The 288358-nt window shown below is 37.5% G+C and overlaps 4 protein-coding genes and 2 long non-coding RNA genes across 20 annotated transcripts in view; 3 read left to right on the forward strand and 3 right to left on the reverse strand.

Annotated features, from left to right (window-relative positions):
* Positions 1-15192: 15192 nt before the first annotated feature.
* Positions 15193-28887, reverse strand: LOC107312024. The gene is made up of 3 exons (XR_001554353.2): positions 28523-28887; positions 17812-17890; positions 15193-16089 (listed from the first exon to the last, which is right to left on the reverse strand). It is a non-coding gene; the product is annotated as an uncharacterized LOC107312024 (long non-coding RNA).
* Positions 28888-36986: 8099 nt separating this feature from the next.
* Positions 36987-89052, forward strand: IMPG1 (interphotoreceptor matrix proteoglycan 1). Its single transcript, XM_015859062.2, has 17 exons — positions 36987-37687; positions 48075-48308; positions 53864-54030; positions 54234-54262; positions 55660-55727; positions 56493-56584; positions 58999-59145; positions 60711-60769; positions 62583-62603; positions 63467-63720; positions 65231-65307; positions 65797-66334; positions 77757-78325; positions 79212-79431; positions 83092-83302; positions 85052-85136; positions 87545-89052. Exons 1-16 carry the CDS (start codon positions 37621-37623, stop codon positions 85089-85091), a joined length of 2793 nt encoding a protein of 930 aa, XP_015714548.2. The 5' UTR covers positions 36987-37620; the 3' UTR covers positions 85092-85136; positions 87545-89052.
* On the forward strand, positions 70308-72299 carry LOC116653226. The gene is made up of 3 exons (XR_004306748.1): positions 70308-71299; positions 71395-71489; positions 72208-72299. It is a non-coding gene; the product is annotated as an uncharacterized LOC116653226 (long non-coding RNA).
* A 1099-nt stretch (positions 89053-90151) lies between the features above and the next one.
* Positions 90152-182017, reverse strand: MYO6 (myosin VI). 11 transcript variants are annotated; one of them, XM_015859057.2, is made up of 35 exons: positions 181946-182016; positions 158494-158632; positions 152662-152731; positions 149090-149163; positions 146945-147074; positions 146453-146558; positions 144837-144892; positions 142999-143096; positions 142025-142189; positions 136285-136365; positions 133599-133779; positions 132426-132570; positions 127391-127548; positions 126292-126383; positions 125354-125426; positions 123882-124009; positions 122722-122817; positions 121672-121845; positions 117986-118024; positions 116895-116988; positions 115527-115657; positions 115344-115421; positions 114306-114435; positions 113407-113497; positions 112447-112597; positions 111376-111584; positions 110908-110986; positions 106805-106965; positions 104185-104214; positions 103705-103743; positions 100937-101040; positions 99469-99600; positions 97625-97651; positions 95301-95519; positions 90152-93608 (listed from the first exon to the last, which is right to left on the reverse strand). In XM_015859057.2, the coding sequence occupies exons 2-35, from the start codon at positions 158608-158610 to the stop codon at positions 93409-93411; spliced, it is 3858 nt and encodes a 1285-aa protein (XP_015714543.1). In that variant the 5' UTR covers positions 158611-158632; positions 181946-182016; the 3' UTR covers positions 90152-93408. The 11 variants fall into 11 exon arrangements, 9 of the variants coding, with proteins under 9 accessions (XP_015714543.1, XP_032299425.1, XP_032299427.1 ...); XM_032443534.1 differs by having other exon boundaries at positions 181828-181948; XM_032443536.1 differs by lacking the exon at positions 104185-104214.
* Positions 182018-192331: 10314 nt separating this feature from the next.
* Positions 192332-266665, reverse strand: SENP6 (SUMO specific peptidase 6). Of its 5 annotated transcripts, none has more exons than XM_015859044.2 (24): positions 266589-266665; positions 235764-235857; positions 230259-230322; positions 228436-228578; positions 223533-223634; positions 220230-220250; positions 216661-216731; positions 215461-215603; positions 214198-214600; positions 213141-213373; positions 210496-210669; positions 209466-209508; positions 208069-208248; positions 205132-205358; positions 204666-204772; positions 204459-204575; positions 203474-203596; positions 203144-203236; positions 201299-201732; positions 198412-198515; positions 196615-196703; positions 194738-194806; positions 194510-194660; positions 192332-193301 (listed from the first exon to the last, which is right to left on the reverse strand). In XM_015859044.2, the coding sequence occupies exons 1-24, from the start codon at positions 266641-266643 to the stop codon at positions 193092-193094; spliced, it is 3450 nt and encodes a 1149-aa protein (XP_015714530.1). In that variant the 5' UTR covers positions 266644-266665; the 3' UTR covers positions 192332-193091. The 5 variants fall into 5 exon arrangements, with proteins under 5 accessions (XP_015714530.1, XP_015714531.1, XP_015714528.1 ...); XM_015859045.2 differs by lacking the exon at positions 266589-266665 and adding an exon at positions 253477-253652; XM_015859042.2 differs by lacking the exon at positions 266589-266665 and adding an exon at positions 253405-253652.
* FILIP1 (filamin A interacting protein 1) overlaps positions 266347-288358 on the forward strand; it is a 122897-nt gene continuing 100885 nt past the window's right edge. The window contains exon 1 of the mRNA XM_015859040.2: positions 266347-267422. The gene's annotated coding sequence lies outside the window, so the exon portion shown is untranslated. The remainder of the gene's footprint in view (positions 267423-288358) is intronic.

The raw sequence follows: 288358 nt of genomic DNA on the forward strand, positions 1-288358 counted from the left end.
TTTTTGAAATAGTGCCAATATTTTGACTGTAGATGAATTTTATGGCACATCTATTTCCCTGACTTTCAGTAGCAACAGGCTTGGGTTATCTGAAAGTATTATTGCTGGTAGTTCAGATTTGTACTTGAAAAAATTTTGAAAGGTTTGCAGATGTCTGTACATGTTTAGCTATTTTCCCCCCACTCTTCTGGTTTATTTTTGCTGAAAGAATAAATGTTCTTAAAGCTAGGTCAATAAACCCCATTAGCAAGTGATCGCAGTCCAACACCAAATCAATTGCATGAGCCAGAGAGGCTACAAGAAGATAATCTCTTCTATTTTTTCTATTGAAGTGCTGAAGGAGCCAACTTACTGACCATTATGAATCAGCAGACAATATTTTAACTATGAAACTGAACCTTATCACAAGGCAAACTTCAGATGATAAAATACTGCAGTCTGTCAAAGGAGTCATGTTATTGCAAACTACTGCAACCCTTCAAGTAATCCTCACCTCCTATTAGCCAATAAAGGCCCAGATAGACAAAGTGAAATGATTTTAGGTCCCAAAGGAGTATTCCAGTGACACTTGAATAAACAAATAAACTATGCTAAGCTTAAGTACTCCAATCCTGTGAGATGACTATAGGGACTCCAAATCCAATCTGGTGGGAAGGAGCCAGGTTGGTGAGTACTCAGGGCAGCCTCAACTGGGCTACGCTGAATGACATGGGCATACTTATGGATGGCTCTCAGAGACTTACAGGTACAGTAGTCAAACTTCCCCTTTTTTTTTTTTGACGGGTGTAAGAACTTTTACATTGATGTTAAGGTAGAGGGAACATATAAGAGATATAAACATTCTTTTAATAAAGAATGATTCCTAAAGAGCAGAAGCAACTTTTAGGAAAAACAGTAAGCTGTACCTGTTAACATTCTTTTGAGGTTTACAAGTAGTGCCCAAAACACAGAACAACTTCTAAAGATTCAAGCACCACAGACAGCTGGCGAGCCCACAGCATTTCCAAAGGAGCAGCCAGAATAGACTGATCAGATGTTGTGGTAGAAGAGATGTCCTTTTCCAGATATTTATACCTAACAACCAAAATAGTCTGTAGAATGGAAAATTTATGTGAGGGAGAAATTTATATTTATCTATTCTATTATTTATTATTATTATTTATTATTATTTATCTATTCTATGTGTTAGTCTATTTATTTTATCTATTTCTAATTATCTATTTGACATGTAAATGGCATCTTAAGAGTACACAGGGATATGAACCATAGCTTATAAATTTACAACAATACTTCAGTGTCTATAGTACATGAATAAATTTCAACATTGAAAAAGTTAAAAAATAATAATAAAATAAGCAACATTCTTCTACAGAAAGGTACTGCATATTATATGTACAGAGCTTAATTTTTAAAACTTCATACAGTCTTCTGGAATGTTTCAAAGCCTTGTTTTTTTTCTTTATGTATATATATATATTTAATTTTATTTTATTTATTTTTGTATCTTCAGTCCTTCAAAATTTCCATGTCTACAGAATCTAAAAAAAAAATCTGAATTCATAAAGATTTGATTTCAGGGTCAAGTGTAACCCACACTCTTCGGTGTGCTGTTCATTTCTTGTTTTGTTTTCTTTATTTTTATTCTTTCTTTCTTATTTAACTGTATTTAACTCAGCTCTTAAGTACTCCAGATTTTGCCTTTCTGATTTCTTCCCCTATCCAAGTGGGGGATGGGGTGAGGGAAGCAAATAAACAAGCACCTATGTGTCTCTTAGATGCTTGCAGGGAGGGAATAGAACTCAGCTTCTCATTAAAAGAGGAAGATACGACACCAGATCAGTCACAAGACGATTCCTATCTTCTTGAAGCAAATTAAACAGACACATTGTCTCAGTCTACAACTAGACTGCAAAATTACAAGTTAATGGTGCACAAAAGAATCTATGTTAAAAAAAATTGTTAAAGTTTCCATTCAAATGTTAGAATTCAGACACAGAAAATGACAAAACTACCTGTACAGAAAAAAATTACCTCCTTTTCTCCTTCAGGAAAGTATCGTATATACCAATATTTTGTTGCATAAACATACTAAGAGTAAACCTTCCTCATCTTATAGATATGGTTCATATCTCATTCTCTCCCACTCAAAGCTCTTGAGGTCTGACCAGGTAAATTAGAGATGGTGTTCATCAATATTTTAAAGAATTGCCAGATAACGTTACCTGGAATGGATAAAATAGTTAAGTAAAATAATACCATCTTAGTTGAACTCTCCAGATATGCCACAGAAAGAGGGGATTTATTTACTTCCTGTTGAGGTCATGGAGGGCTAGATGTAGAGAATTTGAGAGGACTATGACAAGAGGAATTTACCAACTTTCACAGGATTGCCCGAAGCTTCCAATTTCTAGATTCCCAGATGTCCCTATTATAACTGAATTCTAACAATCTAAGAGAAGTTGTGATGTAAATAAATGCATTTCTCTAGTTATAATGCCTGCAGCCTAAATAACTCTTACCTAAATGAGGCAGATAAAGTAAAACTTCTGATGAGAAGGCTTTCTGATTTCCTGTTTATTTATCCAGTGTGGGTGAGGGGACCCGCATTTATGTGGAAAGATGTGGAGGGTTGTTTGTTTGATTTAATTAGTATAATTTGTGAACTGAATTTTCAAGTATACATGAAATTTCAAGCAAACTGCTATGTGTACGCAGAGCTTCATGGAAGTATACTTTTGCAGACCTTAATAAAAGAAAAAATGCTGTAGTTTTGAGATATTTCTTCCTCTACGCTAAATAAATAAATAAATAAATAAATGACTTAATAAAAAATAAAACATGGTAGTACAGCCATTGTAACTTTGTAACAAATATATATATGAAAAACAAACAAACAAACACATGGAAAATTCAAGTTCTTAGTCAATGCTCAGCCATCTATTTTCTTAATTCTGCCAGCTGAATATTCACCAGTTTTTACTAATTTCTGTGTGAACTCCAAAGCCATACTTCAAACCAGAACATTAAAATACAGATCTCACAAAAGCTGACTATAGGTAAAATGTTTCTGTGTGAAAGTCAATCTTTAAAGTTGCCAAGATAAAGAAGAAAACTTATCACCACTGAAGTGAATTTAATTATGAACATCAGCCAAAGCGCATGTGTAGTAAAATGATATAAACTGAATGGTTTAAAAGCACTCTGACAAACAGGGGTGAGAGATGCTTTGGTTAGACCTGCATGACTAATCTGGGTCAACATGACTCTAGACTGAGAGGTTTTAATGTCAAATGAAGTTTACCATTGAAAAAACCTTACAGATGTTGACTGATAATATGTTGAGGTTTCTTATTCTCCTCAAAACTGGTTATCAGGCACTCACGCCCCAAGACTGGATACATTTCTGTGAGTTTTGGTTTTTTGATGGCTGCCATACCCATCAAATCCTGAAATCCCTCACCATACTTCATGCTTTGATAGGTCTGGCCATCTAGCAGCATCATGAGTAGATCAGATCAGGTTGTGAGGAACATAATCAAGGCTCACAACTAAGTTATGAATAGTGCACAGAGGTGGGGTCTTGCTCTTAATATCTCCTGCCAGTGTTTTTTTCTAACTACTTTGAACCCTTTTTCTCCTTTGATATACTTCTGTCTTCTTTCAGTAATATATTAGCTTAACTTACCAGCAATATCTCTCTATTATATTTCTAGATTAATGATCAAAAATTAAAAAAAAAAAAATAATTAAAAATAATTCTAAACGAAACATATGACTGGAAAATATCTGTTCAGCTTTGGAACATGCTACTACTGCAGTCTTCCAGCAATGAAATTAAGAGTTATCATGATCCTCACAACTACCTGAATCAAGTCAGCCAGGTGGGTTTTTTCTAGTGAGAAAGACTCCATAGCTAAGGAATAAACAATTTTACCCAAACAAGAGCAGTGTTTCACATGCGTTGTTGAAGTTTGATGTATACTTCAAAAGCTTTATCATCCATCCTAGCCATATGAATAAGTTACCATGGCCATTTGCTATAAAATGTTGTTAAGAAAAATACCCCACATTCTGACATTTAGACATTCCGCTCTAAAGGAGAGAAGGGAAGTTTGTGCCATAACACAATAGAGGGAGGAGTGCAGAGTTGTGCATATTCAGTGGAAGAAGAACACTGAGAAGAATCAGTGGAATGATGGAAATGTCCAGTACAGGTCCACTGGATCTCATACTGGACCTGAACTTTCCAGAAATTCAATATAAGGCTGTGTCTATAATTAGAATTGTGACTAAAAGCTACACATTTCCATATAAACTAACATAAATAAAAATAACAAGCAAGAACAAGTAGAAAAGAATATACTGAGGTTTCTTTTATATTCATCCACAAAAGTTTTAGGTTTTTTTTTTCTTCTTAACAAGAAATACCTGACAGGTGGCTAGAAGCCAAAACTGTAACAAACAGCAGAAATATTCTTACTTTTCTCAAACTCCTCATTTTTGCCAGAATTATTTTCTTTTGTCTTTGGAAAAATCAGCCAGAAAGCTACACAAAGTCAATCAGATTTTTTCATGGTAGGGCATCATTCCATGTTTCACACTGAAATCTTAATATCTCTAGAGCAACACACATTTCCCAGGGGAATAAAACTTGTTAACAGCTTAAATGTAATGCATGGACACTGTGCTGTATGAACTAGACAAGGAAATTTTTACTCATCAAACTTCACTTAAGCAAAATTCTATTATGTTATTCCAATGTTAGATATAGAGAAAGTCAGGAAGACCACACATAACATAAAAAGCCAACCAAACAAAAAAACATAAAAATTTTTAAAAAGATGAATGAATAACAGTATCATCCAGCTGGATGTTTCTAGCTGAGAATGTATACAATAAACACAATTACTTTTGTTAAATTAGTCTGCAGGATCTCAGCCCTATCCCAAGGGGAGATTCAGTGACTCTATCTTTCATGCCCTTTTCTGTCATCATTTTAACACGGTCATCATTCTAAAGCCCATGTTCTCCCAGGCTTGTGTGCTGACCAACTCCTCCCCACAAGCTCACTTGTTTGTGCTCAGTAACTTACAGTCACCACACTATCATTAGTTCAGATGAATTAATGTCACATGTCGTCTTCTACAGGAGAGGTCACCCACATGCTGCAAATCCTCAGCAAGAAACTGAGCCACTGTATCAGCTACTTCCAGGTGGCCAAGTGCTGCTGAGATGTTTAAAGCCACACCAGTGTGTGCTAACAACCTGCATTCTGTGATATTAAGGCAAAGAAAAGTCCTAATTTGAAGATTTCTTTAGCCATTGCAGTATAGCTGCACCAACAAACCAATAGGGAATGAGAATTGTCTTAGGACTTGCAAGTATCTGACACCCCGCAGCCTAGTCTTTTTACATATTCAAAAGGCAAATCCTGTCAAAAAGAGCAGATCACACAGTTGTTCTGGGAGGAAGAACATGGAAGCATCATTTCAAGCACTCCTCCTTCTTTTATCTTTATCTTAGGTACATTGACAGGAAATTAATATCATCTCAAAATTTAAAGAACTTAATTCCACATTCTTTTGTGACTGTTAAAAGGAAGAGGAGGCAAACTTAACTACAGTGTGAGGTTCAATTATTTCAATTACCACCTCCTGACTATATGAAGTCTGTTCCTTCAAAGACATCTGCACTCATTTGTTCTTAAAATAGCATTAATTATATAGTTTCCTTGAAAATAGAATGCATGTTCAAATTAAATAATTACTTACATATGCTAAAAAGTTACACACATTTAAACTACAAGTTAGTTATTTACTTTTCATAATTAAGGGCTTATCCAAACAAATGTGAAAGTAACGTGAGATTTTGTTTTCATTTCAACCATCTTAAGAGTTTTAATAATATGGTGGCTCATTCTGGAAGCCATTTCAAAAAAAACCAAACAAACAAACAAAAAAAAAACCAGAACAAACAAAAAAAAATCAACCAGAAAAATATACCCAAAAGATTTTAAGTAATTGATACTTAAAAAAAAAAGCCCAGTAAATTGACATAAATGTACACTTTTGTGCCTTTTCTGGGTTGGGAATGATGAAAGTTGGTGGGATTGTTTCTTCATGTGGGATTTTGCTTGAGCAAAGATCAATGAAAGGACAGAACAAAGGAGGAAAAAGAAGCTTTAGGAGAGGAGAAAAAAAAAAAAAAGTTGAAGCAGAAGAGGAGAGAAGAGAATAAAAGAATGAGTCAGGAAATAATAGTGGTGACTGTGATGCTTGCTATGGGGCTGCATGCACGGACCCAAGACATCCACTGCAAAAAGCCTGCTAGTGAAAACATGAGTAAAGGCCATAATAGGAAAGCAGAAAGTTCTTTGTTATATCAGCTTTAGGAAAAAAAATATTTCTTAATCTCTGTGAAAGGACTTAACTTCAGTTGTACAAAATAGAGGTGAATAAAGGCCTTACAGGGGAGAAAATACTTTTGTGTAGGAAGTATACAGGAGCAAAATGAGTAATTAAAGGCAGTGATGTGGTAAAGTTATTTTAACCATATTTCCTTGGAACAGAAAAGTATCTGACACAAAGGAGTGTATTTCTGAAAGACCCACTTTAAATCATAATCACACTTCTGGTATTATCCTAGGAAAACATTTGTGCTCAGAAAGAAAGGGAAGGTGCTCTAATTATGTTGTGAATAGGCAATAAAGGCATTGAATTTCTGCTTAGACAGCCAGATGCTGTTCTATCTTAACTATGGCAATCACCCTCTCCTTAACCAGAGATAAATGGAATAAAGGACATATAATCCTAGTATGAACAATCTGCATATAAAAATTCAATTTCCAGACTTCAGCCAGATAAGCTGCAGTAAGCATTACTATTGGTGCAAGGAGCCTTTCTTTCTCTGCTCTGTTTACTCTGCTCCAAAGCATAGACTGATGCTTTACTGGGATCAATGCCAAAGACACCCCTACTTATCTTCTGAGTACTTCTGTGCACCAAACTGACTGGATTCCCAAGATGTACATTCCTCATTCTTACTAGTTTGTAGGACTGTCAGGAAAACAGAAAATTATGGTGTTTTTGTTTGTTTCGTTATGTTTTGTTTTTTTTTTTTTCAAACTCACAGTATTTGCCCTATTTCTAGGGATGTAGTTTATCGTGACTCCACTGGGGGTGAACCTCTTGCGTTAGTACACAATCACATAATTCAGCAAGTAAGTAATAATGAATCAATGCCCTGAGTAGACAGAGGCTGGACACTTAGTCAAGTTTCTTGTGGACGCTGGTTCACAATAGAGAAAGCAGCAGCAGAGCTGGAGCTGTGAGTTGAGATCTGAGAGAACATTATGGAAATTTCAAACAAGTCTGTGGAATCTTTTTAATTCTGTGCTTCTGGTCAAAAACAGATTATCTGTTAAAACAGATAGTATTGACTTACTATGTATTTCAAGGAGTTAACTGATAATGAGGGTTGAAAATCTTAGCCTTGAGAAGTCACTAAAAACTCATTTTCAGGGTCTCTCTGAAGGAGGAGATATAGTACGCCTAGGTCAAGAGATTACTCTTTCTCATAGAGCAGTGATTAATGTCTGATGTAAAAAGTGGGTGGAAGTACTGTGGAAACTTGTACTCCTCAGAGATGTTGTATCTGAATAGTGAGATTGCTAGATAACAAGAACTGCTGGCTCCTTGTTCCTTTCAGGTAATTCCAAAAGAAAATCTTATATATAACTCCCACTCTCTGGCCTCTGATCTCTTAAACATTCTCTCTGTACCTTACTCTCTCTTATTTCACGGTGCTTCTTCTCACCTAACAGCTGAGAAAATTCTGCAAGTATATCATTGTAAAAACACCTAAACAAATAGCTGGAATACATGTTTAAACATCTGTATTGGTGGTAACTATACGGATGTTAACAAGGATGGTAGCAAATGTACAGAAGGTATAAGTAAAAGAGGAACGCACCAGTGATGATGCCTTTGCTGAGGGAACTGGGGCAATCTTCACTGACAAGCAACCTCCAAGAGATGCTGCCTCAGTGAGGGTCAGCCCTTAAATGAGGTCTCAGAGGAGGTGGAGTCAAGCTCCACCCCTTCCGGGAGCACAGCTACATTACTCTCACCTGTGCACCCGCAGCTGACCCAACACTTGCCTCAGCTAATTAATCAGTGGTTCACACTGTGATTACCAATCTCCCATACAAACGTCAAACACTGCTATATTAAAAATATAATTCTTTTGTTCATTGGAAATTCTTTCCCTCTGCCTATATCATGCACTAACAAAAATAGACAGTGATTTTCAGAAATGTAAAAGAAACACTGAGCAAAAACCTTTCAAACTTTTTACATGATTTTTTTTAACAGATAAGGTAAAATCGTGAGGGATGGGGGAAACATCCATGTTCATCTCAAATCATCTTCGTTAACTCTCCACAGTGATTCAACCAGTTCTCTGTGTGCCCTCAAAATCATATTTTATAGTTTAAACAGTTTTAATATTTAAGAGGAACTTTCACATAAGGGACAAGTTTAGAGAAACTGGATGTAATTTTACTACCTGATTTTCTTTTAATTTAAAATTATAAAATCTATGGCACATTACTAATTGGAAGCCTTTAAAATTTCATCTTAAAGCTCAGATATGATACCCTAAGGAAATATCATGCAGGAGGTTCTTTTACATACATTTTCTTCATGAATAAACATTACTTCTTTACTGTGCGGGTGACAGAGCACTGGCGCAGATTGCCCAGAGGCTGAGGGACCTCCTTTGCAGACATCTTCAAAAGTCACACGAGACAGGGAATACAAGGAGTACTCAGGCAAATGACATTGAGATCTGAAGTGGTTCTCCTGGTAAATGGTTGTTTCTTTAGGAGCACAGAGCAAAGAGACTGTAAGGCCAGAGAAAGCCAAGAGCTAGATAAAGCTCTTGGAGAATATCACTAGCAAAAGTAATGACAGAAGAACTGTCCAGTGTCCCTGAGAAAATTTTGTGTGGTCTGGGGTTTATGCTAGAGGCCAAGGAGGCTGAATTAGTACTGTGTACAAAGTCTGTCAAACAGACAGAACCTGGAAACAGGGTAATGGTCAAAGAGGGAAGAAAGAGCTCCTTGTGTTTTTTTATCAACAAGTCCTTCTCATCAGGGCTACTCATAATTCATTCCCAGTTCAGCCTCTATTTATACTTGAGATTGCTGCAACTCAGCCGCAGGACCTTGCTCTCGGCCTTGTCCCACATACTCATGCAGACTCTAGTCCTTCCAGACAATGGAGTTTGAACTTTTGTTTCCAGTTCCCTGGAGAAGTCTAGCAATGAGGCAATTCTACAAAGCATTGCAAACTGACTGCTAGAAAGCCCCAACTTCAACATCAAGCATACTGATAAATTTCATTCAAGAAGTACAGCACAGACATTGTCTGTCAACCAGTGATTCCACTCCCTCTGTATGTTTTGAAGAAGATAAGTCAAGATTTTCAACTCAAAAGCTAACTGTGAAGTATTTTCTGTCGAGCTAAATCAATGTGTAGCTTTCTGAGTTTACACTAAAATGGTTCTGATTTCTTTATTGCTTAAAAAGGGCACCTGTTGTTGATGCCATTGAAATAGAGAATCTAACCTTCACAAATTGCAATATTTCAGCAGGCAGAGGGGATTCTCTGCATGACTCTTCTTTTCTTGTTACTTGATCATCAAAATATCACTTTAATTTCAGAGATGAACATTAGCTGAAGAACACCATGGTAATAGGAAAATGAAGCAAACATACTTTAAAGAAGAGTGTACATTTGTTTTGGCAGATTCATATACATACACATCTTTTAATTCACCTGTTTACATCTTCATTGTTTTCTAATACTATTTCATACTGATGGAATTTTATAGAGGTATTCAAGTCATTGCAATTATCTACAATGAGGCTGTTCCTTTCAGCATCCCTTATTACAGGAACATGAAGCAAGTAGATTTGTGCCCCAAATCTATTTCAACACTAGAAAAAGGGAAGATTTAGTACTCCTAATATCTAAGTAGGAAACCTAGTAGAACATCTGGAATTCTTTTTTCCACTGTAACTGATCTCTCTTCAGCCTGAGGAAGAAGATACTTCAGGAAGGGCTCATCAAGGCTCGGATGCTCCAAGATGAAGTATTATTTATATCAAGAAGGTTTTCAACTGCTTTACTGTTAGATTGGAGAGTGGAAATGTAAATAATACACATAGAAGAAGAAGTGGAGGCAGCTAATATAGTTTATCTACATGTATTATTCTCATAGACATAATGCTGTACATAAATAATACAAATTTATTTTGATACTGTAAGATGTCTCAAACAGGAAAACATGGCCTACAGAATAATAAGAGTAGTTATAAACTCAGAAACTTCTTTCAGAGGCATCAGAGAAAATAAACTCTCCATGTGTCTATTGCTGTGTAAAATATTTTAAAGTGCGAAAGCTACACAACCATCTGACAACTGTAATTTCTGTTATAATTATCCTCCTCTGGGTTTCTCTGAGCAGGAAAATTCCTGAAATGTTTTTCACTAACCTCCTTTAAATAATCGTCTAGTTTTGTCTGTTTATTCTAATTACTTTCTGCCTTTGCAATTGGAAGTATTCAGCCTTTCCTCCAAGGCCTTGGGAAACTGCACTATGCAGGACAGTGCTGAAGAGCTGCTGGGGGACAGACAAGAGAAAGATGAAGAAACCAGGAATCCGTCAAAACTGTTCTGCAGATTCTTTCTGGTTCCACATAAAATTTCTCAGCTAAATGCTGTTGTAGATACAATCCCGCAGAGTTTAAGAAAATGACATTTTTATTTCATACTATTACTATTTTTAAATATTGTATTTTTTTCTACCAGTGTTTCATTTCAGCCTATGTAGCTGGAGTGTGAAGTCTCTGAAAGAAGCAGCTATGTGAAGAGATCTTGCTATCAGCCACCAAAGCCACAGGGGTTGCTCATCAAGTAAAAGATCTGTGTTTTTGAGAACAGAAGTGAATCAAAGGCTGCTTAGCAAAATATACTTTCCCTGCTCACTGGCCAGTGCTTAGGGAAAGAATACAAGAAACAAGGGGACTACTTGTTAAGTTTTTCCCTAGTGGATTTTTACAGCTTCTTGAAAAGAACAGATAAGGGACTTTTTTTAGCCAGAAGCTGCATACAGCGCCTATCATGTTTAGTAGCTGCTTCATAAATCCATCCATTCCTTTCATTTATTTCAAACATAATGTGTGGTGGTTTCACTGGATATCCCTTTCTGCTCATGTCAAATGAAGCAGAGTGTTCCCAGGTATACCTCTTATAAGTTTTGAGAGTGTAATGTTTAGTGTACTGTCATGATCCTGTACCATCTTTCCTAACCATCATTGTTTCTTTTCTTCCAAGTCTAACATAAGCAGAGCTCCACTGAGCATGTGCAGTTGGAGCATGTGCTTTATGAGAGATCCAAGACATAAAAATATAGTTAGCCACCCCACAAAGCAACAGTCTTCATAATTCTAGACTTCACAAAATTGAGCTCAATTATGAATTTCACATATTAAGTGCTTAAATAATCAGGCTTTAAAGTAGAGAAACAAACTGCATAACAAAATACTAGATACTGAAATTCAATTACATTCTTACCTCTAAGCTATAGAACTATAGTTATGGTTTTTATGGTTCTTATTTTAATTATTAATTTTAAAATAAGGTTGTTGCATTTCAGCAAGCATTTTTTTCTAATTAATTCTGCAATTCTTCTGGCAAATCCAAGTTTATCTGAGAAATTACAACCTAATACAATGACAGACAGTAAAGTAACAAACACAAGAATATGCTTTTCAAACATAAGGAAAAGAAGGGCTTGTGTTAAGCTATGTCTAAATTGAAAGATTTCCCATTCAAATATACATTTCTTATGCACAAGTGGAACACAACAAGAACACAACACTGTTTTTTCTGTCAGTACTTATTTCTTGCAGTGATAATCCTTCTAATGCATTAAATTCACAGAAAATGCTTTTTAATCCTAAATAGCATGCTAAGAACTTCGCCTTCAATACAAATGCATAAATTTGCTGTCCATGTCTATACCATACATACTAAACAACAGCTTCAGTGATAATGAACTTTAACAAAGCTGCAATAACAAGCCACTCATTCAAACAAAGTAGAAGCTGTCTGACCTGTTACAAGAAGAGTGCTATGTAGCTCTGTGTGTTTTCTGAGCAAAACACTCTCTCAAAAAGCGCTGTTTAAATATCATGTTAATCTCATTCTTTTCAGGGAGATGTATTTCACATCAGAATGCGCTCACAACTCTCTAAACCAGGAGATAATAACACAACTGCTTGTACTGTGAACCATACTACAGTGTAGTTTACACACAAAAGGCAGAAGACGTTCCAGATTGATCCCTTTTCTTCACAATTGGTAATGTGGAATATAAGGACTTGAAAAATATCAAAATATAACTTGAAGTCAGCTTAAGAAGTTGTAGAGAATATCATCTCCTCTCTTAACACTTTTAAATATCTTTTGATACAATAGCCGTTCTGGGGAAATAAACTTAAGTGTTTTACCATACTGAGGATAACAGTGGTATTCTGTCAATTCCCAGCATGTAATTAAGACACCAAGATCAATACACTTATTTCTCTTTTCCAACAAGTTTTCATGATATGCAAATGCCTGGAATATGGCCTCAGACAGAGACCATTCTACTTGGACTTCCCATTTCAAAATCATTCTTTGACACCTAGAACAGAATAGTTATTTGCAAGTAATAAATCATGAATCCTCATGAGGAAAAAAAACTCACTTATACTGTCTTGGAATTTGCAAATTTACAGGATACACCCTACTCATTTCCTTCAGTAGCAGCTATAGTCCAGAAGCAATTACTCACTCCATAGCTTCTCCAATGATTTTGAGAAGACAGACACAGAAAGAATCAATCAGAAGATTAACAAGGACAAAAATCAACATCACTGAGAGAAATGGGGATTAGTCCTAACATCAGAAAACTGATGGTCAATAGTGCTAAGCAAGTATATGACAAAAACCAGAAAGCTTGTTGAGGAAAAGGAAGATATAAATTGAATGCATCCATATAAAAGAAACTATGTGCACTGAACAATTACTATGAGTCTAGAAAATAAAGTGTTCTTGCAGATGTCAAGCTTTTCACTAGAGAGTGACTTGTTTTTTTTTTTTTCTTGTGCAAGAAAAGGGCAAGGGAAAAATAATTATTACAGCTACAGATATTTTCCAAACCATGTAGGAATTGAGGTAGTTATTGACACAAACTGAATGCTGATTGAGTATTCCAGCTTCATTGCATTCAGCACTTGTGTGACCAGAGTGTTGTGTCTGGCTCTGGGTTCACAGGGTACACAAACAAAAAAACCCCCAAATGAATAGCTCTCAATGATTGAGTCCAGTGAGTGTAATCAGGATGGTCAAGTGCAGAGTACAAAATATATAAAGGCTAAGATAAATAGATTTGTACTGCTTTAGGAAGATATGATGCAGAGGAGATTTTATATAGTCTTCAGCTATGTATACAGGACTGCGTACAGATGACAACAAGACCCAACCCATATTATGGTCTATTACATTTTGTCTGCACCTTCATGTTCTTGCTACATCTCTAGACAAGGCTTACATTCACAGCTACATTGTCAAAATATTATGGGCCTTCATACAGACCTGCGGTGATGACCTTTGGCATGTAATGACTTCTTGGTACAAAACAGTTGTCAGGTATTTTAAGTGAGGAGGGAAATAAAACAGCTCAGAGGCATTGTGCAGAATTTTCCTGTATAGCATTACAAAAAACCAGGGAGATCATATGTTCAAGCTCATTATTCTACTTTCCAGGTAAAGCATATCCTGTCTTTGAGGTGCAAAACTCTTCAATCCTTAGGTTGCTGCTTCAATAAGCCTGACAAACCTTTATTTGTTTAGCAGGAGTGCTTAAAATATTGTTCCAGGGCTAAGAATAATATATGCATACTGAAGGGGATTTCTGAATGCTGTTTATATGTCTGGCCTACAGTACAAAGGCTTTCTCATATCAGTTGAGGAAATCTGTTTATAAAATATCCAAATTTGTCTTCTCTCTTAAGAACAAAAGTAGAGTTTATAGAATAAATTACATCACTGAAAAGTACCAGTTGACAGAGCTACAGAAACTCGTGTAGATTGCTAATGTCATTTTGGTTTAGCTAAGTGGAGAGAGCAAGATTTTCAAACAGCTATTAACAATTCAAGAAACTCCAGTCCCTTCCTGGCACTTCAATTAGGGGCAGAAGCCAATGCAGGCGAAATCCCACCAACCTTGAGGGACTGTTTTGTTGGACTCACACAGCTCTGCAGCCCAAGATTTGATGTAGTCAGCTTTTCTCAGTACTAGTCTGACACTCTGGTTTACGTCTGCTATCTAATAAGAGTAAAGGAAGTTTTGTAACATTGAAGGGTTATACATTGTCTTCAGAAGAACTAATCAGTAACAAATAATATTAAATTCACTAATTCCCCAGAAGATTCCTCAATGTTAACAGAGCTTTGCTTGGCTCAGTGAAACAAGGAATTGTAACTTTTCTGATATCCCCACATATACCCTAAATCTCCCATTAACCACAACACAACAGATCTGGTTGAACAGATTTTAAGAACATATTGGTTGTTTTTTCTTTTTTCATAACAGTTCAGAAGCACATGAAAAAACATGCTTCAAAATTGTTCCTAGAGGTAATTTATTTAACTCAAAAATTATTTGGCCCCGTCATTCTGTACTAGCTTATTTTCATGCGCGTGAATGCAGTAGATTAGGCAAGTTTCTCTGAAGTTGAGTTCTCTAATTTTTGAATGAATTATCACGTTGCATTTAAAAATTAATACTTTTATATTTGATTTCATTTATTTGCACCTAAAGAAACAGAAATGGGCTGCCTGCATTCTTAAATTTGACATTTTGAAAGGAAGTATAGAATTAATATCATATTAGATATAAGTTCTTTCCCTTCTCAAAATACTACAACTCTGTGCTTTACATTCTTCAAATTAGTTTGCACCTCATATGTGGGGGAACACGACTGAATTTGTATTACACATTCAAAAAGACAAAAAGCTTTTAAATTCATCAAAACATAACTTCAGTATTTATCTAAATGCTATTCATGCTCCCTATAAAGCATAACAAAGCACTATTCCCTTTCTGTTATTTGAGAACATGATATAATTCAGTTCAACTGCTGAAGCTTTTAATACATATTAATGATGCTACAAATTTATACATCTCTTCTTGCAGCTTTTAAGGCAAAGTATGATCTTGATTCTGCTCTCACATACATCAGAGCACAAGCTGCTTCCAAATCAATTAAAGTTAAAGAATCTATTTAAACAACATAGTTAATACAAGGTCTGATGCAAGGAGTCACATATTTTGTATACACAAACTGTAGTGATACAGAATAAATTGCCTAACACAAATCCTCAGAAAAGCAGAAAAAGTCAGTCTCGAGCTAAAATAAAGAACATTTTTGTGAAATAATATTTGATGGAAAAAAAAAAAAACAACAAAAAAAAACCAGTCAATTATTTTTTCTCTTAAGGGGAAAGGTTTCCTCATTTGATCCTTTGGCAGTATGTATGTCTTTGTTCTGCTTGTGAGTGACAACTGCATTCCCATGAAAAAATAAGTACATTGTCAGGACTCTAAAATTTACTCTCAATGAAAGAAAAAAATGTATTAAAACAGTAACTCAAATAGTCAATAACCTAAAGCCAATGAAAAGAAAGTGGGAAAGATAGCTAATATTTTAAATGCTGAATTTAAACAAAGAAAATAAAGTTACCTTAATCTTAAGAACTTGCTAGGAATAAGAATGCAGCAGAACTAACTTGCTGTTGACATTAATAAAGTTCCTGCAACCTAATTACCCAGTGGTTTACATTCAGCTGACCTCTGATTATTCCCTCATGCCATTTTCTTCTGAGAAAATGTTATTTCTCACATTTTTTAAAACTCCACTGAAGAGTAGCAAGCAATTTAAAGTGAGACAGCCTTCAGAAAATGGATCCCTTGGCTCTGAAAAGATACCAAACAATAGATTTCAGTTCTACAGCCTTTTATTTATTTTCCCAGCTTACCTATTATGTGCTCTATGCATGTCTCTATGCATTTGAAAATAATTCACACTTTATCCAAAACTACAAACCTGCAATCAAGTCAGAACACGGCACAAAACAAGTAGCAATAAAGTTGAATGATCTATTCTTCTGAAGCAATTGCATTGCTAAAATTTGTCATGCTTAGAGACTTAAACATTTGTCTCTGGGTTTATTTCATCTGTTTCATGAACTCAAATTCAGGAAAAGAAAAACAATTTCCAAATAATTTCCTAAAATAATTTGGATTCCCATAATAACAATCCTTGCCACATGCCAAAGAAGTGTCTTGTCTCCTCAGTGTTTACAAAAGAAATGATAAGCGTGTATATTTGAGTGCTTGGTTATCTAGCTGAGGATTTAAAAGTATTCTCCTTGGAACTAAAATACAAAAAAAATAAGCAAGAGCACCAACGTGAACCAAATTTGACAAGTTTCTTCCATGAACTGGAGATCTCACATGAAACAAAGTATTATCTTTTAAATTAAATATATTATTCCAGTCACATATTTTTTTTTAGTCATCATAGAGAATTAGAATTTATCCTTTTGGTTAGACAAAGCAATTTCATTAACCAGAACTCCACTTTTCATAAACAGTTGTGTAAGAAACATTTACTGAAAAATGATCAAAAGTATGTTTTTAAAATGCAATTCTGAGTCCACAAAATGTGGATAAGTATTTCACCAAACTCTCAAATGACCCAGATGTGGAGATGTCTCTACTTCCTTTAACTAGAAAATGTATAATACAAGTAAATAAACACTACAAGGGGCTGGGAAAAAAATAATATATATATTAAGAAGAAATTATTAAAAAGGTATTCACTTGAACTAGAAAATAAATATTCATATAAAGACTTTCCATCAATTGCATAAAAATAGTGCCTAATATATATAGACAGACTGTGCCTATCATTAAGTAAACCTAATTACAAGAAAAACATGCAGACTATTTACAGTTCTAGAAGGTTATTTGTTAGTACAACATACTAAGACAAATTACTTCCAAGTAAAATGGTTGCTTAAATATTCAAGTAGTTCAGTCTAAATCCCTCCTTACTAGGTAACAGGCATCCCAGCTGAGAGCCCCAGCACTTCTTCAAAGCCGTAGTGTTATCTATAATTAGTGCCCTGCTATGGTGAACCATAAAGCTCTTAATTTCTGAGAGGAATATACAGGACTCAGAAGAAATATAGCTCCAGCATGTTACATCTCTATGAGGAATTCAAGTGAAGTTAGAGTGCACTAGAGGCTTAGATCCCCTTAGAATGCAATCTATGAAATCTTAGAAATGAAAACAGATTTAATTAAATCAACATTAGCCTCCAACCCCCTGCCCACCCCCCCCCCCCCAAAAAAAAAAAACAAAACAAAACAAAACAAAACAATCAAACTACCAGACAGAGGACAGAGCTCTGGCATTTCTTTCCCAAATACTGTCAAGAGATGTTAACACCATATTAGTCTACATGATTAATAGTAAAAGGGAGATGGTATTGTTTTACCAGCCTCCAAAAGGCCAAGTCAGATCTTGGCTAAGACAATGAAGGCTTACAGACAGAGAGGATGGAGCTAGATTCTTCTTAAAAGACTACTGTTAAGTATAGGAAATAACAGAAAAAAACGAAGTCCAGATACCTCTTATAACACCATATCATTCTGTGAATCTGTTCAAGTATTTATCTGAGCTGTAGTACAAAAGAGTTTCAAATACCACCTAAGAGAACAGAAAGTATATTAAAGGAGGTACAGTTTCACACAGTAGCAATAACTGCATGCACTGCCTGCAAAAAATTGTAATATCTTAGAAACTTAAGTCTTGTGTAGATCCCTGTATTAAGAAAGCTGAAATTGTATGTTTTATCCTCCATTAGTGTCCTTTGCTGAAACATGAAGTTTTGGGCTATTTGTTTAGGGGGAAAAAAGTGTAAAAGATCACATGCATCTTTTCACATAGGTTCAAAAAGTTACTATTTCTAGTACTACTAGTAGTAGAAACTAAACCAGCAGTGTGCCCAAGTAGCCAAAAGGGCCAACATTACCCTGGGGTACACCAGGCCCAGCTTCACAAATGTTGATATTCTATTTTTCTATATTACTACTACTATTTTTACAACTGCTACTAATTATTCTACTTTTATACTTGTCCCCTGAATATTTGCCATTTGCTAGGATTTTGTGAATGATTTATATCATTTGGATGGTACAGTAGGTGCAGGATGAGCAGAAAACAGGTTTCACAGGAATATTAGATCACTGACTGACATTTTAAATCAATCAATATTCATGGTGTCTCTTTAAGAGTTAAAAAACTTTGCCCTTATAAATGCTAGTAGGATTTAATGCTAATACTTTACACCTATTAACTCACCTTTTAACTAGGGGTTTCAAGACAATTATCAAGAATCCATGAACGAAAATCAATGTTACATCAGATTATTCTGGTGAAAAAGAAACAGGAAAAGAATAGTTCCACCTCTTACTGGATTTTGCACAATAAATGTTGTAGAGGAAAAGAAAACAGAACTAGACACAATATTCCATTAAGTAAAACCCACTATGTTACATGGAAACTCCACTGTGAGTTCAGGGCCGCTTCTATTTGGGGTATTTATTAACCTCAGCTCCATTTTCATCAAGGTCAGTGGTGATGATTACATTATTGTATCTGGGTGGCTCTGTATTAAGACTCCAATAAAGGAGTAGTTCTACTGCTTAGCTGAATATGAACCAGCAGTGTGCCCAGGTAGTCAAGAAGGCCCAATGGCATCCTGGCTTGTATCAGAAATAGTAGTGCTAGCATTATTATATCTAGAAGGGGATATCACTCGACTATCCTCTGCAATCAGCTCTGGTGAGGCCACATCTTGAGAATTATGTTCAGTTTGGGGCTCATCACAACAAGAAAGTCATTAGCACCCTGCAGCACATGCAGAGAAGGGCAACAAAGCTGGTGAGGGAACTGGAGTCTTATGAGGAACGCCTGAAGGAACTGGGATTGTTCAGTCTGAAGAAAAGGTTCAGGGAAGACCTCATTGCTTTCTGCAACTACCTGAAAGGAGGTTGTGGTGAGGTGAGGGCAAGCCTCTTCTCCCATGTAACTAGCAATAGCACAAAAGGGAGAGCCTCAAGTTGCAACAGGGGAGGTGCAGGTTGAATATCAGGAAAAATTTATTATCCAAAGGAGTGGTCAAGCACAGGAAGAGGCTGCCAGGGAGGAGGTTGAGTTGCCATCCCTGGAGGTGTTCAAGAAATATGTGGTACTATGGGACATGGTTTAATGGGCAATATTGGTGGTAGGTAGGCAGTTGAACTCAATGATTTTGGAGGTCTCTTCCAGCCTTAATTATTTTATGATTCAATTATTCTTTCAAACATACATTATGTTGCATATGTCGACAATAAACTAACTGCTAAGTTTCCTGATTGCCTCTAGAGCTCCCTTAAAATTCAGGTGTAGAATGATATACAAATATAGATTTGAGTAAACCTAGCGTTTTTGTACACTGGGACAGATTCTATTCTAATGTATGAGTAAAATAGTATCACTCCTTTGATGTCAAAGAAGATGAACAGATTTCTGACTGTAGACAAAAACCTTTAAGAATTTTAATCAAGAAAGGGATACATCATTTTTTGCCATATATTCAATCTCTCTAAGCACAAAATATTGTTAAATAATACACAGTTCATTTTTAATTTTTGCTTTACATGTATTCTTCTCTTAATAATCAAAGACAAACTGAGCTAAAGCACAAATGCATTTTCATAGGATTTTTGTTGTTTGAATCTACAACTCTATACCTTCAAAATTTCTGATAATTTTAGAAGGAGTCTAGAAAAAGTTCACAAAAAGGAGCGGAGCAAAAAAGTTCAAGAGATCTCTCTGAATCGAAAAGTAAAGTTTCTGTTCTACACTTATGTAAAGAAACTTAAAGCAGCCTTTACCTTCTCTACAAATAAGCTATCACTCATGATACAGGAACTGCTGCAAAGATGATAAAGATGATACCTGAAAATCCATCTTATAGGAGACATAAACAGAGAAAATGTTCAAAGCCAGGATTTGAGTTTAATTCCTCAGGAGAGATATTTTCAAATAGATTTTTATAAGGAAAGTGAAATTGTATGGAGAAACATTACATCAGCAATTTAAAGGCAAAAAAGAAGACATATAAAGAATTAGATGTCCCCAGAGGCCACTGACATTTCCAATACAGAAGAAATCTGTCAGGAATTTATTTTTTTATTTTTTATCTTTAGTGCAGTAGGAAGCCAATGGGAGTTATCCTAGGAAGATATTAGAGGTAACTTGGCAATGACAGGCAGTTTGTCTTTTTGTCTTCAACAGAGTTCAAATATGTTTTTTATAATAATTCCCCTGATGAGTCCTCTCTTAATGAAAAGAGAATTGACAAGCTAGAATTTTCTTTGTTAGTGATTTTTTTTTTTAGCTATAAATTTTAACTTGAAATTATATTTTCTGGTAATTCAAGGAAAACATTCTCTTATGTAAGAGAGGCAATATATAACATTTTGATTATAACAGTAACTTATTAAAAGGATACCAGCTTCATTATAAACCAAAACAAACAAAAGCTTTAGCAGTATTTGCTGTTAACCAATGTATTTCAAATACAGTATTTAACACAGGAACAATGTAGATGCATAGGACAATTACTAAACTAATATGAACTCAGGAATGAGAGTAAAATACCAGTCAGTCATCCAAACTACACAAATGTTACTCTGATACCACAAACAAGATATCTGTACACACATATTACTACCAGTGAATCATAAACTTGAGCAAACACCCTGCAAGCACCTTTTGGTAAGGTCAACACCTAAACACAAGTCAACCTTCCAGTTTTCAAATGCTTGTGGCACTTCCCTCACTATCCTAAAAGCCCTTATTAGCATGTTCCTCCTCCTAGATTTTGGCAAGTTTTATGGAAATCGGTTCAACTGTTCAACAAAGCCCCAGCTCATCAAAGCCTGACAAATCCCTGACTCCTCCAGACTGCAGCCATGGGGATCTGGCTCAAGGGCTTCTCTGAAGGTCACACAAGATGCCTGTAGCTGAAGAGAAAATTCAATCCAGCTTTCTAAATCCCCTGAACATTATTCTAATTACAGTTCCTTGAATTCCTATGCTTCAGGGAGATTGCTGAGATAGTTTTCCTATTAGAGCAGTAGTCTGATGTTTTACATATAGATATCTTCTGTCATATTAAAGCTTAGTACCATTCACTGGCAAAATATGTGAGGGAGAAAATTGCCAGTGTTACGTCATTTCGGTGAGCTTTCACGTTGCATGGATCAGGATTATCTAAGTTACTTGTTCACTTGACAGTGTCATTCACTGCTCTCATTCAAATAATACTCATTAAGGCATATAAGGCAACATTCGCACATATGTGAGATTATATTCTAAACACCAGCTTTGGCTGCACCAACCCAGCCTCTTCTGTGTATGCTTCTTATCTACAGTGTGTGGCCATAGCCTGAGGAACGTGTTTAGCTGCAGTCTCTGATTCAGACATTAGATGTCCCTGTGCACTGTGAGGGACTATGTTACATGTAGCGCCCTGTAAACAACACAGAAATGAACTAAACTAGTTCTGGGAAGTCTGCTCATTGTATTTACACTTGTTACTATCCTATTAAATCAAATGAGTGCCTCCTCTAAGAAAGTCTGTTATTTACCAGTTCACAGAATCCAAGTAATTGCATATCCAGAAAGAAACTTCAACCTGCTAAACCAAATTAAGCAGGACAGCTCCTTTTATTCATTAGTAAAAGATGATGACTAAAGGCCAATGCCTTTAAAGTCGACCCTTTTGTGTTGCCTCAGTTTAGAGTAGCACACCCACCACTGACAACTACAGATCAGACTGAGTTCTCATCTTAGCATCTTCCTTTTCCCTCTCCACTTACTTCTATGCTTCTCTCCAGCTGCATAGCATTTCTCTCTGCCCATCCTCCTCATACAATAAGCAGTCTCCTGAATAATGGAGTATATTCTGTGGATTTGAAGACTTGCTGATTTTCTCAGAAGTTTTCTGTTTTTCATTAATTTGGAATTTTTCCATCAGAAATGTCACAGCCATGGCCCACCATGTTTGCCACAAATGAGCAAAGAATACAAAAGTAACAATTAATTATATTCATGTTTGTATTTTATAAAATACTGCATGATATTATTTCCCTTGAGACCATAGTCAATTCCAACAGGAGCAATGACTGCACAATTAAAGCAAAACAGACTAGTTTGTGTGATATCAAAAGGATGATTATTTCTGCCTTATCAAGGTGAAGAATGCATTTTCACAGTTCACATAGCAAGCAGTGGAGGTTTCAGCACCAAGCATCAGTATCAAAGTATCCATTGAACATCTGTAGTCTTGAAATATGCCTTGTAAAAACAGAGAAGTGATTCTCTGCCCTCTCATTTTGCAAACTGAACTTGTGCCTAATACTATGTTCAGATTTCCTTTCACTTAAGTAGCTGTCTTGTGAGTTTCACAAAGAAAATATACTCAGAAGCAGATATTAAGTGTTATTAAATGTATTCCCTCTGTAATCAAGTCTCCATATATGTAACAAAAAACTAATTATGATTCTAATTACTTTTCTATAGTACAAACAGAAACGATGGCAGTTTAACCTCTGCAGTTTAACAGATGTGTATCTCTGTTACTTGCCTTGTATAGCTTAATGTAGAACTGTGTGGGTTTCCCCACACTCAAGAGATGTTTCAGCAAAAAGATATTTCCTGAACATTTTACTGGTAGAAAATGCCATAAATAACCTCTATGTCTTTAAAGAGCTTCTAACAAAATGTGTAAATACTGTGATACATCTCCATTCTGAAACTACCAATCTTTCTAGAGTCAAGATGCATTTAAATTCTTGTGTAAAAATAATAATAATAATAATAATAATAATAATAATAATAATAATAATAATAATAATAAAAGTCCCCTATGAAACTGCACCCAACTTTTAGAATCCAGTCACAATCTAAAATAATTGAAATCCAAAAGAAATAAGTAGTTTGGTTTGGTGCATTATTCATTATTTGCCACTTATTTAACATTCTAAGACAGCTGACAATCTGAGGAGACAAATACATTATGTCGAATTAGGAAACTATTATACAAGCTTTTCTTAAGTCATGTTAAAGGGCTTCTGTCATGCAAACACACATAACGTGCTACACTTTGATTGCAAGTGGAATCGGTAGTTTCGATAAGACTAATTATGTACTTACATCATGTACCACTGTGTAGAACTCAAGCCAAAAAGGTGGTAGAATCAAGCCTTTTACTGAAAGTATGCTTGGGGCACTTTGTTACAGGACCCTTCAGATTACAGCTCTCCATCTGTTAAGTGTTAAGGGAATTAGAATAAAGCTAATTTTAGACTTGAAAGGCAACGCACTTTCACTAAAAAAGCACAAATCCAGTCTACTAAGAGGGTTACAAGAAGAAGAATCAGTAATGCATATATAAGATACTTAACTGATGTTGCTGGCTCTGAGTAACTTTCTGGAAGGAGGAGCCATCTTCCCATTCTGCAGATGTCCTACCTTCCGTCTCTGCAATTTTGCAGTAGGTTTATCTGCTGCAGTTCATACCTGACTTCTGTAGTAAAAAATGATTAAATCCCAAGTGGGACTTTTCAGTTATTCATACAGCACTTCAACTGTGAACTGTTCTACAGCCTGTGATTCTTTAAGGAATGTAATACAAATTAAATGCAATCTGTAGCTTAGTATAGAACAACCTAAATTTGTGACATTAACTGCTTTTCTGCAAGAAAGTGCCATATAAAATGAAAACATTTCTCATATGTGAATACACATATTTTGAAGTGATGGTGTCCTCTAGAAACATTTCTGTATTTTTTTGTTTGTTCTGTAATGTTGAATGAAGAGCTGCATATCTTTGTTTTATGCTTCTCAGGCAAGAAGTGTTTGCTCTGCCAGGTGAATCATTTGTATCCCTAGGTCTAGGTGTGTGAAATCAGCAGTCTCCCTCACAGTGAATGCCATTTTTAGCCAGCTTGTTCCCATGAGACATGCAACACATATGGGTTCAAAGCAGCTTCTCCAAACTCAGGAGTGAGACAGTTCCATTCACCAGTTTTGCTTATTTGTTCACCATGCTGTGATATTCACTGTGAAAGTAATGTTTCTGAGGTGCAACAGGAAATCAATGTCAGAAGTCTTTCTGGAGGAATTATAACATCTTGGAAATAATTTACTTAATCCCTGTTGTTACTTAATCTGTGTTGCCTTTCTTAACAGGAATGTTTTTCTTGTCACACCTGATAAGACTACTTTTTACTGCATTAGGAAGAAATGAAAACTGATAAAAGGCCATTACAAATTATGAAAATTTGATCAGCCTGTAGTATTGTGGCAGAACAGAACCCTGCTTCTGTACTCAAAAATTACATTAAGAATGAACAGGGAGCATTCTAGCTCACTTTCATAGCTGACATAGGAATATTAACAGTGTAGGACCACTCACAGATATGTGAATCATTTATAAGATTGGGTCTCAGTCCATCTCTCGCAGTGTCTTGCCTAAAGTTTCTTTACCACGGTTTCCTAAACACTTAACGAATATTACCACCATATTCAGCTTATTTCCATCAAGATTCTTCCTCTTGTTATTAATAAGTGTTTTCTGCTTCTGGACCTTCTGTTTATCCCATTTCTTCCCTATGATCCATTTATTTCATTTCAACATCTTCATTTCATTCTCTTTTACTGTGTGTGTTTGATATGATTTTTACAATCATTTTCACATTACATGCTGAGGAATTTTTGCTAATCAGTTCCAAAACACCAAGAATTCACTCTTTTAATCTACTATGAAATTAACATCCGTTTACTGACCATTAAGTGCCATACTGTCTAAAGCTTGTTTAAAGCTTCTACTGGCTTAGAAAAGTTATGTTTTTTCACCAGAAAGGTTAACAACATGCAATATTTCTCACAATAGGACATTCTCTGCATACCCTACCATTGTGTTAGATCTTCTGTGAAAAGAATATCTCACAGCATGTTCCACTTAAGCATCACAGGAGTAGTTTTTGCAGATATCTGACCCTAAATCTAGTGAGCACCGAAGCCTGAAGCCTACTGTCCAGGAGATATCACTCTGGGAATCTGGGAAACTGTTCCATTTGAAAGCTAGAAAGCCTGACAGAAAACAATTTGTACTACACCCTGTCCTATGTAACTGACCCATAAAACTGATTTGAACCTCAGATTGACAGCAGATATTCTGCAAGTTTGTGTACTAAGAGCTTTGATGAATAACTAGACAAACAGCTTATTACTAGGCACTGCTCTCTTTAAAAACAGAATTAAATAATAATAATCAGCTGTTTAATTTGCACTTCTACTAATAATGCGCAGCAATGCCACTTCAGGATTTTCACTTTAGGAAGACATTCCCTTGCACTTTTCTCACAAAGGTGTTGCATTTCCCAGAGTAGTCACTGTGTAAATTGACTATTCTTAGCTGGAAAGCATTAAGTTACAGCAACATTCCTTACTAGGATGAGAATGAGATCCAGGGAAAAATAAATGAAAAATTGGGATAAATATTCATTAGACATTATCTTCTGTACTAAAATAAGGCAATGCTCCTTTCATTTTGTCCTTGTAATGCAGCATTGACAATCATATGCTTACTTGTTTCCTTGGGTAAAGCAAATTCCTACAGACAGAATTTCTGTGAAGCAGGGCTGATGAAATATATTTAAGCCTATATAGAAAGCCCACCAATTACTTTCAAAGAAAGCATAGGTCCCAAGAAAGCAGGACCTTACTTGCATACAAGTTTCTCATACAGAAACTGTAGGGCAAGAAAAAAATAGCTGTTCAAATCCAATGTGGGATTCCCACAAGTGCTACCACAAAACCTAACCTGGGATTCCTCATGTTCTGTGGTTCAAGTTAGGATGACCATGCCTGCTTTAAACTAGATAATTCGGTCACTGCTAAGAAAGTAACAAGGAGCTTTTCACTGTCTTAGTAATTACACCCTTTTTTTTCTTGCCTCACTTTCTCAGTCAGTGCTGAGCATGTGCTACTGGGTCCCCACCACAAGCTGCATCTGAACACAGATATACCACGTATATTGCCATGCGAGTTAAGAAGGTCTCAAAAGTAGTCATTCAAAGTGCAAATGTAGGCATTCAGAGTACATACAAGGTGCTGGCATCCTTCTGAAGACACTCTTTCCTTTCATTCTAAGTTATCCAAATTGCTTGAAGAAATACATTGGAGCTGCCTCCGAAGCCACATGCCCCCAGAATCTTCATGTGAAGACAGGTTGATGAGACTTGTGTGTTTTACGTGCCGTTCTATGAAAATGCTCCTAGAATATTTTTATGTAAATTAGCACCCAAGAATATGTATAATTCCGCAAAACAGCCTTCAGCCTTGTCTGATAGTGTCAGTGAAGGCATTCAGTTCCACACGCAAGACCTGCTTACAGCAGCAGACCTCCAGCAAACAGCAGTAAAACAGTTGTCATTAACACCCTACAGACATGGCAACAACAGCCTCTAATGACTTTCAAATACAGTGTGATATTAACACTGACCGCATTTGTTACCACAGTACATAAGAAAGTGGAGCTTGCACAATATCTACGTAGCATCCCTTCTCCACAACAGCTTCTTATCTAAATAGACAAGCAGATAGAAGCCAGAGAAAAGGATTAAATATACAAATAGAGAAAGAGGAGAATCAGCCTGCAGATTTCATGTCAGTTCAGCTACTCTTGTTTATTTGTCCTTTGGATAGATTTTAATTAGTAAGGGGTTAGATGTCAGACAGACAGAAGATAAGGGATGGTAAAGAGAGAATGTGGCAAGGCAAGTGAGAGAAGCAGAGGGTTTCTGGCATGAGGCTGAGATGTCTCTGTGAGAAAGAAGGTCAGGGGGTTGCAGAAGGTGGCTGTATAGTGCATGGGAGAGGAAGTCATAACCCAAATTGTTAAAAGAATAATAATAAGTTTAAAAAAAAAATAAATCTGATGTAGTGTTGATACTCTATTCTGTCTTGCCATTTGGCTTATAGCAAGGAGGCAGCTCTGAATGGGTAGTAAGGATACTCAGACTGCCCAAAGCATGCCTCATGATCTTTACAGAGATATAGCTGTTGTGCAGAATGCTATTTGTTTTACCATCCTCACAGCCAAAATCAGCCATAAGCTGGCTCCTCCAGAAGCTGTTGTCTGTCTGAGTGCCAACGTGGTGTAAAGAGCTGGTGCATCCCACAGGGTGTCTGTGCTTTGCTGTGCCGGATCAAAGAGCTGAGGAGCCCCAGGGACTCCCGGCTGTTTAATCCCCACATTCTCAGGGCTGTTGTTGGAGGAATAAATAAAACTACATACATATATATATAAATAAAATAATCCTTTTCTATCTGCTTGAGCAGAGAACCAGCAGAAAATAAGGCTTGGTTTCTGGAACTTTCTTCGTACTGCAGCATGAGAAGGCTGGAGACCACTGAGGTGATAAATTCTAAGGTGGCAATTAAGAAAGAAAAGTCATCCTGAAAAAGATTCCAGTAAAAGAAATGAAATAAACTCTTACACTGACATAGTCCAATGCAGAGAATGTGGAGAAAAGTACAAAGATGTTGTTGTTGTTTTCTTTTCCTGATAAAATATAAGATATGCAGCCTTTCTAAGTGATAACACTCTTGCAAATTCTGAAGGCAGGAGCTACCTACAGACTGCTGTAGGCTGCAGTGAAATGCAGAAGGGAGGAAGGAACTGCCAGTGGAGGGTGGTATTGTACAACATAAAATAAGTAGTCTCTTCCTTCTTTGGGGTTGCTGACAAAGGGTAGAGGTTAAACCTCACAACAGCCCTCCATTCTTAATTTCCAAAATAACACATGACTTCAGATCAAGGACATGGAAGAGATGAGTAAACTGCAGAAAGAAGCTGAATTATATTGAGAGAAGATGAAATAAGGTCAGAGAAGGAAAGTAGATGCAGAGAGGATGCAAACCTAAGGAAGGAAGGCCAGATGGGGCTGATAGTCAGTAGGACTGGGGATCAAAAAGAAGAAGAAAAAAAATAAAAAAGCAACATGAGCAAATACTGCCTTGGTGAATCATGACTGAAGAGTGATGAACAGGACCTATGTAAAACAGATTTCCTGACCAAGTTTCTCCCTTGTCATATACTTAATGCGATGAAAGACACAGCAATGGTGGCAGAGCAGCAAGGTCCTAGGCTTCAGCAAGTGAGGATTTGCTCAAATGCAACAGCTGTGAGCACATAAATATAGATAAAAAGCTTCTTACCTTCAGAAGGCCTCAAGTATGCAGGGACCACCAGTGAGATATCTTTGCCTCCACTCCCAGTGCTTAAATGGGGTGTGGGAAGGGGTGGATCCTGGGACCTTTGGCCAGAAAGCAGTATTCTTTTTCAAAAATTAATAAAATCTAGATATTTTTTTCTTGTTACTCAATCTAAAGTTTTCTTTTCTTTTTAGTCTTAATAGACTCCTAACTTTACACTGAGTTATTCTTCTTGTTCAAGATAAAGTATACTTTAAAATATTTGTGTGTATTTCTATTGGCCACAATATCACACAAAATACTGTTTGGAGCTAAATCTGGCTTGTGGAGGACCTACAGCAGGCAGAAGTGGTGCTCAAATGAATTTGAAAAAGTTAATTGCCTCTTTTCAGCTGTTTTTGTTCACTCACTGTGAGAGGTTTATAAAACCACGGAACAGCTGAGGTAGTAAGGGCACTTGATTACCATCTTGATCCTTGATTACCAACTATGCAGTAAGGCCAGAGTCAGCTAGAACAGATTGCTGAAAAGCATCCAGTTGGTTTTTGAATATTTTCAAGAATGAAGACTTAAAAAAGTATCTGGATGACACTATTCCAGTGTTCAATCAGCCTTATATAATGTCTGTTTAAATGGAATTTCTTGTATTTCAATATGTGCCCATTGCCACCTATTCTTTCAGTGATCTACACTGAGAAGAGCACAGTTCTGCTTTCTTTACTCCTTCCTATCAGGTATTTGAAAGTGCTGTTAAGATTCCTCTCGAGCCTCCTCTTCTCAAAGCTAAACATCCCAGCACTACTCAGCATGCACAGAAGAGCATGTATAATACATTCAGCTCTGCAGACTAGTACACTGATACTGGAAACACTTTCAGAAATACACATCTGTAAGAAAGAGAAGCAGCTTCATAGAGAAGCAAGGTCATAACATTTTTAAATAATATATGACAACTCCTCAAGCTGCTTAATGAAAGTGAAAAGGCAATTTTTAAACAGGAGAATGACTTCGCAGTAGTCAAAAACATTTTTTTTCCTGGTTGGAATATATAGTGAATAAAAGCACATCCAATTTATATTTCCCTTAAAGTTTATAAAAAAAATAAAAAAATAAAAAAAAATCAAAATGAGTAAGGGCAACTGAGCAACTCAAACAAGTTTGAAAGGTTTGAAAGAACAAGCGCAAACATCTCAGTATCATTAGGTTGCAATAGTCACATTTCCAAAATGAAAGAAATATTGAAAGCTACTGGAACAGGCTCCCCAGGGCAGCAGTCATGGCACCAAACCTGCTGGAGTTCAAGAAGCATTTGGACAATGCTCTCAGACTTAGGGTTTCATCTTGGGATGGTTGTGTGCAGACTGGAGTAGGACTTGACAATCATTATGGGTTACTTCCAGCTCGGGATATTCTATGATTCTGTCATTGTAATGTAGCTGTGAGATGCAGAATCAGGATGCCACAGAGCCATTTGGAAAGAATGTAAAATAATAATACAATTTATTTAATAGTCTAAGATAAGGTGACTAATGATACAAGGAACATAACTTGATCTGAGTAACGGCAATGTCATACTGGTTGTTCTCAAAAAATCATAAAGCATGTGAGATTCTATGGAAGGATCCAGAAATAAAAGCACTAAAAAAAAAACCAGTTTTTGCACAGGCACAGAATCTATTGTCTAAACAATGACACGTACAATACTGTTGTGCATGTTTGGTGGCCCTGCTAGGCAGGGGGGTTGGAACTACATGATCCTTGAGGTCCCTTCCAACCCGGGTAATTCTGTGATTCTGTGATCTGTGATTCTGTGTGTCAGCTGCAGAAAAGAGACAGGAATGTATCAAAAGCATAAGACAAGACTGTTTAGATGGCTGGCCAGTACTTGAAAAGTCAGCATGCAACTTAACTCTCAAAAATAACAGATTTTTCACAGAATTACTGAGTCCAAACACACTTGCTTTATTACTGAAAGTAAATTAAGCAAAAAAAGACCAATAATGCAGGTAACAATAGTTTAAATTACTCAAATACATCTCAAAGACTTGCCAGGTGGATTTCAATCTTGCCTCCAAACTACTTCCAGTTTTCCCATGCTGTGTTAAGAAAATCTTGGAGTTGAGTTTAGTTTGGATGTTTACTCTTGCTAGTTAACATAGCTAATGACAGTTATCAACATATGTAGATAGGGAAGTTCAGTGGCTCGAAAAGGACAGGAGTTCTATTGACTGTTGGTGCTGGCACAAGGTTCACCAAGAAAAATGTAACACTCACCTCTCCTGAAAAAGGAGAGAAGCTTTTCCATTCTCCCCACAAAACTGAACTCAGCCAGTATAGATTCTGGAATAGTGCTATATGATGTGCTTTACTGGTGGTCATAGACAGCAATAACACTGGTATAATGCACTGGAAGTCTTACCTACCATATCATGGTGTCATTAATGCAATAGTAATGCATTAAATTCTGTGAAAATGAACTTAGTTGTTAGTTTGAGTAAATGTTGATAGTGGAGAAATAATTCTTTTTTGATTAAAGTCATTTTAATTTTAATTCATTTATTTATTATTTTTATCTTGTGAAAAATAACCAAGGAAGGTATGAATAATCCAGGAGATCAAAAGAAAACCAGAGATGAGGACTCTGGATTGCTGACTGTGCAACTGACTATCTAAAGCAGCCTATACACCAAAGGAAAGTGTTTCTGTGCAAACCTGGAGAACAGCAGTTCAGAAAGTCTAACTCCACAGCAAGGCAAATTGATTGAAATCATAATAAAATAAATAAGCATGATATTAAGAATGAGCTGGTTGATACCATGTCCTTGGTTATCCAGCAAGTTTTGGTGCTGTCTGTCCTCAGGGAAAAAAAAAAAAAAAAAAAACAAAAAACAAAAAACAAAAACAACAACAACAAAAAAAAAACATAGCTGTCACAGTAGAAAAAAAAAAAAAAATACTCTGTATTAATAGCTTGTCATAAGATGACAACTAAGGGAAAGAAATAAGCATTTCAGAAGGTAGGTGTTACAATAAGGGTTTAAATTGGAATAGAGGGCAACTAATATGATGACAAAATTTGCTGGCAGTACAGAATTTTTCAGGATTGTTATGTTATACGATGCTGGGAAAAAGACGCAAACCTGAGTTCCACTGCTGACTATATGTAACAAAGCTAAACATAAAAATAGATACATGGGGAACAAAAGTCCATTAATGAACAGATAACTATCTAATCTAAAAATTATCATTTGGCAAGGAGAGTCTGAAAGACCAGTTTTCTGATAATGGTAACTCTTGTTTAAACATGATAAAAATGAGAAGCAGGGTATAATATTCTGGGGTTTTTTTTTGTTGTTGTTGTTGTTAAATTTTGATTTTCAGTTTAATTTTCAGACAGCTATTTTCTGTATTATTCCTGAGCCTTTTGTATTGTTGGTCTCTGCAGCTTACTAGGACAATAACATTTCCAATTTGTTTTAAGGAAATTTACTTCCTTTATATATATAAGAATAAGATGTAAATTGAATGGTTCTCGTGGAATGTAGTATAGATGCTTTTCCTATTACACTCTCTTGCACAATTAATCACTGATTATCAGACACTGAGGGCATGATAGGAACTAGATCACTTCATGTTTGCTTATTTCTTATCTTCTTTCCCTGTCCATCTGCCATAAACAAAGCTGAGATGGGACCGAGCCTTTGATCTGATCCAACATGGCTATTGCTAGGCACTGAGCTACAAGCTTAGGGGACAAGATGTGGGCCCTAACTTGGTCTGCCCTGCTGTTAACATCAAACTTACTCAATAGCTGTGACAGCTCCTGCTCATACTGAATGGTCTGGCAACCTTGTCATTTTCTGTGATATCTCTCCTCCAGCACAAGGAGTCTGATGTTTTGTTCTGCAGTCTCATGCAAACATTATGGGAACGTGCCCTGAATATTAAGTGGAAGCAATCACTAATGTGATTCTGTTTCTCCTTTCACAAACACCTCTTCTGGAATCTGTACTTTTCTCTGTGATCTTTGATGGCTTGTTTGCCACTATCAACACAGTTAGATAGTGCTAGCACCTCTTACTGTTTAGAATGGGAATAAAACTTTTGCACATATGTTTTCATGAGGAGTTACAACTGCTGGACATTATCACCAGTGCTTTCTTCTGAAGCTTTTCTGTTAAAAGAAGCAATTAATGTAGATGTTTTTAGTGTGATCATGGAGATAAGGGCATGGAAAAAGCATGGTATTGAGTAATTCATAGTAATTCTGAGAAAAATACCCCAGCCTGATAAATTATGCACTTGTTGATAGTTATATAATATTTCTTTGATGTCATTAAGCTTCTAAATAGGACTTTTTTTTTTCCTAGTGGGCAGAGATATACAGCAAGTTGACCGTTAGCTTCCTGTCAGTGGAGATAAAGACTACGGTACATCTGCTCAAGCAGATTATCATGTACTTGCTTTCATACCCATACAAAACTACCTGGTATTCCTGGAACTTCTTAAGCTTAGAACATGGAGAATTATATTCAGCTGAACAAAGGTTCTTCCAAGTTATTTTTCTCTTGGTGCTCATAAAGAATCTTTCTTTTAGCTAAGAACTAAGTGTGGAGTTAGTTGATAGACTCTATTCACAAAATAGCCCTAGGTAGTGTAGCAAATTAAGTTGAACATTGTAATGACCAGTTATAAATAAATAAATAAAACTACCAAATGTGTTTCTGCACGTGAAGCAGGGCATGGAGAGATGTAGTCTTTTAAAATACATTATCTAAACAGAAGCAGCTAACATGGAAGAAATTCACTTTCTTTCCATGATAACTGGGAGGTGTTTAGTTGTGAGTGAGAATCCAGGAAGAGAAAAGTGTTCTGTGTGCTTGTACCCTTTTCACTCTCACCTGGTAAATTTAAGAAGTCAAATACTAATGAATGAATGCAGTCATTCTACATGGTGAGGATTAGCTTATAGACTGTAGAAGAAAAAACTGAAAAGAATTCGACTCAGCAATAATGTGTAATAAGGTGTATTATTTCAAGCCGTATCAGTTCTGTCAGAGAGAAAATGTTTTATCATTATTATTTGGGTTTATGTGATGAGTGTTCTTTGCTCCTTGCTACTAAGGAGAGAAATGAGAAGGACAAATTGTCTATGAAATATAAGGAAAAATAGTAAAAAAACAATCAAACACAAAAAACAACAACAAAAAACACTTGGGAATTTTTTACTGTCCTGAGAGGTATGGGCCTATGCTTCCTTTTTTTTTTTTTTTTTTTTCCCCTCTTTAATTTAATTTTATTTATTCACTAAATAGAAGTCTTACTTTAGGTCAGTAAGAAAAAGAGAACCTGATGGCTGGAAAGTGGCCATGGACAAAATGCAAACACTGCTCAACTGGAAAAGCTTAATAAGAAGACAATTGATTTTCTTCATGACAAGGTCATTAATACAGGCTTAGTGCTGATGACTGGTTTTAATATGCAAATCAGAACATCTACAAATAAAAAAATAATTCAACTCAATTTTGGGAGTTTAAAATAACACTTTTGTTCGGGAAATATTTTATCAATGTTTTAGTTGCATGAGAAAGGGGAATAAAAAGACATTCTTTCTTTCTTATCTTACTATCTTGTTTGTTCCTTCAGAATTTTTTCTAACTCTTCCATTTGCAGATACAGAGGCTGAGGGGGCTTTTTTTATTCACCGTTTCCTGCAGAGTCAGAGAAAGACAGGGTTATTTAATAGATACTTTTTAATTAACAAGTGTCATCCTTGCTTGGAGTGGGGCAGGTCTCTCAGGCAAATGTAGCCTGGAATTCATAAGGAAAAAGTTGGCTAGACCAGTAGGAGAAATTACTAAGGACATCTGAGTCTTAACCTAAAAGAGGAAAGAGAGTTTAGATGTCAGAGGGCAATTTTTCAATGATAGGGTAGTGAGATGCCAGCACAGGCTACCAGGAGTATCTGTGGATACCCGGTTCCTACAGATATTCATGACCAAGCTGGATGGCGCTGCACAGACTGATCTAGTGCCGGATTTAGTGGTTGGAAACCCTGCCTGTGGGCTGAAACTAGATGCCATTTGATGACCTTCCAACCCAAGCCATTCTATGATTCTATGGTATAAAACCAGAACTCAGACTGAGATGATACCAACTTCTGTTTGGAGGAGACAGTCTATTTCATTTGCTTTGGGAACATGAGTTAGCTGACACATTGTTTTTCAAACCTAAGTAGGGTACCTAACATGCAGTACTATGCATAACTAATTTCAGGTCATCCTTATATGGCACCAGTTTTGCCCACCATTTGCATAAAAAGTCTTCAAAACAAGGTCCTTGATGGCCCTAATTGTCATTTTTCTGCAAACAAAGGAAGTGGCTTTTGTTGTATTTAAACAGCATGTCAGCATATTATTTTGGATATGTGCAGTGATTCACTGAATTGACCATTAACAGGTCTAATTTAAACCATTTACGAGCACTTACCATGGATGAATGGATGTTTTAGTATATGCTTTTGCCCTTCCCACATCTTGGTAGCATATTTGTAATGCACTGTTGAATTTCAGTAGAATTTTTTAAATTGCTTCTTTAAGAATATATAATCATTGTCGTCAGCAAACCAACTAAAAGAAGCACTTCTAGATTAATTAACAGTGACCTATAATTAAATGCTACAGTACTTAGAGATGGAGTGGTCCCTAGATAATACTACTTTAGCTGTAATGAATGTTTGTCATTTTTGTTTGCTTTCACTGTGGCAGACATCAAGCCTAGTTACAAAATTTCTTAATTAAATGGAAATACCGGAAATACCTAGAATATACTGCCTTAACAGAAAAAAAAAAAAAAAAAAAAAAAAAAAAGTCTGAAATATTCATGAGTTGAACACCAAACCAATTTATGCAGATTCCAGCCCTACAGTTTTTTAGTCAGTCTACCCATGGAGTTCAATATTTTCCTGAAATCATACCCTGATGCTAAATAGCACTGTGGAGTCTTCTAGGATTATTCCTGCATATGTTCATTTTTAATGGTCTGAAAGATAAAAGCATGTTTTCCTGTTTGCATAGTTTCTCCAACATGTGAACGTCTCACTTAATATTTTAACTTCTAGCTTTGGTAAAAGTTTTCTGACTCTTGGTTCAGGCTTCACTAACAGCCTTGCACAGTAATTAAGAAAATCTTTTTATCCCACATTTTCAAAATGCATTCTGATGCTTAATTTAGATTCAAAACGGAATTAAAGGATTATATTCCTACTACATTCCACAGGAAGTTTGGTACCTGAGTTGCTGTGAAGAAACAGGCTGCGATGTTCAGAAATATCAACCATGAACACAAAATGGTAACATCAGAAAAAAAGATTTTATTGCTATGAGAAAATATCTGTTTCCAAAAGGTGCAGATCTACAGCTAAAGAAGCCAAAAATAAGATAACGTAAGGGGGGAACATCTCCATTCAACTTCAACGTGTCTATAAATGTGTGCTAAAACTTGCCTGGACTATGGAGGTATTCCTTATACCTCTATAACTTATACTATATGATTAAGAAATATGAAATAAGTAAAGTCAATTATTGGTCCTACTAAAGAATGATCCTCCTCTAATATTCAAATTTTTTTATGGTAGAAATCTTGACCATGTCCATTATTGCCTTGCATTGGGCTGCTGAAATGGTCTTCCAGTTTTCCTGTTGTAAAGCAATGTACATGAAACGAAATACATAAAGCAATAGAATGAGCACTAAAAATCAGATAAATATTTGAAAAATAAGAAGTAGACTTGGTTTTGTCCCGCAGTCTCTTTACTATCTTTTCTAAATAGCTACAATTAGACAACCTATGGATGAAAGGGAAGCTGCCATTTTTAAAATCCCAAGTAAAAATAGAATTCAAGTAAAAATAGGGTTCAGATGAAGGTTATTCTTAAAGAAACCTGTACTTCCAGTGCAAGGAAACAGAGATTCCTGCTGCCAAACTAAATATTCCCTATGATAAAGTACAGGTGCACAGAAATCTCTGAAGTTGAATGGGTCTTTACAAATACCCATCTGGTATTTTTTAGATGTAATGAAACACTGTAAAACATTCTTTAAAACAGTAAGTATGATACTCTTTCACATTCCAAATATGTAACAACAGTTATTTGGGAAAGTGGAACAGAGCTGTTTAAAAATATTCACTCACTGACAGTTCACGGCTTGGTTAGATGCTTGAAACAGCATTTCCCACAGTCTGTTTCTTATTTTCCTTCCATGCAGTATCTTCCCTCCCCCACAACTAATTTGGAATTGGCTTGTGCCCTGAACACTGCTGCAATTAACTGCTGAGTCACGTAATTTCCCTGCTGTCACAGAACAGCATCACTACCACCGTGATAGGAATATCTCAACAGCAACCTTTTGGCATGAGGACAGAGATACACTCCCAAGTCAAATTCAGTGGGTAAGTTGAATATAGTATATGCTTTCTGAAAAAGCTGTCTACCTCTTTAAAGGAAGTTCTCTGTTTTTTGTGATCTCAGGTTTGGAAGAAGTACAATCAGCTCTCCGCATTATTTTATTTCTGCTGATGGGCCATACCTCTGCAATGCCCAAATGATCAATGTTTGAAGGCAACAGGCAGCAGAAGACACTTCCGTTGCTTATCATCGTGCTACTGAAGTCTACTGGAGTTGACAGATGCTGCTCCAGAAGGTTAATAAGATGAAGAAAGCTCTTCCAGCTGGACCGTAAGAGGGATTATGTCTGAGCAGCAGATAAAAAGATTATTCCAGAAACAGACACTGCTTTTTTTTAAAACATCGTCACTCTTGTCTTACCACTCCAGTCCCCCAGGCTAGAAGTGTTTGCTTTGGAGGGGTTTGTCCAGCTCTTGCATCCCGAAACCTGTTGCACTCTTCAATTTGTTGTGATTCAAAGCAGTCCGCAGCTGAAGACACCTGAAAAATAACTAACAAAAAAAAAAAAATCAAACATCAAAAGAAGAAGGAAGTTACTTGGGAATTTTAGCTCTTAAAAAAATCTTCTACTTGACCTCAATATTGTAATTTCTTGCATGGTTCTTTTGAAAACCGTGAATGATCAACAGACAGCATGCATTTGAAAACTGGATTAATATTCCTGGCCATTTGCCTTGCTCTCCAAGTTCAGGGAAGCAGAGGTAAGTTCATATATAAACGGATTATACTAATTTGCACTGCACTGGTTGAAAGGAAATGGAAAGATCAGGCCATTTTATCGCAGAATTTATTACATTATTACTTCTTTAGAATTTGGTGTCATGACAATTCTGAAAGAGGCACCACAATTTGTGAGACTGTTATAAAGTTGAAAAGAGAAAGGTTGACAACATTTCTCATGTGTGTTCACTTTGTTTTACCTGCATATGTTCTGTTATGAAAAAAATATATTTAATTTCAAAAACAATTATGTGGAAGGGCTAAAATAACCAAAAGAACACCTAAGAAAGTGCTGACATTGCTAGAGGTTATCCATTATCCTTGAAATGAAGAGAAAGTAGAAAATTATAGTTTTGTATTTATTAGTCAGTTTTAGAAATTTCAAAAACTTTTAGATAAATACATTCTTTAGGAAGAAAACAAATAAACAAGAAATTGCTCTGTACAGAACAGAATAAGCAGGAAAATATAGATATTACAATAGGAAAATAAAATGGATGCATCTGTACACCTTCAGGAAAGATAAAACAGAAAGAAAACACCCTATAATCACAGTAACAGGACAGAATATGCTCCTTTTGTGATACACAGTATGATTTTTTTTAAAATGCATTTTGATAAACAGAGCTCAACGAGATAAAATGAAGTATTGATTTGTAAAATTATTTCCAAGTCAACAGAAATATAGACAACTTCAGTGTGCTTGGTACAACAGGTAATTACTACACCTTTTCAAAACATCAAAAAGTTCAAAGCAATTTCAAAGTTTCCTCAAAACAGAAAGTAAAAGTTGATGATGAGATTTTTCCCTGTTCAATTACATATTCAATAGATTTAGAAGTTTGGGGGAAGTTTTTAAATCCAAGGAGTTTTCTTACTAACTTTCCCATCTACACTTTGACATTTACATAATTGAATTAAAACCCAACATCACAACTGCTTTGCACTCCATTCAAGTGGAGGAAATTATGTCCATGAAAAGTCTTTTTTACATAATATATTATTGTCTTTTCAAATATGCCAACTAATTGCAATAGCAGCTATATAACAAAATTTATACATTCACATGTGTATATAGATAGGTGGTCTTTTAATTTTTTAGTTACTGATGGCATTAAAGAGAAAAAATATTTTTTTTCTAACATGTAATGGAAAAATGCTTTTCCAATAATATTTTTAATTCAATTTGATACGAACAAACATATAATAATTTATTTTTATTATCATTCAATTATGCCATATTTAATATCTCTAAACTGTGTTATCTCAAATACATGCATACAAATTTCAACGAACTTAATTCTTGTTTTATGAACCTTCTTTACCAGAGCAGAGTTGCATCCAGAACTGTTATTTTGTGACTTAGAACTTGGGTCAGGTATTTTGGGAATACACTTTCGAAAGCATGCAGATTCTCCCAGTAGTGTGAATACTTATTTTGATCACTTGTTAATAATCCTAACATAGATGATTAGGGTTATTCCAGTTTAAAGTATATTTCAACTTCAAGAAACTAGAAAATAAAAGATTAAGATAAAATATACCTCCATCTTAACAAAAAAAATAAGTTTAAAATCTCCAAATATTTGTAGGGTTGGTTGCCATTTTCATCGTGAAAGAAATTATCCGAAATTCAAGTTCACTTTTCACTTTATTTTCACATTGATATTTTAGGGTAAGTAAAAATGGGACTTAGAAATGTCTTTAGATCCTTTCCTTCCTACCCCTATTTCAGGACTCATCCACCTTGCTAATTGGAGCAACCTGCAGTTCCACGGCTAACAAACAGGAAACTGTGGGGGGCAACATATAGCCTTCAGAGATGGAGTGTTTATCTTTGGTCATGGCTAGTGCCAAAATCCAGGAAATGACCTCAGGACTTGAACTTAGATCTTTGCCACTGTCCTGATACAAACTGTCACTAATAATAGGAAGAGAAAGTGAGGGAAACAAAAATTGTGATATGGCAAAAAATATACAAGAAAAATAGGACAATAATTATTAACTGTTGAACTTTTAAACACTGAGCAGTCAGACTAACCAACAAAATTTAGAGAAGATTTAAACTCCCAAAACAATGCCTTGATTCTGAGTAAATCCTAGCACTTGATACTGAGAATGTGAAGGAGACAGAACACAAACGGCTGCTTAGTGTTAGCTTTTAATCAGCAAGCAAATATTCTCTGTCTACTCAGTCATTATCCAAGACACAAAAGCTTTCTGTGTTCTCTATGAAATCATCTTAATTCATTCTGACTTACTCCTTCCCTCTCAACTGTTCTAATTCAACAACAGCCATTGCAGATCTTCATTACTATAATTGCCCTTGAAAAAAGGGTTAAGCAATTCTCTGCCAAACACAGTGCAAGTCAAAGAGCATATAAGGCCTCAAAGAAAGAAAGGGAGGACATCAGCTTCCTGCACTAAGATTATTCTTTACATTCACACGTAATAAACGGATTAACAAGTTAAAGCTTGCTGTCCTGGCTGTGCTTATAAACAGACAAGAAGCAAAACATTAAAAATATATGTATGGGGATTATTCTTATTTACTCCTATCTATTTGAAAAAGAGCCAAAAAAACTTGAATAAAAATACAAAATATTGATATGGAATCTTAACGATTAATTCTAGATGTCATAGCACTCATTTAATACCAATTAGTGAATTATAAATGACTGAACCATTAGCTGTGTGAGTATTTTTTCTCTGAATACAACCATGGATAAGACAAATATTCTTAATAATAAAATGCTTAGCCTCTTTACAAATAATATTTTGTAGATAACAACAAAATAGTTTTATGAATTGGTTTCAATTTTAGAAGTTGGATTTGATGATTCTTATGGATCTCTCAACTCAGGATGTTCTAGGATTCTACTTGGAGTCTTAACCTGCTAGAAATCCAAATTACAGTTTATGTGAATCTCTACTCTTCAGTTATCAGCAGAGTTAACTGTTAACTGAAATCTAGTGGCTTCAGTGCTTTACCCTTTACTTTGGTACTTCTGTTCTATTTTCTGTCCCTTTGGGATCAAAGCAAACAGTATTTACTCCCTCTCTTTTTTTTTTCTTTCTTTTTTTTCTTCTTCTGATTTTACCAGGTGAATTATCCTGAATGTTTTATGCAGTTTGCAGATTGCCAGTTTTCAAACACACCTGCCACACTATAGGTGTGCTTATATTCTCTTAAGTAATTTCAGCATGACTTACCACAATATGCAAGCATACAACCCAACAGAGCAACATCACTATCCTCATGTCACAAGAGCATGACTACCAGAGGTATCTCAGAGAAACTCCCCTGTAAGAGGCTCTAGAGTCATTAAGCATGTCAACAGCAGTTTAGCAAACTGAGTCTTAAAGCAACTGTCTAATCACAAAGACATCTGCAAGTCGGTAGGACCCTTATTCTATTTAATAATTAGGAAAACTGGGAGCCTACATAACTGACTGAACTCAGGCCACCGCACTTGTCTTTTCAGCAGTGAAGTTATACTGGCTCTAAAATTTCTACTTCAGTGCAGAGCCAAGAATATCTGCTTGTTTACCTCTCTGAATCTTTCACTAGCTTTCTCAGGCATTATCCAATCATGTATTAACAGTCTTAGGATCCCTGAACCAAAGTTACCTGTAATGCCAGTCTTAGTAGGCATGCTCCCTTCCCACGCATTAATCAACACAGAAGTCCCAGATATTTCAGGAAGGAGGTAGTAATGTACTCATATTTGACTTAATTACATTGTTAAAACTCTAATGGTGACACTTCTAATCAAGTTCTCTTCCCATTTTTCTTCTCCCATAAAAGTGGATAAATTTGATCTAGATCAAATGGACAAGTTGATCTCCAGCTGTCCTTCCAACCTAACTTTGCTCTGTGCAGCTTGACACTTAATGCTTTTCAGCGATTCATCTTGGTTCAGTATAGTTGAGACCAAATCACTCTCTGTCAAAATAAGAAGGAATCAACCATCTTATTGTTGTCATATATGAACAGAGCTACTTCAGTAAGCTTATTCTGCACAGCAGCTCTTTGACCTGTGCTATCACAATTGTTGAAATGTTGATTTATATGGCAAAATATTACTGTAATTTTCACTTATGCCGTTTCCCTGAATTCTCAGAGGCTGGCTGTACATTTTGAGTATGGCTGGCTAGAAAAACAAATAACAGAGGTGCTCAAGTGAGTGTTTCACCACTGAAGATTGGATGCATTCCCCCAGGAGCTACTAAAATATTTAAAGCATTTTCTTAAATGCTTTGATGGAAACAAATCAGATAACTTCAGATCAAATGTTTTCTAGATGGACAAATTAATACAGATATGTATAGATTGCATACATCAACATTAAATGCATTCATTCTTCAATATTGTTTCTAGCCTGAATGATGCATCTTAGCCAGACTGTTACAGAACTCAAATGGCAGCAATGAAACCTTGGATAGCATTTGATATTTTCTCTATGAATCCCAGCAGCACCAGTCAGTAAAGATAAGAAACAACGATGAAGATGTTTCATCAGAACTCGCACTTGTCTGTCTGAAAGTGAAGAGATGTATTTCTGCTCTAGGTGAGACATAAGATGCCAAGGAAAACATGAATTTCAGTTAGGAAAGAAACATCAGAATCATGTTTTGACTCTAAAGGTTTTAATATGTTCAGTATTTGTGGATGCTGCATTACAGCAAATGTGAATTCGTTGCTGGTTAGTATATGACAACACTATTCACAAAAGCAGTAGAATCTTCCCAGTGGCATATTATATTTTCTGTTCTCATCTGTAATAGCCAGACAATTCACCAGAGTTCTTACATTATGAGTTGTTTAGTTAGAATAATTCAAGGATGCTACCAGATTGTCTATTTAGAAAGGAAGAAATTATTTTGTTGGTCTGTAAAAAGATCTAAAATCACATTTCATAAATACTGTGTTTCAAATGACCATCTTCTTTGCCTTCTTTCTGATGCTGATTGATTTAAGAACTGCATTTCTCCTCCTGGCATACAGAATCACACAGATTTCTGCAAGTAATTGGGATCAACTGGGGGACTGTGATGTCTAATTTAGTTTCTCAGCATTGACAACTTGCAGATATGAAATTCTTCTCATTTACTGACAGACATCTAGAGCACATTGGTTGATGAGACTTTTAGTACCATAATATAAATCTAGGTTACTTCAAAGGATTGTGCAAAACAAAGAAAAAAAAAAAGATAATTATTGATAAATAATTAATGATAAGTATGCATACTTACAAAACAAGTGATACACAAAACAATTGCTCACCACCTACTGACTGATGCCCAGCCAATCTCAAAGCAGTGGCTACCCACCTAGCCAACTCATCTTCAGTTTTCATTTTTTTCTCATGATATTATATCATATGGAATACCATTTGGCCATCATAGGTCAGCTGTCCTGGTTATGTCTCTTTTTCAGCTCCTTGTGCCCCTCCTTGCTAGTGGGGCAGTATGAGAAGCTAAAACATCCTTGGCTCTGTCTAGCTCTGCTTACAACAACTAGAAACATCAGTGTCTTATCAACATTGTTTTTCTCCCAAAACCAAAACATGTAATCATACCAGACACCAAAAAGAAAATCAACTTTGTCCCAGCTGAAACCAGGACATCTGTTAACATGTGTAGGTAGCATTTTGTCATGTGGAATGCAACTGAGTGATATAGGGACTAGATTTGTTGCATCTTCTATACAGATTCCTTACTGCACGGTCAGGGCCTAGCAATTCTTTGGCTTGTAAGGTGATGCTAAATGTAGTACAACACAAACTACCCAATAGGTATATTGGAGCTTTTGTACTGCTGGGGATGAGACATCTGGTTCACAATAGTTAATAGGAAGTTTTCTAGTGGACATCAGTCAACACAGGGTCTTTCTGTCTGTAGGGATGTCCCTCACAGCTCTTTGCCACATCCAGATACCAAGGCTTCATTCTACAAGTAATGTTGTTGTACAGTGACACGTAAGAATGACATTCACACAAGACAACATATCAAATAGCTAACTCATTTTTGCCAATATTAATTTTAAGGAAATATTTCACTGTCTGCATTAACAATAGTTGAAGTATATAATGTATCAAATATAAATACAAGTAAACCATATAGTCTTGCAAACATATGCAGGACCTAGGCTGCATTTAATCATAAGGTTGTGCCATATTTTAATTTCTCTTTTCATCTAAGCCCCTTCAGTCTGGTCAGACCATTCCCAATTGACTGTGATTGAGACAATGTGGCATTAAAGGGATATTAAAATGAAGACAAGGAGAGAACACATCACAGACACCTTGTCTGTCACTGGCATGTGCCATTTGAATTTGGGGTCCTTGCTACTCCCATGACAGGAGAAGACCGATTCAGAGAGAAACAAATATCCTCTGTTTATGCTTTCTATGCTCCATCTGTATCTACTGTAATCAGCCTTTTCACAGATCTTAGTATCAACTATGACTAGTCATCCTTGCTTTTTCCATGACTAGTCATCCTTGTTTTTGTTAACTACGTGCATTATCAACATGGGAGTTCCTGACCATGTTAATTCTGCTGTATATTTTATGAGGTCACATAAGCACAATTACGGCATACTTCTTTAATTCACCTTCTTTGATAAGCCCTTCTCATGTTTTATTTCAATAGTTCCTCTTAAATAAAACTTGCCTTTTAATTAATCATTATTTCCCGGTGAAGGCTATATGTTTCATTTATCAGTCAAGCATTCCTCTCTTTTCTAAGAATATCAATTTATTTTTCAGATTAACCATGTTCGTCACACATGTCAAATCTTGTGATGATTTTAATGATGAATTATTCAGACTTCAAAAGCTTTGTCCTCATATCACCCTGAATTTTGCTACTAAAACCTTGTTAGCATATTTAATAATCTTTGCAGTATAGAATGGTATCTTCATTGTCTAAGATCAAGTGAAACCAAAAGGTTACTTCTGAGTGTACGTTGTTGATGAATGTTCCTACACAGATTGTTGCTGCTGTTAAAACAATAAAGCAAACAAAAAACCAGTGACAAAATCAGAGGCCTCCCAAAACTATTACTATGAACAGTTAGGTGTGAAGAAATCTGTACAGAAGGTAAATGAGGATTTCAAGTTTTTTATTTGAGGAATTCTTACTGTTTATCTTTCTGAAAACAAAATCTGAAGAACCAGCAGCACTACGGGCTTGACAGACCTCCATGAACATTAAAGCACTTTTGATTAGATTCCAATATGATTAAGATTGTTTTATCGTGTTTTGAAAAGTGCTTTATCACATTTTTAAAAGTCTTTGCCATATTTGTCTAAATTCAGGACAAACATCGACTGACATTGATCCTTAGTAAAACTACATCATTTTTTTTCCTCAAATCAACAATTCAGTAAATGGGGAAAATTATGCAGATTATTTCATGTGAGCATAAGGAAGGAGAGTTACAGCTCCACATGAGGCACCTCTAGAGATTAAGCTTAGAGTCAAATATTAACAGACTTTGACAATTATCTATTCTTCTGACCTAAAACCATTAAAAAAACCTAAAAATCATAGATTTATCTTTTGAAAGTAAAGCTGAGATAGTCACCAAAGTTAAATTGGGCAGGTTAAGCATTAAATATAAGAACTCCATATATTTAAGAAAAGACAGTTATGATAAAAAAATATTTGAAAGGGAACTTAGTTTTTAAGAATAGTAAAACACCTTTGTATTATTTGAATTTCTTTTCCACAATCAAACTATGTACCCCATAAAATTTACACCTTGCCAGTTCACCTAATTACTGTGTTAAGCAGCAAAAAGAAAAGGCTTCAATCTTGTAATAAAACAAGCCTTTTATAATTTTGCTCAACCTAGGACACTGAGAGAAAATCATTTTTTAAGCTGTAGATGGAGTCATATTATAGTCAAGCACATGGATGAAACATCTTTGTTGAAATTATCTTATTAGGAAAAAGTTTATCCCTTCAGGATTTCCAAAGACATGGAAGAAAGCACAGCTCGAAGACTTATGAACAAATAATGTTTGCACCAGATAATCAGTCTTCTTCCATTCATACCTAGTGAATATTAGGAAATAGGTATTGACAAATAATTTGGAGAGAGGATGGTTGATGTTTCTCCAATTCAAACTGAGTTTAAGTTTAGCAAAAAAGTCATTTCTAGAGCTGATGATAATAAAGATTAATGAAGGAACTAACTGAAAGATATAAATGGAATTAAACCTATTAGAGTAGGTATGCTTAAGCAACATAACCCCCCCATTTAAAAATAAATAAATAAATAATAGAAAGGAAATTAAATATAAAAACAGAAGAAAAAAAAAGAACCAAAAAAACATGACACCTACCCTGAGTAGGCCAGCAGAATAGTGATATCTGGATGCAGATAAAGTACGGCCACTTTTCAGACAGAAAATCCCAAATAGCAACCCTAATTTAAGAATTCAAGGTTGTTACATCAATCATTTGTGAAGAATGTCCTTTGTCAGTCTTATGAATAGTATAATTCTTAATTCAAGTTAATGACTTAGGGGCAAATCCTAGGAAAGAAGCAAATCCTCGAAGGAAGGCCTCTGCTCCATGCAAAAGCTATCAAAGAGCTTAATGGAAAAATCCTCTGCCCCAGTTGGTCAGACTGCCTGGGCAGCTGGGCTATAGCAGTTAATAGAGCTTGTAACAGGTAATAGACTTACAGCTGGCTCCTTTCCATGTAGATTTTTGGTATTTTCTTCAAGAGGATTAGAGAGGGCAGCTTTAAGATTTTACTGGCATTGTCTTTTCCTTGATGGTAAATCTATCACTCTCTCCTCATATTTCATTAAAATAATTCAGTGTCTCAAATGATCCATTGTTTGGCCCCTTTTGTTTACTGGTGAATCCCTGGCCATGTTTTCACAGAGCAAGTTCCTTTTATTCCTTATTACTGTAAGGTTCCTTTAATGTTACTGATCCGACATTATTGAGAAAAATAATTACTTTCATTGCATTTTATAATACTATATTACTGCATCATCATTTTTCCTTATTTTACAACAATTAGAGACTTCTAGGCCTGCAGGCTGATACTTCTGGCATGTTTTGCAAGGCCATAACAGTCAACTGTGTGTAACTGTATCTAGTACTACATTTGTAAAATACCCTCGTAATCAAGCAGTCAATATATTTCCATCTCAGACTACCATCTACTTCATGACATATATTGTTATTATGCATTGAACATTAAAAATATTAAATATTAACTGCGATATATGTACACATACATATACAAACTCACAAAGATGGTAGAATTTCTCCCATTCTGTGCTGAAGTACTTTTCTTTTTGCAATAGTATGATTTTATTTTTCTCTTATCATTTATCTGCCAACTTGTCTTTAAACATTTAAATAACAAAGTTGCCAATTGTTAAGATAATGTGATTTTAACATCCTTAGTTTTTCTTGATTTATGTAAGAACATGATAATTAATGTTTGTTAAAAACTGCATAATATTTAGTCTTTCTCTACCAAACCGACAATTCTTTACTCTTCATTTTTGGAGACTATTTTTCTCACTGTTTCTAACACTCACTGGTCTCACTCTTTTTCTAATGTAGTTGTTCCACTTTGCTGGGAATAATTAAAGATCTATTGAGAGCACTCAGGTCACTATTATCAAGTGGCAAAGATGCATAATTGCAGTCTGTTCTGATTAATATTTCAGTTTTGGTGAGGGATGGAAAGAGCAGTGCACTGTGAAGTGACAGAGAAAGACTGGAAAAAAGATATTTCTGTCCCCAAAGACAATAAAACTCCTGTTCAGCTTTTGAAAAAACGTTTTCCAGTGTTCAGTTCTGAAAGTGGGTTCAAGCCTGAACCCACTGAAGGGAGATGTGCCCAGAAGCCCAAAGTGTAGATAAGAACATCAAAAGAGTACAGCTATTTCTCATATCCGTTAGCATAGACTTATTTTTATAGAGTAAGCTAATACAGATGTGCTTCACCTTCTCCAGGCTCCAAATATGTATTTATTAAAGTGCTTTACATTTAATTATAGACTTCTATACAATGAGATGCTTTAGCACGAAGTTTAAGTGCCTTAGCATCTTCTGTGGTTCTAACACAAAATCACTTTTGAAAACAAGATTTAGGGCTTCTGAAACTTTTGTTTTGTTTTACCTGTAAGTTATATGAGGAGCTATAACTAAATTACTTAAAAGGTTTTTCAGTCCCAGTGGTCCAATATGACACTGGACAATTAATTCAGCATACTGACAATAACATAACGAACCCTTACATTAGAATGAATTTTTCGAACATGACCTTGCATACTACCTAAGCAATGTATGTTTATGTGCATGTTTACCTTTTATCTTTTTCAGAAATCCCCAGTAAAACAAATCGTGGTGAAGCCAAACAACTTGCAGATGCCTCAGGGTCAGACAAAACAGAAAGAACAACAAAGAGGTCCAGAGTGTCAACTATAAGAAGGATATTTGACATGGCAAAACACCGAACAAAGAGATCACCTTTTTTTTCTACTGGTGTGAAAATTTGCCCACAAGAATCAGTGAAGCAGATTTTAGCCAGTCACCAAGCTTACTATAGATTAAGAGGTAAGATAATAATTGTAGATTGTACTTTTTCCCTGCAAATATTGACAAAGATGTTGCAGAATCTTGATCTTTAGCTCTAGACAATGTATCTGATATTTATTTTATGATTAAATAATACATGCACATCGTACAGCTCAAGACAGGTAACTACCAGAACAGAGTAAAGCAATTCACTCAAAAGACTAATGATCTCAGTGAATTTTATAGTTATTTTACCATGGCAGATCACGACGACTAAAACACGCTTGCACTACTGTATGAAGATGTACCATTTTTCTAAAAGTATAGCAGGTACTATCTTTGATACTCAGAATTAATCCCATTCCTTCAAGACAAGGGATGAAATGAATAGTATTTCATTTCACAAATACATTGGTGAATCTGCAGCTTTATTAACAGTGTGGTAGTGCTGTCACAATACCAAGATAATTGCCAGCAACACGACAAGACTTTAGTCTCATTCGTAAAAACACAGAAGGTGTTTATTTCTATTCTTTTCCAACTCCCTCCCTCTCTTTTTCCTTCTATTTCTTTTCCTCTCATATCTTCAGAGAACTTACAGAATTATCTCTTTGGTTTTAGGTGCCCAGAAACCATAGGGAAAACAGCCCTATTTTTTTTTTCATCTTCCTCCCTCTCACTCCCATTCAATGACCGTTCCAATTTGTATTAAAAACAACAACAAAAACAAGCAGAATTTGAGGCTGCAACTGGACTTTCCAAAGCTAACTTTGAAACCAAGTCAGCCCTTCAGGGATGCAAGTACCTAGGGTGACATCTTAAATCAGCCCTCGCATGATCTTTGAAATCAGCTTCACACATGCACCTGTTCCTCATTATTGATCTTCAGCCATTCCCAGAGCTGCTTCTCAGCTCTGTTTCAGGGAAACACCTAGTTCTCTCTTATGTGAAACCTGTACATGGAGCTGTGAAAATCTTATTCCAGCCGCCACTTCCCACATGCAGCACGAACAAGCTACAGCAGCATCTGGAGATTTTGGAAAGGGTCCAGAGGAGGGCCACAAAGATGATCAGGGAGCTGGAGCACCTCCCCTATGAGGACAGGCTGAGGGAGTTGGGTTTGTTCAGCCTGGAGAAGAGAAGGTTGCGGGGTGACCTCATTGCAGCCTTTCAATACCTGAAGGGAACTTACTCCCAGGAAGGGAGTAAACTCTTCGAAAGGGCTGATAATAGCAGGACTAGGGGAAATGGTTTTAAGTTGAAGGAGGGAAGATTTAGGTTGGATGTTAGGGGAAAGTTCTTTACTAGAAGAGTGGTCAGGTCCTGGAACAGCCTGCCCAGGGAGGTTGTGGATGCCCCGTCCTTGGAGGTGTTCAAGGCCAGGTTGGACGGGGCCCTGGGCAACCTGATCTAGTAAAGGTGTATGTTTGGTGGCCCTGCTAGGCAGGGGGGTTGGAACTACATGATCCTTGAGGTCCCTTCCAACCCGGGTAATTCTGTGATTCTGTGATTCTGTGATTCTGTGATTCTGTAGTCATTCCTATGGATACAAAGATATCCAGAAAATTTTGTGGGATTGAATTCCAAGCCAGTGGGCATTAGAGAGAATTCTGAAACCTATGTCAGAGGCTGATCCTCAAAGCCTTTCTTAAACATGAATTAATCCTGAAAATCTCGATCTGAAAACACAGTCTCACAGAACACGCTTGCATCATTAGCATAAAATCAAGTACTGTGACTCTGACATTCTCCTTTAAAAACTGATGATGTTGCCAGTAACATCTTTCTGGAAAGCAGCACATCAGTTTAGAGTGAAAGATTGAATTCTGTAAACCTTGTAGCTTAAGCAGGTTTAAAATTACAGATCTTCTTTCTCAGCAGATCATCCTACACTCAGAAACTCCTCTGAGTAGATACCTCTCAGTTCTTCAGCTGGAACATTTACCAAAAAGCACACAAGAGAACAGAAGTCTGCACGTTTGTATACACATTCAGTAAAAAGCTACTACTTGGAGAGCTGCATGTTCTCTATTACAATGTCCTTTTTTAAAACTTCAACAAATCTTTCCTTCAAGGAAAAGATCAGAAACCAAGATATTTGTCCTCCCAGCTGAGCATGCTAACATATCTGATGAGTGTGATAAATGAAGAGAAATAGAAGTAGAAGTGAATATTTGGTGATGCAAACATTATTCCTGAGGTAGCAGCCAGTAACAGCAGTACAAGCCTACAGAAGAAGATGTATCTGTGTAGCCATGCTGGAGACTACACTGTGGGAGAACCTTGTATTCATTTTGTTTTTCAGAGGTCTGTTCTTTGCCTTATATAAAGTCTGGAAGACTATCTCTATCCCTCCAAGTCCCATAACACATTTAGAAATGTTATAACCTTGTAGATTACATCTGTTCTCTAGAGAATTTTACTGCTTCCTTAAGAAAATTACTTCTTTTTTTTCTTAATATTCTAATTCATGCTAAAACTCTTTCAGGACTGAGCACACAATACAAAGCTGCTCAAATATATGTGCTCAAACAGTAACTATTGGATAATCTTCATCATCTTGAAGACAGACTCTCAACTGCATGCAAAAATGCACATGTTCATCCATGCCTGAGGCCCCAAGCACAAGAAAGACATAGAAGTGTTTGTCCAGACAAGGACTACAAAGACGATCAAAGGGCTGGAGCACCTCTCCTATGAAGAATGTTTGAGGGAGTTTGGCTTGTTCAGTCTGAAAAAAAGAAGGCTCTGGGGAAACCTCACTGTGACCTTCCAGTACATGAGAGCTTATAAACAGGAAGAAAACTGACTTCTTAGTCTGAGAGGGATAACACAATGGGGAATGACTTTAAACTAAAAGAAGGGAGATCTAGATTAGATGTTAGATGGAAACTCTACTCAGAGTGTGGTGAGGCACCAGCACAGGCTTCCCAGTAGAGCTGTAGATGCCCCATCCCTGGAGGGGTTCAAGGCCAAGATGGGTGTATCTCTGGGCAATCTGATCTACAGCCAAAGAGACTGGAACTTGATAATCTTTCAGGTTCCTTCCAACCTAAGCCATGCTACGACTCTATGAAACATGCATGGAATCAGCTAAAAAATCTCTTCATCTGGTCATGTGTCATTTATATCTAAACCCTGAAAACTGGATTGCTTATCAACATATATTTAATTTTATTCAGCAGTTAACACACACGAAAAAATGAGATTTGTGAGAAAAAGATAACAGAACGTAACCTTAACCTCTAAGTCATTATGAATAAATGTTTTCAAAAGACAGTTGTTGCTTTTTAATAATCTGGCCACCTATGCTTCCCATACAGCTGTCTTGTTTGGAGGGCAAGTTGTTCCTGAGTTATTATTATGATGTCCTAACAAAGAAATGTGAGTACATCCCTACAGCAAGTTTGGATAATAACCATTTCTAGTACTAATTGCAGACACTGGTATATTAGATAATGAAGATAATTATCTCACAATAAGTCAAAGCAGGTATCAAGTACTAAAGATAAATGTCCCATCTCACAGTAATGAACTGTGCAAAATAAAGTGCTAAAGGCAACAACTCTTAAATTGCTAGCAAAGCTTTATAAAAATGATTTTTCTAACATGCTGGAAGTTGCCATTCTCTAAAAGCATTTAATTTCAAGCAACATTCTGAAGAAGTCTATTTCTTCATCTCAGTGAGTGAACACTATCCTTCCACAAAGTGAATATAGAGCTGGCTTTGTTGACTCTTGGAGTACCAGATTTCAGCAAGAAGAAACAGACTCAGTCACCCATTAATTGGAAGGCAGAGTGACATCTGAAAAACACTGAAATAAGTCTACTCAAAACACATTGGATCTAGCTGCCACCAGGCTATGACGGCTATTTTCAACAACTGTGTCCAAAATGCCTGCAGGGGACAACTTGTAGAAATGAACATTTCTGCAGATGATCGGGGACATTCACACAGAACAGCACATTCTGGCCAGGTCTATGCTAGCCTGAGGATCCCTTTGCACCAGTCAGTGTTTTTAAACATTACCTCAGTACAGACAGGATTGGTTCAAGGCCTAGCCCCATCCTGTGCAAAGTTTAATGAAATCCAAAAAACATTACTGTTAGCTAAACAGGCAGTAGCTGTCTGGAGGAGAAATCAGTTTATCTTTCAGAATATTTTGAAATTATAAATGGTTTCAAGTTACAGCAAGGAGGGGGCTTCAGCAAGTTGCTGGCAAATGCACTCAGAAGTGTAGCCCCACCTGGTCCTCTCTGACTCACAAAAACTCACTCTGTAGAGATACTTAGGGTCTCTATGCTAGGAAAAGAAAGAAAGACCCTATGAAGTATTTCTGAGCAGATATTTTATATTTTAGATGCTGGTGCTTTCATCCCTTCCTTTCCTACTCATGCATGTCATGATCTCCACTCAAAATGTTAAGAGAGCAAGGTCTCTGCAGCAAGAGCATATCTTTTACAAGTTTTCCTTGAAATAACTGACAGAGTTCTGACTTCCAGAAAACAGTTTAAAAAAAAGGCAACAACCAAGACCAAGACTAAATATATCTAGTACATTTGTAACACATGAGCAGTGATCCAACAGAATAATTATAGAATCAGCTTCCTCTATTATGTTCTATACACTCTCATATAATTAGATCAGCTAGCATCCAATAAATGAAACTTCTTTAAAGCCATGAATACCCTCTTTTCCAAACCTCCTCTGCTGTTACATTTCCTTTGTGTTCACTTTCATTTCTCCAGATGATGCAGAATGCTACTGTTCTCCCCACAGCCACAATCCCTGTTAATATCCTTTGAGGTAGCGTGGCATTTAACTGGGTTATTCACCACCACAGAGGAGATTTTTTGATATTGAACATGAGCGAATACTGTCATGAAGAAAAAAAGAAAATGGAGTTCTTTCCAAATGAATTTTACCTATACTAAGTAATTTTATTTTCCCAGAGGTGCTTAAAGAAACATAAAAGCATGTTTATGCTACAGAAAATCCCTATCACTTATGTCAAAAAGGCTGACTGCATTGGAAATTTAGAACATTAGAAAATCATTTCAGCATGCTGCATTAAAAAATAATAATAATAACAAATAAATAAAGACACAATTTAATGTTTTCTTACATATCTGAGCAATATTGAAATCTTATGTATTTTTGGTTTAACCTATTCTAAGCCTATTTGTGTATGAAACCTTTGTATGCGGTTTAAATTTGTATTATTCCAGTATGAAGACTGCTAGGTATTATTAATCTACTTCCCTTTTTGCTGGAAATTCCAGTGCATGTATCTTTGAGATGAACAAAGTGTGCTTTGTGTTTGCCCTGTATTCATGGTGATGATATTGAGCCAAATTAATCTGTTATTTAAAATGAGAAAAATAACAGTCCTTAACTGAGAGAAAATGAATCCCTCAGCAACAGGGCAAATGACTGACAATTTAGAAATACTTAAAAGACTTAGAAATACCAAGAAGATGGACTTATTTACTAAGCACAGTAAAATGTGTAAATCCCAAATAACTTTAAAAAGACTTTCAACTTTATTTTTTGGTACAAAACATCTATCCCTATTCCCTTTCTTCTTACTCAGTCTGCCAGGAAGCTGTGTGGGAAGCCTTTCGTATTTTTCTGGATCGGATTCCCGATACTTCTGAATATCAGAACTGGGTTACTGCCTGCCAGAGGGAAACCTTCTGCATATTCGACATTGGCAAAAACTTCAGCAATTCCCAAGAGCACTTGGAAATAATCCAACGGGTAAGGATTATTGACATTTATTTAAAAACCGAGGGAGACTTCCCCATCTGCTTATAGAAGGGCAAAGTATTGCTCAGGAAAAGGAGTGGGCATGTACTACAAGAAAGTAGTACAAGTAGAGTAAACAAAGGAGCTAGCAGGCTTCTTAGTGATGTTTGGTTACACCCACCAGTAAAATGCTGTTTTTCTTACTCTTTCCACAGCGAGTAAAACACAGAACCTTCCAGGAAAAGTAAGTAGCACAAGTAAAACCTCACCACTTAATGTTACTGCCTTTTTTGAAAAAGATGCATCACTGTGTGTGGATATGAGCATATATATATGGATAGCACTGTGTTGTATTTAGTGTGTGCTATGAAATATGTGTTTGTTCTATGTTATAGAACACAGTAATTAGATCACAAATAATTAAGGCAGGAGAATACCCACATTGCCTGTTCAATTTAGAAACACCAAAGAATGTCTTCTTAGGCTAGTATAAGCACGAATCCGTGTTAAAACCACAGCCATACGTTATAATAGCATTGATGGGCAACATGACAAAAGATTATTCAATTAAACAATTCCTACAATTTTTAAAAGGAAAGTCAGGGAGGTGAAAGAAGTTTATCTAGGAGGCTACATGATAAATAGTTTAAAAATTCTGTGCTTTCACTTTAACTTTTGTCTGTATTTTTATATGGCATGCTATTATAAACAAATATAGTGCTTTACTCCAATAACTCAATTGGAAGGGGATAATGCTCCTGGCAACAATCACAAGTCAAAGATGGCAGGATTGAAGTTATGATATTGAATTCTCTCCTACATAAATATTCTATCGTACAGATGAAAAAATATCATTGTTCACCGTTTCTGATGAATATATTGTTTTACCTTCAAATATTCTTAGATTTTCAGAGGTAGCAAATAGTATTTTCCATTCATACATTGTACCGTCTCAAGAATACAGAGCTCTTATGTATCTTTACTGATTATGACATGGGAGCTTTGAGTATTCTTCTTTCTATTAAATGTATTTTTAATAATGTAGGACTTAATTAAACTTTGCCAGAAGTCCAAAGGGAGATCTTCTCACTCAGTCTAATGCAAACAGCAGCAGGAAGGCAGTAAGTGAAGTGACTGATTTCAGAGTTCTTATGCTCTGTGTAAACAGTGTGGTTTTCTCTAGGCACAATTCAGAAGATGAGGTAAAATCTATGAAATTACTCATATTTTAGCTGGAAAAGCAGGTAGCTGTGTTTACATATTGTTGAACTTCATCTTTACTAATGTGTAGTTTTTGGAAAAGTTCCGTATCTGTAAGATATCACATAGAGGGATAAGTCTCAAATCATTTGACATTATGAAAACAACAGAAACAAATTTTGTTTCTGACCACATAGGATTACCAGAGAATGTGCTAAGTTAGGAGCTGTCCATGTTGTCTGTTTATGTTATTCAACACCTAGGCTGGTCCTGTGTAAAAATGCAGCACCACCATCATGCCCTGTTTAATCATTTCATCAAATATTTCACTAAAAATAATTTAATTACATTTAATGTAAAAGTCATTTCTACTGTTTGTTACATCTTCACATTTACTTGTAAGCATGCTGATAATTAAATCCATTTCTACCTGATTAATAGGAAAGATGAAATATCCACAGACAAAACAGGTGGCAAAAAGCTGGAAGACATTCCTTCTGTTTCTACAGGTAAAGTCATATCTGCTTGCTCTGTACCTGCCCATCAAATATAATTACTAAAACCAGTGATCTTAGAAGTCTGTAACTGAAGAAATGCTGTAGAAACATGGCAAGTTCAGTAAAGTACAACAAAAGCAGCTTAGCAAAATAGACTATAATAAGCAGTTCTTGTTTTTTCTACAAAATGTCTGCTGTTGAAGTGCAGCATTCCACATCTCTTTCAATGTCTTTAAATGCACCTTATAAATTACATTTTGCTAGTTTCATATGTAGTGAGTGGAGCATATTTTTCTTCAGTTATAAAGTAGCATTAAGAGCATCCACTGCTTCATTTTTTTAGCCAAAATAATCAAACAGAAGAAAAGTAATATTGTTTCTGATAGAAAGTCACAGTGAAGCCTAGACACTAATTTGAATAATTGCTCTATTTAGAGATACCAACACTGCTGCATACCACAGTTCTTTAAAATGCTAGAAATTTCTGTAATTATAAAAATCTGTAAATACGAGCATTTGATTCAAGGAGGAAACATCCTGCACACATTTACTCTAGGAGGGTTGAATAGAATAGAATCACTGATTGTAAATTCTAGCATGGTAGCTTTGCCTCCAAAAGGAAAACTATCAAAACCTCTTGTTACTTTAAATTAATCAGAAAGGAAAATCACCATAACACAGACAAAGATCTCTAAGCAAGATGATCAACAGAGGGGAAGATTTTTCCATCTTAATGCACAAACTATTCTCACATGATTTTATTTGCAACCCTGCCAGGTCCCCCCAGCGCATCCCTTTCTACGTTCACACTGGTACCTAATGGAACACTACTCAATGAAATTGTCAATGAGACCAAGACTCCTGTGAAGGTGAGATGAAGGCTCACAGACTCTTCCTATTCAGTCTTTTCATTCACTTCTTCCCCACTGATACTGCTGGTTGGTTTTATCAGCATCTGTTCTACATCATGAATGATGTTTCCTGCATATACATATTTTGCAAACTTGCTTTACTTTTTAAACTTTCTGGAAGCTCTCTGGAGTCAGAATGAGGCCTCTCCAAGGCCCAAGGGCACTGTTTGGGCTGTCCTGGGTAGGAAACAAAACTTTCCTTTTCACTTTTGCTCTCAGGATTCCTTTTCTTTCTAAAGACTTTACCCTGCTACAGCAGCAACTTAGTAAGCTCCTCTGTATTTTTGTTGGCATGTTCTGAATGTGAACAGAGATCCATGCCACCCCATTCCTACTTCAGTGAAATCACAGTCTTGACATCAGGATGGAAATTCTGTCAAGAACCTTATCCATCACACCACAGGTCAAGCTCCTCTGCCCTGGCACAGTAGTTATACCAGTGTAATCACAGATAAGCACTTTTTTTTTTTTTTTTTTTTTTTTTTTTGTACTATCCAGAATAATTATATCCTCAGGTCCTAAGGAAATAAAATCATCTTAAAAGTTTCACCAACCAACTTGCAACAGCTGTTGAATGGAAAGAGCAGATACAAAAATGAAGAAATGCTTTTAAAATTGTCTTCTTTTGTAACAAGTTTGAGATGTACGGGGATACAGGAATAAACTAGTTATAGGTCCTCTCATTCTTTCTCTGCCTATTCCTTGATAGCCAGTTCCCTAAGAGCTGGTGAAAAAAGTTAGAAGGCAGCAATATATTTATAGGAAGTAAGTTTGCCTTTTTCTTGTGTTTATACCTTGGAACGATCTTTAACATGTGAGCCATACCTTTATATACAGTGAAAAACATATTTTCCTTCAAAACTGAGGCATCCCAGGTGGTGGCTTAGAAGAATTAAGTATGGAGAATTAACTGGGGCAGAAAACATTCTTTCCAATGAAGAAAACATTCTAATTATATGTTTCCTGTACTGCTTATTTTTGAAAACTATCAAAACCCAGATACACGTTATGGTCCAGATGTCTCCAGTAGCCTTATGCCAGACCATCCTACAGCAGAAATGGAAATCTCATCTCTGTTTGGGCTATGTTTTCTGTTCTTTTGGACCAGCTTCACCTTAGTAATCATCTTGCTCTTATTGTGATTTTAACCCAAAGTATAAAAAGCTTGTCTGGGAGTAGAATTATCCCATAGCAAATTCAAATATTAAAAAAAAGACTACAAAATATAAGTTACTAATAAGTATAAATAAGCCATGTATATGCAGTCAGTGCAGTAAAGTTTCCTGAATGACATCTCTGTATCATTTCCTTATGCACTTGTGGTCCATGACTTTGAATAATAGAATCACGAAGACTGCAAAAGATCTCCAAGATCATTTAGTCCAGTCATTCACCTACCACCAATATTTTCCCACTAAACCATGTCCCATAGTACAACATCTACACGTCTTGAACATTTCCAGGGACAGTGACTCAACCACCTCCTTGGGAAGCTAGTTCCAGCATCTGACCACTCTTTTGGAGAATTTTTTTTCCCTAATACCCAGTCCCAATTTGAATTTGAAGTTCTAGTTTGTGAATAAGGAACAAGACATATCCCTTGATCTTGAAATTAGCAAAATTATACTGTTTTTAAGATAAGTTAGGAAATCTTTCTCAATGCACTCACAGTGGCCAACAAGCCAGCCTGAAAATTAATTAGCTTTTGGAAAGTAATGTTATGGAAGGGAAAAATTACTAAGCAGAGATCAAAATGCTGTTAACAGCATTGGGAATTAATAAACATAATAAGGGTGCTTTTAATAGCAGTAAAGTCGTATGTACAGGAAAGGTGTAACATGGGTAGGGCCAATTCTACTATATCATTGAGAAAACAAATATAAGTGTCTGAACATGAAACTATAGGAGACATATTGGCAGTTTTTCTCTTATTAACCAACTTACTCTGAGGGTAAGATACCAACCAGCTTTTAACATTCAGTTGTTCCTCTCCTTGAGGTCAAGAACTGTCCTCCAAAGTGGCAAGTAAAGCTATACCATTTTAATGACGCTGGAAACAAGAGTTGGTAACTGCAAAAAAAGTGGTTTGATTTGCTTCATCATCTTCTTTTATGAATATAAGAGAATATAAAAGGTAGCTCTCAAGTCACAGTAAAAACAAAAAACAAACAAAACAAAAATATCATTTGCAAAAGCAGAAAAATGAAATCAAATGGCTGTGAACTGTCACCATTTGTAGGATCTGGGTCAGAAAGGTTTTTGGTGTATGGTTTTAAAAAGGAACTCATCTATCTATTAGACATTGAAATGTATGGGGAAAACAATTACTTACCTTTATATCTCTTTTTTTTTTTTTCCCTCTCCTTTTTCAGGAGCTAGGAACAAATACAGTCCCAGAACTTCCTTCAGAGCAAATGGTAGAATTCAGCGTCACTCTCACTGATCAGGAGTACACAGCTGAACTTAGTGATCCCAGTTCCCCACAGTATCAACAGCTAGCTGCCAAATTTCAACTACAGGTAAGGAGGCTTAATGAATACTGAAATGTTGATCTTATACATTGTATAGATTCATAACATGGAGCTAACTTCACCATGAAGAAGAACTAGAATAAACCATTCTTGTTTAAAGGAGACAATTCCTACTGTCTCAAGACCTTCAGTTTTCCTTCAGGTATAGCCAACTTTTCCCAGTGTATAGGCCATTTGTCCAGCTGCCAAGCTAACAAGCAGTCACCTTGGTTATCAGTGAAACCTCATAACTATAGAGGAGAATGTTGTTCCATCTGTAAATTTAAGGATATCATTTGGGATTAATCGGGAATTCATGGACAATTTTACTTTGTCATAATTTAATTTCTGCAATAAATGTAATGAAAAATGTAATATAAATGTTAGAAGTAATTAGCTACTGTGGTCTGAACTATTTTTCAAAGGACTTTCAGTCATTTTTGTTGTGCATTACCATAATTTCTCTAAGAAATGGAACATCTGCAGTGTCTTCATATAATTAATAATGATAATGTAATGTTCAACTATCATTTTTAGAGATAGCAGTTAATGATGATGTTCCCAAAATCTTTTCTTAGTAAAATTAAATGAGCCTTCTCATCAGTTTCAGGAGTGCTCCTCAGTATAAACTGTTTCACTATCCTGGTTCAGTTTCAGATATGCATAGAAAAAATAAAGAAACTGTTGGCAGAACCAATAAAAACTGGATTCTCCAGTATTATCCTCAAACAGAACTGCCTGCATACTTTGCTTGTTACACATGTAATGGTGCAAGTCAGCAATAAGACTTTCATTTAATTAATTTTAAAATATTTCTATAGCATAGAATAAGTAGCATTTGAGGAAGTACATACAGGAAGGAAAAATACAAAGTCTTGATTTATAAGCTATTTTCAATTGTTGTGAAATGTTATCTGATCACTTTGTAGTGACTATAGCTGTTCTTGACATGAAATGTTGACAAGATAATGATTTGTAGACCAGTAGCATGAAACATAGCTGATGCACTTTTCTCTAAAGAATTTCATAAATGAGACATTCTTACTTACATAGTTATATAATTGTTACTTCTACACTATTTTTACTGTTAGATCAAATAGTTACCTTCATTTCTTTGCTTAGCAGCCTAATGCCTAGGTAATGTGCTGCCAGTTTCATAGCATGACCAGAAATTGAATCAGAAAGGAACAGAAAGAATCCTCCTCTTCTTCCAAAAAAAAGATGTACATAAAATACTTAATTTGGCTCAACTACAACAGGAAAAGACCAATTTGTATTTATCAGTTACCTGTAGTTCAAAATACTGTCAATTACTGAGAAAAATTTATTCTAATCTGAAAAAATGTATGCAGAGGTCACATTTATTTTCAGTTTCACTTGCCTATTAACAGCTAAAGCTGATGGCAAAGATTTTGTTTCATTTGAGCAATGACAATAGCACAAAAAGGGTGCTTAAGATTGTTTCCTAAAGCCCTCTCTGAAACATGAAAAATATAGTCTAGGTATTCAACCTGTGGTTTTGCTTTTTAGCAGTAAGAGTTACACTGAATTAATGAGTTTGTGTTTTTCTGTAGATGCAAAAAATATTTGAGAAACTTCCAGGATTTAAAGAAATCCACGTATTAGGATTTAAGTAAGTAAGAAAATGGGGTTATTTTTTCTATTGGCTACTAGTATTCTACTCTCCTTTCTTTCCTTCACATAAAGAGACTTATTCATAGTGGAATATGTGTTGCTATAAATAGAAAATAGTTTTCTGGGAGCAATACAGCAACAATATGGAGAGAAATGCAAATACATCCCAAGTGAGAATCTGAGCTTTCAAATTATTAAGAAGTAGCTTTAATTCTCTGAGAAATCCTACTCTAGGTGAAGTAAAATAAATGCTTTGAAATTATCACATTAAGGAATTTCTTAAATGACAAGGAGTGTTAAAGGCAGAATCATTTAGATGGCTACACTTTTGTGAGTGGATCTTGTGCTCTTCACGATCAAAGTGAAAGCTTTTGGAAAGAGAAAGTTGCAGGAAGACATGTTCACACACAGAATTTTCATGTAGGTTTCAACTAGGTATCTCAAACAATTCTTTGGATTAAATTCCTGTTCTGTCTTGCCAGTTCAGTTAGTGTTAGCTTCTTTACGTGTTTACCACTGATACAAATTGCAGTGTTTTTTTTTTTCTAATAGAGAATATATAGTTCCTTTCAAAAACTTCAATTGTTGTGCTTCAGTAGACATATGTACATTATATAAAGAGTCAAGGGAAAACCAAATTACTAACAGCAATAAATAACATAAAATTGAAAGCAAAGAAAGAGAAGAGACAGAAATATGTGGGCTTATGGCACAGCATTAGGAAAATTCAACTCTTCTTGTAATATTTAATAGATGTTGAAAAACAATTGTATCAAAATAAAATGTTAGAATAGCATTCTTTTTTCAGGCTGGATGTGGCTCTGGGCAGCCTGGCCTAGTAGTTGCAGACCCTAAGCATGTCAGTGGAAATGAAACTAGATTATCTTTAATGTCCTTTTCAACTCAAGCCATTCTATGATCATATGATTCCAGCTTTTTGTTCGTAAAATTGCTTACATAACGTTATGATAATTAAAGTAAGAAAAGAAAAAGCTGGCTACAGCATAACAAGCAAATACCTGCAGTAGCACCTCAAAGATACAACTTACACGAAGTAACCGCTTTCAGTTGTGACTCTAAGAGACCCATAATCTATTTCTGCTTAGTATCACATTATTAGCTCTCTGTAGCTGATAAGAAAGTACATTCATCAATGTGAATGACCACAGCTGCCCATCATCTAGTGATTTAGCTAGCTAGGTCCACAAAAACAGGCCTTAGATATGTTGCTGTCCATTCTCCTTTGACAGTATCACCACAGTTATTTACAGCATTTTCCACAAGGAAATATGAAAAGACAGCATTAGAGATGTGTCATAGAATTCATTAAGGGAGATAATGACAAGAAGGTCAACATAGGCATGTCCTTCAAAGTGAGTAATAGATCATTACCCCTGTGACTAGAGAGCAGGTACAATGAGCAGTCACAGTAAAAGTTGCTTCTACCGACAAAGGTGTTCATTACCACTGTAAAGAAATGATCAGCAGTGCTCAAATTGCACCATTGGAAGTGACAAATAGGAAAGCTTTTTCAAATATTTCAGACTATCAAGGTAAAGTAAAATTCCTGTTTTTCCACTCAAAACATCATGATTTCCACTACTCTGATGGGAAAAAGAGCTATGATGGAGAGCAGGCTGTCATTTTCACACAGAAATAAAAATCATAGGTAATGCATAGAAGATAAATTGTCAGCAGATCTTTTTGATGTACAACTGATTGATTTACCAGTATATATAACTCTTTGTTTCTTTTTCTTTTGCAATCCACTATGGTACTCTTTTTTTATCTTTTTCTGCAATGAAATGAAGACAGAAGAAGGAGAAAGATGGGTAATTTGTCTCTAAGTCATAATGAAGTTAGATCATTTTATAGACTAAGAAATTAAGACAAATCAAGAAATAGGATTTATTTTGATGTGACTAAGTGAATTGATTTGTGTTCTGTTCAAGCACAGAATTTGTGGCATAAAGCAGCAGGGACAGCTTTCATTTTTATCTGCAAGGTTCATACAATGAAGCCTGTCAGGATGTCTTTCAAGGAAAGGAAATTGCCTGACATAAGAAAATTTACATTCAGATGGTAAAACATCTCTATCAGTCATAAACTTAAAGTTAAAAAGAAAAAAATGCACATTAAACTTTCAGTTTTAATCATCACTTTCCTAGCTGTGTTTCCACACAAATGTTATCTTCAGTAAGTATGCAGGATTTGCTTGGTTACCTCTGTTATCATGGTGAATAGAGTGGCAAAGAGAGTAGTTACTAGCTTAATAAAATGCAGGGAGCTATTGACTTGTAATACAACCCTTTTGGTATGTTCCTTTATAATTAGTAGGTGATTATTGCTTCTTGTAACTGCCAGCATGCATTTTGATTGTTTAAATCAATAATTAACTGTCAACCAATATTACCAGCTCTACAGGTCTCTGAATAGTCATCTTAAACAGGATTATGCTAGAATATTTTTATAATTTTATTCAATATATGAAGTTTAATTTAAAAGTATGAACAGAAGGAGAAAAGGCTTAGGCAGAGTAAAAGTAATTTAAAGATTACAGTGGCATTAGAAAGCAGTGCATCTGTGTTATTTTTACAGTAGAGGATAAGTTGTGTTGCATGAATCTTTGTAAGATCAGCCTTCAGGTAGCAACTGATTTTGCTGCACTGGTCACTCTTGCATCTTCCCTTTGCAGGTCAAGTAGCACTATAGCACGATACATGGTAAACTTTGAGAGAGACGGCTCAGATATCAAAAGCACTGCCGCTGACATCTCAACTATTGGATCAAACAAGGTTGAAAATGAAAAAGAACCACTATCTGCAAAGGAAGAGAGGGAAATATCAGCAACCAGACTCACAGTAACGGACCTTCAGCAGCTGGTTGCCACAGCACTCCATGAAGACAGGTCCCTACCAGTGGACCTCGGGACACTTCGGTTTACTGATGGTCAGTAGGCAGGCCAATACTGGGCAAAAGTCTGAACATTATCCTTGCAAATTTATGCAGTGTCCATAGCTTTGTTCAAGGTCATTCTCATTTGATGTATCTACATCTTGTAAGTGTTGCAAAACAGTTAAAAGTTAGTTTGTAACAAAATACACCTCTGTGTTTAAATAGTTGGACTTCCAATCATAGTAGAGGATCAATTTTAATTTGTTTAGAAAATCTGGATATTTTACACACCAGGGCAAACCAGAGAAGAAAATTAAAAAGTCTGAATATTCACTAATTCATTTTGAATTCTCAGTATGGACAATCACCTTTCTTTAATAAGAAGTAAGGGGTTTCTTTAACCTGAATGTCGCTTTCTAACAGCTAAAACTCTATTGTAAGTAAGCCCTGTAGCCTCCTGATGGAGAAATAGAAAGGGACAGGCACCTTAAAGGGCAGAGATTAATGCAAGTTTAAGATTTAAAAGGAGCAGAATATAAATTTAGGATATTAATATAAAATATTATGAGAATAGCCCTAACTGAAGGGCTGCATCTAACACAGTACTACAGCTAATAAATACCCTAAAGTGTGGGGGGCAAAGTGTCGAGGCCAGACTCTTTTCAACAGTAGAGACAGGACAAGGGGAAACGGCCAGAAACTGGAGCATAGGAAGTTCTGCACAAATGTGCGTAAGAATTTCTTAATGGTGAGGGTGACGGAGCACTGAACAGGCTGCCCAGGGGGGTTGTGGAGTCTCCTTGTAGTGAACCTGCTTTGGCAGGGGGGTTGGACTTGATGATCTCTGCAGGTCCTTCCCAAGCCCTATGATTCTGTGATTCTATGATTCTGTAGTCTTCGTCATATGTATGCTTGTCAAAAAGACATTAAAACACAGACCATATCATAGCTATACTGTTTCATCTATGGGCAGGAGTATTTTCTCCCCTTTAAAGATATATATAGATGAATTAATACTTTCTGTAGTATTAAAATATCATCTTTTAATATAGATTAAAGGTGCCAAGCCAAATTTTCATGAATATAGAACACTTAAATAGTGTCTACTTTTAATCAATTTTTTTCCCTCTAGTTATGTCTAAGAAACAGTTTTAGAAAAGCAAAATGGCAAAATGCTAGAAGTAGTGTGGACTCCTGGAAAAATTGAATATAATTTAGGCTTAATCAACAGCGGGGTGTGATAAATCATCATAACCCATGTGAGTTTAACTGAGTGGTTCAGCTGATTTTAATCATTCATCCAGCTATGCCCAGTTCAGCTCCCTGCAGCCCTATCCCATTCATACTAAATAAAGAATACAAAGAATATTGCATATAAATCTCCTGCTTTCTTCATAATTACCATTGTAATTTAAAATGTATGCCCCTCTGTTCTTAACATGGACTTTTAAAAATCATCTTTTTAATGGGGAATAGTTTTAGTGCATTTTTTTCTTTGTGTGTGAAAAGTTTTCAGTGTGCTATTACTGAAATACTGTTGTTTGTTTGTTTGTTTGTTTCCCAGAACCTATTAAACCATCAAGTGATTTTGATAATGACATCCAAGGCATAGTCACTATTCCTCTGGCAAGCCCTGATTTGGTGAGTTAATTCCACCTCTTTTATTTATCTATTTCTTCTTGAGAAATGACCTTAAGCACCAAGAAGGTGCTTGAAAATATACAGCAAAAAACTCTTTTGCAAAAATGTATATCTGCATTTTATATATGCTATAATAATGAGTGCTGTTGTGATATAGTGAAAGGAGAGATTTAAAACATTCACAGGTGAATATTACCCCTTGATTGCATTTTCCAGTTTTAATTAAAAATAAACAACTGCTCATCAATTCAAATGTACATCTCAGTGAGAGAAGAACAATTGACAGAGTTGGTAAAGGTTATCTTTCTTTGACTGTATTTGAAATACCAGGCAATGCACATGCATACGTCAGACCTTTGGTGTATACTATGGCTTCATGCAGAATTCAATTTCCATCACTAAAGATTATTGGCTGTTTTAGCAGTGAAAGTTAAACATAATAATGAAAACTACCTTTAAAATCTGCTTCCCTCTGAAATCCTCTCTTAGGATGACACTGTAAGTGAGGAACTCCCACTGGTTTATCCCAGCCCAGCAACGGTGGACCAAACCAGAGACATCTTCGTTGATGAATTTACAACTGGAATCCCTGATCTAAGCAGAGAGATTGGTGGACCTGAAGACTTTGATAGTAATTTTATTACATCTGAACCTGCATTCCCTACCAAACCTTCCAGAGAACCACCTCATGACATATCTCCAGACACAGAAGATATCACTACTGACTACCAAAGATTCACAGTGCCTTTCAGTGCTCTGGTTAGCACAGACAGTTCTACAAAACCAGAGGATTCCTACCTGCCTCCTCCAGCAGATGAGTCAGAAAGCAATGACTTAATCACCGATGATGATGAGTCTCCAACTGAGCAGGTTGTCACACTGGCAGTTTACACCACAGGCAGCTTTACCCTGCCTACTTTCCTGCAAGCCACAGATGAAGATACTGAAGCCGAGATGAAGAAAGAACTGGTTGGAGTAACAGAACCGCCTTTCAAGGAAGCTGATAGAGACAGCCTGTCTGGACAAGGTAAGATGAAATAGACCTTTCTGCAAGAAGGAGTAGGAAAAATGTTGTTATTAAACATACAGTCACATGGTACAGGAAATATTCTTTAACTTTTCACTTTTAGTTGTGACACAAATATTTCTACACCATCAAAATTGTACATTGTGTTTCTGAAACAAAGAAACAAAAACAAACCACTAATGCTAAAGTATAAGGAAATAAGGCAGGATTTGTGTTGTGTATTGTGGTAGAATTTCAAACTGACAAAAGACATACGGGAAAAACAAATAAATACGTAAAGGCAATCCCAGGTAACACAAACAAGAACTATTACAGCATCTAAAACACAGAAGGTAAATTACTGTGGATTCTATAGGCATATCAGATCTGGATGATAGCCACAAGAGTATCATAAAACAATACATTTCGAGCAAGGGATCCTGTGTATAAGAAAAGACTACATTTCTGTAGATCTGAAGAACACAAATACTTCTTAAAAATTAATATTTTCTATGTTTGTGTATTCAGTCTTTTCCATTCAGTAGGGTTTTAAATTGCACTCAGAATCATGAGGAAAAACCAGATAATGAATCAGAAAATGTATGTATACTTATATCTGGGTGGAGAAAAGTCTGTATAATATGGCCCTTCAAATGAAAAATGTATGTTAGGCATATATTTTTATTATATATGACATATATATGTTTCCCACAGCTATGAGGAAAGTGCTGACCCTGAAGATGAAAGAAGTTAGGACAAAGACACCAGGATCAGATCAGGCACACGAGTATATTAGAATTTTCCCTAGAACCACAAAATATCAGTAATCCCAAAGTCTCCATCACCACCATGGCATGGGAAGACAAGAGAGACACTGCAGGGTACTGTGGTGTAGCAGTAGCCTCTATTGGCAAAGCAATCTGAGCTACAGCTTATGCTGCTGCCCTCCAGCTTCACCAATATGCTCCCTCTCCTGTTCCCCAGCCTGGTCTCACCAATTCTGCATGCCCAGAAATTGCAGAGGGGCTCCTTCATCCCTCCTGTCCAGCATCAGCCAAAGAAGCAGTGATTGCACCACTGACCAGAAACACCCAGCTGCATAGTGGTAGCATGATTCACTGGGACACGCACAGCAGAAATATAAGAGGCATGGAATGGCCATTTAGTGTAATATCAGTGGGACTGATACAGTAAGTACCTAGATGAGCACCTAAGGAATAAAGAATATAAAAGCTGCCACTTGAGGAAAGCAAGAGCCCAGCATTGTGCATGGTCATGTTACTGTACCGGATAGCTTCTCTGGTAGCAGGAGTTAGCTGCTGTTACCTTTTTAATCATTATAGTTCTGTTGCACAAGATGCACAGGGTTACTGTCTACTGGAAAAGCATTATTCTCACACACAGAACAATGGATGCATCCTTTTGCATTTTTTCCCTAGCAGACATATCACATGCCATGAGCAAACACAACTCTTCCTCACTGCATGTGCAGGTTTATTACAGCACTGAGTAAAAGATTTGCCTGTATACAAGGAATTTTGAAGTGAAAGAAAAGCAAATACTTCATGATTAGCAGAGCAACTTAAATACTAGAAAAACATTTCTTTTAAGAATTAACTGTGAAATGTTCCTGAAATGAAAGTTTGTGATGAAAAATGTTGAAAGTAACAATTTCCCATGTGCACTGACAAGTCTCACAATGCTGCTGCTAACAGTACAGCAGGGAGAAGACCTATGAACTTTCATTCTATTCACTCATGGGATCAGGGACATGTAATAAAGCATGTCTGTTCTGCATTTTGCTAAATAGCTGAAAAGCATTGTAGCCTAACATCTCCAAGTGACTGGAGAAAAGCAGTTAAAACTATTTCACCTACTAGAAATACAGAGCAGCACATGCTGAGGATCCTAGATCTTTTATTTTCTTTCAAAAATTGTGAAGAGCTTGCTTACTGCAATGTTTTCTAGTTACTGCCTGAGTGCTTTTCACTGGATGGGAAGAAGAGACAAACTTCCCTCTGGCCCCAAGGTTAGGGCTTGTTTGGCTGTTCCCCAGTGGCAGTGCAGGAGCACCCTTCACTTGGCTCTCATAAAGGTTTAAGGTCAAAGGTAGATGCTGTGCTTCTAAACCATCCTCAGACACACTGCATTGCATAATTTAGTGACTATCAATCCCATGAGGCAAACATCAGGGAATTTTAGGAAGTAGAGTGTAAATAGAAAATTCACTATTAGAAGAGATCCAGATTTTGTTTACAAGTTTTTCTCATATAGCTTTAAATTCATCGGAAAGAAAAAAAGAAAGAAAAAAAGCAAAAAAGAGAGAAAGGAAAAGGCTTGTGCTGCCTCCTAAAGCCATTATTGTCTGTGCTCACACAGCACTCAATTTTTCACTTAAAATTTAGAGTTGCATGAGTCCTGTGAATGCAGGTTTGATCTTTTGGAATGAATCTTTTAATCACTACTTTCAGAAATTATTGGTTGTGCATTTGGTTTACAATCTATTGATCTGCAAAGCAGAATAAACTGCATAGAGCAGTATTAAAAAAAAAGAAAGCTTCTCCCAGAGAAGGCCACCATCTTTCTCCTCCTCTTTAAGCCCAAGTTCTGCCTAAAATGAGCACTGGCATATCCAAGCTTTATAATCATTTCTGCAACGAATAGCAGGAGAAAAAGAAGTCTTCTTGATCCAAAAAAGTGGGATGCCACATTAGCAATGACACGTAGCTGTATTATATTTGCTTTAAATCTTCTGGTACACAAAACAACATCAACAGAACAAAGACACTGAACATTTACCGAGTTCTTAAAAGACTAAGTAGTGCATACGCTTTACAACATTTTCTATAGCTTTTTGGCACTTCTGCAACAACCTCTCTATTCTTTTATTTTCCCATATTTTTGCATATTTTATAGGAAAAATAGATAAAGAAACTCAGAACTTAACAAAATTTATCACATAATTTTACTGATAATACTGATAATATTAACTGCAGTACGGCAAGTAAAATTCTGACTCGCAGGTATAGACTTTTTGCCATTTTGTGCCTGGCTTCCTCATTTGAGAGTTACATTTATTATCAACCTTTAAACTTATAACTACTGCTGGTGTGAAAGAGCAAAAACTACTTAGATCACTCTGTACGGGGCTGGACAGCCCGCAATTCTACTGCATTTATTCCCAGCAATTTCCCTGGGCTACAATACAAATGACAGACATTTAGAACTCAATAAAACTTTAAATTCACTCACATTCATAATGAAGGAAGAGGTGGCTTGCAAAAACAGCTTAGTCCATTCTTCTTTTTTTGTGTCCCTATCAGCTTTATGTTTCACAGGTGGACTTACTTGCTTTAGTTATCAACTGAGCATAACTAAATTCTATGCATCACTACAGACTCTTCAGTACTGAGTAGCTGAAATCTACTCCAGCCACTTTAACTGTGTCCACCTGAAGTCACTGTGCACAGGAATGTAAACAAAATATTTCATAGCCTGCAGGAAAATCTGCAAGCCCACATATACAAAGTTCTCCATACAGGATCCAGGGAAAGAAGAATAAAAGCAGGAAGGAGTTAAATCAATGAGAGGTGCTTTAAGACATGAAGGATGGGATTAGTGAGGTGTGGATAGGCAGTGGGAAGAATGACCTAGGAGCAGATGTGAGGCTTCTTTTGTGTCATACTGTACTCATTCAAGGTGGTGATGATGTCCATAGACAGTAAAAGACAGGCCATTGAGAATTAGAGAGACTTTTTGACCAGACAGGATAGTAATTACTGCAACCCCTGAAGCAGCCTAGAACTACTAGGAAGATGCAAAGCTACTTTTCAAGTAAGCCTAAAGTGTGAATTTCAAATTACGTTTTGAGATTTCCTAGTAACACTAAGAGAAAAACCTTCCAGTCCTCTTATTGCCTGGTTATGGGGTTTAAACTTTAAGTAATTATAAAAAGGATTTTCTTTGCTGTAGAACCTTCAAAATCTGGGCTGTCATTCTCTATTTATGGGTAGTGCAAACAAAACTGCTCTTTTCTACTAAGATACCTGTTCAATGTCCTCTAGCATTCTTCCTCTGGAATCAACTCATCTCTCTTTCTCCATGGTTAAATTTCTTCTCCCTTTCTTTCCCGTCTTCCCATGAGCCTACCTAAAACAATGCAATTATTCAGAAAGGAGTGGTAGACATGTTGTTATTTCAAAATCCAAGAAAACTCCAGGAGTAAAACAATGCAACTAAATATAAAAACAGATAAAGGTGTTCATGAAGTCTGCAATAACAGTAGTGAAATACTTTTATTCCTAAACATGGAGAATTTTAAATTGCAATTGTTTTGACGATAGCCACTTACAGTTTGTATAATCAAGACAAATGGTTATCCACAAGCTCTGACTATCATGCAGGAAACGTTATTTCTAGAGATCTTGTTACAGAAATACTGGAGGAAATGAAAGTAGTGCTAAAATACTTCAGCTATTTTGTCATTCTCATACATCTTGATCTCATGAACACGAACCACCCTCAAGAAACACTTTCAGTGAAGACCATTCTGCAGAGTGCATCACAGTGTTTTTCCTGCAAGCAAAAAAGCCCATACTGATGTGTAAATTGTTGCAATGAGATAAAAGACATGTTCCTTTTAGTAACTGCTATCATATTTTATGCAGCCTTGTTGTGAGGCATCCTTTGACTTCCTAGTCCTGCCCAGCAGTTAATTCAGTCACACGCTCCTTCTCTCTCACTACTATTTCATAGCAATCTCTAGAAAAACTCAGTTTTCTGGATGTCTGGGGATTCTTCCTGCCTCTGGTTCACACCCAGCTGCCTGTGGACCATCTATGGTTAGCACAGCTCTCTATTTGGCATAGTCAACATTGTCATGGAAATGAAAACACCATTACATCTTGCAAGAATATCTCCAGGTGTTTGGGGTACTGGAATTCACATCTACTTTGTGCCAGGAATTCACATGGCATCGTATACAAGGTAAGAACTCTTTTCCTTGCATGTTTTTCTGTTCTTCCCTGTGTGTTTTCTTAAATGTAAACTGACAGACTTTTTTCCACATTCTGCCTCATCAGATTATTTTGGTGCCATTTTGCTTGTAACTTTGGATGTGCCAAGAATACTTTTTGTGAAGATGCTGCTTTAGACTGATGCTTGGAAGAGTGAACAGGTAGGTCTAGCTGTGTAATCCTCTCAAGCAATATATACAATAGCAAAAAAAGTTATCTTTAAATTGAAGATGAGGTTGAATGCAAAAGTTTCAGCAGGCCAATGTTAAGATATGACAGACTTAAAAAAAAAATTAAAAAAAATCCATCATATATTCACAATTAAATCACATAAGTTACATACTCAGAGTACTACAGATATCCTGAAGAGTCTGAGGGAGTATAGGTTAGTATAACATGGCAACTGGTAACAGCTAGTTATTGTTTCTAGACACTGAAACTCCCAAAGAACAGTGCTCTGGTTATTTTGGGCTGCACCGACCACAGTGACCTTTTAATGGGCACAATCATCCCTAAAGCATCTGGTCCAAAATCATTATCCATATCACTAAAATTGAAACACATACTTAAAATAAAACCAGCAGGGTCTTCTCAGTTAGATTCCTTCCATCTCTCTCTTACTTGTTTCATAGCAAAACTATGATAAAATCAAATTGTGTAAATCCAAGGTGCACCAGAAGAATAAAATAGTCCTCACTGCAACCTTCATTCCATTCATTCTACACTTTTCAAACCATGACATGAAAAAATAAATGTATTCAGTGTTTAAATTTTTCTTTGAGAGTCTGAAAGTGCTCAACTGATGACAAAATTTTAAGATAGTTAAGATAGTTAAAGATTAAACTTTCTAATTTTGTTTTTCTTCTTCTCTGTTTTTAGGTCTTTGGGTCAACACACTACTCGAACACAGATCATGCGCCTTCTGTGCTATTTTACCATTTTGCAAACTAATAAACTTGTCTGATGGTCCCGTGACCTACAAAAATTTGTTCTCCTGCTTTTTTTTTTATCGCACGGTAGTGGAAAATGCAGGAATTGAGGAGGAATTTGGAGGATCCTTTCAGTTCTGAAGGACTGGTGGCATAACTTTTCGGAACATGTTTCTAATAATTATAAAGTAAAATAAATTTAAAAAATAGTATTTCCAGCTTTGGGGTCCCAATTTAAGGAGTTCCAAAATCAAGTCAGTGGCAAGGAAGAGTATGGGTGGCATTTAGATGGCTGCTTCTATACCATTCCTGGTTTCTAAAGCTTTAGGTTGTTTTCACACAGTCTCTTATTTAAAATTCACTGTGTATTTTTGCCAGTTTAACTGCAGAGCCATCAACAACTGGAATAAGAACTGTTAATCCACCTGAATCTATGGTTTTAAGCAAGATGTTTTTTATCCAGATTTGACTCTGTTTCTTTGTAAAAGCATGTTCATATTTGCAAATTCACTTCTTCTTAGTTGTTTCTCTGTTTAATTCATTAATGCAAATACCATACGAGTTCAGACATCTCAGTCTAGCATGGTATCTTACATGAGATATATTTTTTGTGATGTTAAAGGCTAGCATTTTAGTACAGTTTAGCTTACAAGAAATGGTAGCCACAGCAGCCTTGGGCAATTTTTTCATGTCTTCACTGTAAAAAAAAAAAAAAAAAAAATAAAAAATAAAAAAAATTGGGATTCACTTAAGACAGAGGAAAGGGAATTCTGTTTTCATTTAACAGCAGACCTAGCTCCTAGCTTCTGGAGGCTTCATACAGACAGAATGACAGCTCTAAAAATTAAAAAGACAAAATTAGTCATTAATTATGTACCTCAAGATATTTGCTGTGACCTATTAGGTTAATGATCCTCTTCCCCTGTTGTTCTCTTAATCCTCATCTTATTTGAGCCTCAGTTAAAAATGGAAGACCTTGAACTCAAATTCAACACTTTACCTGTTTGTTTGTATAAAACATTCCTGAATCCAGGGAATTTGTGGCATTTCAATATGCAGAAAATATGTAAATTTGAATTCAGCTCCTTGCTGTACTGTTTCACTTAATATGTGTATCAGCAGAGCTGTCCATATGGAGATTTCTTACTCTGATTGTGGAATGTTTTAACTGCATACTTTTTTCTTTGTTAGTTATTTTCTTCAGTTAGCTTGGTTACAAATATCTCCATAAAAAGTGTTGTACTCTAACTTTTATATACAAAACTACATGTCAGTGGACTTGTAAAAAGTGTCCGTTTCCAATATGAAATGTCAGTGCTTATTAAGCTCATGAATGAAATGAAATGCCAGGTTCTCCTGATGTACAACCTTCTGGGCATACTTATTAATGCAAAGCCACTAGAAAACCTTTCAATTACAATCTGAACTTTTGCAAACAGCAGTTCTTTATTCATGGTCAATTTGGAGGCTCTTCCTCATTTAAAATATATAAGAGAACAAACTAATTAGACAAAGTTGTTGAAATGGCAATTGATTTTTTTTTTCTGATAAGTAAGTTGAGCCTATGCATTTTAATCCTCCAGCGGGGGAAAAATACCTCTGCATATAGCTCCTCTTACAAAGATTTAGTACAACAGTGCACTCTTCATTTACTGTTTATGTGTCTTTGCCAACAGCAGTCTAATTTCATATGTAAAACTATCCTCAGTACACAATGGCCCTGCCTTGTCCATATAATACATAAAACACCTACAGATTCCATTGAATAGCTTTACAAGACTGTAAGTAGTAGCTGAGACCTAGAGTTGAGTTTTTTATTACTGATGGTAGTATTTAATTCCATGGCATTGTTTAACCCTCAGTGTGGTTACTCTAGGAGATATGTTTGAGTTCAGCACCTTATTTCATGTTCTCTGTGGGTTTCATACACCAGAATGATATGGTTGTAGAGCAAACTGTGCACTGAAATGAAGTCTGCTGAGATGAAGAATACCTGAACCTTCAGTGTTCATGCTTTTAAACTTCTCATAAAATAATTGCCTGTATATTTTCTGTCTTTTTGTTGTAATAATCTCACTTTAAAAAGGCAAACTGGATAACGGGTTACCACTAATTGCTCTGTGAAGAAGTAGTTTAAGTGTGCTTTGAGTTCTATTTCAAAATAACAGATACATATATCACAGAATCACGGAATTGTAGGGGTTGGAAGGGACCTCTAGAGATCATCGAGTCCAACCCCCCTGCCAAAGCAGGCTCCCCACACCATGTCACACAGGTAGGCGTCCAGGCGGTATATATGTGTATATATATAAAAAACAATATTTTATATGCAAAAGAGTCTTCTGGATTCCAAATATTTGGGTCATCTTTATGTTTCAAGAATATTTTTAACTAATACTGATCTCATCTCAGTCTCATGCAGACAGAGGAAGAGCTTGGCAAAACCTGTTGCAAATCATTTTACTGCTGTTTTCAATACGTCTCTTGTGTGAGCAGTAGTACAGTACACAGTGCAAAAAAACGAAAGGTCAGAGACCCTGCGACTCGTGCTGTGTTGCAGTGAGTGCTCAGCAGGATTTTACATGAACCCATTTCCTGTCATGTTGCAACAGATTTCCGTCATCTCCGTGCTTTATCACTCTCTCATCTGGAGAGAGAGTGACTAGGAGGCAGGAACTGGCAGCATATGAGAACTGGTGATTCATGCCCCAGGGGTCAACTTGTTGTGCCCTCAAGACCTCTTAAGTTACCTTGTTTGTAATCTGAAGATATTTATAGTCTATGTATAGCTTATATATATGTGTGTGTGTGTATGTGTGTGTATACATATATAATATATATACATACGTGCGTGTCTACTACTCATATAGAGCTGTATTCCAAATCTGTAGTATATGTGTGGTTATACTTTTTCACACTTGCTGCAGCTTTGCAGCTGTTTCAGTACCTATTTCTCCTGAAGTTACATCTTCCTCAAATATAACCCAATAACTCCATCACAGCCGTATGCTCAGGTATATGTTGGCATGTTTTCCTTGCTCTGTGGAGCCACTGGTTCATCCCATCAGTAGATAATCCTGCATTAATGCCACAAGCACTAATGCTAAGAGATCTTTTCTGGGTTCCCTTAACTAATAAGGGACTCTCACTTCTTATCAGCATCACAAGTAATGACAAGAGCTTTGTAAATGGAGAACATCACCTGGTTTGTTTTGGATTTGTTTACCTAATCTGTCTGTATCTTTGATTACACAAGAAACATAAGGACATAAGAGAAAAGCATCTCAAGATCCCGATTAAGCACTGGGGCCTTGAGCTGTAGTGTAGCGTTTAGTGTTTCATGATCCATGCAGAACCCTGGACCTGCACAGCACTTTGCTCTTCTCTTCTGGATAGTCTCTAGGATTGCAAGGATGAAGGCTGTGGCCCTCTTATTATGTTTGCATCCATTATTACTCATTACTTGTTAAAAACAGCCTTAAAATACATTGTGCTATCAGCCAGATATTTTTATAATGGAATAAAATTTGCACTACTTACAGATACCGTGACTGCACAAATGGAAACAGCTGCTGTCATGGTCTTTCCAGAATCTTTTATCTGAAAACTTCTGGTTCAGCCTATTTGGGTTATTTCTGAAACGATCTCTAAGAGTTAATTTTCCTTCAGAAAACAAAAACAAATAAACAAAAAAAGTAGAAAGCTAGATCTTTCCTATTCAGAGCATATTAAAAATGTACAACAGATGTAAAAACGAAGAATTAAGAGGAGCACTTCATATTTGATCACAATTCTGCTGTTCTACAGTAAAATGCTTGGGACATTCACCAGTGTCAGAACTATGCTTGTCTACTGGTAGAGTCTAACTGTAACACCATGAGAACTGTTTTCCTTTCCAAAAATACTCTTAGTTCTTATCACTCTCAACATTCAAAGATGCCAGTGAACCTCAGTAATGCTAAGAGGAGCTGAAGGAATTGATTTAGACAACAAAAACTGTGTAAAGAGAAAAATTGAGCATCTGATGATCAAAAGATCCAACATACATTTGCACGGTCCTTTATTTGAGATAAGTGCTTCTCTGGGGTCTAAAATGGAGAAAAGATGACTGACTGGCTTAGAGGATGCACTTAACTGTTAGATGTTCCTTAGAAGTGCAATCAGTAACACAAAAGATGTATTCTCAAGATTCCCAAAGAGTGTAAGGCAGAACCAAAAATTAAGTCTGGCTCTTTCACAAGCACTAGTTAGTTGCATGGCCAACTTAGCAGAATGAGGCTATAGATTCCTAATAAAGCATGCTAGCCTCACCCGGAGTACAAAAATGTATGTTATATCAATAGAGGAAAGAATGATGAAAAGGAAGCAGTGTTTCAATAGTGGCTCTATAGAAGAAAAAACCAAACATATTAGGCAGATTAATGTTTGACCAAGTCATTCTGTCTGCAGGGAGGAAGCAAAGAGCACGTCAAAATACTATTGTAAACAATATAGGCAGCAATCTTACCTTAAGTTTTTCTTTACTGAAAATAAACTTTTTTTCCCCTAAAAACAGCGATACAGCAGCAGTTCAGTCCTCATTCATTCAGAAGCAAAGAAACAGAAAGGGATGCAAAGACCTTCCATGGGCAACTATTTGTGGAATATTTGTCATCTCTCTTCATGAGGGTTATTCCCAGTGCAAGCAATTGTTCAGTTCCTTCATTGGCCCCTGAGAGGAAGAAGATAACAGAATAATTCATTAATTGGAGGAAAAATGTCCTATCAGGAAAAGGACACAGCTATAGTAGATGTCTGTGGGATAGAAGCCATCATTTTCTGTAAGATTATGGCAGGCAGGTAGCTGAAAGCCAGTTTAAGAGTTTCATCACACTTCAGATTTGGATTTCAGGTACATCCATCACAAAGCCTAACTCCATGCCAAGCCTTACTGGGAACCTCATGAAAGTTTAGCATCAGGGTCAGACGGTGGGTGGCAAATGATTTCTTAGGGTTTGAATTTGTTTTCACTGCTGCTGTTGTCTTCCAGGTAAATCAAAGGAGATTGCTTCACCATTTTGCTTGGAAACATTTTATGATTACTAGCAACTAGTAATAACCTCTAGCAGAGAGGGGAGCAACAGAATGACTCTGGCATAGAACTGATCCAAGCAGACAACTCAAAGCTGCAATCTACTCTTTCTGTCAATATAAACTGACAGCACAATTATATGCCTTCAAAACAAGACTGCATTAGGAATTGCTCTGGAAATACTTACGGGGTGTAATTATTACTTAAACACATCACCTACAGAAATCTCATCACACAAACATGTGGATAAGGTGTTTCATTCCTGTAGTTCTTTGCTGATGGAAATAGCATTTTCATGTTTAAGTAGCATTAAATCTTCCTTTTAAAAATGCTTCAATGGAAATACCGCATAATGTTGGCTCCATGCTCAGGGTTTGCTATGCTCATTTTGGAAACAAACTCTTTGTCTTTCCCCTGTTTTTCTGCAGCAGTGAAGACCATGGATGAACTAGAATCATCAGGTGATGACATTCTGGTTACAACCAGCACTTACAAAACGTTGCCTTTCCTTATTGGTTCAAGCGATCTCTTTGCCACGCAGCCAGAGGTCACTTTTGCAGCAGTGCTGCCACCAGACCAAACTCTGCCACCCACAGTGACCAGCCCATTCTACAGCCACTCTGTTGTCATTGACCAGTCCCCCGAAGTACCAGACACCACAATGCCAGCAGCTGCCAGCGCTCCTCCTGACCATGCAAGTACAGGAGTGCAGGACATTGCTGCTGAGTTGGATGGCGTTGGTGCAAAGAGCACAGCAGTGCTGGATGAGGCAGAGCATGGCAGTGGCTACATCTCAGTGCAGACAGATGAGCCTGCAGAAGCCACCCAAACTCCCACGCTGAAGTATGTGACCACCAGCTCCATGACAACAGCAGCCAAAGGCAAAGAGCTTGTGGTTTTCTTCAGCCTGAGGGTAACAAACATGCACTTCTCCGACGATCTCTTCAACCGGAGCTCACAGGAATACAAAGCTCTAGAACAACAGTTCATGCAATTGGTGGGTGAAGAGCAACCTGAACAACACATGGCAATAGTCAGATACAGTCTGAAAACAAATGCACATCCATCATCACTAAATTACATTAATTATTGCTCTATAACTCAGGAAGAACAGCAACTAGCTTTATGCCAGAGTTGTACCAAGGGGTTCTGGCAAGGAAATTCTGCCAGTTGGCTCAGTCAGCCCTGGAATGCACAGTATTTTGGACCCTGCTGCAGTTCAGTCTGATAAGCAGCACTATTAAGGGACTCATAACCCTGAGATGTTCCCTGAGTGTGAAAAAGCACTCTATGAACTCAGTTATTTAAGTGTTTACTTGTTCAAAGGACTCCAGATATATGCCTTGCATGTTATTATTTGGCTTTAGCTTAGATTACTTCAACAGTTCTGAATACATCTAAGACTTGTGTCTCTATGCCGAATTTAAAAATAGCCTTATAAAAGATATCATAGCTTAGCAGAAGCTAAGCTGGTGATTAAATATGGATTTTCTTTATGGGTACAATAGGGCAACAGGTCAGCTCAGTAGCACACCTGTTTTGCTATGTCCTAACCTGCCCAGATTGAACATTTGAAAATAATTACAGTTGGCTTTTGAGCACAGTGATATTTTTTCCTTCAGATGAATAAGTTCCCCAGCTGCCATGCATTTCAGTACAGGGAAAATTACAGCTGCCCAACTCAATACATTATTAAGAAAGATGCAAGAGTCCCAAAATATCAAAACATAAAAAGGTGAATTTAGTGGTGAAGTTCAGCAACTATATTAAAATTGGAGAAATAAGCATGCAGTGCGTGTACTTGGTAACTAAATGCAATTAGAAATGATAGCATCTAGACATTGACAGTAAGGTAAAATAAAAACCTCCTTTTTGTTTTGCAGCTACTTCCATACCTTCAGTCCAACCTTACAGGTTTTAAGCAACTGGAAATACTTAATTTCAGGAATGGAAGTGTGATTGTCAACAGTAAAATGAAATTTGCCAGAACAGTGCCATACAATATCACAGAAGCAGTACATTGTGTTTTGGAAGACTTCTGCGACGCTGCCGCCCAACGCCTCAATTTGGAGATTGACAGCTACTCCCTGGATATTGAGCCAGGTAAGACTATGATACTAAGATTTATGCTAAATCAAAACTAAGTGGGTTTGGTTTTTCCCCAAAAAATTCTACAGCTTTAGAAAGATTCAATTTTTGGAAATAATTTCTTTATGAATAACCTACTAGTGAGATATCAGGAGTAATACAATATATAAATATATATATAATCTTGCAGATTCAGCTATCTATAGATGTACTTCCATACTATAGTGAAATGCTGAGCAGAGATGTTGGTCTTTGTACATACACCAGCTGCTTTTCAGATCAAGAGCCAAGTACAGGGAAACAAAAATTAGGGCTATGCCTGGGTGAAGACAGGAATGGATGAAAAAGAAGTTCAAGTGCAGTTCACAGGAATGATTCATCCAAATCTATTATCTGAGTAGGTAAAACATCATTTCTGATGATTTTTTCAATGTAAGAAAACCATTGCTTAGGACATCATTAAATCTATCTTTAGAGGGCCATAGATTTCAGGGCAGAATGAAAATTTCTAGGAATACTAGGATTCTACAGATACTGTCCTAAATATTACTAATAGATAGCTATCTGTGGGTTTGTGATTCCAGGATCTCTCCTGACTTAAAACCTTCCATTGTCGTAAAACAGTCTAAGTTGGAAAAGACCTTCAAGATCATAAAATCCAGCCATCTACCTGACCAACCAAGTTCCTATCTCTAAATCATGTCCATTAGTGCCATGTGCACAAGTGCCTTAAATACCTCCAGGGATGAGGACTCCACCACTTCCCTGGGCAGACTGTTCCATTGATTGACCACCCACGCCATGAAAGAATTCTCCTTGATACCCAATCTAAATCTCCCCGAGTGAAACTTGAGACTATTTCCTTGTCACCTGAGAAAAGAGACTGACCCCTCCTCGCTGCAGTCTCCTTTCAGATAGTTGGAGCAATGAGTTCTCCCATCAGCCACTTCTTGTCTAGAACAAACAGCCCAATTTCCTCAGCTGCTTCTCATAACTTTCTTTCTAGTACCTTCACCAGCTTCCTTGCTGCTTTCTGCAGATATTCAAGCTACGCAGTATCCTTCTTGTAGTGGGGGCCAACACTGAACACAACACTCAAGGTGCCAAGTACAGGAGAACAATCACCTCTCTGCTCCTGCTGGCAACACTATTTCTTGTAGAAGCCAGAATGTCATTGGCTTTCTTGGTCAACAAGGCATGCTTCTGGCTTGTGTTCAGCTGGCTGTAAGCTAACACCCTCAGGTTCTTTTTCTCCATGCAGCTTTCAAGCCACTCTGCTCCAAGCCCATAGAGCTGCATAGGGTTGTTATGACCCAGGTGCAAGACCTGCACTTGGCCTGGCTGAATATCCTGTGACTGGACTAAGCCCATCAAACCAGACTATCCAAGTCCCCCTGCAGAACCTTCCTTTCCCTCAAGCAGATCGATGCTCCCACCAATTTGATGTCATCTACACCCATCTTGTTACCTCTATACAAATACACACATAAGTCTGAACTCTGGGCTACTGTAGGTTTTCTGCTTTGGTAGTAAATATGGATTAAATCACTTCTAGAAATTCAGCATATTTCCATATGGGTGATTGATAGCCCCACTGTATTTTTACTTTGTGAAAGGGCAGGGAAGTATAGTAAATGAAGGTAATGCCAGCAGGTTCCTATTTATTGTGAAAATAAGAGCCATCTAGCGGTAAGAGTGTTACATCACAATGAAATGCTGATAGGAACTGACAGCCCAAAACACACAACCTCACTCGACAGCTTTTACAGCTGTAAAAAGACTAATTACATCAGTCATAAATAAGTAATAACAAACTGTGATGTAGCAGGCTTTTAAAAATATCTGCACTCATTTTGGTTTTTGTCAGATAAAGAAAGTGAAAACACAGAGAAAGTTACAGAGCATGGCAGGTACAAAGCCTAAAACTTTATAAAAGGGAAATGAAACACCAGCACCAAAAATGACCCTCTAACACAGCAGTCTGTTTGTGCCTAAATCATCCAGTTGTAAAGAAACACTGATACCTTCCAGCTTCTTAGCACTGCAGGACTGTAGCACATAGAATTATAGAATGGCCTAGGTTGAAAAGGACAATAATGATCACCTAGTTTCAAACCCCTGCTACATGTAGGGTCACAAACCACCAGACCAGGCTGCCCAGAGCCACATCCAGCTTGGGCTTGAATACCTCCAGGGATGGGGCGTCCACAGCCTCCTTGGACAACCTGTTCCAGTGTGCCACAACCCTCTACATGAAAAACTTTCTCCTAATCTCTAACCTAAACCTCCCCTGTCTTAGTTTTAAACCATTCCCTGTTGTCTTATCATATCCACCCTTGTAAACAGCCATTCCAAGTACTGAAAGACCGCAATGAGGTCTCTCCGGAGCCTTCTCTTCTCTAAGCTAAACAAGCCCAGTTCCCTCAACCTTTCCTCATAGGAAAGGAGCTTCAGCCCTCTGATGACCACATGCTGACCACAGAATCACAGAATGGCTTGGATTGGAAGGGACCTCAAGGCCCAACCCCTTGAAATGGGCAGAGCTGCCCCCTATCAGCTCAGCTGCCCAGGGTCCCATCCAACCCGGCCCTGAACACCTACAGGGATAGAGCAGATTTTTGAGTGATTCTGATTTCTACAGACCAGTCGTTAAACCAGATTCTTCACCACAGCTAAAACAAGGTGCATAAACCTCCTTTGGAGAGTCCAGGTAACTCAGGACCTGCTGTGCTTGTAGCCCTGCTCCTGCCTGTCCACCTGATCTCATTTCCTTCTCTATTCTCGCTCTTCTTCACACGATCATTATTTTTTTGCCTTACTGGATTCACACATCTTATTGAAACAGTGTGCTGATAAAAATAGAGTCTGTATCCCCTGTGCCACTTCTCATCTTCTGACTTCTATTTATGGGCCTCACCTTATGACACGCACGAAACCACCTCCAGGAGACGAGGTCCTTCTTACAACTCCATCAGCACACAGCTGGGCTGAGCTCAGCCTTTAATGGGTCCTTTATGCGTTTCCAGGAAGAAGCAGAGAATGGGGAAGGAGAACAAGACTTCTGTGACAGCTGAAGTCAGGGCTCTGCACTGCCTCTGATCTGGGCCTGCCCAAGGCCCAGTGTTTAATCTCAAAGAGGCTTCTCTTACTAATACTATATATATATATAATATATATAAACACGCAGCAAGGTTTCCCTATGCTAATGCACGTATTTTCTGTGGACAGTGCTGTTATTTCTAGCTTGCAGTCTACATAGTGTTGTGCAATACTCACTAAGCTGATTCCTTCCCCTCATTATGTAAACAAAGTATCTGTTTCAGATGATTACAGCAGAAACTAGTTCTGACACATATATAAGATGGTAGCATAGCATCTTTGAGAACAAAACAAGCGCTTTAAAGTAAAAAACAAGAATTGATCAAAATATTCAAGTATGAATATTTTGTCAGCAAGACAAAAATCACAGGATGGGGTAAACAACTGTTCAAGCAAACATAAGCTTGCATGCTTGTTGTGCTACCCAGAGAAGAAAAATGTGTCCCCTTATGCCATACTATACCCCACTAATATGCACAGGCATGCACTGTTTTCTCTGGCTGCCACCCAGCTTGCCAAATAACTTGGAGGGTGACATCTCAATGCTCCCATTAATGATTTACCCATCCTTTACAGCTGATCAGGCAGACCCATGCAAATTCATGGCATGTGACGAATTTTCCAAATGCATAATGAATGAGTGGACAAAAGAGGCTGACTGCCTTTGTAAACCTGGTTATGCAAGCCAGGATGGATTGCCCTGCCGGAGCTTGTGCGAAATGGAACCACATCTTTGTGACAATGGTGGGAAGTGTGAGTTAGTTCCAGGAAGAGGAGCTGTCTGCAGGTAAATAAATGATGCTTGACTGGAACTCTGTTAATGGACCCCTGGTTCTATTCCATGAACAAATGGAGTTGAGTATGTACTTTCAACAGCATAAACTGTAGTGATAAGCCAAGAGCTCAATATTCAGACACTTCAGCTAACACTGCTGGCATTCATTTTCTGCAGTAGGAGTCACAGAAAAGAGAGTTCAGCACAGTGTCTTGCAAGACAGGCCTTAGCGCAGCAGCACTACTACAGCTGGGAGCCCTTCATCTAATGGGATCCTCCTGAAAGCTCTACTGCAGTAGCAAAGAAAGCTTCAGCACGATCCCACTGCAGAAAATAATGGCTTCCCACTTCAGAAAGGTCCAGGTGCAGAAATTACCAAAGCAGTGGTTGGAGTAGTAGAAGTATTAAAAGTAATACACAAAAATTTTGCAAAGTACACAGACCGGCAGCTTCTGCCTATTTATGCAGTCTGTATAGTAAGTTCTGACCTATGTGGAAGCATCTGCTTGTGAATTCATCCAAACCACACTATTTTTTCCAGCAACTGGAAACCCTCTGTTCTCATGAAATAGAATAATCTTCTGCCCTGCCTTGAAGGAAGCTCTTTATGGTGGAACTTTTACTTCAGACCCTGCTAGTCAGATTAAAGCCACCAGTAAACACAATATAGGCTTTAGAGGGATGTTCAAGAATAATTCTGAAACACACCTGAACTACTAAGGTGCCAGAACATGAATGTTATTTGACCTTCATTAAGTCGGCAAAGAACCAATCTGTGGCTTTTTGCTTAATGCTCATGAACCTAAGAGTATTTTCCTTCCTCTGTTATGAATCACATTATTTCATACAGATACATAGCAGCTAACTGTATTGTGAATATTATACTTGTATTTAATTGCATGTTCTCCTTTGTTTTCATTTGAGGTATTCTGCATTTTCTGCCCTCAAGTTCTGTATATTTGTCTCTTCCTCTCCCCATTTTAGATGTCCTGTACGCAGACACAAGTTTTACCAAGAACAGCGCTGTGCAAAATTTGCTCCAGAACCCACACAACCCTTCACTTTTAAACTTGTCGTTCTTGGCTCACTGAGCCTTGCTTTTCTTTTCATCATGTTAATAATTAAGTTAAGAAGAAAAAGCAAAAGAAACTCTAATTTGGAGTAAGCGGCTCATGATCTTTTCCCTCACGTTTCAAAAAAAATATTCCTCTTTTTTTTAATTATGCAATTTGAAACTTACCTAAACAAAAATGTTCTGCGTTGTAGAAGGCCCACTCGCAGCAGCCGCAATTCAGAACATGCTGCAAGGATTAACTCTGCTTTCGAACACGATGAAGCCATAACTAGCTTTTGCCACACGGTTTGTAGTGTAAGTGCTTGTGCCAGTAGCTCCTCAGAGACCACTGACCGAGAAGCATTACACAGACTTGAAAACACAATTCAGTACGGAGGTAAAATGCATGGAACTTCTCTCCTTGCTCCTCAGCACATAGCACCACTCAGATAACGAGTCCACCTGTATGTCTTAGCTCTACAACTAAATTAAATCTGATTTTAAGCTCTTGCTCAGCAATTTCAGAACTAAAAATACTAATTTGTGTATTTACTTTTCACATTTTCTGCCATCTTTCCTAATAGAGCACAGAACTGCTTTTCTCTTCTTTTGCATGGCTTTGGTGCTCCAGTCTGTCCAAGTGCCTTCTGTAAATTATTGAGTAAAATAACCTTTTCTTTCTTCCCCTCTCCAATGTCATGTTTTAGGTCACCAGACCAGTTTACAAAGCCAGGACTGACAAGTTAGTCTGTGAAATTCTGCATTTCCAGCATCCCACAGACAAAAACCAAGGTTTGTGATTATTTTCAAGAGCTTTAAACTTCTACTGTTTCCTCTTGGCAAGTGTTACCAGGAAGCCTCTCTTAACTAGTTCAAAAAATCACAGAATTATTAAGGTTGAAAAAGATCTCTAAGATCCACTAGTGCAATCACCAGCCCGTCCCTACTGTGCCCACTGACCACATCACTCAGTACCACATCCATAGGTTCTCAAGCATCTCCGGGGATGGTGACTCCACCAGCATTCCAGGCAGCCTGTGCCAATGCATCACAACTCTTCCTGAGAAAATTTCCTAATATCCAACCTGATTTCTATACAGAGAAAAGCTCATTTTTCTTTGGAAGCTTAACAGGACAACAGCAGCAGTCATTTAAATACGAAGAAGGAAGGAACACCTGAAATGAATTTGAAAGTTCAACAGAAACGCAAACCAAAGGGGAAGTTTTAATAGGAATGACAGTTTGTTTAAAAACACTGCTTAGTGCAGTGCAAACTGTTAGAATTGTACTGACACAGCTCTCCCCAAGATCTGGTCACGGAAATGAATTCAGTTGAGAAATGAGGCAACTACATGGAATAAACAAAAAATTAGAAGTATTTGGCCATTTTTTTCACCATAAGTTCAATATGAGTATCCACTTCCAAAGCTTTTGGCAAGATATGCTTTTAATGATTGGGGAAAAGCTGACAGACAAGGGGGAGGAAAAACAGATGTAGAACACAGCTTTTGTGAGCTGAAACTAAGAGCAACACTTCAAGATCACTTCCGAGCTCCTTTTGGGGGTACGATTTTAGAACAGAATATGGCACTCCAATCAAATTTTCAGGAAGAGGTGGATATCTACAATTTTTAAGCCAAACTGAAAATGGCAATTTTATAATTATGTTTTGCTTTGCACTGCAATGTGTAAGAAACATGTTTTGTGTCTCTATGAAGACCTGGCTCTTCCTTTTCTGAGCTCAGAAGAGAGGAAATGCTTGCAAGAGGGTGACAATGGCAGACAGCACTGTGCATGGTTAGCGCACTGGGAACACTGCCTGTCTTGCTCAGCAAACAGCGATATGAAAAAATAAAACAACTGCGAGTCAAAGCAGAGTGTGACAACAAGCTAGAATGCGTGCATTCAAGAATATGGGTCCCTTCAGACTGAAACAGCAAACGTCCTGAGAAAGCAATCCTGTCGACCTGATTTCTCTGCTGCCTACTTCAGTGTGGCATGTGCTCTTTGTTCCTTAGAGATGGAAGGTGAAAACACGAGCTCATTCAAAATGCAACATTTCTCTTGTAATACCTCCTGTCCCTATCAGGGACACTGCTGCATCTCCTTTGTTCAGCCAAAAGGGTGCAGAAAAGTAAGACACTGCTTTCAGCTGAAAGAGTATTACCCTCCAGCTGTCTGTAACATCTATTGTTTTGCAGTTGATCTGTCAAATGCTATTCTACCAACGTAACATTTATTTGTGCTCATACACGGCACTTGGGGATGAATAAGCTTCAATTTCAATGTGTTATCTGGCAAAACTCAGTAATGGATCTAACCCCAAAGACAAAAAAGAAAAAGAGATGGTACTAAATCCAATTCACATGGATACAGACGACTTATTTTGATGCAGTGCAGATCAAGCTTGATAGTCATTATAGATTCCCCCTCAGAAATATACAAAATGTCATTCTTTGCTCATCAAAACCGCTGACTGTCATGAAGCATCATCCTCTGCAAGAGCGACTCTCAGCCACCAAGATGACTGAAATCATATTTGAGTAGAAAACAAAGACTGCCATTTATTTTATTCTCATGTCAGTCACTTTGATGATCAAGCAGACAGTATTCTGGATTAAAATGATAAGACAGCACTGCAAGTTTGAGCACCCCATCAGTTTCACAGGTCATTATCGCAATCGTGAGACCTGAAGCACCAGAGATGGATGAGCTGGACTCAGTTCACGAGTACCAGACATTAGGTTTCAGAAACACGTGAGTTTGCTCAGCACTGCAGCTGCTCTTACACCAAACCAATGCTGACGAACTAAACATCCCAAACTGTAATTTATTCCAAGTGTGCTGTGATTGTGAATCCCGTGGACCCTTTAGCTAAGGCTTCTTTTGCAGAATACTATGCTGAAAAAATGCTCACAAGTACGCCCTTATATATAGTCAGCATAGTCAGTATAGTCCATATTTGTTATTCACACACAAACACAGCATTGTCACACCAAGGACAACAAAATCATAATTCTTCTCTATGATTTAGTATGTAAAATAACTTCAGGTGTAGGACCAACTTAATTCTCCTTAGAAGGAAGTGGAGATGATCTCACATAAGATTTAAGTGAGTTCCTCACTATGAGCAGTAGTTAAATTACGTATTTTGAAATTCAAAATGCTTCTTAAATATCTTATGAGAATTTCTTTTGCAGGTATTCAGAATAAGGAGGTCTGCATTAATCAAGACTGGAATTCAGGTGGATAACATGTAACAAAAAAAATCTGAGGATTCCTAATGATGCATCACTTTCATATCAGTACACATTAAACACGTCGTGTCATTACAGAAAAACAGCTTGACCTCGTTGATCAACTATTCGACCATGTCTAAAATTTGCCTGGTAAGAAGTAACCTGTGTTAAGGTGCATGCACTCAGCATACAGTATGTATATATCTTAATCCTACCTGTAAGAGCCTAGTGCTAGAAACAGCTTTTGCTCAGAAGTGACATTTTTTTGCAATACTGCATTATTACAACCAGCCTGGTAAAAATGCAGACAAAACTGTAAAGCAGACCTGCGCCATTTTATTAACCTTGCTTACACACACTACAGCAAAGCAAGTGGCAAACATGGAAGAAAGAGGTGTCAAAAGTAACATTTTCAACTCTTACCAAAGGCTACATTAAAAGCATTTGGGAATGTTTTCATCCTCTCCTTGCAATACTCAGACCAGAAATTACACAGAAATTGTAGTTGTGCTTAATGGCTTCCCTGAATTTAAGGTTCTTGTGTCTCTGTTAATATATGTATACATATGTATGTACATACTTCACCAGTTAATTCCTGGTGACAGAATCCCATCACGGCTGAGGTTGGCAGGGACCTTTGGTTCACCCGGCCCAACCCCCACACAAGCAGGGACCTAGAGCAGGGTGCCCAGCGCCACATCCAGGCGGCTTCCGAAGAGCTCAGGCCAACTGTCTAATCCAAGCACTTCAGACTTTCTGAATAGGTGAAATGCTTGTAGTTTTCTTCATCCTTTAAGATCACGGGATTTACATTCCCAACTACCTAGGAAATAAATTACAGTCACGCACAAACATACTTTAAACTCAGTACATACCAATCATATCAGGTTACTGTTAGTTTCTCTAGAAGAACCCTTGGCAGACAACGAGTGCCCATTAATTATTTAATAGGCTTAACAACTCATGCTCTATGAATCCATAATCCTGATTCAAATAGGAGCATTACTTTACCTGGAATATCTTTGTCTTGAGTATATTCATAGATGTGTGCCATGCCAGTGCTGTTTAACGTTTAGGCGCTGTTTGCTGCTTGGCACAAATCAGAAGTTGTACTTACAGCTCAAAGTGAGCTTCTGCAAAGTTCATGGCTATACTGCATGACAGCTCCTCATTCAGATGTGAAACTTTCATGTATTCAGGACATAGCTGATTTCAGTTGCAATTCTTTCTAGCTCTCAGTACCACACAGTTACAACAAAGAATGAACCTTACCTTCTTATATGTCCTTGACAGTGTTTATAAATTCCAAATGACAGCAAAAACAGGTCTCCTTACAAAACCAACAGAACTGGTGATTATGTACAAATGAAAGCAACGCACCAAGAAAACAATTTTAGGATGTTTAGGTGTGCCCCGGTGGCGCAAGTGGTAGGAATGCCGCGATGCAACACCGGAGGCCCTGGGTTCGAATCCCCCTTGTGGTGCAAGTGGTAGAAGTGCCGCTCTGCTACACAGAGGCTTGAATCCTGGGGGGTTGGACTCGATGATCTCTAAGGTCCCTTCCAACCCACACGAGACTATGATACTATGATGAAGATGATTCCACAGCTGAAATTGTATTTTTCCTTCCTCTATTTAACTAGGAAACACTTCAAAACAAACCACTAAAGACACCATTTTACACAGTAACTTCAATATGAAGCTCACTTCAAAAATACTTGTTACATGGCAGGGGTGATGTCCCACGCCAGCAGTGTTAGCTTTTTACAATTGCTCATGTAAGTTAAGATGCATTAAGAATGCTAAAGGCATTCTTTCCTTCTTCTTTTTTTTTTTTTTTTTTCATTACAAATGTATTTTTGTATGTGTTTAGCATCTCTCTTTCCATGCCCATTATTATTAGTTTAAAAAATAAGTAATTTTAACTTGTGTACTTTAATAATGATTGTTCATAACTGCATTTATCACTCTTAACTATTAATTACCAAATATATTTGCTGGATGTAAGCCTTTTGTATTTCAATAAATTATAATAAAACCATCTCCTTGAAAATTTTTCTGGGATTGAACTGGTATTTAATCTCACACTAAGGTGCATCACATTATCTGAAACATGATATTAAACTGTACTTTAATTGTAGTTCCAACCACAGCATAAAGATACTGACACAAAATTACACCTAAAAACTATCAAAGCCTGAATTTCTTCAACTGTATTGAACTGAAATATAATACTCTGATTCAGCCCATGAAAGAGGCAAGATTAATAGCCTTTTCTTCTTTTTTCTTTAACTCCAAAACTCTCGCACATATATACACAGCATATCCTAACTAATTTCACTAGTCGCTGTTAAGAAAATGAAGTAGATGCAAATGGTAAATAGCTTAGAAAACAATGTTTGCACTGATTACAATAAAACTCTCACAGTACAGCAGCAAAGTTTTAAAAAAAACAATTGCAATACAAGGATACAGGTTTTAGCACAGAAGTTTTTCTACCCTTCTTATACCTTAATTTACCCTTACTTCCTCCACTTAACTTTTTTAAAGCAGCAAGAGAGATACAAGTGAGGTTTCAACATGGAATGTATTTTATTTTCTTTGTTTAGATTTTCAGTACAGTATTAGGAGGTCATTTAAATACCTTAAAAATATTTCAGGGGAAAAAAAATCAAAAAACAAACAAAAAAAAAACCCAACTAAACAAGGGCTTCAATGACAAAAAGAAAAACCAATCTCAACAGTGGGTAATAGGCAAGTATGTAATGACCTTATGATCCTTAAGTAGCACTCTCTAGACTGGTTACTAGTCAGGAACGTAGCCCAGTGATTCTCTTCCTCTCCTTATTTTCTGGAGTGTTTCATGAAGCTCTCGACTATAATGGGCAGCTGCACTGACAGGCAGGAGAAAATGGTTATACAAATGAGGCATACAGAATCTCATTTTCCTTCAAAAACAACTCTTTTCTATTCCACAGAGCAATAGATCAGAAGGGCATTAGATAACAGCACAATCCCTAAGACCAGAGACTGGTTCCAAATCATCTGACAGCATCACTCTCTGACACAGTAGATGAGACAACAGAGAAAAGCTGGAGAAATAGATGAATATTTTTCATTTGGGAAAAAAAAAAAAAAAAAAATTGTTGCACAAAAAGACTGACAAAAACTAAAGTTGTATTGTTTTGATACAGAATGAACAAAGGCATGCTACTGTGCGAACTAGAATACCCTGATTTATGGAATGTATTTCTCAAGCACACTGCTCAACCAATGCAGAGATGGGGAATGTGTAAACTGAAAACATCCAGCCACCAGTTCCTCTTCCACAATATTACAGTCCATTTTATTTCCCTCACACTTAATATTCATTTATCATATAACTAACACAAACACTCAATTCAGGCAAATAGTTTCCTTCCAATACCAGTCTGTAGACAACTTACTGTCAAGAAACAGCTTCAGCCAAGGAAATACTGGCATAGTGAAAGGAACAGACTGGAAAAATTACGTTAACAATTTCATTTAGAGTTCCCCACAGTTACATTTACAGACGTTTATGTATACACACACGTACATACTTAAGCATTTAAGCATGTATATGTATATATACATACACACAAACATACGCACACACACTTAAGTACTGAGGTTCTTTACTTAGTGTTCAGTCTCATTACGATCTGTTTTATAAATATAAGCTGAGCCTGAACATGATAAGTCAAGAATTCAAATCCAGAGAGAAATAAATATAAGACAAGGCTTCTCAGCCCTATCAATTCAGCGATTTTCTTCTCCTTGTGTCAAATATAAGGTCAAAGTTTTTGCAGTTTTAAGTTTCTGGAGACTGAAGTTCTTAAACCTTCATTCCAAATTCAATAATGCTTCATAAGAAGTACATTTAAAGTCATGTAATATTGTATAGATCTGCACACAAGTTGCAGTCAACAGTATGATTCAATTCTCCTTTTATCATCCAGCCAAAACTTACTGCTTCAGTGAAGGGGGAATTTTCAGCAAAATGAAAACACGTTTACCAGTTTGCAATCACAAGATCAAAAAGCAGAATGGGTATGCAATGGAAGTTGAAGTTCCCTGTCATGGCAAATTCATACAGAGTTAATGTATTACTCAAATACCTTCACATGTATTGCAGTAAGGAGTGCATTTGTAATAATATTTAGACATATGCATGCAAGCATAATTTACGGTCAGCGAGGACATACACATCATGAGCTTCATCTGTGCTACAAAACTGTACCTCCTGGAAGTCATTAATGATACATTTATGTAGTTATAAAGTTTATAAAGGTTCAAAAGGTTTCAAACATTGTAAACTGAAAGGAAATTATTTCGTACTGTGAGCAAGCTCTCAATTTGTAGAGCAAGATTTCATTTTTGAATCAGGTTGAATAAGTAATAGAATATCAAGTTACTTATTATTTCCAGTTCTTAACAGAAAAATAATATATAATGAAGCCTACTTTGTTGAAATAATGGCCAGTGTGGTGAAACAATCACATAAGTAAACGGGATCCATCTTAAAACTGAATTAAATTAGTAATTTTTATCCACAAAATCTCTCACTGCTTAGTTAAGGAACTGTTACAAGCTAGGACACTGACAAAGACATTAAGATAAAGATCAGTGTCTGAATGACTATAATATTCTAGTATAGTAAAATTTGTAGCTAATTCTTTAACATGTAGATGATGCTTTATGTTGATGGCCAAATTTTTAAAATATCTAACCAAAGGTACAGACTTTGTGCATCTCATTACAATTAAAATAAACAGGTCTCAGTGTTATGTTACATTTCCATCCAGAAGGTGACCAGATTTCCCTTATGCTATCCTTATCTGCCTCCAGATACAAGTCTTGGACAATTTTGCATGCTATATTTAAATTACACTACATGGATAAGTGAGCTGCCCAAGAATGGACATATTTTCTTAACAGAAATTTGGTCCCAAGAAAAAAAAATAAAAATAAAAATAAAAAAATAAAAAAGCTTTGTATTTAAAGAAAAAATAAGGAAAAGAAACAGAAATAAGTGGTATAAGCTGTAATGAGCAATATATTATTTGTGTACAATATTACTCAGTATCAACATACATGAACTCTCTTCTCTGAATGCACAGAAAAAAAAAAAAAATGTTTCTCTTAAACCAAAACAGAGAATGCAGTAGGAACAGTAACAGAACAGTAACAGAAACAGTCGGAAGTTATGAGTCTGAAGTATAGAAGGATTTCCCATCACTTACAGAGAAAGTTAGCAAATATAGACACTAACCAATTTTCAAATCAGGACATAAAATATCTCAGATTATATAAAAGTACACTCCAACTTCTCCAGAACAGAAGTCAAAGCTAAGGCCCCACAATTCCAGTTATGAGATACAGCATAAACTCTTGACTAGGCCACCACTTAAAGCCCATTATTTAGTATTTTGAAGAGGCAATTTTATAAAAAGATGGTTGTGATGCCATTCTTTGTACTATGTACCCAACTACTGATAGATCATTTAAAGTTGCAGTAACAGAAACTGCTAAGAAAAATGCAGTGTATAAACATAGTGCTACAACCTACACTGACTGAAAATTCTTCAGAGTTCTCATAGCTAGTAAAGCTGACTACACAAATTAAATATAATAGGGTACAAATTAACAAACCACTTGATTAATAAAATCTGTTCACTTTATATTAAACATCTCTAATATGATTATAGAACATTTACGCCCTCTGTTGCACAGAAGAGCTCTTCCCTTTGTATTGTGGGCAAGGGTTCTCATCTTGAATGCTACTGTGCAAAATGACCATTTATTTATTTCAATAGGTTCTGCAGCATAGCCGTAGCATATGTAGGACGAGCTTGTCTGCTTTCAATTGCACTTTGAAGGTACTGGATACCTCCACAGCGCTCCCAAATTTCTTCAAACTGTCTCGGCAAAATTTCAGCACCTCGCTTTCGAGTTAAACCAGTCTCTTCAAGATTAAGCTCACACATATCCATATCATCCTTACCTGTAGATGTAAAGGGAAAAAGAAGAATCTTTGTAAAACATTTACATCATTCAAAGGTCACATTGGCAAAATTCATATTTTCATTAAATTTATTTCCTCAGTCTGCTCTGGTTTGTTAATAGACTTCATAGCTTATAAAGGAACCAATCTTCAGACAGATTTCTACTCACCGGATGGAAAAGCAATGTCAGAATAAACTACTTTGAGATGCTTAAATTGTCAAAATCATGGTTAAAAATAATAAAATCAAGCAAAAAAAGGAATAAAATCAAGACGCCAAGAGAAATCAGTATCTCGATATACTCTCCTGAAATCCATTACAGGATGAATTTGTTTTGTACATACATACAGTTTTGCCAGTCAACTGTTGCTATAGTTTTTGTTGTTTTGTTTTTTTAAACAAAGCAAAGTGACTTGGGACTTAAGACTTGATCAAATTGCCTGTACCCTTAATCTGTCAGTCTCCCATGCTAAACAAACTGGAAGTACTAGATGGTACTGTCCATGTGGAAACCAATAAAATGATGAATGCAGTTCACTGGCTGTATTTTGATCTTACGTTTCATAGGTGATCCACCAAATGTAGTATTCATGACAGCACTGCTACTTTTAGATAATGGCTTTGAAACTGAGCAGACAAAGCTGGTATAATTAATTATATTAAAAATTAGTAGAAAAAAATTATAGAAAACTAAGGAAGTTTGGTTGCTAGTAAAGCATCACTTCGTAAAACTAAACAAATGTATTACAGCCTTCTCATCAGTTCTGAAGTCAAAGACAAGAACTCAAAACACTGAACTGTAAACCAGTAGCTTTTTGCCCTTTTCATTATCCACCAGAAAAAGACAACATAAGAAAGCCAACAGTATCACTGGCTGCATCAAAAAAAAGCATAACTGGAAGCTTCAGGAAGGTGATTCTCCCTTGCTTCTCTGCTCATATAAAGACTCCTTCAGTACTGCATCCGGCACTGGGGCTCCAGTATAAGAAAGACATGGACCTTCTAAAGCAGGTCCAGAGGAAGGCTGTGAGGATGACCAGAGGGTTGAAGCACTCCTACAAAGACAGGATGAGACTTTGGGTTGGTTCAGCCAGAAGAAGGCTGTGGGGAGACCTTATATCAGCCTTCCAGTACTTAAAGGGACCTACAGGAAAGGTGGAGATGGACTCTTTGTCAGGGAGTATAGCAATAGGAAAAGGGTTAATGGCTTTGAACTAGAAGAGTAGAGATTTAGATTAGATATAGGGAAGAAATTCTACACTATGAGGGCGCTGGAATGGTTGCTTAAGAAAAGCTGTGGATGCCCCATCCCTCAAGGAGTTCAAGGCCAGGTTGAATGCAGCAGTGAAAACTGGATGGTCTTTAAGGTCCCTTCCAACAGTTCTATAATTAACCATCCATTGCCACATCTAGTTTTTATTTCAAATATTTAAGATTAAAATGCCACTTTTCCATAGCAGGCAATACAAACATTGTAAAAGCATTAGTTTGCTACTAGCACTACCCAAATAATATTCTGTGACATTTGGCCACCATTGACAGAAGTCACAGATCTTCAAATTCTGCCCAGACAGGAACTGCTGCTGACAAAATGAAGATGCAACTAAGAAAACTTTAATTACGTGACTTTTTCTCTAAAATAAGTTGTCAACTCTGAACCTTTTCAACTAAACTCTGCTTTTGATACCAACCAGCTACAAGGAGAATGGGTGCCTTGTCAGGATGAAGTTCCATCTGTCGAGCAATCCATGGCCCATCAAAATGTGCATACCACCAACCCTTCTTCTTGTTCTGGGGATCTTTATATTGGTCCATGGGACGGATGAAAGGAATGCGGAAGTAACGCTGTTGTCTATTTATTTCAATCTCCTGCTGCCTCATTGGTAGCTGAGCTGTTGGGTTCTGTTGAGCTATTGCACAAAACAAAAGCCAAAAATAAGCAAGAAAACCAAACAAATACTACGATTTGCTAAATTAATTAGCAAAAACAACAACAAATCTGAGAATCTCTCTGAATACAAGTCTAATCAAACCTTATCCCTTGCCATCTTATATAATGTGTGTTCTTCCAGCTACTCTGACTACAGCATTGGTGAAGAAAGGTCCATTTTACCTACTATGCCTACATGTAAAACAATTGGTCAATGGCCTCAGGTAAGTTTAGAAGAAAGCAAATAGAATACCACATTGTGCTCTAAATTAGTATTTGAAGTATAAATTTCTATGTAAAATTTCTTACTAACCAGAAATGTTAATCAGTAGCTATTCCAGATCAGTCTACTTCTTTGTAAAATAAGGTCACTGTGCAAAGTAGCACTTTCAGTTACAAAAATAGAATGCACCACTCAAAGACTTTTCTTTTGACAAATAAGGGCGATTAACACTGTTAGAAATCACTAGTTTGTTAATAGAAATTTGATAAATAACCACTTACTACACCAAACAGTTTTCAAAAACAACTGCCTAGACTGCTGCATACTAAACTCTGGCATTAGAACTACTCTCCAATTGCTTTCTTTTTCAAAGGAACTGTTTATATCTGACCATTAAAGACAATTGATTGAATTTCTCTGTGAAATAAGTTTCAGAAAAATGTTTATCACATGTGTTTTTGGAATCCCACACATTCCCTTGTATCAGGACTCAGGAGAAAAACTCAGGAAAAAAACTTTCTTTTGAACAAAAGCAAATACCCTCTGTTAACGCATCAATGGTTCAACCTTCTTAAAGTTATGTATACAATACAAATCAGTTTTAAATAGTAGATGCACTTATAAACAAGATTCTTTCCTTTAGTAACTGCCTCCTGCAAAATTTTATTCATTTGGCTTTAATGGCTTACAATAAGTACTCTGATTAAGAAATTCTGAATGTGAATCTATGCCATCTGAACAAAAAAGACATCAATATTACAGAATACAAAATACAAATAAACATCAATATTAACAGCTTAGTGCTTTAGCATAAACAGAATAATTAAAAGTGAATTCCTTTTTCTGTATGTGTATATTTCCTCTGTATATGAAGAAGCAAATCTGATTTTTGAGTTAGAATTTAATACATGAAATCGATGATGATTTCTAATAATGTATTTTTACACTTATGAACAGGACTGACAAGTGTATCTTGAAATTAGTTATATTACTTTTGCTTTAATCTGAGTATTTCTAAAGGTGAAGAGAGGAATTTTGAACAGAAATATATCACACAAATTATACCCCCTTTTTTTTTTTGCCCGTGTCTACATAAACAAAACAAGTGTTTTTACTAAATGTATTTAGTAGAAGAACACTACTTTTATACATTACATTTGAAAAAGCATGTTTTATATGGGGATACAGGCTGCAGTACACAGCAAATTGTCTGAACATCTAACAATATCATTTGAACATCATACTAAAGATCAGTGCTTTAGTATTGTCAAATACTTTTTGTAGTGTAACAGTAGTAGCTAAGACTTACTTTTAACCCTTTGCATACTTAAATTCACAAGGAAATCTAGAGGCTGGAATGCAGCCAGTAAAGACTAACTTTCAGCACTATGGAAAGTAGATCTTTACTCAAACGAAACCACCACCTGATAGTTAGTGTGCTAGGAAAATAGCTGTTATATTAAATTGATTCCAGAGTTTTGCTACAAAATAATAATAATAATAATAAAAATGTGCAGACAGTAAAAAATGCTATTAAAAACCAAGACTTATTTTGTAATAAAACAAAAAATTATTAGATCCTGAAGTAATGAACATCAAAAGATTTCACTCTCCCTTCTTACAACAGTTGAAATAGGAAAGGATCACATGAAATAAAAAGTAAAGTACACTAGTAAGATATAACAATATCACATAATAACCAGCAGTTGAATAGAATTGCAAAATAGTAAAATAGCATTTTACATGAACAATTGAATTCCATGTAGATGTGTAGCAAAACACTGGAGTAAATAATGTTAGTACAGAGCTCTTGAGTGTTCCTAATCTTCAAAGTTAGCTAAAGTAACCATCTCCCCACTTACTTGTGTTGTTCAAAAAGGGTGCAAAATCTGTAAACAAATATTACATGTTGAACAAAATGCAGTAGTGCTGACCTTTAAGTTACAGTTTTGTTACCTTATTTTTCACCAATTACGATATTAGACAAACAAATTCTAACTTAAAAAGTACACGTGGAGGTATTTCTATTTATTTTCTGCTCACTGGCATAAATAAAATGTCTCCTTCGGTCAGGTTTCATAGATACCTAATTGCTGCTAGTTTCATCAGGATTTAATATAGAAATTGATTACTTCTCAATACTGTATGAATACATCAGTACAGCCTGCAACAAATGTCCTCAAAATTAACCAAGGGCTTCTAATTTTTTGTATTTCTGTTATGAAAAAAAAAAAAAAAAAAAAAAAAAAAGATTAATTCCCAAACCTCTGTTATTGATATGATCTTTGATTAGGTCTTTTCCTGGAGTCCAGTCCAGATCTCCCCTCCTCTCTCTTCAGGGAACAAAAGTTCTCTGAAAAGCCCATTCTCAGGTAATGCTCAAGTAATGCCTAACTCAGGAAATGAATCAAAAGAAAGGAAATGTTTTTGTATAATGACTGACACTGCAATAAGCAATACACCTGGGATCTACCTTGCCCATGTTCCAAGACCAAGCCTTGTACCCAGGCTAATGGGACTCAAAAAACATCGCTTCCTCATCTGCTCTTTTCTCTTCTACTCCCAGTGCAGCCAAGATCAAAAAATGAGAGGAAAGGTCTGGCTGAATTATTCTATCACTTTGTTGCATTTGTGTTATTTCTTAGGTTCCTATTATAACAGATGATTGTTGGAAAAACAAAACCAAATCACCACTACCAAATTTAAACCACTCCATAAACTTGACACCTAATTTTCAGGTTTGGCAGTTTCACACATGGTAACTCCCACACATGCTCATCGAATTTAAAAACCAGTCATTAGCACTTTGCTCTGGCAAATAAGAACCTATCTGTGTAAAAAGCAGAATGACAGCCTAATAAAAAAGCAGAAACCATGCAATATTTGTCATACTCTAATCAAAAAATGCAGTATTTGTAGAATTCATGAAAGGAAAATGTAATATTAAGTGTGGAAGGTTTAAAACAACTTAGATGAGGAAATAATTAGCTCCTCTTAAAAACTCCCACGTATTTATCCATAACTTAAGAAATGATAAAAGCACAAGAAACCACCAAGGTATCTTGTTTTGTCTGGACCCTAAGTGTAATAGTACAACTACACAGAACATGATTCCTTTCTACCTTGTGGTTTTTTTTGTTGTTGTTGTTTGTTTGTTTTTTTCTAGCCCCTATAAGCCATACAGACTATTAGACTACTTATGACAAACTGTACTATTGTGTTTAGAATCTCTAATTTACTGTTAGAGATAGTTCAGAATTATACCTATCAGAACTCTCCTTGAAAGCAGTATTTTATCTACAAAGGTCAGAATTAGTATGAACAATCTTCAAAACAAAGTCTCAGAAGTCTCAAAATGCAAACTGGAGCTTCATAAATGGAAAATCTACTTTAGTCTTGTACAGCACAGCAATGAATGTTTCATAAAAATGCCAGCAAATGCATTACCAAATCAAGAATTGTTTTTAATTTTTAACAAATGTGCATTGTTATTGAGTACGTATGTATTTTCATCTTCAGAAAACATTCTATCTTCTGCAAAGTATTTACCAGTTTCAATCTTCTCAAAATATTCACCCTAATTCAATAAAAAAATACTCTTGGAAAAAAATCACCTTCAACATAACAAAAGAAAATTTTCCTAGAAACATTTTCTCTGGAATATTCTCTGATAAGTTATTGTAAACACACAATAATCTCTTCTCACCATAGTCTGTGACTGATTTGGGAGCACGCTGTTCTGTTTCTGCATTGCGTTTCTTGTTCTTGGATTTCCAAGCATGATACACCTTTAGCCTCCTGTGAAACTCTTCTCTGCAAGCCGCCAGTAGTTCAATATCTGTCTCAAAAGCAAGAAAGGAAGAGAGGAGTAAGTAAAAAAAATTAGAAGAATGATTTTGTGAGCTCTAACTCTATAAACATAGCTAAAAGCACAGTGTTTCCACAACTAAGGACAATTTCTTCAAATACTTTCTAGCCCAGCTTTTGATTACTGATATGGTATTAAACATACGTACCTTGTTCTTTACAGAAACAGGGATCTAACCTTATGGCTTAGAAAATCACTTGCAGTGCTATATATACTTTTGTCATTAGAGATATGGCAGTGCTCAAAGTAGCTGTTTTACTGCGAGATTAGTAGCAGTGAAATGCTACGTTGACATTATTGCAAACAAAGTAGTAGAGGCAAGTAAAATTTCACCCATGAACTTTATTTCTGAAATTAAAACCAATAATTTTTTAGATTGGATGTAGATGCCTCTTTCACTTTGACACCTGAATTCTTTGTCTGCTTTATTAAAGATATTTTAATTGTATTGAATTTCATGATGCTAAAGACTGAGCAATCACAAGAGTTCTTCATTAGTTATCTAGGATGATCTGGACTGCATCCATTAAAGATAAATACACATTAGCACCATGTATTACTGAACCTACTATTCGGTTGAAACACAGCATTGCAATACTGCATATGTAAATACAGGGACACAAAAATTGGAGCTAACTTTGCAGGTTTAAATACAGAGGATGGATTTCTTTCTACATACAGGGATTAATTCTCAGTAATCATAAATCTCAGAAATTAGCCAACTCTTCCAATCAGAAGTAAGAAAAACTTTAAAATTTAATCAAGAAATAGCTCATAACTGTTTCTATAGTAATAAAATCAGAGAGGAAAAAAAAAAAGGTAATTAATGTTACAAATATGGGCTTCAGAAATTGTTGCATCTTTTCAAAAATAAACAATAATTTGAACATTCAAGACAAGTAGCATTTTAAACTGTGCTTTACACACACTTTTTGCTAACAGCAAGAAAATATAAAAGAAGAGCTGTTAGAGCCCATAAATTCTAGATAGAGCCTAGTAAGTATTCCTTTTTTGAACTGCATAAAAGAGAAATTATAAGAATTATGACATATTTTATGGCTCAAACAGCTTAATACACTTAGCATATAATCAGTAAAAAAGATAACAAAGCTATTTCTGTTTCCGCAGTATATAGAGCAGCAAGCTAAATTTCTTTAGAGAAATAAGATATTTTTAAATTTACTTGATGTTAAGTCAAACCTACGTAACTTCATGACCATGTTTTTATCTTTATTATAGGCTGTAACACTTTTCATACAAGTACAATCTGACTACTTTTCCTCTCAAATGAAAAGAAAAAACCTACCACAAGATGTGTTGATGGTATCACGAAGCTCTGCATATTTCCATTTACTCAGATCGTGCTTCTTTGCACCAGCAGCAGCTTTTGTAGCTTGAACTGCAGGACCTCTACAATTATTAAAAAAATAGAAATAAAAAACCAAACAAGCAAATTTAAATATAAATGTAATTTTTAAGGGACAGGTAAGTATAGAACAGGAGCTGCTATGACAGTTGGAACAGATTCTATGAGCAACACTGCAGCATTCTTACAATCACAGGACTGATTCAGATGGAAGTTATACTTTCATGACACTCCAAGTATGAAGAAAAAAAAAAGAGGTATTTTTTATGTATAAAATCTTTCTGTAAGAATAATCTGGTCAGCTGCCCAGAAATCAAGGGAAACTGCAATAAGTATCTAGTGGTTATGTGTAAGAAGACACATTCTATGCATCACTATGTCTGCATGTCCCCCCTCATTTTCCTTGGTACTAGTCAAGATGCAGAACACAGATACACATTACCCATACACATTTTCATTTCCATTACAAAAACAGACAAGGAAGGAAAAATGCTTCTGAAGTAGACAAGAAGGCATAAAAGACATTTGTGCTGCTGTTTAAGAGTTGAAGTAAATCTTTGTTCAAAAACCGTAAAAATACACCATGCTTCTGACAGAAGTTTAATTTGAGAAATCTATTTAATTCTCTACTTATTTTATTAGGCTGCAGAGGAAAGAAAAAAAAAAACAAAAAAAAAACAAAACCAAAAAAAACCCAAACATCATTATTTGTGGAGACAATGAGGAATAAAAACCCCTCTTGGAAGAACTTCTGGCCAGTATTAAAATGTCCAACCAGAAACAGTGTCTTTCAAAGGCAAATGGTATCTGTCATGTAAGTACTGCACAAGGAAGTTAACAGCATGTGAGAGATCATTACTAACATTTCCAACTTCTTAGCAGTACAAATAAATCAACCGTTTAATAAGCAAATGTTTCATACATATAAAAATAAGCCTCAAAAAAAAAATAAATTTCATTTTACCTTAGAAATTATATAGATAAGGAGTGGAAGGACACTCCTGTAGAAACAGCCCAATGGACTGGAACAATACAAACCAAGATGAAAACACTACAGCATTCGGTGAAGATCAGAACACTTGTGTCTGTTGTTGAATTCTTTGGTGTTTAATGTGATTTTACCAACTTCTACCAATGCCAGTGAATAATAACATGACACAACATAATTGTCTTTCTGCCTCTGAGAGGACTCACTCATAAGATGTTATTAATTCTTTAATGGAGCAGGAAAACCCCCATTTCACATTACAAATTCACAAGAAACAGTGGAAGCCACAACTCTTTAGTAAAATTCTGTTTGTGATGCAGAATCTTTGCAGGGCTATTTTAATATTATATCATTTACAAACCAATGCATATCATTTCAAGTTTACTTTTCTGCAAAATCTAAAGGTGTCTCATGAGAAACTACAGTGCACATGTGCTACGTATTTATACCATATTTTTCCTTTTTAGTGAAGAGGATATAAATATATTTTCTGTGAAAGTTTTCTCTGTATAGATATAGCAGTTCTGAATGTGGATATTAAAAACACTTAAGTCTTATAGAATAAAACATCTGCTTAGCCAAATGTATTTCTTAATAGCAACTGAACCATCTCTTGAAATGTAATTAAAACTACAGAACCTTAGTGTTTGTTGCAGCATCAGTTTAATTATGCCTACTCAGACAATTAATCTGAGGAGACACGCAGCTCCCAGTTTACACAAGAAGTTTGACTGAAAAACTACCTCATCCTTTTATCAGTACAGAGCTAAGGGGCAATAACAATTCCTCATCCTTAGCACTATTCATGATTAACGTCAAAGAAAATGCTAAACAGACAAGTCCTTTCAAAAAATCTCTGTGTTAATATTTTGTTATCGTTCGTATGCCAAAACATTAAAGGATTGCTACTAAATGCAATTTCCATTACCTGTCGTCTAACCTTGTTGAACAAAGGATTTGACAAATCCTGAGGATTTTCCTTATTTAGCAACACTACCCACCACTCTTAAGTGTTTGCAACATAATTTAGAGCAGCAGAACTAGGCCGTAAGATCTCTGGTTAAAGCAGCAATCTTTAAGAATGCTAATCCAATTGAAGGGCTTAGCTTCCCCTTTACAGTACTGCTCTGCACTCTGCAGATCAGCCAGTGGTTTTCTACATGACTTTACATGTAACAGTCTAGCAGTAAGAGGAGAATCATGCTTGACAGTCATTCTTCACCACTCAATCTGACATTACGTATCATAAACAGTATTTGTAGATTTCATCATAGTCAAAAGTTTAGAGTATGTGAATATAAAAAATAAAATAAAATTAGTCAAACAAGCATGCAGAAAACATACAATTTTAGTTCAACCATAACACAAAGCCTCTGATTTTGTGATTGTTTTACATATTAAGGTTTGGTCATCATCATTGGAATTACGGCCATATATACACAATACAATCTGACCCTCTAAATTTGTAGTCTAACAAAATACCAGGGTACTGTAACTTCTTTTTAATTGTTGTTTATATAATTTAGCATCTAAAAATTACTGAAAAATCAGGTAATGATTGTTAATTAAAAAGACGTTGATTAAGGAAACTTATCTGAAACAAACTGTTCACTTATCTGCTTAAGACTTAAAAAACATATTCATTATTTTTTAAACACATTTCATGCGTGATTTCTTTCCATCAAGTGTTTTATTCATTCAATATTTTCTTTTCACCTACCTAGACAACATTTCTGACATTTCTTTGGCCATTTGTTCCCTATAAAGAAATTTACATATAAGCATAAACCACATATATCAAAATTTAAAAAAAGCCCTTATTAACAGTGATAGTCTCTTGCCAACCATGCCAAAGCTAATTCAAATGCAGAAGATAAAGAACAATTTATTTTACAACATCCATTCTAATGCATAATACACACACAATTCTTTGTTAAGAGCACATTAATCATACAAGGCTGTGAAATAAATGGCTGTATGGGGAAAAAAATCACAATAATTATGATCTTTAAATAGATGTTAGGTTATTAACATGTTTATTAGACAATTAGGGGATATGTTGATTTAAAGTTTACAGATGCGTTCCAATGAAGATTATTACAAGGTATTAGTAAATAGTAAGACTAGATCAATTTCCTTTGAATTAATTATTGTTACTTTTTTTCTATTAAAGTATTCAAATGGAAAAAAAGTGCCATACGCAGTCATTTGCAGCTTTGTTCCATTGTCTCTGCAAACAGAAGATACTTTTGTTAGCCTATTTGCTTAGTTATCTTTCTAAGAATCTGAAGCAGGAAAAGGTGAGCCATGGTAGCCACTCCCATAATTCATCTTTTCTTCTTTTTTTTCTTTAGAATTTTTTCTATGAGGTTAGATTAAGATAATTTAACAACAAAAAAAAAAAAAAAAAGAGACAAAATACTTGTACATTTTATGTCTGGATAAACACACCACAAGAAATAACCACAATCCTTATTAGCTGTCCTGAAAAGAAGACAGACGGTTTCTTCATGCAAGTTGTGAAAAGCACTGCACCTAACTACCACAGTGAAGATGTCCTCCCCATACTTACAGAAAAGTGATAGCATTAGATATGCTACAAATCAACAACTACTTGGATTGTTGGGACCATCCACACAGAATAGATATATTTATATGATCTTCCATGACAGAAACTTTTTTTGGTGCTTTGTATAATACACGTTTCACTAAGCCATATAAATTAAAGCATTCTGCACACATGAAATCAGGTCCCTAATTGATTTTTATCCAAATGCTAATCACTTCAAGTAAGTCCCATTTATGTGCAGTAAACCTCTTGTAGACATATTTGCAAATTGTGGATGAATAACAAAAATGGGTGAAGCTAGGAGAAGCTCTGCACACTCAATACAGAATAAAAAGCTGAGTCTGCTGTCTTAACAAACAAAAATTCTTTGAGAGGAATCAATCAGTATATTTCTAAAAGAAACTGCTAATATTTTTGAACCTGTAAATATCCATGAAAGAAAGATGTTGAGGAGAAAAAAAGAAGTAAGGCAGGGGCTACCTGTTTTCAAACATGCCAACAACTAATTGTCACAGGTGCCTTAAAAAATGAGCAAAGCACAGATGTGCCTTTTAACTAGTACAGAGATGTCACACTGCTCTTATTAATTTCGCACTATCAGTAGCTGAAGGAGATAATCTTTTCCTCATGACAATGTGTAAAGCTGGAATGACTCTTCTAATTTTATTTTTTGTTTAAAAAACAGTTCAAAGCCACTGTAGAGCCAGTACACTGCGTGAATTCAGTATGCAGAAATGCACTCTCCAACTCTCCTGAGATTTAAAAGATAAAGGAAATACACATGCATAAAAGTCACCATGACTTCAGTGTATCCTGCAGTATGTAGGTCTCCAATCCAGAAGATGCCTAAACACAAGCCTCTTAGACTCCAGTAAAACATTAAGTGACATCAGTTAAAATAAGTCCTAAGAATTTAAGTTTAAATGATTAAATTGTATGTCTGGCTCAAAGCAGAGATTTGATTTCAGAAATGCATGACCACACAGATAAAGGGAAAACTCGCATGGGTAGAATAGTGTCTACTACTTTTTTTTTTTTTTTTTTTTTTTTAATAGATTTATGCCTAATCTTGTTCAAGAAAGAATTTACACTAAGTAAATTTGCTCAGACCACCCTGTACTTTCTCATCATTTCAAAGAGTCTCTGACCAGTACACAACAGAAAGAAAGCAGCAGTTTCAGCTATCAGTATGATTAGTCTACCATCCGTTCCTGGATTTCACAAAACAAATATTATCATCACCTGTGAGCAGTAGGAAATACTGTGGCAAATGGAGCTTCGCTGAACTTGAAAATTTTCTTTACCAATCCCTCCCTTCTTCCACCTTTGAGAGAAATCTGCCAAGTTATAACACTACATGACTTTGGTTTTACCTTCACAGGGAAAGCATGAAAATATCCAGAATGCTGTCTGTGAAGCAATTTGGATATTCAATTGAGCATATTAAAGTCATGTCTGAGTCAATACTATAGCAGCTGTAAAACATCTGAGGGCAAAACCACAGTAATTTGAGTGAAGGCGTCTACAAATTAATACTGTACATGACAAAAAAAAACCAAAAAAAAACAAAAAAAAATCCCTACCTAGGTATGACACGTAGGCATACAACCATTAAAAGTACATACAATTTGACCAACCTGTATCATTTTTACTGGATCTTTATGCCAAATTCTCACGTACATTTTTTGGTTACAAAGCTTCTTTAGAAGGCAAGAGATACCTTGCTTTGCAGGCAGTGTGGTTCTTTACACCAAAAACAAGCATTTCCTATGACACGCCCAAAAATCCAAACAGAAGACACTTAATTTTCAAAGCCACCCACACTACATATATTCATTCTGCTTTAAAGAAACAACCAATGAACAAGACACAGGAATAACTATTATTTCTGCCTTCAAAGAGGTCTTCTTGTTAAAATAAATTAAAAACATCAAAATGAAGCAAAATAAAACACACAGATTCATAATATACTATTGGAACCATGAAGTACTAAAAAGAGTACATTATTACTACTTACCTCCGAAGAAATTCCATTCTCTGCTTTAAATGACTCATAAAAATCATAACTTAAAATGGTTGCCATCCTTGCCGAAATTCAAGAAATAAGTGAAAACTGTGTTTCTATTTAGAAATACCTACTATATTAGTGACAGCAGTAAGGAAAGCAGAGAAACTCCTTAATACAAAAATAGTTTAGTATTCTCAAAAGGATGAGGACAGTGAGAAGAAATTTAAGTCTTAAACTCCATACCTGCACAATCCTACATCAAGCTTTGTCTCTTCAGTGCTGAGTTCTGCCCCAGTTTGGGCAATTCTCATTGCAAGTTCACGATCACGACGTTCCTGTTCAAGAATTGCCTGGTGCTGGGTTTCCTCTTCTCGTTCTCTAGCTAGCTGAGCCTCAATTTCAGCCTGTATTATGAAAGCATATATAAAAACATAAATTGAATCTTATCCAATCAAAACACAACATAAGCAAACGAATAGCAAAAATACACCTAGTATATTTACAGCTTTAAAAGACACTACATTTAGTGAATTAATGGTGTTAACAGTACTAGTATTTTTGCTCAAGAAAAACAATAGCTACAGACTGCTATCTCTAGATTCTCATAAAATCTGTCAAATCATTAATAATCTATTGAGACTGAAGTGCAAAAAACATTCTTTAAAAAACATTACAGCCTTTCATATACATATATAATTAAAAAATATACTTAAAATTTGGCTATTATCAATAAAACTCTGATGATACAGATCCCTATGTTTATTCTCCACATCACTAACACCATATTCCCTTGATATCCTGCAGTTAACACTGTAAGACTTTGCAACAGGTACTGCCTTGCACATCAGTCTGGGGGTTCATTTTGAAAAGAGATGAACACTGGAATCTTCTGTGGACTTGATCTGGGTTTGAATTTAAATGAACTGCCAAATTTCAACTTACTGCAGTGGAAAAATAACTCAAATATAACACCTCTGCAGCACAAAGCTGTAATTGCAGCTTATCATCTTTATTTAACAAAGGGTCTTGCACACATAGTAAGGCTATTCAATTCCAAGTTCTAGAAGTCACATATGCCAGCTGTTAGTTGTGCCTTCCTTGGTGTCCAAGTCAACACAGGAAACAAAGTCACTTCCCACTCAGCATCACAAGTCTGCACCAGAAAGGGAGTACAGAAACACCAGTAACTTTCCGCTATGAATCCCATTTCGGATTATCTGATAGTAACTACCACAAGAAGGAAAGATAATGAATAATTAACTACGTAGAAGAAATAAATGCCCTACTGGATAGTATGTCTGCTTAGTATCCAAATGCAACATTTTAAAGTGTAAATTACATTCTGCAAATATCAACATCTCAGAAACAGAAACACAAATAAAGATTACGCCTAGAGATGCTTATAGTGCTGGCAGACCAGGCTTTTAAACTTTCTGCCAAGAGTCCTGTTTGCCTCCTGTGTGAACCCATCCCATTATGTTTTAAGATTAGCCAAATAGCAGCTTACTGCCTTTTCATGTTTAACTTCTAAAAGCCAGATTTGCCTACTCTTCTAATACCGGCAACAGCCACAGCCACACAGCAAAGATCCATTTTTCTTTAGTTAGGCTGCAGTGCTGGTGGTAAAAACTGCACATATCTTACACGAAAGTGGCTGAAAGGCTACTTGTATCCTCTCACTACTAGCAATATTATGAAGATGTTTACAGATAAGTTGACACCAAACACAGTCTCAGTCAACATGTGACTTCTAATTAATAATAATAATAATAATAATAATAATAATAATAATAATAATAATAATAATAATAATAATAATAATAATAATAATAATAATAAAAGAGTAAACTCACCTGGCATGCAGTATCAGCAAAAAACTCCTAACTCTAAACTCTGATTCTGAAGTGTTATATACTGTTAACTTAAAAGTAAAATAATTTTTCAAGTCATTTAAAAACAAGTAGATCTCCAGTCCAGTACACCTGACCTTGCATGTGGACTAGAAACAGGTGGGTTTTTTTAGGGATGTACTTAATCATTATATTCTCTTATGTTTACTACCAAAGTAAATGACGAGACTGTCAAAGTTTTAACTGCTTACAAAATTTCTCTCATACAGATAAAATTACAAGAACCACTAGGATGAGTTTTGTAACATGCTATTAAATCCAAATTCCTCTACTTAGCTGTTATGTTATCACGAAAGAATTCCATGCAGTTTTGGGCAGTGCCTTTGAGTACCACAAAATAAATAACCCCAGTCTTTCTATTCATAACATTTTCTTTGGTTTCCATTTTCACTGATTTAGGCATACATCTTGTCTTACTCCACAACAGCAACCAGAATACGTTGCTAGTTTCAGCTCTGGAATACAAAGAGCTGACCTGACAGTCATGATAAATGCTCACATTTCTTCTCCCGTTTTCCTCTACCACAAGCGCACTGCAGCTAAGGCCTAGTTAAAAGGTTACTCTTCTACAATAAGCACAGGCTTCCTCTCTTGAAAAGTCTGCACTAGAAACTAAGCAGTATTAAGCTGCTTGAAGGCTTTCAATTTAAAAAAAATATCCCTATTTTTTAAGGTATTGATGATTACTCCTGTCCTAAGTAACAAGAATGTAGCATATGATGTACCACAACCTTAATGCATGTCACTACACAATGCCATTGTGAACAGAAAACAAATGAATAACAAGTGGCAAACAAAACAAATTCAGTTTTAGCACTAACTACCCAAAATAGAAATCAAAGAGTGATCTCTAAATGGTGAGGTTAAAGAACGTTGCTAACACCTCTTCTTCCTGAAATTTCTCCCTCTATCTACCAAATCAACTCATTATAGCTACTTAACTTCCATCAGGAATCTAGCATGTTCCCAATCCACAAACATTCTCCTTCATATATTGTCTTCTTGACGATGAATCCACTATCCTGCTTGACAAACTTAACTGAAGTTATGCAGTACATCCACAGCTCTCTTATTTTCAGCTCTGGGCTCTCTAACACTGCACTCACGTTCTGTGACGTGCTGGCAATGCTCTTTCCCCCTCACACAGCCCAGGATGCCATTGGCCTTGTTTGTTGAAAAAGCCCCTATGTTCACCATAACCACAAGGCCTCCTCTGCAGAGATGCTTAACCAGGTTCCTCCAGCATGAGTCTATGAATAGGGTTATTCCTTCCCCAGAGATAGGGATTTTTTTTTCTTTTTAATATCCCTTTGTTGAACTTTATGATATTCTGGTCAACTAATTTCTCTAGCCTCTTTATCATAATCTCTCTGAATAGTAGCACATCCATCTGGCCTACAGAACAGTTTTTTATCATCTGCAAACTTGCTAATAGTGCAGCCAGTTTCATCATCCAGATCATTAATAAAAACATTACACAGTATTGGCCCCAGCATTTATCCTTAGAGTACAGCTTAAATGACTGGCCGCCAGCTGGCCATCATGACCTTTGAGCCATTTTTCAATCCACCTCATTGTCCACTTACCTAGCTCATACACCATCTGTTTTTTCTATGAAGACATTTGTAAGAACAGTGTTAAAAGCCCTGCTAAATTTGAGTTAAGTAACATTTGCTGCTCTCCCATTATTCACCAAGCCAATCACCTCATCAGATGAGGCTATTGGATCAGTCAGGCAGGACTTCCCCTTCATAAATCCACACTGACTACTCTCAACCACTTTCTCGACCTTCACTATTTCAGAAAGGCTTCCAGAATTATTTGCTCCCATGCCTTCCCAGCAATTGAGGTAAGGCTGATGGTTTCCCAAATTCTCGTCGTTGCTCTTCTTAAGACTGGAGTAGCACGTGCCATCTTCCAGAACTCAGCACCTTCCCTGACTGCCATGACCCTTCAAAGATCATCAAAAGTAGCTCTGAAGTGACACTGGTTGTAAGATGCCAAACAAATTTTTCACACATCTTATTCTGCTCTCTATTCCCATTCAACCATGTCAGCAAACACTACCAAAAGAATTTTAGTAAACTTTTAAATATTATCCTTTTAACCCTCTCTTATGTCTCAAGGAAAATGTAAGTGCTTAATACAAACAATTCCCCAGCAGAATCTTCTTGATGGGTTTCATTCACATGTATATTCTTTCTTATCTGAAAACTGAATTTAGATTATGCATTCTTCCTCTTGTAGTTATAATTCAGTTATAGCACTACTTCTACACAGATTGTATTAGGTGAACCAAATGCAACACTGCTGTATAATTTGGAAACCTACTCACAAAATAATGCCATTAGACTCAGTGGAAATTGTAAGCCGAAAAAAAAATAAAAACAAAAAAGAAACAAAAATGAATCTACAAAACCATAGCTAAAACATTACCTGAATACGCTTTTCTTCATCTTCCCTCTTTTTCCTTTCTTCTTCTTCCTGTTTTCTCTTTGCCTCAATCTCAGATTTTCTATCAGACAAGAGAAAGAGGAAATCAAAACTTTTAATAAGTTACTAAAATAATGCAAGCAAACAAGTAATACCAAAGCATTCTCCATAAAATTAAATGACAATCCAAGGGACTGTAGAGTTATGACATAAGCCGTATTTAAAGTCAAGGACTTTTGAAAGTCTGTCTGTATCATGAGCTGCATCATAAAATCTTTTAAATACTCTATCCTGACTACACTTAACATTAAAATTGTTTGGAAAAGAGAAGAAATATTTTAACAATGAATAGGACACCACAAGCACAATTCAAGCAACTCTCTTTAAGCACAGTAATAATAAAAATAACCTAATTGAGGGCTTTTCCTATTTTCTTCTTATTCTAAAGCCAGCAACTTATTCAAGACTCACAGACGCCTTTCTTCTTCTTCCTTCCTTCGCCGTTGCTCTTCCTCCTCACGTCTCTTTCTTTCTTTTTCCATTTCCTCCTGGATGCGTCGTAACCTCTCTGCTTCTTCCTCTTGCTGTTTTTTCTTTTGCAGTGCACTCAAAAGCTGCTCTGAGCTTCTAACTAAAGCATCATATTCTTTCATTATCTGTTCTCTAGTCATCATTGTGGTCTGCAAAATTATAATAACAAGAGAGGGATAATATTCCTTTGCATTTGTAATTCACTTTAAAAGATGTGTATTTTAAAAAATACATTTGAAAAATGAAAAGCTTTGAGTGTTGCAATTAAGTTATACATATACTGCATGGTCAGAGAACTTAAACAGATCCCTCCTTCCATCCTAAAATATTGCAGTTGCACTGCTCTCCTTATACAAAACGGCAGAAAAAACAGTCTCCATTTTATCACTGAAAACAGTCATGAATTTTCTTCGAAACATGAATTAATTTCTGAAACCTTGCCATTCCGTATCAGAAATTAATTTTTACTATCCTGAGATGAAAACTAATAACCTCATACTTTTCTGATGTGTTCTTAGTGGATATTTACCACTGTCTTTTATGTCACACTACAAAATAAATTTAATAACTCTTTCTATGGACCACATTCTGACTAGTGGATTTAAGAAAAAAAGTTACTGATAATCAATGTGTCATAAATAAATAAATAAAATTAAAGCTGTTGCCTTCACTACATGTTTTCAAATTTCACTGACAGCTACAGTCCAATTTCACCTTACACACGGATGCATACTAATAAAGCTGTGACATGGGATGTTTTCTGACCATTTTAAGGATATATCATGACGATAACCAAGTTGTCTAAATTTTATTAGGAAAAAGAAGTATAAGTTGTCAGGTTTACTTCAGTAATATTCACAAACAATTTAAACAAGATGTAGTAGTGTTCACTCACTCTGAAAACAAATTATATTTCTATATTTAAATGTCTTTCCTATAAAAAAAATTAAGTACTTTGACATTTTAAATTAAGTTCTCAGAAGATTTCTATTTTTCTGATTAATATCATACCTTAATTTTGGTCATTGAAGCATCGATTGAATGCTCCAGCTCCTTGATCTGCTTGCTTGTCTCTGCCTTCCCCTCCTTCAGAGCGCTTACTACTTCATTAAACTTATCAAGTCTCTTTTTCAGGGTACGGACCTTTATCAGACCATCAATGCTGTAAACGTAAGGCAGTTTATATGAGATGTTTTCGCAAGTCTGTATTTTTAAAACTACCACTACCATTCAACATTAAAGAGGTAAACAGGGAGACAAGTTATGCTTTCAGATAGAGTCCACCGCCTTCCTGAAATTCAATTATCAACATGAGCTAACTAAAAAGCAGAGGAGCCTTTTACCAACAATCATCAATAATACTAATTATCAGTGACCAGGTCTTTAAGCACATGGGAAAACTGATTTTTACTTCGAGAATCAGTGGTTGGGTTGATTGTTTGTTTGTTTGTTTGCCAGTAATAAACCATTAGAATCATCACCACTTGAAAACTGGGAGGAGTTGACCTGGAGGACCAGCTGCTGCTCAGGAGCTGGCTGGACATGAATCAAAGGTGGTGAGCAATTGCATAGTGCATAACTTCTTTGTAAAAAATATATATGTGTGTGTGTATACATACATATATTATGTGTGTATATATGTATAAATATATATGTGTGTGTGTGTGTATATATATGTGTGTGTACTTATATGCATATACATACAAATGTATGTGTATATCTCTATATAAATCATTACTGGTTTTTTTCCTCCTTCATTTTCTATCTCAGTAAATAGTTTTTATCTCAACTCATAAGTTCCTCTTTGTTCCCACTTCTCTCCCCCATTCCCCTGGGATAGTGGAGTGGGCAAATGAAAGTGTGGTGCTTAACTACCTGCTGGGTTAAACCACAACAACATTTTTTTTTCCACATTCATAAAAAAGTATTACTATGGCATCCATTTTCTTCAACCAAGGAATATCCTCTTACCGTGGTTTGTGTTTTCTCTTGCAAAGCCACATACGAATAGTCTTTTGTATTTTGATGCAGGCACTAGCTCGGTATTTTATCTTATTTTTCACTGTAAACACACAAGAAATACTGAGTCTCAGTGGTTTAAACAATTTAACACAACTCCTATATTCCTCATATACCTGTAGGCTACACTATGTGTACTATGTGCACTTTGAGATCCAGGTCAAATTCATAAAACACAGCAGACAACAGAATTCATAATCCTGAGTGAGGAGCTCCATAAGGGCTTCCCCAGTAATAATTCAGCATAAAAACAAAAAGAAAAAAATCCCCAAGTAAAAATCGCTACCACCACCAATCTTTATTTCTCATTGCTTTATTTCTACTCCTCACCAGAAACTGAGCAGGCCAAGCAATTAAAAACTGTCTATCAGCAGTGCTGGGCACTTACTTGCTTATTGGCAGTAGTTGCAGGAGTGGAGATGTTTCCCCCATTATGCATGTCAGTGCTCCCAAGCCTGAAGTTTTTGTCTAGAGGTAACCTTTATGCAGGTGTTTTCTAGGTTTTCAGATGAGATTATAGCTATTGCTCTTTCCTGCTGATGTAAAAGTCTCTCCCTCCGCAAGTCCTGTGACTGCTAAGTACTTCTGAGCAGATGTTTACCCATACATTAGTGAACATCCAAGGATATCAGATGCCAATGATTAGAAGATGCAGCCCACCACTATTTTTCCAAACCTCTGCTTGAAGCCTTTATATAGGTCCCCAATTCCAAATCTCACCAGCCTTGAATGCAATTTACTCAGTACAGAAGCATGTGCCATACATGCTCTTGGCCACATTTAAAAGAGGTTATAATTGCTTTGTTGTATTTTAAACAAATACTTTAGTTTAATAAACATAAAATACATACATTTAATCACTGAGAGAGAACACCATTGAACTTTTTTCCAGCGACTGCAGATGAGCCAGTGATTGACCCTTTTAACTAGCTCTGCTAAGTGATCCGGATCAGACTTCATTATTTGATCAAACTCTGCAAACTAAATACAAAACCAGTTTTACAAATGAGAAGAACAGAGAGTGTTAGATATTATTACTAAAGAGTACATTAAGTTCAAGAGGTAATATATTTTTTTAAATATCACCATTATATTGGCTATCAATTAATTCAAGTGAGTATGAATGTCTGCCAACTTTAATGACAACAGGAATAAATGCTGTTTTGTTTTTAATTCATGTACAACACTGCATGTTGCCTCATTTATCAATTCATCATCATTAAAAATATATATTGCTTAATTTTTTAAAAAATAATTAGTTTACTCACTTCCTGAATACTCACTCTGACCTTCCATATCTACAAGATGCCTCTAACTCTGTAATATAGGGGAGAACACTTCCCAGTTTTTAATTTTTGTATAGAAGTCCAACTTTTAGTCAATTTTTTTCTGAAAATCCTGCTCTTCTTCTTTTTGACATTTATCAGACATTAAGGACATTCTTCTAGGACTACAGTAGCTTTTTCCTGTCTATTCACAATAACTTTCTACTTTTTTTCCCTGGGCAGAAGCAGCAATGCTTAGAATCATATTTCATCCATAACAATTTTAGTAAAAAATATGTATTCATTTGCTCTGATTTGCTCTATTAACATTCAACAAAATAGTCTTAAGTGACTGTTACACCATCTGGGCAACCTGTAGTATATTAGCATTGCTTCAGGAATACAGCAGCATTAGCAACAACACTATGAAATCAATTTCTAGTCATGTTAACATTGATTTTTTTCAACAGATTATGAATATTGTTTATGAAAAACCCTGGGCAAATTTATTTTAGTTGGTTATACTTTCAGCAGCACACTGAAAAACACCAGCTTTAGAACTTTCTCCCTTCCAATCCAGTTTATTCTACAATTCATATCCAAGTTCAAAAAGAGAAGCCTTACCTTGCCAGGCCTAAAAAACACCTTGGTTAACCCAAATTTGTAATCAATTTCATTTAGTCCCAGAGCTTTAAATAGTGCCTGAAAAACAGCAAGCAGTTAGGTTGATATTTTGCCAACTTCAAGATAACACAAGAATATATTTTCAATCCTAAGTAATAGCAAAGAAGAATTAATTTTTCTCACCTTGCAAAAGAGTCTGGGATCCAGTCGTGCCAATTTTTCAGGCAAATATTTCTTGTACATATTATATAGTTCATGAAATGAAGCTCGTGATGGGAAACCACCTTGCATCAAATCCAGAACAGACACCATTCCTAAATACATAGAAACACATGCACAAAAGTGAGCAACAGTGAAACTGAAAGACTTTGCTCAAAGACCTAAACAAAAATTTCAGCTGGGACTTGATTTAGCCTCTACTATGCAAACATTCACAATAAGTTGATACTGAACACATGAATAGAGTCTGAAAGTCTCTCCCTACCTGAGATGAAAGTAACATCCAGTCATGCGGAGCACTTTTTTTTTTCCTGGTCGTTCTTCCTTTTTAGCAGATTTGGTATTTTATAATTCATTTTTGAAGAAAGAAAGAAATGACGCCCAACCAGGCTTTTATTTTTAGCACATTAATGATTTTTTTGAGGTGCAGTACAAATAAAAATGCAAATGCCATGCAATAACATTTTGTATTCTTGCATTACTTGTTAGCAGCTGGTAAGATGTAATTTTAATGTTCCAAATCCCGTGACTACATTTTAGTTGTGCCTAGCTAGCGCATCAGTAAAGCACAGACACAAAGTCATGAAAAGGTTCAAATCACTTCAAGCTGTACAGGCCATGCCAGGTTTTGTCCACTGCTTACTAATACTAACGATGGATTTTACATGGACACATACATGGAAAAGCAGGCTTGTAAAACTGTTGTGAAACACTGCAATTGTCATGGTAGGAGAAAAGAGTTCTTTGGGTTTTTTTCTGACAAATTAAGTGTTATTAATGTGAAGAAATCCACTGATGAATACTGTACATGGAATTCTAGCTGCTGAAAAACTGTTAAGCTTTTGTGCCAGTAACACAGCAGGATAAACACACATGGGCTAGTCAAAACACCAGCTGCAGAAACTGGAAATATCTCAACTTCAAAAAGAGAAAAAAATTAAACACAAGCCACTAAACATACAAAAATATAGAAAAGAGAAAGAATAAATATTGAAGTAATTCTGTGAAAAAACACTCAATGGAGAACAGCAATACCAGCACTTCCAATTCCTTAATAATCTTTGGGAAAGCTAATTAAAATCAATGGCAAAAAACAGTTGGTGGAAATTAGAGTGACTCTTACAAAGATCAGATGTTATGGCTGTTATGATCAATTGCTTCTCAGTGTTATTGACTAAAATAAGAACAAATTGCAGCACACCTAAATAACCTTCTAGAGATCAACAATTCAAACGAGGAAACAGAGCTTCCACCTCACACGTTTCAAACTTAGGTCAATCTATAATGTCCAAATTAATAAATAGAGGGAATAATATCAGAGGCATACGCTACCTGAACACTGAAGCTGGGAGAGGATCTGTCCTCCTTCAAAATGGTGACTTGTCATCTTTAAATTAGGTTTGATGCAGCGAATAAAGCTAGATCCCTGTTATTAAAACAACAAGTTAGCAAAATCTAACATTTTGTAACCTCCTGAAATTAGTCAGTCATTTAAGAATTATGGGGGGGGAGGGAGGTGGCGGAAAGGGAAGAAATGAAATAACAATCTTCTAAAAAGAAACTTTGGCATTCTTTTGCTCTCACATATCTTTTTTTACAGTCTAGCCTTAGTCTTAACAAAACAGACATCAACTTTGAGTTTTCAATTAATTGTTTTTCTTACCACTAGTACAATTTAGGATGTAGCAACCCAGATCCTGCTGCGCTCATTGTATTCTCCACGTTGATATCATCTAAACACCTCAGTTCTCCAGAGATCATGTGCTACCAGTCTGCTGACACTGGAATCATGCCACGTGAACCTAACCTTCCTTTCTTGTATCTTTTAGACCTTACAATTTCTTTTGGCTCATGCCTTTGCTCTCCCTTCCCGCACATTGTTCCCATTTGCTCTAATCACCACATGTACTACTTCCATAATATTAACTGCTACTTTCTTTGATTGTTCATTGTAATTCTCTCTTTAAGGAGGAGTGAAATAAAACATTCTAGTTATAATTGCTTTAATATAGACTGAAGACAGAGTAATTGCCTTATCTTCTAAACAAAAATCTCTAAATATTTTGCAAATTATTAATCAGCAATTAACAGTGAATGGAGGGAAATTAAACTGAAAAAAAAAAACCAGACTGCAGCTCAAACAGTTTTAATGTTTTATTTATTTGTTTTTTACCTACGTTGTGTAATTTCCATTCTACATATCTTTTTCTTTTTTTTTAAATGACTTTTAGGTTTTGCTTTTTAAAGAAAGCAAATTAATACTCATCACCTGCAGAGCAGGATACTTTAGAACTGCCATATAACTGCAACTGCAAACTACAAAGCATTATATATCACTGGACAGCTACTACCCTATTTACATGAGATAATGGACAATCATTTGTTTCAGAAAATGATGGACCTGCATCTCTGTATATACTTACAGTACTGTGAAGCTTCTCAAGAAGCAAATTTAACTGAGTCTGTAAAAGAAAACAGGTATTTCAATTATCTTGCCATGACAACCACAGAAAGATACACACAAAACAGTGGTACAGTATTACTGCATGCATGTGTACTGTTAGTAAATCAAACAGAACTGATAAATCAAACATTCACATTTTTTAACAGACAAAATCGTGCAAGAGTGCATGAATGGTTCTGAAGAAACTTCTTGTGTTTAACTGAACAACACCACCATGTTATTTATACCATCAGTTATTTACTGTAACGTAATTGTCATAAACGAGTGCAAGTTTTTGTTGGAAAATAAAGGAAATAATGTCTCTGTAATTAAGTAATAGAGGAAATGAGACTGAAAGCAGCAACTAAAAAAAATAAAATTTGTGAAAGTCCAGATTTCATCTTTAACAAGTGTACTTGCAGTTAAATAACACGGAAAACAGATTTTTTTTCTTCTTCTCTTCAAAGGTATTTTGGCTTGAGAATTTAAGTCAAAAGTTATTTCACCTCATGAACCTGCATAATGTAGTTTAATTCAAAACTTACACATTTTTAATTCTGTAGTGATGACAACTATGTAGTCATCAATAGTTCTAAACTACATTTACTTAAACTGTATTTAAACATACAGTATTAATACTATGATCCTGTAATTAGCAGGATTAACAGGGCAAAAGTACAGGACCACCAAGTACTTAGGAAACCAAGGGAAACAGTCACTATTGAATACAACTTAGTAGGGACTTAAGTATTCCAGAACTATGTCAGAAAAACAGTTACACTTTCATTATATAGGTGTGTCTATTCTACCACACAGATTACTGTTGTGTCAGCCTTTCTAGCTTACTAGCAAACATTAAGTATATAGACTAAAGTAAGATAAAATTCTAACTGTCCTAACAGATTCCTCATTTTCCATACTGGCACAAAAAAGTGGAAAGAATCTGATTTTTGACTGATTTATTTAAACCAGGTCTTTCAAATACATTGAGTCCAGGAAATCACATTTGTCTTAGCAACATTCATCACCTACAGCTGTTAGACTTCCTTCCAGTGGATACAATTATATTTTTATGTTTCATGGATAAAGTTAGATAGACAAGGAGTTTCACAAGAGGTATGACAAACACCAATAACCTCCTGTTCATTGCTCACATACTCTTTATATCTACTCTGGATACAATCTTTATGTTTTCTTAAGTTGGAAATGCTTGATTTTGGAAAGGAAATTTATTTTCATTGAGAAGTATGGTTCTGTTTGAAGAAAAATACCCCTTCCTTATAGTCCATGACTTCACAAGAAATAAGCCACAGCCTCTTTCAGGTAAATTTCACTGATGACCACATTAATAAGGTATATTGCTAAAACTACTGCTCTTTGAATTATAACAATTTAATCCATCATTAATGAGTTAGGATAAGACCATCCCAAAGACTGCATGTCTTATGAACTAATTCATCATCATTTCATCAACTGGTTTCTGTGAATTAAAATTGCTTAGTTATAAGGAAGGGATGTTTAAAGTGTTTTATAAAAAAAACAAGTACCTCCATCAGCTATAAATCGCTATATTTAGAAGAATTCAAAACTTGCTGACATACTGACAAGTCTATGAATTCTTATTCTTACAAATATGCAATTTCTATTCAGATAACAGAATTTATTTTGTTGACACCTAAAGTGAAATTATTAAGGCTATTAGTGTTCATCAATAGTACATGTTGTGTCTGGGAAGGTAACAGTAAACAAATTACTGAAATTAACACATACATTCAAAATGCCATGGAAGTTGGAAACACCGAAAGAACTATAGATTGATGGGCCAGATCCAAAAAGGACTTTTAGTCACATTCTACGTGCAGAAGTGAACAAGAAAGTCCAAAAAGCAATAAGTTCCTACACAACTGTTGCCTAACTTATAAAATGCCTCCATTTTATTTCAGCCTTTCTTGGACAACTGTATCTTTCACATTTCCACATTTACTGCAAGTGGGATGCTCAATCCAAGAGGAACTGAAAACTCAGATGGAAGAAAGTGGAAATTATCTCAAAGATCCCAGTTGCTTTAATTAAGAAAATGCAATTACAAAACAAACAAACAAACAAAAAAAAAAAAAAAAACCTACAATGAATCCAGCTTCACATCAAACAGCTGTGTGGTTGCAGGGCTTGCTTAGGAGGTAGCATATCTGCTTTTCATTTTCTCTTCTGCTCACGCATTTTACATTAAATCAATTGCTGTAGTTTAATTCTACTATTGCAGTGTAATAAGAAGGAGAAGAACATAATCAAAGCAAAATTCAAGAGAGCAGGATGTCCAATATTAAAGTTTAATACCAAAACCACTACCTTATAAACCAGCTCTCTCCTCCTATGCTTACTGGCTCCACCAAAATTTTACTTTTGTCTATGTAACAGCCTGTCTCCAGAAGGATCTCAGAAGAATTCCCTCTGCTAGACTGACCAGTAACTTGGTGAAGGAGAAAAAACGTATTAAGAGATAATACACCAAACACAGATCTGAAGCAGAATATGGTTGCCATACAAAAAGTGAGTGCTGGTACCATATCCTTCCTTTTCTTCCAGCTCCTGCATTTTTCGAGAACAGTTCTAAGAACTAAGCCACGGGATAAATAAAGCAAGAAGGAATTTATCTCACAGTCCCAATTCAATACATAACCTTAACATGGAACAGAAATGCAGAAACTCTCTTTTGTTATTGGCAAGATCCCACTCTACTTGTAGGTTTTTGGATTGTCTAAGATATCTGCATTTACCAGGGGGACTCTAGGCATGTAGGTTGGGGTTTTAAGTGCCTTACATTAGGTAGCATACAGAAAATGTTGCAACACTTCATTTGAAGGCATGTAAATCCTTCATTGGATCTGGCCCAGATATGTTGAGCAGAGCTCTTGCTGAAATTGCAGCAGCTCTGTCAACAGTAAAACCATGAGATTGAAAAAGTTACCTGTGGCCCATGGTTGTGCCTGCTTTTCCTCTCTTAATTCCCCTATAGTTCTCTTTCTAGCCATCCTGAGCTGGAATAGTCCAGCTAAAATAAAATTGCTGAATGAGAAAAGGATGCAGAAAACATTTGGAGAAGACAAGGTATGAAGGTCAGCTTTACAACAAGCAGAAGAAAGGAGAAAATGAGGAGAAGCATCAGATTCAGGTATTGAGAAAGGAAACATTCAGCACAATGAACATATTTCTGTGAAAACCACGACTACTCATATTTTACGAGGAAAACAAGTGGTTAGGTTAGGCACTGAATTTTGAGCATGATAAACTGCAGCCAATTCTTCTTACACAGTACACAATTAAGACAGGATGGAAGAACATCTTCTGCCACTTTTAGAAGTCCTGGAAGTCCACAGAATTCAAATTTAGATCTATGTGGCTTGGCAAAATCTTGACTTATGAATTACTGCAAAAGCTCTGTAAGAGCTATTATAAAAGATACTTTTGACAGAAACAGATAACACTTAACTTTAATGTACTGTTTTCTTTTGTTTCAGTAGGGAAAAATAAAATGCACATCCAACAGAATTCTTGTATGAATCTCAGGTAACCACTAGTTCTCCCATCCTTAGGTACTACTTGTTTCAGGTAATTTAGAAATGGCTCGTATTACAAGAAAATAGATTATATGCTATCTTATATTACCTTGAATTTATTTCCCACACTGATGAAACTAAGTTTCCCAGCTTTTTGTTTGGGATCCTTGTTGTTATTAGTGTTAGATTCAAACAGCTGCCGAACAAACTTGTCCTTGGATTCACATATAAGAGATTCAAGTGACATGTGCAAAGCATCGTTATTTTTTTCCACAAATTGTGTCTGGGGAAAAAAAAAATAAATTAATTAATTAAAAATTAAAAAAAATAAAAGCCAAGAAATAATAGCAATTAATTCTAGCTGCTCCAACAACTGAAGTCTTAAGGGAAATTAACAAAACACGAAGTAATACGATTCATTCAAAAGACAAGAAGAATAATTCAGGTAAGTACTTTCATGTTATTTCAAACTTTTTAACTGCTTACACAAAATAATAACAGGCAGAAAAGGTATTTTCAAATTTGAAGGATATTACTGGAATCATGAAACACGAATCATTATCCTAAGCACTTGTTTTTCCTGACGTTACATATCAGAATTCAGCATTGAATATTTCAATGTTTTTGTATGATGATTAATCAAAAAAACATACAACCATCTATACTGAATTTGAGGGTTACAGCTTCATACATTTCATATTCTTACATGAATAATTCTACTGCCAGAAGAAATGGAAAGGAAAAAGTGATGATTTTTAATGATTTTTAATGTAGAATAAACAGGCACCGAATACAAGGACAAGGCACTGAAAAGCTACACTTCAGTGAAACACTTCTACGTTACATAGTACATTCCCCTCCTCCAGATGCAAACTTCTGTTGACACAAGATCTGTAGTAGTTCAAAGATCAACATATTTAATGTTGACACTGTTACCTATAGATTTACAAGTAGCTCCTATACAAAATATGTCAACAGAAGCCTTTCATCTGAGAAATTAAAATGTATGTTAAAACACACTACTTGTGAATTGCTTTCTGATGAAATTTCACCGCTTTTTCTTTCTTTTTTTAATTTTTTTTTTTTAACCAATAAACACCAGAAAGTATTAGAAACCAAAACAGAAAGAGCTGACTTTATTTTGCTTAAGTAAAATTACCGTTTCGTAGCATACTGCTCCTGCAAAATGCCGGATAATAAAGCCTTCATCATCTCTGATATTTCTGTGAACAGCCAGTTTAGACTTCCTAGGGATCTGGAATTAAGAATTTGAATTACAAAGAAGAACTGAATTACACCAGAAAGTGAGAAAAATTTATGACTAAGACATCATCGTGATTTGGCCAGAAACTAAATGTTGAAAGTAATACTTCTTGCAGCACAGTTGTGAGGACAACTACAATTTCTGTTGAAACAAAAATATCTGAAATAAACCTACTTTCATTCTCATTCACACACTTAGAGACATCATGTTCAAAACAGAAGTGATCAGGATTCCTAAGAGGACCTTGTCTACTCTCTTTTTGTCTTTCCCCAGCAATTTCTATTTTACTTATTTTGCAGCTGGTGACAAGTTGATGAACAGCCTTGACGTATGAATAAGATTAGACTAAAGCTTAAAATGCTTTTAGAAGGTATATATGCATACTGACAAGAACTTATCATTACATAGGAACCTAATTAAACAAACTAAAGAATAAAATTTAAGAAAAGTAAAGGGTTGGCAATTTTCTTTGGCTCTCTTTGCTTGCATTTTTTTCAGCAGGAATTCCCCATTCCCCACCTCCACATTTTCGTTTTTGGCATTTCAACAGAAGTTATGTACAAAAGTTGGAAAGATTTAAATAAACCTCCCACAGAGTGTTGTACATTAAAGAATAAACAACAACAAATTTCACCTTGTTTGTTACTCATTTTCATGACTTAAGTGCAAGATGGATATTTTTTGCAAGTCAAACATTCATTAGAGCAAGCAATTTTGGAAAGGAACAACAAAGCAGATAATCTGATATTAAAAAATCTAAATTTAAATGTATTTTTGTTTCTTTGTCGTGCATTACATACTAACAATCCTGAAATATAAGCGAAGAATATGGCTTTACTTCCAACAGGACATTAGAATTCCTAGAAGACTTAACAAGCCTTTTATGAACTTTTCAACAAACACAATTACCAAACTTGTCCTTAACAAAAGCATAGGATTTATATGTGGTATGGCATGGAATTTCTAAGGAAAGGTTTTCATTAAATCGCATGTTACTATCAACTGTTTCAAGAACTGTTTTATTAAAAGAAGACAGCCAGCACAAATAAACCTACAGAGAGTCTGAAATGGTCCTTGTGTTTTTGGTGCACAACTGAAGTGAAATGTTGGTCACTTGGTTGAGGAAGGCGATTTTCTTCATCCAAAATATCCAGCACACCTATTAATTTTGCTTCAATCAAATCTGTTAATAAAACAAAGTATGTTTAAAATGGAATAACACATACCAGAACTAAACAATGCAAATGTAACATGCTACTGATCTTCTTTATAACTATACTGGAAAAGCTGTTAATACAAAAAGTCACTAATTTAATTCTATAAATTTGATTTGTTGATTTAATCAAGATTCTATAGCAAGTTCTAACTATACCACAAGAAACAGAGAGCTAAAAGGTAAGGCAATGACTGTTTGACTTTCACTATAGATTTTAAGCTGAATATTGTCCTTTATTCCCATGAATGTGAAAAAGTAATACGAGCATAGGTCTTTATCAGGTAATTGCTTATAGCAGATAACTGCTACCACTGGATTGGCCCAATACCTTAAACAAAATTGTACTTTTACTGAAACCACAATTATTTTTCTCCCTCACTTCAAAAGGCAGTAGAAAACCCTTTTCTCCTGACTATACAGCAACAGAAATAAAGCATAATTGACATGGTTTAACCTTTTCATAATTTTATTAATTTACCTTTACTTCATACAATGAAGAAACATATAAAAACTGTGGTAGGGTCACATGTAATAGTAAAAGGGGTTACAACATGATAATAACATTTTTAGGAGCATGCTTATACATGCATTACTAAATCACTATGAGAGACCTGGTTTGCATTCATGAAAGCCACATACGTCCTGTTGCTATGTTATTATTCTTTCCTCCAGTTATTTCTCTATTTCTTCTTCCCAGGATGGCTAAGAGGGTTCACTTGACAAGAGCTATGTTTAGTTAAATCAGGGCTACCATCTGTACAGTCCTATCCTACAAAGCAAAAATTTCTTCAGCAGAGCTACAGAAACTTAGAAAAGCCAACATTTTGCAACAAGATCTTGAGTTCTGCCACTGAATCCTCTGCTCAGTCAGGACCAACTAGCTACCACAAACTGCTATAAATTCAAAAGCAAGAAGAGAGAAAGGAAAGAAAGAGAAAGGAAAGGATAGGAAAGAAAAAAAACACAAGGGTTGTAGGGTGGGGAGAGTTGTTTGGGTTTTGTTTTTTAATTCATTGAACTTTTTCTTCACACCCTCATTCTATTTTATATTTTGGGCATTCTGAATAGCTTTATAAGAAAATGCCCAAGAAATTAACGAGTCCCACTTGCAGTTACTACACACTGTAGGACAACATAGATCCAATGGAAATGCAACATCAGAAAAAGTTAAAAGAAATTACAACATTTCAACAGTCATTAAGAGCATGACAGTGCTAGCGTAACCTTGTAGCCTAAAGCATGCCTCCTCTACTGTAAGCTTCTTTTCTACATGATACTAATGAATAGCTTGATATTTCAAGAAATACATACCTATACAGTCCTGATTATCTACATAGCGTACTTCATTAACTCCCAGGCCTTCTTTTTGGTAAAGTTCTTGTTCCTTTATGAAGAAAAAAAGCAATAACAGTAAAAGAGAAAACATCACACGTGACACGTTTTATTTTACTACCCACAAAAACAGAGCATGACTGAACACACATTTTAGAATTTCCTTGTACTGCTTACTATATTTCAACTTTGTGTTCTTAATGATAGATACTCCCACCAAATACAGGATTCTGTACAGTATTTGCAAGCCCCATTTTAATGAATGTAAGATAATGAATCCTTCATTGAATATGATATCTTTTTTAAGGAGAAGAAGAAAGGAAGATGTTGCACTTAAGATGCCATATTCTCTCCTAGCACAACCACACATCATATAGTAAGAAGACCATTTGTTGACGGACTTCTTTTAATCTGAACAAAGTGAGCAACCTCATGAAAAACAGCATTAGTTCAAATATCACAGAATCACAGAATTATCAAGGTTGGAAAAGACCTAGAAGATCATCTAGTCCAACCATTATCGATACTTCCCAGCTAAATCATATTCATCAACACAACATCCAAACGTTTCTTGAACACTCCCATGGTTGGTGAATCCACCACCTCCCTGGGCAGTGCATTCCAATGCCTGACTGCCCTTTCCGAGAAGTCATACTTCTTAATGTCCAGCCTGAATCTCCCCTGGTGCAGCTTAAATCCATTCCCTCTAGTTCTATCACTGATTACACGAGAGAAGAGGCCGACCCCCAGCTCACAACAACCTCCCTTCAGGAAGTTATAGAGAGCTATAAGGTCTCCCCTGAGCCTCCTCTTCTCCAGACTGAACAATCCCAGCTCTCTCAGCCGCTCCTCATAAGGCCTGTATACCTTCTTACTGAGAGGAAAAAAACCTCCCTACATATAACAATATTACGTACCTCTTTCAGAATCCTTTCATTAAAAAATTGCTGCAGTTTTTCATTACAGTAGTTGATACAAAATTGCTCAAAACTGTTGTGTTCAAAGTATTCTGAAAAACATAAGTTAAACCCCTGAGATAAACCAGCATTCCAAAAATTTATGTTAAGAGTAAACCAGAAAAGTTCCATAGCACTAATATGTAAAGATGTGTTCTGATACATATGTGTTTCCTTCAATAAAGCAAAAGGTTTTACAGATCTTCAAGTTGCAAGCAAGACAGAGATAAGAACACTGCAACAGATTATATGAACTTCTGACAGTTATATCTGTCCGCACTCCAAAGCAATGTGCCTTACAATGATGATGTACAAATACAACTCCATGTATCTATGTCTGGCACAGGACAGCATAACTCAGAAGACTCAAAAACAAAGGTTTCATTTTACCCTGTTCTTAGATAACCTTAGCAGGGCTTTTGCACTGGAGAAAATATGCCCTGATTTGAATCTCAGCAATCCAAAGATGGCAAAAGCTTTACAGGAACCATCAATACCCACCACTGCCAGGAAGCGTCTTGATAGTACATAGAATGGCTTTGGCTGGAAGGGATTTTTAATATTACTTCCCACTAGACTAGGTTGCTCAACACCCCATCCAATCAAACACCAATTCTGTCCATCTTCCAGGAACCTATTATTTTAATTCAAAGGCTTTATTTGCCTGTCTGTCAGCATGCAGTGATCTCAGGACTCAATGGAAACACAGCACGCTTTTTCAGCACCTTCCCTAGTTTTACTGGGCAGACACAGTTCAGTTCCATTTCAAATTTTCAGTCTTTCCAAAAGCAGTTTATATATAGACACCACAAGAATCAAAAAGCATTAAAAAGCTGCCCTGTTTAACAACAGCACTCATTACCATTTCCATCAGGAGAAAGTCTATGTTCTCGTATATCAGGAAATCATGACTTTCTCTCAGTACTCTCTTAGGACCTTGTAAACCATCCCATACACAACCACCAAAATCATCAGACTCTTCGTTACAGATCTTATCATTGAATATTTGGTGTCAATAATGGATTACTACAACATTAATTCACACTTTATGAATACTTACCAAAACCAGCAATATCTAGAACTCCAATGAAGAAAGAAGAAGTCTCAAATGGAAAACACTGGTTCACTCTGTTCACCACATGGTCAAAGAGATGACTATACACTGTTTTAGCCAAGGCATCGCGAGCATTGTTTGCTTGTTCCACCTTCAAGGGCACCCTATAAAATAAAAACAGAGATCTTATATTCCAGAAATTCTCACTTTAAAATACTCAAATCAGGCCTTGAACCTTTCCCATCTTTTTAAGTTGGGATACAAAAAGTCAGAACCTAAATCCAAGTACCAGGACACAATCTTGCCAGTAAGACTAGGTATCTTCTATGTAAAAAGAATAAATAATGTTTCATTATTCCAGTAGCAACAATATACAGATGATTTCATTCTCATTCATACAATAATCTGAGACTAGACTGTTAGTAGCCAGAGAAAGACATCTAAAAAACATACATTTAGGAGCTGCCTAATTACAATGAAGATTGTTCAGTTTTACTCTGAAATCTTTGACTCCATGTTTCATAAATTCAATAATTGAAATTACGGCACTGTAAATGAACTGATAACAAAATGAAACAAACATCCACAAAGATCTCATGGTGAAATTTAGATGCAATTCCAATGTAAGGAGGATTTTCTTCAAACACCAGAAAAACAACTTCCATCTCTTGTTATAAATTCATTCTATATTGCGACTATTTCTTACAAGTTTACACAGTAATTAAGTACTTAATGAAATCTGGAGTTCAGAAAGAAAGTCACAAGTTCATAGTCTATGAAACGTGTGACAAAGTACCATGGGAATATCAGGTAAATACATATTCTAGCCATTCATATAATATCTATCTCATTAAGTTAATATGACAGAGACCTGCATGTTTTTATAAGAACATTTAGCTACCTTACTTCTTGGACAAATATATTCCACGGGACTTTTTTTTCTTTTAAGTAGGATTCCAAATAACAGACTGGAGTACCAAAGCTAAATACAGTTACACTCTACACAGCTCAGGAAATAGCAAACTCTGCAACTTTACAAATATGCAAGAATCTACATATTTAAGAAATAACTCATCTGAACTATTCAGTCAATGGTTCAAGGTTTGAGGCTTGAGATGTGATACACACAGAACTGCTCTGTCGCCCTCCCCAGGCAGTTTTCTTTACACAAGAATACAGAAAAGTAAATCAGAGAAGGAAAACACTACATAGCTTACCCATGTTGCACCATTTCCTTTAATTCCCAGGATTCACAAGAACTAAGTTAATTCATAATCACTATTTCTGTATATTTGAAAGATGACACACCTGATGCAGAAACATGGGACTGGTGGAGATCACTTTCTTTTGTGACCGATAAGACAGGGAACCAGATACTCTGTTCACTAAGGACACCTGAAGCTAGATTACATTAGATAGTAATTAGCTTTAACACACAATCTTGTCTTCCACTAAGGATCTCCTGACTTATCTTAGGGTAACAAGTAGTGACAGAAATCCTACCCTATAAATAGAAGGAAGATACCTTTACATTCCATTCTGATACATTTAAGAGATCAGAATGTTAATTCCCACGTGTCAGCAGCAGCCTATTGCATAATACATACAATAGACTAAAAGCATTCACACTTCCAATTCTTTTAACAATTTTGTCAAGTGTGTTAAACAACATAACAAATAGCTGTTATACTCCTAGAAAACGTACTTAATAAAATGGCCCTATTCTTCAAAAATATCACACTCTACCATCTTTAAGTACAATTCCAAAGACTGCACAAAAGCCTATTGCTATCTGAAATTATCATAGTATGCAGCAGAAACTTGTGGAAAGAAAAATGTAACCCTGCAATGGTGGGGTTTTTTGCACAGTCAGAGCATGACAGAACCACAAAATAATGCTGCAATTTCACTGAATCCATAGGTACAGAAGAGTACTCTAACATAACTGATGCTCAGAATGAGAGACTTTCCTCTGGTGAACATTCCCTCCTTGAGTTCCTCCTCCCCCTGGTCTGTTCACAGGCAAAAGTCTCTCTTCTCCTATTTCTTGTCTGAACAGAAAAAAGATGTATTTCCTTTCTTCCATTTCTCCTTCTCCCTTCTCCTCTATCCATCATCTACTTGCAAAGAACGTGGAAGAAATTCTTCCAATTGCTTAGTCATCTGCAAAGTCAGTAAGAAAAACCCTTGTTCAAGCCCTGTTCAAACTAATTTATAGTATTCCCAGGGATTCACAGAGACTGAGGCCTAGGGGAAAGCTCTCTCATGGGCTAGGTTTATGCTCTGGACAATTTCATGCAGTATTCAAACATTTTTCAATACTTAATATGATCCAATTTACTTATCCAGACCAAATGATCTGCAAGTAAATATATGTCGTTTGCCCACAGTAGTTGCAAGTTAGGGGACAGAAAGAGCAGATGAAGCAATACACAGGAGCTGCTGCTATTCAATCAGATTACCAGTTCACAAACAAAATGAAATAAACACTACCTAATAAAAAGTTTACTTAATTAAAGAATACTTCAATACTGTCGCTACAGATGCACTTTGGTAGAAATATCTTACTCCAAAAGGAGCATGAAGACTTGAAACGATGTCTGTAAAACTTAATGCTGCAAATAATGCACTTTATGATGATGGAAAGAGTGAAACTGAAGAACAGAGAAGAACAATGCATTTACAGCTTATGAGGTATACTGGACTTTGAATACAAACACATTATTTCTCTCTGCAAATATACTTTGTGTGGATAACAAAGATAACAGCCAACAAGGTGATTATTAAGCTTTTTGGGGGAGACTAAAAAGGACGCAAATCTAGTGCAACAGTCAAAGCTCCCTGGCAGGCCACTGCAGAGTAGTATTTAATAAAACCACAGAGATAGCATTTAGCATCACTCTCCTACTGTTCCTTTCTGGCTCCATTGTGCCCAGCAGAACAAAGCCTTTGTTATACTCTGAGCTCAGCAATTTCAGCTGAGCCATTTATTCACTGTGACCTACAAGGACTCACATGATCTGCTCTCACACAAAAAGTCCCCAAGAAAGCAAGCAGTGAGTAGCTCTTTGGGTTGCTGAACAAAACACAACAATGTGCTTGTCAAATTTCTAATACTGATAGCAGTCAAATTGTTTCTAAATCACACTGCCATAGCAAAACCTGGTGGCTACTTAGTAAATATATGAAACAGTCCACTTAACTCTCCTTGTACACGCAGTAAGTCATATGTGAAGAAGACACCATTGTGCATTTATTAGCATATATTTGCTTTTAGCTGCACAAGTTCAGAAAAGGGTTAGAGACAGAGGCTTAGGGCATTCATCCTTTGAGACTGTTGAAGGAGCCCTCAAGTCTTTCTTTGCCTTCCACAAAACAAAACACTGGGGAAAACCAAGATCAGCTAGCAGAAAAACACAGCTACTTGTGCTTGCAGGCTTTTGAAACAGTGCACTGCTAACTGTGCCCCAGGCTAATCAGAATAAATACATTGAACAGAAAATCTTTACAGGCATAAATTCAAGGTGAATTTGAAGTGGTAGCAAAAACTTTTTAAATGTATCAGAGTAAGTCAGAATTATGCATAAACACTTCAAATACAATCAGACAGTAAAAACATCTGTTTGAGATGCCTTGATAAAGAAACCTTGCTTGACAGGGTCACTTGAGAAGTGGTGAAAGAAAAGCAATATTTGTGATTTGCTTTATACATTCCACCAAACATTCTCAAAATGAAAAATAAAAAGCACAGTTTATCTATTTGCTTTGTGTACAAAATCTAAAAGCAATCCATTCTCAGACTGAGTCAACAGCTCGCAAAAAGCACTTCCAATGAGGTGCCATCAGAATCCATCATGGATGTGTTTTGTTCAAATCTCTCTACTTAACACTTTCACTAATCCAGAATGTCAAACTATGAGGGAGTATTTTCATTAAAACAGTCAGGTAATACTGAATTAAGTAAGAAAGTAGGAAATAAGATTAGAAAGAAAACTATTTTTACCAACAGAAGACACGGTCAAAAATTCCACAAGACTTATCTTGCTAAAGAGAAACGTGTAGTAGTATACTTAGGAAAAATGAAAAATACAAATGTAAGATGGAGAATAAGATGATCAGAGGGCTGAAGCACCTCTGCTATGAAGACAGGCTGAGGGAGCTAGGCTTATTCAGCCTGGAGAAGAGAAAGACCTCACTGCAGCCTTTCAGTATTTAAAAGGGTTTCAGAAAAATGAGGGTAATCAACTTTTTACAATGGTTTTTACAATGGTAGACAAGGGGGAATTTTGAGTTTTAAGCTCAAGGATCCCTCAAGCTCAAGGATGACAGGGCGATGTTCTTTATACAGAGGGTGGTGAGGTGCTGGAACAGGCAGCTCAGAGAGGCTGTGCATGCTCCATCCCTGGAAGTGTTCAAAATGAGGTTGGATGGGGCCCTGGGCAATCTGATCTAGTACCAGATCTGGAGGCTGGTGGCCTGGAACTTTATGGCCCTTGGAGCCCCTTCCAACCCAAGCCATTCTATGATTCTATAAGGCACACTGACACAATAAAAACAGCTTTCATAGATTAAACCTTCTGGTATAACATACATAAGGAGGTATTTCTGACTCAGTGAAAGGAAAGCAATTTGATTGTCCCCCTGCATCAATACAAAGCTCTTGTGCACTCTTCCGATGAGTGAATGTTAATTAGTTTCCTAATTATAACATCAATGCATTCAGCTAAACATAGGGCGGGCTTTCAATTTGCTCAAAAGTGCTTAGCCCCGATTCAGGTTGACAGATTTCCTCAACTCCAGAAAAAAAAAAGAAAAGAAAAGAAAAGAAAAAAAAAAAAAAAGGAAAAAAAAAAAGAAAAAAAGCAGTGTGTACTGAGATGACATGGTCATAAAACCAAACGTTGAAGCACACAGTGCAGTTGCTCACAGCATCCCCCCCGCAGCGAGCTGCAGCTCGGCTCACAGCTTGCTTCGCATTGCTTTTCAGCCCCCCAGAGCCTCACGGCGGCGCCCCACGCCCGCTCGCCCGCCCGGCACTCACTTGATGACCGTTCCTTTGGTGCCCCCTGCCGTGGTGAGCATGACACGCGTGGTCAGGCTGACGCGCAGGTCCTCCTCGTCCAGCCCCAGCAGCGCCGCGCAGCACTCCAGCGCCGGCTGGCTCCTCGCCTTCAGCGTGCAGCCCCCTGGCAGCGACCACCACAGCTATATAAGAATTTACTCCAGAAAATGTGGGCTTGACTTTCCACACGCAGAGAAAAGAACTATTCTGGTGCCCTCCTTGCTTCCTCTGTGCTCTGACTTTCCACACCTTCCCTTCTCCTGGTTTGTGGGTTTCCTGAAATTGCTTCTCCATTCACATTTTCATCTCTTTCACTCTTGTCCCACCTTGCTGGTCCCAAATTCCAATCTCACAGAAGGCCCAAATATAGAAGCTGGTGTATAAGAGAGCCCATGAAGCCACTTATCCTTCTCTACCCCCACATCCTCTCATCTTCACAAAGATGGCAAGATCACAAATAGAAATTGAGAAGGTTCTGATAAGGAAGCCTCACAACTACAATCATAAATCAGTGAGAAAAGGTTTCCTACAAAGGTTGTACAACTTTCTCCTTGGAGGTTTTCACATCTCCGTTACAAAAGCCAATTTCAGTAGTATGGCAAGAATGGCCATTCCCAAAATAGAAGTTTCGCCTTCCTCAGCCTTCTTGAGTTGTTCACTAGTAAGTACCAGCAACACTCATAGCAACTTGTCTTCTGAGTTAACATCTTAAAATGATTTAGTTTACATTTACCAAAAATTTTACTGCAACTTTTCCTCATCTCTCAAAAATATTAACCCAGCATTTTTGGAAGCCAAAGGACTTAGCAGCTTTCACTGGAGATGGAACAGCTAACTTAAAGATTTTTCATGACATCAGCAAGAAGCTGAATTTATTTTATATATTATTACTAAAATTAAATAATAGTTTTGAGACACAAAATGTCTCTTCTTTATAGCAAACTTTGCAAAACAGTTCTTTGAACCATTTCAGTGAGATTGTTTGAAGTACAGCTATAAAACTTGACGTCCAAATGGGATGATTTAAGGCTGAATTACCCTTTAATAGAAGGCAGCATTCTAAAGCAATAATTCACATGAAAAGGAATCATCTATAATCAAGAGCTATTTTCACTATTTTCTTTACAGAAAACAATTTGTGTTTCTTCTAACCTGAAGTGCTCCCAGCTTCCTCAAAATCAATATTTCCAAGGTGAAGGACACCAGCCACCACTCGAAAAAGGTCAAGTTTCTCTGCATCATCCAGTCCAATCTTTTTCATTGCCGTACACATTCTGTTGAAGTCTCCATGATCATCTAAGAGTGGATCCTTCAAGGACCCTGCCTTCAGATACTATAAAGAAACAATATAGAGTAACAACAACAAAAATCAGCATGAGATTTTAAAATATATGTAAACAATTATTTCCAGGCAAGAATAAATCATAACAAAAAGCAATAAAAAGCATGCAAAACCCAAACTAAATAGAGATTAGAGCTCTTCATACAGCATGTAATTTAGGAGAACCCTGATTTATTTTCACTTGTTGATACTTCAAGAGCATGAGCCATAGTCTGTCTTCAGAAAGCAGATTCTTGAGAGTTTTAATAAGGCAGGACAGGAAAATAGAGGACAGTCATTGGCAGAAAGGGAAACGTTTGACTAAAGGAGATTTCAAAGTACTTCTATTGAGGAGTATTTCTAGCCCGTAGCAACCGAAAGACAATGGAGGTCAGCGTGGTTTTGACAGGCCATGAGAAAGGGGTACAGGGCAAAAAAGTATTGGAAGTGTATCCCCTGGGAGTATCTGAACAGATTCATTTAGAGAAATATATTTGTTAATGTTTGCTGATGAATGAGAAACAGTAAAGTTGTTAGAAGTATCCTAGTGACTAAAAGAAGAGCTAGGTTTCAAAGTGTCAGTTTCACATTATGCTGGCAGTACTTCCTATTTTAAATACATCACACCTGATCTTAATATTTGTTTTAAACAATAGTGAAACATCCGCATGCAATCAAGAAGCTAACTGAACATGCATTAACTCATTTGAGTTTTCACAATCACTTGAAAATGTTTTCAACTAAGAAGAATGAATAAAGTAGAAGCTTTGTTAATGTCAAATAAGCTAACATGTGAAAACCAAAACACCACATGCATCTGAAAAATTCACTTCACACAACATTTAGACACATTGATAAAATTAATCTACATGTTTTAATTATGTAAAATGATCACCTCATCTTCCTGATAAGGAAAACACAAAAATAATTTAAGTATTAATCAATTATTCCAACTACTTTTGTTAAAATAAGCAATATTTTTCATTAAATGACAGCAAATATAAATATCTGATTTCAAAAAAATAAACAATACAATGCATTTCCTGTTTAAGTGGCTAGATTAAGTTTTTATATAACTGAAATTTGAACCTATATTGCTCCTTCTAATTGACATCACTGTAATATACAGGTATTATAGCATCATATGTTCCACTGTTTAATGGCTGATACCTATTTTCAGAATTACCCTATCAGGTTGTTATAGTTTTAAACAAACATTTCTTCCAAATTAAGTACTTTGGAGATATTTTATGACAGAACACCAAACTGTACATCTCATCTGGAACAGGAGCTGCACAAGTCCATCTTTAAGCAGCAACAGTAGCTGAACAGTATTATTTTATGCCTCTATAAATTGCCAACTTCACTACAAATCTTCATTTAAGACAAATTAGGCAAACTGTGGCAAAATCTCCCAACCACCTCTTAGACTACACACTTGAAGAGCTAAATATCTACCAGCTTTGTGCCTCACACTATTATCAAATCAATACTTCTGTATCTCATTCTCCATTATCCCTGATTACAGAAAATAGCCTGCATTGAAGAAAAAGAAATTGGCATTACGTGCACAATGTTGCAACATATAAACACTAGAAACCCAGAAGCAGACTTCACAATGTTGACTTAAGCAAGGGAAGTATCTATATGGCCTTTTTCACAGCTACGCACAAGCTACGTACAAGCTGAAATTGAAGTTCTCAACAGTAAGAGAGACTGTATGGTCATATGGGGATTGAAACTCTTTAGTCAGCTTCCACATGTAACTTCTTCCTCTGTTACTGAATCACAAGGATTGGTTTCTTTAAGCAAACTGTTATCTTCCAGCTATACAAATGAAAATTTCTTATTTTAGGTATGAACGGATGAAAAGTGTAATAGGGTAGAATTATAATGAAGCATTTAAACCACCTCCAACTCACATTAAGAAATTAATCTGATTTAATCATAAAAGTGTTCTCAGGCAAACAAGCCCAAAATGGTTTACTCCATTTTTAAGAATGTAACAGGAGATGAGAACACCTTTTTCCTCCTGCTCCAAGTTCCACCCCCTTCTCCATGAAATGCCACTTTCTGTATGTCACAGTCCATAGCAAAGGACAACAAATAAAAGCAGTGCACGAAGAAGGGGTATTTACTTAAAAATCCGGACAGTAAAAATGGCTTCAAAAGAAAATTATAATTTCTGAACCATTCCTAAAAGTATATAGATTTTTTAAGAAAATGTGAAAAAGTCATGGGTCATTCTTTTGTTTTCTATGGAAGACATGCTGCATCATTAAATGTTATATTACTGTAATAAAGAAAAGCAAATGATTTTATGTACTGTTCCATTTGGAATTTTAAGTTACACATTAGCGTATACTTTCAATACTAAATTCCAAAAACTTTATCAGTACCCATTATTACCTATAAAGATGTGTAAAATGAACGTTTCATTCCACATTGTAAAAGTGCGATGATTTTCAACTCTATGTGCATTGGTTAACATAAATTCATTGAAGACACAAAACTTACCTCAGGACTCTTGCGATTCTGCAAAATCTGCTTGTCTGTTTCTTTGGTAGCAAAGTACCTCGTACAGCCTCGATTTAAATACTGTAACGATAAAAAAGAAGAAATCCATACTTAAAGATAGGAGTGAGGAAAACATGCTATTATCTATGGCTTGCTTTACATAACTTGTTTCTATCATATAGCAATAATACTATAGCTATTCAAAAACATTTTCAAGGAATTAATTCTATTTATTATATCTATAGAATCAGAGAAATGCAACAGTAACAAACTATTCCTATAATGCAATGGACTCTGGTATTACTTAAGAGAACGCCAAAAACCAGGAACCAAGAAAATACATTTCCTGGCCCATTTGTAATATCTAATTTTACTTCAGCAAAACTCATATGGAACATCAGATAAAATTCACAATAATCTTTGTTTTCAGCAACATATAAGTTTTATATATTACAGTGAGGTGATGAGAGAAGAAGGATCAAGGAAGCTTTGATAGTGGCTATAGCGTACTTTTATGGTCATTTTTTCTCACCAGAGATGTATTTCTACAGATAGTCAAAGATATGGCATAATAAAAACCATGAATAGTGTTAACCCAATATAAATAGAAGTCTAAATCGGATCTGGCTTCTGCTTTCCATCTCACATTGTACAGTAAAGGGAACAGGGCAATCATTCAGATGAGTGGCACTTCTAGAAAAATGGAATCATCAGCTTTTTTCTCCTGATTGGTTCAACTGAAAACATGAACTCTGTCCAAAATCTTGGTGGGAGCACTTTGTTTAAGGGAACTGAAATGATTTCTTGGTCTGCCCACAGACAAATAAGTTTTCAACTTCATGAACACAGATAATTTTATGTTGTGATTAAAACTTATATACAAAAATCTAAAAAAAAAAAAAAAAGAGCAGAAGAAAACTAAATGACAAATTTGATATTTTAACAAAAAATTGACACTGTTTCAAGTTGGCTTACTCTTGAAATACTGAAAAGTTCTGTACATCAGCAAATAATGCAAAGCATGGTGTAATTTAAATACAACAATATAATACTACAGTATTAGTAAAGAGATCCTAGAAACTGAGGGTGGGATGTAAAAAAAAGGTCATGCTCAACAGACTGAAAAAATGAACCAGCACGACATCCAATAATTCCCTGTGTCAGAGATATTTAATCGCAAGATAGCGGCTTTCATTTGAAAGCTAAAACTTTGTGAAAATTTAAATCTAAGAGAAACTGTATTTTTAAGGCATGCAAATACATATTTTGAGAATATAACATGTTAACACCTAAATATCATTTAGATTTATGTTCTATAAAAAAAAGGAAAAAAAAGAACCCCACACCCACACCTCTGAAGTTTAACACACCACTATAACTTCAGCGACCCAAACATAATGCAACTTCAATTCTCTTTTGGCTATCAGGATCTGAAAAAAAACAACAGTTTCTCATATTCATCACCTATGCTCTAGGTACAGATTTACTACAGAGCTTTACTTTCAAAGCCACGTGGTGCAAAGTCACCTGAACCAGCAACGTTCCGCACCTAGTGACTTTGAATCTCTGAAGACTTCTGCAAAGAAACCCAGAATATGAGCAACAAGGATGGCACACTTTTGTGTACATATGTTGTTCAGAGAAGAGGCAGGTAAGAGCAAAGAGAGTAACCTACAACTCTTTATAGTCCTTTGCATTGTAAATTAATTCAGAGGAAAGATGATCTTATGGAGAGGCAGCCCCCATGAGCATTGCTGAAATCCAGGTAATAGTTCAGGCTGGTAAGCCAAATGCAGTTGTCTTGGTTCATATCTCCAGAGAAAGCAAGCACTAGCACCAAGACAGCCAAATGCATAGGGAGGAGATGACAACAGATCACTTAAGTCAAGGGGAGGCATGGTAGCTGAGGGAACAAAACAGAACAGAATCATCCTTTGTCTTTTAATACTGCTCCACTTCTTTGTAAAGTAGGAATCACCTTAGATTTGAGATGGCCCTATTTTCAGGTTAATATAATTGAATAAAACATGCTTGTGTCATAGGGCCCTCACTGGACCTAATTCAGACCTCGACTTTGATAATCTACAAGCCATGTGCAAAATAAAGACAGTGAAAAAATATGTCATTAAGGATCCAATATTCTAAGCAAGCTCTTTAAGAATATAATCTTTGTCATGAAGTTTTGGCGTTGCTTTTTTGTTTGATTGTTTTGCCAAGCCTCCAGAAGATTAACGTTAATATCTAAACAATAATCAAACACCAAATGCTGGTTAGCATAGTATCTCTGTCTATGCTTAGAAGTTTGATAGATGATATTTCCTCGGTAATTTCAACAAGACAGACATGCAGTCAGCAAAAAATGATGTAAAAAAGTAACTGAGGCGTTATGATTCAGAGCCACATTTTATGACAAAAGTCTGGAACAGCAAATGAGTGAAGAACACTGAAAGAATAATCCTTACAAAAGCAGTAGAGATTTAGGAAGAAAAATTATCTTTTATATTCTTTTTCTAAATATCTCCTATAAAGTGATATTTCATGCGTATATAGTACAATATGGCCAATAATTTTTAAGTATATTCATATTAATTTGCATACAAAGATGTGTGAATAATGAGAAAGTGATCATAAATTTCCTCTTAACTAATCAACTTCAGAAGGTGAAAAAAAAGCAGAGTGGGCCTTTCACATGCAGCAAGAAGCACAGGGACTCATATACTAACAAATATTCCCAGCTGAAATGAGAGTACCTGCTGCAAATTTAGTACAAGCCCAAAAAATGATATTCAAGTCTGATAAGGCAGGTGTCACTGTAAGCTCTTTAGAGATGGAACAAGCGCAGTTCTGCCTTCTGTACAGGCATCCATGTTGTTCAGTACTGTACCGCATCAGCCTGATTTTAAGCAGGTAATAAGTGCGACCTTGGTATCTATAATATCATGTACTCTCATGAGCAGAGCTTTTGATTAAAACATTCCCAAGAGAGAACATGTAGCATATTCAGTTACAGAATTAAAAATCTATTAACTACAAGAAATATGCATTAATGAAAAAGAGACTACTCAAAAATATTCATTTAATAAGTTGCTGAAGGTTTTTGCTTAAAAACATTTAAAAAAAATAGAATATTGAATGCAACAATTGGACAAAGTTCTGGATTTTAGGAGGTAAGACTGTCTAGTACAAAATGGATTATATGGAACTATCTTAGGTCTCACCTACATAACCGCTACTTAGTTCAAAAGCATCAGGAACTTTGCATCCTTAAGGCTCCTGGCTTCACACTGAATTTTACTAAGTGCAGAGGATATCAGGTGAAGCAACAGATAAGCACAATTCAACAAACTTTATTTAGAAAAATGAAGCTATATAAACAAAAAAAAAACTATCAATGTATTAGCGTAATGCTTTGTTAGCAGTACTCTTCGCCCCACTTAATCTAATAAAGATGACACTCAACTAATTTATGTCCTTGTAGTTCTACATGCTCTCCAGGTTTGTGTTGCACAGACCATACAAGCCCTGTGCAGCTATTTGCTCTGGGTACTTTAGAAATGCACAGTTCTGTTTCAGTGAGATTTCAAGTCAAGCACACCCCAAGAGACAATGGAAAGATGGAGACAAGTGACAGAACTTGAGCAAACAGCTACCTGATGTCTAGCAGTATGATTTGCTTTGTCAATATTTATCTTTTCAACACAAGCCAACAAACTGCATGATAATGTTTGTATATATTAGAGTTCAAGTGTGTTTGCCAAAAGTAAAAAAAAAAAACAAAAAAACAAACTAATATATTTATAAATCAATAATAAAATTGCAAGAGTGAGTGACAGAAGTCGTCACCTTACAAGTCAAATCAGTGATGGCAGTCTACAATGAGGAAAGGCTTAGAAGTAGCCCAAAAGGGAAGACAGCAGCTTGCTTTGATGGGAAGCAAAAGGGAAAAAAAAAATCAAGAAAAGAATGAGAAATAGTTCTATAGTTGTACTGGTTGCATGTAGGTACAACCTTATTAGTTCATCAAGGAAAAAATAAAAGAATGTAATAATCAAAGAGTAAAACACTGAAAAATTAATGAGAATTTAAAAATAAAGGAAGCAGGGCTGGAATCACACAAAAAAAAAAAAGGAACAAAGATTTTTGACTGAGAAGAAGGAAAGGAAAGCAAAGGAAACCATATAATTTGTCAGTTGCTTTTGAATATAATTCAGTGACATCTGCAGAAAATGAAGCTGAGTAGAAAGAAGGAAAGCTGGAATAAAAAGTTGAAATGAGGTAATAACGCTATTTAGTGGAAAGATGGGAGGAGGAAAACTATGCCAAAATGTAATGATAGCACAGAAAACCAGCCTGTTTGTGGAATTTCTGCTGGAAACATAACTCAAAATCAGGGTTAGGCAGAAAAAGCCACATGATCTCAGGAAAGGGAAAAAATGTCAAAAATAAAGCATGGGGAGAAGAAGCAAAGAGAGTAAACAAATTAAAAGAATGGCCATGCTGATTTGAATTAAAAGGTCAATACATGCTATCCAATATCTCATCTTCAACCATGACCTGTATTTCACCCAAGGATTTTACTTTTCCTTTTTGAGCTGGGATGACAAAACAGCTCAGAATTTACAAATATGGCAACATTACACACCATTTCACTCTCTTTTACATTCCTGAAATTCTACTCTTGCTTTTTCTCAGCCACTGAACATTAAGCTAACGTTTTTAGAGAAGGACACAGAATTATTTGCATCTTATTTCCTTCCTGTTTATTTTAAGTTAATTTTCATGTAGGTATTGCTAAGAACACTACATTCAGTAGTGACTGTATTTGTATTTTATTTTCTGTTCCACGGCTGAGTGACTGAACCAGTAAATTGTTGAAAGAAAGCAAAAACCCAGAAAAAATAAGCAGTTCTCAGGAAAGAATAAATTAGCAGATGAAAAACATAGGGAAAAGCATGCTTAATGAAGAGAAGCAATCCTGGGCAGAAGAGGTGAGCACAACCTTCAGGTTAAATGGAGATAAAAGTGTAATTTTCAGTGTAAGGGATGAGCATGTCTTATCATATAACCTGGAGTGAACAAGAATGACAGAGGAGTATGAAGAGAAAAACAGGGAAACTGGGGAAATGCTAATGACAAATCTAGACAGTGGAGAAAGACAGAAACAGAACACAGCGAAGTAGGAAAAACAAGTGATATGAAAGTATATGGATTTCAACAGGGAAGTACAACCACGATGATTTGATCCTTGGAATGAAGTATGAGATAATAATTTAAAGGACAGAATCTCAGAAGAGAAATATCACACCTTCCTTAATGCATGGTTGGAAGAGGAAGAAATAAAAGCGGTTTTTATCAAAGATCCCAGAGAACAGTTGGATCACAATAAAAAAAATGTTCACTTTCCACTTCAGGAAAAGACAACAGCAAAATTGAGAGCAATTGAGTATGCATGCAGTGATACCTTACTGGAAAAAGCAAAGATTCCTCAGTTTTAAAACACAGAGGAAAACTATAGGAAGATGTCCAATAAGAACAAATCAGCACACGGTCTTATGCCCAGATCAAATAAATTAAAAATAAAGAAATAAAAAAGCTATTTTCTGAATTTTGTTGCAGAAAAGAGTTTCTCAAATATAATAAACAGATACTTTAATAAGATCTATAAGATCTTAAGATAAGATCTGTAAGTCCATGAATGGCAGCAATGTAAAGCTTTACAACTGCTGACTCCAATACTTACCCTGAAGCTGTCAGGAGAGCTTAGATACAGTTTTTCTCTAATGTCTTCTGGAGCACCAGCACAAAGCCTGTAAAAGATATGATAATTCCTCTCTTCTTTGCCTTGCACACAGATCCGAGATTTCTCCAGAAGATAATGTGATACAAATCCACCAACCACTGAGTTCTAGGAGGAAGAAATATTTTTTCTAATTATTTGAATGTTTTTTGACAATTTGACTGAGAGCTTTTCAATGTACAATTGTCTGATCGTGTCTATTTCAACTGACACTGCCCCAAAGCTTAAAATATAATTTTAACTAATAGGTACCAAGCTTAAAATAAGAAAGTTTCTTGTACCATAACTTCTCAGTGCATGTACTGCACCTATGTACATTACTCTTACCAGAAGGCTCTACTTCGTAACCACAAGAGGAAATTCGACATGCATATGCTTAAGTTACCCTAGCTAAACTACGTTCAAAGAAAAATCTCCATAGGTTACATACACAGTGAGTAGTACTTCTGACCAAAAAGAAAACCAAAAAACAACAGATACAACAGATCAATTTCAAGACTTTTTTTCATATATATAATATTAATGCGGTCTCAACGTTTCATACAAATACATAAAACTCAGAAATTCATATAAAATATTGGAGTATTAAAATAAATTTATAGCAGTTGATATATATACGCAGCTCATGCCTGTGAATTAAAGGAATGCATAAATGCTAAAGAGCAATTAAGTTATTCTTCAGGTTGCCTTCATGTGATGTTTGGATGGAAGCAATTTTCCCACTGACTTGACATACTGTTTTCCAGCAGTGACACAGTACAGTGGCTTTCCTTTCATGGTGATAAATACAAAGCAAATAGGGAAAGCAAGGACAGTAAGTACATGATATAAGATAAGTCTATTTAACCTACTTCTAAACTAGCATTTCCATTATATTGCAAAAATCATCGCTATTATCTGTATCAAAACTCCAGTACCTTTTCATTGAAGTGAATTTCCACAAATTTCCCAAAACGACTGCTATTGTTGTTACGAATAGTTTTTGCGTTTCCAAAGGCTTCCAGTAATGGATTCGCTGTTAATAAAAAATAAATATTTAAAGAAGTGTTAGAATGTGATCAATGAAGTACTAGTAGGAAAGGGAAAAATAAATTCATACATTCAGTGAGCTTATTGAGAATAAGGTGTGAAAGTTAAAGGAAAAACATTACCTGTTATAAATAACTGATTTCGTATCAAATTAGTACAAATGGTACTGGATTTACAGTGGTGGAATTTACAATAAAGTGTTTATATGTCACATCACATTGCAACATAACTTAATACTGTAAGAAATTCAGAGACCATCACCAAAAATAATTCAGTTGTGTTCTTCTAACAGCAAGCAGATAAATAAATGATACACAAACTATAAGACAGAATACACAATTTGACATTTCCCAGTGAGTTGCTGCTCATAAAATCTAAACTAACCATTTATCCCATGGACAAAAATGCCACTGAAATGCCATGCACATTACATATTAGATTGACTGGGGGGAGGGAAGAGGATGTATTACAAAAGTTGTTTTCAAAACCACCTTAAAAATGCCCTTTCAGATTAGCTGGATTGAATGTATGAGAGATTTTTGGTTTTTACTGGCTGCAGGTTTCAAGCACCTTAAAGAAAAAACCCATACAGAAAGAGCAGCAGCTATCTAACGTTTGGTTTATGTTTATACAAGTCATGCATGGTTTAAGCAGTTTGAAAATGCTTAGTAGTTATGAAGCACAAGGCTACTGACTGTACTTCGCTAACTCTGAAGATGAAAGAAAATCAATTTACTGAATTGCACTAACAGCAAACCAAATAAAATATCTGCAGGACATTACTACAAATCTATTCCTACAACAATCGAACTCTGAGGGAACAACTACAGTGGTTGGATAAATTAGGGAAGATAATTCATTATTTGGTGAGACACCAGCATTAACTGCTCTGGTTTGGGTTTTTTATTCTGTTTTTAAAGCATACGACTTAAGCATAAGCAAGAAAATCCAAGTCTCACTTTCATAACAATCTTACTAAGAGGCCCTACTAAAGACTGTAGTACATCTCTGGAGTAATCCAGTGACTCAAATTACATAAACAGAAATACTTAAAGCTTAAGAGAAAGACACTAAGAGTAATGAAATTCTGAAATGAATCTACATGAAACTATAGAAGACTGAAGCTTTTTCAGAGCGGTTGGTTTTTGAGATGTGTGTGTCTTCTCAGACTTATTTCCTGGTTAATCAGGAATTCCATGCAACATTGAAAAGGGTCAACCAAATAACCATAAAGAAAAAAAATCTCTTTTGACCTTGTTCGGGAGCCTATTATAAAGACAGACACAATAACGAAGAGATAAAAGTGTTAATCCAAATGGTATGTCTTATGGCAAAAAAACACGAACTCTGAACTATATAATAGACCTCCCTCCTTTATCTGACTTTTCATGGTGAGAAGGAGGAATTATATCATCCTAACAGATATTAATGAGAATGTAATCTTAGCCTTGTAGTCTAATACAACATAAAAACCAGTGTTGGCTACACAACAACTCAAACTCCACATCAAGGACTGTGTGACACAATGTTAAATAAAAGTAAGGCAAATCATAAATAAAAAAACATATTTTAAGAACTTAAGATCAAAGTAAACTACCTAAATTGCTCCACAGGAAGTCTGACAGTAATTTCATTCTAGCTGTTACTTACTGATACTTCAAATTAGAAAAGAATTTTATAACATATTTTAATTGAACCTTAAATTAAATAAGGCTAATTTCAATACCTTCTACAATTCTATCATCAATATCTTGTCCAGTACCATAGGACTCGGTCAAATATCTGTAAAGCAAGATAAATACAAGTAAATGACAGAATTTTCTCATAAATTTCCTAAATTAAACACAAGTTCCATGCATACAGGTTCTGCATTCACAGCCATCAATGTTAATAAAATGCCGAAGTGTAGATGGTAATATAGGAAATTGCTGTGCATACATAAGAATCAATTTAGCAACTGAAGAAAAAATTGAACACAAATCCAAGACATGCTTTTCAGTTGCACCTTTTTTTCTGCTCCCCCACTCCCAGCTCCCAAGTACAAGGCACATCTTCTGGAAATTTACAACTAAATCTGGGACACATTTTAAGCCGGTCTTGAAATAGAACCTTCCAAAAAAGTTCAGGAACATTAACAGAGCTGTATTACTACCTTCTACCTCCTGATGAGTACACAAGGAAAAAGGCTTCCTGTTTTAAGAACTCAATAACATTTTGTACACATGCTATGTGGGGGCAGTGGCAGAGAGATGTGGCAGTGTTGACATTTGCCTGCCACGTAATCAGAACTTCCTCTGTTGAAAAGCAGAAAAATAACATCCTTTGAGGACATTTCTCAGGGGATGTTCTCCCAGTGCATGCTGTGTTTTGTGGGTTTTTTAAGCAGGACAAAAGTTATGAGCTGTATTCTGTTAGAAGCTTGCTGCAACTCCTACAGCTCTCCAATAAAGGTTACAGAGGGGCAGAGATCAGCGTGACGAAGAGATGGCCAGCCATGATGATTCTTCCTGGGACATAGAAGATAATACCACTACTATGTATATGATGCCAGGGAAAAGGCAATTAAAGATTTACACAGGGAAACAAGGTAAGGAGGAGACAGAATGCATTTGAACTGCCTGCTCTGTGCTTTCTTAGATAGTCAGGCCACTCATATTGACTTATTTAATTTAATGGAGCATTACTTTCCAGTTATAGTGTTCCAGAGTGACATAAAGCAGTTTAAGCATGACACTAATATGGTCAAGGTTATTAAAAACATCTAAGAGGAAGGCTGATCAGCAATATGACCTCCACATAGTTTAATATGCTTGATTCCATATCTTGCATACATGAACATCAGTAAATAAATAAATGCATCCCATTACTCAATATTTATTCAGCAGATTAGGGTTGAAGTATATTACAATTGCAATTGGCTCAGAAATTAAGAGTTAAAAAATACAGATCAAGCAAACTGAAGAAACAAAGACTGGGAAAACGAATAATTGCACACTTATGACAGAAACAAGTGTGTCTCGTAAGACACAGTTAAAATGCCTAGCTTTCATTTTAACAACGACAATAGCAGACACACGATACCAAAACAACTGCATCATAAACCATAATAACTATATGATGTCACTACAAGTGACTACAAGTTTCATATGCCATCATGTCAGCACCTAAGTTTAACTCTATGAATGCCATGAACTAAAGTGCACGTAGAAGCATATACATAACCTTCTGAATCAAGAGTTAATGCTGTGCTACTGAGTACCTTATAATTAGCTCTGTCCGTATTTCAAACAAACACATCATAACAAGAGATTCACTGAACAACTTTGGTTCAAAAGTACAAACCTCAAAACAAATTTAGTGTTTTCTGTCTTGCCAGCTCCGGATTCTCCAGATACTATGATGGATTGACTCATCTTGAGAACTTTCATATCACGATATGCTTTATCAGCTTAAATGAAAGAATACATGAAACATGACAAAAATTATGCTTGCACCTCTCCTGAAAATTAAAATAAAAACTAACCACAATACAAACATGCAAACTCTATATTTTGCCAGTTTTGTTTATGTCGTTCTTCATTTATTAAATCTGATTATTTTGTATGATTGTAAATTATATTAAAACTGTTCAGACATAAAACAGCAGAGGAACAGAACAATCATAAACGGTTGCCAAAAATCTTCAGACTGCATATCAAGGAGGTAAAAATTTGCAATTTTAGCCACCATGTTTCATTCGTAACAGCTTATAGTAATTGAATCAAAGGTGCAGTTTACATACAGCTACAATTTAATGCTCATTTTGTAAAAGACAAAATCAGACTCAATACATACCAATAGCAAAGACATGTGGTGGCAATGTCCCAAGTGATCTACCCTGGTACTTTTTAATAGCATCTGAAGAATAGAACTTAGGTATGTCAAAATATGGATTCACTGCAATAAGAATGTTGGCTACATACGTCTGTGAAGAGAAGAATATTATACAAGCTATTAGCTAGTATTCAACCAAAGTGGTTAACAGCAATTTTCTATTATTATTGAAGAGTATAGTCAAAGTATAGCAATTATATTTGCAGTTTTCCCCAGAAGGGATATGTTTTCAGAGTTCTTCTAATTATCTTTCCAGGACTTGTGTGAAAAAGCACTTCTCAGGAGAATTTCCTAACTGCTGAGCTGTGGAGCATGTCCCAAATTTGACCTTTGTCTGTCTTCTTTTAAATGATTTCCTACTGTATGAATTGCTGGATCAGGGGATAAGGCATCACTACTTCCTCCTCTAAAGCAAAAAAGTAAGCTCTTGGCTAGCATAATGCAGTCTCCTCCAATGAGGACAATAATTTTTCAATATCAAATGGAAGCAACTCAGCAGGAAGGACTGACAGAATACTGCCTGGGAACGCGCTCAAGCAAGGCAATAAAGCACTCAGCTGAGAGAAATTAGCTCCGGCCGCTTCCAAAGTGAGAAATGCAGAATACAAATGCTCTGTAATTGACAAAGAATTTGAGGGGGGTGGGGAGGAAGAAAAAAAGGCTGCTTTTTACTTTTCCATCTAAAAAATATTTTAATACTTTTGTTTTAATGATCAGATCACATACAAGGATGGCCTAACATCTGAAGCACAGAAAAAAGCAGATTAGTGAGAAAAGGTATAAAGAATATCAGATAAACCCTCAGACTGAATAACTTATTTGGTTTATTGTTAGTGAGCACATCCCAGGTCTGAGAATTCCCGGACTGAGTTTTAAACACTATCATGAAATGCTGATAGAAGGCTGGATCACAGACAACACACCAATTTTTTCATATGTTTCTATTTTCATCATGATTTCAATGATGTAAGACACAAGCACAGAGTTCTTCAAGAGCTGCGAGTACTAAAATTTGTTTTCTTTTCAGTAACAAGGCAAGTACTGTTAATCAGAACTAAACAAATATATATATATGTATATATATATACACACAATTCCAACTGTATCAAAAAGTTACAATAGGATTGTAATTAAGATAATCTGATATTTTTCCAGAAAATATGTATACATGGGAAAACATATTAGTAGCACTTGTTTAAAGGGAAGAAAAGTATGATGAACCTAAATACTATCCTCCTTCAAGATAAGTTCAGTTTTAGAGTTTATTCCATTGGTTTACTGTGTCTGTCTCATTATTATTTTTCCAGTACAGCTTTCAAATCACCATTTTAATTCATTTATCTTAAAGCTAGGGCTTTATCTTGAATCCATAAAAAATTTATAGCTCTGTAAAGTTAACTGCAACAAAGGAAAACAACTGTACTTTCCTTATGCATATATAAGAGGGTATCACTCTTAATCAATTCATTTTAGAGCAGCAGACTAACAAAAAAGCTGTTTTTTTTTTCTTTTATAAACACTGACACTTAGAAATTGTGTAGACATTTTGCATTATCACAAGCCAGCTTTCTCTTAGAAAAAAAAAGAAAGCAAATTCTTATCTTTCTTCTGTTTCACAGCTGTCAGTGTCAGGGCAGATGGCAAGGACAAAATGTAATTCAGTCAGAATTCATTAAGTACAATTAGGCAATCTGATAGCAATATAAAAGATTAAGATGGACATCTGAGCTAGGAGGTGTTGGAGATGGCACCTGTTTGCTTCGTTTAAAAATAATGAAGAAAGAACCATCTTTGTTAATAGCTACTGTAATGGTGAAGTAAGTTCCCTACAGGAATAGACATCTGTGACACAACACTGTGCAAATGAACAGCCATGTCGAGAAAAATCTATTGCTCTGCCTGGTACATTTAGCTACTGTCAGTCTGATGCAACTTTTAAGCAAGGTAGCAAAAAATGCCTAAAACCTCCTAAATTTACAACAGTACAATTTCTTTTAATGTTCTGTGATTGGAGAAAAATATTAATTTTTTTTTTTTTTTGTGGATTCATGTTCTTTTGAAAGGATATTTATCATTAGACTGATTGACATGACAGGTAATACTTACGTAAATTCTGTCCTTACTGTACCGAACTTTGATATTGTGAAGGAGAGTGGCTTCATTTAAATACATAAGGGAACCTGAAAGTAAAAGAGTCATATAGCATTAAGGGAACAGGACCACCTTTGTGTACAGCCAAGCAACTAAGTCCTAGGATTAAGGAACATTTTACTTCCTCTCTCTTTGACTACAGTTTAATCCTATCATTCCTATTACTCTACTTTGTTGAGGCAGAACATTGCCTCAATCAACATACACTTTAAAAATTGTAGACCTACTCTTCATCGTTAAAGTTGCTGAACCCAGTATTAGACTACAGGATCCCCAACACAGATCCTGCTACTGAAAACTGTCAGCTCTAAGGTTAATACAGAATAGCTGCAAATTACACCAGTGCATCAGAAAAAGGCAAAGCAAAGCAGAGTGCAGGCACACACACAGTTTCAACACACTGGCAAAGCTAGGCCTTGTTTTCAGATATAAAACTCTGGAACGTGTTTGGCAGTCTGAAATTACAGAGAGCACTACTTGTTATGCCGCCTCAGTTTACAAATAGGTCTGGTAATCTTTTCCTATTTGTCTAAAATTTGAGGGCCATTTTATCTTGTTACAACTGATTGACTACCATACTTATTATTCCTTAATGTATTAGTGGCACTTGAAAACTTGTATACATTTGACTACTGTTTATAGAATATGCACTGTGTGATAACTGCAACCCCCTACTTCACATGATGCCCATATATGCATTATCAGTAGACAGTGACCAACAACGTACAGAGAGATAGCGTCATTTCTGAATTTGAGCCAAGTTGAACCAATGCTTCCAGGGCCTCAAGGGCCCCAGCAGAGAAAATCAAATCATAGAACCACAGAATTGCTCAGGTAGGAAAAGACCTTAAATTCCAGCTTATTTCTGTGGATATGCAAGACAGACTGCAAATTCACATTGCCTGTAGTCCATCTGCTCAGACACCTCACCCAGAAAGGAAGCTTGAAGCTCAGCAAGCAGCTCCTAAATTCTCCCACAATGTTCCTTCTATGACTCAAAAGATACTGGCAGTAGAATAGGGAGTGGCTGTACCTCCCATCACATATAACAAAACCAGTTTGAAGCAAAGGTCACTTCAGCAGTGGTTTGCAGCCTCCCTCTGGCTTGTGTAGCTGCACTGAATAACAGTGCTTCCTTCCCTAACTAAAATATAGCCTTACTCCAAATGACTGGAGGCATTCATATTTTTCAAAGGACCGTGCAGCTTCGGGGTTGTTTAGAAGAAACCATCTTCCTCTGAAAAATCTCTTGTACATACAAACCTGCTATGTCAGAGGCTCCTAGACCACAAATTGCACGGCTGCCCTAGCAGACCTATTTCTGCAGTCACCTCTTTGAATGAGGTCATCACAAGTGAGAGACATTATTGAAGGAAATGAACCAGAAACTTTTGCTTGCTCCAATAAATGTTGAAATCTCCTTCTCCATGTAGGTGGTGGTGGGGGGGGGGGATTAAATTTTGAACACTGTTGGTTATGTTTAATCATTTCAATTCTCAATACTGAGTTAAGGAACCGCTGTACTGTAATTGTCTTTGTACACTTAAAATTCAAGAGAAACAACCTTCTCTCTTGACTGCATCTTCAGATGAACCTCATCTGGTTTGCATTATATTTTCAAGAAAATAGTTAGGCATCCCCCAAAAAGTTGGTAATTATCCAAACAACACAGGACCCCAGATTTTAATATTCTTAGTCCCAACTATTCTCTTAGCAAAAGGATGCCAGTCCTCACTAAAGGCACTGTACCTGAAGATTCACCATGTAATGGGAGCTTGTCTCCAAGAGAAACAGTCACCTCAATGTGAGATGTGCGAAATAAAGCTTATGTCAGCAATTTCAAAATCACACATTCTTCAGAATAAACTCCATAAAAGAAGCAACCACATCCAGAGTCAAAGACAGTAACCAGAGAATTACTGTTATTCGTATTGCTTGTTCCTAAACATAAGGAGTGTATGTGCACAGTCACATATATTTGCATATACAGAGTACACACAAGTCAGGCACTTAATGCCAGGAAATACCAATGTCAAATCCATACATGCTGGCTCTCCTGTGCATACAATAAAGCAGGGTTTATATGGAAGATTATTTTTTATCCTGTAATTGCAAGGCTCTGTGTCTGTTGGACACTTTTTAAAAATAATTTTTATCTGATATCCTGCCCTCCCCATTCCTTCCTTTTATGGCTTTCTTTTGTCATAAAAAAATAGAAGTTCCACATGTGGTGATAGCCTTCTAATTCTGAGAATGCTTGAGGCTGTTGGGGAGTGGAAGAAGAACGTTAATCACAAGAAAATGTAAATTATTTGTCTCTGTACCATTTGCAGTATTAACATTTGAGGAAGGGCTAGGTTCACAAAAAGGTTCTCTCTTGCAGCCAGCATATTAGAGATACGGAAGACTAAGGGTGGGGAAAAAAAATACTTCAGCAGGCTACTCCCTGGAAGGGAGTTAATCACTAAGGATAAGTTTGAATGGTAAATGTATTATTAACTAGTTCTTCAGGATTTTTCAAAACTATTATAAGGAGAGACAGAAAGCACCTAGTAGTTTGACAGGTTTGACGGTGATTTATATTTAACATGCTCTTCTTACAGATTAACAACACTCAACACAAATCACAGAATGGCTTTGGCTAGAAGGGACATTAAAGACCATCTAGTTTCAAAATCCCTACCGCAGGCATAGTTGCCAACCACTAGATCAGTTTGCCCAGGGCCACATCCAACGTGGTCTTGAATGCCTCCAGAGATGGAATATCCACAACTTATCCAGTCTTCTCTGAGACAGAAAAAGGCTAAACTTGGGATTCATATATGCTGCAAATAAACCCTAGCTGCTGAGCAAAAGGTAGAAATACATTGGAAATCTGAAAATATTTGGTACAAAATATTTTTAAGTTTTATATTTTATTCACTAAACCGCAGAAGATATTTTCTTCAGTATGAAGACTATTCTAACTTAATTTAATAGTAGTTTGTTAAAATCTCAAATTACACCTATTATCTCATTCCAATTTTCAATTCCCTGATGAGGACACTCAGATGCCAGGACATCTCAGTACCATCACTGAGACAGATGAACACATTCAATGCATTTCTTTAACAACCATCATGGGCACAAAAGACAGATACCAACTTTGAAAAGTTCCCACCCACACAACATTCACGAAAATACAAACAAATGGAAGCAAAGTTGCCAGTTTGGTTCCACCTGTAAAAACACTGCATCATCTAAGTCCAGTCAGAAGCCTCAAGTCTCCTTTTCGTGTTACTACTGAGTAGTTGTTACAGCTGTACTTCCTGCCATGGGATATAAATACTATTCCACAATAGAAACTGTGGATCTCAAATCATCTAAATCATCTAAACAAATTTTTATTTATTTTAAATGAACAACAGAAGCTACTTTTCCCCACCATTCGTGAAGTGACCAGTACTTTGGCCAACTATGAAGTGAACATGCTTACACTTACCCCACAGCCCCCAAATGCTTAATTTATTTTTAAATCCATAACTTACAATTATCTTCCACATCTTTTTTGCTGTCTTCTTCGGCAGGAAACACTTGATTGATAGCAGCCTGGAAAGTCTGTTAGACGAAAAAATATTAACATTGTCAAAATTCCTTCAAAATAAGGACTTCAAAGATGTCTTATGTCATGTTGCAAGTAAACATACCACAACTAAAATTTCTACCTTTATAACAGGTTTGGAAATTATACTGACCTACTAAGTGCAGACAACAAGAGCAGCATTTGCCCTGTTGCATTACACTACAAAAATTGCTGTAATGTAAATTCTTACCACAAAAATATTTGATCCTTTTTGAAAGTTGCATATAATCATTAGCACACAAGAGACAACACTAAAAATAAGGTTGAGAAAACCAATAATACTGCAAAGGGAAGAGAATTCTAGAGAACAACTCCGTTAGCTTTGCAATAAAGCAGAAAGAAGAAAAATGAAATTTAGTTCAGTTGAAGGGCTGCGTTGTCATTTTCACATCGTGTTTTAAAACACTCTCACTTAAAACATAAGTATTCAGTAAACAATATTCTCTATATCCCCAAATCCTGTTGTAACTCCAGGCTGTAACTATTTTCTGCAGCAAATTGGTATTCAAGTAAAATAAAGACTTTTCTTCAGCCCCTGTACTCCAAAGACATAAAACCAGCCAGTTACCAAATGTTCATGTCCAAGTGGAAAAATTCATATTAAAAAACAACTTCGTTTCTCCTTTATTCTCCAGAAATTATAATTCACATTCTTGTTAAAATGAAGGAAAACCATCCCAGAATGCTTGTATTACAGAATCTGCATGAAAAAGCAGGATAGCATAGGATAAGAGGTAGGGCTTCAATTATATTTCTTGTTTACAGTTTTAATAGCTTGTTTGAGCCACCTAAGGAATGAACAAAAACCCTGTTGTACCAATTAAACATGACAGCCGCCATGCTACTACAGGCCTCTTCCCTGTGGAAACGCAGATAAGAGGTTTAGTTTACTCTCTCTAATATTTCAAAAGACAACCAACCAGATAAAAAAGAATGATCCTAATAAATGAGAAATTTGCTTGTTTAGCGTTGTATCCAGCAAGGCAGTACCATGAGAAGCATCTCATGTGAATGTTTAGGAGAAATACAGCAATTAGCTGATCTTTGCTTCACTACAAAAAATACAATATGATCTTGTAACTTATACCATCACAAACATCCACACATTTCAGCCCTCTCTGAAGAGGCACAGACTAATAATATCACTGAGTGAAAGTCCTTTCTGACAGCTGAAAAACATTCACTCTGCAATATCCCTCCCCTACAAAGTTATCATGCTGTATGCAAATTATAGTCAGAATTAATTATGTTTTGCCATCTCCTTATCAGGATTCATTGCAGGGGGAAAAAAAAAAAAAAAGCATAAAATACCTCTGTAAGGGAAAAGAAGCTGCACAGTGACTTTGGAACACTTGGATGTCCACCAGACCACCTTCCTTCTAAGCATGGTGAAGCTATGATGGATCTGAATGTCACCTACCTCAGCAGTTTGGTTCTAGCAGTGCAGTGAGCCCTTCCCTCCCTCTTAGTGCACTGAAGTTGGAATATATTACCATCATTTTTTCTGCAAGTTTGTTGACAATAAAGGTATACCACGTTGGGTAAAGATTTGATAGATCTCAACCCAGTTATACCACATCTACCTCAGAAGAGGAAGGAAGAGCTTTTCCAGTCTCAGCTTTCTGAGCAAAGATAAATCTCCATGAGCAATTAATGAGATTTCATACTGACCGTCCTCCTTCATTGTTTCACACAATGGGAATTGTGAAATAATTGCTAGAAATTGCATTATTAGATATTGTGCAGGGATAGCTTGTGACAAACCAGATGTCCTTCCCCAAGCCCTTCCCATCATCTCTAATTTAGTGTAGAATCATATATAAATATTTAATGAATGTCAAAAGTAATAAGCAATATAAAGACAATTGCTCTCCTGCTGGATATTTTTTTTTTTTTTAGATCAGAATAGTTTAAACTACGTGAACTAAGAATTTTACTCCTGTCACAGTCCTCCAATGCTTTATGCTTAAGGTGATTATTTCGTGTGTAGATAAAAGTACATTATTTAAAGGTGTAAAGCCCTAAATATTGCCAAATACCATTACAATCTAATCTATTAAACAGAACAGGGAAGCTATTGCACACTTATCATTTAAAAAATATATATTCATTGAGTTTTGATTTGTTGTATTTTGAAATAAATTGACTTTAAGTGGAAATTGCTTTAGGTCAAAAACATGTTAGAGCATAGTCTAGGACAAACTTTCTAAACATTGAGAGGATATTACTCTTATAAACTCTAAAGTGGTCTCAGAAGGCAAAGCAGAGGATTTGTGTGTTTTAGTATAGGTTTTTTTTTCCCCCTTTGTAATGAGGCAGCCCTTGAAATCCAATGGCAGTCTTAACAATTCTTCCAGAAACTAGATGAGTGAAAAAAGATATCTTTCCATTCAAGCAGGATCTTCTTTCCGCCATGTAACCCAATACATGTAACCATGCCTTCCTTTATACCTTCCAGATACAGAAAGGGAGACATCCCTGCTCTCAGCTGCATCACACAGAACAACTTAAAGCAACACAAACCATTCATATGGTGGATAAGAGCCTGCTTTATTCACTCACACAAGCTGCACTCATGGCTAAAATAATGCCTTTGCTTGAAAACACTGAACTTTGGACGTTCTGATCCTTACTTTCAGAGCACATTTATTCATTTATACTTAACCTAGTAAAATGCCTTTCTGGTTATTCAGATCATACCAGGATAGGGGCCCCACAAAGCCTTCCAGAACCCTTCAGAGACTTTCTCAAGAGACATCAGGTGGCTCTCAGGTGAACACAACAGGGGTGTAAGCTGGTGTCTGCAGCAATACGTGCCTCCCCAGCTCTGCCAGAAACTCATCACTACAGTACCATGTGCATCCTATTAAGGTCTCTCAAGGTGCAAGCCCCTCTGAGGCATCTCCCTAATCACTTAATTCAGATTTGCTACCTCTAGGAAAATATTAAACTCCCCGTTTGGCCATTACACTAGGATCTGCCTTTGCCCTATTACAGAATCAAGCAATCCAACAGAAGCTATTTTCGGCAGTTCCTAAGGTCAGAATTTCCGATAAGTTTGAAAAGTACATTCTGAGTACAAAATGTGTATGTGCAGCATCAGCCAAGTGTAACAACAGGCTGTCTTCCCACTGCCTCCCTCCTAGCATCCCAATGTGTGACAGCAGGCAGGCTCCTAGCCTGATGGGACCCCACTCATTCACAAACTGCTCTCTAGATTCCCTCTCTTCTTTCCACTTTTTTCAGCCTTGAAAACCCATGATATAGCTTTGAGGAGCAACTCCCATCACATAGCTCATGCACCCTCTCTTCGGATAACAAGCTCTCAACCATTTGCATTACTCCTACACAACACAGCCTTGGTTACTCAGATCCCCATGCCTTCTTAGACGCCTTGATGGCGATAAGTAAATACTGTTGCTAACTCTACATGAGCTGTGGTATCTAGTTGCTGGTTCATAAGTAAATCAGCATGTTTGCCAGCTACTTCCACCAGTCTGGGCTGGGCAACTCAGCTTCACAACACAAAGCAGCCTGTGGCCGCACATACCCTAGGTCCTCCTTCCTGCTGCTGCTTGCTGCCATCCTGGAAATTTTCCACTTCTCGCTGCTCAGGCGGATCCCTTCTCTGACCTAGTTTTGCGTTACACAGCTCCACTGACATGGCTGAGGGTGCCACTGTAACGCCGTGGCTCGCTGTGGACAGGGGAGGGAGGGAAGGACAACAGGAAACTGCTGCCTCACAGCATTTACTGCAGTTATTAACAATGTATTTTAATTAACCATTAATGGTATAAAAGGCAACAATCAAGAAAAGAACACATGCACGTTTCCTTTTCAGTCATTTATACTGGGTAAGATACCAGTGTCTCCAGAGAATACGTACAACATGATAATGACCCAGATTAAAAAATAATAATAAGTTGCACTGCCCGGGTACGTTTACATGATTGGGTTACTTATCTCCTCCCTGTAATTATCACAGGCAGCTCTGGAGCTGCTGGATCACTTCTTACTGAAGAGCACTTTTGAGCTGTCATTTTGAGTAAACAAAGTTGATAAGCGTGGGTACAAATGCTGACTGCTTCAAACCAGCAGCCCCAATGCACAAAAGCAGTGACTTCTTCAAAAGACAAAAAGCAGTCAGAAATATTTCACTATAAAAGGAAACTGATGTCACTTTGGAAAGACTGAGAAGGTAATTAAGATAATGCTTTGCTCCACCTCTATGAATATAAGCATGATAACTCAGAAGTATAGGACCATAATCTCCACTGAATTTAAATGCCTAATTGTGAAATGTTTGGGCCCTTACATGAATGAAGACAGATTGCTCACTGTGAGCCATGAAGCAAAAATAACTGTATTTTAGGATCCATTTTAAGTAAAAAAAAAAAAAAAAGAAAAAAAAAAAAGGAAAAAAAAAAGAAATAATAAAGGAGGAAAAAAGGAAGGAGGCAAAAGGGAGCTCCCAAGACAGCACACATATTAGAAATAAACAGAGATTCAAGAATAGCTTTATTGACTGTTTTTGTTTTCAATATGTGAACTTTTGCTCACATCAGAACCTTCTGGGGATATAAACACAAACAGGGCTAGGGGTCAACACCATTTAAATCAGTAAAAGCCTACTTAATCACAGCTCTGGAATATTTAATATACTCTTATCTGAATAATTTTGCCCTTTCCCAGATGGAAGAACACATACTATTACCAAACCTACAGATCTTATCTCACACACAAAGATATCAGATGTTACACGTTTTACATTTAAGGAAAGAAAAGTCTACTTCCTGTAAAATAATTTGTTTTAAAGAAAATCTGAAAACATTCAGCTCAAAGGAAGAACTGCTGTGTAACCTTTTGATCTATGACAAAGCACTCTCTATTACTGCAGACATCGGGGTAAAAAAAGCTACAAAAAGCCCTGCTTTTCCATACCTGCAGTTGCAAAACAGACAAAATTGTTAGAAACAGCATACATGACATATTGAAAGACCAAATTACAACTTGTAAAACAGTGCATAACCTAATTCAAGCTAGTAAAAACCAGGATGCTGGCCATCTGAATTAGGATAATTAATGGTAACAAGGGACTTCCTGTAAAAACTGACATTTAATTACACTGTACTGAATCTGAAAGATGTCATGATAAATGATGCAGCTTGGACACGTTAATTAGGACTTCAGTTTAGAAATTATATTTCTTTTACCTTTAATTTAATGTAGCAATTCCATAGGACCTTTGATTGACATTATATAACACTTTATAGTAGTCAAGGTAAGAGGATTCATCACTCAGTCTTTAGCAGAGTAACAGAAAATTGTCTAGTCTAAGACAGAAACTAGCATACTCCTTCAGGACTCTCTATATATGTATCTACCAGAAAAGAGAGAAGTTAATATCAACAACAGACTCTGAACCAGTCTCAAATTTAGAAACATCAAGTATACAGTACTGAATCAAATAACCACAGAGATTCAGTCCCCCCATCCGGCTTAAGCACACATGCACATTCAGGTAATTGACAGAAAGCATGCATTTCTTATCAGTGGGATATTTCACTTGCCCTACAAGCCAAAGCAGAACGAAGTTCCTTAGTCAAACACAGCAGACCAGAAAACCTTTTCCCCACTCATTCAGGCTGCATATAATGGTGGCTGTTGGAAAAGAATTGGCCCACAGGCTAAACATATATAAGTTTTTTCTCTGTTCCTTCACTTATCAGACACTTACCTTGCCTTTCTGATTCAAAGGTTCAATAGTTAAGTAGTCAGTACCGATGTCCACAATCATGCCCATCTGAAATCCATCAGTTGGGTGTGGAGCCCAAACGGGCTTCCCGTCCTCCATTGTGGGAACTATCCAGTATTTCCTGTAACAAAAGGAAAAAAACAACTGTATACAAATCTAGTAAACTATCAGGATTTAGTACACAGACATTAATTTACTAGATTTATTTCTGTTACTCAGCATGGAAGCAGCCAGACAACAGACTGGAGCCAGCTTGTCAAGACACAACCTTCCAGCCCTTTTCCATTCTGTGATACTTTACTTACAGAGGACTCACGTAAGTTTGTGTAAGGAGATGATTTAAGGACTGAAAAATTTTCTGGGTGGCCCACAGACTATTGCTAACTGCAGCTACTACTATCAAGGTATGAATAAAAACAGGAGCCTAGCTCAGCAAAGTGTGAAGTACAGGACAGGTTTGAGGCTAAGTCTATACTATAACTGTGCACCTTTATACATATGTATAAACACACACACAAATATATACGCATGCAGTGAGTCATACAACTAAGAGGCTTGTCTTTACCTGACCTAGGGTGCAAATACCTTAATTTCTGTCATGGGCACACATCCAGGCACGAGCTGAGCAGCAATGCAATCCCTTCTCATTTGAGACAAATGAACGTATACGCTTCTCACACAGCTGGGCATATGGCTCCTAAATAACCCTTTTATGTATTCATACAAATATACTGATTTTTCATACTATTCATTTGAGATGCTAACATCCAATATGGAAACACCAAAACTCTCTCTCAACTTCGACCTTATTTTCTATAAAAATATTGTGTGAAAATAGTTTTAGATTATACGGAATCTCCACTAGCCAGGCAAAATTGGTACTAAGGCCAAGACATTCAAACCTTAGACTCCTCAAGTTATGCAGCTAAATAAGTTCCCACTTAAAAGAAGTATTTGATTGCATGCAAATCTCATTGAACTAACCAGGAAAGCTGCCAGCATTGGCACAATCTGAATGGCTAATGGTGCCATTTTAAATATGCTGAATAAGTCCTTTTTTTGAAACCTACTTTAGAGTCCTTACCCTAATGAGAATAGGGATTCCTCACAGCTTGACAGGCTCACTCCTCCTGGCTTTCTCTAATTTCTCCTCCAAAACTGATTCACTTACCAAAGTGACATGCTTTAGGAATCCCAAAACTTGTAAAAACATTTGCCACATAAGGTGGAACTTGCCCCTCCCAGCAAGAATGAAATGAGTCTGCAAGCCAGAAAGAAAACATCTAGGCAGCAAAGTCATATGCTAAGAAACAAATCCCATGCCTGTCTTTTCCCATCTGAATGAAAAAAGGAGCTTCAAAATTTCTCATTGTTAGTGAAGAGGCTGCAGATCCCCTGATCACAAGCAGAGGCAAGGACAAAAGTCATCGTCCCCCAAGGAAGTTGTACAACCACAAGCTGGAAAGGACATCCTCATCTCGCTGAGAATGTGCCAGGACACACTTCACATGACCTGCATTTTGCTGCCTCCAAGGAACTTAAAAAGGCCTGAAGAGACAGCAAAGCCTTGCTGAGATTGCTTTGGGAATGCTGTAGATCTTAACATCTTCATTGTCAACACATAAAGCAATCTGTTATTACCTTCAAGGACAGAGGATTTAAAGTAATTCCAAAGCAAAGACCTCAGAATGCAAAGTCAAATACTTTTTAAAATCAAGTAATGTTCATAAGAGACTTTGAAAAAAATCATTGTAGCATACTTCATTTAGAGCAGATCTCTCTTTTATGTTTAAATATACTGAACTAATTAGCTATTTTTTCCCCCTAGCATGCAGTTCAGGATGCATAAAGATAACAAGAATTTTAACACATGAAAGTTTATAGTATATTTCATTTGCACGACTCATGCTATTTAAAAGAATTTATGTAATACAGGAAGCCTTACAGTTTATTTTCCCCTGTGGTTGGAGCGCATTAACTTCTAGCTACTCCTAATGTTTATGTGCTAAAACATCAAGCATTGCATTCGCCTCTTATTACTTCCAGCAACTTGCCATATGCCGTGAACTCTGCATACCAGGACCATCATTAGCATGTTGCCAGCAACATGGGATATATCCTGTATAACAACATCTGCAAACACTCACAGCTGGCTGCTGGCCATATTCTCTTTACTGTAGGATATTGTAAATCAGACCCAAGATACATCATTGCTCTGTGTGTTATTTCTTCCAGTCAGACCTGACCTCTGTGTATCACTGCCACAGTGGGTGCAGCTGCTAAACATCTGAGTTTTTTTCTGGGTATAACCAGGCCTTCATTTCTTCACAAGCCTATCATCTTCTTTTAAAATGCTACTTCAAACTGGCACTTCAGCCATGTGTCGCAAACCACTAAAAACAAGGCTCTCCTCTGCATTCAGTGTATGGCCAGCTCTCCAGATGTAACAACCTTGCAAAAGGAAAAAAAACAACAGCACTGCCAAAATTTCTGCTTCAACATGAATCCATTCCTTCCACTTGGTACCTAGAGGCTTCTGCTTTGTTCACCAACAGAGACTTCTGCATCCTTGCAGTCTGAAGCCTACTTCATGTTTTATTAACAAATGATGACAGGGTAATGTCATGAACTAAAAACTCCTCTTAAATGACAGAGAAATAAGTGAATTCAGCCACCAGAATGCAAAATGCACATTTGAGAAGAACTAATAGAGGTTTTAAAAGCATGTAAGAATCCAGTAGCTGACTGCATCAAAATTAAAGTGTAGTAGTTATTCATGGGATAGCTAATTACTTTTAAGAAATACAGTCTTCTGCCTGAGAAGTGTCACAAAACCAGTGGCTGTAACATTTTGCAGTCAGCACTTCTGAGCATCTCTATTAGCTGGGACCCTGACTGACTTCTGGCAGCACAAAATGAGCTGTTGAAACCTACCAGGCTGTACCTGCTCCACTATCTACCTTCCCATCTGATGCAGATGCCCCTGCCCTTGAGACTGATGCATGAAGTCTGTTCCAGAACCAGCTCTTGCACAGCCAGTTTCCAGCTTGGCATCCTGAGATAAGCTGAAGCATGGAAGTACAAGTTCAACTACCTGAGACAAGTCCTTTAGGAAAAGGCAACACCATTTTATTGAAACTGAAAGAAAAATGAAAATGAAAGAAAATGCTTTATTGATTAAAACACACAGATCAGAGAATGCAAACTAGTAGCAGCATGTCTGCTAATCACAGCAGGCTGAACACCTTAGAAATGCAGACCCTTTCATTTCACTGCCTAGTGCTTACAGCTTCTCACAAGCAGGTGCCTTCACTTAATTTTCTCTGACACACTTATCTAGTTGTATTTGCATTGCATTTACCATTCACATAACAAATACCTACTCTGCTGTAGTCTTTATTACTCAAAACATTTTTTAAAAGAAAGCCAATACCTTATGCTTAAAGCAGAATAGAAATATAGTTTTATTTTCTCTGCAGTAAAAGTGGCAGTTCACAATTAAAGAACAATCCCGGATCTCAGTAAAGAAAGCATGCAATGCTCTGCATCATTTGAACATTCACAGCTCTCTTTCCACTTCCTTATGAGAAATGTTTTTAAAGAAGTTCTGAAACCAGAAGTTAAAATAGCAAATGAACCCAGAAAAATATCCTGGAAGAACAAATGCTATGGAGTAGAAGAGGTGATGTGGTACAGCCTACAGACCTGTGCAGTCTATCCTATACCATCTCACTCTCCTTGTTTCTGAATTGCTGCTCTGGTCAGGTCAGCACATCTGCATCCCTTGTTTCGTTTCCTTCCTGTCCACCTTGAGAAACACTGGTATTTGTTACAAGAGGGTCCTGAGTAAGAATCAGAGCATTGCAAAAACACATATCCACTTCATCTGCACACATTTAAATGGCTGCTGCATAAATAAAAGCTCTGAAGAGCAGACAAATTTACTAATTAAATAACAAATTTCCTTTACAGAAGAATATATCCTCAATATACAAGAGGAAGAATGAATTCTGTACAACTCTAAGCTTATGAAACTCCAAGCCTGTGGTCTTTTGACTACGATATTGAGAAACTAAGATTGATTCACATGAGGATAAACATTTGCTGATTACCTCTGTGATTCTTGTACTTGTCAGCTTCTCAAGCTACACATCTGTCAAGAATACTGCTCCTACTTTAGTTTTTACTAACAACATACACTGGTTTCTATCCCAAATCTCCTTAATTAAAATAAACCAAGTGGAACTGCCTAATAGATCAAAAAAAGAAGTACATAGAATCTACAAGAGTATTTTCAACTCAAAGCAAGTGATAGCAACAAATAGAAGTAGCAAAACCCAAAACACAAAGTCAAATTTCAGTAACACTGAAAATGCAGTTAAAAATAAAGCTAAAGTCAAAATTAAAGGAAGAACTCCTCAGTTATGTCCTGGACACCACTTCAGACCCACTAAACAGTGGGGAGAAACAGTGAACCTGAACTACTAACCAAGGCAGAAAAACAAGTTGGAAATGGGTAGCTCAAACCACACTCCTGAAGGCTGCAAACGTCAGCCTGGGTTAAACAAGGAGAAGGGCACAGAGCACGCAGGTTTCATCATTCAGGTGAAGACCTCAAAGTAAAATCAAGCCATATCACAACAAAGTAGAAGGACCATGAATGCAGAGAAGCACACACTTGCAGGTTTACCAGTAGCAGCTAGTGAAGCTAAGTATGAACTCATCAGTTTGTGGTGCTGTGGCTGAGGCACCAAGCTGCCTGTCTGCTAGGCCTGAACTCACCAGCATGCCCAGCCAGCTCTCCCTACCCAGTACACTCTGATGCTGGGCTATAGCTCATTTTCAGGTGACCTAAGGCAAGAACTCACTTGTTCAGTCCCCTTTAAGAATACATTCCCATCAGTTTTTACTTCAGCTTTTACCGAGCTGATCCAGAAAGTGGCTGAGCTAGACCGAATCCCAGTAGCTCACATGAAGATAAACCCAACAAATTCATGAAGGAAGTCAGAGGCATATTTCCAGACACAGATATAATAATAATAATAATAATAATAATAATAATAATAATAATAATAATAATAATAATAATAATAATAATAATAATTTTTTAAAAATTAAAAAAAACACTTTCGATTGTTTTTGAATTTTTCATAACTTGCCAGTTCTTATGTTTTGAGTTCTTTGGTTTGTTGGTTGTTTTTGGGGGGTTTTTTGTTTGTTTGTTTCCCAGAAAAATACTTGAAGTAGAAACAGTACAACAACCAGTGACACTATTGAATGTTTTATTCTTTTAGATGAGTCATCCTCAGTCCTTGAACTTCAAGCAACCCAACAATTTCAACAGAGAAAGTCAAGGCTGAAGTCCCTGTTTTATTAATAACAATGTTGTTCTCCTTGGCTACACTAGAGAACATTTCAGAAACACCTCCAGGGCCAGGGGGGTGGGTGACCCGTCACACACCAGAACACAGCCTTCACTCTTGACTAAACCCACTTGTCTTCTCAAGCTTTGAACTCCAAGTCCCCAACCCTTTCTCTGCAGTGGAATAACACAAAACACAGTAAATAAGTAAATCTGAAGAAAAGCAAAACGGCAACCCAAACTGTTTTAGCAGTTTGATAAACGCTTATGCATATGCTTATGCATGTAAACAGCAACCAAACAAGACACCTATTGATCTAGAAGAGCTCACATTTTCAAAGAAGCCACAGTGCAGTAAAGACTCAGGCAGCTGAGCAGCAACAAATCAGACAAAATCAGTTATTGGTACCAAAAGGAATTTGGCAGCACTAAGAACTGCAGACCAGAACAATTTCCACATTAGCCACATCCTGACCACAGCTGAACTTTCTTGTTTTCTCCCTTCCCTTCCCTTGCACACAGCACAACTCTTTTATTTTTGGTAATATATTCATTTTCTTCAAGGGCTTCCCTAAACTTTGACAGAGTGCCATGCAGATTATGGTTCCCAGACCACAGCTAATCTTGGGTGAGGTTTTGCCACAGTGCAAGACAAACGTACTCCTGCTAGCAAGGCTATTTTTTGCATCATGGGCTCAGTGTCTTGGGCCTTGCAGCAGGTGGCCAATGCAGCTAAACTGCTCATCACTTTTACAGAGAGCAAATTCTAAGAAATCTAGCCCTTCTTCACAAAATGGTTAGACAGGCTGAGGTAGAAGTCCAAGAGTTTTCTACTGATTTTAAAACCTCAAATCAGAACATTACTCCCAACCATTTAACAGTGACACCACAAAAAAAAAAATGCCTCTCTGCTCAAAAGGTTCTGTTCAAGTCAGCACTAACTAAAAATTACCAAGCAACATCATCACAGAAATCAAGATCAGTTTTCTGTTTCAGCGTTATAGAATTCATAAAAGGGACCGGGTCTGGTCAAAGTCATCTTTTAGAGGGAACTTGCGGTAGCAGTAAGGTTACGGCTGCAGGCACTACAGCACAAGCACTGCCTCTTCAGAGTCAGGAGGCAACCCTGTGGGTGGGAATTGTACTGAAGCAACCAAAGGCACACAGGATCACAGGAAATCTGATGTTAAAGTAATCTGAAAATAACGCATGCAGAATCATGACTAGCAGGATTGGCCCTCAAGCATAATTACAGATTCCCTACAGAAGCTTATGCAGAAGGCAAACCACTGTGGTCACATGCTCTGAACACCGTATTTGTTTTGGCAGGAAAGCCGAAAGTAGAGTTAAGGAAAGCTTTCTGTCAGGTTGTAAGTTCAGCCACAAAATGTGGTTCAGGTGTTTTTAAATTCAAAACTTCCCAAGCAATTACAGCTGAGAAAAAAATAAATCAAGAATAGTGACTGTAGTGCTGTCAGTGCTACTTCCCAATTTGAGTTTGTAACTCCAAGATTAGAGAAAGCATTGATCTATGACACTCGTGCTCTTTGAATAAGATATCTTTTGTAATCTTAAATGTAGGCTAACCTTAAAAGATTGGGAAACTCCTCTAAGAAATGAGTCACCAAGTCCTGCCTCACATAACCTTCATTCAGACTAAGTGGAGTAGCATCAATTCAAATGCCTAAAACACATCCATCCCATGACAGCTTGATGGCTAGATACTTTCAAGGATAGCATATCTAAATTCTGAATGAAACTGAGCCTCTGCTAAATAAAAGTTGCTGTAACATTCATGATCACTTTTCCTTCTCTTCCTTCAATTACAAGAGTATAGTCTTCATTTTGCTTTCCTTCCTTTAAGAAATACTGATGGATTAGCATCCATACTACGTGCATTTTGAGGGGTTTACTAGCTTTACTCTGTACCAAATAGCTTTACCAGATCCAGTCTGGTCTCCTAGAGAAAACATGAACAAACAGCTGGGGAATATCAGGTGACCTGCATCCTCCACTTTATTTTCATCCAAAAGGAATCCTATTGGTGTGCCTGGAGCCAGAATGCAGTAAACACAGGCAAGCAAAAGGCTCAACTTGTGAGCAAGCTCCTGAGATAACTAACACACATATCTCTGACCAGCCTTCATCCAGGTGCTAATAGTTCCTGGTACGGGAAAGGAAAGAAGTTGTAGACTGTTGCTCTATAATAATCAGGGCAGGGTTAGGGCTTCTTTTTTCTTTTGCCCTTCACTTATTTGCATGTTATCTTCAACTTGATCATAATTTTAATCTAATCTCTATTTCTGAATACAGTGCATTAGTGTTCATATATATATATAGCTACCAATCACATTACATTACTTCATCAACAAAAAAAAGGGAAGATATCTTACACTTACAAAGGAAAAAATAAATCCAAAAGGCCAAGTCATTCTTCTTTTCCCCCTCCTTGAGGAAGCACTATCCCTTCTACAATATATTTTGTCTTGGACTCACAAAGTTCAGGACTTCAAATGCATACTTATGTTAAAAAAAAAACAAACTGAGCTCACAGTGAGACTCCCCTTCAGACCTTATACAGAAATCATGATCTTGACCTATAAAACAACAGAAGATTAAAACTACCTTCAGCTTTCTCTCAGTTGCCACAAGAGGATCCAGTAGCTCTCACTCAGATGGGCTTTAAGCCATGAGCAGCCACCAAGCAGTTCTCGCAAGCCCAGCCCGTCAGCAGGGTGCTGCCCTGACCCCACAGCCCCAGCTGCAGGGGGAAAACACTGTGTTGGGAAAATGCCCCATAGCCCAGAAAGGTGTCAAACTAATTGGGACAACAGGCCTCCAGGTAAAACAGCCTACCTGCTCACTCCCTGCAGACGATGACATGAAGTGGAAACTTAACAGCGGCAGCATCTGAAGTGCCGGGAAGCTCTGTTCCTTCATGTCCAGACATAACATTGTTCAGTTTTTCTGAACAAAGCTGGTGCTTATTCAGCCTGCACGGAGCTTTAATCTTCATGCTATGTCTAAGCAAATTCCTCTGCTTGTCGGATGGATGAGATATAAAATGGGGCCCGACATGCCAAAGCACAGCCGGTGCTGCAGTTGTGCAGTTTGATTCCAGCGTCAAAATTTCCAATCGTGTCTTTCAGCTACGTTATACAAAGTAAACTTCTCTTTCAAGTATGGGCAATACATAATAAAAGGTAAATCTAAATAGTTTTTAAAACACATTGGAAGACATAATTTTAGAAACATTATTAAAAATAACTATCCTTGAAAACCGTGTACAAGGCTCACACATGGAAACTTCCAATTTCCACATACAAGATCAGCAAAATGTTATAGAATCATAGAATCACAAGGTTGAAAAGGACCTACAAGATATCTAGATTAACCATCCTCTCATAACCATTGCTACCACAAGCCACTAAACCATATCTCGTAGCTCCTCATCCAGGTGCCTCTTGAACACTGCCAGGGATGGTGACTTCACAGCCTCCCTGGGCAGGCTGTTCCAGTGCCTGACCACTCTGAAAGAAAAAGTTTCTCCCTATGTCTAATCTGGTACAACTTGCACCCATTTCTTTGGGTCCTGTTTGTTGCCTGGCAGAAGAGGCCAAGACCCTCCTCATCACAGCCACACTTCAGGAAGTTGTAGAGTGCAAAGAGGTCTCCCCTGAGCCTCCTCTTCTCCAGGCTAAACCTGAGCTGCTCCTTATAAGACTTGTGCTCCCGACCCCTCACCAGTTTTGTTGCCCTTCTCTGGACACTTTCCAGGGCCTCAATGTCTTTCTTGTAGTAAGGGGATCTTCTCCACAAACTACAGACACCTACACAAAAGTATATTCTAAATGCTCCCCCAGAAAACACCTCTTCTCATCCCCTTAGGAATATTCAGTCTGCTTACTTGCTGTGTAATGCTTGCTCAGCATTAACTAAGGATAGTTGAAACTGTATTCTTCAAATATTAAAGCAGGGTACCCAATGCAGATCACAGAATGATTTGATCAATATGACCTCTGGGATTTAAATAACACTCTTCTAGACCAGCTGCTTTTACCTGCTGGTTCAGAAGTCCCCAAGAGAGATATCAAGAAATGTAGTATTCCAAAGAACCTACGAATGTGAAGTTTGACAGAATCCAGCCACCCAACAGAAACATCAGGGGAGTACAAAAACCAGAAAGACTAAGTTGTTCTTATAGAGTGAAGAGAGAAATTTAGCAGCTGACTTCACAGGTTTAAACAATGCCTACACATACAAAGTGAAGCTGAGAAAACTGAAAAGGCAATCAAATGGAACTGCCTATATTTGCGAGAAGGACCAGGTGTAGGTGGAGCACTAATGCACCAAACAGCCATTCTCACACAGCACTTTATTTAATTAACATTCTTAAAGAAATTTCTAATTTTCTCATCAGCACTCCCAAGAAACAGGCGTAACTCCATCTAATTCAATTTGCTGTACATCATCAGGATTCACATAGGTGTCACAAGAGGAAAAAAAAAAGACATAATTAGATCAGTTCAGATCAGTTGCTATAAAATCCGTGGGTTTTGTCATTTGGCACATTTAAACCTATTATCCAGTTAATCAATTAGAGAAGAGGATAACGTGAAATAATTCTTAAGCACACTTCAATGAAACTTAAATCTTCTTATACTTTTTTTGCTTAATTCAAACATCTTCTCTAATCAAGAAGAGCACCTTTAAAGCCTTCCTCCAAGTCCAGCCCTATCTATTAACTGATGTGTTTCAAAATCCTTCATTTAAATATTTATTTTTATTAATTTCTAAGTTTTAAGGCACATCCCCTTCATTCTTCCAAGGCAAAGGCAGTGTATTTTCTTCCTGCACATTTTCACAACTTTCTGATACACCTCCAGTTCCACTGAAATAGAAATTCCATGAAGTTTTAAACAAACCTGTTGCCTGACCAAATAATGATCACATGATCACATATTAAATACACACACAACATGGAAAGCAGAAAAATCTTTAATCACTGGAAATGCAATCACTGGAAACCACAGAGAGACCAGAAATAGACAGTATTTTAAATACAATGGCAATGAATCATTTGGAAAATTCTCTTCTAGAATTACTTCCAACACAGATCCTGAAGCAGAACTATTTCTTTCCTTCTTCCTAGTTCAACATGTCTCAGTCAGTGACTCACAAGACTTCACACCCAGTCTGCAAAGCAGCTGCCTTTTTTTACTTTAAACACAAACAAAGATGTGGCCAACAGATACGTGTTAGGGCCTTTTAACAGTATGATGACTTGAGAGAATTTCTGACTAGTCCCAGCTTTTGCAGATATTGCAAGTACTCAGAAACACTAACAGTGGCAATCAAAACTTCATGGGGACTGTCAGAAGTGTCACGCGTGACCTTCTGGTGACAGAAGCATTCAATCAATGCATTTGTAATTATACCAGCAAGACGCTCACTGCTGACTGCAACAGTTTAACATGAAACAGTTACTGATATTTTTTTTTTCCCAGCTAAAGAATGAGAAACATTGTCCTAAAGCAAGCAGTCATAGAAGCAGCTGTATGGTTACTGAAGACCACATGATCTTTTGGAACTTATCTCAATGAACTCACAAAAAAACAACCTGACTATTTCCTTGCTTTCTACAGCATCTTCTTCAGCTTTATGGACTTTTCAGTACAGAAAGGACATGAAGCTCCTGGATTGGGTCCAGAGGAGGGCCACTAAGATGATCAGAGGGCTGGAGCATCTCTCCAAAGAGGAAATATTGAGGGAGCTGGGCTTGTTTATCTTGGAAAAGACTTCAGGAAGACTTCATTGTGGTCTTCCACTACTTGGAGGGAGTGTATGAACAGGAAGGCAAATGTCTGCTTATGAGTGTGGATAGTGATAGAACAAGGGGAAATGGTCTTAAATTGAGACAGGGGAGATTTAGTTTAGATATCAGTTTTTCACTCAGAGGATAGTGATGCACTGGAACAGGTTGCCAAGGATGCTGTGGATGCACCATCACTGGAGGCATTCAAGGCCAGGCTGGATGTGGCTCTGAGCAGCCTGGTCTGGTGGTTGGCAACCCCTATAACACTCCAACTGAAGTTCACTGATGCACACTATCTGGGACAGCAATGTGGTAGTCTAAAGTCAATAAAACTTCTTTGTATATTCATCCAAAACTTGAATTCCACAAGAGCTTAAATTGGAGCCATCACGAAATTCTACAGAGAAGGCAAACGTGATTGATTCAAACTCTTTTCTTGAGAACAGAAGTATTTCAAGTCTCCTTTCACAATGGACATTTCTTCACACTGCTACAGGATCTAAACATGCTTCTGGGGGGGCGGGAAAGTACCAAACCCCTCATAGGTTTCCTGAAGTCACTGAAGCTGTTTCCTCTTTGGAGCGGAAGTTTTCATCAGAGTAAAGCTCTTGTTTTTGATTTTTTCATGGGAATTGGTACACTAAAAGCTTTTACATACAGTTGTCTTACAGCACTACATATTTAGAAATCTAAGATCATCTTAGAAAACATTCAAAACACAATGTGAAAGAAATCACATACAGAATAGAAATTCAGTACCATGAAGAACTCAGACAGTTAAATGAAGTCAGACACTTCCTGAGGAACTCTGAAAGCTCAATCCCTTTGTTTGGTATTGAGATAGACAATACAGTGGAAACAGAAGGTTCAGGCAGATTCCAGAGACCTATGCAAAAAGCTTAGGGCATCTTGAGGCAAAACCTCAAGAATAATTGAGTTCTAAATGTAAGTAAAGATAACAGGAAAAAATCAGACCAATCATCAAAACCCAGAACTCACTGAATTAAAATAATAAAAATAATAATAAAAAGCAAACAAACAGGCTAAACCAAACACAACACACACATCCCATGGACCCATTTTGGAAAATGCATCATCAAATAACAAATGAATCAGCATCCCCATCACACCATGTTACTGGAGACTCCACCTCTCTTTACAAAGACTCATGTTCCACCCTCCACAATAGCATACCTGTCTTCAATTACACGCATGCTTCCTTTTGCTGACTGAAGGACAGACCCAAGGTCTGAAGAATTATCTTATTATTTCTATTTAAATAAACAACAATATTTAAAGGACACACTAAACTGTAGTTCAAAAAACTGTATTTAAGCCTGCAGTATATTTTTTCCCAAAGTGTCCTACAAGGAATAAAAGCAGCTGGTATCTCTTTCTTATTAGACAGAAATAAAATTAATAATATTAATCATCAACCTGCCTTTGTATTTCAGTATAGATGCTCTGTTAAAAGGAAAATACCATCTTTCAGAGTTTCTGTTTCGTTTGGGTAATTTAGAAACAGGATTCACTTAGCTATAATTGCTTACATCGATAAACTTAAAGTAAATAAATAAATACACAATTTAAGGCTTCTTAATCAAATCCAATTTCTTGGAAACAACAAAGAAAACAAGAAATTCATCAAATCCCTTCCCAAATACCTGCACAATATGTAGGTCCTTTCCTATAGTCCTTTTACAGACAAGAGTGAGAATGATGACTCACACTGGCTAACCTCTCAGTCGCATGACCTGTGAAGGATAGAAACCTGATTTTGCTAGAAGAAAAATGCCACTGCCTTTGGTCTGTTATCTGTTAACTTATTACAACTATGTGAAAGTGAAGGGTTAGCAAAAATTCCTAAGTTCAAATTCAAACTGAGAAGAGAAAGTATATTTCAAAGTTTATGCAAAAATAATCTGCTTTTGTGCCCCCCCTCCCCCCCCCCATTTCTACTCTGTAAAATTCATTCAACTTTTATTAGACGCTGTAGCAATTAATTTATTCATACACCCACCATGCTGTGTGACATGATGATCTTCTGATATGGAAGCTTTTAGTATTTTGACAGCATTCTGGAAATGCATACAGCGTCCTGTTAATAACAGCAATAACAGCAAGCCACAGGAATACTGAGCCACCCAGGAAGTGCTGTAATAACTATGAGAGCCTCCCTGTAACTTATTGCTGTTGCACTCTCAAACCAGCTTTTTACTGAGCAACATAATGGCAGGGAAGCATGGGACAGAGGGTTAATGTTTCACCTGACCTACACCCTTGAACAAGAATACACTAAAAGACAGACCTTCATTACTGTGAATGATTTTAGTCTTGCCTTGCACTCATCTCCCCTTCCTTCTAGGTACTCCATCTCACAGCCTCAGAATCATTCCTGCTGTCTAAAGAAAGAGCAAATCACATTTATAGTTAAAATGTTAGCTATAATCAAGTCAACAAACATGGAAAAGGCTGTATGGCTGTGTATCTGAGAGGAAACATGAGAGCAGAAAGGGCCACATCCTAGAATATGGAGTGACACTATTCATGCTAAGAAATTCTCCATGAAATGCTCCAGACTGCTCTTGGTTTTGAGGAGCTTCTGGCACTCCCCTTCTCAAGCCTATCTCTAAAAATGCCTTCCCCCTTAAACATTAAGATGCAGTGGAAATTAGCTTTAAAAGTAGATCTTTAGTTCAACATCACAGTACTTCCACTCTCAGTTTCTTTCATTTTTCCCCAAAACAGGAAGATACTGCTGTTTTAGTCTAGGAATTCCTGAGCATGTCACACACCAAAAGGCACAGGGCTTTCTTTGCTAGGACACTCTTTACACACTGAAAAGTTGCTTCTGTTGACCTAGAACAAGATCATTACAATACTATCCAGTGCATGGACTCCTAGGCATGCTCAAAGGAAGAAGAGCAGCAATCCTCAACGATGTGCAACAACAGAAAATACTCCATCCTATGGACTTAGACATGGGTGAGAACTTCTCATTGCTGGTCTTGCAAAGCTGTGCCCAGTGCATGTGAGCTAAACCTTCTGGGATAGAAGCATTGCACACAGTAAATGTCATCTCCACGTCACTCAACCTCAGGATGATGAGCAGGGGAAATTGCAGGTTGATAGCTTCCTAGTAATTACAGCCATTGCCAATTCAGGGCTTACACATTGGTCATCTTCAACACGGAAGGCAGAGTAGAGAAAGAAATGGATTTTGATAAAAACTCTCTTTCCAATTCTTAAATTCCTCTTCCACCAGCTGTCCTGCACTGCCTCTCCACTAAACTTCTCATTAGCCATAAAGTCTGTTTGCCAGGGAAATCAAGAATCAGCATCTCTTTCATTCTTTGAAAACTGTAATGCTGCAGCCAGTTTTACATGCTGTTGTACAAACTCCATATGCAATCTATCCCTGTTTACACAGTCCATGATGAGCAGGGAGATTGTTAAGCTGCATTCACATTTGTAGCACTGATGCCATGTAAATGCTTTTCATTTCCAGGAAGCTGTGAAAAACAAAAGGCAGAACAGGACATCCTGGAACTAGAAAAGTAAAGCAAATAAATAAATAAATAAATAAATAAATAATAAATAATAAAAGAAAGAAAAAACAGAAAGAAAGATGTCCTGGGAACAGCCTTTAAACAGAGCTTCTTTAAGGACATCAGCTGACCCTGAAAGTAGAAGTATTCTATTAAGAGGGAGCCACTAGGTGAAGCCTCCCACCTAACATGGATCAAGATCACACCTTTGTTGTAGCCTGTAAAGATCCAGGTAGGTAATGGCTAAAATAATGCAGCCCAATCCAGGTGATATGCCAGTAACATATCCTGGAGTGTTTGCTGTGTTTTATATTGAGTGAAATCCAAATAAGTGCTATCACATGCATCTGGGTCAAAATTTGACTGCCATTACACCCAGCAGTGCAGAGATGTGGTATCAGCTATCACAGACCCAATTATGACTCACTGCAGCCTGGAGCCTCGCACCAAGTCATTCCCATTCCAGTTGGATGGGTGCCCTTTGGGAAGACACTGGGTACCTCCCTCAGCTGGAGAAGGATCATTAAAAACCCTTCTATGTTCTTCTTCCACTCTCTCTTCCTGTAAGTATCGAACAATAACTGAAGACCTCAACAGAGCACAGTGAAACTGAAGGCTGTGTGTTTTTCTAAATTGCCTAGTTCCTTAGTTCAGCCAGAACTCAAAAAAGCAGGAGCCCTCACAGGGGAAAATAAATAAATAAATAAATAAAAATCCTCTCTTTATCACAAAGATATGCCCACCTCAGGATCAGATCTGACACTACTAGTTAGGGTTCTGTGGGTATGCCTGCCTAGGAGAAGATTTTCAATGACAAAAGTCGGGCATGAATTTAAAAGGAAGCATCCATACAACCTTGGTGCACAGCTCTATCTTGTCAGCTGTAATTTCACCATAACATTCATGCAGTGCTTGAAGTGGTAGGTCCTGGATGTTAAATAATAGGAAAACATGAGCCAATTAGCTCTCAGAGACTGCATCTCATCCCCATCTTCCTATGTTGCTCCAAAACATCTACCTGTCAAAACAACATTTTGCCTCAATGTGACTCTTCAACCATTCCCTTCTGAAACTTCCTGAATCACTCCGACCTGCTCAGCTCACAGGCCTCTCCTGCCTTGGCATCGTCCCTGAGCTCCCAAATGCTTGCCCAGAAGCAGCTTCTCCTCTTCCTGCTGGTCGCCTTCTCTCCTGCTCCTGCCTAGAACCAACCCAGCACAATCAGTGAGCAAACACGCCAACAACATAAAGTGTCCTTTGTTCCCTTTTGTCCCTCCCACAGGGATTCATGAAGAAACCAAGATTAATACAGAAAACAACCAATCTCTAACAGCTGTTTTTGTGTGAAATTAAATAGATTTCCAAGGTTATTTGATGCGCTCAAAGTATATGTGAACTACCAATTTATTACTGAAAAGAATAAAAATCAGGGAACAACAGAACTGCATTCTTTTAGGGTATAAATACATTCTCCTTTTACAGAGCTCAGTAACTGATCCACGACTGTAACAGAAGAGTTTGCAACAGAAGCTGCAAAAGGCTTTAAAAAACAAGTCTAGGAATCAGCTCAGTCTCTTAAAACCACCGATTAAATGATGACAACCCAAACAGATGCACAACTCCTTATAATATAATAAAAGAAGCTGGTTTCCCACACCCATAAAAGAAAATAAAAGCATCGGTTCCAATTTAAAAGAAATTCAATACAGTATTTTAAGAATAAGTACATGCATTTAAAAAATGGGAAAAGTGGTGAGGATTTAAATTGAAATGGTATATGATCAAAATATGTTCTATATTTTTCATCACTGCTTTGTTGGTGAACATATCCACATGTAATCAGCACACAGCACAGAAATCTCCGACTCATCAGATGCCATTTCATTTCAAGACTATTTATTTACCACGGGAAAAGAATGTTACAGCCCGAAGAAGAGCATCTATTTAGATGACTGCACTGCAAAAATCACATTCTGTGGGTGTTGACCTTTTGAGTAAGACATGAATTGTACGGCATGATAGCACACTAAGAAAAAACATGTTCAGGATTTCTCTCCCTAGGTTAGTTGTGTTAATTCTTTTTCCTTGAAAAGATGCAGAACTTCAAAATCAAGCATAGAACAGCAGGTAAAATTTGTTTCAGATTACAATCAGAACATGATGGGAAACGTATATGAAAAAACATCCTTTCCCCAAGTGAAGTTTAGAATTCTGACTTGTGTAAATGACTGAAAAAATACTGAGATGTTACACTACTTTTCAGATGCCCATAACAAGTCAGCAAACAGCTGAAAAAAAGTTAAATAATTAATGACACTGGTACAGTGAACCAAACACTTGCTCAAAGTCCATATAATCTGAGATTGTGTGCCTGACAGTGACTGATTTACAATGTTTGTGAAGACACAGGAGAGCTCTAATTGGATTGCTCTTTAAAGACCAACATCACTACATCACCTCTGGAACTACTATCTTTCTATATACTCACATTTACAGAAACACAGAATCACAGAATGACCCGGCTTGGAAGGGACCTCAAGGATCATGTAGTTCCAACCCAAATTTAAATGCTTTGTTCCTAACAATTCTGTTTTAATGAAGCTATGATAAATGAGCCCATTTCTATCCTGTCTTCTGGGAGCTGAGAAATTTAAAACAACTTTAATGCCATAACTACAAGAAGATCAGTTATTGACACTTGTAAAAACATTAAAGCCTCAATGAAATAGCTTGTTTGCAGCTAAGAGCAAATAAGGAAAATAAAGCAATGACGCAACACACACGTGTATGCCCACAAATGAATACACAGCTGGTAGGTCTATTTTTAGGAAAGAAAAATTAAAAGAGGAGGAGAAAATGGGCCTGGCAGATTGCTCATCAAAAGGGAAGGCAGTGAGTAAGTGTTGGAGAAACAGCATCACTCTGCAGCACCCACACAAGTAACACTCCATGCGCCACAACACAGAATGCCATTCACGGCCTGAACACCTGCTGAAGATGAGCTGGGGAAATGATCAGAAATGATCCAAGCGATCAGAAAACACTATAAAAATAACAACTTAAAAATTAGGCAAAGGGTTACATGGGTTTAGAGGACTGCAAAAATGCTGTAGTTTCATGAGGTGGGGTCAGCTGAAGCGGTAACCTCTCCTCCTCCTCCCTGCATTTGTGCCGCTGTGCTGCTCCCACTGCCCCACTCTCTTAGCTCTGGCACTCACTGTGTCCCCTGCAGCAGGGAGATGTAGAGGGGGACTTTCTGTTACCCCCTGCAGTCTGCAAAGACAGGTGCACAAGCACCCAAGCTGCTGGGGGAAATGCAAGCAATTACATCTGCCCAGCTATGCACAGCATTACAGCCCTAGACAATCATTAGAATTGAAGTCATTAAAATATTTGTTAGCCTTTTCATTCCCCTAATGCTTTGATCTTTGTCCTGGAAAATGCAGTGTGTAAGCTCTGGTGTCTACACCAGACGAGGTTAATGCATACATGAAGCCCTGACCTCTCAGACCAGCTACGGAACGTTCCCTTTGCAGAACACTTCAGTGCCCCTTCCTCAGTGTACCAACAGGCAGATGCCTGCTGAGGAAATGGAAGATGCAGCAAAGCAGCCCCTCTTCACCTCCAAACATTTTCTAGAAGATTCTCATCACTACCACCTCTCCTGGAGAGTGGCTGCAATGTGGTGCACTGGAATAAATGTGGAAATGTTTCAGATGGGAGCTCAAAGAACAGTGTGCCCCCACACCGCTGCCCAGCCACGGCCCGGCCTGGCCTGGCACCTGAGCAGGCCGCAGCCCTTCCATGACCAATTCTGTAGCAATGCGGTCATTCCAGCGTTGCCTCTCAGTCGGTTTTCTGGGCAATTAGGAACAAACCTGGCGTGACCAAAGCTTTGCCAAGTGATAACGAGGATTCTCAGAAGAATCCATAAGAACAGTTCCAGTTTAGCTAAGGAAGTTGCTGCTGTCACTCCAACCACGCGTGAAGCTGACGTGAGAGAGATGATCATCAAGCACTGAATTGTCACACTCTCTACTTCTGTTTTTTCTCCCCCAAATTTCAGGTCAGACTAAGTCGTGCCAGTTACAAAGAAGCAAATTCATTCAAGATGGTAAAAGTCTACCCACTATGAAAATGTATTTAATGAAAATATAACTAACGTCTCGCACAAAATCAACTCAGCAAACGCATTGCATTGCTCCAAAAAGCAAAGAGAAGTTTTGTTTCATTCGATGTTAAAAGGCTTTTTGTAGGATTACTTACGAATCTGGGGTACACTCAGATGTCCAGCTGATGACTGGGAATTTTCTTGCTGTTGTTCTTAAGAGCAGACTGGGCCCTCACACTTGAACATACTGCCCTGGCAACCCTCTAAACACCGCCCCATTCCAACCTATGGTTTGTCCGTACCATGTTATAGCACTAGCTGTGATGTGGCCTGCACAGCTTGAACATGCCTATAGGAGCTGAGATCCACATTAGGACTGTTGGGCATGCACAGCCTGGCTGCAGCTTGCTCACATTACACTCATTCACTGGGAAAAAATGATTCAGGGGCTCCCAAACCACCTTCCATACCCACGGGTGACAGCAGGCTTCCATCTTGACCTATGACACACACAGCAATAGCAGCACCAGCCTGAACTAGCTCCACTGTGGTCTGCCCCATTTTTGTATGCTATTCAGCAACAGGGAAGTTGAGACCTCATCTGTAGATATCAACTCAACACATTCATTTACTTCATGTGTTATTTGCAGTATTGGCGCTGATCAGAAATACATCTTTAAGTCTCAGTCCCCACTATTTACCACAAATGTAACACAGCCATTCCAAACAAATCTAAATATACTGGACACAGTAACATACAGTATATGCTGCAGCTGGTGACAAATAACTTAGTTATTATCCCTCTGACTTCTCCAGTTTAAATCACCGTGTGGTTGCAGAACTACATTTCCTGCAGGATTACAGGCTGTACTCCTAAACCAGAGCACTTTGTTGTTGAACACACGCTGTAATAATCTGCCTCAAGAAGCGAAGAACTCATCAGGCTCAAACCCCTGCACAAGAAGCAGTCAGAGTGTTCCTCATAGAGGCTCCATCCTTCTCCCAATAACTTTTTCAAGCACCAGATTCCACAACCTCCGCTTGTTGCAATATTTTAGTACAGTGTGTGTGGGGATGGGACTAGGGGTAATGGGATGAAACTACAGCATAGAAAGTTCCACATGAATGTGCAGAACTTCTTTACAGTGAGGGTGACAGAGCACTGGAACAGGCTGCCCAGGGAGGTGGTAGAGTCTCCTTCTCTGGAGATATTCAAGACCCACCTGGACGCCGACCTGTGTGACGTGGTGTAGGGAACCTGCTTTGGCAGGGGGTTGGACTCGATGATCTCTAGAGGTCCCTTCCAACCCCTACAATTCTGTGATTTCCCAAAGCACAACCACTGGTACTAAATCAAACCCTCAGTACGAACTGGCTTCCTCTTTTTTTGGAACTTACCGTCAGAAGAACAAAGTCTCACCACATTTAAGACAGTATCGTTTTGTCCCCTGGTCTCAACATCCCTCCATCAAACATAGTTTGCTTGCCCTTTGTAGGCTGTGATTTGCAAATACATCTGCCCTTTACAGATCACGCTTTCCAAACCCTTCTTGAGCCTTGATGACCATTGCCAGAGCATAGCTCGCATTTATCTTTCCTAAAGGGCAGCAAAAAAAACCTGCACACATTACTCTATTAGCTTGGACTTCATGCCAAATGTTAACAAACTTTCACATTACTGCATCCTGTCTTTTCCTACAATCCTCTGCAGACTAATCCCCACAGCACTGCTGCCAATCTATGTGATGGGAACTCTTTCCTCTAAACACAGCATTTTATACTTGAGCACAGCCACTAAATATATCAGAAACCCCCATCCTCCAAAAGGCAGCATCAAAACCAAGGCTCAGAAAGCCTCCTCTGACTCCTTCAAATTCTGTGCTAACCCAGTACACAAGACAGACATCAGATCCACAGGTGCCAGAACTGCCCTATAGTACTGCTTGAGCTACTTGTTTCCATTTGACAATGGCAACACATAACAGCTCCTTGAGATCAGTCACCACACTTAATATATCCAGACACGGTCCCTCAGGTTCAGCTGCTAACAAATTCTTCATATGAAAAATAATTTCCCCCAAATCACCTGTTCTGGGTCAAAGAGCAGATCTGCTGCTCCTGGCTGCTGCCTGTAGCACTGCACGCAGCCCTGCACACCTAGAATGAATACAAAAGCTTGGTAAACACATGACAGTGCTGTGCCTGCATCCCATCCCAGCTCCACCTGTGGCCAACCCCTGAGCCACAGCAGCTTTACAGGATGGGCCTCAGGGGAGTTTTCTTCCATGAATTCATCCGGTTGCTTTTTTTGTCCCTTTGAGCTTTCGGTATCCACATGCTTCAGAAAGGATTTCCAAAGCTTAAGTAGCTACACATTGGGTAAGTAAAAAACACCCTTTTGTTTGCTTTGAACCTGCCAGCTTAATCTCCTGCTTTGGCATTTCGTACTGAAAGCGACAGTAAAGAATTATTCCCTTCTCACCTTGGCCACATCGCTCACATCACCATACACTGTAATTCCTCTGCCAAAACATTTCAAGGTCTTTCTCAGATCAGCATTATTAAACACCAAGAGAGCATGAAGGTTAGAGGGAGTCACAAGGCTGCCTTTGCAGAACAGGCGTGGGGAGCCAGGAGTTGACTTTCCTTATGGGACCTTTATGGTTACTGTGTCCAAACACCGATGGCACATCCACAGGATCATTATGGTTACTGTGTCCATCAAATACCAGCAGGTAGCAATCCCAGACTCAGAGTTCAGGACAGGTTACACTCAGACACCCACCCAACTAGAAATACAAGGTGAGGGAAACAAGCTCAATTTGCAGTTTCTACAAGCTACTACTGAAGCGCTTCTTACTTCATGATGTCAGTGAGCCTTGCAGCAAACTTCTCTACCTTTACATTCACTCTGCGGGCTTTATAGCTTCAGAGGGACACAACTGTATTGCCACAGAATCATTTAGTAACTTACACAAATTAAAAGCACAGCCACTAAAAATATAGGCAAACTAAATCCTAACTTCTACTTTTGAAACCTCTCCTATGTTGTATTTACTAACCAGTGCTCCAACAATTCTGATGTTTACCATCCCACCCCAGCAATAAACTCTTACACTTTTATTCCTTGCAGTTACTTTATAAAACATATACTTCAAATCTAACCTGCACATTAGTACAGCTTTATGGCACTTGAGCAAGCATCATAAGGTGGCATTTGCTTATGCTTATACATTTCCACAAGTTTTATCATTTAATCGCTTCTATTGTCCCTCAGCCTTTACCCTAGCATTGTATTTTGTCTTGAGAAGACAGCAGAAGAAAGGCTGCAGGTTAATGTTAACTCAGGAGTCCATCCCTGCCCTTGGTTAATATGCCACACTTGGAATAAAGGAAGGTTGAACACAGTGGCCAACCTTTGTCCCCCAGCACCTGCTCACCCAGTCCATAGGCCATGCTGAGCCTGCAGTGCCAGCAAGCTACGGGATGGCTCCATGGCTTGATTTCCTTCAGGAATACAGTGGGATACCAAGGCTGGAGGCATGACATGCTGTAGAAAAGGGCTGACAAGCAGCAATGTTTAAATGAAATAATAGGTAACAACCACGCATTCTTGTAATCTATAAGCTTTTAATTCAGGTATTTCAATTTTATAGGTATCTGGTAGCATCAGGATTTATTAGCCAGGAATGTGATTGCCCAGTATCAGGCAAGCATCAGCAGTACCTACAGTAACACTGTGAGCCGTCTTCAAGTGACAGCTAACAAAGAAGACACTTTTAATTCTTCCTATTTAGTAACAGATGTAAATAGAAGAAGTCAGAGATGGGTTTCTGTAGCGTATCAGCCATAGGCACACACTGCTTTCCATAGGCAGCCTGCCACAGCACTCGGGCAGAAGAGAGGAGATGCACTTCACTGCAGTTCACACCATGCCCAGTTTTGTCCAGACAAGACCGCAAAGAGTTTCTTTCCTTTACGGGGACAATCCCAGGAGCACAGAATTGCTTTTGAAGGGAGTGTGGATAAAACTCAGCGTTAGCTGGAATGCACGGCATTATACAGAGCTACACTTAGGACGGCGGCGGGAGGGAGGAGGGATGTTTAATAACTTTTCAGTTAAGGAAGTAAGGAGAAAGCACTTTAGCCCCAGCAGCACCTGATAAGGCAGCTCTGGGATGAATTCCTCCTACGGGGAGCGCTCAGGAAGGCGCCCGTCAGACTCCGGCTCCGCTCGGCCGAGCCGGGGAACCGCCCGAGCCGCCGCCCCCCGCGGGGCTGCCGGCACCTCCGCGCATTCCCCGGGACAGGCCGTGCCCGGCTCCCGGTACCGCACGGCGGCCTCGCCCGGCCACTCCCGGCTCCGCCAACTCCCGCTCCGCGCTCTGCCCACCTTTGCTGCCGCAAAACTCCGCCAGCCCCTCTCGCACACACCCCCACCCGAAGCCCCGCTGCCGGGCCCCGCGGGAGCCGCCCGCACCTGCCCCGTGGCCGCCCGGGACGCTCCGGCGAGGAGAGGCCCCTCCGCCGCCTCCACCCGCCGCCGAGCAGGGCAGTGGATCCCGGCCTGCAGCACGGCCCCGGCTCCGCGGCGTTACCTGCTGCTGTGGCCGCCGCTCCGCTCCCCGCTGCCACCGCCGCGCCGCTCTGCGCCGCCCCCCGCAGCCTGGTCCGGCCCGGCCACCCGCCCGCACGTCAGCGCCACAGGGGCCGGCCGGGGGCGGGAGCTCGGCGGCGGGGGAGGAGGAGGAGGAGGAGGAGGTGGATGGGAAGCCGTGCCCGGCTGCCGGCCTGCTCCGCAGCCACAGCAGAGGTCAATGGCCTACGAGGCCGCAGGACGCCGAGGGTCGAAGCCGCCCCGCTCCCCTGGGCCGCTCACCTGCGTGGGGCCGCCTCACCTGCGGACAACACCGAGCCCTCACGGCTGGAGGCGGCGCTGCCGTGCGGGAGGGATGTGCTGGGGGCTCCTGGGCCTGCCCCAATAGCTGCTGTTCGATGGGGGTTCCCGTTGTGTTTGCTAGGAGTGATGTTTCATGCTTTTTTCGTCTGTCTTTTTTTGAGGAGCCCTCAGTACAACAGAGACACGGACCTGTTGAAGCGCGGCCAGAGGAGGGCCACAGTGATCCAAGGGATGGAGCACCTCCTTATGAGGAGGACAGGCTGAGAAGCTGGGGCTGTGCAGCCTGGAGAGGAGAAGGCTCCAGGGAGACCTGAGGGCGACCTTTCAGCATCTTAAGGGGGGCTACAAGACAGAAGGGTATAACACAGATGGTTTCTATTCTGCTGTGGGAAACCTTCAAAACTGGAGATCGCTCTGTTCCTTCCACAGGAGCTCCCCTTGTGTGCACCCTGCTGTGCTCACTGCCATCACTGCTATTTTCTGGGAACCCACAGACACACTTCAGCTCACGACATGGCAGGGCAAGGGCCACGGCTGTGCAGCATATGTACCGAGTGTCCCCCAACCTCTGCATCCCTTGAGTGGGATCAGTCTTCACCCTGTCCTGTCTGGTGCTGAGTGCCCACTCTACCCTCAAAGGCAAGGGACACTCAAAACACCTCATACTATATCTAATGAGCCCTGCAAGTGTCAACAAACACACTTCAGTCTGTAACCAGCCATGCCCTTCTTGCCATTTGCATTACCTGGTTAGGCTCGTGTCCTGGATCTCACTATAAATGAGACCACTTATCTTGTCACCCACGCTCCACTGTTTGTGTTCACAACAGAGATGGGCAGCACTGCATCATACCTGTGACGTGTGTCATGCAGCCCAGGACACGTATAGCCACCCCTTCTTAAGCACCCACATGTGAGCTCTGTGTCACCTCCCCCACCCTGGGTTTTATGGGCACGCCTGGCACCACCTGCTTGTTGGCCAGCTGGCCATAAACACTTCACTTCTCTCTGTGCAGTGTTTCACAAGTGGCACCGTTGTCCTGACTTCACATCATTCCCCTGCAGACCCTGAAAGCCCTGTGCATTTTGCTAATGGAGCAAACCCAAACCATTGTTTTCCTCAAAGACCCTCCTGGTTTCCTTCACCTTGCCAGGGCCTCACCAGCCTCCTAGGGAAGGGCTCTGTCAGACCAGCAGGGATGTGCGTGTGAAAGTGGCACTGGAGGACTCAGCACACAAGTAATCCTGCAGCTCAGGCAAAGTGTGGGTGGGTGTAAATCCCATGTCCAGATTAACATTCCTGCCACTCACAGCATATACCAGGAGCTTGCAGGGCTTTTAAACACACCTGCAAGTGGTAAGTTAAATTTGACCGTGGCTTATTTATCTGACATGGCTGAAGAATGTTCAACAGTTTTGAGAAAGGAAATGGCCAACTAAATATTGTTGGTGCCAACAGGCCTGTGATTGTTTGTGACCTGGAAGGCTGCAGCCAGGGGCTGTCCCACGGCCTGGCTGCCCCTCCCTGATGAGGAGGAGGCATTGCTGCTTTCCCTTCCTTCTCCCTGGGAAACCTAAAAATATCCCAGGACACAGCAGCATCTGTTCTGTAGTTCTCCTGGGAAAAGAGAGGAAGATTCACACACCAGTGAAATGTGAGCACAGGAACTGGACCTCAGCAAAGGGAAAAGAAGATGAAAGAGAAAGTGGGTACAATGTATTTCAGTGTTCCTATGTTGTCAGGGTAAGGAGGCGGGCCGGAAGAGCTTCAGTTGTCCATTGTAGGAAGGTTGAGATAGAAATGACAAGATGAGGCTTTTTGGAACTTCAGGAACAGGGTGGCGTTAAGTTTCTCTCTCCAGGCTTTATCATGGAAGATTAAACACAAAAACCAAGTCTGACACTGACTACAGCCCTTTGCTGTAGGTGCCACTTTAGACAGAAAAGCTTGTGCTTAAACTGTGCTGTAATTAGCTGGGTCTTGTTGTGGGTCATATGTAGCTTCAACAGTTTAACACATTGCACATAGTGAGTAGAATTCTGCCTGCAGAAATGTCTATGGGCACTGACTTAAGTCACAGCCAACAACTTAATGAGGCCAGGAGTTCATTTACCTTACAGAGCTTTGTTGACATACGCTAAATGTATATGAATGAAATGTTATTATAGCGTGGCTGTGTAACGTGGTCATGCTGAAATGCCTCGCAGCCTGTCAGTGTCAGCTGTTGGCATTTCCTGCCTGCCTGTGTCTCAGTTTAATGCCTTGATACTCCCTAGAATCATTCTATAATTTTGCAATTGATTTCTGAAGAAAACAAACCCTAAACACATGGAATGGAAGTCATCACCTCATTGCTTTCCGGTGTATTTCGGATTTACCTAAGAGGAGTTTCTTAATGTAGCTGCCAACTTAGTCCCGCCAGCAGAATTTATCTGTAATTTATCTGGATAAAGAATAGCTTGCTCAGATACTTGCAAATGAACACCTCTAACTGGATGGAGGTTTAGCAGCTGATGTTGAGAGACAGTTTAAGAAAGAACATTTTCTGGGATTTACACTTCCCAATTCCAGGAGGTCTCTCCTTTCAAAATCAAGCTCTGCTTTCTTTCCCAGGAAGTTTTCTTTAGATAAGAGGCATTTGGTCCCATATCATGTGAATTATTTACTGGAAATTGGTGTGTAAACCTTCTGTTATCCACTCAGTTTCCCTTAGCATTACATGTGTATACACAAATCTCTCGATTTTGACAGCTGAGCAAAGATCTTTTTTTTCCCCCTCCTCTTTCTTCCCAGTAGACTTTGCACGAACAACCCTCGTGACTACAGCGGGGTATTTCAATAGCCTGACTTTTCCACAGGCCTTTTGTATTCCAGCCACTCCATTCTGGTTGCAAATAAATCAGATATTACAGCTTAAGGCAACAGCTTCTATTTGAAATGCTTCATTTCAGTTCCTAACAGTTTTTTCTCTCACGTTATCAGAAATGTGTTACTCAAGGAAGGTTGATTGTTTTGCATTTTCACTCCTTGCAATGTACAACCAGTTTCTGAAGCTCTCGGTTGGGAATAAGTCTTCCAAACCAGCCCCATATTTTTGTTTCCTCAACTTAAAGGGTAATTAAATTAACCAAAGAAATTGTTCCTCACTGTGAGTAGCTCGAAGCAAAGGAACACAGGATAGGCTTGCATAAGTAATAGCAATGAGACTACATAAGAGGAATCCCTAACTTGTCAGGTCACTGAACCACGCAAAAACACACAGTCATAGGGGATGGAAGGGGCTGCTGGAGGTCATCTGGTCTAACCTTCTGCTAGAAAAGTGTTCCAACAGTAGATCACACAGGAAAGCGCCCAGGTGAGTTTTGAACATCTCTAGAGAAGGAGGCTCCACTGCCTCTCTGGGCCGCTTGTTGCTGATGTCCATTGCTTTTCATTTGACTTGCATGAGCAGATTCATTGTATAAACCCAGATGGTGAGGGCAAGAAAATAAGATTGCAGTATCCCAGAGTAGTGGGAAGATATTCTTGGAGCCCTCCCAGTATTTCAGGAGGCGTGGATTCCAGTCTTAATGCAACACGTCCATGTCCAAAGGGGAAGTATTTGCTTTTGTTTTGGCAAAATCTCCTCTAGCAAAGAGACCAGAGGCCTGTTCCCAAGGCTATAAAAGTAGCACGGGACTCACTGTCTCACATATTTCATCTGGAGACATGGAAGCATCCATAATGTAGGAATAAGAACACCGTAAAAGCCACACATTAGCAATTATCATAAATGTTTTCCAATTTTAGCTTTTTATTAGTATTGTTTTTTTCCACATCTACATTGTGATCACTCACAAGGATTCACTTTTCAGTGGTGCCCAGCTATGGTCAATGAAATAACTGCAGGCCATTCTTAAGGATGCAGATTCCATCCTTTATATCTGAACAAACCTTGCCTTGTTCTTTGCAGTTGGGGTGCTTCATGAAGTAAGAATAACACCTCACCAAAAGAAAAGCTGATGCAGCCCGTTGCTTCAGCACCTCCCTGTATTCCTTTACAGCACAGTTACACACGCACTCAAATGCCATCAAAACCCTGGGTGTGCTTAAACTGCCTCCTCACACCCTTAACATCCACACACTAGTGAGGTCACCTCAATCTTGCTGAGTGATCACCTACTGCTGAACAGCCATTGAGTTGCGTTTCACAACCACACACTAGCACTTCAACCCCACATTGGTCCTCATGGATTCCTTAAGAATCCACGGATACGAAACAGATGCAGAACAACATCTGAAGTGTGTACATTCAATGCATGTACTAGTAAGCATGTTGTTGTTTCTTCAGAAGCAGCAAAATCACATGGATTCAGGGTGCTGTAACCGCTGCCATAAGCCTGGCTTTGTCCTCTTTCCACCCTCCCTTCAGGTGTTTCTAGCCTCTCCAAGTCCCCTTGGACAGAACCACAACCCTCAGGCATATCAACCACTCCTCCCAGTTTAGTAGAGTAGCCCCCGCATGTTTGCCGAGGGAACACTACTCCATCAGCCAGATCTTTAATGAAGATGTTCAACGAGACCAGACCCAGTAGTGACCCTGGTGCACTCTGCACTCCAACCTGGCTTTGTTCCACTGATCACTCGCCTCCAGGCCCCAACCAACAGCCAGTTCTCAATTTTGCTGCTGTCTGCTCATCCAACCTGTATTTCGTTACCTTCTCTGCTGTCAAGGCTACTTGGAACATTGGAAGATGGTATCAGTGGTTATTTTCCTAAAGTATAGGCTGAAGAACTGGGCTTCAAGATATGGTAAAAGATTATCAGATGTAGTTTCTTCCATGAGAGACCAGGAGAGAAAGCAGAGCAGAAAGGCAGCCCCCTGGGGTTTGGAAGGAAGGGACAAGTGGACAAAATCTGTAACATCCAGAACAAGTTCTCTCTGGAAGAGCACTGACCGATGCACACCAGTGTTCCTCTGCTTTCTGTAACCAAATCGGAAAGTTGTTGGGATGTGTGCATCGTGTCTTCGTCAAGGGGAGCAAGAAAATGGCAGCACACTACAGCTGTTGATGGAGATGCAAAAAGTAGTACTGTGGAGTTAGTCATAGAATGGATTGGTCTGGAAGGGACCTCAGGGATCAGGAAGCTCCAGCCTCCCTGCCACATGTAATACTAGACCAGGCTGCCCAGGGCCCCATCCAACCTGGTCTTGAACACCTCCATCCACAACCTCCCTGGGCAGCCTGTTCCAGCACTTCACCACTCTCATAGCAAAGAACTTCCCCTTGATATCCAACATAAATCTTCCCTCATTAAACTTAAAACCAATTCCCCTTGTCCTGCTGTTGTCTACCCTTGTAAAGAGTTGTTTTCCCTCCTATTTGTAGGCTCTCTTTAGGTACTGGAAGGCTGCAATGAGGTCACCCTGCAGCCTTCTCTAGGCAGAACAAGCCCAGGTCCTCCTAGGGACCATCACCACGATGATGAAAGTCAGAAAAACTCATATACAAAATACACAATAAAGATGCTTACAAACATGAATACTCAAATTTGGGTAATATTAAACAATGAAATCGTACAAGGAGCCTTAATTTGTCCCACTGGTGATCGTATGGAAATTTCTGCATACAAGTAATGTTTTCTCCAGATAGCGCCTCTCTCAGTGGATGCAGTCGAGTGTTCAGGGAGCTCAAAATTTCATGGTAAAGGCAACCAAGAGCCGAGTAATTCCTGTTCTCCCATGGGAAGCTGTGATAAGGAAAAAAAGAATCTCCTTACTAAAATGTAAGGGTGTCTAGTGGGGAGCAGGGGGGGGGAGGGGGGGAAAGAAAGAACAGATCTCTTTCTGATTAAACACCATCACTGGCCGCTGTCTGTACAAACGCACACAACAAATCAATTCAGACATTTTGGAACCTGAATGTTACCTGCAGCAGCAGAAGCCAGCACCAATTCTGTTTGAAGCCCAGAAATTTCAGTGGCCTTGTAGGATGGGATGGAGCTGAACAACTTCTCACGGCCTTTTATTGCCCTTTTGTAACACTGACAGATATTATTACAGGATTGTTTACCAATCAGTTCAGCTTTCAGAACCAAATAACATTTAAATAAGAAACATACTCTGTTTGCTTGCATTCCTAGCACGAATTATGTTTCACATGCTTTCATTTTCTGCTAGAAACTCAGCGTGGTTCTAATGTCAATTTTATGGGGTCAGCTTATCTCACTTTCCTGTACTGCAGAACCCACGCTCCACACGGTATTCTCCTATTGCACACTATGAAATACACTTGCAGGAGCCAAGTGATAGAACATGAACTTCTCCAGAACTAAAACAAGTATCCTGCTCCCTTTCAGCCTTTCTCACAAACAGCAATTTCACCCTTTAAAATCCAACTAATTAATTCCCAAGAACTCCTATGATTAATACTGTTTTTCACCCGACATACACTGATGTTTCTATCAAGATTACCACTACACCATTTCCATGCATGTAAATATGAGCTAGGAAGGACAAACTCTGATGCTCAGAGTCTGACTTAAGGCTGTTTGAAGAGAGTGGGGATTATAAGCTTGTTTGCAAACTGCTGCTGCATGTCACCATCAGTACATTTAGTAATATGTAGTTACACTTAGTACGTACATTTCAGTGATGTCAGTACAGGTGCAAAACTACACCAATTTTCCGAACTCAGAAATATGGTTAAAGAGAGATGGTGATGTATCAATATGTAATAAATTTCCCTAATTTAGGCTACGGAGGAAGTCTTAACACCGTTTAAACCCTGGGTTAAAGGTCAGATTCTAAGTGTTGAATGGCTCAGTAGCCTCTGGACACAACATGACCATGAGTCCAATGGAGGGCAGCTCTCTCCTCACATGGGAACAGATACACAGCTGCACCAATAGGGCTCCTCTCAACCTTGCAAGTATTTGGTCAGCTTGCAACAAGAGAGCCTGGCTTCATACGCAACACAGTTCATATCTGCTTTAAGCACCGCCTATCACAAGAAGTGCTGCTTACTTTCCTCTGGGGAACATCAGCTGAGAGCCCAAATGGGGGATGGGGAGAAAGAAACATCTTGGCTGCTTGGATGTAGGTTACCGTTAGCAACTAGTCGCAGAAGTGAATCCTGAAGGCATGGTGTACGCTACCGAGTCTCCCTTTGTAACCACAAGGCTGCATGAGTCCGCATGCAGACTTGTCAGAAGCGAAGCAAAATCTCGCCTGTCAGAAAACCGCAACAAACCACAACAGAGAAAGCATTCCTCCTGCAGATTACATCCTCGGTCACCAGACTGGATCTGACAGAACAGACGCCTTTCATCGTATCTTTCTTTGAGCACACATAGCTGGGATAGGCACAAATGATTTAGTTTTAAGATAAGGTGGCAAAGGGGAAAATGGCTGATATCTCATTGTTACTGTTACAAAGTCACAGTTCCTAACAGCCCTTCCGCTGTGACTGCCAGAAATAGAAGAGTTGAAAGACTTTGGGGGCTGCAAGCCTCTGTGAATCCAAGCACACAGCAGAGAGGTCCTCTAGGGGTACTGAGTATGTGGAGCTGAAGGATGACAAGGCAAGGCTTTAAGCAATGACTGGAAATGTTTTCATTTGAAAACAATAATAATAATGAAAAAAAAAATATCTGAGAAATAAAATATAGCGAACCTACAAACTATGGGAGCTGCTGCTGTTTGCTCACCAGAGAAGGTCACTCAAGTTTCCGGAGGAGCTATGTTAACAGGAATCAAACGCAAAAGCTTCCAGTCCTCCTGTTCTACTTTAGGAGTTTACCACACAGCACATCAATAAATACATATATACGTGTACAGATCAATCGTGTGGTTTCCTCATCATGATAAAATTTGTTTGATTTTTCAACTCCTCTGCCAAGCACATCAGACAATACGTTCTTCCAAGACAGGAGTGCAATGCACCCACAGTCCCTGTTGGAGCCTCTGCTCTTCAGATGCTGTGCTCGGTTATTTTCAGCAAGACAACACAACGTCTCAAGGGGCTGCTGAGATGGCTCTTCTACTTTTGCAGCCAACCTGCAAACGTGCACCAGAAGCACATCCATTTTTCATGCTGAGTAATCTAAGACTTTTCAAGGAACTCTTAACTGTTATTCTATCCAACGTGAAACACAATACGAAGAGATACATTTAATTAGGTAGGAAGCTGATACCCTGCGCTGCAGGACACAGCCGTACTACTCAATGCATTTGTGATCTTCAAGTCCCGCAAGGAAATAAACAACGCTTTCCTCGAAGCGTATCTGTTGATACAAAAACTCCTCTTCCCCTCCCCACTCCTCTCTGAATAGATCTGATTCAGGTAAGCCAATAGGAAAACTCCTCCTATGATTGAAGAACAGCACTGTAGCTAATCCCTACGGAATGAACAAACTCCTACCAGAAGCACACATAGCAGTGAACTATTTAAATCAAGTCAACAATGTTTTTAAATAACTCATTAATTTTTTTTTCTATTAAAATCACATTTTATTAAAAAAATAAGTTTCCTATATTTAACATGTATATTAGCTTACTGTATATGACCAAGGATCTCGAGACCCTTAACATTAAAATATAATAAATCAAACACTCTCTTCACAGCTTTGAAAATGGGGAGGGTGGAAGATGGGGATGACAGGAAGGAGGAAGAGGAAGAAGCACCAGGCCATTCCTGGCAAGAGAACCAAACAGTTCCTCATTGAATTATGAATCTGCATCACAAACGGCAGAAAAAGGCAGACTGTTATACTGACCAAATTTGGACATACTGCAAACTGTGAGCACATATAACACAGGGGAACTCTTAACTGAGCATACATTCCACTTGGAATTGTCTCTGTATTTCCAGGAAATGACTTTCCTCTCTGCACACCGTCACTGATTCACATGTGTTTGTAAAAAACTATTCCAATACATCAGTTGGAAAGCATACAAGACACTGCAGGGAAACAATCTGAACTTATTGTAGTACTTGTTTCCTTTATTTAGTTTTTACGGCAAGAATAGTAGACTAATTCCATGGAGGAAGTAACTCCTACACGTCCCTTACACATGTAACTATTAAACCAGAAGATTGCCCCCACACAATTTGAACAACAAACCCATGTAGGAGTCATCTATAAGAGACACACAGTGCTTACATATGTATGGGGACCCAGAGTCTGCGTAAAAAGAGATGAGGAATGAACAAGTCCTCCCCAGATCCTATGGGGCACCTGTGCAAAAGGTTAACAGCCCCTGGCTGTATTGCTCTATGCACAATTACTGCCTCAGTGAGCAAACTCTGTTTCAGAAATGCCCTGGTGGTCATGTCATTAGCAGCCATGTTTCCAGGGTTCAGGGAGAATGGAATGCCATGGAGACACCTCAAGTAACTGGGCTTCAAGTACATTTGATCTCACATATAAAAACTGGTTTTGGATTACACAGTTCAGCTACGGGAGTCTGCTACATCTGTTGGGGAGAAGGGAATTACAAATTACACTCCCAGTAGAAGAACCAGAAGAGAAAGCACTGTGTCCAAGAAAGAATGGAAGGCCCCTCTCCACCTGTGAAACTCCACCCCAGAAAGGGACCAGCTTCCAGCTTGCTTCAAAGCCATCCAAACTAGCAGCAGACTCGATACCCATCTCCTTGTGAAAGCCACTTCTTATTTTACTCATTTGAAAACCAAAGACTTTTTAACAAGGATGAAAGGCCGTTTGCGCTGTAAGCAACAATGGCATCTTAAACTATCTGAAAACCAAAACACTCTGGAAATATCCAAGCGAATCCCAGCATTAAGTCTAATGCTACCTAAAAGCCAAGAACAAACAAGCAAGCGATGAACACTGGTATTTTGGTTTGGATTTTTTTTTTTTTTTTGGCGTGGATATTACAAAAAATAGTAATCATACACTTTTTTTTTTTTTACTTTTTTTTTTTTTTTTAAATGTTCATTACTTAGATAAAGCACATATGAATGTAACATTCAGAATTGTAACATAGAAAATGTAATGTGGGCAATCTGCTATTCCAAGTACACTTACCAAAATACAATTTTATAATGAAGAAAGTCTCAAAATACACCTGTACAACAATTGGGATCCACAAAATATGATTTAATAGTATCACTCAAGATCACTTCATTGAAACCACTTTTATAATACTGTTTGAATAGTAATCTCTGGTCAAAGAGCATTCTCCCCCTTCCCACAGCCCGTCCCACTAAAGCAAGTGTGGAATTTTAATTGCAAGGCGTATCTTTTAAAATCCCAAATCTGAAGCAGTCCTATTAACTATTACACTGCCTACACTTAGATACTGCGAGGGTGGGAATCACCCTCTCTGAGGCCATGGTACACTGAGACACTTACCCATATTATTGTTTGTAGCGCAAGCAGAATAATCTCGTAAAGGGCAACTAAACAGGGTCAAAATATGAATTATCTTCCTACCAAATCATTCGCTACGCGTTACGTAAGCCTGTAACATTACAGCTTTACTGAAAAAGAAAAAGTTAACCATTTCATCCTATAAATATTTTCTTTATTTGCTTTATGTTTAGAAGTCGCTATTTAAGTTCTATTAACAGAAATACATAACAAAAGCTCCCTAACAAGTGGAAAAAAAGTAATTACAAATGCTGAAAAAGTTGGCCTCATTAACATATGTACAGACTCGCTTACTTAATACACATCTTTGTGGAAATTAAATCATTTTATGACACACATTTATACAGGCATTAAACATTCCCAAGTAACTTTGAGCAGAGAATACGCCAAATCTTTATTTAGTCTGGGCAGACAAAACGCATATCTCAGTTCTGATTGCGGAGCTAACATGCAACAGATACAACATTCAGTCTGAGCCGCTGTTGAGAAGTTGCTCTGTTTTATCCTGCAAAGACCTTTCTGCCGAAGCTGGGTCCTTCTGTCCCTTCTTGTCTTTGTTCTGCTGTTCCTGCAGCTTCAGGATGATATTTCGTATTTCTTCTCTTTTGGTTTTCATTCGCGGGCGTGGAAACCAGTCTGTTAAGTTCATTGGTAGCTCAAAACTCAGAATAGGATTCTGAAAAGAAAGTTGGTTTGGATATTAAAGCGAGGAGTTATATCTTAAAAAGAATGGAAAGAACCAGAGTGGGGAAAATGCGCACCCTTCCCCACTTCATTCCCTCAGCATGAAACAAAAGCATATACGGTTAGTGTGCTTTATACACGTACAGTCAAACAAACCAAGTTTCATCACGTAACAGCACAGTGCTCACTGTAAGGCACCAACACTGGAAGGAGAAGCACCGCCCCCCCGCAGCCCCGCCACAATGGCGCCCGCACCGCCACGGCACTACAGCGCCCCCTGGCGGCCGTAGTCGGATCTGAGCGGTGCTGAGGGCAGGAGGCACGGAACCTGGTTACACCAACCGCCACCTCAAACCAGCCCTGCGTTCAGAAAACCCTACGCGTCATGAATGCAATGCTTACTATTAAAACGAAGTTTGAAATCAACCCACAAACAACCCATTTTACACACTTTCCAATTCAGCCTGCAGAGCTGCTGAAAATGTGAGACTTTTCAAATACAAGCTGAAATTATTAATTCAGTAAGCATACGATAGCCAAGCACTGTTCAGAGCTGGTGTAGGTTTTACGTCCCTGCTCAGGTCACATCTGAGAACGTCCTGCTCCTTGCTATCTGACACATCTCTGGGCACACGCAGCTGCCGCACCCTGCAAGAGCACGTGAGACACAGACAGCTGCCCTACTTCTGCCCCTGGCTTGCAAGAAGGAAGGGCACAAGATTCTCCAAACGTGGCTGCTCCACATAACCCCTCTGTACAGAACAGAAACCTCTCCTACAGCGATTCTAAGTGCTGGAGAACGGCAAAACTGTATTAAATTACTGGGCTTCATTTTGCACACATACTTAAAGCGCTGCTGCTTTCTCATTAACAAAGGGAGAGTTTGAGGACTAAAAACAATCGGCTTTCTCAGGAAAGAGCACCGTGAACTGTAAGTGGGCTTAAAGCCCCATTCAGGCAACATGCCACTCTGTTTCTCCTGCCAGCCCACACCTGAGGAGCTCCGCCCTCCTCTTCTGAGAGGAGCTTCAACCTGAAGGCCGAGATAGTTAAGGTAAATAAAAGTTCAACTATTTCCTTCAAGAAAATTAAGATTTCACTTCTGGCTGTAATGACTCTACTTTCATGCTTTTAAAATGACAAAAAGTTCATCATGACATACTTGATGGCTGCAACAAGCAACTACACAAATACACATACCTCAAAAAAGCTCTCTACATACTGCAGGATGTACACTCCACAATCACTGAAGTTGTTTTGTTGCGGCACTTTTGGGTTGGAACCTTTTACGACATCTTTGGAAAAGCTTCTTTTATTGCCTTTCCTGACCTCCCACTCTACCTCTAAATACCTACGACAAAAGATGATATCAATTAAAACTTTGTTTTATTTGCAGAATTTTGCGGAAATCACAGACATGAAACTTACTCCCTTAGTGTTTTCACGACATTTGACCGGGAAGGGCCTCTCAGTGAGTCCATAAGCAAAATGCAGGGCCTATGAGAGAACACAGTATTTTACAGCAGCTCAGAAAACACCGCGCTGAACAGCTAGCTATAAAATTCTTTGTGGGATGACCTTGAACAATCTAGTTCTATTATAAATATTCAAGTTTTGCCTGTGCTGCTATAATCCCCTAATGGATAGCTAAATGTAAAGCTGAGTTATCTTTAGATTTAACAATACACAAAGTGCAGAGAACTTAAGAACTCACTCAGAGAATTCTAGCACTGTGAGACTGAAGCTATTGGTTAAACACAAAATCTATTTACCTAAAAGTGCCTCAGGTGTCTAGCGCTATTTTAGACGTACAAGGTATCTAGGACATCTGCAAAAGGCAAAGAACCCACAGATATCCTTCTGGAGTAGCAGCAGGAGGACTGAGAGCAGTGTACAACACCTACAAACACTAGATTTATATGTTCAAGAAGCAATTCCAATTACTGACCCTGAAATGCATACTGGATAGTTACGTATGAAGCACATGTACCGTATTTGAAGGACTTTAGAAAAATAAGGCAGCTAACCAAACAGTCTCTCTAGAACTTCATCTGTTTGAATGTTTTCTTGTAGACGGGCACCACTTGGTCTAAAAGATACTGTCTTGACAGTAGACACGTAACACTTAAACTGTGTCAGTCACCTTACATACAGGATTTATGCATCAGAGCAAACTCAGTCCAGAACTCAGATTCTCAGCATCAGATGAAAAGCATATTTTAAGGGATAGATAAAGATTTACTTTCCAAAAGCTCTGCTTTTGTTTTTTATTTTTTTAAATAATAATATACATATGCACTCACAGAATATGTTCTTTATGAAAACTGGAGACTAGTACATTCAGGCTAATTATATGTATTTATGGATAGGTTTGTTTGTACTTGTAAATTATTTTAGACTTGCACAGCTTCTGATGCACAACCATACAGTCACTTGAAGAATGACCGTTCCTGTTTATACTTGTTTACATTTCTGATAAAAGAAAGCTATTTATGTAAGCAGTGTTCTCTTAGAACACATGATCCAATTTATATATATATATATATATATTATATATATATTCTGGATGGGGACACATACAGGGAGTGAAGTTGAAATCCTTGTCAAAGGGATTTTCTTTTTCATATAAAAGAAATTTAAAACTATGGTAACAGGGAAGTATTGAAGTGCCTTAATGATCTGCAGTATCTGAGTGTCAGAGATCTTCAGAAGGTTCACATTTGGATTAAAACAGTGGTTGGGTGGGAAGCATTATGTACTGATAATCCATCATCAGCATAGGAAAATTTAGTTAAACTATAATTGGAAGTTCATAGCACTATCAAATATTCTTAAACCTTGCAATACAGGTGGATTTTTAGTCCTTTGTTACAATGCATCAAGTATAACACCTACACATTTCATATGCTAAAAATTATCCCCACTTTTGTGTACTGAGTGGCCACAAAAGTTTGATTCAGTTTTAACTTAAGTACAGCTTTATTTTAAAGGAATTTCTCTCTCTCTCTCTCTTTCTATATATAAATCTAAACATGATTCTGCAACTTTCCTTCTGCAGGAATTTAAGAGTAAGATATGAAAGAACAGCCTCATTTGAAGACACAACCTTCACTTGCATGAAACAGTACAGATGATGATACTACAAAGAACAGAAGATTCCCTCAAAGATAAATACATGCAGGCTAAACTGCCTGAAGAACTACATATGACCATCTCCCATAATTATGGTCTTAAATTTCATAAACTTACAAAATCTTAACTTTCCAAGCTATCTTAATATCCATTTTAACTGTTTCACTACTTACTGTTTGCAGATTGTAGGCTTGAGGTGCCACTGTCCCATGTCTGAATTACAGCTGTCATCAAGAAGGCCACCATCATCACTACTGTCTTCCTACAAAAGCAACATGTTTACAGGTGTTTTAAAGTTCATACTCTTTTTCAAACAGATTCAAAAAGGGAGTATTGTTGTTCTTCCCATTTTTAGTCAAGAGAAATAAAATCTAGTTTAATAAAGGAGCGGTAGCTCTCATTGAAAACCATCTATTATTTGTATTAAAGATCTTTTTGTCTCTCTCAAATCCATGATGGAAAGACACAGTGTGCATGGTGATGATTATATAAGGCCCACTGAAACTAGGAAAAAAAAAACCAAACCCACAGCAACAACAACCAACAGCAACTGACATTTTCCAAGCATTGCTGAGCTAAAAGCAGTGCAATTCCCTGCAGATTATAATCCATATTTTCAGTACTTTCCTAATGATTACTATGAAATTTTTTTCTCGTAATTTTATGTACATTATCTTCTACAGGAAAGGAGTCAAAATCTGCAATAAACTCAGAAAGTTTGGCTCCTGCTCCAGAATCCATCAACTTGGTCCTCTGGGAAAGGGAAATCTGAAGGGAAAACAATGTAACTGCATGCTGCAAAACCAACATGTCACAAACAACGTTCTTTATACTTCTCATTTCAATACTGATTGCTGATTTCGTGCACTAGAGTACACTATTACTACCACAGACCACTGCATTCAGGGACAGAGCTGTTTTCCAAAACCACAAACTACCACATCAGCACAGCTGGTGAACTTGCTTCTTTACTAACAAGCAGGATCCTATGACTGAAATCCTCATGTTACACCATTAAGATTTTATCACGTTAGACAACAGCTGCCTAGTTCCTAATCCACCTGTTTCTGTTGCAGCTTCAACATTATTTTTGGCAGATAGGAAGGTGCATTCAACCTGTCACGGTTTAACATTTCTATACTTGCTTTGTGTATTCGGGAAAGTATCAGTGACAGCTTCAGCCTGAGCTAAGTTCTAAGCTACACTGAAACCTGGGAAGTTGGCATCTTACCATCCTCTCAAGGAACACAGCTGACAGTCCTAAAAAATAAGAACTGATATCAAGAAGAACTGCTTTCTTCACTACCTACACACTATTTATTTCAGCTTCAAAGAATCCCACTCATCATTCTCCACGTTGAACTTACACTGTATAAGAAATAGGTGGAGTCACACCCCCAAGTGAATCAATAAAGGACACTGAATGATCAGGGATTTTACACATCTCTAAGTCTTCCAATGTGAACAAGAGCACTGCATGATCATAAAACCATTTCTTTAAGCATGATTCAGAAAAGCACCAACTAAACTGAACAGCAGAGTTAACATCCACTTATAAATACATCTGTTTACATCCATAAAATGCAGCCGAAATAAGAGTAACTTGTTCTTGGTTCTGCTAAACATGGGAGCCTGGGAGATGAGAAAGTTTTTCATTTTCGGAATTTCCACTAAAACCACTGTGCAATATTGTCGCTATGCACAAGATTCACAGCATTAAAAGCAGGATCAGTTCAGCAGTTTCCTGATAGTTTAAAAAATGAATATACAGTATATATGAACATACATATATTCTGTCAGTTAATTCATAATTGTTTTTTGTAACGTAATCAGTATTTTGAATTTGACGTTTGTAAAGATACCTAGCTTTAGACAACAGAACAGTATATATAGTTACAATCTATATACTGTCCATTCAAAACACAACACATTATTTTGCATTTCCTAAATAAAATTGCTGAATATTTTACCTGGTTATCTTGGTCTTCAGAAAAATCTATAAGCTCATCTTCATTTAGTTTACCACCATCAGCTGAATCTTCACTGTAGTTTAGCCTGATTTTGTGCAATCCATCTGTACAAATCACAGACAGTACAGTTGTATATTTAAACATCAAATGCTACATCATCAATGGCTGCCAAGCTAATTTTAAAGACCTCAAATTATTTAGTAGTTGCTCACAATGACTGTGACACATCTGGCTAACAGCTTTTTACTCATGTTTATAAGTCAAAAGTGAGAAGTATCTCTTAAGTAACACAGCAAAGGTGTTCACTGTCTTCCTACATCACCTTTTAAGTCTCCAGAACAAATGTTGAAGGGAAAACTAATGAACTAAATGGAGATAAATGATAAATGCGTCAGCAAAACTTCCTACTGTCAGAATAAAACTTTTCCTAGACAGCATCCACATTACATATCTAAGCAATCTCAAACTAAAAACTTGTTTCTTTTGGTACAGAAGTAATGGCATCCTATCAGTTACTAAAGAGAATTAGATTTCTGTAAGAAGAGTAAATAGGACAATGAAGGAGCTAACAGAAGATCACAGAAGATCTGCATTTGTTGAAGTTTGGAATGAGGTTACTAGAGGATTTCCATAGGGACAAACTTGGAAATTAATCTTGCTCGCTATCTTTGAAAAGACCTTAGCACAGAAAATGGGCCATATATAGCTGAGTGACATATTGCTGACAGTACTAAGAAATAAGAATTGGTATCAAGAATAATCACAGATCACATGAGAAAAACTGGATGACCTTCCTACGTTGATCAATAAAAAGGGGGTTAGTTAAGTAATAAAATACTTATATTTTGGATGGTCTCTTCAGAATTATTTTGGCATCCATGCCTACTGATTTACAAGTCCAACACCAGAATGCAGTTTGAGACCAAGACTTCTATGTTTTGGCCACCTATAGTAGGCAACTAGGGCGAAGACCATAAACAGAGCAGCTACTCAACTGAACATCTTCTCTGTGTCTGTTTTTAAGGGTGAGACAAAGAGCCCTCTTGGTTTCACTGCGTATATTATCAAAGATGCAGCTGCTGCCTTCTGAGATACCCTAGGTTATCCAGCACACAGATATGGGTTTGACAGAGTAGAGTTAAGACTTGGGCCCTTCTGGAGCAACAGCTGAAGGCTGGACAGAATATCCAGGGTCTACATCCCCATCTTTTATCTGACTGTAATGGGAGTCTTAAGTTCATAGTGCAACTAAATTTAGCTACTTAAGCATACGCTTAGTGTCAATCTCAAACTGAATCTCACTCTTAAACCAGGGCAGTGACCAGTAAGAATGTCTGCATTAATCCCAGGGTATAACACCTGTCCTAGCTGGGAAAGGAAATCCAGGTGTTTTAGGCTTTGACACAATGAATGCAATGCAACGTAGGCATAAAAAAGGGGAAAAAAAAAACCACCCCATAACCCTAGAAAAACTGTGTTTCATGGAGAACATACTCACTCATTACAGTCAAGTAACAATAGCAGCATCTAAGATAGAAAAGTTCACGTACAATAGTGATATAATATACTGTAAGAAGTGCACATAATGAAAAAAAAATCAATAGGAAAGGGTTTATACCCAAAGATACAGAAGTCCCAATGGTCTGAAGTGTACGGAGTAGAACATATGATTGATACAGTCTTTCTGGACTTTGTACTATAAGCTATACAACTATTTACTATGCACAAATTAAGTCAGTAGGAGCAATATTGATGCCTGACATACAAGTTTTCTCACCATCAGATATTCTGTATTTCATGTCTCAAGGGGATGCAAACCTGCTCTTAAACTGAAGTTACTTCATCTGCTTTGGTACAAATGCTGTTCTAGATAACTGCAATTTAAAGAGTTCAATGGAGGGCCAAAAAGATGGCGAAGGGCCTGAAGCATCTCCCCTATGAAGAAAGGCTAAGTGAACTGGGTCAGTTTAGCCTTGAGAAAAGATGACTGAGAGGGGACCTGATCCAAGTCTGTAAATATGAAGTGTGGGGGACAAAGTGGCAAGGTCAGACTCTTTACAGCAGTGTGTGGAGACAGGACAAGGGCAAATGGGCAGGAACTGAAGCATAGGAAGTTCTGCACAAATGTGCGGAAGAACTTCTTTACGGTGAGGGTGACAGAACATTGGGACAGGCTGCCCAGGGGGGTTGTGGAGCCTCCTTCTCTGGAGATATTCACGACCCGTCTGGACGCCGACCTGTGTGACGTGGTGTAGGGAACCTCCTTTGGAAGGGGGGTTGGACTCCATAATCCCTGGAGGTGCCTTCCAACCCCTACGATTCTGTGAACTACTGCTAACAGCCTCTACAGAAGTGATGCATGGAGGAAGTCTCTCTACATGCAACAAGGAAGGCATGCGCTTGTTTTTTTTTTTGCTGTTTTTTGCTTCTTTTTTTTCCTTAAAATTTTCTTCTCAATCTTCCTACATTCCTTCTATCAGGCCATTAAAGAACTTAACTGTTGAAGCAATACATCGAATGCTAAAAGACACTGGAAATTAAGGTTTATCTTAATTCAGCTACCCCTTATAGATACATTATGAGGGTTAATGGTCAAATACCAGCAATTTTTCCTTAACAATTCCAGGTTCACCTGATTCAAATAAAGTGACATTTAGAAAATATTTTGCATGAAAAAATGTCACATAACTGACAAAATCATCTGTCTTCTCTCCAGTCTTATGCAGGGCAAGAACTGAAACAGCCACAAAACTCTTTATACACAATGACTGTAAATTACTTATGTTGCAAGCATTCCAAGTTGAGTCACATAAACTTCCAATGTTTATGCAACTGCAAATATAGTAGAAATAGAAATTAAAATATGCACATTATTATGATAACATACCCATAGATTGGTTAGCGGTTGTGAATTCACCCTGTATACCATTTTCATCTGGAGTCCTATGGTCCAGTCTATGGCTTGCTGATTCAACAGTATTAGGTTCTTCCACATCACTGTCTATTTGATTTAGTTTTTTGAAACCACTTTTTACCCTACAAGGACTTCTTCTACAACATGAAGACTCACTGTCCTGCGTTTCAGTGTTTGAATCAGTTAAAGCTGTATTATATTTTTTGGTCAATGTCTTCTTTGCTGTGGATTTAGAAGGCGAGTTTTGTGCATCCAACTCATTTGGCAAAGGAGACGGTGTGTTGCTCTCTCCATCAGAAGAGGAAGATTTTATCTGTGTTGCAGCATTTTCATGGTAGTGCGGATTTGGTTCATATTTGGGTTTCTCTAAGCCAGGAAAACAGATTACAGCCAAAAACCAGTGGGCACTGCAAAGGAAAAAATACTTCATTAACTAGCTATTACATTGATGCTGTTAAACCTTAGAGCTGGTAAAAAGAAAACAAAATGCTGTGCATAGGAATGCACACACAAAACTGAATCCTGCTTCCCACACTCATCAAAGACAAACTGTAATAGCTGTTCACTTTTCTGAGCAGGTTTTACTCAAGCCTTCAGAGTTTTCTGTTAAGGTAGGATCATTCCAAGTAGTCACTAAAAAATGCATTAATACAATGCAGTTAGCGGAGAACAGGTGTTAAGTATCATTTCCATTTGATCACCGTTTATATCCATCTTTTCCTCCTTTGAATAAAAATTTCTTTCTTTTTGACTATTGATCACAGTTACAATTAAACTGCAGAGTTCATACTTTATGGTTGTAAAAAGGTTTTAAGAATTTCATCATTCCTGGTAACTCAACAGCGACACGTTCCTGTTGCATGTGACACTTTCCATTGTTAAAAACAATCCTGTCACCAACGAAGAAAAAAGAGATGGTAATGCTATCACCTCAACTCTGTTGTCCTACTCACCCTTCAGGGAACTACAAGAAAGAGAACTGACATTGTAACACTTTCAGGGTCAAATACAGTAACATTCTCCAACTCACAATAAGATAGGAAACAAGTTTTGTCCCCCTTTCATCCTCATCTTGCCATTTTAGGCTTGACTGACCTGCCTCTCAAACAGAAATGGAGCAGCATGAAATTCAGGGACTGTGGCATTAAAATACATCTACACTGACCCTATTCAGAAATTTTCTGAAGGCTTTCTGATTTCCTACACCAATTAACAAATCATATTATACATGTTCTATGCAGATGAAATCATACTTCACTGTGCTTTAGAAAAAAGAGCAGTAGCTAAAATGCATGTCTGACATTAAAAAGTTAGACGACTACGAAACCCAAATTCTATCAACAGCAGCTAAAGTAAATGGCCTTCAAAAGCAATAAGTACGAATGCATTTTAGTTTTAATGATTCACAACACCTAATAAAGGAATTTATTACAAAACCCTGGAATATGGGCAAATCCTATTAATATATACTTTCGGTACCAGTTATGTAAACAAACTAGCTATTAACCTAGTTTTAAAAAGAAGATAGCTTGGAACTTTAAGAACTAATTATTCCTACTGGAGATTTAAACAAGAAGTGTTCAACAAAGGGCAGTGATGTCATTCACTCGTGGCCAAGTCACACATTTCATTCTTAAACTAATTCTTCCATAGACTCATCCTTCACACCTCCAGTTATTGCAGTTCTTTGAGTGAGACCACTGGAAAGAGAAGCTTATTCTTTTCATTTTTCATTTCATGTCACACTATAATACAGCTTTTTATTTTAGAATGCAAAGCCTAAACTTTTTGCACATATATTCAGTAATATTTACTTACGCTTCATTAAGAGGAACAAAAATGAAATCCTTCTCAAAAATGTCAACGTGACGTGTCCACGTTTTTACTCGCCCATGTCGTTTTTGTTGTATTCTGCAAGAAGTAGCAGAAATGTGATTTGTGGGATGATTTATTTGCATCAAAAGAATACCTTTCCTCGTATTTTTACATTAACAGTTTTTAAGGATTTTCAAAATACATTCTCTATTTGTTATAGGTTTGGATGTTTCCTAGTTCTGTCTGTATCACAGTACTGCCTGTAAGGAGTTCATCTCCTGTAATCTTCATTGTGTTCAGCTCTTTGTAATACAGACTTATCAAAAGACTTACGAGAGGTTTGAAGTTTCATGAATACTTCTTCTTTCTCTCTGATTAAGGCGTTTATAGAAGAATGAACTGAACACATGTATTCTATCAGCATCTTCTTTCTTCAGTTTCTCAAGTACCAAATACCTAATTAATTAAAAAAGAAGTTACAGAGGTGTTAACATAATGAAGTAAGAAGAACTGCCAAGAGTACAACTCCCACAAAACTGCTGCAGCCTCTGACAGAAGTGAAAAAGTTCTAACAGTATCAGGGCTAACTAACCATAGGACATTAACGAGGTCCTATCTATGTCAGCATTTCAAGACATTAAGTGCTCTGCTAAAAATAAAATAAAACAAATTAAAAAGAATGTTCTCTTCTTGCTTTATTTATATTATGACAGAAAAACAAATCTGCAATTAATTTCTTACATACGTATCTAGAAAAGATCTGTTTTCCGTAATTGAGCCACTGAATTTCCAAACACAGCCCAGACTGGCGCACTGCTTTTCTTTCCATCTCTTATCTTTCAGTGAATTTTAATACACCGAAAATTTTACACACTCTACTTACGCGCAACATAAACATGGCAGGTATGTATGAATTCAATATGCTTCTAACATCTGTATATCTGTGACATCAATAACACCAGAAGATTAATTTATGTATTAAGTTAATCAATAGAAATGAAGTTCTAAGGAAAACACACGCTTGGGGGAGGAGGAGAAAAACAAACAAACAAACAAAACTCCACAAGTGCACTTAAAAAGGTAGTTAAAATTCCACTTCAGATGCAAAGAGATTTTAAGGAACCATTATTCCAAGTGGTGTCAAAAGAATGACAGGAAACAAACTGAAATTTCTTCTGAAAATACAAAATGATGTTTAAAATCAGTTACAACCAGTTAGCGACCAAGTGTTACCAAATGACTTATGAAGTTTTGATGTCAGAACTGTTCAGTTTTCTAAGGAAAAGAATACTAAGTACTGGTTTGAAATAAAACTTACTTTAAATAAAAATCAATAATAACATCATTTAAAAATTCTCCTTCATTTAGACAGTGGAGGTCTTCATTGGTCACAGAAATACCACCTTTAGCTGGAGGAGGTGGATAAACTATCAGCCTGAAATGAAAAAATACATTCAATAATTAATGTTAAAGATCAGAAAATAAAGCCAGAAAAACAGTCACAAAGGAAACAAACATATCTTACTTTTCTATGGGACCAATAAATACTGTATGTGGTTCTCCAATTTCTTCTTCATCATCAAAATACGGTAACTGTTTATTTCGCGGCTGCACTTTGGAGTCAGGAGCAACCTTACAGGGATAAAGCCAATATTAATTTGCAAATCAGGCTCAAATATATCAAACAAACAGGAAATCCTTGAGAAGTGCAGAGGTATAAGGCCCACTGCTTTTGAGAAGGACTTCAGCTTTTTTCCCCCCTTCCCTGGGACACCATATTACAGTTATTTCTGTACACATTCCTTGCAAAACCACCAAGCTCTCAAATTCCCTTTATACGTAGCTTTGTTTAAATGAAGCATTAATAAAATTTAACTATAATTCTCATTATAACATCATTTTTCACCAGTAAGTGAACTTGGAGACAACTACGTTGTCTAATTATACTACAGATTTCAAACAGCTTTGTTCTAAAATGAAAACGTAATTACATTTTTAAATTTGTTTTCTCTGTGAGAAGGGCTTCCTTTAGAATTGTCTTCCAAGCATTTAGTAAATGCGACAAGTCTGCCATTGGCTTCTTCAAAGGAGATTTTCACAAAGAAGTCAGAAATATTATTTCTAATACCAATGTCAGTGATTATTTTTTCAAATATTGAGTTTGCGTGAGGATCAAGGCCAGTTTCAAAAATTAAAATGATATACTGTTCTTCTTGACCTAAGAAAAAGCAGAGAAAAAATTATTCATTTGGGAACAAAGTAAAACGCCACATTTATAAACAGATTTCAAAGAACCATGAGGTAATGCACATATGCTTCTCTGATGACAATGCACACATGCAGAAGTAAACAGGTTTGCAGACAGACAGCAATCCCTACTAGTTACGCTTGAAATGAGTATATTCAACCCATGCCTTTAGGAACATTAAGCATTACGCCTTACACATAGAAGACACACTGAATGCAAAGCCAAAACCTATTTCAAAACAAGAAGTTACCTACTAATAGAGAATAAATCTTGAGAACAATATTTTCTTATTATGAATCCTACAATAATGTTTCAATACAATTACAGAAACTACATATTCAGCATAATCCCCTCCCCATATAGGAAGCAGCATGCATTCACTTCTCAACAGGAGTACATACATTCATCCATCTGTGGAAATATGGAACTAATTTAGGAAGGTAGACAGGCTTTTGTGTTCTCAATACTATTACAGAAAAGAAACATACAAGCTGAACATGGAACACACATCTAACTGTGAACTGAAACACAGTAACTTACAGGATTTTATTCTTCGTTAGTCTGAAGTATTTTTTCATCTACTATCATTAAAGTAAAATATTCAAGCCCAGAGCATTCCAGTCTTTCAGTTAATTACATCATAAGAACCATACTTACAAGTGTACAAAGCACTGACATCTGCATTTCTACTCAATATTGACAAGTTGGGGGAAAAGAAAATCCTACTTTAACTGGAGGTAGCAAACAAGTAGAATGCAGACTGAAAAACCACTGCTTAGAAACTACACTGAGAACAAAACAAACAACATTTCTGAGATGGCTTTTTCCAGATGTAAATTAGAAAGAAAGCGTGGCGTTTTCTCAAGCAGTGGATACAGAACTGTACACCATACGCTACAAGCACAAAGTTCTAACAAAATTACTCTTGCTGATTCCAGGCACATATGATTTGAGTATGTAAAATGCACAAAAGCCTGTAATGGCAATTTCACAAAAGAAACACTTATTTTTCCCTGATCAGATTTTGGTTACTATAGAAACAGAAATCTCTTAAGGTTCTTTGATTCGCTGGCATGAGGAGAAAAAAAAAAAAGAGAAGAAAGTACACAAGTGAACAAGGAGAGGAATTAGAGAAATTTAAACTGCCATTGATCAAAATCTTCATGTCTTTCCACAGGAGAAAGGATCTTAGCACCTAGAACCAGAAAAGCCCTGGTTTTCAGGCCCTGTAACATAGCCAAGCCAAAACTTATCCAAAACTGTGGGAACAAAATACCAACACTCTCTCACGATTACTTTTGCTACCATGGCTTAGCTTCAACAGGTCAGCTTGGCCTACCCCTTTACCAGAAGCTGGGCAATGAGATCAGTTAGCCACTGTCTAGATCCCCAACTGTTGACATCGTCTGACAACTTAAAAGGCAGTAAGCCCCTAAGAAGAATGAATTCGGCACCCAGTATTCCAGCTGCAAATTCCCGCCTCATGCATCTGGCTAACTGCAGGGACCTATTTTTCCATAACAGAGGAGTTTCAGGCACTTCCATAACCATTTCCTATTCTTAACTCAGCATGCAAACCATTGTGAAAATGTTACTCAGTGGCTTGCCTCCAAATTCACTCTATAAGAATTTAAGTGTCTAACTGGGTTTTGCTAAGTCTTATTTTGTGAACTACTTGCTACTGCAAGTGTGCTGTAGCAACTGTGTTTTCACAAGGTATTCATAAGTACCAACTACTATGAAGCTGTTGTGTGAGAAAATAGCTCAGAGCCATAGTCTCAGAGGAAAAAGCTTGGGGTGGTCAAGAAAAAAAGGCTGAGACGGAAAAGATTTCTTCCCCAGGCAAATCAGGAAGTTTTGCCTTTGTTCACTGGTGGACACCTGTGATTGCCTGGGGTCAAATGCGTACTACCAGGACTGCGTTCATCACCCCCTGCATGCTTTTCAATTACTTCAGTAATTTTAACACTCTTTACAGCTTATAATTTTCATATGAGGTAGATGAGCTTATTATACAGCATTTTGTGTTGGAAGCACACAGCTGAGATTATTGAAGGCCTTCTTCCATTTGTGTAGGAATACATCATGCATATGTACAGCTGCACACAAGTATTAATAACTACAAAAATAACCTTAAGAAAAGTCTATTTACTTGAGGGAAAAATGACTCCACGCCTATTAAAAAATGGGCTGTACACTAACTCTTGAGACCCTCAAGGAAAACTATGCTGAAGTTAATTTTAAGATGTGTGAAGACAACAGGCTTATTCTACAAAAAACCAACACCATAAGTAAATGCATACAAAGGTTTCTACTCAAACAGTGGCTTGGAAGCAGAACAGAACAGAAAACAGAGGTACGCATAGCAAAATCAGCAATAAAGATAGGAAGGCCCCTAGAAAAACACTAAATAAAGTAAATTCACTTTGGTTCAGTAGAACTACTAATGAAAAAGGTACTAAACTAAACCAGCATGTATATGGACAATGAGAAAAGCATAATTTTGCCAAGTCGTTCTGATCTGTTCTCCCCATTAGCTGGGGAAGGCAATACCATCAGGAAAAACTCTACATCTGCCCCAGCCAGTGATGCCAGTTTTACTCCTTAGTGCACTCAATCATGACCCAAACATTAAAAGACAATTTAAAGTGAAACAGTGAATTAAAATCGATTTACTTACTGTCTCCTTTACATTCGTACCAGACATTATCTTTACTCATTTTCAGCTGTTCTCTCAGGCTACTACAGGTTGATGGTACTGTTTGCAGAAAAACTACTGGTAATTTTCTGACACTACACCATTCACATTTGGTAAGTTCTGAAGTTTTCAGGTTTATCTCTCGGACGTCACTGTCTGATTCTAGAAGACAATAATGAAACTGCATCACAACCCAGTCAAAATACATAGATGTCCTTGATAATTTTCCCCTTGATTTTAACAAGAGATCAGTATGTGTTCATTAACCATTAAAGAAAGTTTTTAATAAACTGAAAGAAACACAAGCGACGTCTGTTAAAAGACAAACTTAATTTTGATGTCACCTGGCAGGAAAGTAACTTAAAAAACTGCTTTCTTCTCACCAACTTTAATCTAGTTCTTATTCCACAGAGTAACAGAGAAAAGCAGTGACCATCTTAAATCTGTGACTGTTGCTATTTTATGACAGGTTTGTAAAACATGCTTTGCAAATTTATCTTTGTCCAAAAATAAACGCATGCAGATAAAAAAATCTGACTGCCTATGGAAAATAATGTCCTGCATTCAACTTTTATTAAATAGAGAGAAATGCCATCAATGCAGTAAATTGTTCACATCTGAAAAAAAAATAGTACCTATGCATCTGTTTTCATATGCAACAAACACCTGACTGACAAGAGTCTACACTTACCTTCGCAAGCCCTGTGAGACATAATAGCTACAAAAAGTGATGGTTACCTTACAAACAACAAAAACAAACATCAATTTTAGGTAGGACTGCATTTTCAAACAAAGGGAACAGAGGAATAATTGTGAGCTCATCTCCTAAACTACACCACTGCATTTCTTTCAGTAATGTGAAACATACAACATATAGTCTAGAGAAGAAGAATGTTTAAAGGGAGATGTACATAGGAAAGATCTTAGGCACCTATGCACCTTTTGCTTTCTTTTTATGCATTTGAAATACAGACAATGTTTTACAGAAGGGAGGATTTTCTTGCCTGTGGATTTTGTTAATCGTTTTAATGAAGACCTCTGCGCTCATTAGCACCAGTAAGACTGAAGCTCTTCAACTAAGCTGAGGGGAAATAGCTAATGACCAATTTGCACACACACCACAAGTTGCTAATTCCTATCTGTGAATTTTATTTCTGTCAGTAAGAAGAAGAGAATGCAAAATCATTCTGTTTCTTCTTCCCTATGCACCCCAGACCAAATTTATACTCTTGATTCTTCTGTTGACTACCAACACCCAGTGCAACTTATTACATATACAGTAAAAACAGAATTGACATTTCATTAGGATCCACCTGTGAATCCCTTGATAAAGTCAATTAAAAATATGTATTGAACATCAACATAATGAAAGAACTCACCTTCTTGACTTTCTAAGCGTATTTTGATATAGTCCAGGCAAAACTGTGGAAGACAAGACAACAGTAAAATCTCATATCTTCTCCATAATAAAACTGAGTTAATGCCTTTTGACTGTTACTGCAGAGATTTCAATAAATTTTTCAAATACAAATGTAAAATGTAATACAATTCCAAGGCATACATTTTATCACAACCCAATGAATCAAGCATATTCTTTACTACTTGGTGTCTCTTTCAGTCATACTGACTTTTGAAATTTACAACATCTCTGACATAATTTTCCAAAAGGTTTAAAGCATTGAAATAGCAAAGTATCTGAAAAAAATGCTATGAACTGCAAGGAAAAAGAAAATCTAAAGACAATATCATCTATTTGAATGTAAGTGAATCAACCAACAGGAATTTCAAGGAACATTTGGTTGAGGGACATGGTTTAGTGGGAGCTATTGGTAATAGGTGAAAGGTTGGACTGGACGATCTTTAAGGTCTTTTCCAACCTTGGTGATTCTGTGAATTCATAAAGAGGTGAAAAGAAGTACAAATTATCTACTATTTAAGTAGGTACCTTGGTAAGAAACATGCTTACTACATGCATCCAAAGACTCCTTGAAACCTGAATGCAGGTTAGCAAAATATATTTTGCTACAGAAGCAAAATTAAACACATGCAGAAAAAGATTCTTCCACCAACCTATAAACTTTTTCTTTTTTTTTTTTTTTTTTTTTTTTAAATAACCATTGCCTTCTATTTTCTTAACAAACGTTCCCTAATTGACACACTGCCTTCCCCCAGATACATAAAATAGGCGAAAAGGAAGGGAAAACATGAGGTTTCCATCCAATACCAGAACAAGAAAGTATACATTACTACTCAATTGTATCTATCTAATGGCTGTGGGAATCTTAGTCTTTGAAAGTAGAGACAGACTCGCTGTTACATAAACACGGGCAAAACAATATGTTGTTAAAGTATGAAAATACACATGCCCGAACCCAGATAGGAAGTTTGTTGAATAACAAGTTTACTCACAATGACTGGTTCCACTACCATTCTTCGTAGGGTTCCTATTCGTATACTTCGGCAGTTCAGAATGACACTTTCACATGAATTTTGATAATGTAGAGGTGGCACAGCCTCAGTCACAATTTCTTGAGAAATCAGTTTACGACGTTTTATTGGAGTGTTAGACACAATGTTTCCAAACTGAAAAACAATTTCCAAGGTTTCAGAATTTTTCTGCAAGATTTATCACTAAAACAAGCTATTAAAAAGTAGTGACTGATTATTTTTTTGCTACTTGTCTGTTGTCAACAAGACTGTTTACTATAAATCCACCAAAGCTACATATAAAAGCTTGAAATCTCCTAAAAAATGTATCTTTTTGCAACATCCAAAGATGTCAGTATTCTAAGACTTAAGGAAAAAAAAGTTTACACTTATGGATATTTTGTTAACATTTCAAAGTCACAAATATTTGACAGAACTGCCAAAGAATAATTTAGGCTGACATATTCAAATACTGAACAGCTCAGCAGAATAAGGTTAAATGTATTTTAATTTATTTAAACAAGTACATTAATGCTGGATAAGCACTTCAAATGCTGAAGATCTGTTTCACTTTTTTATTAGTATAGGCTTTTGGCAACTGAAAACATTTGATTTATTACTGAAGTACAGTGCAATAAAACATCAGCAGCAGAATTTTCAAGAAATATAAATAAACATAATCAAGAAACCATAAAGGAACTCTGAAGAACTACTAATGTGTGTTTAGGGCAGACTCTTGGGTCAGAAGACTAAACATTGAAACAAGGCCATGTGGAGTTTGGCTCCAGATCAAGAAGATCTCCAGAAGCTGACTTACTACCAAAAGAGCAATATGAGAAACTAATAGAGAAAGAAAAAAAAAGAAAAAAGAAAAATAAGAAAGCTGGCTGAGAACCATCAGAAGAGAATATATTTATTTGTTGTACTGCTTAAATTGCTACGTTTTGTTAAAGAATTTTCAGTACCACAGTTTTGTTAATGGGTAACTCCTTATTTAATAAAACTGCCCATTAATAAACATAAGATAAAAGACACAATTCAAACGCCACAGAAAAACGTATTAAGGGACTTAATACTACCATTAAGACCAGATCTTGAGAATTGAAAGTTCCTAATCGCTAACCTACATTGGTCATAATTCACATTATACTTTTTAATACTTCGTTTAAGTACAGGTGAGAAGACAGAGAGGAGAGGATCTACATCCCTGTAATTAAATATTTTCCAAGGACTCCTATTGAAGACTGCTGTCCATTTTTTTTTTTTTCCACTGGACTACCTAAATACTGTACAACCTTTGTACTCAAAGATAAACAGTAGCACAGTCAATGTTCCAAGTGGCACTACATTCAAGTACTCTCTTCCACACAGAATGAATGTTTACAAAAAATAAAGCACCTCAAAGGATTTTTTGTTGGTGGAGGTTGTTTTTATTTTTCAATCACTCTGGTGAATGTTCTGGTATCGGTAAATCTTGTTCGTTTCCTTGAGTAAAGTCTGTGTTAAGTTTCACAAAAATAATGCTCTTTCCTACTATTCCCTCAAGTATGCAGTACATTTCTAATGTAACAAGTGGTTGCTTAAGGGCAGTGGACAGGATCATGAATATATGAAGGAAAACATCTGGGAGACAACCATGCCTTCACACCGAAGTGCATTCACTTAATCCAGCATATAATGCTGGAGTAATAGAAGTTCAGAACTATTTACTGTCCAAGCTTTAAGCCTCACTAGGCTCAGAGATTAGCACTGTGATTATTCACCTCATGATAAGCGTGCATCATTTCATCAGTTAAGATACTAGAATACTGGCTTCTGAATCTCAACCTTGTATGAAGGTTTCAACATTACTGGCATTCTAGTTCAGGAAAACGAAGTACAGATTTCAAATCTTCGTCGCAATTCCAATCAGATACTCTTGTAGGACCAAACTCACAACAGTGAAACTGGACAAGTGAACCAAGAAAAATTTTAATCACGAGAATTAACTCAACAATCATCACTGGGAATTTATTCTCCCTCCTGGCTCACTACTGAGGTAGGTAAGTTGTTGTTTTTTAGACATACCGTGAAAGCTGTCCCCTTTGACAGCACTTAAGGAGTCTGCTCATGGTGCATTTTTTGTCTTTGTTTATCCAATTCTTGCAGTGGTGCTCAACTAAAAAACAAAAGCCCCACCAGGAAATCCTTAAAGTAAGTGCTATTAATTGGGACAGTTGTCAAAGTATTTTATTTATAAAGGGCCAATATTGGTCTGAGTGTTCCTCTCCTTTTCAAGTTTAACTTTACACGTTCTAAGTCTCACCAGGAAATAGTACTGACACTCTCTGCAAGCTGAGAAGGCTTGCAGGCTTTCAGAGAAAACCTGTCCACTGTCAAAAAGTATGCATTTAGTACAGAAGCACCCATGTTAACAGCATTCAAATCACTATGAATTCATGAAAAAAGAAACACATTTAAAACATTTTCTTCCGTTTGTGATATTATAAGTAGAGATACCACTAGATAAGCTGGTGAAAAACAAAAGCAGTGAAACATAGCCGACTTCCAACAATGCAAGACAAACCTTCACATTTCTCATTTATTATTTGATTTTTGTTTTCTTTAAACAAAGCATGAAATAGTACCTGATCTTTCATTCTTGCTTTTCTTGGTAGTGTGACTGCAATTTCTGTATCTGTTGTAATACTACCTATTCTCTGTTCTATTCCACAACTGTTTTCCTTTAACGCTGCTTCCACCTTTCCTGTAGAAGGAGCTGGGGAGGAGCGGGCTGAATCTGCAGGACGAGGTGAAATGCTTTCCATTCTCCTAGTGCTGCCACTATCCTCCTCCTCATCATCATCACTAGATAAAACAACTAAACAGAAAACATTAAATTCTCAACCACTACATTTTTCTGTAACAGAAATTTCTTTACAAGCAATAGCTTAAAAAGTTACTTATACAATTGTCCTGCAGTACCAAAAAGCAGTCCAGATTGCCCATTATTTATATTAGGCTTTTACTATTTCAGAATCTGCTCACAGATGCTCTCTTCCTCACTTTTTATTTCCCACAGTTAACTATACAAGCAAGAGATACCACCAGCCCCCTTCTAGACATAGGAATGAAGTCATCTATGTCATGTGCCAACAAGGAACTAACCGTGAACATTAAGCCCCTCTTGCTGGGAAACTTAGTTTTGAAAAGGTTATATAACACAGGTAAAGAAAAGTCGTTACTTCTTTGGTCAGTTTAAGTTGCCCAAATCAGTAACATAACACAATCTAGTACACTAAGCATAGAACAAGAGCCACAATTCTGAGTTCACACAGTGGAAATAACAAAAATATGTTTTTATAAATATATATTTTTTAATTTTTATTAATTTATTTTATGTTTTTATAAATAAAAAAAATATGAGGGGAAAAAATTCAGAAGTGTTTCCTTTGTGAGAACAGATGACAGTACTGCTAATAGGTTTTAAGAAAGGCAAAACTTATGTCTTTAAAACACATTCATTTCCCCCAGTGTTCACCTTTCACAGAGAGTACAAAAAGGACATTAAAAAGTATGTTATGCCCCTCTTCCCCAAGAACATTCCCACTAAAAGTACTCCATGCAAAGTCAGAAGTAACCTTGTATGGAAAGTTCCTTCATTATCCTGTATGTAATACCCTGTATTCATGAAATAGTACTTACTTGGATCATTTAGTTCTGATGGTCTTGTATTTCTCTGTCTCAAGTTTCCAGTAATTTTAGCATTTTTTGTCCCAGTTAGAAGACCAACTTTTCCATTCTGCCGCAACAGAGAATGTCCTACAACTTCATTACCCAGCAGAATATCTGCTGGACCTTTTCCAACAGCAGAACTATAAAACTTCTTTGTGTTGAACCCTGTACCTGAAGATTTTTGCCCCACTGAGTTCTGATGTATTGAAGAACGTGATAAAGGTCCCACAGATTCACTTAATGTTCCAGCTTGTCTGGAGACTCTGTGCAAATCCTTAAGAGAAACATTTTCACAATGTCGACATTTGGTCTGGTTTTCATTTGCCCGCCCACAATTTGGGCAATCAGTAGAGTACTCAATTGGTTCCAAAAGCTAGAAGAGAAAAATAAAAAATACATCTGTAGATTAAAAAGTCACCAATTAAAACATCCAGTAACATTACATATTTAGTTAATAAAGCAGAAATTGAAATATCTAATAGTAGTGTCAAGTGTTTCATTACTCTAATGAAGAAGTACAGTTTGACTAACTTAATAATACATAGGAAAAGATATAGCTGATTATATATAGTAATCATAGAACTACTTAATTTTTACCATGATCCCCTCTCATATTGTTCCATTTCAATAGACAGCAAGATCTGTACGTGAGCATTACAAATCTTGCATAGTTATCTAATAAGAAACATGGAAAGAAGAGTTTCTAAGACATCTTACATCTGACGTGCAGAAAAGATTCTTGTTACCTGCATTTAGGAAAGAAAATGCCATTGGATATCTGCTGGTTTCAGTGAGAAAGAAATCATCTTAAGTTCTAGAAACTCTGTAATACAGCTGTACTTATTGAGTACTGGATTATTATTTTTTTCATTTTTTAATGAATTCTGTCCAATAATAAAATATTAATCCTCCACTTCACAGAAAGCAAACCAAAGTTGTCCATTTCTGGCTTATAAAAATAAACAAGAAACAGCCAAACAACTTAAACACAGATTCTTTGATTTCCAGCATCTGTCTAACTCAGAAAATATGTATTTCATAATTAACATCAACAATTTAATATCTTAGTCACTGTATACATACATATTTTTTTTTAATAATGTTTAAATAATTCTCCTAAATCTTAAGGATTTTTAGAGCACCAACTTATTTCCAAATTAGTTTTTAAAATATGCATAATTGTTTAAAATTAAACCAAAGTTTATGTGATTCTGTTTTTTAAATCTAGCCCACCTTCAACTGGGTCAAGCCTTTTTTTGCAGAAGATAGTGACAAATCAGACTGAAATGAGTTGCAGTGACGTTTTTGTTGCACTTTTCTCTTAATTTCAGATTCAGATTCAGATTCTGACTCTTCTGTGTTTTCCATTACATTGTCTAGGAGGAAAAAAATGCAAATGTGTTAACAAGAAACATCTGTTCAGATCTGTTTCCATTATTATCTTATTTCTTCACAAACTCTGATGTTAGCAACAATTTTCTTTTTGTAGAACATTCAAAAAACTACAGTATTTAACTCCTGTAAATAAGGGTCTCGGGATAAGTTGAGCAGATAAGAAAAATTCCCCCCAAATAATATTGAGAATGTTGCTTTATTACTATTATTCCCGTGCCTCTTGGTGACAATTTATAGCATCATGTCTCATGGAATGAGATTTTGTTTATAAGAGGGCCTTATTTCAGTGCAATGTAAAAAGCTATTCTGATTCACTAGTTTAATTCCTGTTTCCATCCTGAAGTTTTCTAAAGGCCGTAATTTTAATATAATATGAGTGCTTTCTCCATTCATATACTGAGTTGAGCTAGCTCACAAATTATCCGTGTCAGTACAGACAAAGCTGAAAAGAACATGGTGATAGTTATTTTTTTGTTTTTCCCATTCCACAATTTCCACCTTTCAAACCAAATTACATTTTCCCTCTTGCATCAGATTATCTCCATAGATGGTCTCTACCAATGAGATAAGAGCATATATTAGGTGACCTACAGGGCAGTGCTGATGCTGGGCTGCTCTACTCTCTCAGTGCATAAATATACTTCTTAGCAAGTGTGATTCAGCATGCTACGTTTTGCTTATACTAAAAGTATTACAGAAATTCCTCATCAGTAACTCAAGAACAAGGTGGGGGCTTGGTGTTAAGACTATATAATCTCCAGACATCTGTTCCAAACCCAACAACTGTCTGGTTCTAAATACAACTTCATTTGCATTTCAATTAGAATGCAGTTATTTTGAAGTTTATTAAAACACTGAACAGGTTGTAGAAATCTGTCAAAAAGAACAACATTTTTCATACTTGCACAAAATGACGTAAATAGCATGATACAAGAAGATACACTAAAGATTACTCACAGTCTGGCAATACATCTGCATAAAAATACTGATTCAAAAAATAATTCTGCTTAAAATAAGTAAGAACTTTAGTTAACTGACCTAGTCCTTGAGGCCGCGGTAATCTAATGTGGTCTGCTTCTACTTTCTGAAGCTGAGGAGGATATTCTTTTCTGGAAAATAAATTAAACACTTTTGAGAGGCACCATTACAATTCTGCCACCATTACTCATGAAAAAAAAGAAAAATCAGAACTTCATTTGAAAGTTATGAATAAATAGCGCTTAGAAGAGAACTTATAAAATACATATCATCAGAGTGCTAGGAACAGGTAAAGGTCTTAAGTGTTTCTGATCTAAATTCTTTCTGATAATAAACAATAGTTAAAGTCCCACTTTCAGACCAAAGCCTTCAAGAACTGATGCAAAGATCTCCCCAACATTCAAGAACTATTAACACTGATACTTTAAAGGCCAAAAAATGGAAAACAACTATTATTTTAGTATTAGATTCCGCAGCATAAAACAGAAAAAACTTAAACAGAGGAGAAATGAGCAATGTCAAAATTTGTGGCCAAAAATAGAAATAGCATAGAAAAAGTAATAATTTGTACATCCTTAAGAAAATAATACTTTGTAGACAAACTATTTGACAAAAGAACTTTAGACAGTATAATTTGCATACTACCACATTTTTATTCACAGTCATATAAGACTACTGTCAAATTAAGATTCCAAATACAGCATCTTGGTTACTACTTACAACAGCTCTTTCCCTGCTCATACACTGATCCACAGCTGTAGATTATTGTTAGTGTTACAACATAAGATGACATACACCTGAAGTACAGTAGGCCTTGTTTACTGCCCACTAACTGCCTAATTCACTGCTGTGCAAATGGGTCACATGCATCACATAACACTTCTTCCTGTGATTGCAAGGACAAAAATCAACAGTGAAGGAGGCAAAGGTAGAAGAGCTGTAGGCAGTAACATCTTAAACAAACACAGATAAATCAAATCTTGAGCATTCTCCTGAAAAAAGAAATCTACGGTTTAAACAGAACTAGGAATAAATCTTAATTTGTTTCAGTACATAATTTCCTGAAGCACCAAATTAGCAGGACCACAACTATACTTGTATGGTGGGCATGAGAATTGAAGATAGCCCTGCTGCATCCTCCCCTTCACAGCTTTCTGATGTCACTTGCGCAGTCCACACTCAAGCTATGTATAATTGACTCATGAAAAATAGTTAAAAATCACAAAATAATGTTAAAATTGTACATCCTTGTGAGGCCGTATTACTAGCTGTCCAGGGCAGTATGCAGCCCACAGCTTGGACATAACTGCTGCAGTTGAAGAAAGAACACTTTGTCAACAAGTTTGCCTTATTTAGGGAGCACACAGTAAATGTGAAACGTTAAGCTTCCTTTGTTGGCTTGGACCTTTGGTTTTATTCATAAGCTCTCAACCTGTTCCTCATTTTCTCTGCCTATCCACTTACTGGCAGAGAGGGCAACTGTCCCAATCTTCTTTCCTTGCCTGTCTCCCAAACAGTGTATAGCTACTGACTGCCTGCGGTGCTTCAGTTGTGTGATTCATCTCACCAAGTTTCATTAACAGTGTTTAGACCATAGTATTCTAGGTGCACAGTGGCTTCCACCTCATCCTATTTGTTACTCAAGCTACCTACATAGGACATAGAAAAACTTTAGCTTGGTATCATCTGCAAACTTACTGAGGATGCACTCAATCTCATTGCATAAAGTTGCCTATGAAGATCACAGAATCATAGAATTGCTCAGTCTGGAAAAATCGCCAAGACCAACTGCAAACTAACCATATGATATTAACTCTAACAAGCCTCCACTAAATCACGTCCCTGAGGATCACATCCAAATGGTTTTTAAACACATCCAGGGGCAGTGACTCAACCACCTCCCTGGGCAGCCTATTCCAGTGCTTTACAACCCTTTCTGTAAAGAAGTGTTTCCTGATATCCATTTCCCCTCATCCTGTCACCTGACACCAGTGTGAAGAGATCAACCCCATTCTCTTTGTAAGAACTTTTCAGAGCAATAAGGTCTCCCATCAGCCTCTTCTTCCCCAGACTAAACAGCACCAGTTCCCTCAGTCTCTCCTCACAGGGCAAACACCTCACAAGCCTTCATGCCCTTCTTTGGACCTGCTCCAGCATCTCAATGTCCTTTCCGTACTGAGGTGCCCAAAACTGAACACGGTGCTTGAGGTGAGGCCTCACCAATACCAAGTACAAGGGCAGGATGACTTCCCTAGTCCTGCTCACCACACCATTCCTGATACAAGCCAGGATGCCATTGGCCTTCTTGGCCACACTGCTGGCTCATATTCAGCTGACTGCTCATCAGTACACCAAGGTCCCTTTCCACGAGGCAGCTTTCCAGCCACTCCTCTCCAGCCTGTAGGGTTGCATGAGGTTATTGTGACCAAAATGCAGATGTTAAACAAAATCAGTCCCAACGTGATCCCTGAGGAATGTCACTCATCACTGCATTCCACTTGTACATTAAGCCACTGACCACAAGTCTGAGTGGGGCCATCCACCCAATTCCTTATGCAGCAAGTGGTCCATCCATCAAATCCATTTCTCCCCAATCTGGTGACCAGCATGTCATGCATGATAGTATCAAATGCTTTGCACAAGTCCGTGTAGACTTAGCTCTCCTTACAAGTTTAGCCAACTTGTTAGCAAATACACTCTTGCCCCACTTATGTGAATTTTATCAGCTCCCTACAGATCCATCTCTTTAAAGACAGACCATAACCACAGAAGCTAAAGCCCAGTTAACAACATCAGCTAAGTTTATTACTGCTGATGTAACCAACACTTCACTCCACACATAAGGCACGGTGTAATTTACCACTTCAACACAACAAGTCTGTAGTTTATGTTTCTCAATCTCAAAAGCAATTGATGATGGTATCCCTGTTTTTTCAACACTTTCTGATTATCTATTAAATTTAAAAGTGAGAAAGAGGGGGGAAAAAAAAAGTCTTGCAATTATTAGTTTAGGGTAAATGTTTGATAAGCTCATTGTGTAATGCTCAGTTCTGGCCAGATCCACTATGTCACTTCAATGCATCCTTACATAGTAACAGCGCATAACCATCTCAGCTCAAGTAACTTAGCATAAATTAAAAAAAAATAAAATAAAATCATAGAACCATCTCGGTTGAAGAAGAACGTCAAGACTATCAACACCAACCATTAACTTGGACCTACTGAGTCCATCACTAAACCACATCTCTGAGTGCCACATCCATATATCTTTTATAAAACCATCAGCTGAACTTAACAGCTGAGGCTACCCAAAACAGATTAAGTCATTCAGCAATTCAAGGTCAGGCTTGAAGTTGCCTTGAGTTGGCAACAAAAGTTATAACAATTTTAAACACAATTTAACTGTAAATTTAATCTGAGGAAGATGTTTTCTTGGAGATGGTTTACAGTCCTCCAACAGAAACACTGCAGCTTGAAGCTCCTCCTGCTACCCTCCTTGCACTGAAGGAAGAAACCTTAAAAATTTATTTTTTTTTTAAATTATTTTTTAATTAGCATTGATACAACATTTATTCAGTTGATTTTCTTACTGCTCATTGCCATGCTGATTTCATCAACAGTAAGCTTACCTTTCCTTTCGGTCCAGATTGCTTAAAATATGAAAAAAGAAAAAAACACATAAGATGCAAAGCCCCACACGTGTTGCACATCACTAAATTAAAAAGTTATTAGACATAAGCTGTAGTTGTTTCACTGCCTCCTGTACTCACTGCCCCAGCTTTCAAACGAGCATTATTATTATTATTCACAGCATTTTTGCAACAGTAGCTATAAATGCACAAACAAGAATTACTTCACAGAAAGCAAAGGTCAGTAGGGTAAATGTTACTTGCCCCCTTTTCAGTATGTAAAACTTAATTCTGAACAGAAAAAGCCTCATTCAACCTGTGCAATGCCTGGTATTCTGAGAAGAGAGTAAAAGGAATTAAAAAACAATTTGAACACTTCACCTATGAGAGGATGGGATGATCTGTAAATGCTGCAGGAAAGTAGTTTAAAAAAATCATAATTGGAGGTTGACTTTGACTTTGCAAACTTTTGGGTAGATCACATCTGAGTTTATGAATCCAGTTAGATCCAACCCACCTCCAAATGTAGCCATTTTCCAATATCTTTACATTCTTGGCACAGTTAACCTGTAGCTTGGGCTGTTTGCAAGTACAGTACAGGCACACTGTTATGAATGGTGATAAAGAAACTGAAAGATTACACAATATATATATATACTGCACACTGTCATTACACTAACTGCCTCACCCGCTGGTTTTAAAATCCCCTATTAATATAACACACTGGGAAAAAAAAGTGAAAATCTCAATTTTGCATCTTAGAAGGATTAATAGGTGGGAATCCCCAGTAGAGCCCAGAGTTATAACAAGCAGTGTCCCCACAAATTGCTTCATGCAAGTCGTGCATTAAGATTGGTTAGACATGCTGTATATAGCATGCTCTTCCAATGCCAAGTCTTAGAGAACCTTCAGTCAACAGCACAAGACAGAGCTAGAGTCCATTAAATGAAGCAACATCTGTTTGAACCAACCACAACACCAGGCTATATCTGAAAATCTCTTGCATCAGAAGTGAATAAAGTTCAATTTCATCCCAAGATTCCACTGGAAAAAATATGAATAATATTTATCAAAATATTATTTTGAAATTCTTTTTTTAAATTGTTTTTTGGTATTGAAATCACATATTTGAAATACCAGCGCAACAGATATTCAGCTAGAATTTAAATTAACATGCATGTGCAATGAAATCAGAGAAAAAGATGAGAAACACAGCACATATCACAAAAGCTCCAAATTCAGCTCAGCTGGGTTTCACAATTAGAATGTTCTATGTGATCCCACTCAAGGAACTGTAAGATTCAGCAATGTCAGTGCCAGAGATACAACCTACTCAGAAGTAATTAAGTAATTTAGTTTTACTTTTGTTTTATCCTTTCCTTAACTCAATACCAATTTAAGAACAATATGTTATGTTTGTTAAAATTATTTTCTCTGTAATGCAACTGACTAACACAAAAGAAAAAAAAATATCTAGAGACAAAAACAATGTCACAGAACATAACTTTGTTAATGCCTGTAAATTTACACAAGAAAGAAAATAACAGCTTACAGCTGTCCTCATGTTATCAGCTTTGTCTTGATCTATCTGGAATTTTATTATCAGCTATATATTCTGCACTAATAACTACTGTTTTCTAACTCATAAATATGGATTTTCGAGATTAAACAGTATTGAGAACTCCTTGCTTTAGGAGGAAAAAAGTATGGCGTGAGCCCATCTTCTATCTGCTAACTTGTTAATGGATTTAGAAGCATTCAAAGAGCTGTGTCAACTGGCAAAAGCTACTGAGATTAAAAATCCTCTGAAAAGCTCACCCTTAAATTCCAAATACTAGTCAGTCAAATAACACTGACCTGCAATCTCCCAGTAGCAAAACAATACGTAGAATTCCAATGACTGTTTCCCACCCAAAGAGTACAAATACAATCTGACAGCTGATCTCATAACAGAAGTTTAATCAGTACACTAATATTGTTAGGGGCAAGAGCTCTCTCATGTGGTTTTCTGTCCACTTTAAGTAATTCTGGTTAATTTTTAACCCTTAGAATTATTTTTTTTAAAGGAAGAAAAGGAAAAATGAAAGGTAACAGCACAAATGTTTAAAGATGCCTCACGCTTCTTCTCAACAGGATGTTGAACAAAACTGTTCTAAAAAAGAATATATATAAGGAGAACATAGCTGGTGCAGTCTAAATCATACTGTCAACATAAACACTGTCTTCTAGTTTTAATTCTTGGGAAAAACTCTACCAATCCTCTTCAGAAACCCTTGCCTCAAAGTTGAAATGATGAAATTACTGCTGCATTCACTATTACTGAAAAGTAAAGGGAAGTGTTAGTGCTGTTTGCCCTTTACAGACCACAGTGCACATAGAAATGGAAGGATGCAACAGCAGTATATGTTCTCAGAGACCGAAATGTAAAATTCACTGAGTCATATCACTCATTCACATTTGTACGTGGTCTTTGTTATCCTGAAGACAGACGTGAAAATGAGGGAAATGGTAAAGAAAAAATAGGAGGATGCATATAAATGATCTTCATGAGCCCAAAAATTTACACACACACACACTCACAAAGAAAAAACTAAGGGCAGAAAAATGAAGCTACAGAATGCTGACAGGTCAGTGGAGATTCAAAAAATCCATAAAAGGGGCTCTGAATGGAGAAATTCTAATAGAAAATTTCTAATTGAAATGGTTAGTTCATATGTTTGTGAAAACATTTCTATACAAGAAGTCTGAAACACTTCTATTGTTAGAAAACCAATACGCTTTGAGTTTCCAAAATAACAGCGTTTAAATCAGTATGGTTGAGTAAAATTCCCTAGTTTCCTATAACCTATTCCAACAGATTAACATCAGCATAAATTCTCACTTCTGTGAGATGTACCAGTTTATACATTTTACTCTACATTTAAAGACATGATCATCACATCTATTGCTTAGTCTTTAAACGGGCCTTAACAGGAGTTCCTTTGAAATGGTATTTGATGATCACATAGCCAGATATGTTACGTTCTACTGCATGCTATGCCAATTTCTCAACATATTTCCATCAGGTATTCTCCTACAGAATGTATGTCGGCATGCTTTAACATTAGTAATCTCTAAGAAGTTATACAATGAGTTCTAAATGATAAGCTTCAGTAATTGAGATCAAGGATCATGATCAAGTATGCAACACGGAATTATGTTTCCTTAAAAGACTTCACAGTATAAGGAAAACAATTATGTACAAAACCAGAAACAACTTCCTGCAACAGGAACACCTGGATAAACAAATCCACTTAGTCCTACCTTTGGGCTGCTGTTTTTACTACTGTTGTCTGTGCATGCGCATGGTGAAAGCGTCTACCATGTACCACAGTTACAGGACAAGACACATTCTGAGCATTTTCACTGCAAAAGTATAGAAAAAATGGTTTAAGAAAAGACTGTTGGGTTTGTTTGTTTGTTTTTGTTTTTACAGTGTCTTAGCTAAAAATTGTGATGCCTTACTTTTACAGTAATAGTCACATAAAAACAATCAACGAATTACTTCTAAATCAATAATGTCACTTGTTACATTATACTTAATAGGCATAAAAGCATTAGATTGCAGAATAAAACAGATAAGAATGTTCTCCTTTCCCCCCCAAAAAGAAAAGGTTAATATTTTTTATCAAATTTTATCACTATTGAAAACTCCTGTGAACCAGTTTTCCTTTGTTCAATCTCCTCACTCCAACACGACACTGTTTTTTTGAAATGAAATATAATCATTTATAATTCACTTCATTTTTCCACCTACACATTTTCCTAAGACAAAGTATTTAATGTAATCAAGAAGATTGATACTGCATAACATACAAACAGACTGAACCGTATTTTTGGGAAGTTCTTGGATACTGTTACTCCTAAGGGAAAGCAAATGCAGCAAATGCGTAGCTGTATGTAAGATGACTGGTAGCTGAAACAATGCACCACAGCCCAAAAAGGTTAGACATTGCTACACTACCTTAACAGGGCTCTGCACAGAAGTAGTATATTTACCAATATTCTTTAGTATTTCTTTGTTTTCCTCATTTATTAAAAGCTTTTCAAGGCTTCAATCTCATTATTACATAAACAAGGTAATTCTGAAGGGACACCTCCCTCATCATTTCTTAAAAGCTGATACAAAGAAACAATTTTCTGTCTCATACATGAGTAATGCAATAGCCAAGACAATTATTAACCTCTTCTACACTTATATTACAGAACACATAATACTGCATTTAAAATGTTCAAGAAGTCATGAAAATTTTAATAGGTAGCATGCTGATAACACTAATTGCTTCAAATTATGGAAACAAAACACTTAGATTTATGTTGTAAATCTACTTGGAAATTTTAACTGTATTAAATAAAGGAACATGAAAAAGCAATCCAATTGATTCAAAATATTTATCAGTATAAGTATTATTCAGCTAAATATTCATTTCCTCTATTCATCTTTTGATGAAAAATCAGAAAATCATAAGGCCCAAAATTTTGAACAAAGTCGCAAATCAGTTCTTAATCCTTCCTTTATATCTTCCAAAAGATGAAGATGAGAATCTTTCTGTGTTGATTTTTTTATATTTATTTATAGCTTTTTAAAAATTCATATGAAATAGCATAAGAAAAATTAGATGCTTTTAGAGCATTTCTGAATGACTGCAGCAAAACGTGACTCTTAGAATCTCACTGATCATATAACAGAACTTGTTATGTGTCTTGTTCTGCATATAACAGAACAAGACCTACCTAAACCAGCCAAATGGCAGAACATCACATTCAATCATCAACATCATGGAAGTAAGCATGAACACTTATCCCACAAACCTCTAAGCCAAGACTGCACATTGTCTAGACCAATTTACAGCCAACCTTCTTCTAAGTTCACCTGAGAAATAAAATCCTGACAGCAACCTGTTCTAAATACTCAAACATCTATTAGTTCCTCTCTGACTTCCAGTTTCTCTCCAGAATCTCTCTATGAAGAAATACTAGATGAGAAAACACAGGGAAAGGGCAGGAATCTCTTCTCGGATGCTTAAGAGTTGCACAGTTTAAAACAAGCAAATAAATCTTGAAATATATTCATCATGTTTCATGATTTTATTTGTTGTGTCTGAGCTTTGCCAAACTATCATGATTTGGAAACTTCAAGTCTTATGCCTCCACAGCAGATAAAACTGTTTAGCAGTGCTTCTGCTTTGTGCCGCCTCACACTGAAGTAGTGAGACGCTCCTGTAGGTGCTGGAAGAGAACATCACAGTCTGCTGGGTGATCAGATTTGAGTCAAAGCAGACTGTTCTAGATGGTATACATTTCGTATGGAGTCAGATATCCTTCCAAGTAGGACAGCTGTAAAATACAATCTGCCTTATGATCTTAGTCTTAGAATAGAATGTAATCAGTACAGACAGAATCACCAGAGAATTTCATCAGAAACTGCAGCAAGTTGCAATATAACTACATGCAAACAGAAATTGGCTTTGTAAGCTTCAGCACAGCTCTCACTGGTGACAGGAAGAGGGGAAATGGCCTAAAGTTACTCCATGGTAAGTTTAGGTTGGATATCAGGAAAAGCTTCTTTTCTGAAAGGGTTGTTAAGCACTGGAATAGGCTCCCCAGGGAGGTGGTTGAGTCACCATCCCTGGATGTGTTTAAAACCCGTTTGGTTGTGGTGCTCAGGGACATGATTAAGCTGAGGGTGTTAGTTAGGGTAGTATGGTTGGGTCATAGTTGAACTCCATGATCTTTAACGTCTTTTTCAACCTGAGTGATTCTATGATTCAAGAGAATGATGATAGAACATTAAGTCTCATCAGAAAGTATGTCCAAGAAGTTAGAATGTAACGACAACACTGCATCACTTAAGAGTCAAGGCTCTGAAGAAAACAAGGTTACACTGTCTCACTGCATCAGTCCATCCTGCTAACTTGGGCACACCCCAGATTAAAAAGGTAAGGCACAGAGAAATCTTGCACTGACAAAAAGGGACAGATGTGGAAGTAATCGAGCACAGCATTTCAGAAACACAGAACGCAATTACAGACTACATTAATTCTACCGGCCACTGAATAACTACTTTAACTAAACATTACCAAAAAGAAAATCTAAGGGTCTTATATCATGAGAACCTTTGATAGAAGTCATTCAAAACCAGCAAAGAAACAAGCGATTCAAAATAAGATATTAAATTAAAACAAAACAATCAAACAACCCAACAGAATCAGTTAAATTAGAGTTTGATACTAAATTTACTTTAAGCACACGCCTCATTGTACAACACCAAACAACAGATAGAAACTATGAGTTGGTTTAAAATATTCTGCCTGCAAGAAGAGCTGAATAAGGAAAATTTCTTCTCATTGCCCCTGAATCCTTCTATCTTTACCACTTCCCTGTCCCTCATTTCCTGAACTTTAGGAAATACTGAAGGACAACAATACTAATATTACTGAGTCACGCTCTCAGAATTTTAATGAAAACCACCAATATGAAGTTTTCAATTCTTACTCTGCAGACAAGGTTGAAAAAAACTTCAGCTCTGTAATAAAAAAATCACTATGCGCAGATGAGCAAGGATCTCACATATTTGATCTTCCTGACCTTCATCTAGCAGCTTAACTACATTACCAACCCTTGGAATTTTCTTTAGTCCCACAATTCAAACACAGACTTGATCACTAGAAAGCACCTGTCATGTTACACCTCCAAGTTAAAACACCACCGATCATCACTACAGTGGCTGGATCACAAGCCTTTGGTTATTTAAGAACTTTGATGTGATACATGGATTACAAAAGATGTAACACTACCAACGCTGAAGTATTAAATCAAGGCAATGGCTTGCAGACTAATCATGTTTCCATGCAAATTGATTTTGCAAAATCCAAATAGGAGGCAGTAGATAATGGTCAGTAGTACCCGTTCTAATCAAAAGCCCATTATTTCTATCAGTCACAATGGTCTCCTCTCCATTCTTTCCTAATGAATTTGTCTATTAATGACAGTTTATTAAGGTGTATATTTATACTTTCCATGTAACTTCAGCCTGCAGCTCAGCAGTAAAAGACAAAAGGTGGTTGCCTGCTTTCAAAGTGGAAGATGGGATCTTTCACTAAGGTGACAGAAATTCAACAGATTTAACTTCTTTTTAGTTGAGTTTTCTGAATTCATCGGAATTAAATGCTTAGCACCTCAGCAACTATTTACCCACATGCATTTTTTTTTTTTAAATTTCCGTTATAGAAGAAACTTCAGGATCTCCAGGAATTGTTTTTTTCTTAATTAGTATTTTCTTTGATAAAAAAATAATAAATGAATTTAAAACCATACACATGCCACAGAAGAACTAAATTAGGGAGTTGCACAACAACTGGTTAAGATACTGTGTAAACTGTCACCATCTAGTTGAACTTCAACAAGATAGATCAACATACGTGAATAGGTTACAATTACAATGTTAAAACAAAAAGCCTTTATTTTGCCAAAAGTTATCTACAATTCATGTATTCATGTATAATTCAATAAGAATCTGAAGGATCAGTTCAGAGTGGAAATTCAGGATTTGTTCCCTATACAACAGGTTCAAAGACTGAAGAGCAGGAGAGGACACACATCACACTACAAATCTAGGATTTTCTTTCTGAAGTGATTCTGTCATAAGCCCCACCAACCAATGATGCTACTCCTTACATGATATGCAATAACTATCTGATGACTGCCAAGTTATAGCTAGATAAAGATCTAATCATTCCTGCAGAACTAACTAAGCCAGGAGTAATCCAGCAATATGAAATTTTCCTAGAGAAATTATATGAATGTATAACTTTCTGTTACACACTAAATTAAGAGATCAGTCTTATGAGACATTAGAAATACTCTTCTGTCAGCACTGTATAGAAGAAAACAGTAGCTCTCACAGACAACACCAGCAAAGCACCAACAAATGCAAAAGCTCTCACTTTATTTTACTATTTTTTCACTATTTTACTAGTATGCTTTACTAAGATTTTGGAATAACATAGACCTTAACAATCTACTCTTCTGTCTTTGCTCAGAAGTGCAGAACAGTGCAGTTTCCTTATATGCACAGCAGATAATCGTAATATTAATTGTCTTCATTTATCACTGATTTTTTAATAATTATTAAGTAGTTAAGTACACAGAAAACTCAAAGCAGTACCTCAGTTTCTTGCTATTTCCCATCATGTTGAGGCCAATTGCATTCCCTTTAAAAGGTCTCAAGCTTGCAGCTTTGCCACGCCTTGCGTATGTTTTTATGGAATCACCACCGATGCCGACAGCTCCAGGCCGACAACGAAAGGACTGTAACAATAGAATTCATGTGCATTACAATACTTCTATAACAAGTAAAAACAAAAATATATTTATAGAAGTACAACTTTGGCTTCGTTTTCAGATTGCTTTGACACAAAATTTTATGTATAATCTACCCAGAAGCCTAGAAATCCTTCTAAAGTTCACTGTACAAACAAGACTGATAGCAGAGTTCTCCTCCATGTACTAGGGAACAGAATTCTACCAAAAACCCTCTTATTTTTCCTTTCCAGACAGTCTATTAAATATTTTATATGTGAAACAGCTTTATGCCTCTCAGATAAATATTAAAAACATATACATAACAAAACTAACCTGCTCTATAACTAGAATGCTGGTACCAAAGTTGTACCCACATTTTAGATACCTTTTAGATGCACAATAATGGGAAAGGCATGTTTTGAGAAAACTGAAATTCAATGGAATAAACAGAACAAAATTACTTCTCCAGACAGTTTGCCATTCCAAGGACAAGGGAAGTCATTGGGTTCAATCACCTTCAAATTTCACAGAAACACAGAATGGCCTGTGTTGAAATGGACCACAATGATCACCTAGTTTCAAACCCCCTGCTATGTGCAGGGTCTCCAGACACCAGACCAGGCTGCCCAGAGCCACATCCAGCCTGGCCTTGAATGCCTTCAGGGATGGGGCATCCACAACCTCCTTGGGCAACCTGTTCCAGTGTGTCACCACCCTCTGTGTGAAAAACTTCCTCCTAGTACCTGACCTAAACCTCTCCTGTCTGACCATTTCCCCTTGTCTTATCACTGTCTACCCTCAAAAACAGCCATTTGCCCTCCTGTTTATACGACCTCTTCAAGTACTGGAAGGCCCCAGTGAGGTCTTCCCAGATCCTTCTCTTCTCCAAGCTAAATGAAAGCCCAGTTCCCTCAACCGTTCTTCATAGGAGAGATGCTCCAGCCCTCTGATCATCTCAGTGGCCCTCTACTAGACTCATTCCAAGAGTTCTGCATCATTCTTGTACTGGGGGTTCCAAAGCCTGGACACAGTACACCAGATGGGGCCTCACAAAAGATAAGTAGAGGGGGAACAATCACCTCCCTCTCCCTGCTGCTCTTTTAATGAAGCCCAGAACACAGTTGACCTTTTGGGCTGCAAGTGTGCACTTTAAATTTGCATCTGTCACACAGAACCAATAAATGTAAAATAAACTCTAATTCCTGAAATAGTTTATTTTCTGTAAATGTAGTAAAACACTCTTAATTAGTGGGATTCCTTGCTAAATAAAGCAGTCATACTTTCAAAGCATCTTGAAGCATCTCTGCAGTAATAAGCTATATCAAAAAACACAAAAAAACAGAGTTCTGCCTATATACACATGTACACATATAAAACTGGGAATTTGACATTAAGTGATTATGGGATATAATGATGAATATTTCCAAATTAAAATGGGCTCATTAATGCAAACCATTTAAACATAAGATTAGTTATGCTAATGTTTTGAGAACACTCTCCAACTGAGGATCTCTAGGCTGAAGAGGAAACATTAAGAGCATGCGGATAAACAAGTTCAGCACACAGGCTGCCAAATCGACTCAAACTTTCATTTTGTAACACAGGACAAATGACTACGCAACACTGTTTCAAAAAGTAGCAAGCTTTGAAGATACCTTTTCACTGTAAGATAAACAGAGCACTTACCTTCCTTTCTTCATTTGGGCTGAAGGGCCCATCACTGTCATCTATGCTGAGCAGATTTGCCTCACTAGTGATGATAGGCGTAGGAGAAAAAAACAAAAAAACACCAAACATTGTAAAGCAGCAGAGTATAAGCAAAACATTTTAACCATATAAAGATTATTTTTCCCCCTTATCCTTAAATACAAATGCAAACACATGCCCAAAACAACAGGAACGTTAAAGTCAGCAATATAATGATCAGAATATGTTATGGCTACTCAGACTTGAAGTGTACATTGAACTAATCCTGGAAAAACAAACTTAAAGGACATTATTAATTCAAAACAGAGAAACTTTACTACTGTCATCGTAATTTTACTGACATCATGAATCATTCTATATAAACCCTGAGTCAAGTATTAAACTAGAAAACATACCATTGTTTTGTTCCTTAACAGAATGGTTTAAAATGGCAAACTTCACAATGCTTCAGGAGAACAACTTGTATAACAAAATATTATCACACAGCAACTACTATCAAATTATGTCCTCCTAAAAATAGTACATTCAGCTTGACTCATCCATTCATTAAAATGTTTCTTTAGTAATTCAGCATCCATAGCCTTCAAAAGCTGTAATGGAGAGCAGCTAGATTAGGCTACATTTCTTGCCTCCAGAAGAAGCAACCTGTTCAACAGCATCCCTGGTAAATTTATTCCTCTCTCAGCTGCAAGAAAAAACAACTTTTATCCAAGTTATAATTTCATAGTTTGGGTGGTTCTTAATTAAGAACATTCAGGCAGAAATCACATAAGAATAGATGCAGATATTTCGAAAGGCTCAAAGAACATCTACAGCTTGTCATGGGGATGAAAAACAGCGATGGAGAAGGGGGAAATATTCTTGGCTGCAGTTATGACGTACTGACTATCATGTACATAGTGACTATGTCTACCCTTCATGTTAAAAGAAGGTAACAAACTGCAAAAAGAACGTAACATTGAAAAAAAAAATCCTTAAATCAGACTGAGCAAGTCTAACTCTTCTGATGCAACTAAGATGACATGACTACAAAAATATTTGGAATTGGATGTTTTCAAAGAACCAATATTTTTAGATTTTAAGGAATGCAAAGTATAAGCAACAGTAACAGAAAGAAAGGCTGTTTCTTCAGAGAGCAGAACACACAGCAACTGACTAATGTCTATTTGCTCATGTATCACATGCTTGCACTTGCTTGCTTAAAAAGTGTAATTTATATAGACAGAGGAAAAGAAATACACAGCACTCTCACATATCAGACAACATTTAAATGCTACTAAAATGAAATCTCAGTGGTCCTACTGTGAGGTTATGCCTTCACACTTTGCCTCTTTTTAAACAGGGAAACACAGATGAATATTTTCACATTAGAACAATCGCTTCTAACTACATTATACTTTATAATAAAAAAAATTAAGAAAAAACAGAACTATGTAATTTAGGTAAGCAGAGCAAACTCCAAGAAGTCATTCAAAATTATGCACTAATATTCAGGCACTGAACAAGAAAAAAAGATGTTCTACTCCTCTTCAATCACTTCCCATTTGTTTACTGTTTAAAACCATTAAGAATCATGCAATAGCCAATTAGGCAGCTCAGTTTAATAGAACATATTTATACTTCCAAGCCTCACAAGTTGATTTCTGATGTTGTGCCAATGAGCTACAAGAACATTTTCATCAACTGTAGAATCCCAAAATGGCTAAGGATGGCAGAGATCTCTGGGTCCACCTGGCCCAATCCCTGCCCACGCAGGGACAACCAGAACAGGGTGCACAGGAACACATCCAGAAGGTGTCTGAAGATTACCAAGGAGGAGACTAGACAGACTCTGGAAAAAGTGGGCCAGCATTTTATCATTCACACAGCACAAAAGTGCTTCCTAAGCGCTTTATTCAGAACCTCCTGTGTTCCAGTTTCTGTCTGCTGTCTTTAGGCCTGTCCCTGAGCATCACTGAAAAGATCCTGGCTCCATCCTCTTTGCACTTCAGGTATTTCTAGACACTGATGAGATGCCAGCAGTGCTGAGTAAAAGGAAAGAATCACCTCCCTACACCTGCTGACAACAATTTGCCTAACGCAGCCCAGGATGCCATTAGCTTTCAATGGTGGCCAGTGCACAACTTGGGGTCTATCAGGATTCCCAGGTCTGTTTCTGCAAGGATGCTCTCCAGCTGTGCAGCCCCCAGCACATACAGGTACCTTGGGCTATTCCTCTTTGCTTTCACCTTATAGGTCTACATTAGGTTTCTACCAAGCCATTTATCCAGCCTAGATGGCCACACAAGCATCTGGCCTAACAGCCACTCTTTGGTTTTGTTTGACACAACCATCAACTGACCTGTTCAAATGTAACCAGAATTTCTTTTTGAAAGCTCTCCCATACAAGAACAAAAGATTGGCATATTCTCCCTCACAGCACACTGCATACAGACACTCTTTAGAATTATGTCATGGTAGCAGACTCACTAAAAAAGCCCTGGTAATCAAAGGCATAAGAGAAGCATCAGTATATTCACAATGACATCCAACTAAGAATAGCATTAAAAATAAAACCTCTGAACTTAAGAATTGTAGCTTTGAACTAAAAATTCTTTATCAACTTATTATGAAGGATTAAATACTTTATAACAGTCGCAACAAAAGCATAGAATATCAATATAGTACTTCAGAATGGATACCATAGAGCAAACAAAATGTCTTCTGCTACACAAAATAAATACAATTCTCACCATTTATTCTTGGAAGGTCTACACAGATTTGTGTTAAACTGACCAACAGGTCTTTTTCCCCTGATTATTCCACATCAAGGTTCCTCTGCTTCTGTGTGATCTCCAAGTATAATCAAGAGAAGTTTCAAGTCATCTGCTATCGTCCTAACACTCTAACTAGATCAAATCTAGTACATTATCACAGATTCATTGTTTCAGTTGGGTGAAGGTGTTCTGCAGGCATTTACTTTGGGAGAAGAAACTTGTCAAACTCCATTTGCATGCTCTCTAACTACAGCTCCAAACAAAATATTACCTCTAGCAGCGTTTTAAAAATGCATGCACTATGCTGGGCCAATAGCGCTATTTTTCCAAATCCTCTTCAGTTTATAGAGGCTCTGTATTCCTGAATATGAGATCATTACTTGGCATCTTACCATGATGACACAACCCATGTAACTCTCCCAGTAAGTTAAATGGTACACTTTTAAAGTACTCCATGTATACTAAAAATTGCTTTGGTATAAAGCCCTTAGCCACATATTTTGTGTTATCTCACTGATGAAAGAATCAAAGCCGACACTGAGTATTAACCAACAATATCAGCACAGATCCCATCCACTGTATTCTTAAGTCACATCTGTGTTCTAAGTGTTGGAATGCTACTCTTGGGCTAGTCCAAAACAAACTATCATTACTAGTGCAAAAACCTGTGACAAGATCAGACACTGAAACATCAGGGTCTCAACAAGCAAGAAAAACGTCTAGGTGCTCGTTTCAGATTTACAGCTTTTTCCTTACAGATATGCAGTAAGCTAACAGCATTGCCAGTAAATATCAGCATAACCAATACATGCAACATTAAAAGAATCCAAAGATTCCATGCTTAGCATGGTCAAAACAGGGCCTGGGGGGAACAACAAAGCTTCACTCTGGAACTATTATAAGAACTGTTAAGAAGTTGCCAACCTTGGAAATGGTCTAAGTGTGAAAGGTTGCTTAGAAAGAACTGACAAATTATTGTCAAACTGACGCTTCCTACAGATTGTGACCAAACATTGACAGATGTTACACAAAGGAAAAACATACCAGAAAAGCAAAATTTAAAAACAATGCCAATCATAAAACAAACAAAAAGAAGCAGAAAACAATCAAACAGTTTGTTTGTTTTTAAACAAAAATAAATACTTGGTCAGCTTAAAAATACAGTTGCCTGGAGATCCTTTATAAGAGGATGACTGAGCAAAAAAGGTAGGATCTGCAGTTGAAATCAATTTTCAGCTCCTCTTTTACCTTCACTACCAGATGAGGTTTTGCAAAATTCAGATACAGAAAAGAGCTACTAATGTTGTTAGTGTTTCTAGCCAGCACTTCAATACTGGCTAGAGGAAAACTGCTTTATCATACAGAATATTTTGAAGGAGTGAGAAATCATTCAGGAATGCCGCCATATAAAACATATGTTCAATAATCAGTTTTTCAAATGTCATTTTTTAAAATAAAAAGCATTATTACTCCACACACGTCTCATTTTGTGTTAAGTCAACATCAACTGGAGATGGAAAATAGCAGTAAATGATTACAAGAAAAAACTGGGATGCTTACAAATGAGAGCTATTTTTGAAGGCGAGTAAAATGCAAATACTAACTCTACTGCCTGTGCTGCCATCGCACTTGAAACGTATTACTGTGCACTTGAAATCATGTTTCATTTAAAATAACTAAAATGTCCTTAGTTTGAAAACCTTTCAAAAATTCTTTTTAACTTCTGATGCAGTTCTCCTGACATATCTTAATGTTTCAACTCACAATTAATGAATGTCTGTATTCATTCTAATGACAGAAACACTACATTTCTTAATATCTTGTTAAGTCTACAGTATAGCTTGCTGCTGCTGCCTAAGTGGTTACGTGACTACCTTCCTATCTCCTTTCTGCACATAATACTCGGCAGAGTGTTGCCTACTAAAATACCGCCCTATGAGTAGAGTAGTCTCTTGAGATTATTAAACAGGTCAACCTGCAGACCCATGTAAGAAATATTTCTCTACTTAACCACTGGATACAGTTCTTCCTTATGACAGAATTACAGCTTTTTAAATTCACAGATTTAAACTTCAAATATCCAAGAAAATTAACACATTCTTCATACGTGAAACTTGCTGTTCTTTTAACAAATTATTAGATTCTTTTTTAGAAACGAATACTTATTGAATGAGAAAACATACCAGTTACAACAAAATGTTCAGGGCACGAGATTTATTCTAACTACACAGATAGCATTTAACTTATAGGAAAAATGAAAACGTATTAAGTAAAGAAACAAATGATAAGGGAACAAAAATAGCCTTAAGTTTACATTGTGCGATAAACACAAGGGTGAAAAAAGAATCTTTTAAGCTTAGTTTTTTAAATACCTTAATCATAACTGTGAAGTACTGAGTGATATCAGCACTATAAGCTCAAATGACTGTTTCCTCAGTTTGCATGTAACACGTTTCCTGCCTGCATTCTTCAGACTTCTACAGTAGCTCTGAAGACAGTCTCAACACTTCCAAAATGTGAATCCCACTTCAACAATTAAGTGTACAATATAATGCACTTTCTATACCATAACTCTAGTTAAAATAAGCATTCCTACCAGGATAATTTTCCCTTCATCACTGGAATTTTTAAGATGTTATATAATGTTTCTTATTAATAAATTACAAAAAATTATTTATTTGTAAATATACAATTATACTTTCAATAGCCTAAATAAAAGCATCCTTACTCTTTCTCTGCATCTCCTTCACTTTCTTCTGCATGATCAAAGCTCCAATTATTTTTAAAACCTCCATCTCTCTTGGACTGTGATCTATCCAAAGCTGAAATGAGAACAAGTTAAGGTAAGTCTTGGTTTCAAGTTGAGTTATTAATTAATACAATCTAGAGGAGTAAACCAGGTGAATGTATTTTCCCCATATATTCATTTTATTTTGTTGATGTCAATGTTTAACTATCGTTTGAGCAAATAAATGTGGTAATGCAGTGGCAAATAATTTTCTTAAAAAAATACAAATAATTATCAGTCAACATTTTGATTAGTAATGTAACAAGTTAAGGTTATGAAGTGAGGGTTTTATTGTTTTACTGATACCTGTAAATTTAAGGGTTCCTTTTGTGATATGAAGACTCCTTACATTAATTACTTACAGGTCTAATGTCCAGATAAGCTTCTTTTCTCCAGACATAAGCAACAGTTTTGAACTACTCTAAGCACAACTTCAACATATTATGTTTTTTTAATCCACCACACGACAATGACATTAATTCATGTTTGCCACAAACTGAAATTTCAGGGTTACCATCAAACAAACGAGTGAAAACCTGGACTTCCTGAGAATAGTCACACTACATCAGACCTCAAATTTATCTCCTCCAATATCCAAAAGTGTGGAGTTTTTTAATAAGACAGCATGTGGCTATCTAAGGGAAGGAGATTCAGAACGTGCAGGCAGCAACTCATTAAGGTAAGGCACCATTCACCCAGATCCCAATTACTGCAACTAAGAGCTGCCATGCACAAATTCTGTATGACTAATTTTATAGCAGAATTGATTAGAGTGCAGTTTAAAGACGCCTTTTCTTACTGTTTTTACATTTTCTACAGTACATTTAGAAATAATGAATGCAGCCTCATGCTTTGCAAGGAAAGGAAAAGTATTGTAACCAACAAAAGACCTATAGAGGAAAGAAGGAACACTGCAAAAGGCAAGATTTAGCACATTTAATCTCAGCTTCCAGCTATTTGCATGTGCCAAGAACTTCCTGAGCCATTTATGATACTTTTGTGTGCAACAGCTTTTTGATCTCCTTTTTGAGATGGTGAAGTATGGAAACCCATGCTATTGCAGGTAACATTCAAGATATCATACATTCAAGCGTATCATGAATTTCCACAGAAGCAATGTGGCATTTTTGTTTTGCTATTTATTCTTTTTGTAATAAATAATATGCCTGGAATTGCTATTTTCACTGCTATGGAGAACTCCCATGTGCAGGGTTGCCAACCACCAGACCAGGCTGCCCAGAGCCACATCCAGCCTGGCCTTGAATGCCTCCAGGGATGGGGCATCCACAACCTCCTTGGGCAACCTGTTCCAGTGCGTCACCACCCTCTGTGTGAATAATCTCCTCCTAAAAGTATTATTAAAGTTATTCCTGAACTTGAGCGAGAAAAACATTCACAATGGATCTCTATGACAGAGTTATTCATTATGCAAATAAATAAATAAAGAGTAAATAAAATCATCATAATAAAAATTAATACAGAACTGCCCATCTACAACAGTAAAGTGAGAAATATTTAATGAGGTGCAACAGAAGATGGCATCTGGGAAGATTCATTTTTAAGTCTTGTGCTCTGTGCTCTAGGACCAATCATCCCATATGAATCTGTATCATGGCTTACCAGAACAATGCACCTTTTAATTTTTTATTGTTCTAAATGTGATGTCGTGCATTTATTGGTCACACGAAGAATAACTTTAACTTTTCTCATAAAGTAACTTTTTCCTACGTATCAACAGACTGCTCAAAAAACTTCCCACCACCTCCTGAATGTGTCAATAGAAACTGAACATTTCTACTACAGCACATAGAGGCACTTTACAGGTCTTTAATCTGCTGAGATTGCATCTATTTTTGTGTGTCCAAGAAAAACCCAAAACAGAAACCTAAACCAAACAAACGTTTCATTCAGGACAAAGGACGCATTCCAGAATAACCCAATATTTCCATACTTTCTCCCAGTTACACAGGTCTAAATAATGCAAGCCTTATCTTACAAATGCTCAGACCATCACAGCTGCAAACAGCACACACTGTAACATTCAACAAAAGAAAAAAATACATCATTTAATTTCAATGCACTCAGACTCATTCTCTTCATCTAGAATCATATTTAAGGAAATTAAAAAGAATATTTCTGAGCTTTTAAATTCGTTATTCATGTATTCTCTGCATATATTGATAGGAAGGTACAAGTAGTCATAAAAATCTGATGCAAGGACCATTTACAATTGTGTTTCTTTCCCTGTTGTTTCATTATTCTATCAGATAGTCCTCTTCAGGCTTCTATGCAAACTAGCTTTTTAACTTTCAGGTTCAATATGATCAGCTGTAACAGATTAACTATTTAACCACATCAAGGGTGCATTTTCATACTCTGTAGTAAGCACTGCATGAACAGCTTTAAGTACACCCTCACTTCCTAGAAGCTGGGTATCCTTGCTCCTGTCCCGCACCCTGCATATGGCAGCACAGTTCCCACCTGTTCAACCACACTATCACAGCAGAGCTGTAACTGCACAGCAGAAGAAAGAAACATCCAGAACCAGACACTCTTTTAAGCACCAATGAAACAAACAAAAACATCTGCATGGAACCACAGCCTGGCCTGAATGGGACAGCTGCCTGATGGAAAGGAACTCTGGTGTACTGATGGGCAGTTGGCTAAATACAAGACAGCAGTATGTCCAGGTGGCCAAGAAGGCCAAAGGCATCCTGGCTTGTATCGGGAATGGTGTGGTGAGCAGGACTAGGGAAGTCATCCTGCCCCTTGGCATTGGTGAAGCCTCACCTCGAGTACTGTGCTCATTTCTGGGCAACTCATTACTGAAAGGACATTGAGGTCCTGGAGCAGGTCCAAAGAAGGGCAACAAGGCTTGTGAGGGGCTTGGAGAATAGGTCCTACAAGGAGAGACTGAGGGAAATGGGGCTGTTTAGTTTGGGGAAGAGGAGGCTGAGGGGAGACCTTATTGCTCTCTTCCAGTATCTGAAAGGTGCTTACAGTGAGAGCAGGGTTGGTCTCTTCTCACTGATGTCAGGTGACAGGATGAGGGGAAACGGCCTCAAGTTGCACCAAGGTAAGTTTAGGTTGGCTATCAAGAAACACTTCTTTACAGAAGGGGTTGTAAAGCACTGGAATAGGCTCCCCAGGGAGGTGGCTAAGTCACCATTCCTGGATGTGTTTAAAAACCGTTTGGATGTGGTGCTCAGGGACATGATTTAGCGGAGGGCTGTTAGAGTTAGGGCAGTACAGTTAGACTGTGGTTGGACTGTATGATCTTTAACACCTTTTCCAACCTGAGTGATTCTATGATCCCACAATTCTATGAATTTATAGCTAGGCATTCAGAGATCTACTGTTTAAAAGATGCTTCACCTTTCCTCTCCGTAAATTACCTGCAGATGGGAAAAACAAAAAACAAAACAGAACAAAAAAAATCACTTCTAGTAGTAGACGGTGATTATAAATTGATAGTGAGAAGTTCCATTTAGTACAGACCTCAATGGCAGAGCTGTGTGATACATACATAAAGGACACAAGCATGGACATTTTGTTTCACTTGAAGGTAATTTAACTTCTCAGTTAAAAAATAATCACAAAGTTCTAAGAATTGTATTTCAACAGAAAACCAATGATAAACAGAATCTACTCCCAGTTAAAAATAAATAAAACAGCAAAAAAAAAGCATTTATACATTTATGTGTATAAGAAATACACAGCTGAGTAAAGAAAAAGCACCTGCATTTCCTGATAAAAGATTCTTTCCCACTCGATTTTCATATACATTGTGTTCATTACACTACAGAGTATCGCGTAGAATGACTGGCATAGCCAACACAGCACTGCTGCAGTATCATCAGTCACCAAACAGCCTGACATTTTCTGAGCACTCACAACAAGGACTAACAAAGCACAAAAGCTTAGGAATACATAAAATGTTTTCTTTACAATCTCTTTGACGGCTTTTCTGGTAAGAAAACAATGATGAGCTGGGGTACTACAGTCTACTTCTACTCTGGCAAATATTATGGATCATATTCTGCAGGGAAAAAGCTCCGTAAGACAAAACATGGATGCACTAAGGACCAACTATGTCCAACTATCTGACTGCACTCTATGCATTCTCTAGCAAGACTACTGGTTCTTTGGTTTAGGGAAGAGCAATGGATGTTGCATTCCTTGACCGCAACACGCCTTTTAACATGGGCTCTCATGGGGACCTTATATCCACACTGGAGAGATGTGGAATAAATGAATGATAAGGGGAGTGAAAAACAAGTTGGACCAAATGGAAACTAAGAGTCAAAATGATGACTAGCAGCACAAATCAGACAGCACACCTCAGTACCAGAACCAATACCTTTTAGCTTATTTGCTAATACTCTCGATGATAAGACCAAGCATACTCTGCAGGTTTGCAGATGATACTACATTAATGGAAGCAGTTCATACACTAGAAGCAAGGGCTACTACTCAGAGAGGCCTGGCAGGCTAGAGAAATTGGCTTACATGAAACTAAGTGCCACAAAAGCAAATGCATCTGGGATCCCAGATGTAAGTCCTGCATCAGGGATGGCATAAGCCCATTCAGCAGCGCAGACTGAAGGCAACTAGCTTGGAGCTTCGCTCTTCAAGAGGATCTGGGGGGTTTCAACTGACAAGCTGAACATGGGTCAGTAGGATCACCCCACAGCAAGGAAGGCCAGCCAATGGACACAACTGCAAGAGTTCCCTCAGTGTGGAGGAAGTGATTCCTCCTCTCTGTACGACCCTTGCAAAACTGTATCTAGGGTACTGCAGGCAGTTTTGTACTCTCCAATATATCAAAGACATTGACACACTGCAGCAAGTCTGGAAGAATGCTGTGAAGATGGCCAGGGGGATGTATATTGTTATCATACAAGGAGAGGCTGAAAGAGCAACAGATAAATAAATAAATAAATAAGAAAGGCAGGGAGGAAAGATTAGAGCCTTTTATTGTCTTCCAATTCCTAATTGGAAGGAAAATACGAAGCTGAACTCCTCAAAGACGCACAGCAGAAAGATGTGAAGAACCACACACAAGCTGGAACAAAACAAATCCAAACCCATTATAAGGATTGATTTGTTTCTATTTATTACTGTAAGGGGCCAAGCAATGAACCAGGTCAGTCTGACAATTCGTGGACATGGAATAAGGCCCTGAGCAATCTGCTCTCACCAGGCAGGAGGTTCCAATCTACATGATTCCAACAATGTCAAGTGGTTTCTGATCTACATGATTCTAAGACAAAACTAAGAAACAGTGATTAGATGTAGGTACAAACATTCAGTTAAAGCAAATGCACCACTGCCACAAACACCCCCAGAATTACACACCTCAATCACTTTCATTCCTTTCTCCCAGTAATTCTGCCACCTACACAATCTTTCCAAAGAAGTTAAAAAACATCAAAAGTGGGATCCATCAACAGGTAAGGTTGAAAAAGAAAAAAGAGAAAACAAGCAATATTTTCATCTCCAGAAGTACAGAGCTATGCTGCTACACTGGAGACACGTTAAAATACAGAAAGAAAGAAGACTCCTTTCACATGAAAGATAGATGCAGAAAAGATATTCTACTGATACACAGGGAAATTCAGAGGCTAAAAGGTTAGGATGGGCTAACCTTGATGATTTCTGAACTGTCAACTTATTCTAAAAGACATTGGAGTGCATAAAGCACTTTCAGAATGTATGTGATACCAATCACACATGATCTTAAGATGTTAACACTGGAAGAGTTTTTTAAGATAAGCAATGTGAAGTGTAAGAAACCTTATATTACTTTTCCAGAGTCTCTGGAATATTTTCCCCTATATTAAAAATAAAAAAATCCAGAATGTTTCCATAAGAAAAAAAATAACAAGTAAGGCTATGAAAGGAACTCAATGATGTAATTAAAGGAGAAATAAAAGACACAAAACTAGACACTTCTTTGATGCTGTCAATTCTCCAAAATTCCCTCAAATAACAACAATGAAAGCATACAAAGAATGCTCAACAATAAAGAAAACCTCAGTAATTTATTCAAATGAAAAGGGTGCACCTTAAAAAATGTGAGTAAGGAAAGCATGAAAGGAGGATGAAAGAGTTATTTAAACTCTAAGCTGTGAGAACAATTTGCACTTGCCTTTCTGTACAGGTCAAAGATCATCCTTTCCGCCCCACCTCTTTGTTGAGGGCAGTGAGCTGGTCTGGATTGCTGATACAGCTGAAAGGTAATGCAGACTAGCTCTACCAACACTTTTCTATCCATCTAAAATTAGTTTTCTGCCCATTTAGCTCAGCTTGTGGTGAAGAGCTAGAAGTGCCACTGTTGACACAAGGAAAGCTGCAAAACACTGTCAGTGGGAGGGGCAGCAGGATTGTCGCTGTGAGCAGCACCCAGCAGCTGGGCAGGCCTGGGCCTACACTGAAAAGCTACAACAAAGACTTGCAGGCCACATAGCACAGTAACTGCTAAGAGTTAAAACTCCCTTTGCAATCAGAGATAATCAGAGCTGAAGGGAATCAGAGAGGAGTTCAGCAGCTGGCTGGTCAACTGAATTGTTTGGCAGGCTCCACTGGCTACACTCTAAGACCAGATATTACACTCCCTTATCTCCAGTATCTTTATATAATCCCATCCCACAAAGTTAAAATAAAATTTAAAGCAAACAGTAATATGTTTGTAAATATGTTTTACTTCAATTATTCTTGTAATAGAAGTATTAAAATTCCAGACGTAACTGCCCCATCCTTGGAGGTGTTCAAGGCCAGGTTGGACGGGGCCCTGGGCAACCTGATCTAGTAAAGGTGTATGTTTGGTGGCCCTGCCAGGCAGGGGGTTGGAACTACATGATCCTTGAGGTCCCTTCCAACCCAAGTCATTCTATGATTCTATGATTCTGACTGCGCTAAATTTCAGGAGCACTGACAAGGGTTAACAAAACCACAGCATGCTAGAATTCACTACATGGACTTCTTTTTTAAACAGATAAAAAAGTGAAACAAGCCCTACCTTTAATATTCCTGGAAAAACAACCCTTTTCTCAATAGTTACTTCTAAAGGCCATGAACACAACTGAAAACCACTGATTAAGTAATTAAAAAAAAAAAAAGAGGGGGAAAAAGATGCAAGCTATCCACAGAGAAGTCAGCTACTCAAGAGCAATAAAATTAAACAGTCTCCTTAGAAAACTGTGGAAATGAAAATTAATACTTACAGGCAGCTTGAGTTGGGATATGTTTTCAATTATTATTTTTTTTAATTTAAAAAAAAAAAAAAAGAGGGGGAGGGGTGGGGGGGGAGAGAATGAAAAACAAAGTAACACTTGCCAGCTTGCTAACAGCATCCAGTTCTAAACTTGCTTTTCAAGAAATATCACTCAATAGCCTGATGAAGCAAAACACTCAGCTTTCAAACTACTATCCTGCAGATGGAGATGGGCTGAGGCCATCATCAACTAAACACAAAACGCACCTTTGTCTCCATCAAAAACCTCCCGAGACCTATGAAACTGCTCCGAGTTCCTATCACTCCTTCCATAGAAGCATAGAATTACCCAGGTTGGAAAAGACCTTGGAGACCATCAAGTCCAACTGCAGCCTAACCAGTACCCTAACTCTAACAACCCTACACTAAATCATATCCCTGAGCACCACATCCAAACGGCTCTTGAACACAACCAGGGATGGAGATTCAACCACCTCCCTGGGGAGCCTATTCCAGTACCTAACTACCCTTTCTGTAAAGAACTGCTTCCTAATATCCAACCTAAACTTGCCCTGGCACAACTTGAGGCCATTTCCCCTTGTCCTGTCACTTGTCACTAGTGAGAAGAGACCTGTCCCACTCTCACTGTAAGAACATTTCAGGTACTGGAAGAGGGCGATAAGGTCTCCCCTCAGCCTTCTTTTTCTCAGATGAAACAGCCCCAGCTTCCTTAGCCTCTCCTCATAGGGCATGTTCCCCAAGCTCTTCACAAGCTTCGTTGCCCTTCCACTACAAGTCATTCTTCCAAACAAGGAGCAGTGTCTTCTCCAACTAACACTTTGCTCGATGAGAAAGAACTTTCTGACAGCATTCATGGCAGATATTTTTCTCTACTACCCAGCAAGTAAAGATTCAGAGGTCACATACTTGCTTTACAGAAGTATCCAGCAATCTTGTTTAGAAGTTTATTAGCCCACCACGTTAGGTAAATGCAGTCAGACCACAGTAACCTGTAAGTCCATTTTCAAAAGCTTATTCTTAATTGTAAAGGATCTTATAACTGTGTTTTGAGCAGTGAGCCCTGCCCTTACAATGGACAGCAGTGTTTTTAGAAGACGTGTGCCTCAGAATTCACAAAGGCAATTGCAAATATGAAACCTTCCATCCCCTGCATAGTTTGAATTCTCATCTAATGGGCTCCTGAATAATCTTTCTGTTAGACTGTTGTATTAAATTCTACCATCACCGAGATATTCATATTTTGTTACGCGAGACATAAAAATGGGATATGCCAAACAAGCACAACATTATATCGTACAACTTGAATCAAAGTGCAGCAGTAGGCTAAATGTTGGTGTAAAAGAAATAGCTGGATAACACCAGACAATAACAATCTCATGAAAATAAATATTTTTGCAGCTGTTTCTCACAGACATAAATTTTTCAGATTAAATAATATTAATCATGTCACACAGCGTGATGTTTTACTGCAGCAGCCAAACACTATTGGTATTTATCATTCCCAAAAATCTTTGTGGCGAGTTAGATTCAATATGTGTCTATACACACACGCACACCAGGGAGTTTGCTCCACCTCCAGTGATTTGAAAACAAACAAAACAGGAAGGCTCACACAGTTTCTGAATGATTACCGTTCTTTTTTTATAATCATTCAAGATTTAACCAGGAAAAGATATCCTACACTCGGTGCCTTTTGCTCCAAATGGTTCTTTTATAGGAATTACTTGGACAGCAATTCAGGAAAGTGTCCTTACCTTACGCAGCACTTGCCCATTATATTTATTAAGGCCAGCTGACCCATGAGGGGAGAATAACCACAGCCTCCTGACCCTGATAACTTATTCCTTCTAGTCTCCTGCCTTCACCATAAACTAGTTCTACGCAGAACCTGTTATTCAAAAGAATTGAGTTTTCCTGGGCAGAGTAAAGCTGATGTTGCCCAAGAGAATTTACTCTGAAGCTGAACTTACGTACTTCATCTTAAGTTGAATTTACAGCTCACTAGAGACCAAAGGGGGAACATCCCACACCTCTCACACCCAGAGGCTGTCTGCCCTCCCCAAGCCCACCCACTGTCCTACCCCATACATCCCCCTTCAGAGAGCACACTCAGAGGTTTGGCAAAGCACAGTCTGGCAATACAGCACCCAGCAGCAAGTTCCACCTCTTTGGCAATAGAGTGGTGAGTCCCAGGGGTGGTGGGCAGTTTGAGATGCAGCACAAGGCTGGAATTTGGACAAGGTCAGAGGGGAAGGAGCAGCCAATCTCCCCCACCTGTGGCAGGGAGCCCTCAGAGCAGCACAGCTGTAGTATGTTCTGTAATCAGTTTAAAACATTCTGTTAGTCCCTGCGCCTAAACCAGTTAATAACGTTAAGCCTTGCAAAGAGAACCAATAAATAGTTGGCATGCAGCTTTACATTCAAAATGGAGTTGCAGTACGATAAGATAAAAGCAGCAATGTCATGGTTCACTGCTTCAGGAAATCCACACACACAATTTATCATTACTGTGTACGAGACAACGGCATCACACCGCAATCACCTCGCTATTCTCTGGACAGTTTATTCTGAAAGAATTATTTACACATTTGATATCTGTGAGCTGCAGATTGCTAGTTTACATTAACCATGAGACACCAGTATTCATGCTTTTATGACCATCATTTTAATAACCAACTATCCCCATATATTACTAGAACATAATGCTTTCCACAGATTACTTGTAAAGAAAAGCTATTCAAATAACAGCATTGCCAAAGCGTTATTTAAAATCCATCAGATTTTATGTCATAAATAAGAGTAAAAAACAACTTTTTAAGTTATTTGCTCTTAATCATTCCTGCTAGTTACACTACCCAAATAACCATTAGCTGTTCTGTGTTCTGATTTATACTACACTCTTACTCAGAGATTGAATCCCATTTGGCAAAATCCCCAGTTTGATTCAAGGAGACAACACAGTACAAGAAAATTAAATAAGTGTGCAGCATTTTTACTCCCTTCTGTTTAAAGCATTCTAAAGATATCTCACAAACTAATGTACACTCTAATAAACTAAATTCTAGTTACAAAGCTTCCATCCTAGAATCACAGAATGGTTTGGGCTGGAAAAGATCTGTAATGACACCTAGTTCCAACCCTCCTGCTATAGGCAGGGACACCTCCATCTAGACTAGGTTGCTCAACGCCCCATTCAGCCTGGCCTGAACACCTCTATGGAAGGAGCATTCATAACCTCTCTGAGCAACCTATTCCAGTGTCTCACCACCTTCACAGTAAAGAATTTCTTCCTAACATCTAGTATATAGCTTCCAGTTTAAAGCCCCCTCATCCTGTTAATACCTTCATTTATAAAAGTCCCTTCTCAGCTTTCCTATAGACTCCCTTCAGGTAGTGCAAAGTTGCTCTAAGGGCTTCCCAGAGCCTCCTCTTCTCCATGCTGAAGAGCTCCAACTCTCTCAGCCTGTTCTCATAGAGGAGATCGCCTAATTTGTGTGACCAAATCAAGCAATGATTTAATAAGTAAAAACGTATCATTTGATTTTAAGTCACCGGGTAACACCTCGTTATCTTTGCCACATTTCCTAAAAGCCAAGAACTGTATTGGCCTCAGAAGCAGAATCAAAACCATCTTTGAGCCTATATTTGCGAAAAGACAAAGATACATATATATATATATATATATATATATATACTACCTGCTAATTATTTGTCTATCAACACGGGCTGCACTGTACCTAGGAAGGCAGGTGCCATTTACTCCCCTGACCACAGCATTTGCAAGCACCCAATTTGGGCAACACAAGACACCAGCTTTGACTTCACAGCTTAAGAACAGTATCACCTAAAAGCACTATGCATTCTCTGCTGCTGCTCTGAAAACAATAACAGAAAGCCTAAGACATGCTTTTTCAAAAATAAATGAGAAAAAAAAATATTGCAGTATTCATTCCTGTGTAATAAGATAATAAAAATATATTTTTTACTTTCACCAAGAACCAACAAAGCATCAGGGAAGATTTCAAGCTATGAAACACAACCCTACCTTAAAAAACCTCAAACTTTAAACCCTATAGGCAATGAAAGTGAGGTCAAGTAATATTCCAATCCTATTTTTCTCCCAATGGAAGTATCTTCTAGAATAAATAGGAGAATAATTATATTTGCCCTCTAGTTGCCCCTATACCCCTACAGCCTCCTCCTCTACAGCATCTCCATTTTTCATCTTGTTTTCTCAGCCTCCAGCCACTCTAACCCTGACTTCTCAGCCAGTGTCCAACATCACTTAGCAGCAAAATGAGCCATACTGAGGAAGCACTGGAAACTTTTGCTTCAAAGATATTGATTTCTGATATCTCACTTATAGGAAGGTGTGCACGCTTCACAAAGTTTCCTGCTATTTACCTCTACTCCTCTGCAAACAAAAGGCTTCCAAAGATATTAGCGGAAAGGAAGGAGACAAAATGATGAAAGATGACTGAAAAGAAAACCAAAAACACCAACAACCCCTCAATTATAAAGCAATATTTAAAAGCAACAAGTTGAATTTGGCAATTAGTTTCACTTCATAGGACCACAAGGTTCTCGGACATCCCTCAGTTATCTCAATTATAGACACAACTAAAGCTCTATAAAAAAAAGAAGTCTGATACTGTATTGAAATCCAACAAAGTAGCTGTTGAAATCACAACATTAACAATTCACTATGTTTTTTGTCCTTGCACAAAAACAGGAAGCAAAGCATTAAAATATCCATGTAGACTTTTTATAAAAGTATTCATGCAAGTAAGATATGTGCAAAACATTTGATTTATCCTTCACAGAGTCATTCAGGTTGGAAGAAACCACTAAGATCACACAGTCCAACCATCAACCCATCACCACCTCGTCCACTAACCCACATACCCACAGTGCCACACCTAGTCTCTTCTTGAAAAAGTCCAAGAACCACAGAATTGTAGGGGTTGGAAGGGACCTCTAGAGATCATGGAGTTCAACCCCCCTGCCAAAGCAGGCTCCCTACACCATGTCACACAGGAAGGCGTCCAGGCGGGTCTTGAGTATCTCCAGAGAAGGAGACTCCACCACCTCCCTGGGGAGCCTGTTCCAGTGCTCCGTCACCCTCACTGTAAAGTTCTTGTGCACATTCATGTGGAACTTCCTATGCTGAAGTTAAATGAAGAAAAATGCTGAAGAAAAATGTACTTCCTTGGGCAGCCCGCTCCAATACCTAACCGCTGCCATTCACATCAACCTACCCATCAAGTACTTTCTCTGAGGGCAGACTAATGCTTTCCTAGCAAACCCAAGTGCCAAAAAACCCCAACAAAAGTAGATGAAACCTCCTGCACAAGGCAGTTACACTTATACCAAATAACAGATGTTCCCATCACAAAAAAGTAGTAAAGAAAGAAAGAAGAAAGAAAATCACACAGAGGTGCCTTCCAATTCAGAAAGCTGCGGAGAAGTCTGGGCTTCTAAAATCCCACCTCAAAATTAAAGGAAAGATGCTATGTGGAAGCAGAGCTAGGCACAGGATATTATTTTAGAATGTGCTACCAAGTGCGTTACAGCATGTGTTTATAGAGCATTAATAGATAAATGGGTTTTTTAAAACTATCCTTTTAAATGCTTTAAGAAACAGTCTGTCATTTTATTAACATTTTGTGCCACTTGCCACTCAAGTTAGATTGATACATACAAAAAATAGGACAGTATGGAGACAGCTTCAATTTAATTTTGCTGAGAGAATTCTCAACCAGTGGGTTGAAGATCACCCCACTCATTACTAGCAGCCAACATTACTTAAGTGAATGAGGTTTCCTGTTCTTAAAAGCCTTGCAAGAAACAGTGAAAAAACAGTCTGAGAATAGACAGACATGATGCCATGAAGAAACTGTGAATGGGACTTAGAGAGATAAGAAAGGCATCAGTATCACAGAACCACAGAATTGTAGGGGTTGGAAGGGACCTCTAGAGATCATCAAGTCCAACCCCACTGCCAAAGCAGGCTCCCTACACCACGTCACACAGGTAGGCGTCCAGGCGGGTCTTGAATATCTCCAGAGAAGGAGACTCCACCACCTCCCTGGGCAGCCTGTTCCAGTGCTCCATCACCCTCACTGTAAAGAAGTTCTTGTGCACATTCGTGTGGAACTTCCTATGCTGAAATTTCATCCCATTACCCCTAGTCCTGTCCCCACGCACTACTGAAAAGAGACCAGCCTATCATGAACCTTAGTATCATGAATTTCAGGTAGAAAATCATTCCCCCCCTCCAAAAAACAAACAAACAAACAAAAAACAAACATAAGAAAGGAACAGAACATATCCAGATACTGATGGAGACCAGAGAGGAGTCCAACAGCATAAAGCAGTTCAGATTCTGAAAAAGACATGGAAGAAAATGAACGATATTTCTTCAGTTCCAAGCTAATACCTATCTCCATGAAGTCATAAAAAAAGCATCAGAGATAACAGTGGAGACACTTAAGACAGTAATTTCACTGCTAAGAAAAAATGAATTAGAATCATAACAGGTAAAAAATCTTCAAGTATTCTACCTAAGTACAAACTCTGCTGTGCCTTCCTAATTTGTATTATTCTCATCAGGTATTTCACACAAAGATAAAAATAATGAACAAGCAGGAAAGGCTGACCACCACTTCAAATGGCACCATTCATCTATACAGTCATACACACAGACTATGTGTTTCTGTGCTGCTTCAGAATTTCACCTTTCCTTAAGAAAACACACAAGCCCTCAACCTCTAATTATATGAAGATCATTCTTTACATGTGAGCTGAACGAAAAACCAAGCAGCTTTCTGGAGCCCTCTGACAACTGAAGCTTCTCCTGCTGCTGCTACTAATGGATAATCCAAGTAGTTTTCTCTATTGCCATTAGGAAACTTGTAGCCAAGAAAATGGAATGAAAATTGTGCAAATTCCTGTCATGACTGCAGCAGAGTCTCTCAGCCGCTCTGAAGGTAGCGACTGGCCACATTCCTTAGAGAGGAGGCCCTCCAACAGAAACTTCAAACTTAGCTCTGGGTATCACTATTGTAACTACTGGGAGGCTGAAAAAAGAAATCAGGAAGGAATAAAAGCATTCTCTTCTGCAAAATAAATGTGTTTAGGAATACCTTAAAGTTCATCATTTCTGTTCTCCAGCCTTAAATATGAAGCTTCTCTATGTTTCTGTAATAGGTAACAGGCAATTTTCTCGCAGCTCAATAACATTCAAAGTGGCAGAATAAAAGAGTTCCCCAAATTTTTCCACAGGGGAAATGATCAATAGTTCTCTCCGCTCCTACAGCGAGCACTGAACATTGCCCTGTCCTAAATCTGAACAGACACGTCAGTCCTTGCTTTACATTTTATGTCTGACTACCAGGTGAAAAGCACATGAATTCCCACAGATGTCAATCTCTGCTCATCAAATTTCTGGTCCTCCAAAACAGGAAAGAACTCCTGATCATGGGGCCTACTTTGTTAGCATAGACTTCTTCACTTTCTTCCCATGACTAAAACTTACTGGAGGAAACTAAATCCAGAAAACAAGGAAAAAGTTCTAGAAATTCTAATTCCAAGCCAGCTTAAATAACAAATAATATGGTACTCTCAGTTCTTTTGAATTTTAAGTGTCCCAACATTACAAAGAAAGTAAGCATGCAGGTCATGTATACCAATATATACAATATCTTATTGATACTAAAAACCAGGAGCAGAAGGATAACGAATACGGCTTTAAAGAGACAGACATTATCATTCTAAGGACCTTTTTCACATCTTCCATAAGACAGTCTGCCCAACATACAGCATAATAATATGGAAAAACTGGCCAAAATGAATATCTGTATGAATCACGCTGTAGAACAACAGCATTACCAGTAAGACAGGAGATAAATCAGTCAAGGATCACCCTTCCAGAAAGACTACTTTGTTTTTACTGGAGAATGAAATAATAAAAATTATTAAAAGGAAACACTTTGACAACAGAATGAGAACCGCATTTCTTCATAGTAATATCTATTACACTAAATAAGAAGAAAAATAAAGCAGTATCTTACTGGACATTTGTTATCCAAACCAAAATTCTGACTAATTTCTTTTAACTGCATGATTATTTTAAGTCAGACTGATAGCCAACACAAGTTTGACAGCATCTGAATTTTATACACACACACACACAGACACACATTTCTATTAGACTGAGTGCAATTACAGTGACACAACTGCATTTTTCGTACATTAATGGAAGGGATGGACAGTGGAATTCTCAGTTTTCCCTCTTCCAAGCTTCCAAAATACATCTCATAAACAATAGCTGCATGCTGTTCTTGCAGACACTGGAGACTGTGAAACATACACGCTCAGACTAAGTATAGTTAGAATTCTAGGCTCACACAGTAATGACAGCCTTGCAGTAGTTGTAGTCATGCCCCCTACTCAACACACTTTTATCCCTGCTCTTGTCCATGTTGGACTTGTCTCACAAATCTGGCACTCTCGTGCTTGTCTAAAATTCAGGCTTTAAATAATGGTTGTTCTACAACATCAGGTTAATCTAACATGCTGTCATGTTTGTCTAGATTAAAGACTGCTAGAAAATCTACATACATGTATCTTAGATACCTTTATTTTTCCCTATGAAGTCAACCCTCCCTTCTAAGAGCCTCCTAAGTAACATCTTAAACCCTCTTTTTTCTCTCCTTCAAATGAGTACAAAGTTAAACTGCTCTTAGTAGATCTGCTACAGTATGATTATCCTATCAGGACTTGGTCCACCCTCATATATTTTTGCTACCTCTGCCCACATTAAGTTTTTTCCACACAAGATTCCTAACCCATGCATGCAAATACACCCATACACTCTCAGGGTTTGTACCCAATCATGTCTTTAGTGCTAAAATTAACGTGACCCCAAATAACAGAGAAACACAAAACTGATTGATTACCCTGTCCATCAGTCATGCAATACTGAAACTTGCAAGGATGCTACCCAGTGTCATGCTGGTAACTGCTACTGAAATGAGACCTCAAAAATAAGAAACGTGGATATTACGTATGAAGCTTATCCTCTGTCAGCCACTGCCCAACCTGTCTACGCTCAAGGTGCACAGAAGAAGACAGCAACTGAACATCTTTGTGACACTTTAGTAGCACACAATCCTCACTGTATTCAATGGAGAGAGTTCGGGAGAAAAACGCAGTGTCTGCAATGGAGCATCTGTGCTTCACCATCAGGTGCTTTAAAAGGCAGAAAGAAGGTAATGGGACAGTAGTTACTGACCAAGAAGGAGTTTCTGGACACTGGAAATTCAGACAATTATTCAGAAGAACAAATACTATTTTGTTTATGCAGAAATTCCAATCTAGAACCTCCAGCAATAAAAGAACAAAATCCAACATGGAATTGATAAGGTATAGGAAGATAAAAGCTGCAAAAGACAATTCCTATCAGTACAGACATGCAAAATCTCAACTGCTAAACTTAGATCTGACTTAAAATACACTCATGAGAAGCAATCTATTTCATCCATGTATTTTTTTTAACCTACCACCATGGTACAAATTGAGCAGCTATCAGCATGTGCCATCTAGCTCTGTGCTTACAGCGATTCTGAGACTGCAATATTTGTTTTACCACGGGTTAAACTGTATAGATTCAACAGTTAAACATATTCGAATTTCAGTAGAGTTTTTGCTCTACAATTAAGAGCTAAGAAAAAAAAAAAACAAAAAACCCAAACCTTGCAAATTAAAAAAATAAATAAATACTCAAGGCTTTACAACCGCTAAAGGTTCCTTTCATTTACAGCTGCCAGATTCATCACGGGGCTTGTAAAACGTAAGAATAAAGCGACCCCCTCCCCAGATTAACCTCAGCCCCACGTGGGCCTTTACGCGAGCGTTTCACAAGCGGACCGGCCGCTCGGTGGGGGGAACGGGCACAGCCCAGGCCGGGGCCCGGCACAGCACAGGGCAGGCAATGCCTCACCTCGCGCTAACCTTGCCGGCCCGGCAGCCCCCGCCCTCCCGCGGCCGCTCCCGCCGCCCTCCCGGCCGCGTTGTGCCCGGCCCCGACCGGCAGAGCGCCACGCTCCCACCGCCCCGAGAATTACAGAAAGAAAGAAAGAACCAGAAATGAAATCCCCCTCGCTGAGCCCTCCCCCAGAGCGGGTCTCCTTTTACCAAACGAAGCCACCCTTTACGGCACCCACCCTTCCCCCACGCCACCGAGGCACCTCTCATTGTCGTCGGCCCCCCAAGGGGACCCGTTCCTCCCCCCGGTGCACACGCCGCTCGCTCGCTCGCCTCCCCCCGTCCCCCGGTCCGTACCGTGCCCCTCGCCGGTCGCCAGAAGGAAAGGCAGCCCGCGGGCCGCTCTCCCCCTGCCAGCCGCGCACGCACCTTCCAGAAACAAGCTGTCTCTGCAGCCGCCGCCGCCGCCGCCACCGGCCATCTTCCTCGAGCCGCGCTGCCTCACTCCATCGCCCAGCGAGGCGGCGGGGCCCGGCCCTTCCCCCGGCCTGCGCGCTCCGCTGCTCACCCACCCCCACTGCGGAAGGCTGCCCGACCCGCAGCGGCGGCGGTGCCGAGGCCCGGCCCTCCTCGCGCACGGCTGCCCGGCCGCGCTGCCTTCCGGCCTCGCGCAGGAGAAAGCGGCGGCGGCGGCGCGCCCGCTCCTCCCTCACCCTGCCCGCCCGCCGCAGCCCCCCGCGCCGATGCCGGCCGGGCCCGGCCCTGCAGCCTCCGATGGCGCTCGGCGAGGGAGACGGGCCTGGCCGGGGCTCCGCCGGAGGCGCCTCCGAGCCGAAGGGGAGGACGAGGAAGCGGTGCGGGCTGCGCTGCCGCCCCTCTCCTCCATGAACGGCGCGGCGGGGCCTCCCCGGAACCCTGGCTCGCCCGTCCCCGGGCGGAGCGGGGCCGCCGGCGTCCCCCGGCCCCCAGGCGATAAAATGGCCGCAGTAAGGGCTGCGCCCGGGAACGTGTCGGGTCCGCGCTCCCCCCCGATCAGATCGGAGGCGGCAGCTTTTTGGAGGTGAGGAGGTGGATCGGACTGCGTAAAAATGAATGAACTTCGGAGGGGCAGGGAGAACAGCGCGCAGGACGGGGCCTGCTGGCCTCCCCTGCTCGGGCCACAAAGGTCTCACGGCCCGTTGTCAATCAACTTTCTCCGTGGCCGAGGTACGTTTAAATGCAAAACTGGGATTCTGCAGAAAGCACAGCGTTGGCAAGGCAACTACATGGAAATTGCAAGTCATGGCCCGAGATGGATGTGATTTTTAAGATAAAAATATACTTATTTTCTAGCATGTAGGGATTTGTATTTTAAAAAGGCTTACCAGGACACTTAGCTACCAAATGCACATCTATTAAAAACCGGAAGGTAAATTTGGACCATTTAGAACTGTCAGAAACCAGAAAGAACTTCATTTCACAGGTTCCTAAAGCTGGTATTCCATTAATGCTGCTTTTACTGCAGAAATGAGGATTTTTTAATGACCAATTACTGAAAAGCAAGCTTCCACAACTGATGAAAATTAAAGAATCTGTATGGCCAATAAAGTCCTAAACTAGGTTGGGTTGAAGTGCTTAGCGCGTATGAAGAATAAAAGTTAGACACAGAAAAACTGTGAGATTTCTCAATGATTCTCATTCCTGAGGTTTCTGTGCAGATACCGACCATCAGGCAATGTGCTTAAAGACACGTAAGGGACTGTGCTTAGTTTGGACACGAGAAAGAAATGCAGAAGAACAACTAAAAGCACAGAGGTGCCCTGTAAGACATGAAAGATGTCAGACTGCTCCCTGAGTGCTGCCCTGCTAGAACTGATACATAAGATAATGAAAATAAAAATAATAAGAATTCCAAAAGCTGGATCAGTGCTGCCACATTTACACTAATCCATTCTCAAAATCTTTGTAGGAAAAAAAATATGTCTTTTCATGCAAGAAGTATCATGAAATATTCCTCTTTCATTCATAATAAATGGAAATGAATTAGGAAAATTCTCCGCAAGCTAATTATATATTAAAAAAACAGCAGACCATATGTGCTTAATAGAAAGCTAACATGAAAAGATCCAAGTATAAATAGCACTGGAAGAAGTGATCAGTATTAATCTGGCTGCACAGTTCATTTCAGAAGAGCTGCCCTCAAATTACATCTGACTGCAATGTTCTGTTGGTTGTGTGCTGCGTGTTGGTTTTTTTTTTCCTCATTCTTTTCATAGGATACAAGCAGTTACAGAATCACAGAATCACAGAATGACCCGGGTTGGAAGGGACCTCAAGGATCATGTAGTTCCAACCCCCCTGCCTGGCAGGGCCACCAAACATACACCTTTACTAGATCAGGTTGCCCAGGGCCCCGTCCAACCTGGTCTTGAACACCTCCAAGGACGGGGCATCCACAACCTCCCTGGGCAGCCTGTTCCAGGCCCTAACCACTCTCCTAGTGAAGAACTTAGTTACATACAGTTAGTATGTAAGAAAATCTTTCTCTCCTTTATTTCCATGAAGCTTTTTATTGTTATTCTATTATGCTCAGCTTTCTTGTTTGTTTTGTTGTTTTGGGTTTTTTTTTGCTTGCTTGCAAAGTATCAGGGGGGAGTGCAAGGGGAAGTGAGACAAGTCTTAGCAGCCTCCTAACTCTGCTTAGTACCACAGGATTTTGTCATGTACAAGAACTGAGTGAGCAATGAGAAAATGAGCATTCCCTACCCATGCTAAAGAAAATCATACAGAATTTACAGTGTGGGATTTTTTTTCTCAGTCCAAATGTTAGTTGAGTTCTCTGAGGAAAAACCCAGGAACAAATTAGAGCAACTCATGCCTTCCTGGCCTTTAGCAACCCCTACAAGTTGACCATTTTCAGTATGGACGTTTGACAACCCCAGGATGTAATCTAAGATCCTGAATTTACAACCATTTACATCTGCATTGCTGTGTTGTCAAGGCACTGCATAGAATGAAAAGCTGATTAGCACCTCAGATGAAGAGAAATTCTTATTTCGTCTTACAAATCTCATTTTTCCTTCTCTTCCCGCATTAAAACTCATTATTAATAAATACAAATTAGATGACTTTTAGTACTGAAATGACAAAAAAAGTCTTTCTTCTTTATATTTCTGATTCTCTCCCAGTTAATTCTTGTCTTAGCTGTAGTTTTGTAAGGTTAGCCAATAAAACAGGGAACGTTACTCCTCAAAATCCTATTTCCTTACTTTAGAAATACAATAGAATTGGGGTCACATTTTTGCAACTTCTATAGTTCTGGCTGTATACATCATTTATTTTGTTTTACTGTTACATAAAACAAATATAGATGTTTTAGGGAATTTATAGGTACTCTGAATCAAATCTTTGTAATTTACAGTCCACGAACCCATTTGGCAGACTACAAATTTAAGCTGTTTAGCAGTAATGCCATTTAGAAAATAATGATTACGGACTGAATTATGTTTCAGTTTTTTCCACTGCTGCTTTTGGAACAGTTCTTTGAATGTATTATTGATGCACCATCTATATCCTCTATTAAATATATATGTATATTTTTCTTCTGTCTTTATGAGCTGATGCCTGTTTTTCCTCTATGCATTTTGAAAGCAAAATCAGAGGTATTTACTCTTCCAGAATATTCCCAGGTGTAAAAGTACCCATTGTCTATGACAATGCATCAAGATTTGGATGTTTTTTGTTAAAACTTTGGGCTACGAAGCTTGTGAGGTGTCTGGAGCACAGACCTTATGAGGAGTGGCTGAGGGAGCTGGGATTGTTCAGCCTGGAGAAGAGGAGGCTCAGGGGAGACCTTATTGCTCTCTATAACTTCCTGAAGGGAGGTTGTAGTGAGCTGGGGGTTGGCCTCTTCTCTCGTGTAATCAGTGATAGAACTAAAGGGAATGGTTTTAAGCTGCGCCAGGGGAGATTCAGGCTGGACATTAGGAAGTATTACTTCTCAGAAAGGGTAGTCAGGCATTGGAATGCACTGCCCAGGGAGGTGGTGGAGTCACCGACCATGGGAGTGTTCAAGAAACGTTTGGATGTTGTGTTGAGGAATATGATTTAGCTGGGAAGTATTGGTGATGGTTGGACTAGATGATCTTCTAGGTCTTTTCCAACCTTGGTAATTCTGTGATTCTGTGAAATTTTGACACCATAGATAGTTTGTTGAGTACACAGTAAGTAATTATAACCTGTGAAAGATCATCGGGACCTCATCTGAAATGTCTTCTTACATCTTTCTTTTGAAGGAACCACATCTTTCAAATCTGTCCAGCCTCTCCAAATGCAAGGCTGTGTTCTTGCAGAATGAACATAATAAACAGACATCTATTAGATCTTCTGTTAGTGTCATGAGTATTTTGAAAATAAAAATCTTGCTATTCACTGCTGTGGCTTTTGCTTAAATATCTGCTGTATCTTCTTAGTCATTACTGCATCAGAATCATTCAGAAACAATTTTGCATTAAATCTGTGCGTTCTCTTGTCGGACACTGACATCAAGCAGTTGCACTGGACCAAAAAAAGTTGTGACTCATTCAGCATCAAAGTGAGAGTTATTGATATAAAAGACTGATGGAAAAGTATGCACAGCTTCGTCAGCCTCAGTAAAGTGCTTTAATTAACCTTTCTTTCTGGAGGGTCAGGGTTACATGTGGAGGCCACATTTTTCTAGAGGAAAACAGGAGAGACTGTGCTGCACAGCCCAGAACCGTGCACAGCTACTGGGAAACTGCACCTCTCCTAAGTTAGAGCTGTGATTGTGAGCTAAAGTGAAACTTTATGGAAGACGATGATTTCAAACTTAGACATGGAGCCATACAAAAGAAGGAATGATGATTTCTAACTTGAATGTAAAATATCCCATCTGAAATACTAGGGATAATTTTCTGTATTTTTCATTTTTCTTCAGTAATTCCATTCTTCAATTACTTTACAGCTTATTTTGGTGTGATTGATCATTAATGATAAAACTTGATAATAATTGTGGGGATGGTAAAAGGGTGGCATATACTTCACAGGTATATTCAAACTGTCGGTATAAAATATATTTCTGTATATTTTAATTCACTTACTTGCTGTATGTTTCCTGTAGCAACTTTGTTTTTAATCTTAAATAATCTTTTTCCTTTCTCTAATATTTTTTGCTGTAATATTTTAATATGTTTCTGCATACAAACTGATCAAATATATCTATTGGTTGCAATCCAAGCTTTATGATTAGCCAACATCATACATCTGTTCTCATCGGTCTTTGAGCTGAACTATATCCTGATCTGACTAAAAGAACAGAAGTTCTAATTGATGTAAAGGGAGTAAAATGTAAAACATTGCATTTCTGCATACAAGTAGCATGGGATAAGCACAACAAGAAAATAAGGAATGCAACTATATAATGAAAAATAAAACTCAAAGACACCGTAATCAGGAAAACAAAATTATTCCATAATAAAAATGAAAGCACAAACTGCTACTTCACAGAATCACAGAATGACCCGGGTTGGAAGGGACCTCAAGGATCATGTATTTCCAACCCCCCTGCCTGGCAGGACCACCAAACTTCCACGTTTACTAGATCAGGTTGCCCAGGGCCCCGTCCAACCTGGCCTTGAACACCTCCAAGGACGGGGCATCCACAGCCTCCTGGGCAGCCTGTTCCAGGACCTAACCACTCTCCTAGTAAAGAACTTCCCCCTGACATCCAACCTAAATCCTCCCTCTTTCAACTTAAAACTGTTTCCTTAAGGCATCCAAAAACATCCCACATCCAAAACATGTTATGTATGCACATACAGCATTGAATCCTGTCTCTAATCTTTTGCTTTTCAGATCAAAGGTATATACCCAAGTCAACTTTAAAATAGTTTTAAGCACATCATTACCTCGAGATTTTGAAGCTGGTAGAGCTGTCCAATTTAAACAAATGTGTGTTATAAACAGAAAATACGTAATTGAAACTCTTTCAGCAGGATCACACATGTTGGGGGAAGATCACCTTTCCTCTGCCTGTTTCATGAGATTTCCATTTCCATAAGGTTTTAAGAATACTTATGTTTCAGAGCAATGAAGGCAATCTTTCCCCAAACAATACTGTATTATATGTAGGTAATTTCTGTATGTATCTTAATTGTGGTTCTAAAATTAAATACATCCAGGACCTGTAAAACATCAAATATTAACCTGCATGCATGCAAGCAGAAATGCATAATTAAAAGCAACAAAAAAGCAGGTTGTGTCATAACCAGAATAAAAGCAGAACCAAAAAAAATCACTACATCCTACCAATGGTCAGTGTATGTGTTCATATGGTGCTTGCAAAGACACTGAGTTTGTTTCCAACAAATTTCCCTCTCATCAGAAGAACCTCCAAAATCTGTTCCACACTGCACAAAATTGATGAGAGATCTGAACTATGATGATGGATGTTTATGTCTGTGTACTTCAGTGGTTGCACTGCATTCAGTCTCATCCATGGAGTGGAATCAGTAAAAGTATATGTGGCAATAACTACACTGCAAAGAACAGAATCCACACAGTAAGGATTTGAAAGATGTAAAGGACCATTTAGTCTGTCCTCCTGCAGACAGCTAAGTTAAAAAGGCTTATGTCGTCTCTGGTGTACATCTGTGATCGATCTTCAGTATCCACAAATGATGGTTTTTCCTAGTATTAACCTGAATTATCTTTTCTGCAAGGAAATTTCTTCTACTTTAACTGGAGGTCACTGAGCAACTTTTAGATACTAGGGGAAAACAGCTGCATTTTTTCAGCCTTTTCTCCAATTCCTTCAGCCTTCCTTCATTTATTATTTTTAATCTTCTCTCTGGAATTCATTTAACTTGCCTGCATTTTAAAGTGGGACATTCAAACAGGACACAGTACTAATGTAGGTCTCTCTGAAGTCAAGTAAAGCAGAATGACTGCCACCTGCTTCTGACATACTGCAATTCCCTTTAACATAGCCTGAAATATTTTCAACAAAATCACAGTTAGATCATCATCAGTTTGTAATCCAGCATGACTTCTTGTTCCTTTTCTGTTGTTCTCCCTTTTCTGTTGTTCTCTAGCCAGTTATATCTCATTTTGGAGTAGTTCATTTGAATTCTCCTTCTGAAGTCTACAATTACTTGCCATCACTACATAATATCTTGCTGGTTTTAGACTATTTCTCTTAATCTCTCCAGATCACTACGAACTCAGTCCTGTTACATTAGGGGCTTATAACACTTGTGGACTAACAGTGAAAGTACAAGCAGAAATATGGCTAGCACAAAACAGCACAAAATCAAATGCCTTTCTCGGGCCCTCTGAAAAAACTGCTGTATTTTCAGCCTGTTTTTTCTAGTTCAATTTTAAGATACCATGCAGGACAATGGATAAAGCCTTACTAGAGTCATTATCACTTGCATTTTCTCCCTAGATATCCTGTATGCCAGCTGTTCCCTTGAAGATGAACAAAACTGTAGCTTGACATCAGAATTTTCCATTTATTCTCAAGAACAGGAAATTGGAATACACATCCAAGAGATGCATAAGACCTTGACATCTGTGTCAGAGCTTAAGCTCTTGTTCTTCTCAGTCTTCTTCATCTCACTCACAAGAGGAAGGATGTCATTCTGTGGCATCATTTCCACTGTCAGAAAGTTGTGAATGTTTATTGCTACTTCTGAAGTCATTATTTACATTCTTTATTTTAAATATGAATTACTATCATACACATAGCAATTTAAGAGCCATGGGTTAAAACCTGAACACAAGAAGTTTGGTATTAACATGTAGATAGACTTCTTTATGGTAAGGATGACAGAACACAGGAACAGGCTGCCTGGAGAGACTGCTCAATAGTCTTCTTCTGTGGAGACACTCAAGACCCATCTGGATGCCCACCTGTACAACCTGCTGTACGGAACTGCTTTAGCAGAGGGGTTGAAGTCGGTGATCTGAGGTTCCTTCCAACCCCCTTGATTTGTGATCTGTAATTGTCCAATGATGGGATGTATATTTGAAAGGCTCTAAGCAAGATAAAGTTTTCTCCAGAGATGTATCAATAACCAAATTAGCCCCTGTGCATTCACTGTGAAATTAGAGGTAAGATACGTTTATGGAGTAAAGCCTTGGCCATGAGAGAGTACAGAATTTTGACTGATGGAAGTTATGCGGGCCTTGACACAGGAGAGGTTAAGGAGAATAGATTTTTATATTACACAAATGCATCTCAGTGGGAGGAGATGTGCTAGCTCATAGTGAGTACTGAAGTATTTGCTAGCATGCTGTCCCAGTTCATGAAATCTCTGATTTAAAGGATGGTTTGGTTTTCTTTGCTTGTTATTTTAACTTTTAAGATCCTCCAAGCCTTTATGTACCTTGATAGATAACAGTGTCCTCACTGTGGGACCATCTGATTTATTCATTCGAGGTATATGTCATCCCCTATCACAGTAGCTGCATGCATGAAATTTAAAGGACTCTGATTGTCACTGGTGTATTATTCATAATGAGTACCATTATGGATTACGTTTTTCAAGTAGTCACATGTAGCTGCTAGGAGGCCAAGAGGCTGGAATGCACTGGGTCAGGATGCTACCATTCTGGAAATTCCTAGAGACCCCTTTATTTGACACGGCCATGTCACATAAATATGTCACTAGTATCATTTTTGATTTGTCAAGAATGAAGGAGATGTTAAGTACTCTAAGCGTAATAGGTATGTGATTTGCCTCCCATGAATTAGTCTGGTTTAGATGTTTTACTCCTTTTTCTGTTAAAATTTCATGAGAATTACTTTGGTAAATGGTTTTAAGCTACGTCAGGGGAGATTCAGGCTGGACATTAGGAAGTATTACTTCTAAGAAAGGGTAGTCAGGCATTGGAATGCACTGCCCAGGGAGGTGGTGGAGTCACCGACCATGGGAGTGTTCAAGAAACGTCTGGACGTTGTGTTGATGAATATGATTTAGCTGGGAAGTATTGGTAATGGTTGGACTAGATGATCTTCTAGGTCTTTTCCAACCTTGATAATTCTGTGATTCTGTGATTCATCTTCTCTGGGAGCACGAAGTCCACAGCAGTCAGTAAGTATATTGTGAACATACATAGGCATGTTACTTAGTCTATTTAGAGTCAGAAGAAAATGGCTGTTGCTTTTAAGATTAATTAAGCAATTATGTCTATTTCTTTTCTATAAAACTCTTTAACAATTACAGTAAGTAAATTAAATTTGCTTATTTTAATATACAGAATTCTGTAAATTTCTATAAAGGGGACTGAGATCATGAGGACTGTCTTCATTTTTAAACAAAATAGAGATAAAAACTACAGTCATTTATCAGTTTCAACATGTACATACACCGACTGAGGATTTATGGTTGCTAAAACAATGTGAAATTTCAGCAGACTGTTTAAAATACTTACCATCTGATATGGTGACATTTAAAGTGGAGCATACCTACTACTAACATCTGTTCTATTTGCTGTCTTGTGGTATAGAAGCTTAAAGCACCTAAAAGTTTTAAAGTGCTGTATCAGTTTTCATCGTAAAAATTCCAGACACTGTACCACCCATAAGGATGGATAATGATTGTAATTCTTCTCGGGAAATTTCAACAAATAAAATAGAATATTTTTAAGAGTAAGAAATATAATTTAAGAAAGGACAATTAAGCCACATTCATTACTCTCGAGCTGCTTTCTAAGAAGAAAATTATCAAATAGCAATTCTAGAAAATTATTGGGAAGATATTTAATACTATATGATGTTTCTACACTAAAAAATAGTGTTTTCTAACTGAGAGTTTGCTCTATCAAATAGTATTATTGTGCTCTTCGTATCTGCTCTGGTTTCCATGGAAAGAAATAGGAGGCATTACTTCTGGAGAGATATGAGTAGATGCTAAAAATGTCAAAAGATATTAATATGTTTTTATGGTTTATAATTAACAGGATATGATTAACAATATTTTCACAAATTGGGGTCATTCATTTTGAGTCTCATTATTGCCCTCATCACTCTATGTAGCAGCAGCCCATCTGCTGCCATCTCCCCTTCACCACACAGACTCACCTTGTTTTCAGAGTCTCTTTATCCATTTGTCTCACTTCTCCCTGTGGCTCCTGCACTAAAATCAGTCCTCCAGCTTCTTGTCTGTCATTGTTCAAGCTCTCTTCCCAATATTCCCCAAATGTTTCTCTGTGGCTCTTTATATTTAGTTTCCATTTCCAGCTTCTTTCCCCCTACCAAAACCAGCACCAAAATTCCTCCCATGCTTCCAAAAGAAATTTCTCCAGCTCTTTCCTTTGACAATTGCTACTCCATTCCTGCCTTTTATTACAGCTCTCTCCCACTGCTGTTTATTCTATATTTGTTTGTTGCTATCCATGAGCCATATTCAATAACTGAGGGTAGCAATAGCTGAAATTTAGCTCGATGAATAAAACCTAGTCCCCGTTGAGACTATTTTCTTTAGTGCTGTAATTCAGTTGGATAAAAAGCCACGTTCTGCCCTTCTTCAATTAGCTAACACAAGTCGTTTTGTTTTTAAAAATGTCACACACGTATATGTAAAATGAAACGGCGATCCAACAGATTTCATGTTCAGCGCAAAGAACCTCAACAAAAACATAATTAATGCAGCACAGTGTTTGAGATTTTAAGCCAACAAAAGCCAGACCATTTAGAGCTAAGGTTCCCATAGCAACCTTACTGTCTCCTCCTGTGTCTGTGTGATAGGGTCTTATTTTTTTTTTGACGACATATTGCTAGAGAGTGTGCTATATTATTCCATAAATAGAACCTCACTTTAATAGGTAAGTTAACTACACAAAAACTTAGAAAATTGTATATGTGCCTTCAAAGGCAATTCAATGTGGCACATAGAAGTACTGCATGTATATAAATACCAGTGGAAATTTTCACGCAAGCTGCTGTTACAACATCATCCATCATTAGCACAAATTCAGGCCACGAGTAAATTTTTTGCATGCTTATAGTTACACCAATTATCTATTTCCCCAGCTATGTAGAAAATATAAAAGGTAGTTAATTAGAGAAGGAAACGTTTCATATTTCTTATAAAATATATCACAGAATCACAGAATTATCAAGGTTGGAAAAGACCTAGAAGATCATCTAGTCCAACCATTACCAATACTTCCCAGCTAAATCATATTCATCAACACAACATCCAAACGTTTCTTGAACACTCCCATGGTCGGTGACTCCACCACCTCCCTGGGCAGTGCATTCCAATGCCTGACTACTCTTTCCGAGAAGAAAGAATATACCTCACTATATAAGAATACTCTTCAACTTATAAGGGATTACTTTCCACAGAAGGCAGCTACATGGAAGTACCAAGGAACTCAAAACAGGCAGTCAAACTTTAGGGCCACCTTAACATAGATTTTGCACTTTACATTGAAGACATTCTTGATACAGAACCATTTTGGAGAACCTAGAACATCTCATTACAGGCACAGCAGAAAGCACCTCAGCATCCAACTCATGGGCTTTAATTTCTCATTCTGGATGCTGGTTTAGGCAGTGCAGTTCAACACAGAATCACAGAATGACCCAGGTTGGAAGGGACCTCAAGGATCATGTAGTTCCAACCCCCCTGCCTGGCAGGGCCACCAAACATACACATGTACTAGATCAGGTTGCCCAGGGCCCCGTCCAACCTGGCCTTGAACACCTCCAAGGACGGGGCATCCACAACCTCCCTGGGCAGCCTGTTCCAGGGCCTCACCACTCTCCTAGTGAAGAACAGAATGAAACCCTCTTTTTCCTTTTGTTTTTTTTTTTTTTTTCCTCCCTGGCTATAGATTAAGAGGATTAATTTGATACCCCCAGTAATTTAGCATAACTTTAAATTGTGTTTTTAGAATTGGAAACATTTTATACTCCATTGATGTAAAACTGTGGCCAATCACATGGTTATCAGTTAATTTGGAGAGGACTTTAAAATCCTAACACAATGAAGAAAAACAAGGAATATCATTGCAAGAAATACTCCTGAAACAAATCAGAGAAATAGCATCCATTTGCTCAGCTGGGCTCTAGCATTCATTTTCCTCATTCAGTTTCTTTGTAAAATCTACAATGAAGCCCTGGTCAGTGTCCTGACAGTTGTTAGCATCAAAGCAGGTGGATACTCTTGGTATTCAAGCGCTGTTAGCTCTAAAGAAACCTGATGCTGGACAATGAGATGACTGGCAAATCCCTGAAGAATCTGCTTTTTCATTACAATATGTGGACAATAACAGACAGTTTGTCCAACTAAAAGCCGGTAGCAGTCTGAAATACTGAATAGATCCCCAGAGAAATAATAATGAGGAACTATTCAACCAATACCCTCTATCTGGCTCTCAAGGACATTACAAGATAGTAATCATACTTTGCTGGGCTGGATTCAACTTTCTTAGAAGGCACACATCTACTTGTAAATCTGCATTTAAAATAGGAAAGAGAGGAAGATAAGATTTTTTTGGGAGGTGAAAAGAAAGGAAATGCATGGAATCTTGAGGTCTGAATAACGAGCTTTCTTCTAGATAATGGTTAAGGTAGGCACAGGGAAGTAGCACAGACTGAAAATACAAAAACAAAACATGAAAAACAAACAAAGAAAGGAAAAGCATCATGATGAATAAAGGAGAGATTGAAGAATGGCTCAGAAGTGCCAGTGGGGCAGAGCATAGGCTGGAACAGCTTTCCATACTGTGAACAGGGGTATGAAGTTACCTGACTCCCTCTTACACCCAGGGAAGTTAAGTCATTCAAATTTTCCCAAGCAATCAGAACAGTAAGCAGGGCTATTTGACCTCCTTAACAATTTACCTTCTAAGCTAACAAAAAAGAAGTTGAAAACATTCCCTATAATGGGTCAATACGCCTTTAGCCTACGTTGCAAAGTTCAGAGATAAGAACGTATAATTTGCCTTCCTAAACAAGAAGGAACTGCAGCTCCTCACCCAGAGGGCACATAGCAGCCTACCCAAGGAGAGCCAAGTGCTTCAACTAACTGCAGTGTAACTCCATCAGTGGCCTCTGATACAGACAGCAGTCTAGAAACCTCAGCTGGACCTCTGGGTTGCTGTAGATGACTACTTGGTCTTTTGGGGGGTGGGAGGGGGTTCCTTTTAGTCGTTAATAGGGCACCTTTAAAATTTGGTGGTATTTTTGAGTGTTTTTTCAAAAATAATCATAGAATTAATCATAAAGTGCTGTTTGAAATCTGCATATTTGCTTTACTATTATGCTGCTGATCTTTTTTGTTTTACTGAATTTGTAAGATTTGTTTTATCAAAGCACATATTAATGTTGTGGTCATTACCATATCATGTATTATTTAAGATTTTATAGGTTTTCAATTTTTTTTTAAATTTAGAATTTATTCCATCATACTCATCATGAGCACTGAGGGTCTACAGGTGAAAGCACTCTCCCCTTGATGGACATTAGGTCACACGCTCAGGTTTGGTTGTTTTTCCTTTTGAAAACACCATCACAAATGATTACTTACATGTCGGAAGCAACTTTCTGAAGGAAGCAGATTTGGAAACAGGACTGCAAAACATCTTCCCAGCGTTGCCACGGGGGAGGCTTATAAGCCCAGAGAGGACTAAAAAGCCTTGATGTGTGGGGAAAAAACTCAAAGCGACGTGTCTAGCTCAGAAAGACTAGTTTTCACCTGGCAGGAGACACCAACACTGAGGCGTCCTGACCCCCTCCTGCCTGCGGGGACGAGCTGCCGGCTCGGAGCTGCCCAAAGACCGTTAAGGAGCGACCGTTGGGCGGCGCTGGGCACGCAGCCGCCTCGAGCCCCCTGAGGTGGGCGATGTACGGGTGAGAGCCTGTGCCTGTGCAGGGGTCTGTAGCTTGCACTGGAAGTAATGCTTCCTATTTATTTCCACGGAAACTACAAGAGATACAAACAGCACAGTGATACTGTCCGATACAGTAAATTCTCAACTACAAAACTCTATTTTTCAACTTAGCCACCAGCATTACCTGTACATTTTCATCAAGAGCCTGCATACCTCCTTCATAAAAATCTGCCCCAGCTGAGTGGACGCTATTGGCACTGCTGAAATGTGGCACTGTGTCAATGGGTGCCGTTTTCTTCCCACATGGAGGTATTCAATTGCACACCTTTGCTTTGCACACACTCCCATGTCAGATGCCATGTTGTCAGACTGCCCCATTGCTGCCATCTGTTACGTGGAATGGATTGATGGGAAGGTTTAGCCTCTACCACCATAGCACCAACATCCACCTCTGATTCCATGGGCCAATGTTATGAAACAGGAGGCACTACTTTTGGAGCAGCCCTTGTAAAAATATCCTGCCTTCACAGGTAAGCACAAGGAAATCAAGGTAGCATTATCATCAGTGTCTGCTTTTCTCTGGTCACAAAGATTTTTTTGATGTTCTTATACTCCATAAGTGTTGTTTGCAGGATGTTTGCAAACCATAATACCACGGTAGGTTTCTACATATGAAATAGAACTGTTTTGGAACACTGTAACAGTGTTCTGATATTGAGCTCTGTTTTAAGAAATTGCCACAATTTGTGACTGTGGTGAATGAACTCAGGAATCAGCAGTTTATGTTTCAGAGGTAAAATGTTGTGGTTATATTGCTGCAGCAGAGTTTAAGTTAGTTTACTAGAGATCTACCATCTGTCCTTGTTTGAAACACAGCAACCGGGGAAAGATATTTAATTCTTTACTGGAGCTTCTGGTGCAAGTTCTTATAATTTACAGCAATCGTGCAGCTTTTGAATATGTTTTGTAGGTCCAAAAACATAATAAACAACTACCTGTGTTATTAGCATTTGTCAGCATGAGATAAATTAACCCTTAGATTACTACGTTTTTGCTTTACTGTACCATTAAGAAGGTTGAGAATGAGCAGTCAGCTGTAAGAGAAAAACCCTGTTTTTCTCCTTTGTTCTATTTTAAATTAAGCACTAATACACGATCTTGAAAGAAGGTGATGAAGGTAGTTCATTCAGGTCTCAGACAGGAGCTGTTGAATACAGCAACTCTTTCAGTTATGAAAGCAAAGAATCTGAAGAACTGGAAATAGTGTATTTCAAGCTGAGAAGAGAAAAATACTTGAGATAAGGGTATGGGAAGAGGAGAAGGTACAAATCAAAGTCTTTAGTCCATCATCAGGACCAAATGGTGAATGTTTTGTAAAATTAGGCAATTTATTTAGGCAATTTAATATGAAGTTAGAAAAGTAGCACTTTGTATTTTAGGAAACAGCTGTAATAGTACTTATAATACAGACAAACTTTTGTAAAATATATGGATGAAGTGAGGTACTATTAAAAACAATATATTTATGTATATATATGTATACACACACACACACACATATATATATAAAATCTCAAATTACTGACCCTGAAAGATAAGGTTTTTCTATAAATATTATCAAGATAAAATTGTTACAGCTACCTGCCCCATAAAAAGTTGATCTTTGAGCTATTCACAGCCTCTAATGCCTTAAAATTCTTCTATCGAAGTCAGAACTGCAGTTATCCTCTGTTGCAGAAATACAGACAGTGGGATTCATCACTTGCCTTTAGATGACTACAGAGCTGGTCTAGTTTTGAGCAAGAGGTCTGCCCTTCTTTTCTGCTTAATAGAGAGGAATAGGCGCTTTTAAAGTATGATTTATTGGAGATATTTTTAGATAAATACCTGAGTTAAATTGCTCCATCAAATCTCCCATTTCTTTCTATTTACTATAAAGAGAATTTAGGTGCCTAGTTCAGACATAGATTTCTATAGCATATGAGTTTCTATTGGATTAGATGAATCCTATAAACTTGCAATCTGAGTTCCAAGGTAGCACTGAAACATCCCTAGTCTTGAAAAGGAGAATACTGGATGAATTTCGTTTTCTGTGCCACATCTAAGTGTCTCAAATATCAATTGCTTATCCCTGTCCTCGTTGACGTTTCTGGGCAAGCTGTCTTCCCTGATGGAGTGGTTTTTCATAGTTTGTCACCAGGGGGCAGATTAGTACTGTACTGGCTCACCTATTTTTCTTTTTTTTTTTTTTTTTTTTTCCCTATCAGCCGTAACAGTCTGCAAAAGATGTGTGTGCAGGCCGTTCATTTGAGAAATCTTGAGGTACGCTGTTGCATACGGTTTGATTTTAATATGACTTTTGTGTGATTAGAGTTTTGTGGGAGCATTTTAATTACAGACTGAATGTTTGATCAGGGATATTCTATTTGTAATCTTTTCATTCAGGAAATCAGATGAAACAACATAGTGTAATGAATTTTCCACTCTACTTATCTCCCTACTTTGTAGTGTTCAGTCACTCATTAAAAATGGTTAGATATTCCCACTTTTGTAATTTTTATAACTTATAAACGTGAATGAGAAATACTTGATTAATTAAAGCTTGCTTCCAAAACTTCTATCTCACACTTACATGATAGTTGTGTGTACTACTGCTTAAAAATGCTATGAAAGTTCAGAGATTACCTGATAGCTGCCTTTCAGTACATAAAGGCGAGCTACAGGAAAGAAATAGATTTTTTTAGCAGGGTCTGTAATGATAGCACAAGGGTAAATGGCTTCAAGCTTAAAGAGGGTAGAATTAGGTTAGATATAAGGAAAAAGTCTTTTACAGTGAGGGTGGTGAGGCACTGGAACAGGTTGCCCTGAGATGTGGTGGATACCCCATTCTTGGAGAATCACAGAATTGTAGGGGTTGGAAGGGACCTCTAGAGATCATCAAGTCCAACCCCCCTGCCAAAGCAGGTTCCCTACACCACGTCTCTTTCTAGAGCATGAGACTACACCACGAGACTTCCAAGGTGAGGCTTGATCAGGCCCTGGGCAACTTGATGTAGCTGTGGTGTTCCTGTACGTTGCAGAGCAGTTGGACTGGATGACCTTCTGAGGACCCTTCCAACTCTAAGGATTTCATGATTCTGTGACAAGTAAAATTTATTTCTGAAGGTAATTTAAAAAGTAGAAATATAGTTCCACTATATATATATATATATATATATACACACACACACGCACATATATACACACATACTGAAAGAGGAAGAGAACTGCCACTTACAGATTTTTCAAGGTAAGACTGCTCAAGACCTTAAACACTTAGCACAGGCTAGTATCTAACTCAAATAAGCACAAAAGATCCCCTAAACTTTGATGTAGGAAATTAAATGTATTTTGTACTGAATGCCCACTGTAGTATTTTGAGTAAGTATTTCTAGAATGAATTTTAGAACTGAGGAATGTCTCATTTTTAGTACATATGATTGTAGCAAAATAAATATATAAACAATACATCAATATATGAAGGGGCTGTTACCAGAAGATAAAAATATCTTGCAGTTCTGACCACGCATAACAGAAATGTGAACATCTGGCAAAGGGAAAATAAAAGAAAGAGATAATGATATATAAGGAAACCTACCTGTATTTCAGGGATTGATTTCACCAAAATAAAGTTTTCTTTATTCCAGCATGGAACATTGTACAGAATGAGTCTTCTGCCTGCCAAACTCTAACAGATAGATAAAGTTTTAAGCACTTGCCCCTTCAGCATAGATTATACAATTCAGGAGGCTGCAAATAGTGGTTTAGAAGCATAGATGCGACCCACCTTGAGAAGTATCAGGCCTCTTATGTAAGACAAAAGCAATCGAGGAAAAATGAACCTTAGTTTTAGCAGGATTTGCAATCAGTCTTTACTGCAAGGCAGCAAGATTTTTTTGTTGAAATAAATTTTCTCGAATAGAATAAAAAAAAAAACTGAGTCAGAAACTGACATTGTATGTAGAAAATTTCAGCTTAGATGTTTAGGTATAAGACAATCATAAGAAAACAAAGACAGAATCTAGCTAGTAGTGTCAGTTCCCCTCCACTCTTCTTGTTCTCTCACCATCTCTCTTTATAAATATATGTAGTTATAAAAGTTCTTTCAAAGGAATTTACATTTGAGTAATACATATGAAACATCACATTCTGATCCTAAAATCTAATCCAAATTATTTAAATGAGGTTATATCTCTTTGTGTCTTTGTACATATACATTCATGTATATTCAGATGTCAGGCTTTGTTACCAAAAAGCAAATGCTTTAGATATCTGGTCTCAGATTGCATGTCAGAGATACGTGGGGTGAAGTACAGAGTGGTGATTGTTCTAAGATCAAAAGAAAGGCATTAAAGAACCTTATTGTTGAAATTTGTGCTCTGTTTTTAAAAGAACGAGATGTCAACTAGCCTTCGCCGTTTTCTACATCAAAACTTACATATTTATTATGTAAAGTTCTCTTGCTTTAAGGCGTCCCTTGGTAATAGTTAATGGGAAAAACAGGAATGTGTTAATTATGCCAAATACTTATTCCATGCTGCCATTACTCCTACTGGTAAATCTAGTGTGTACTGACCTTATTCATTGTATCCAGGACATTATGTAAGGGAAAAGTATGCATAATGTTGTTGTGGACAGTACATCCCACACTTACACAGAATCAAAGTACTCTTTAAGACATTTTCTAGAATCTACGCAGTGATACAGACCAGATGGCAGACATTTAGCATACTGTGTTTGCAAATTTCAGCTGAACCCTCTAAGAAATCTTTCTGGGTGTGAATGGACCTTCTACTCTTAATACACTTGAAATTACCATTCAGGATTTTTGTTCTTTTCATCTTCAGTTTTGAATTTGGTAACAAAATATTATGTCCAGAACCTTTTGGAAAGCAGTGACAAAGGCTATGGTAAGAAAGTGTGTTTTGTTGTTTTTTTAAACTTCAGATTTATAATATAACACTTATAGGAAAAAAAAAAAAGTTATAAAATTAATTTATATTTTAATTCATTCGATAAATGTTTTCTGTTGTTTTCAGTTACGGTCTCCATGATGTAGTATGAATTAAGACCTGCTGTCATATATTCTGTAGTTAATGTTTATGCTATTTAGCTTGGACTTTTTTTGGTGATATATACTGATACTTGCATTTGTAGTGTATGTATATACATAAAATGTATACTAGTGAGATATTTAGTAAGTTTATTACATTCAGAAAAGTAGTAATTTGTCGTTTTTTAGGATTATTTTTTTTTTGTCACTTTTACTAATCTCATGACAAAAGGTTATACATTTCCAGAGAAAGTAAGAGGGTGTTCAACTGAATGGGAATTAGAGAGTTTAGGAAAAGTCACTGAAAAAATGAAAAGGGTACCATGCAATTTTAGTGTTATCCAGTATTGCAGTGAAAATGTCTATGGAACACACCATGTGAAAATGAAAGCTTCAGCTGCAACAGCTGTTCAGGAAACATCGTGTAATAGGACATCAGAAATTCTCCCTCTGTGTTCTCTGTAGAGAAGAGGAGGTGCAAATGGAGAACGGGAAAGAGTCTGTGAAATATTTTTATAGGAAATATATATGGTTAACTTTATCCACCATTTCTATGGCAATCTAAAGCCAAAATTGTTGACAGCTTCTTAAGAAAGGGCAATGAGAGATGGCTCAAGAATGTATTAGTATACATGAACTGTGAGAGGAATGTCCACTTGAAAGTAGTTTTACCTTGGAAAGAAAATAGGAATTGCATATGTAATGCTTCACGTGCCTAAATATCAATTCTGAGTTGAGTTTCTAAAACAGGAACTTTGCTGTGCAGTGACACTGATTGTGCTATAGGCCTGAGAAAGTTAATGTAGGACTGCTGAAATATTCAGAAATCCTTTCTTTCCATTGTAGTCTAAATACTCTGAAATACCATTTACTGCTCCACCTGACTATTTCTAAATAGGCCACGTCATCTTTCGGAACATCTGGGAGTTGGTGGTGAGCTCTCCAGTAGAAAATTGAGCTTTATGGATGTAGCTGAAAGAACAGCTATGATAAACTGGAAGATACTTCTTCACTGGTAAATTCAACTGGTTCAGAATAGTATCCTGAGCACTGCCACAAGATGATACAGTTAAATTATTGGAACAGACTCTGTGACAATTTTGCTTGTACCAACTAAATACTTTCCAGGGTAGTGTCTGGGAAGGGTTCTGGTCAGCACAGTGCAGGGACTGCTTCTAGTAGGCAATCTGGCAGCAGCAGCTAAAGGGATGACATGTGGCCAAGGTATTATTTACTGACACAGGTGTAGACAGGGATGCTGAAGCTAGAAACCAAGACTAGGGTTAAGGAAGCTGGTAAAATGGAGACATATGAAGGCTTGTCTGAAGGGATGTATGTCCAAAGCAGTTGTATAACACATCCAGTAGAACAAGAGCTCCTGTGGGTTTATCTTGATGTACAGGGCACATGACTGTGCTGTGGTTGCTATGTACCAAGTGGCATGTTCTGCACTGGCTCTGAGCTGTGAACTGCACAGAGAGAGGATATATGTAAAATGTAAAGAGTTAAAAAATAATTGCATCATTATTATTTTTGTTATATGCCTCATGTTTTCTTTCTGATAGACAAAATACATTTGTGTTAGAAAGGATGTGACGAAGTTAATTTAAAACTTAGTTGTTTTCAGAAGACTAGAAGCCCCACACCTCTAGATGGCATTATGTAGTCATTTAAGACCCACGGAAAAGCACAGAATGCTAATAACCCATACAGATAATGTGAAAGGCTCAGAGTAATTCTGCACCAAAATAAATCTTTTTGTTTTTAAATAGTAATAGCCTCTTCTCTCATGTCATTAGTGATAGGACCAGAGGGAATGGTTTCAAGGTACGGCAGGGGAGATTCAGGCTGGTCATTAGGAGGTATTACTTCTCAGAAGGGTGGTGAGGCACTGGAATGCACTGCCCAGGGAGGTGGTGGAGTCACTGACCCTGGGGGTGTTCAAGGAAAGACTGGATGTTGTGCTGAGGGACATGGTTTAGTGGGAGCTATTAGTAATAGGTGAATGGTTGTAATGGATGATCTTTTAGGTCTTTTCCAACTTTGGTGATTCTATGATTCTATGATTCTATACCTCTTGTTGATTCACCTTTCTAAATAAGGGCGAATTCAGTATTTAAATTTCTCAAGATATTGATGAAAAAAAATGAGCTTTACTTAGTCATAAATCTCATTTAAAGATACTGTTAGTTTAGGTTCCTTAAAATTTTCATATTTCTAAAATGTATTAAACAGACAAAACAATCTGTAGCCCTTTTCCACTTTACTAAGTGAATGAGTACAGACCCTAGTTACAGTGAGAAAAGGCTAAAGCTCTGGCTCAGTTCTTTGTAGTCCCAGTAGGTCAGACTTTGGATGCTACATTTCCAGCTTAAGGGAAAGCTTTCCTATCACATGCAAGAAGTGCACATCTTGTAATAAGTTGAAAAGGCTTCAAGTATAAAGTTTGAGATCAGGATTCTGCCTCTTGGTGCAGCTGCTCTAAGCCCAGGACTGCACTAAGTGATGTGCCCGATGTGTTTCCCCATCAGTATGTTACACCGTATGAAAGTACAGTTGGGACAGACCCGCCACCTGCAGAGGATGTTCTCAGAACTAGGACAGAAGAGTGACAGCAACAGGCAGCTGTTGGTCCCTGTGATGCAGGTGCAGCAGTAGGAGAACCTGAAACTGACACTGAATGAGCATAATTCACCATGAAACAGACCTACCAACAGAAAAGAGAAGTTACCAAGTAGCACCTATGAAATAAGAAAAGGAGCTCTTCCATTTAATGCTTCTCACAGTTTCTGCTTCATGGTGAGACAATGGGGTAGTTTGCCCAGTGAGGTTGTGGATGCCCCCTCCCTGGAAGCCAGGCTGGATGGGGCTTTGAGCAAGTTGGTCTAGGGGGTGGTATCCCTGCCTATAGCAGGGAGTTGGAAGTAGATGATCCTAAAGGTCCCTTCCAACCCAAACCATTCTGTGATTCTATGGCATAGTCTTCTAACAGCCAGAGTTTGGTGATACATACATTCTGTTGGTAACTGGCAAGAAGTGGAGAGATGCAAGTCATAAGAGATGTTCAGGGTGGAAATCCAATATGGTTTGTAGCAGTCTCTGTCAGAACCAGGACACTGCCAAAATCTGCAGGTGGCCTTTTTGGTGCCTGAGTAGGCACTTCAGCTGATTGCTACAGGAAGTGGCTTTCCATCCCATATGTTTGTCATTAGGATAGTGAACAGAAGGTCTGAAAGTATACATTACTTTAATTTAACCTCATAAAGTCTCTTTCAAACACAGTTAAAATAAACAATCTATTCTTTCACCATCTCTGCTACTGACAAAAGTATCTTTGAGGCAGTTGATTTTTTTTTTCTGGTGTTTCTGGTGTCTTTTTGTCTGATTTTTGTTTTGTTTATTTGTTTGGTACAGGCTGACTATGATGATTTAAATGTTCTTTTTGAAGACCTGGAGTAAATAAGATTCAGATCTAATTAATAAATCTTTCCTGAGTTATAACCAGGATGCTTTCAAGAAGTTTGTTTTTGTGCTTGGCCCTTCCTTGTTTAACTGGCTTCAGCTGTTGTAAGCAGGACCACAGAGATAGTTTACTTCAAGGTCAAGTAGAAAAATTGGGTTGAAACTCAGAGAAAAGCATAATTATTTAGCTAGAAGCATTTGTTCATAGGGACAACTCTCTATTGACTCTTAATTAATAATCCTCAGCAGTCTTGTTGCATGTCTACTTGTGACATAATCTTTTGACTAGACAGAAGAGCTGAAGAAATAATGAAAAAAAATGTCTAGAAATACAAAATTAGCTGTTTGAAATAGATGGTTAATTGAAAATTGAAAAGTTTGTGAAGGAAATATAATTCTTCTGTTTTCAGGGTAGAGACCAATACCTGGGATCACAAGCCAACTTAGAAAGCAAGGGTGAGTGTTATATGAGGTAATTTCAGACATCAGGGAAGTCTGATTTAGCCTCAGCATCTTATCAGTGGAGAGAAATAAATACTTGTAGGGAGTTATTTCACTGGCTGTGTTAGTAAAGGAGGAGCTACACTTTAGAACTGCTTATTTCTCTTGATGCCCAGGGAGTCTGGATAGCTGGCCAAAAAGTATTCATCAACAGTATAGATTTCTGTATTAGTACAGCTGAATCCCAAGCTGATCATAATATATGTGAACCACAGTATGGATATCATGGTGATAGTCTCTTACTGCTTAAATGAGAGCTTGGGTTAAAGAGGATCCACCCTATTTCCTCCTCCTCCCTCTAGGATACAGAACTCTCAAAGTAATAGGAGTTTGGTACCAAGTGAATAATCCAGGGAATGTTTTTATATGCAATTTGTTGACATCTTCACATAAAATAAAAAGATGAGGGTTGTTTTTTTGTTTCTTTGTTTTTGTTTTTTAACAAATAGTGCATTAAATATTTACCATGAGGCATACTACAGGAAAAATGAGAAGCGTTAGAAGTTTGGGCAGTCCAGGGAAATATATATCACTGTGATTCTTTATTATGTGAAGGTGAGGTGAAGGTTGATGTAATTTTGTTGGCAGATGAACAGAAAAAAAACCTGTTTACATTCAGAGGAATTAATTTAATGATTGTCATGAAGTCAAAGAAGAGGAATTTGGGAGGATTTGTTCATCAGAGATTTTTCAGACAAATGTTTTGGTGCTTCTCCTTTTCCCTTTATGCTTTAATTTGTTTATTTTTATTCTATTTGAACAGTATTAAAAAATCTGTTGTCTTTCTTTTTGAAGTTGTTCTCTATGAATACTAACTCTATAATAACGCTATGAACATGAAAGTAATTGTTATAGTTTTGTTTATTTGCTTGTAACAAACAGGTAATTTTGTAATATATATAAAGTTCTAATTTGTGAAAATAATGATATTGGAGAACTATGAAGAAATTCTTCTGCTACCTACTCTTTTATTTAAGTATTCACTGAAGAAACCTGAGGCAAGATCTGAGATGTGAGAAATATTTACAGAAAGGACAGAGAAATGTTCATATTCAGTTCTATAAATGGATTTAAAGTTTATTTGACCCATATATGTAAGGATGGAACTTTGTGGAATCTTCTGAAAGTACAGATTTTAATGGAAAAATAGGCTACTCCAAAAATATTCATTCTTATAATGTATCCTAGAAAAAATCTGGGCTAGAATAAAAGGGCATGCACTAGTGAGGACTTAAATAAATAAATGAGATGAGTGGTATAAAAAAAGTGACTAAACAGTCAGTGGGTATTTGCTAAAACCCTCCTGCTTCTGTCCATTTCTTGTAGACAATAATGGAAAGATGCCTTCCCACAGTGCCCTTGTAAAGGTTTCACTTGATATAATGGAGAAAGATCTCAAAGAAGATACGGCTTTTCATTGGGAAGTAACTCCTTTTTCTAGGGTGCGAGGTTGTCCTGCCCATGCCCTTCTTTCCAGTCCAATGGCAGTTCTCTCTGTGCAGTAGAGTTATGCTTGTAACTTCAGATCCTGGCAATCCTATGCTATTATGTAAGTCGACAACACTCATCTTCCACTAAATCCCTTATTATCAAGAAGATAAAGTGTAACAGGCAGCTGGTTAAGAGCTGTATTGTTTCTGACTGTTCTAATAGAGTTTCTCACATGTAGCTCTCACTCTTCACCCACCTTGTTTTCAACTCTTGCATCCTGAAAACTTGAGACTTATAGTTTGCTAGCCCAGGTGTGTCACACAAATTGTCAGTTGATCCCAAACATCTGTCAGTTCTAGGCCTTCAAATGACATGAGAGGGCTGGGATAAACTGCTGCACCATGCAGTGCATTCAGCTTCAGTGACTCTGTGCTTTGGCCTTGTACACTGATATTCCTGAGGCCTGCTCCAAACATGGTGTGTAGCAAATACAAAACATAGCAAATACAAAACAATAATTTACTTTTCTCCATTTTTTTTCCCACTGTACTTCGTGAGGGCTTACAAAGCCTGAGTGACAGTACAATTGGATGTGCAGAAACAGACGGAAAGAAAACAAATTGCCCACCCAGCACCTTTACTGCAACCAGATATGCTGCATCTTCTTCTCTTCCAAAAACAAAAATGCTTTGAAAACACAACATTCGTGTAATGTTTTGGCCTTTTTGAAATTAGTGTTGCCTCCCCTCTCTCTGATCTCTCTCAAGCATTCTCAGGAATGCTTATGGTCATCTGTGTTCACAAAAAGCTACTTTATACTTAACTAGAGTAGTTAACTGGCTTCAATTATCAGTAAAGAAAGCTATTAAAATCCCCCTATTTTATTATTTCCCATCATGTTTCTCTTCCCATATTACAGTAATCAAAGTCTTTAGTTTTAATGGATTTTGGAGTTCAATTACATGTTTGGAAGCAAACTGGTTTCTTGTATGTATTTATATAATTTCCTGTATTTATAAGAAATGATTCAGTGTGTTTTTAGCTTAAGACCTGTCTTATTGACTTCCTCTCACTTTATGTTAAAATCTCTCGTTTTCTTACAAATGGCAGAAATTGACCTCAGTGCAGGTGGTGGCTTGGAACTCTCATGCCTACTGAAGAGTATTTTTTTTGGATCTGAAGAGATGCGTTTAACAGTGTCTGTCAGCTAACACTGTAAGCCAAACTGATAGCACAAGACAGTCATTTTTGTCTAGGAAGGTTAGATGAGGACTGCCCATATCACTGAAATTTCTGCATTCCTACACTAAAATACATTCAGCCATTAACTGCCTGGCCTATATCTTCATTCATTTCTGTTTTTGTCAGTGCTAAGACAAAATTTCTGTTTTCATCCCTGTCCTGTTTGGTTGGTTGATTTGCCTACTTCCCTTCCAGGCCTTTGCTTTTGATCAACAGAAAAGATACAGTTCCTACTGATATCTAAGGTGAAGGATGCAGAGGTCTCTTTTTCCTCTCTTTGACAAGCAAGCTACTTTTTTGGTTTCACTGTTTTATAGACTTCAGCTGCTACAGCTTTATATGACAAGCCAGCCGTATCCTCCAGCAACAGCAAAATTAATCTTGTCATTAAGTGTTCAGGTTCTGCTTCAGCACATTCTCAGCTCTCTTTTGAGAATGATTTATTTTACTTGTTTTGCAATGTTTTTCTGATTTGTCTTATTTTTAACTTTAAGTGGTTGTGCAGTTCTATTCTGCTTGAGTTGGTTCCCAGATATGTCACTGTGGTCTGGTGAGTATTAGCTTTTTTTATCTACTGTTTGTTTTCTTGAAGGCTAAAATACCCCTAGAATATTCTTTGTGGTGGTGCACTGAAGATTTGTTATCTGTTGAAAAATGTTTATATCCCAGCCTATCACATATGCAACACTAAAAAGCAAGCAGTGTAGAAGCACTTAATGGATGATCTGGATGGCATCCTTTTGACAGAAATAGAGAAGAATAATTTGAGATTTAGGAGGACCATCCTGACTTTCTAGAAAGATTTATGTACATGTGGAGGAGAAAGAAAACTTACTTAGCATGAAGGAGTTGTGGGGAAAAACAGGATAAAATAAACTTAAAATTTTAAAGGTTTATATGTGAAAAGGAAACACAAAACACAAATCTTGGCCTCTTGCTTTCTGTAAAAGGAGGAATGTGAGGGTAATATTTGCCAAAAAGAGATCTGTTTCTTGTTAAGGCTATCTTAGGCTTAATACACTTTCTAGGATAATATGACAGAGGTAGTGCAGAATGTATCAGCTCTAATTATATAATTGAATCATCTGTTTTCTCAGTATCATTTAAATATGCAGTTCAAAAAATTCTTTGGACTTTTCTTGGACAGTTAAATACCAGCTTTCAAAGACAGATACTGTGCTCTTCGCTGTTGGAAGACATACTTCACTTTGGTGAAAGTACTTCCAATTTGAGCAACCAGCAGTGCACATTGCTCCCTGATTCTCTTATTTAGAAATGTACTGACTATGAAGACTTAGGTCTTGGCACACTAGAAGTCTTGAAAGCATAAAAATTAATACAATTGCAGGAATTCTGAGGGAAAAAGAAAGAGTTATCTTTTTATTTACTTTCTAGTTTCAACTAAACCTTATTTCCTTTTAAAAAGTACAGCATAAGGTAGCACATGAAAAATACTACAAGGTATACTCATTAAATTAATATAGATTGTTACTTTGGGAAAATGATTTAGAAGCGGAAGCAGAGCAGACTCTTCTCATGTTACTCAGACCATCACAAATGAGTGTCTAATCATATCTTCAAGATAAAATAATTCACTGTGAATCAGCTCTGACTGTACACCTAGTTTCATGACTGATTTAGGTGAAATAAAATCTTCTCTGATGTACTATTCATTTTGTGCATTGACTCCATCCTTGGAAGTATTCAGAGCTGTCTCAATATGGTGCCTGAAGGGAGGTTGTGATGAGGAGGGTCTTGGCCTCTTCTTCCCAGAAATAAACAGGACCTGAGAAAATGGCCACAAATTGTACCAGAAGAGGTTTAGATTTGGACATAAGAAGGAACTTTTTTCTCAGAGAGTGGTCAAGCACTGGAACAGCCTGCCCAGAGAGGTGGTGAGGTCACCGTCACTGGCAGTGTTCAAGAGGCATCTGAATGCAGAACTCCAAGATATGGTTTAGTGGTTTGCTGTCACTACAGTAATGGGAGGGTGGTTGGACTAGATGATCTTTTAGGTCCCTTCCAACCTTGTGATTCTACGATTCTATGACTCTCTTACAAATTTCTTAAGCCAGTACTAGCTCTAGCTTCTCTGCTCAACCTTATTTGTTCTGGTATGCTTTTTGAGTACTGAAAGATGGAATACTCAGGAGTTAGTTAAACATAGATCTACTGAAAATAGTCTACAAATGGAAAGGAAGAAAAGCAACATGGTTGTCAGTTGTGGTTGTTGGTTCTGTTTGAGCTGGTATGTAACTCCTTCTGTTGAGGTCGCTTATACCTTGAAAACCAAAAGTTCAGTGGGTATATTTTCTGTTTTTCTCTCTGTCTGTTTCGAGGTAGATATGCCTTGCTTTGCTTTCTGCAGTGCTCTTGCTATAGCACTGATTCTGGTTCTTTTGTGTATCCCTTCTCATGATTTCTTCACCATGCAGTTGCACATTACCCTTTTGACCAGGCATTCCTTATCTCATCTGCATTCACATAACTTTGGTTTCTCTAAAAACTGTGTTTTTATTTACAAGGAAACTGTAGGAACTTATTTTAACTTAAAGATTTAATAATGAGTCCAGATATGTTATGGTTTTCTATTATTCCAACAGTTTGCTGATTATTAGTAACAGTAGTACTGGAAAAATTGGTCCTAAAGCAATAAAAGCTTTTAATAAATAAATAAATAGATAAATAATCTTCTTGTTATCCTTACTTGTTACTGTCAAAATTCTGTTATTTAAACTTTCTTCCTCTTCCAGCAGTCAACAAATAAGGCAGAGCAATTCTCCCCTAATGCTCCCAGTGAACTGTGTGGTTAGAGAACTGTTTTCAACATTGCTGCTTAAAGTAAAGCATTTTGAAAGACCATTTCATTTTTAAGTATCACTAGCAAGCAATGTGTCTTCATGTAAATGAATGTTATAGCAATTTAACTCCTCATTATTGTTCACCAAATTCTTAAATAATAGGAAGTAGAAATAAGTGCTTTGGCAGATCCCTCCTCTCCACAGTTGTGAAAGTAAGACCACAAAGTGTAGTATATGGCAAATGTTAAGATGGACATGGAGAACAGGGCCCATTTTTTTGCTGACCAGTTTGACAGTAATAAGCTATTTTGCACATATCTTCGCTTTCTTTACATTTTAGCTTCAGGTCCTTGATTCTTCATGAAGAATGTAATCTTGGATTTTGAAACCTTGCTTTGATCCCCTTGCAGAGATGTTCTTCTGTCATGGATTTGACTCTATTTTATCCCTTGCCTCTTGTTCTCCTGTCCAGTGTGCACAAATTCTTTTGCAAATGCTGTGACTGTCTTTGAGAGGTGTGTGCGCACAATTCAGTAATGGGACTAGAGACAGCTCTTCATGAAAAGGATAGTTGGGCACTTACATCTGGAACATAACTTTGGCTCATCTCTGAGTATCTTGTCCTGAGGTAACCAGGAAAACAACTACTCGTGTTCAGTCCACCCATTCCTATGTAGGAGTTGTACATAAGCTATATGTTTTGAAGCTGTTGGGCTCCCTACGTATGTTAAAACTTCTTTCTCCTCAGAAATATTCATTTCTACATCTCCAGAAATAATGTAACAATAAATATAGGCTTCTGTCCATGAAATCTGCAGAGCTAATGATGTAAGTGGCTTAGCTTAAAATGTCTGAAGTGAGGTGAGGTATGAGCAGTCAGCGCTTGACCTGAAACACATCCATGGAACTGAGCTGATGATGGAAACCAGTATCTTTTTGGAGAAGCAGCTGGTGTCTGGAGCCTTCTCCAATGCACATGAAGCCAAGCTGTGGAACCATCCTGCTAAAGTGGTTGCTACCAAAAAGCCCTTCAGGTCATCTCTTACCATGAATTAACCCTGAGGTACTGATAGGTGGCACTGTGCACTTGGGGATGTCCAAAGCAGAGCTTCACCTGTTAAAATCCAAGAGAGCGTGACAGTTTGTAAGGCCAGATTTGCTACTGCAACAATTCATTCGAAGACAACAAATTCATATGGAGAAGAAAGAACTGGTAGAAAGGACATATACAACAAAAAGATCTTGAAAATTTCTGGTGATACCTGTAATTGCAAGAATGAAATTACATCTATTTGATAATGTCAGTGCCCTAGGAGCTGATGAACTAACAAAGGCAATACAGTAGAAAGAATGGAAGCCATCTTAAAGCTAAATGGCCAGACACTTGTATAAATCAGCTATAGATCTACAGACTGTAATTTAGCTACAGTTTTCTGGCTCACAGCTTGTTAGTTTTTTCGAAAGGAGTGTAGTGCTAAGTGGGTTGAGCACAATTAAGCTGAACTACAAGAAGAATAATGTTTTGTTTGGTCATATTCCATTAAAAGTATAAGTGAAATTTGTGTTTGTTTCATTAAGAGTAAGCATTTATAAGATATTTTCATTTGTGCTACTGATAATTGCCTCCACTTTCCTTTCCAAATGATTTTTTTTTTCTTTTTCCTTTTTTTTTTCCTCATAGATCTTTAGAAAAGCTTCATACTAATATTAAATGAAAAGTGATACTCAAATTACATAACAGTAACTGGTAACAATTCTTTTGGAGTCCTTTCAGGTGTGAAGAACACACAAACAAATCTTGAGAAGGTACAGGATTACTGTCACTCAGTGGGATTATTCATGAAACATACTGTAGGTGTTTTTTCAATGAAATATTTAATTCTCAAAATAGTACACTATTTTTTGTCTAAACTCATCTGTATTTATCCATATTTGTCTGATAGTTAACTTTATCATAGAATCATAAAATCATTTGAGTAGGAATGAATCCTTAAAGCTCATCTAGTCCAACTCCTCTGCAATGAATGGGGACACTTACAGCTACACCAGGCTCATCAGAGCTCCATCCAGCCTGGCCTTGGATGTCTCCAGGGAGGGGGCATCTACCACCTCTCTGGGCAGCCTACTTCAGTGCTTCACTACCAACACTGTAGAAAACTTTTTTCTTATATCCACTGTAAATCTCCCTTCTTTTAGTTTGAAACCATTTCCTCTTGTCCTAACACAACAGACCCAGAAAAAAAGTTTGTCCTCTTCTTTCTTATACCCCTCCATTTTCAGTTAGGTACTGAAAGGCTGCTCTCATGTCTCACCAGAGCCTTCTGTTTTCCAGGCTGAAGAACTCCATCTCTCTCAGCCTGTCCTCATAAGGTAGGTGTTCCATCCCTTGGATCATTTTTGTGTCCTTCCTCTGGATATGCTCCAACAGGTCTGTGTCTCTTCTTTACTGAGGAGACCCTCATCTGGATACAGTACTCTAGGTGAGGTTTCACCAGTGAAGAATAGAGGAGCAGGATCACCTCCTTAAACCTGCTGGCCATGCTTCTTTTGATACAGCCTAGGATATGGTTGGCTTTCTGGGTTGTCAGGGCACATTACTGGCTCGTGTCCAGCTTGTCATCCAACAGTACCCAAAAGTCCTTATTGGGATCATTGACTTACACAAGTAGGGTACTTGCTTATTTCTTTCACAACCGTAAGCAACATGAGTGGATTATTTCATAATATGCAAGTAGGTGCTAAGGGATAGAAGGAAGCTCACTGAATTTAGTCTAGAAAAGAGAAGCCTCAGAACCAATTTTGTTTTCAGTTACTTAGACAAGGAGAAGTGGTTAAGAATTTTTTCATTTTTGATCCAAGGACATCTCTGTGCTGTTTCCAAGGTGGCACAGCAAAACAGGAAAAACAAAGCTAGCTAGCTTCTGTAGACTTAGATTTTCTCCACAGGGGTGTTAATCTCTGCAGAAAAATGTTTAGAATTCCACAGAGAGGCTGTGTATTGCTGACTACCCATTGAATGGGCTGGAAGCTGTAGTCAGCCAACAACAAACTGGAAATAAATTGTAAAGTTACGATAAGTTTAAAATAGTAAGAGCAATTGCCTTTTTGTCTACATTGTATGTTGATGTTTTAGATTACCCCTATTTGATTTATATAATCTTTCTGAAAGCTGTGCTTTAATTCACTACAATTCGCTGCTTTTCTTGAAGAAAATTCCCCTGCATTTCTGTGAAGGAGACTATACTAGATTATCAAAATAGTCTATTCTGGCCTTAAAAACAATTCATCTTCAGCTCATTTTTATCATAGTCTTTGAGCAAGTTGCATACCACTCCTGGGGTGTGGCAGCAGAGCAAATGAGCAAATCTGTTCCATTTCCAGAGACCTGAGCTGGCACTTTCCCTCAGGCTTCAGACTCTCCATTTGACCTAGTTGGGAGTGAGTGCCAGGTTTTGGGGCTTCAGACTTAAGTGTCCAAACATGATAATAATGTTATTTCTATTTTTACTGTCCTTTGTCATAAACAATGTTGTGCACCTTGAAGTCTGATATGGCATCTGACAGTCTTGATGTGACTGTATAATAATCTTGAATTATGTAATCTGTAATAATCTTTGAATTATGTTTATTTCATTTGGAAAAGACATATGAAACGGTGATAGTTTTGTTGGCAGAATGGAAGAACATTTAAAATAACTGAAATATCCAAGCATTTCCTTCATTAAAATCACACACACAGACACAAAAAGACAAATTATTTGTGAAGAGAGAATAGCAAGCAAGGTAACTAATGATAAATCAAAATGAAAGACACTCTGTATCACTGATAAAGCAGGATATTACAGGTAAAATTATACAGCTCAAGTAAGCATTCCTGGAAGTTTGTGGCTGCGGCAAAGATCTTGAAGTGCTGATTTATTTATTTTTTAACATATCTATCTGAAATGTTTACAACTAGCAAAATTAATTGTATTCAAGACTTGCCTTGTATTCAAGACTGGACGCCTACCTGTGTGACGTGGTGTAGGGAGCCTGCTTTGGCAGGGGAGTTGGACTCGATGATCTCTAGAGGTCCCTTCCAACCCCTACAATTCTGTGATTCTGTGATTCTGTGAAAAGAATGTATGTATCTGGGAAGATACTTGGATTGTGGAACATCACAAAGTTTTCTTAGTTTCATTAATTAGGCAAGATTATAAAAAGAGATAGCTGAATGAGATCTATCAACTAAGTGACAGAAATGTTTTATCTTTTGGTTCTGAAAAAGCAGATGCTTAATCTTATGTTTACAGTGGTTTGCAGTCTAAAAAGCAGTATCAGTTTTATGAAGTGACAAGAGCATCAGCAAAAGTGAAAAAAAAATACCTTCCCTTCTCAGAATAAAGACTGAGGGGATGCAGCCAAGACTGGGGCAATCCAAGCATGATCCACCACCCTCCCTGCCAGGTATACTGTAAAGCCATTACAAAGCGCAAAGCATCAGTGCAACCTAAAATACATTTATGGAAGTGAGCAATAAGTCTTAGGAAAGCGGGGTATCAGAATACCCTGGCACACTACCCTTCAAGCAAATGAAAAAATAATTATTCAGAAACTAAAGCACCGATGACTCTTTATCCTTCAAGATGTTTTAAGGAACAATGTAATAAAATACTGACTGTGGCTGCTTTCACCAAATTCCACTCACAGTAGAGTTTTTCAGGAAACAATAAGCCCATTTGTTTAGACTGTTTCTAATATATTGGGCTAGTTAGTTAATTATCATGTAAAATATTTGAAAAGGAAGATGATATCATGCCCTATGGCTTAAGAGAATGATAGTCATGTACTAAATGATGTACAGTTAAAATAAAAATTGAATAGTAATACTGTTGTATGCGTTTTAGAAAAAGCGTATTTACAGATATGCATTTTAAGGTCAAGAGGGACCAATAAGGTCAGAAGAAGTTTTGATCTTGTCATTAAAAATAAGGAATGGATTTTCTGCCAGCTATTTCTGCCTCAAGCCATAAATTCCTCTAGAGCAGCTAAGGTTAAAAATAATAACAATAATAAAAACCCCTTCCATTTTATGGTTAAGTATTCTGTGAACAATGATAGCCTGTCTTCCAGATCTGCCTAATGTTATCTCTAAAGGTGGGAACTGGTCCTGATCTTGTTCACTCACTCAGGCCACATTCCATCCTGTTTGTTTTACTTGACTTTGGGGTTTTGTTTGAAATAATGCTGAGAGCTTTGGCTTTCATTGTCTTCCGCGGAAGTATTTACATTGCATTCTTGTACTGATTGCTTAATTCAGAGATGTTGTACTTTCTAGATTTAGTTGTAGGATGTCGCTAGGACTTAGGATGATGTGTGTTGACAGTGAGATCTCATGTAGGATGCCAAGCTCAAAAATGTCTTCTGTGGTTCAGTTTATCTTCTTATTCTCCATCCTCCATAACCAATGTTTTATAATTATCTTCTTCTCTCAAGGCAGGAAGGAAAACATTTACATACATACATATGCAACTGTGAAACATTTTTTACCACACTAAATTAAAAGCTTCACTAATGTAGATTAATTGCATTATTTCCTATGCAAATGTCCTCGTAGTCCTTGTATTTTCTTCAATTCACATGCAAAATCTTTTGTTTTCTCCAAATTTTTATTCCCATTTATAGGACTAATGTTTTTGATGCACAGCCAAGGACTAAGATTTCAAGTGTACCAGAAGGAGCAGGCTTGCATCAGCAAGGTCACTGTTGAAACCCACCCACAAGGGCTGGCAGCAGAGATTGCCTCCTAAGAAGTTGTATTGTTTTTCATTCAGTGAATATGTCACTAGCTAATGGGAGAGAAATGCTAAGAATTATTTGGTATCTGTGAGTTTTATGAGCCAAGTTAATTGTTTTGTTTCTTAATTTTTTTGTAGGTGAATGAAGTACTATTAATATTGCACTTTGAACAAGAAGTTAAGGCCAAAGTCATTGAAAAGTTACTCATCTGATTGCAATACACTCATTTTATAAGTGGGAACAAATTTAGATAATCTTTTAGAATGCGGATATATGTAACTCACTTCAGGTTGAAGTGGAAGCATGCAGCACCAAGCTTTGTGCCAATATATTATCTGTTCTTACAGTAATCCTCCAAATAAGCCCTTTCTGTAAAATAGAAGAGTTTATATTTTTGTACATTCTGGATATTCTGTCCAAGTTAAATATTTAAATGGACAACATGAAATTAGTGTTTATTACTTGGTCTCCAAAATAAAATTTATTTCATACAATGGAAGCATTTGGGACATTTATAAATGTACCATCCATGTCTAAATATCAGTTACTGGACATAATACCTAATATTTACTACATGTTTTTCTTATAAGCTCATTGGGAATTAAAATGTTCCTTCACTCTTCCTTTCTTGTCTAGAAAATAACACAAATCAAGCAAAATACAAACCTGTCTCATTTCAGAGACAGACAACCAAGCTACAGCTGCTTCCTATAAGGGCTTGTACTCAACCCTTGTCATCTCATGTAGTTGTGGCCAATTAGGTTCCTGCATGTTGAAAGCACTGGAAAAAGCATGATCCAATTCTGCTGTCCGTCCTGTTATCTACACAGTGGCCCAGTGTAACCAAAGAGAGTCGTGATTTGCTTCTATGTCTTACTTTTGCACTGAAAAGGGCAGCATGTTTCCAGGCACAAGCATGAAAACAATTAAATAATTTTTAGCACCTTTCTGCTTTTTCCTTCCTACCTTTCTTTCTTTCCTGCCTCTTCATTTAACCCTAGATGAACATGGCAAATTGTCACTAGGGTAAATCATTCTAAAAGAGCCCCTTTTTGCATTTTGCCCTGAAGAACAATTCAGGTCAGAGGAGTTGTTAGGGTCACCGGTTTTCCTTGCCAGGAATATTTACAGGGACTGTTTTGGTATGCCTCCTTACAAC

The sequence above is a fragment of the Coturnix japonica genome, chromosome 3 (assembly GCF_001577835.2).
Source record: "Coturnix japonica isolate 7356 chromosome 3, Coturnix japonica 2.1, whole genome shotgun sequence".
Lineage (NCBI taxonomy): Eukaryota > Metazoa > Chordata > Aves > Galliformes > Phasianidae > Coturnix > Coturnix japonica.

Coding starts and splice junctions, on each gene's coding strand:
- IMPG1 (XM_015859062.2), top strand. CDS start 37,621: ATGCATTTGAAAACTGGATTAATATTCCTGGCCATTTGCCTTGCTCTC. Junction 62,604..63,466: donor CAGAAGAAGGAGAAAGATGG/GTAATTTGTCTC, acceptor TTCCCTTTGCAG/GTCAAGTAGCACTATAGCAC. Junction 63,721..65,230: donor GACACTTCGGTTTACTGATG/GTCAGTAGGCAG, acceptor TTTGTTTCCCAG/AACCTATTAAACCATCAAGT.
- MYO6 (XM_015859057.2), bottom strand. CDS start 158,610: ATGGAGGACGGGAAGCCCGTTTGGGCTCCACACCCAACTGATGGATTT. Junction 113,498..114,305: donor TTCTCTCTCAGTGATTAAAT/GTATGTATTTTA, acceptor GTGTGTTTACAG/TGAAAAATAAGATAAAATAC. Junction 106,966..110,907: donor ATGAAGAAAAGCGTATTCAG/GTAATGTTTTAG, acceptor TTCATAATACAG/GCTGAAATTGAGGCTCAGCT.
- SENP6 (XM_015859042.2), bottom strand. CDS start 253,528: ATGGCCGGTGGCGGCGGCGGCGGCGGCTGCAGAGACAGCTTGTTTCTG. Junction 205,359..208,068: donor GTACGAATGTAAAGGAGACA/GTAAGTAAATCG, acceptor GCTTTTTCTTAG/GTCAAGAAGAACAGTATATC. Junction 196,704..198,411: donor CTGAAGACCAAGATAACCAG/GTAAAATATTCA, acceptor TTGCTTTTGTAG/GAAGACAGTAGTGATGATGG.